The sequence below is a fragment of the Schistocerca cancellata genome, chromosome 5 (assembly GCF_023864275.1).
Source record: "Schistocerca cancellata isolate TAMUIC-IGC-003103 chromosome 5, iqSchCanc2.1, whole genome shotgun sequence".
NCBI classification, from domain to species: Eukaryota; Metazoa; Arthropoda; class Insecta; order Orthoptera; family Acrididae; genus Schistocerca; species Schistocerca cancellata.
Window position 1 is genome coordinate 422,198,848 of NC_064630.1, and position 288,358 is coordinate 422,487,205.

The following is a 288,358-nucleotide window of genomic DNA, read 5'->3' on the forward strand; positions in this document are numbered from 1 at the left end:
GTTTAGTTTCACTGTAATAGACATACTCGTCTCGCGAGAAATCAGCTGTTGCGTTTCTATACATGGACCATTTTTTCCTTTGACTACTTTCGATCACACTCTGTCATCTATAGGCCGGTGTAGTTTCGTATGCAACATGTCATGTTAATGCGGGAACTACGTAGCAGAATACCGGCATCCGAATATGGACAGTATTCTGACGTATAGTTCCCGAACAAACAACTACACAGATCTGAGGATGTTCGAGTGTGATCGAAACTAGTCATGTTAAAAAAAAAAGTGCAACTGAGGCGTGATAGTAAACGATATATAAATTTCTAGAGCTTATTTTATTTTTCTAATTACCATCGTATTAATGAGTATCAAATTCAGAATACGAATTGCCAAGTACTCTGTTAAGAAGATAAACGGCCATTGTTTGGTTTATTAAGATTCCAGATTTATTGTCCGGCAAATGGTATGGTTATTAGCTTAGACAGTATGAGATTGAGAGAAGAAATACTCTGTTGTCTTGTTCAAAGTATTGTGCTATCATTAGGCTGCAATAATTCAGTAAAACCATAGAGAACTTGACTCGGTATGAACCCCAATCCAAATAGAGTCCAATCCCTTGCCTCCTGCATCACTGACTTTGCGCGTAGTTATGGCATACATTGACTTTGAATACCAGTTAACATCTGAGGTTTAAGGTGGAATATTTTAATCAGAAAAAGCCGAAAAGCAAGAGGTAAATAGGGCCAGAATCAAACAATTTATGCTCTGTGTATTGTCTGATGGTGACATCAGCTGTAAGTAGCCGTGATTTCGTGTTCGTTCTTGCCACAAAATATTTTCGGCGTACAACGGATTTTTCCAGGAAGGGAGCTAATAACACATAAGTCACATGTTCAGTTTTTTTTTCTTTACTTGAGATTTCGAAGACATCAGATTTCATCCTTACGACTACTGATAAAATAGCAGTTTTGCGATTGATTCTTCAAAACGCACCAACTTCGTCTGTATAACGACTTTACATAAACAGTAAACCATCTCCGTTGACGAAAGTTAGTATACAGCCTCTTTATTTTGGGTGTTCACTGAACTCGAAGCTCTTTCACGCCTTCTGTCTGCTAATGGTTGCACAATCTTCCTCACAATTTGTGTTAGCGGGCAAGACAATTCCCACTCTGTCGTTAACTTCACGAGTCTATACTCAGACCGAAGGTCCTGTCAAAGAGAGTGCTATGAGCAGTGACGCTGAGAGAGATTTTCCAAAAGGCGAATTTAGAAAAATAGAAGTACCATATCTCTGTCAAGTATAAATCATTTCAACCATAGGAAGACAACTACTACTAACCAAAATCAGCTGTCCTTCATTGCCCGTAGTCTTAAGCGTAACACCGAAATTCGAAGAAGATGATCGAATAGCGAACAAAGTTTACAACTGCAATTTCACACTACTTTCTGTCTTTTATTGAGTCACTGCAGGATTTTCATTACATATTGATAGACTGAAGAAGATCGTAATATCTCTACGAAATTTTCCGACATCAGAAGTACGAGATGCATAGACTTCGAAAGACATATTTCATTTCGTTCATCATAATCAGTGTTCTTTTGGAAAGCCTGCAACTGTATCATTCATGACGTAAATAATAAAACTCGGCCAGCTACCCTTTTTTAAGCACAGCACAATGAGTTTTGAGAATTTATACTCATTATCAAGAGCAAATATTAACACGGTATTTTTTATTGGTTTGTAAGCTTGATGTTCTGTCACTTCTGCCCTGCAGTCGTCTTTTTGTATTTTTATGGTACTGTGCCTCCTCAGAGTCGAATCCAGGATTGGATTTTGGTCTGGGTGGAGGCTGAACTCATAGAAATTTTGTATCACCGTGCCTTCTCCAAACTGTCTAGAGCAAAAGTAGCTGTTTTCTTAATCTACTATAATAGCAACAACAAAGGCGTGTAAGTTTCTGTGACTGTTGAGTCTGAAAGTTATGTTGCAAAGTAAATTTAAAAGAAAAAAAAAATCAGGTGAAGTTCTGGGGTGAGTGAGAGACAGCTCCATAGCCCACCCCCGCCCCTTTTGACTCGCCTCTGTGCCCCCTTCATTATGCAGAAATTCACACACGCAAACGTCACTCTCATTGTTTGTTTACGTGAAATCAAAATATGGTACAAATATGCGACTGCAGCAATAAAAAAAAACAAAATAAAATAAAAATAAGAAAAACCATACATGCAAACATCACAAAAAATTCCAATGTGAATATTTGCACTTGATATAAGAATGAATTCTCGAAACTTGTTGTCCTTTGCGAAAAAAACCGTAACTCGTATGATGTTTTATTATTTAAATCACGGAAAAATATATATTTACTAGGCTCAAAGCGTGTACAGGTTGTTGGTTTACTAGAACCAGAAATTTTCAGGTCTCGCAAAACACAGTGACGGAAAGTCACTGAAGTTCTCCGGTGAGCAAAACGCATATGTTTGTGAAGTACACAGAAGACTTGTCATTTGTTCGACAAAAAGTAACGGATACGTAATTAATTATGCGTACATGCAACAAAATACACTCTCACAACGCGTGTGCTAAAATACGTTTCCGCAGCCTTAGGAGAATGTTGGCCCAGCCAGTATTTCGGCACTCACCTTCAGAAGAAGCTGATCATGACCAACCACACACTCGTCTGCAGCGGGTCCAGCGGCGACGGCCGATATCTAAGATGCAGGTAACGTGTTCGGCCAGATAAGGCGTCTGTCTCCCCGAGATAATACGCACGCCGGGCCCGTTGTGCTCACTCGCCCTGCTGCGACCGCCGCGACCGCACTGCGTACGAACGCTGCACCGGCTCGCGGGCTTCTGGCCACTGGCAGTTCACTGCGACTCCCAGTGGGAGAGGTCGACGCCAGCGCCCCTACCTCAACTAGGGCCTCCGTGAACGGGGCCTCGCAGACCAGTTTCGTGTCGCTCCTTGTGTTTTGCTACCTCGTGCCACAAAGGCCTCGTGCAGGCTTCTTCGGATGACGCTCTCCACGTCATTGTAATTAATGCTACGCCCACAGTCCAGAAATTAACTTCCGTTTCTACACTCCAATCCCAAAGATGTTAAAGTGAACGCCTTTTTCCAAACATATTTCACTGCGGAAGCTCGTAAGGCATACCAGTACTATTCTTCACGTGATACACGGAAGAATTTCTCCTCTTCTAGCAGAGGTGTACCTAAGTCGTTGGAGGAGGGAAGCGTTCCTAAGGATTGGAAAAGGGTGCAAGTCACTCCCGATTTCAAGAGGAGTGGTGGAGCAGACACATAAAACTATACAGGGTGATTTTTTCCACTGTGTACAAATTCTAGGGATTGATCGAGGAGAGGATACGTAACAATAAAGGTTAATGAACTTACGTCTGGAAATGCATGGTTTCCATGCTAAAGACCATTTATTCAATCACACTTCGTTACAGAGACTGCGGTGTAATACGCGTTGTATCACGCAGCCACACAGTGCGCATGATTATTCTATAGAGGCTGGTACTGTTTGTCATACGTCATGCCCTAGCGCCCTCTCATGCCATAGTCATTGGTAATGTTGTGCCCTATTCACTTCTCTTGCTGCCGGGCGGGATTAGCCGAGCGGTCTCAGGCGCTGCGGTCATGGTCTGTGCGGCTGATCCCGGCGGAGGTTCGAGTCCTCCCTCGGGCATGGGTGTGTGTGTGTGTGTGTTTGTCCTTAAGATAATTTAGGTTAAGTAGTGTGTAAGCTTAGGGACTGATGACCTTAACAGTTAAGTCCCATAAGATTTCACACACATTTTTGAACTTCTCTTGCTGATTCATCTTGTAGTGGATGCGGTATAGCGTTGAACAGAGTGGTTCCGTATTCGAATGGACAGCTTGCCGACGTGGCGTTTACTTACGGAAAGGCAAATGGCAACGGAAGGCGGGCAGCAAGGTTATGTCGGGAGATATATTCCTGCCGACAACAACCACAGCATTCAATGTTTGCAACAGTGTTTCGCCGTTCGTCTGAGGCAGGGTCGATACAGGAAGCAGGAAATCATGAAGGACGTACCCGTAATGTTCGGACACCAGACATGGAGGAAAATGTGATTAACACTGTGGAAGGCGACCGCCGTGTCAGTACCAGGCAGTTGGTCTGCCGGTACAGCGTAAGCCACACGACTGTGTGGAAAATTTTCCATGACAATTGTTACTACCCTTATCACAACGTACGCAGGACTTACTAGCGACAGACTTTCCACGTCGGGAGCAGTCTTGTCACTGATTTCTTCACCAGGCAACCACAATTCTGGGATTTGTCATCCATCCTATACACAGATGAGCCAATCTTTACGCGGAGTGGTATCTTCAGCTTTCATAAGAGTGGTCTGTGGGATAGTATGTAGAATCTCAATGGTATGGTGACAGCGAATCATCAGCATCGGTGCAGCCCGAGTGTTTGGGCTGGGATAATTGGCGACCGTATTTTGGAACCAGTCTTCCTTCGACGTCGCCTAACAGCCCGGAACTATTTGCGTTTCTTGCTTGTAACTTTGCCTCCGCTGCTGGAAGAAGTGCCACTGACGATTCGAAGGGTTATGTGACTACTACCTCACGGTGCTCCAGCCCACTTCACCATTAACGTCCGGACGCATCTCAGTCGCGTCTTCCCTGGTCGATGGATCAGACGAGAGGGTGCAGTTGCATGGCCGACTCGTTAACCAGATCTCAGTCCGTACGATTTCTGGTTAATAGGCCATTTCAGAAGTATGGTGTGTGCAGAGCCCATTCCAGGTGTGGAGACACTGGAGCAGCGTATTCATGCTGCCTTTGACACTATTCTGATGCAGCCCGGCCGATGTGAACGTGTAAGACAGAACATGCTGCGACGCGTACTCGCACGCACATGCAAGCAATTTTCAACATGTACTGTAACTGTGCATGCATGGTACAGAGTGTATTAAATCCACTGTCTCTGTAACAATTTATGACTTATTCAGTCTCTAGCATGGAAACCAAGCATTTCTGGACATAAGTTCATTAGACCTTTTTTTGTTCCGTATCCTCTCATCGATCAGTACCTAGAGTTTGTACACGGTCCAAAAAATCACCCTGTATAGGCTTATGTCACTGAAGCCGGTCTGTTGTACAATTTTGGCATGTGTTTTACGCTCGCGTATCATTACATTTCTGGAGACTGTAAATCTCCTCTGTGGGAATCAACATGGATTCCGAAAAGGACAATATTGTGAAACCCAGTTCCCTTTGCTCGTCCGCGAGATCCAGAAGCAGGGAGATACCAGCTCTTACGTTGATGGAATGGTCCTTGATTTCCGGAGCTCTTCAGTACATTTCAGTAGTGCCGATTAATGAGCAAAACACGAGTGTACTCAATGTCAGATCAATTGAGTGAGTGGACTGAAGTGTATCTAGAAAGCAGAACACAACATGTCATTCTGAACGGAAATAAATATTCAGACGTAAAAGCAACTCCGGCAGTAACCTAAGGGAAATTGGACCATTACTTTTCACAATATATAAAAATTACCTAACAGATAATGTCGGAAGTTCTATGAGGCTTTTCACGGATGATGCGCGGATGAACAACGCTTTGGAATTGTAAACAAACGTAGGAGGACCTTCAGAGCGTTGACGCTTGGAACAGGCAGAGCCAATTACCCTTGACGTAAACAGACGTAACGTATTGTGAACACATAGACAGAAAGACGCTTTATCGTACGATTACACGATTGCAGAACAATCATTGGAAGCAGTTATTTCCATAAAGTATCTAGCAGTATGCGCAAGGAGAGATTTCAAGCGGCACCACCACATAAAACTAATTGCAGGTAATGCAGGTGTCAGACAGATGCATTAGAAGAATCCTCAGGAAATTTAGTCCATCCAGAAAAGAGGTACCGTAGATTACAGAGGCCTCGTTCGACAAATACTTGAATATTGCTCGTCACTCCGTGGTAGTACATGATAGGATTGATAAAGGTAATAAAGAAGACTCGGAGAAGAGCAGCACGTTTCATTACAGGTTCATTTAGGTGCTCGGCCAATTCCAGTGGCAGACGCTGCGTGAGAGTCGTTCCGCATAACATTTACTGAGAGTTATGAGAGCATACGCTCCTAGAAGAATGAACCTATATATTAGTACCTCCCACCTATATCTCATGAAAAGACCTAGGAGGTAAAATTAGAGATAATCAAGAATGAAATTTTCACTCTACAGCGGAGTGTGCGCTGATATGAAACTTCCTGGCAGATTAAAACTGTGTGCCGGACCGAGACTCGAACTCGGGACCTTTGCCTTTCGCGGGCAAGTGCTCTACCAAAGGCAAAGGTCCCGAGTTCGAGTCTCGGTCCGGCACACAGTTTTAATCTGCCAGGAAGTTTCATAGAGATAATCAAGCTGACACAGAGGCTTGTCAGGAGTCGTTCTTACCGCGAATCATTTGCGGCTGGAACAGGAAAGGAAAGGCGGACGAAGGTACACAAAATACCCTCCGGCACACACCGTAAGGTGGCTTGCGAAGTGTAGAGATGTAGATATGTAGATGCCCGCCCGGCTAGCCGCGCGGTCTATCGCACTGCTTCCCGAGCGGGAAGGCGTGCCGATCCCCGGCACGGATCCACCGGGCAAATTAGTGTCGAGGTCCGGTGTGCCGGGCAGCCTGTGGATGGGTCTTAAGGCGGTTTTCCGTCTACCTCGGCGAATGCGGGCTGGTTCCCCTAATTCCGCGTTAGTTACACTATGTCGGCGATTGCTGCGCAAATACTGTCTCCACGTACGCGTCCACCATAATTACTCTACCATGCAAACATTTGGGGTTAGACTCGTCCGGTATGAGACGTTTCCGGGAGGGGGGGGGGGGGGGGGGGTTGGTGGACTGCTGTTACCTGTTCTGGGGTTGTGAACCACTGAGGGCTACGGCGGGACGAAGCGTCTCCGTCGTTTCTAGGTCCCCAGTTGTTTAATATACACACACAATACACTGATATGTAGAGACAAACCTAGCCCAAGACGGAACACCGCTGACGCATTACGCGTTGTGTGAAAAACATTTGGAATGGTTGCAGCAATGAAAAATAATGTCGACTGAGAAGTGCGTCCAGTTAATCGTTTTGTGGGCGATACATACACTGATAAGCCACAGCATTACAACTAATTGCTTAATGGTGCGGTGATCCACCTATGAAACGGAATACAGAAGCCATTCCGTGGGTCATGGGTTTGACAAATGCTTTATATGTATTTGCAGGTATGTGGCACCAGATACCTATGTAAATGTCACGCGTTTCCCGTAACCTACAGGCCGGTGGTTTGTGAGAGGAGTGCTGTCGGCCAATATCGTCTCAAATGTGTTCCATTGGGTTCAAATCAAACGAATTTGGTGGCCGAGACGACGCGAGTTCTGTATTAATCTCCTCAAACCACTGAAGTAGAATTCTGGCCTTGTGATACAGGCAGTTACGCTGGTGGAAAACGCCATCGTCATCGGAAAGACATGAAGCATGGCTTTTTTAATAAAATTTATTATCATATTACGCACTTACATAGTTAATTCAATACTGTAAATTGTAAATGGTTGGACACTTCAAATAGTCCCTAGTGGCTAGGCGTTTCTGGTAGGCCGACTCCATGTCCAGGGATGCCTCTTTCGTCCGGCTGTTGCTGTGTCTTGATGTTGACAGGAACCCGCCGGTTTGTTGTTGTTAAGCACAGGTTTTCAACGTTCACCACTATTCTTTTGAAGGCTTTTGTCTAAGGCTGTGATAAAAAATATGAAAATTCGTATCTTGGTGTTTTCCTTGTCTCCTCATGTTGGTGCCATTGATAAGTTAGAAATTGTAATTTCTCGGTGTTTCGCAGGTGATAGATGGAATGCGCTGAATGAGCGTCTGTCCATGTTGTGGCAGATCTCTTGCAGCCAGGGAATGGCCTAAAGACTGGTGCCGTGGTTATGGTTTCGCGCGGTTCTGTTTATCAGGCTGAGCATTAGTATATTAGTTTACTATCGATTTCATAGCCATAGTTCCGTGGCTTGGTGCATGTTTCGAGCAGCCGCTCACCTGGGTGACTGCGTATTCAAACTCGACCGTCGCCTGGTGTAACAACGCTAGGTGGCGCGTTTCCACCAATCCATGATCATATCTCGATGTTCCCGTGTCCTCTGCAAACGTAATTGACGATGTCGTTGGGTCAACGTTGGAAAACGTGGGAGAGGGGGGATGGGGCGTCGTCTGCTGTGGGGAGCCCCCGTGTTCATCATTGTGCAGTAAACGGTGTGCTCTGTCGATTTGAATTTCACGTTCACGGAAACTTTTCCCGCCTCTCCAATCAGAGTTTCGGTTGAAACGTGACAGGGACACTCGGAGCGAGAATGAGACAGATGAGCGCGGGGCTACAAACGAACCATGACTGGAATTTTTTTCAAATTTAGCGGACCTCTCACCCGCCTACCCGAGACAGAGCGTCGTTTTGGAGACAACAGAAATGGTCAGGGGTGAACGAGACAGAAACACGCAGAGTCTCAAGCGAGGGGGGTGTTGGACCTTTTAAAACCTAACTAGCCTCCATTCCTATCCTTTTGCACGTGAGAGAAGCGCTCGTGGAAGAGCGCATGTGGAGACGACAGTGTAAGGGATAGTTTCAGACAAAATGGTTCGAATGGCTCTAAGCACTATGGGACTTAACATCTGAGGTCATCAGTCCGCTAGTCTTAGAACGGCTTAAACCTAACTAACCTAAGGACATCACACACTTCCATGTCCGAGGCGGGATTCGAACCTGCGACCGTAGCAGCCGCGCGGTTCCAGACTGAAGCGCTTCGCGGTTCCGGACTGAAGCGCCTAGAACCGCTCGGTCACAGAGGCCGGCCAGTTTCAGACAAGAATGGAAAAGTTACTATGGTGGGGAGAGAGTTTGATTGGCCATTTTTAAATGTAACAAATATTGCTTTCACCCAGTCCTAAGGGCGGGGGAACGACTTCAATTATAGAAGCGCTTTTGGCCAATCAGCGGTGAGCGCTGGGTGGCTTCCGTTTGCTGGAGGTGAGTACGCAAACGTGAGCGCGGGAGCGGCTGTCTTGTTCGTGGGAGGTCCGTGTTAGGCAATATTAGATTGTGATTCTTTCACATTCAGTTACGCTTATTTGTCTCAGTTAAGCCAGGGAGAGGTTTGCTACCGTTCTTAAGCCTCAAAATGGTAAAGTATCACAGGCTTTCAGTTCCAACCTAGGCCCGTGTATTTTTCTCACTCTGTCACAAGTGTTCGCAGTAGCGAGCAGTAACTAGAAAAGAAGCATGTTTCTCGGGAGTGTCTGCAAGGAATATGAGAGAGTAACACTTTTTCCTCCTTATCCACAATTGCTTCCTTGGTTTCTCCTCAAACGAGTACATTTCCGATATCGTCATTGAATCATTGTATTAGGTAGGCCATTTCTTTACGTGTAAATATTCTTTCTGTAATTGGTAATTGCGTGTTGGTTCGTTGTTTTATTTGTAATGCTCTGTTTGTGATTGTTCGGTGCACCAGAAACTGTTAACTTGTCTTTAGGAATAAAGACTCGCATAATAAATTATGATATCATTTCATCAGGTGTGCAAAAGCAGCTCCCACTGTTTCTAAGATTTCTTCCCTTCCATTGTCTGCATTACTAGAAAGAGCAAAGGCTATATTTCCACGCCTGAATGAATAAAGAAGCCAGCATTGAGCTGCATGCCATGTATTAGGGCACTACATGTCTCGCCAAATCAGCAACCCCCCTCCCCCCCCCCCCCCCCCACCTGTCTAACAAGCCGTTTCCATTGAGCGGCAGCAAAGTATTTCTTTATGGGCCATGACTTAACCGTTCATCGTAATTGTCATAGCAGCAGGCAAGGAAGTTGACGTAGATGGTTAGGTATGGACAATGAAACAGTTCTTAGATTAATTTCAATGTTTTATTTTTGTTCTTCCTGCCTTAATTACGAGGTCAGTTTAAACAGATTGGAAGTTACATTTCACTTAAACCACCTCTATTCGGATATACATTAGTTTCCACAAACAACAGGCGTCTGTCAATAAGCGTACCCTGCCAGCGTGTATGCGGAGTAATTCTGCGATGGTGTTACCAACTTTCAGGCATAATAGAGAAGGATAAATGTACCACTTGTCCGGAAAAGACCGAGTCGAAAGTTATAAGTAAAAATCGTTCTGACACCTCTGACAATGCAATACTTTTGTTACTAACACAGTGAGGCAGGCAAAGTATTTCTTTATGGGCCATGACTTAACCGTTCATCGTAATTGTCATAGCAGCAGGCAAGGAAGTTGACGTAGATGGTTAGATATGGACAATGAAACAGTTCTTAGATTAATTTCAATGTTTTATTTTTGTTATTCTTGCCTTAATTACGAGGTCAGTTTAAACAGATTGGAAGTTACATTTCACTTAAACCACCTCTATTCGGATACACATTAGTTTCCACAAACAACAGGCGTCTATCAATAAGCGTACCCTGCCAGCGTGTATACGGGGTAATTCTGCGATGGTGTTACCAACTTTCAGGCATAATAGAGAAGGATAAATGTACCACTCGTCCGGAAAAGACCGAGTCGATAGTTATAAGTAAAAATCGTTCTGACACCTCTGACAATGCAATACTTTTGTTACTAACACAGTGAGGCAGGCAATTTTCAGAGATTGTAGCATGGATGAAAGGAAGAAGAAAATGCCTAGTAAACAAGGGCCCTAAAATGCATAACTTAAGTGCTGAGCTTGTACGATGCGCATTTTAGATCCCATGTTGCCTAGACATTTCTTCCGTCTTGTGACCCACACTGTCACGTCTGAAAGTTGCCTGACCTACAATCTTCGCAGAAGCAGTACCAGTATGTGCATCTATTCCCCTGTCAGATGTATCAGAACGATTTTTGCTAATACTAGGCGCGTTCAGTAAGCAATGCAACAGAAGCAGGTTGGGTTTATTCAGGATTCCAGTAAACCACATTATTCCCCAATCTTTTGGCTACAAATCCCTGTTCTTCAAAATAAACTCCGTTCAGTGCGACGGCCATACACCACCTTACTGTTAGGGCTTATATGCTCGCATGGCACCACGCTACTAGTCGAGTCGAAGCCAGGGTCTGGCTGCGTCAATAAACTCACCAACATCCACATACTTCTTCCCGCGGAGTGCATCCTTCATTGAATCAAACAGACGGAAGTAGTAAGGCGCGACATCCGGGGTGTAGCGTGGGTGAGGAAGAACAGTCCAACGAAATGTTGTCAGCTCCTCTCGGTGCGCACTCTAGTGTGAGGCCTTTGAGTATCCCAACTGTTGGAAGAGTGTGTCAGCACAACCAACAGAGACATCCAGTTATGCAGCGAATTGTTCTGATTGTGATCCGTCGATCGCCTCGAATGACAGCCTCCGCAAGTTCCATCACTGCAGGAGCACAGCGGTGTGCGAACGGCCGGCTCGCGGGAGATTGGAGAGACTGGCGCGACCTTGTTGCAATGATGACAGACGCCTCGCCCAGCGATTCGCCGTGATTTTGTTCACTGCCAGGTCTCCATAGACATATGCGAAACTGTCGTTTTCCGGAGAGGAACTCGATGACAGCACCCTACTTCGAACGCACCTCCGTTACGGACGCCATTTTGAAGGCTCCGTAAGGCGCCGCCACCTACCGGAACTTCATGAAACTATAGAGGTGAAGTGGGAATATTCCACGACGTCCACAACAAATTCCACGTTTTTCAACCGAAAATGGCCGAGAAAATATATGTTGCATTGCTTACTGAACGCCCCTAGTAACTTCCGACCTGGTCGTTTCCGGGCGACGGTCCGTTGCCACAGACTGATACATTTACCTTCCTCCATTATCTCTGAAAGTTTGTGACATCATCGCGGGATTGCCCTGAGTTATGTCAAACCGTAGCATTGCACTTAGCTTACCCTATAGATTGTATCATTCCACGTATTATAAAATTAACTGACAGTTATCTTTCAAACTTAAGGTTATAGCTGTAATGTGTATATAGCAATGGGGAATCTTTGTATATATCACTGTTTTCTGAAGAATGAGATGGAAGTTACTTTCCAAATCACCCTCATATAATTACTTGATAAAATCTGAAGCTCACTCTTTTTGCGGATGATCTACCATTTTGTTTAAATGACATCGTACAATCAACTCTTTTTACAAACTCCGTACTCACCACAGCATCGTTTTCTCCCTGATCTGCAAATCTGTTACTCTGGTGCACCAATAACATCACCTTTCACAAACTTTTATTTACTCGCTCCAATTCCTAACCCAACTTAACTGTTCGGGGAAGAAGAGGGACAATACCTCGATATTTCAGTATGTCACACGAAGGTCCGTAAAACTGGATCACATTTTTTAGTTTCGAATTAATATTAGCGTAAAACACATTCTTCGTGGCGATTTCTGGCCTAGAATTTGCCATCCTATGCCGTGCGGCCAGTACGCGTTGCTAACATCGATATGTGGTTGCAAGAAGAAAACATTTTACGTAAAAAGTGACTACAATGATTCTGAACACATCCATTTAAATATAATCGCCAATAACATGCCGCCATCTTACCCACCAATGTACTTTAAGTAGTAGGCAAGTGAACGTAGAGTCTATGGTGGGCGGACGTGACGTCACACAGTGGGTGCAACCAGTAAGAAACAATTCTATCCTGTTTCTGACAGCCATGACGGCAACATGTACTGTTTAGTGTTGTAAGCATGTACGGTGTCAGGCAAATCCAACACCTTCCATGAAAATCCTGACATGATAGCAAATCCGACAGTATGTCACATAGCTCCGAATAAATCCTGACATTAAATTAACCAAAGTAATACGATCAACGAGTGAGCAAATGGAATACCACAGACTAACACAAGAACGCCTAAATGCATGTCATACCTTCCCACCGTGAAACAGACGCAGTTCTGAGGGGAGAAACGAGAACAGAAGCCGAGAGCAGAATCGTGTAGGCTAGGAGGCCCTACGATAAGGGACGGACACCCACGTCGCCAGCCGAACGCCAAAACCACCCCCCAGCCCATGTTAAAAGATAGAGCCCTCCAGATGAACAGTATAGATCTTATGATAACACTAAAAGGGCCACACCAGCTGCAAGTTTTAGCGTGAGACTATACGCGTCTCTGTTACGTTGCAAACATTAAAAACATTGCCCCACCACGAAACGTATAACGTTTGGATAGACAGAATTTTTGTAGGCGGAACTTAAAATTAACATTGAGACGCTGATTGGTCAGTTGAAAACACAGCCAGATACCTTTTTTTAAAACCAACTTCAGTAAATTGTAGTAAGGAGAAGTTAGTACAGAGTTGCTTCCGAGACGGCGAGCTGTGTGGAGCTGAGCCGCCCGCCACCCCCTGACGCTGCCTAAAGACTGTCAAGGTAATGAACACAAGCGATGCTGCATAACAGCGCATAACGCTTCACTCAGAACTGCAGAAGTCTCATCTGTTACATCCCCTTTTTACGTAATACTAGTGTCGATTGTCAGTTAAATCTCATGGTATCCACATTTGCTACTTGAAGTTAAAATCTGAAACGCGATGATTTTTCTGTTATTTAATTATTGAGAAGCCACATCAGCCACTGTAACTTACGACAAGTAAAATAAGTAATTAAAGATAATTGAGGGTCACTGTATATCATTTGGATAGTTTTCTCTTTTATGAAACTTAACTTAAACCTAGATTATAGATGTGATATGGCAGAGGTCATCCTTCGATCCATTGTAGAACTTGGAAACCCATTCAGGGAATATTCGTTCACATTTTTGTTGAACGCAGTTGGTTTTTATCATCCTGTATTAAAATATTTCCTTTTATCAATAGTGCAATTTATAAACATTGTTTTGTGAGTAGAATAAAATTTCCAATGGTAAACGTAACTGCTTTTACGACGTTATTTTACCAGCTAACTAAAAGTAGGAAAGCCTTGAACCCCTTCCACTAAATTTAGTTAGTATTAAGATTCTTTTACAGGGAGTGCATTGGAGCTGACGCTGAAATCATTAAGTATTTGATTATAGCATTGCTAGTCTCACTGAACTCTTCTGAACTCTACATGTCATGTGTGTTCTGGCGTCTCCTTACCAGTAACAGGTCCCAGGTTCAAACTAGTCAATTCCCTAAAAAATACGCTCAGAGCGTCGTTGCGCGAAAGTGGTAGGGAGACACGACTTACAACAAACAGACACCACGCAGAGTGTTAGAGAATGGCGGCCCTGCCAGGATGGTAAAATACCATGATTGAAGGTCGACCACATGCCCAACTAGGTCAGAAAAATATCCTGTTAAAAAATTTTTCGTAATAAAAAATTTTGTTTGAAAGGCATAAATAGTTGAAAACAGTAGCTGCAGCAATAGATAGTAAGAAAGTATTCAATAGAAAGTGAGACATTCTAGCAGAGACAATAGCATAATTCAGTAATGAAGTTTAATATTGTTAGAATTAAGTTTTCTCTCCAATGCAAGCGCACAGGTGGCGGATACATCATTGACAAGTTGGTTCTGACCGAACAAGTAAGTGAATGGATTGTCAGTCTTGGGTATAATAAGTGTCAAGTAGTGTGAGCAAAAAGTTTATGAAACGCGTGAGATCGTATGAGCGCATGTTGACGGGAAGTAGGGCACGTGAATTGCTTTTAAAACAGAAAATAAGGGATTCGGAAAGATTATCAATGACAGATCGAGATATTGGCCGAATTTAGGTAGAGACCCAGCATGAAGATGGACAGAGAATAGAGGACAGTACAATAGACGATGCAGTATCGCGAGAAATAGGACAGATAACGCGTCATAACGAGGATAATGTAAGCCAAGGCATAGAAAACATAGGTCAGCATACGACAGAGGAGCAGGAAAGTAGAGAGACAGTCGATGAGGATTCTAACTTGCGTCTTGAATACGTAGAACCCATAGTACAAGTAATCAGAGCTCCCTCACCACAGAGTACAAGGAATTCGAGCAGGAACGTGTCACCGCACAGTTCAATGCAATCGGTTGCAAACCAACACTTGGGCGAAAGTACAGAGCGTAGGACGTCAGAAGAAAACGCAATAGGACCCACCAATCTGGCAGAATTATTACAACAAATGACGGAAACCATGACAAGACAAAATAAAGAAATTGCGAACCAAATTAAATTTCAGAATGCAGAAACGACGAAACAAATTGCAGAAACCACGAGACAAATGCGTGAGATTAAAGAACAAAACAAAAAAATTCAGTTACACCTAAGTCATATTGAAGACGAGGCAAAAGAATCTCGAGAAGTGATAGGAAACTTAATAACAGGTCACAATCAATTGAGAACAGACATTGACAAGGTACAAGCGGACGTACAAACATTGCGTAATGACATTCAGGACGAGATCAAAACATTACGTAACAACACCCAGGCAGAAGTCAAGAAACTAGAGAAACAGATAAACGTAATTACTATACAAGCAGCAGGTACAGCGCGTGAAATTGTTGAAAACAGTGTGTTACACATACGTATCACAAAAGCAGCGCTGAAAAGATATGATAATCGCATAGTCAGAATAGAAGCGCAAACGAAGCAACAATTTCAGAAATTGCGAACAGAGTTGTTGCAAACTATTGAAGAGCGTAGTGAACAGGATCGAAAAAGCACTGAGCCTGCAACCACATCCGTATCTGTAACAGCACCGGAAAAACAAGCAATTAACGAAGATATTACGCATTTGCGATTCCAATCACAGGCGGAAAGTAACATACGTGAAATCAGACAGCCTGCACAGCAACAAACTCTTGATGAACAAACGTCATCACAAATGTATGTTTCAAGACAGTTTGGATCGTGCAATGAAGCAGCAAGGTTAGCCAGACAAGATACCGAACCAATACCTGAAAATGGAAAGCCAGGTCGCGAAGAGTACAGTGCAATGCATTCAGCGAAACGTTCACAACCGATGAAAGAAAATTATTGTGTACCACTCCAACGATACTACGCAAGGGTAGGCGAAAGTTACAGTGGACAATATCCAATGGACCTACCACAACCGGAAAGAACGACGTGAGAAATGATCAGAAACGAAAGTGGCGAAGAATCGCGAACTTCATATGGAACTATGGCGAAGTACGACAACGATCATTTCCTCACAGTCAGAAAATTTGAACACTTTCGAGAAGGAAACTGATTACACCCACGAGCTTTTATTCATCAACTTCGAGTAGGATTACCAGATCACTGTACGCTAATACACAAATTAGACTTTATATGTGCACACATGTCAGGAACAGTCGCAGAAACCATGCAGAATGTTGCAGCAACATGCCGATCGTACGAAGATTTCAGAGAGAAGTTTCTCTCACGCTATTGGTCCAGCGAAGCACAGAACAGAGTGAAGTACGAATTATTACAGAACCCATATTTTGACAATTCAGGAGAGAAGAGTCCCGTGAAATTTTTCGAAGTAATGGCAAAGAAAAATCAATGCTTAGATGTACCATACAGTGACGGACAGTTGATTAAATTATGCGCAATGAAGTTGCCATTGAAATACCAGCAATCATTAGTAGGTCACGGAGGCAATGACGTCGAAGCATTTAAAGGAATTCTAAGGGAACTAGAGTTTATATTTTCGGAAGATGACGCAAGAAAAAGACGAAGCGCACGTGAAAACGAAAGAAAAAAGCAGTGGAATCCACAAGACACAGTACGAAGAAACAATAATTACGAACCACGTGATAACTTCGCACCAAGAAACGACAACAGATTTCAACAAAGAAACGGTTATGGATTTAGAAGAGAATATGGCAATAACTATAATTCACACAGGAACGGCAACAACTATTACAGAAGGAATAATGACAACCAGAACGGGTATTGGAGAACCAATAGACCGACAAATTATCAACAAAGAAACCAATATCAACAAGCGGAGCAAGAAAAGAGAATACAGATAAAGAGGTGGAGGTAAGACCACCAAACCCCGAAAAACGTTCGAATTGACAGCTAAGCTCCCATGCCAAAGAGAATGACGCACCGACCCAGGATAATTGCAGCACCTTGAACAGAGAAGTAAATACCTTATCACGAGAAGAGAAGAAGGAAGAAACAAAACCGCAGGGACCAGATGAAAACGAAGACAGGAAAATAACAATATCGTGTTGGGACGAAATTAATTGGGAGAATACTGACGAGGAAGATGAATTACCAGAGGCATGCACAACGAATGTATGAGGAAAGGACGAAGTAATGAGTATTGCAGAGCTATTTGAGATGGAAACCAGGGAAAGCGAATTCAATGAGGATAATGCGCAGTAGACAGAAGTTGAAAATAAGTTACTAGTGGGCACACAACCCAACGTATATAGTGAAGGAAGTTATGAAGCGATAATAGAGCATTTAAATGCGATTATGTGGAAGTAGCGACGAAGAAGGAGAAGATAGACGAGGATGAGGAAAAGTAGAGGATGTTGAAGAAAGCGTAAATGAAGGAAGAAATAGAGAAGAGGAAATAAAAGAGAGGGAAGTAGCAGTCGAAACTTATCCTACAGAAAGTTCGAATTCACAAGGGAAATTCCTGAAAAGACTCATGTATGATTCAGTGGAGGATTCGTTGATGCAAGAAGAAGAAGAACTGAACCAACCCTTTCAATTTCAACCAATTGTGAAGGCCGTAGTAAAGCATATCCCAGTCAATATTGTAATTGAAAGCGGAAGTGAACTGACCGCGATCTCAGAAAATTTATTCATGCAGTGTAATGCCAATGAGGAATTGCCAGTTCTGAAAACACGTAAGATTAAAGTAAGAGGTCCTATTAGAAACAATGCTGCGGAAGTTACGAGACAAACAAGGTTAACTCTTTCGTGCCAAGGTCAAAAGATCGAAGCCAACTTCGTGATTATACCTAAACTAACTGTAGATTCGATTATAGGTGCAGATTTTTAAATGAGAGACGAGCGATAATAGATATGGGGAAAGGTAGCATAACATTCGGGAATGTCACACTTCTCTTTGAGCAAAAGCTAAAATTAGAAGAAATACCAGTTGTAAACGAACAATTAAGAATGATGCGAGATAAAGAGGATGAAGAATTAGAATGGTATGCACAAAAGGGGGAATCGCCTCAGCTCATGTTAGAAGTCCATAAAGAAATAGACGAAAAATTGCAAAAAGTTCAAGGTATTTCGGAACACAGTAAAAGAGAATTAGAGGGTATTTTACGAGATAAAGGTGAGGTATTAAACACTTTCAGTACAAGTTTGAAGTAAAACAGCACAAACCATTTAGAGTGCCACCCTATACAATCCCATTAAGCTATAGGAATAAAGTATTCCAGGAGATATCTAAAATGTTAGATGATGATATTATTGAACCAGCTACCTCCACATATAACAGCCTGCTCCATATTCTACAAAAACTGGATGGGAGCATCAGGTTAGTGCTTGATTCCAGACAGATCAACACAATCATAATCACTGAGACAGATCGCCCAGAAAAATTAGAGGAATTGATACAAAACTTCCACGGTGCTAAGATATTTTCATCAATTGATTTACAGAGTAGTTTCTGGCAAATGGAATTGGCCCCAGAATGTAGAAAATTTACAGCATTTATCGTATTCGGTAGATGTTACCAATTTAAACGATTGCCATGAGGTTTAAACATATCATCAGCAGTGTTTATTGGGTGATTTAATACTATACTCAGTCCTGAAATTTTACAAAAAATTACTTGTTATGTTGATGATGTGATTATAGCAGAACCCTCTTGGGAACATGACAAAGACACATCAGTTTTTACAAATCATGAAAGAGCATGGGGTCACAGTAAATATAACAAAATCCAAATTTGGAAGGCGAGAGGTCAGATTTCTAGGACACATAATTTCAGAGAAAGGGGTAATGCCCGACCCAGAAAAACTAACGGCAATCAAAGAATTCTGTACTCCATATAATAAGAAAACTCTCAGAGGATTTCTAGGTCTCACTGGATTCTATAAAAAAATTATTTGGATCGACTCTCTCGCAACACCACGCCTATGTGCATTGACTGGAAAAAACACGCCATGGGTATGGGATCAACAAGCCAATGAAGAATTTTTAAAAGTGAAAAACGCACTAACAACAGCACCGATTTTAGCACATCCTGATCTAACACAAAATTTTTGTATGGCCACTGACAGCACGGAACAGGTTTAGGAGTTGTTTTATTCCAAGAATACGAACAGACAGGGCTAAGATCATATAGAACAACTGCATTTGCCAGTCGTGTACTCACAAAAAGCGAGAAAAACTATTCAGTCACGGAGCTGGAAGCATTGGCCATTGTATGGGGCTTCCAACGTTTTCAATACTTCCTATTCCGAAGAAAAACAAAAGTATACACTGACCACAAAGCATTAGAATTTCTGTTATCCGCCAAACTAACTCATGGGAGGTTAATCAGATGAATGTTAATACTACAAGAATTTGACTTCACTATTACACACATACCAGGACCAGCGAATGTATTAGCAGATGTTTTATCACGATGTCCACAGGGTGCATCCAATAACATAGGTTTGGAAGCAGCAGAAGACCAGTTTACAATGTACTATATGAAACAAGTACCTTTCGAAAACTACATTACGACAGCATTGAAAAACATAGGCAAAGAACAGGACAAGGATCCCGAAATACAAGGAATCAAACACAAGTGGAGAAGTTAGGATTTTCCAGACATTCGACAGCACTATCTCGTAAAAAACAATGTTTTATTTTTTAGACGAAATGTTGCAACGAATGAATGGTTAATTTATATCCCAGATGAACTAATTAATAAGTACATATGGTATACACATTTAAGTAATGGCCACTTTGGACCAAAGACATGCTTTTTAAAAATAAAACAAACAAGCCATTTTCCTAATATGGAAAGACAAATTAGAACAGTATTAGTCAAATGCAAAAAATGTATGAGGGCTAAACACGTCACTTTCCAAACCAAACCACCTGTGTTTCCAATAATCCCTAAAAAATTAAAACAAATAGCTGCAACAGATTTGATGGGGCCACTCCCATGCACAAAAAATGGATATATTTTCATATTTGTCGTTTTGGAACTTACTTCTAAATATGTTACCTTGACACCATTAAAACGGGCAACAGGTCTTACTATAAGTAAAGCATTTAGACAAAATTTTCTCAGACAAGTAGGTCGAGTGGAACGAATAATTTCAGATAATGGCCCACAATACAAATCAGTGCAATGGCAGAACACGTTAAAACAACACAAAATAAAACCCATCTACATATCTAAGTACAAACCTAGCGTAAATACAGCAGAACGATCTATGAAGGACATAGGCACTTTATGCCGATTATATGCAGGCAAGAGAGACAACTCTTGGGATATATACCTTAAAGATTTTCAAGAAGTAATAAATGAAATGCTACATAGCACTACACTACTACCTCCAGTTACTGTACTTAAAAATATTGAACCCCCAAACATAACCAAAGAAAATGTTAGATTTCCTATTGTACAACGTAGACAGCACAAACAAGTGATAGCAACAGCACTCTCCAACATCAGAAAGGCAGCCATTAAAAGAAAAGAAACATGAGATAGAACAGCAATTAAAAGAACATTCTCAGTAGGCCAGAAAGTGTTTGTAAAAACACACCATTTCTCCAGCAAACAGAAACACAAAATACATAAGTTTTACGCTGCATACAAAGGACCAGTCAAAATTAGCTGAATTGCTCATGATAATTCAGTGGAACTAATGAACCCAAAAACCAGCAAAACCTTAGGACTTCACCATGTGAGCCATATCAAAAAGTTTGAAGATTAATTTTATTACTGGTAAATAATTAGCACAATATTTCAAGTTTTTTGTTGCAGATAAGATCGTCAGGAGAAAGAAAAATGAAGAGAGAGGAAGGTGGGGAAAGAAAGTAGTTTCAACAAAAACAAAAACAAAAATCACACCAATAGTAGCATAGATTAAGGTGCAGGGATAAAGCGTAGATAGACTAACAGCATGAAATTCTGAAATGCTATACACCACGATACTACACAAAAACAAAAAACGAATTTGAGGGTTCTTGTAGTTAAGACTCAAAATATCTTAGAATTGTAACATGGAAATGGCGCCAAAATTTGTAAAGCTTTTTAAAAAGGCATAAAACAATGTAGGTACTAGACATATGTTAGATGATTATAAGCAAAGCTTTTTGTAAGAACCATTGTAAAAAAAATTCCAGCAAACAACCAGATGCAACGGCCCACAAGTTGCAACGACATAAGTATCAAGAAAGAAAAGGACGTAATTAGCAAGACATGATTCCTACAAGGCAGAAGCATCGAGAGAAGGGAAAGGACAGTGAGACCAACAAAGGGCACTTGTACCCAAAGTCGGCAGTAAATCTACTGCTAAAAGGGACCCGTGCAGCAAACACCAGACTTTCGCCACTCGTAAACCCCGGGACGCCCCGACTCAGCGGAGCGAGCAAAAAGCGGCCCGTCGAGAAGACTGCTTGAGCAAGCCACCACTGGCAAAAAAATATGTGTAAAAGTCACACTACTGCTATTAAACAGCACGCTGATGCACGAAACTGAAGAAAACTTCCACAAAGTAGAAATGACACGTCCAAACAATTTATCAAACTGTTACTAAGACGAGAACTTCAAAGCGGCTAGTTATCAATAAATATTCCCATATCCTGCGCAGAGAAGAACCAAGAATCAAGTAAGAAGGAGAGAAAAAGCAGGAAGAACAGAAGTTGAAGATTCACAAGATTGAGACCAAGAAAGAAGATGGGTGAAGAATACATGATATACCTTCCCAAATTCCTATCCTATTGTAAACTAGTCATCTGCGAAGTATTACAATGAAAAGCAATCGCTTTCAGTGACATATAACGATGACTTTCACGCATACAAAGCCAGTAAACCACGAGATTCTGCACTCACAGCGCCATCCCATTATGGGACCTTCACAACAGTAACACACCATTGCAAAGCCAACAAGAAATGACGAACGAAGCTGTACATCAAATACTTGCCCACATCCATCTCACTCAAGTCCATCACCTTCGTGCAAAAACATTCATTAACCTCAAGCATAAATATTCATAGGATAATTAAAATGTGTGAAATGATGTGATGTAGGAATTGTGCAAAAAACACATGTGAAAAACTAAATCAGTTAAGCACACCAGACAGGTAATAAACTGCAAAATAACAGTCATTGACTATGGCCTCGAGTAAAAATAGACTATCGATAAAAATAAGTCATTAGTTCTGAAATGGACAGTGTATAAAGAACAAAAGTAAGGCATAATAAACATTAAAACTATATGACACCTATTTTCTCCTCATTAAAATAAAAGAATAACTATATTTTACTTATTTTCTTCTTGCAAAAACAAAGAATAAAAATATTATCTTGTGGGATGTTTTCCCTTTTTTTTAACGTTTGTACCATTTGTTAGGATAATATCTCAATATTTGTGTATGTATATTTCTTTGTCAAAGCAACTCTTGGAAATAATTCTTATTTGTTAGTGTAACAATGTTGAAATGAGTGTCTAGAAACAAAAACATTCTACTTGTACATGATATTTAGAAAATGTGTGAGAAATAGATTTTTACTTAATTACTACATTTATAAAAAAAGTATTTCTATGAAAATCGATGTGAAAGACTCTTCACTTTCGATAACAGACTTCTTAAAAAACAAACTTTACACTTAAATAAAGAAAAAATAAATAATTAAAAATTAATAATGATAATATCATAAAAATATTCTTCTCTTGTCAATATAAACATATTTTTGAGAATAATGTGGATGAATATAAAAATATAAATTAGTAATACAAACTAGCGTACAACTAGAATAACGTGGCTGAACAGTACGCAACAAAATTTAGATAAAGGAATAATTTTTGACTGACTTAGACAACGATTCAATCATTGCCTAACTTCAGTGCAAAAATTAAGTTCGAAGGGTAGTGATATGTAAGGTGTCAGGTAAATCCTACACCTTCCATGAAAACCCTGACATGATAGCAAATCCGACAGTATGTCACATAGCTCCGAATAAATCCTGACATTAAACTAACCAAAGTAATACGATCAACGAGAGAGCAAATGGAATACCACAGACTAACACAAGAACGCCTAAATGCATGTCATACCTTCCCACCGTGAAACAGACGCAGTTCTGAGGGGAGAAACGAGAACAGAAGCCGAGAGCAGAATCGTGTAGGCTAGGAGGCCCTACGATAAGGGACGGACACCCACGTCGACAGCCGAACGCCAAAACCACCCCCCAACCCATGTTAAAAGATAGAGCCCTCCAGAAGAACAGTATAGATCTTATGATAACACTAAAAGGGCCACACCAGCTGCAAGTTTTAGCGTGAGACTATACGCGTCTCTGTTACGTTGCAAACATTAAAAACATTGCCCCACCACGAAAAGTATAACGTTTCCCATTGGATAGACAGAATTTTTGTAGGCGGAGCTCAAAATTAACATTGAGACGCTGATTGGTCAGTTGAAAACACAGCCAGATACCTTTTTTTAAAACCAACTTCGGTAAATTGTAGTAAGGAGAAGTTAGTACAGAGTTGCTTCCGAGACGGCGAGCTGTGTGGAGCTGAGCCGCCCGCCACCCCCTGACGCTGCCTAAAGACTGTCAAGGTAATGAACACAAGCGATGCTGCATAACAGCGCATAACGCTTCACTCAGAACTGCAGAAGTCTCATCTGTTACATCCCCTTTTTACGTAATACTAGTGTCGATCATCAGTTAAAGCTCATGGTATTCACATTTGCTACTTGAAGTTAAAATCTGAAATGCGATGATTTTTCTGTTATTTAATTATTGAGAAGCCACATCAGCCACTGTAACTTACGACAAGTAAAATAAGTAATTAAAGATAATTGAGGGTCACTGTATATCATTTGGATAGTTTTCTCTTTTATGAAACTTAACTTAAACCTAGATTATAGATGTGATATGGCAGAGGTCATCCTTCGATCCATTGTAGAACTTGGAAACCCATTCAGGGAATATTCGTTCACATTTTTGTTGAACGCAGTTGGTTTTTATCATCCTGTATTAAAATATTTCCTTTTATCAATAGTGCAATTTATAAACAATGTTTTGTGAGTAGAATAAAATTTCCAATGGTAAACGTAACTGCTTTTACGACGTTATTTTACCAGCTAACTAAAAGTAGGAAAGCCTTGAACCCCTTCCACTAAATTTAGTTAGTATTAAGATTCTTTTACAGGGAGTGCATTGGAGCTGACGCTGAAATCATTAAGTATTTGATTATAGCATTGCTAGTCTCACTGAACTCTTCTGAACTCTACATGTCATGTGTGTTCTGGCGTCTCCTTACCAGTAACAGGTCCCAGGTTCAAACTAGTCAATTCCCTAAAAAATACGCTCAGAGCGTCGTTGCGCGAAAGTGGTAGGGAGACACGACTTACAACAAACAGACACCACGCAGAATATTAGAAGCAATGTGCTTTAACAAAAGACTTCAGTACGAATGACATGACAGTTATTCATCATTCCCAAAGTATTTACCAGTTTATGTTTGTAAAACTATGGTGGGATCCACACCCTGTTACTTTTCTCTACTTTTGTCTTGCCACAAATCGCATACGCTACCCAAAGCTAGCGGAGAGTGTCTTGCCATGACACAGAAGTAGCGTTGATGCTGTATTCGTAAGCAGTAATTATGTTGAGAAATTAACAAACAGTATAGCACTAGCTTTTTACATTATCCAATAACTTTATTTACAAATATGTATTCACGAGATTAAAGACTCTAGAGCCCATCCGGACGTTCTTGCTACAGATGCTTCATGGTTTCCCTAATTACTAGACACAATGGCCTGGATGGGTCGTACTATAAGCCCACACCGACTACATGTTCCACCCCTGTCAAATTAGACATGTAGGTTTGTAAATTACGCATATTAATGATGTTTTTTGGTGTTAATCTGTAATACCATGACATCACCAACATCCTTTTATAAATGATCGACAGATGAATAACGCTACCACTACTACTACTTACGCTGCTGGCCATTATAACTCAAAATAGCAAATGTTGAAATTTTGCTTATTGTGCTTATACATTATAGCAAAGAGAGTTAGATCTTTCAGCAACCTGTAGGTTAATTTGAACGCCACGATATTTTACTAGGCACGGTCATGTTGGAGGTGATACACCGTTGCCTTCCTCCAACTTCTGAACTGACTCATCCAATTGATTATCGAGGTACCTGAAATTTAACGTATACTCTGAACCCTGATGCAACAGAGTATTTTTCACATTAGTAAACAGTGACAGAGATGAAAGAAGTGATAAGAGACAAACACAAATCCTGGAAATGGCCAGGGATCGACCCTGAGACCTTTGGACACATACAGGGTGTTAGGAGTGTGAGTGCAGAAATCTCTACTGATGAATGATGACTGTGTAGTAAAAACAATGCATCATTATTTGGTTCACTTGCACACTAATAATTTTAGCTAGTACATATAGTATAATTTTAGGTTGGTTAGTACCTCCAGCAACGTGTGGCACAAGCAAGCTATTAATGTCTAATTTCCCCTGGGTAGCAGGTAAGATATTGAAGTATGAGTGCGTGGCCGTAAAACAGATAGTCTACACTGATAGGCATAGTCCACTTCGTGGCACAGTTACAATCGTGCACAAAACATCTGGTGGTAAATTACGCGAAGAAAAAACAACAAAGACACTGAAGTGGGTACAAATGAAGGTATTAACTATCACAATATCTGCACTTATATCGCTAACTAGCTGTACGGTAAGCACAGTTCTTTATAGGTGGTTCCAGGATGTACAGGAGTGAGACATTTTGTACATAAAGCTGCAACTTCTGTCAGTAACAATTGCTCTAGGCCGGTGGTCATAGAACAAAACTGCGTTTAGATGACAGATACAGGTATGTCAGTCCATCCAGCTTTAAGTCTGTGCCAGAGTTCACAAATCATAGTCAGTGGCATCTGTGACAATATATTTTGAATGTGTGAGAGATCTGGAGAACGCAATGGCCAGTATAAGAACTGAACACCCTCTGAATCGAAGTAGGTCGAGACAGCAAGGCCAGTATGCGGTATGGTGTTATTTCTTTGAAATATTACGTCTTGAAGACCTCGAAGAGAGTGCACAACCACCGTCTTAATAGAAACAGAAATGTACTGGCTGCTGTCCAAATTACCGACTATGTTAACCAGAGGTAATCGTGTTGGGTACCCAATGGCACCCCATACCGTCACAACAGGTGCAGGGCCCGTCGGAGGAAGACGAATGCAATGTGGTAAGCCGGCCAATGTAGCCGAGCTGTTCTAGGCGCTTTAGTCTGGAACCGCGCGACGGCTACGGTTGCAGGTTCGAATCCTACTTCGGGCATGGATGTATGTGATGTCCTTAGGTTAGTTAGGTTTAAGTAGTTCTAAGTTCTAGGGGATTGATGACCTCAGATGTTAAGTCCCATAGCGCTCAGAGCCATTTGAACCATTTGAGCAATGTGGCAATGTTCGTTCTCCTCTGAGGCTTCACGCATGGATACGTTACCGTGATGTTGGAACCAGAACCGCGACTCGACTGACAACATGAAGTGGTGCCACTTCTGTGTCCAGTATTGTAGCTGGGGTCGTCGCTATATACGCACATCTCTGCCTCTTGCCTCAAGGGACGTCACGACTGTGGTCACCGTGCTTACACTCCGTGGTGCTTCAGCCGTTGTCGCACCGTCCTTCTGTATACTTGTCTTTTTCCCATTTCCTGACTAAAGGTACGTGACATGCATCTACATCTATATGATTACTCTGCTATTCACAATAAAGTGCCTGGCAGGGGGTTCAACGAACCACCTTCATGCTGTCTCTCTACCGTTCCACTCTCGAACGGCACGCGGGAAAAACGAACACTTAAATTTTTCCATGCGAGCCCTGATTTCTCTTATTTTATCGTGATGATCATTTCTCCCTATGTAGCTGGATGCCAACAGAATGTTTTCGCAATCGGAAGAGAAAAGTTGTGATTGGAATTTCATGACAAGATCCCGTCGCAACGAAAAACGCCTTTGTTTTAATGATTCCACTCCAATGCACGTATCATGTCTGTGACACTATCTCCCCTATTTCGCGATAATACAAAACTAACTGCCCTTCTTTGAACTTTTTCGATGTCATCCGTCAGTCCCACCTGATGCGGATCCCACAACGCACAGCAATACTCCAGAATAGGGCGGACAAGCGTAGTGTAAGCAGTCTCTTTGGTAGACCTGTTGAACCTTCTAAGTGTTCTGCCAGTGAATCGCAGTCTTTGGTTTGCTCTACCCACGATATTATCTATGTGATCGTTCGGATTTAGGTTATTCGTAATTGTAATTCCTAAATATTTAGTTGAATTTACAGCCCTCAGATTTGTGTGACTTATCGTGTAATCGAAATTAAGCTGATTTCTTTTAGTACTCATGTGAATAACTTCCCACTTTTCTTTATTCACATCAACTGCCACTTTTCGCACCATACAGATTTCTTATCTAAATCATTTTGCAAGTCGTTTTGATCATCTGATGACTTTACAAGACAGTAAATGACAGCATACATAGCCTTTCTTCTCTGGCCTTAGGTGCGCGGATTCGCTAAGATCCTGCATGGCGTTAAGTATGACGCTCCTGAATCCAGTGATCCCATATTCGTATAACAGCCGTGGGATCCAGACCATCGCGAGCAGCAATAGAATGGGATGATAAATCGTAATCTCGGTTGAACACAATTCGCCACTGTCGTATTCTGACATGTGCTGGTAGACGTTTCTCCTTCGTACCCTAGGCATAACACTATCTTGTCGGAAAAAAAAGCCATTCAAAGAAGATTTCTGAATGAGAGACCCGCCGCCTAATATATATATATATATACCAATTATTTCAATATGGTACAAGTCCATTACCTCCACTTTTCTGCCTATAATGCTTCTGTAATTAATGATCCAAACAAACAGAAAGAAAGGTTCATCTCTAGCAAGAAGCCATATGCTTGAATATTTCTGGTATCTCAACTGCAGTTTTTTTAGCGCTCATTTAACTTTAGGACTCTGTATCTCACAATGAACAAAAATGGACTTGTACCACTATTGAAATAAGCTCTTCATATGTTTCCTGGACAAATGTATTCCCGAAATTTCATTACTGTACATAAATAAATTTTTGGTATTGCAGTTTTTCCTTCAGTATATGCATCGAATGTTGTTGCTAAATATTACGTTCGAGTCACTGATATTGCTCCGAGTCACATACGGCACAGCAGTCTCTTTGCTGCATTTGCGATGACGTTAAGCGGTGCGCTACACTGCATGAAGCCCGTAACGAATACCTCAGGCAAATACACAGAACAACCACAACAAAAAGTTCTCCGTAATAAACCTTCTTACATAATAAAGATAGTTCTAGTCTCGAAATGACCTTTCTCCTCAACTTTCAAAAATTAAGCGGTGGCGGGGTTCGTACCCGGGACCGAGAACGTTTTGATTACCATTTTTTTCAGTTACATATTTTTAAAATAAACCATTTCCCGATATATTCAAAAAGAAGGAAAAGATTTCAACATTTATTGCTGTCAAACTACAAAAGATGGATACACAATTCCAACGTTCCTGGAAAGAGAAAAGTTAAAAGTGTGATGCATTTAATGTGAGCGCCATGTGTTACACGACAAATACGAAACGGTGGCTCATTTCTTGCCACACACGAGGTAGCTGGTCTCTCGTTATCGAATTCACAGCCGCGTTTTTACCCCCCCCCCCTCCCCCTCCCCATATGCCTGTCGCTCTTGAAAGTCTGCGACATCGTATTGTTGAAGCTGTGAATTCGATAGCGAGAGACCAACTGCTCCTTGTGTGCCAGGAAATGAGCCACCGCTCTGATACTTGTCGTGTAAACAAGATGCTCACGTTGACTGTATAAAGATTTGAACTTTTCTCTTTCCAGGAACGTTGGAATTGTGTCTCTATCTGTGGTCGCTTGGAAACAATAAATGCCTGAAATCTGTTCCTTCTTCTTGAATAGCCCTGTATGTTTAAACTCTGCCTACTTGAAACAAACTAATAAGCTTCAGGTGGAAGACTTCAATTGTGAGAGGAAAAGAAAGCCGGCCGAGGTGGCCGAGCGGTTCTAGGCGCTATTGTCTGGAACCGTGCGACCGCTACGGTCGCAGGTTCGAATCCTGCCTCGGGCATGGGTGTGTGTGATGTCCTTAGGTTAGTTAGGTTTAAGTAGTTCTAAGTTCTAGGGGACTGATGACCTCAGAAGTTAAGTCCCATAGTGCTCAGAGCCATTTTTAGAAAAAGAAACGTAACGCTTGTAAGACAAAGTCTTCCATGTTATTCAAGTAGACAACAATAATTACAACAAAACTAAATGCATTATTATCAAAAGGAACTTCTTTTAAGATAATTCTGTCCTGATGAAAATATGTTTGAATGTGTCATTGAGAGAGCAGATTCGCTTTACACGATTTTCATCGGGTATCTAATGTCTTCGTGTCATTATTCTTTCTTTTTGCCCCTTCTCTTTGTATTCTCGCTTGTTACGCAAATCTGTTTATGAAGCGTGTCACCTGGAAAAGGTTATATACATACTATAGACAGCTAACAGTCTGGTAATCAATCACCTTAACACCTCATGCATCCAAGTTGCTGACAAGAATAATATTCAGAAGAATGGAAAAGAAAATCGAGGATGTGTTAAATGACGATCAGTTTGGCTTTAGAAAAAGTAAAAGCACGGGAGAGGCAATTCTACGGGGAAAGATGTTCATAGGATTTGTCGAACTGGAAAAAGCGTTCGACAGTGTAAAATGGTGCAAGATGTTCGAAATTCTGATAAAAATAGGGGCAAGCTGTAGGGAGAGACGGGTAACATACAATACGCACAAAAGCCGAGAGGGAATAATAAGAGCGGACGACCAAGAACGAAGCGCTTGGATTAAAAAGGGTGTATCACAGGCATGTGGTCTCTCGCCCCTATTGTTCAATCTGTACACCGAAGAAGCAATGACGGAAATTAAAGACAGGTTCAAGAGTAGTATTAATATTCATGGTGAAAGGATATCAATGATAAGATTCGTTAATGACATTGCTATCCTCAGTGCACGTTAAGAATAATTACAGGACCTGCCGAATGGAATGTACAGTCTAATGAGAACAGAATATAAACTGAGAGTAAATAGAAGAAAGACGAAAGTAATGAGAAGTAGCAGAGATGAGAACAGCGAGAAACGTAATATCAGGATTGGTGAACACGAAGTAGATGAAGTGAAGGAATTCTGCTACCTAGGTAGCAAAATAAGCTATGACGGACGGAGCAAGGAGGGCATCAAAAGCAGACTGTCACTGGCAAAAAGTGCATTCCTGGCCATGGGTAGTCTACCATTATCACACATAGGCCTTAATTTGAGGAAGATATTTCTTGGAATGTGCGTCTAGATCACAGTATTGTATGATAGTGAAACGTGGACTGTGGGAAAACCGAAACAGAAGAGAATCGACGCATCTGAGATGTGGTGCTACAGGCGAATTTTGAAAATTAGGTGGACTGATTAGGCAAGGAATGAGAGGGTTCTGCACAGAATCGGAGAGGAAAGGAATATGTGGAAAACACTGAAAAGGAGAAGGGACAGGATAGTATGACATCTGTTAAGACATTGGGGAATTACTTACACGGTCCTAGAGGGAGCTGTAGAGGCCAAAAACTGTAGAAGAAGACAGAGATTGGAATACATCCAGCAAATAACTGAGGACATAGGTTGCAAGTGCTACTCTTAGATGAAGAGCTTGGTACAGGAGAGGAATTGGTGATGGGCCGCACCAAACCAGTCAGAAGACTGACGACCCAAATAAATAAATAAAATGTAATTAGTAGGAATTTGTTATCAATTAAGGTTAAGAATTGTTTGCGTAGTACATAGTAGAGAAGTGAGTATTGGATCTGAAGTCTGCTGAACTTGTAAGTAAGAGCTTAGTGATTTCCTGTTCACGGAGGTACAGCTCTAAACTAATGGATGGAGAGAGGCAGAGAAGACATGGAATGTGGATTTACAGAGGACAGCAGAAAGAGGGAAAGCGAAGTTATGAGAGCCAAGTGACGAGGTGCAACTTCAGGGGGCGAAGTGAAGGGGCCTTCTACCTATCTCTCCACTCCCTTCCCTAAATCTCTGCCCCTACTTCGCCAGTGATCCCTCTTCCTCTCGCTGTTACCCACCTTCCTCTCATTGGTACTTCTCACCCCCTTTGGCCAGCACAGCCCCTCCACCCCTTGGCTTCATCTGGCCAGCACAACCCCTACCCCCCTTCCTCTTGTCAGTGAAACTGCCTCCCCATCTTCCTCTCACCAGCGCAATGCTCTCCCACTTTCTTCCAAGTGTCAAAACTCCGCTCCCATCTACTTCCATCCCCCCCTTCCCCTCCCCCCTCTCTCTCTCTCTCACTCTACATCCCTCACTTGGCCCCCTAACTTTGCACCCTAATTTATCCCCCCCCCCCCCCCAAATAGGTGGATGGGCAAGGAGGTAGGTGGGCAGGCAAAAAAATAGATGGGTGCACAGACAGACAGATGGCAGGAAAGCGAAATAGGTGGCGATGGAGGCAGGAAGATAGGGAGAGGTAAGGGAAGAAAGATAGGTAGGGGTGGACCCAGGAGGTAGGTGGGAGATAGAATGATAGGGGTACAGAGATAGGGGCAGAGAGACAGGAGGCAGACAGAGATATAGTGGGCATAGAAAGACGAGTTGAGAAAGAGAGATTGAGAAAGAGGGGTAGAGAAAGATGGGGAGAAGAGACTGAAACAACGTATGATGAGATAGAGGAAATTATTGAGATAGTTAAGGATGTGAGACTGATGTGAGACTGGCATTCAACAATAGGAAAAGGAACAAACGGAAAAAATAATAAGAGAACATAGACAGTGGGGGGGGGGGGGGGGGGGGGATAAAAGAGGAAGCAACTTGGTAGAACTTTGCACAGTACACAATATAAATGTCACTAATAACTGGTTCGAAAATAACAAATAAAGGTTTTGTATATGGAACTTACCTGGAGACACAGAAGGTTTCAGTTAGGTTATTTGATGGTAAGACAGAGTTCGAAACTGTATTTTAAACTGCAATATCATTCCAGGTGCTGATGTGGACTTTGACCATTATATATTTGTATGAGCTGCAGATTGAAACTGAAGAAATTACAGTAAGTTTCATTAGAGAGATGGGACCTAGGTAACTTGATAGAACCAGAGTTATGAAAGTTTCAAAGAGCACTAGGCGAAAGGGGACTGAAACAAGGGAAAGAAATACATTATAGATGAATGGGTAGCCTTAGGAGATGAAAACTGAAGGCAGCAGAGAATCAAATAGGCGAAAACACAAGATCCGGTAGGAATCCTTGCATGGGTTAATAGAGATTGAGAGCGGAGTTGACGAAAGCAGAAAATATAAAAAATGCAGCAAATGTAGCAGCCAAAAGAGAACACAGACGTCCAAAAAATTATATCGACAGTAAGTTCGAAATGATAAAGCAGGAATTATTGGAGGAGAAATTCAATATTACAGAAAAAGAAATGAGATGGTAAATATGGTGCTGTGATAAGAATTTGACAAAGCACTGAAAGAATTATGCCGAAGAAGGAACGATTGGGTTTAACGTCCGTCAACATCAATGTCATTTGAGGCGGAGTACAAGCTCGGATTGCGTCAAGGATGGGGAAGGAAATCGGTCGAGCCCTTTCAAAGGAACCATCCGGCATTTGCATGGAGCGATTAAGGGAAATCACGGATAACCTAAGTCTGGATGGTCGGACGCGGGTTTGAACCGTCATCCTCCCGAATTGGAGTGTAGTGTACTAATCACAGCGCCACCTCGCTGAGTGATTATTTCGAAACAATGTCCTGGAGTAGACGACATTCCCTTAGAACTGCACTTGACAAAACTATTGCACCTGCTACGCGACATACACAAGGCAGGCTAACACCCTGCGCTTCAAGAAGAGTATGATGATTCCAGTTCTAAAAAAGGCAGGTGTGAATATTACCGAACTGTCAGTTTAATAAGTCATGTCTGCAGAATAATGAGACGAATTATTTACAGAGCAATGGAAAAACTAGTAGAAGCCGGCGTGGGGGGGGGGGGGGGGGATGGAGATCAGTTTGGGTTCCAGAGAGAAATGTAGAAATACGCGAGGCAATACTGATCCTCCAGCTTATCTTAGAACAGAGACCTAAGAAACGCAAATATATGCTAAGAGTACTTGTAGATTTAGAGAAAAGTTTTGACGATATTGACTGGTCTAGTTTTGTAAAAATTCTGGAAGTAGCAAGGATGAAATACTGTGAGAGAAAAGTTATCAACAACTCGTACAGAAACCATATAGCAGTTGCAAGGGTCAAAGTATATGAACATACAGCAGCAGTCGAGAAGTGAGTGAGGACAGGGTTCTAGACTATCCCCGATGTTAACCAGTCTGTACATCGAGCAAGGTGTGAAGGAGACAAGGAGAAATTTGGAGAGGGAAGTAAACTTCAGGGAGAAGAAATAATAACGTTGGGGTCTGCTGACGAGATAGTAATTCTGTCAGCCAGTAAGTTTCCTTTTTGGTTTTGGTTCATCAGTCATTTTATGATAAATGAGGAAAACTTTGTCCAGATTGGTCCTCTGTTTTTTCATCCGTCATCTCAATGGCTACCATTTCACAAAAAACACGCATAGCTTTGTGCGGTAAAAGCACAGTCACAGCGTTATATAAGAAAGTAAGCCGTTCATCAGCGTTTCTCATTGTGGCCGGGGTCGATGCTTCTACATTTTTTGAGTTTCAAATAGACGACATCAGCACGGTATCAGCATTCGTATTATTTGATGAAACAGAATCACTACGCGCGAAATTGTTAGATCTGTTTTCACAAGGATTAGGGTATACAAATAATTATACAGCTCACATTCAGTTAAAGTTTCCTCAGTACCTCTCTACTTTAGAGCAGGACCAGTGCCAGTATCTTTGCGGGTTGGTCTCAGGACGCAATTAGAACATGTGGTGCATCAAGACAGCCTCCCACTCACCACATCATGACAGTTGGCAACACCGTTGACAGCTTTACGCAAACCAAATGGCTCCGCTCCCTCCGTGTTTGCGGTGTCATTAAAGCAACCCATAAATGCACAATCAGATATTGACGTCAATCTCATTCCGCTGCTACAGAGGCTCAAGTCAAAACTATGTGGTAGCCGATAATTCTCCAAAATTGTCCAATCCAAAGCATTTTTGCAGTTGACACTAGACAGTCAGTTGTATCAGTTCACAAGTAATAACATCTCATTTGGTTTACTGCACATAAAACAGGTTGCCGTTCGGAAATGGTAGTGCAGCAATGGTCTTGAAGCCTTTTTTCGAGTCGCTGATACAAAAGACTCCAAATACGGTCAACTACCTGAATGATGTACAAGGGGCGTTCCATAAGTAACACTACACATTTTTTTTCTCAAAGCAGATTGGTTTTATTCAGGAATCCAGTACACCATATTGCTCCCCACTATTTTGGTTACAAAAATCTATTTTTCAACATAATCTCCATTCAATGTCACGGCCTTACGCCACTTTACTGGAAGGATCTATATGCCCAGAAGTACCACTCAACTGGTCGATGTTGGAGCCAACGTCTTGCTGCATCAATAACCTCCCCACTACCCACGTACTGCTCCCTGCAGAGTGCATCCTTCATTGGGCCAGAGACGGACGGTGCGAGATCTGGGCTGCAGGGCAGATGGGAAAGAACAGTCCAACGAAGTTTTGTGAGTTCCTCTCGGGCACATACACTTGTGTGAGACCTTGCGTTGTCATGGAAAAGAAGAAGCTCGTTTGCATCTTCGCAGTGACGAAAACGCTGAAGTCGTTTCTTCGATACACTTAAGATTTGATTGTTGCTGCATGGGGGGGGGGGGGGGGGGGGGGGGGGGGACACGTCAAACAGAATAACCCCTTCAGAGTTCCAGAAGACCGTCACCATGACTTTACCAGCTGACGTTCTGGCTTTGAACTCTTTCTTCAGAGAGAGGTGGTGTGGCACCACTCCGCAGATTGCCATTTTGCTTCCAGTTCGAAGTGATGAACCCATGTTTCATTGCCTGGGACAATGTTCAATTGAAATTGTCACGATCAGCCTAATACACAAGTAATTCCACACAGATGGTCCGTGGTCTAGCGGTTCTAGGCGCGCAGTCCGGAACCGCGTGACTGCTACGGTCGCAGGTTCGAATCCTGCCTCGGGCATGGATGGGTGTGATGTCCTTAGGTTCGTTAGGTTTAAGTAGTTCTAAATTCTAGGGGACTGATGACCACAGATGTTAAGTCCCATAGTGCTCAGAGCCACAGATGGTCCTTTGTTGCTCTTTATGGTGTTCTGCTAGGCAGTAAGGCACCCAGCAGCAAACACCTTTGAGTACCCCAACTGATGAACAAGTGTGTCAGCATCATCAGTAGAGATGTCCAGTTGAGCAGCGAGGTGTTTGATTATGATCCGTCGATCACTTCAAATGAGTGTCTGCATGTTCCAGCACTGCTGAAACCACAGCTGTGTGTGCCAGCTAGCACAGAGGAGGTCGGACAGGTTTCAGCGACCTTGTTGTGATGATGACAGACGCCTTGCCCAATGACTCTCTGCATTTTTGTTCACTGCCAGGCCCCCACGGACATTCTGCAAGCGCATATGAATGTCTGCAGCGCTCTAATGTTCCGTCATAAGAAATTCACTGACAGCTCTCTGCTTGGAATGCACCTCCATTACAGACGCAGTTTTGAAGGTTAGTATAGCTCAGTCACCTATCGGAACTTCATGAAACTATATGGGCGGAAATGGGAATGTTCCACTATGTCCTATAATAAATTCAGTATTTTTTTCATCCGAAATCGGCCGAGAAAAAAATGTGTTGCATTAATTATTGAATGCTCCTCGTATTACTAAAAGGAGATACAATGTAATAAACTTATGCTTACTTTTCTAGATGCTACAGTAAACTGGACTTACGTGAAATCTAAAAATTTGAATCTTTCACAAGACACCTGTTGAATCAAAGGACTGCAATTAATCCAGTAACATGAACTTCAGTCATTTTTAACTAAAATCAATTATTATGCTAAATTCAAATCAAAAGCCACATAGATTCCCAGAACACTTTGTAATTTACGCAAGAAGCGAGCAAACACGGTATCAAGATGCTTTGTAAAGCTGAAGCAACATGTTTAAGTTCACCCCTTCGCTGACAGCTTATGACCAGTCAAAACACCTTATCCTGGCCTCCAACGCCTCTCAACATGGCCTCAGGGAAGACCTTTCTCACAAAACAGTTATGAGCATGATTGGGTTGCTGCCTGGTGGCTCGGCAGAGTGTAGCCATACCTTGTATGTTGTCTGACAAGCTGTCTCCTGTGAGGTCCATGCCTGTGTAAATCATCTTTGTTGTTGGTTGGTGGCTGAGTAGGTACAAAGCCCCAACACAGGACTTGACACAGCATATCTCCATGTTCCTGGAAGGTCCAGGGTCTCCACTGGCAGTCAGAGTTGGCTGGGAACTCAGGTCCACCTCCATTGCATCGCAGCTACTGTGATGTATATAGTAGCTGAGAGCCTCTCCAGGCAGCCGCCTGCAGGCTGTAGCTGAGATGAGTTGTCATTGTCTGGGATGGGCATTGTGCAAGACTCCACCTTTAGAACAAAAGATGATAGTAGACTAGTGGCTCCATAAAGAAGACAATGGTGAGGCCACAATTGGTCAGCTCACTTACTACAGCACACTGTGTCATCTTGGAGCATCACCTAGGCCATGGCCCAGCCCAGAATACAAGCGCCCACACAAGATCTTCGAGAGAGAAATGGCGGCAACTGGACTGACAGTGGGAGGAGTGGGCACTGGTGGGATGGATGATAGATAATTGCAACCAATGTGATCTACCATGGAGTATTTCTGCTGCAGTTGACCTGTCCTTAGGAGGGGGTACGATAAGAAGCAAGGAAGAATGTATAGGCACCGTCCAAAGGAAGATGACAGACGAGCTTGGATAGTTGACATGTAAAGAAATGGATGGAGCATTCAGCTGGACTATTAGAACCATGGTGGAAAGGCACAGTATGTAGCAGCACTATGCCATTTGCTTTGCAGAAAGCAGAGAATTCTGCAGAAGCAAATTAAGGACTGTTATAAATGACAATAATTTCTGGGAGCCCTTCAGATTGTAAAAAAAAAATGGCATTGAAGAAGACGCTGCCAGTAACTATAGCGAGTAGCCAGAAGTACCCCAGGAAGGATTTGCAGAATCCAGATGTAGCTGGTACCAGGGGATAGACATGTCTGGCCAAGGGAAAAAAATGATGCAGAAGGGTAGCCTGCTTGCTGTGATGTGTAGGGCAGCAGTAACCATGTGGGTGATCGTCACGTCCATGCCCCTCCAGCAGACTTTTTGGCAGGGCAGGCACTTTATGGGCACAATATCCCAGCGCCCAATGTGCAAGAGAGACAAGGTGTTCTGTTTGAGGGTCAATGCAGTTGTTGTCCCTCCGGAGCAGGAGCACATTGCTAAGGGTGGAGAGCTCAAAAAAAATGTTCAAATGTGTGTGAAATCTTAAGGGACTTAACTGCTAAGGTCATCAGTCCCTTAGCTTACACACTACTTAACCTAAATTATCCGAAGGACAAACACACACAGGGGACTTATGACCTAAGATGTTGAGTCCCATAGTGCTCAGAGCCATTTTGACAAACACACACACCCATGCCCGAGGGAGGACTCGAACCTCCGCCAGGACCAGCCGCACAGTCCATGACTGCAGCGCCTTAGACCGCTCGGCTAATCCTGCGCGGCATGGAGAGCTCATTCTAGCAAGACCAGTAGGCAAGTTTCAGATGTGCCATCTATTTCTAGTCTGGTGGCGAATGGCATTGCACCAAGCAGAGTACCCCATGGAGCGCTTGGTCTTTGGTGGTGAGATGTGCGATGGGGTTGGCCATGTCTACTTTGTTGAAGACATCCAGGTGGAAGCAGACTTTGGGATGCATGTCAAAGATTGGATGTTGGGTTGTTGAACGGTACTGAATGCCAGAATTATAACTTGAAAACACAGTGCCCACTTCTGAAGGCAGCATACCATGTTGATGAGAATATTTGTCGACACTTCGAAAAGGGGGAGTAAGAGCTTGTGGTCCATGAACAGCATCAAATGGTAGCTGTAGATATAGTCATGAAACTTTTTTAGGCTAAATATGAATGCTAGGGCTTCTTTTTCTATCTGACTGAAGTTAAACTGTGAGCAGAGAGTGTCCTAAACACAAATGCAATTAGTTGTTTCAAACGCAATCACATGTGAAAAGGCAACACCCAATTCATAATTCTATGTATCAGCTGCCAAGATTTGGGGCTTGGCAAGGGTCTATGCCATGACACATTCAGGGTAGAGGAGGGCCTGTTTCAAGTTTCAGAAGGCTTTATCACATATCTGAGTCCATTGCCAGCTAACAGTTTTGTGTAAGGGTTCTGCATCAGGCACTGCATGTGAAATAAATTTACAGTAATAGTTGAGCTGTCCCAATACTGATTTCAGCTGGCTGGTGTTGTGGTTGCTGGAAATTTTTCCACCACCTCAGTATACTGTGGGGTAGGGTGCATGCCTGAAGCACTAAAAATGTGACCCAAGTATTCCACTTGGTGAACAAAAAAATAGCCCTTGTCGTTATTGCATCTGAAGTTGGCCTGTTGAAGGACCAGGAACAATGCAAGCAGGTTGCTAACTAAGTTGTGTGTGTCCTCGCCTGTGGCAAGAATGTCATCTAAGTAGTTTGCTGTGCCTAGCACACTGTAGGTGAGGTACTCGAGGTAGTGCCAAAAAATGGCCAGCTCATTGGCAATGCCAAAAGATTGTCAGTTATATTGAAACAGTAAAAAACGAGTATTGATCATTAAGAACAATCAGGAATCCTCAGTCAAAGGAAGCTGGAGATACATATCATGGAAGTCAGTCTTGGCAAACACTTTGCTGTCCACTAGGCAGGTCATTATATCTTCTACCTCAGGAACATGATAAGCATCTATGACAGATTGGACATTAGTGGTTGTCTTGAAGACCTCGCAAATGTGGAATGCGCTGTTTGGTTTCTCTTCAGTGAAGATGAGAGCAACCCATTGGCTGCTGGTAAGAGGACTGACAATACCCTCATTCTGCAGCAGCTGCTACTCCAGCCAAATTTTGTCTCTGAGTGCAAAGGGAACATTTCTGTCTTAGAAGAACTTCATTGTAGCTGATGAGAAAAGAGTCAATGTGTCTCATAATCTTTGTCACCAGAGGAGGGTAACATGAATCTGAACTAAACTTGGAAAAGAGGTATTTCAGGTGGGGGCTGGCACTTGACAACTTGACGGCAGTGGTGGAGTCATGGAATTCGCCAAGAACGTTGGACATATCCAGGCCCAAGAGATTAATGTCTGCAGGACCGTTGACAATCAAAATCCTGGCTGTAACAGTGGGAAACGCTATTGAACTTGGACTGTAAATTGCCATTGATTTTAATGATGTCACTACTGTAACTATGCAGTAGTGTATCAAAAGGTTGAATGGGAGGTGACCCCAGATGATAAAAAGACTGCCAAACTACGGTTGGTCATGGAGGTCTCAGTGTCTATCTATAGCTCGATGGGCACATTGTTGATGATATACCATGAGCAACAGAGATTCCTCTGATTGGGGCAGTACAGACTGGATGTAGGATATCTGCAGGAACAGTTTTGCCCTGTCGTCCAGCCCCGTATCCAAGGGGTCCATACGTACACAGTTGACATTCATTTCTAGAGTCGATTGGTACACTTCAGCCCTATGTTGAGATTTCCCACATGAGGTTCACTTAGTTAGCTGGCAGCAGTACTAGCGTCTCTTTTGATTACTAAAACAATGGCTGCAAGAAAGGAGGTGTTGAGGGATGGCATCTGGCCACTGAGTCTTTGCGTGGATTATGTGAATCCCCTGGATTGGGTGTATCACTCAGGACAGTGCATTAGCTGGTTGGCGTGCACTTGTGATGGACCCTGTAGGGTGGCTGACGATCTGAGAGTTTTCATAATGGGAAAGAACGTTTCTAAAGATGGGTCCTTCAATTTAATGGAATACATTCATAGTACTTTGTCGCAGACATGCATAAGAATCATGTCCCAGTATGAGGAAGCCAGATATGATTGCTTGCACTGAGGATTACTGTACTGGTAATGACAGTCACGAGCTAAACCCTGGAGTCTACATCTACATCTACATCCATAATCCGGAAGCCACCTGACGGTGTGTGGTGGCCATTTACGTTAAGACTGTTGATTAAGTTTATGGCAGCTGAAAAACTTGCAGCAGGTTGCCACCACGTACACCTGGGAGTCAAAATATTCTACTGAACTGGACTTCTTGTCATAGGACACAGCATGGGGTTCCACTTCAAGAGTTAAGTTGATGCAGAAGGTGGGTAAATGCATTGGCTAGCATATAACAGAAAGAAAGCGCACTACTGGGTACCATCTGTGATCCTGTGGGATAAGAAATGTTGTTCCATGCATGGGAGTAGTTTGTCCATGCCTCAACCTTCTTTTCTAACTGTTGAAATGGGAGAAGTGCCGTCTGGAAACACTTGACCATGCAGTTGATCTGTCAGAGGCGATTGGAGATCTCTGGAGGTGACATGCAAATGATCACCAGCCACTAAGTCAGGAGCTTATAGGTGTGCTGCATCTGGTGGAGTAGTAACAAGACCTGGGCAGAGACATCCACTGGTTCTGCCATGCTCGACACAATGTGACAGTAAGTGTACTTGAAAGGGGAAGAACATATGCAAAAACACTGCCTGTCTGGGTCGAGCACACACTCAGACCGAGCTGCCAGAGCATAGTCTGGATGTCCACCTAAATACTGCCCAGGTGCCAGTATACTGCAGGTACCATTTTCAGTCACAGGATCTGAGGAGAAGAAGAGGTCCACAAGGCCAGTGACTTCTGGCAGTGCTTGGTGGCCAGGCAGAGCACAACCATCCTTGTCTGTTGTCTGAAGAGCTATCACCTGGCAGGCCTGCACTCATGTAACCTAGTTCAGTTATTGATTGCTGTCCGAGTTCTTGCAAGGCCTCAACACAGCATTCCTCCCTCTCCCCCCCCCTCAAGGGCAGTAGAAGTGGTATACCTCACGATGTCCCTGGGACGTCTGGATGCTTCCTGGTAGCTGTGGTGGCTGGGGTAGTGGGTGCTGAGGTCCCCAGACATGGCTTTGGCACTGGAAGACCGTGTGGAGCAGTTGAAGCCCCTCCAGGGAGCCAGCTGCTGGCTGGAGCTGAGACGAATCAGTGGTGTCCAGGATGGGCGTTTTGGATGACTCCAGCTCTGGAACAAAAGATGATGCAGACTGCTGGCCCAGGAAGAGGGCCACAATGAGGCTGAAAATTTTTAATGCACTTACAGCGCACTGTCATCTTGAAGCATCACCTAGCCCAGAGGTTCCCAAACTTTTTTTTCTTGTAGATCACTTTCAAAGTTTTACTATTTTCAGTAGACCACCTGCTGCTACATTTCTACTGTATTTCCAAAACTCTTAAAAATGTAACAATCGATATCCAACCCTAAATATGGAGTGGTAAAAATAAAAATAGCACCTTTTCTTGTGTCCTATTTATTAAAATAATACTTATGATTATATACTTAATACGACAAAACATCAACAATCAACTCTAAAATTCAAATAAACAATTTAAAAAAATAGTCATAATTTGAATGAGACAGGTGTACTTGATGAATTGATAGCAAATTATCAGCATTTGGCTTCAGTTTTACAAGGAACAGCCTCAAATCTCCCCGTTCTGTGATGTTCAATCTGCTCCTCCTTTTTTTTAATAGGTTGTTAACGACACTAAAACTTTTTTCGACAAGATATGACGAGGGGAACGCTATCAAAAATTTTCTCCCAATTTCCCACAGCCCAGGATATTTTTCGGGTATTTATGCATGAAGCCAAAATGTTTGATAGCCTTTGTTAAATTTCACCTTCAGCTTCTCATTGGTGCTAGGCTCAAGTAGCTCCTCTTGTAATAATTTCGTTTCATCAAATGGATTTTTGATCCGTGATGGTATTTCCATCATCGGAATATCGTCAAATCTATTTTTGAAGTTATCATCCAGGGTAATTAAATGTTCAGCATATGTCTGAATATCCTCATCAAGACATTCTGCCTGTGACACATTTGGAAACTGGGAGAATTCGCACCGACTAATATTTTGCTTCATAAATTTCAATTTACAAAGAAAAGCCGAAATTACACCCTTTGTATTTATTAAATTTAGGCATCCCCTTGTAACTGCAAGTTAACGTCATTAAATTTGTTGAACATCTGTCAAGTACGCAATGTCTGCTTTAAATTTGATCAGGTTTTCTTTTAAATCTGGATCTTCAGTTTCCAGAAATTCTATAACAGACTTGAAAAGTGAGTAAAATCTTGATAAACATGCACCTTTCGACAACCAGTGTACTTCAGTACGTAAGAGCAATCGTTGAAAATCTTCATCATTTTCATTGCACAATAGTGCAAATATATGGGTATTCAACGCATTGTTTCTTATTTTGTTAACTGCGTTAATCACAAATTGAAGTGACTGGTGCAATTTATCATTCAAATTTTTCGTTACAAGGTGTTATCAGTGGATGACACAGTGAATTGCAGTTAGTCCTGGTATCATTCTCTTAATTGCCCGAACATGGCAGGAACTCCACCTGCTGCCACCGAAATAATGTTTGTAAATGGTATCAATTTTTCCTTAAAAGAATCACTCAGGATGTTAAATATTGATTCGCCTTTTGTGTCCGTTTTCAAAGTTTTCGCGGATAGCAGCTCTTCATGGATTTCTTCGTCCATAACAAATCGAACGTATGCCATATGCTTCATTATCAGGTAAAGTCGACTCGTCCATTTGAATAGAAAAACGAGTGGTTTGCAGATAATTACACAAGAAGCTTTCAATATCAGAGCTCATTTAATCAATACGTCTTTGTACAGTGTTCTTACTTAAAAGAATTCTTTTGAGTACGTCAAATGGAGGTTTGTGCAGAACAGTTTTTAAAACCTCTTCAGTAGTGGGTAAAATTAACTGTTCTCTAATGGTGTGCAGTTTTCCATATTTTGCTATTGTTGTTGTTGTTGTGGTCTTCAGTCCTGAGACTGGTTTGATGCAGCTCTCCATGCTACTCTATCCTGTGCAAGCTTCTTCATCTCCCAGTACCTACTGCAACCTACATCCTTCTGAATCTGCTTAGTGTATTCATCTCTTTTTCTCACTCTACGATTTTTATCCTCCACACTGCCCTCCAATACTAAATTGGTGATCCCTTGATGTCTCAGAACATGTCCTACCAACCAATCCCTTCTTCTAGTCAAGTTGTGCCACAAACTCCTCCCCAATTCTATTCAATACCTCCTCATTAGTTATGTGATCTACCCATCTAATCTTCAGCATTCTTCTGTACCACCACATTTCGAAAGCTTCTATTCTCTTCTTGTCTAAACTATTTATCGTCCATGTTTCACTTCCATACATGGCTACACTCCATACAAACACTTTCAAAAACGACTTCCTGACATTTAAGTCTATACTCGATGTTAACAAATTTTTCTTCTTCAGAAACGCTTTCCTTGTCATTGCCGGTCTACATTTTATATCCTCTCTACTTTGACCATCATCAGTTATTTTGCTCCTCAAATAGCAAATCTCCTTTACTACTTTAAGTGTCTCATTACCTAATCTAATTCCCTCAACATCACCCAATTTAATTCGACTACATTCAATTATCCTCATTTTGCTTTTGTTGATGTTCATCTTATATCCTCCTTTCAAGACACTGTCAATTCTGTTCAACTGCTCTTCTAAGTCCTTTGCTGTCTCTGATAGAATTACAATGTCATCGGCGAACCTCAAAGTTTTTATTTCTTCTCCATGGATTTTAATACCTACTCCTAACTTTTCTTTTGTTTCCTTTACTGCTTGCTCAATATACAGATTGAATAACATTGGGGAGAGGCTACAACCCTGTCTCACTCCCTTCCCAACCACTGCTTCCCTTTCATGACCCTTGACTCTTATAACTGCCATCTGGTTTCTGTAAAAATTGTAAATAGCCTTTTGCTCCCTGTATTTTACCCCTCCCACCTTTAGAATCTGAAAGAGAGTATTCCAGTCAACAATGTCAAAAGCTTTCTCTAAGTCTACAAATGTTAGAAACATAGGTTTGCCTTTCCTTAATCTTTCTTCTAAGATAAGTCGTAAGGTCAGTATTGCCTCATGTGTTCCAACATTTCTACTGAATCCAAACTGATCTTCCCTGAGGTTGGCTTCTACCAGTTTTTCCATTTGCCTGTAAAGAATTCGTGTTTGTATTTTGCAGCTGTGACTTATTAAACTGATAGTTCAGTAATTTTCACATCTGTCAACACCTGCTTTCTTTGGGATTGGAATTATTATATTCTTCTTGAAGTCTGTTGCCTGTTGCATACATCTTGCTCACCAGATGGTAGAGTTTTGTCAGGACTGGCTCTCCCAAGGCAGTCAGTAGTTCTAATGGAATGTTGTCTACTCCCGGGACCTTGTTTCGACTCAGGTCTTTCAGTGCTCTGTCAAACTCTTCACGCAGTATCGTATCTTCCATTTCATCTTTATCTACATCCTCTTCCATTTCCATAATATTGTCCTCAAGTACATTGCTCTTGTATAGACCCTCTATATACTCCTTCCACCTTTCTGCTTTCCCTTCTTTGCTTAGAACTGGGTTTCCATCTGAGCTCTTGATATTCATACAAGTGGCTCTCTTTTCTACAAAGGTCTCTTTAATTTTCCTGTAAGCAGTATCTATCTTACCCCTAGTGAGATAAGCCTCTACATCCTTACATTTGTCCTCTAGCCATACCTGCTACGCAGTTTTGCACTTCCTGTCGATCTCATTTTCGAGACGTTTGTATTCCTTTTTGCCTGCTTCATTTACTGCATTTTTATATTTTCTCCTTTCATCAATTAAATTCAATATTTCTTCCGTTACCCAAGGATTTCTACTAGCCCTTGTCTTTTTACCTACTATATCCTCTGCTGCCTTCACTACTTCATCCCTCAGAGCTACCCATTCTTCTTCTACTGTATTTCTTTCCCCCATTCCTGTCAATTGTTCCCTTACGCTCTCCGTGAAACTCTGTACAACCTCTGGTTCTTTCAGTTTATCCAGGTCCCACTTCCTTAAATTCCCACCTTTTTGCAGTTTCTTCAGTTTTAATCTACAGTTTGTAACCAATAGATTGTGGTCAGAGTCCACTTCTGCCCCTGGAAATGTCTTATAATTTAAAACTTGGATCCTAAATCTCTGTCTTACCATTATATAATCTATCTGATACCTTCTAGTATCACCAGGATTCTTCCACGTATACAACCTTCTTTTATGATTCTTGAACCAAGTGTTAGCTATGATTAAGTTAAGCTCTGTGCAAAATTATAGCAGACGGCTTCCTCTTTCCTTTCTTACCCCCAATCCATATTCACGTACTATGTTTCCTTCTCTCCTTTTTCCTACTCTCGAACTCCATGACTATTAAATTTTCATCTCCCTTCACTACCTGAATAATTTCTTTTATCTCATCATACATTTCATCAATTTCTTCATCTGCAGAGCTAGTTGGCATATAAACTTGTACTACTGTAGTAGGTGTGGGCTTTGTGTCTATCTTGGCCACAATAATGTGTTCACTATGCTGTTTGTAGTAGCTTACCCTCACTCCTATTTTTTTATTCATTATTAAACCTAATCCTGCATTATCCCTATTTGATTTTGTATTTATAACCCTGTATTCACCTGACCAAAAGTCTTGTTCCTCCTGCCACCGAACTTCACTAATTCCCACTATATCTAACTTTAACTATCCATTTCACTTTTTTAATTTTCTAACGTACCTGCCCGATTAAGGGATCTGACATTCCACGCTCCGATTCGTAGAACGCCAGTTTTCTTTCTCCTGATAACAATATCCTCTTGAGTAGTCCCCACCCGGAGATCCGAATGGGGGACTATTTTACCTCCGGAATATTTTACCCAAGAGGTCGCCATCATCATTTAACCATACAGTAAAGTTGCATGCCCTCGGGAAAAATTATGGCCATAGTTTCCCCTTGCTTTGGGCCGTTTGCAGTACCAGCACAGTAAGGCCATTTTGGTTAGTGTTACAAGGCCAGATCAGTCAATCATCCAGACTATTGCCCCTGCAACTACTGAAAAGGCTGCTGCCCCTCTTCAGGAACCACATGTTTGTCTGGCTTCTCAACAGATACCCCTTCGTTGTGGTTGCACCTACAGTACAGCCATCTGTATTGCTGAGGCATGCAAGCCTCCCCATCAACGGCAAAGTCCATGGTTAATGGGGTGGGGGTTTCACTATAAGCAATGAGATATTGTAAGATACCCACAAGCCATCATCATTACTTTGAGATGATGAAGAGAAATTGCTGTCCACGGTGGGTCTATTTTCATATTTTCCTTCAATGTTTGAAAGCATTTCAAATCTTTACCTATTTCATCAGCATGACACCTTCTTACATGGTCTTTTTGCTTCCATGGTTTCATAGAGTCATTTCACAAAACTTGGTTGCATAAAAGACATATGGGCAATCGTTTGTCTGCCTTTTATGGAAGAAAACCAAATTTCAAATAATCAACACTGTATTGTCGACATTTCTTCTTAGATTCAGCCATTTATCATACCTGTTGTAACCTGTAAAGAAAAAAATGTTTGTTTTAGTAATCATGAGGTGATTTTAACAGGATATGGTTATTTTAACTGATTAGAATAGAGTTAATTATTGCAATGCCAATGGAAAACTAGTTTTAATTATTAAAAGCAATAAACTGCTAAGACCAATTGTTTAATCGTCGAAGCTTCAGTAGCCACGTGATTAAATAGCCAGTTTTTTATTAATGGTTGAAGAAAATACACAGTATACCTAATTCACGAGACAAATGCCTCGTTTCATAAGCATAGATTCTCTTTATTAATGAACCGTATTATTATTTAGCTTTACTGCACTCAATAAGAGCAACTCCTTCAGCTTGAAAAGCTATTTATTATAAATTTAGTATATCTCTAACAAATGGGCAGGTACATACTTTTTTCGGCTCTGGCAAACACTGACATCGATGCACTCACACTTTTATTCTCAAAATTTTCGAAAAAATGAGTAACGTTTCGTCCTTGGCATTTGTATTCATATTAGTGAAGCTTGCAAGCACAGCGCAAGTCGTATTTCGTCCCTTCGCACATCTAAGCAAGCATTCCGGGCACACGGGCGGCACTTTGCAAGTGTCTACATGCGTTGTACTGAATATCGAATATGCTTGTTTTTACAAGTAGCAGTCACTGACCTTCATAAAATACACTAGGTACTCAAAAAAATTAAGGTGGTTAAAAATTTCCGTGTACCCTAACTTACAACTTGTGAACCACCATTTTTTATTTTTATTTATTTATTTTTTATTTTTTAAATTTTGTTTTTCGCCAGCATGCAACCCCGTCTGGTCTCCTCTGGACCCCTGGGCATCCACCTGGACCACTTTAAGAACCAAGGATATAGCCCATAGCTTGGTCCAGAAGATTGGAAACGGCCACAGAAAACCAATGCTGGTTGCTTTTGGTGAAGACAAGCACCCATACAGGGTCTTGGAGAGAAAAATGATGGCAACTGGAACACCAACAGGAGGGGTGGTCGTTGGTGAGATGGATGATTGGCAGTTGTAACCAATTTGGTTGGCCATGGAGTTTTTCTGTTGGGGCCGACCTATCCTGGGGAATGTAATGATAAGAACTAAGAAAGAGTATAAGTTTGGATAGCTGGGATTTAAAGCAACAGACAAAGCATTCAGCTTGACCATTAGAAGCAGAGTGGAAAGTCACAGTGTGTATCAGCACTATGCCATTTGCTTCACAGAAAGCAGAGGGTTCTGCAGAAGCAAATTGAGGGCTGTTGTCCATAACGACAGTTTCTGGCAGCCCTTCAAATGAAGAAATGAGGTACATAGTTTGAATGCCTGCCCTGCAGGCATGGTAGACATACTTGAGACTTAGGGGAAGCCAATGCCACCGTCTACAGCAATACTGCACATACTACTTTCGGTCATGTGGCCTGCAGGGCAGAAAATTTCTGTAGGGCCAGTGACTTCGGGCGGTGCTTGAGATGCTGCCTGGTGGCCAGGCAGAGTGGAGCCATCCCTTGTCAGTCATCCAAAAAGCTGTCTCCTGTGAGGTCCATGCACGCATAACTCATCTGTGTTGTTGATTGCTGGCTGAGTAGCTCCATGGCCTTCACACAGGATATTTCACATTCAGAAATTACGTAAATTTCTTTATGGCACAAAATTTCATGTCATTACTGGCCTTAAACTGCTGATTTAAATGTTTTTTTGTAAGAGCTGACTACATGGAAAAACAGTCCATCATCTCCAGTGCTGGGTCCTCTTCCTAAGAAATTACTATTATAGCCAACAGTGCAATATGCTAATGCTGATGCCTTGTCCAGACTGGCTATGGAGCTGGACCCCACATTCAACACTCAGGAGACACTGCTTCTACATTGACAACACTCAAAAAAATCACCTACAAGATTTTGCCTCACAGCAGCTATAATAACAAATGCTACAGCCAACGATAGTCTCTTTTGGAAAATTACTGGATATATTGGCCAAGGCTGGGTAGAAAGCTTTTCACCTAACACCGTTCCAAAATATCACATTTTTAAGAACAGGGGTCATGTGGTACAGGGAGTGCTGATGCTGACAATAGATGGTGATAACGACTTCCAGATGATAATGCTGTTGCTAATATGCCAGAGTGTCATAAACATCCTGTGTTCTGATCACTGGTTGATGACACGCAAGAAGGTAATCACAAGGAGGCACGCCTAGTGCTGCAGCATTACATAGGACACAGAGCGAACAGCCCTCTCTTGCCTCTAAACACAGTCGACACCTCTGTAATGATTCCACATCTGACCAATGTCACAGTGCCCTTTTGTTAAAGTATTTATAATTCTCATTGTTATCTTATGATCTTTACATAGTTTTTCAACATTTTAAATTTGTGCAGTACACATGTCTTGACATTTTGATGAATAATGCAAGAGACATCAAAAAAGAAATATACTAATTAGTAATTCATAGAGAACAAATATTTTGATTTCACTTACAAGATATCTTTCATTTTCCATATTTATTGTCCTCATCTATTTGTAGTACCCACAACTGGAGGCTGTTTGTGGCTGGATGTTCCTGTTGGGTTGCTGACTCCATGTAGTGGCATGACTCATCCACCTGGTTGCTTCAACGTTCTTCCAAGTCTTGATGTGCTTTGTTGCTGTTGATAGGAACCTGTTGGTATAGTGTCCAGAGCAAGTACATGCAGACTTCACCAGTTCATTCCAGTGAGATACATGGCTTATCATCAACATCTACTAAAAATTCCCTTATGCTATAGGAAGGGAAACTAGCAATGCCTCACAGAAAATATTTGCCATTGAAGAGGCCCTCAGAAATAATCATTTTAGATAATGACACTCAATTTTCTTCTAGCTTGATTCAGGGTTTCTGCTCTCAGAATAACATGTTGTCCCCACCATCCCATCCTCCCTCCGACTATGTTTGGTCTGTAGCAATGTCTCCACAGTGACATCACAGCAAAGTACCCTGGCTGGCTGAGTTTTATGCAGGAAGCCACTATATACCCCGTGGTCATCTAACAGTGTCGTTCCACACTGTTTCCAGTGGTGAAGTTGAGCAGTTCATCCACAACTTGAAGGTGCACATGTGAAAAATGTTAGCTGAACCTGAAGCTGAAGTCCTGACACAGTTCCTGGCATCCTACAGTCCTACAGGACCACACCAATACAGTGGCATACTCTAGTAGAACTGTGGCATGGCTGCTCACAATGGACACTCTTGGACCTATTGTTACAGCAACACACCCATAATATCATATTTGTCACCTCCAGTACTCTCCAGGCATCAATATCCAGGCTTGTACCTTTGTTAGAGTACACAGATGGCTACCTGCTGACATCAAGGCTGACAAGGGATGCCAGATGGTTACCAAGAAAACCAGTGGCATTGAGTTGGCATGGCATGCAAACCAACTTCACCTAGTCTAGTTTCTACCCCAAGCCAACCACAACTGCCCTAAAAGCTCATTCAGTATAAATTTAGTCATCACAATCATAGACCCAGCGATATCGAAACTGGTCCAGCATGGAATGGGACCCCTTCCCACCCTCAGCACTGGTGGGGGTGGTGGAGACCATAACACCAGCACCCAACTCTAACATAGAAATTATGATCATGCCACAAGCAGAGGACAATGCGATCACGGATTCACAGCCCCCAATTCTGTCTGATCTCAAGATGGACATCTAAGCCGCCACTGGTCTGTCCTCACACAGCTCCCCCCACCCCACCCCTCCCACCAGTATGCTGATCCTGGTATTTATGGGGTACTTAAATAGGGAGGAATGGAATGTTTTTCTATTTATTTATTTTTTTCCTTAGACAGCAAAGTTGATAATCTGTGATCATCGCTGCTACAAACACTGCAAGCAGTTGACAGGAACTGCCTGAAGTCTGTCACATGGGTGTGGCCACTAACTACATGCAGAAGAAGAACAAAAGACTAAATGAGTGAATTTTTGGAGGGTTTCAAAAGAACTACATCTACATCTACATTTATACTTCGCAAGCCACCCAACGGTGTGTGGTGGAGGGCACTTTATGTGCCACTGTCATTACCTCCCTTTCCTGTTCCAGTCACGTATGGTTCGTGGGAAGAATGACTGCCGGAAAGCCTCCGCATGCTCGAATCCCTCTAATTTTACATTTGTGATCTCCTCGGGAGGTATAAGTAGGGGGAAGCAATAAATTCAATACCTCATCCAGAAACGCACCCTCTCGAAATCTGGACAGCAAGCTACACTGCGATGCAGAGCGCCTCTCTTGCAGAGTCTGGCACTTGAGTTTGCTAAACATCTCCGTAACCCTATCACATTTACCAAATAACCCTGCGACGAAATGCACTGCTCTTCTTTGGATCTTCTCTATGTCGTCTGTCAACCCAACCCAGTACCGATCCCACACTGATGAGCAATACTCAAATATAGGTCGAATGAGTGTTTTGTAAGCCACACATTGAGATCACCAGTTCTTGTTATCTTTTAACAACAGAAGACTGGGAGATTTTCATGAGGAGAAAAGAATGGACTGCCAATCTCATCTTTGTGGTGTCATAGAAGAAGAAACACATAAAAAGCAGCGGGAGGGGAAAAATCGTCAAAAAGTATGCAACTGCAATGAGGTAGGAGCTGGATGGATACATTCCCCACCTGCAGGTCTAGTCTGTGGCTGGAGATCAACCTCCATAACCGACCAACAGTGCTCCAGTCACTATAGAATACATGCTTCAGGCTTAATGCTCAAGTCACAGAACGTTGAAAAGGTAAAATAATTTTAGCATAAGAAAAGAAGGTGAAACATAATAAATTGCAGTGCTGATGGTGGGGGAGGGACAAGGGGGGAGGGGGGGCAGAAGTATTTGAGGGCAGTACTGCGATGAGAGGTCACGAAGAGAGGTCAACGACCACAACTGCAAGGCAGCCACAATTTACTGTAAAATACTGGCTGAATGTTCACATTACTGAATGAGAAAAAAGAAGATAAGACCATTGTGACAAGCTTTAAATTAATACATTTAAACAACTTTTTCATGCAAAATATAATATCTGATCACCACTTGGATGTTGTTACCTAACAGTGGAGAAAATAGTTGTCAAGCTTTGCTCTCCACCACATAACAGCGAAGTTGGGACACTGTACCAAGATATGGGCCACTGACAGAGGGGTACCAATGACAATGGGGCATATCCTTTCACCTGGCCAGTAAGATGGAAAAGGAATGCAGACTTTTTTTTCGAGGAGGGCGAAGGGATATCATCATACAATTGTGGACTCTTTTACAGTACTTGTTCCAAGTCTCCAGAAGATGCAAAGTTGTTGACTGCAAGGTAAATCCTAGTATCCACATCTCTAGCATTTCCTTTAATAACCAATCTGCAAAATCATATCCTGGAATCCCTACATGAGTTGTGGGTCCAGAGGAACACAGTCGAGCTCCCAGTACCATGGAGGTAAGAAGGAAGGTAGCATATAGTCAAAACTGACGTGGATAGCATTGGATTATAGTGTGCAGGCTGCTTAGAGATTCACTTAAGATTAGGAAATTTTTGCAAGTGAGAGGTACAAATATAATGGAGGACTTGAATAAAGCCCTCTAATTCAGATGTAAAAACACTACACCTGGAAGGTAGCGGGTGTTTTTCATGACCCCTTGAATTTGAAAATGTGGTCATCAACCTCTGAGCCATCACTGTAGATGACTGTGGAACCAAGAAACTCGACAATAACTGAGAGAAACAAGTTCTGAAATGGAGTCAATAATTTCCTTTAGTCCAACAGAAAGGTCCAGGCAGATCTTTGGATGAAGTACATGTGTATCATGAAGGAGTGGGGTGTGAAGCTAATTGACAAGAGGGTTCATTAGAGGGAGGCTGAGGTCAGAGTGAAGGTACTCCAGACAAACTGCTGCTGGAATATCAGACATGGCGAGGCAGGGAACAGGACATGTTGATTTAGGTGTTCGAGGTAGCTGTGGATGCTGTTGCATAATTTAGTACTAATTGGAGATGCCTGATCCATAGCGGGGCCTCATCTGAAATGCGCCAGTCATGAATTGAGTACACCAGCTAGAATATCATAGTGCTGCTGATCTGTAAATATGATACCTATAATCCAGTCGAGATAGAACTAGTGCTTTGTACAGATGCAAGAAGGTGGAGTAGCCCACCCCTCAGGAAGAGTGACTAAGGCACTGGAGTGTGCTGAGTATCAACTGGCACTTCTTTTTAAGCTACCAAATATGCGGTACCACATGAACTAACACCCGAGCCATTCACACAGAAACATTTAACACTTATTTTTCACACTGAAAAACTTGAAGATGTGGGTGAGATCCCAAGATTGTGCTTTCCTGATGACACCTTGCAGATGGCATTCATGGCTGCAGAACTGTAGGCAAGTTGTCCACATGTAGGGATGGTGAGATTGTAGGCATCACAGCTTCTGAAAGCCCATTATTCGCTATCAGAAAAAGGGTCACAGTCAGCACATCAGCACAGAACCCTGTGGGACTCTGTTCTCCTGTGTATGGAGTGTACTATAGGATGCATCAGTGGCCATGCCACTGTACATACACTTGTTCCTGACAGATCACTGAAGTTGAGTGACTTTGGCTGTGGCCATTAATTGGGAGATTGAGAAGGGTGACTGTCCAGGTATGCTGCATGCTGTTGTCAATTACACACTTTGCTTTCACAGCAGAGAGGACAGGAGGGGTGGTGGCATCAAGTTCCTGTTCACCAATCTTGGCACCATTGTCCTAGATTAAATTCCAAAGCCTTCCGCAGTGTCTCATGAAATGAAGGCATGTGAAACAGTTAATGATGATCTGTCCATTGGACAGGGATGTTAAAGAGACAAAAAATTCCAGATAAAAATCAGGAAGAGACCTCAAAAACCCCGTTCGTACAATGTGGTAAGGATGTGTTACATCCATGAGGTGTCATATGCATTGCATAAGTCAAAGAAAACAGCAGTGATGTGTTGGAGACATGCAAAACATACTCTTATAGTCAAATTAAGTGGTCAGTTCCACCGGCCTTCCCTAAAGCCACACTTGCTGTGGATAAAAGTGCTGTCATTTCCAGAGAGTCAAATATAGGCATTGGTTTACCATTCACTCAAGCAACTTAAACAGAAGATTCATTATGCCTATGGGTCTATAGATGTCAATTTCACATGAGATTTTAACCAGTTTCAAAAGTGGGGTGGTCTTGCTTTCTCTACAGTGGGTTGGAAATACAACCATACCAAATACAACTGAAGACCAAAAGTGTTGGTATCCATGGTTATATGCTGAAGCAGTAGGTCCAGGCACTTCTTGTGGCCAAGAGTCAGAACACTGGTTCCACACAATGAGTACTGTAGGGTATGTTTTATACTCTACCTGCCTTTTGTGTAGATGGAAGGATGAGGAGTGGTTGTCAGATGCAGGAACTTGAATGGAATATGTCACAAGTGTTCTGCAATAACACTAGGAACAGAATGAGTATTGCCATCTAGGAAGATACCTGACAGCCTGGTAGTAGCCATCGATCATAGATACAATGCAACTTAGCCCTCACCTGTGTGGAAGAGGTATGAGTTCCTATGGTAGCAACATACCTTTCACAATATTCTTTCCTCAGGTGATTTATAAGGTAGAATGTCCAGGCACACAAACTTTTAAAGCAAATGTTTTCCACTAACAGGCAATGCTTATATCACTGGAACACCTGCCCACACTCTTTAATAAGTGGTTTCCTATGTTCACCATGGGACTGGCTTCCAATGTGTTCCTGACACTCTTTGGGACACACCCGAAGTTACTTCCAATTTGTTGATGACACTCCATCCAAGATAACATGTTGTATCGTCCCTATCAGAAAACCTTTGATCAAGTCACAAATTTCACCCCATATGGCTGTACTTTAGATGATGAATGTAGATGAGGTACTGATACAAATGCTTTTTGGAAATCAAGAAATACTGCCTCTATTAGGTTGGTGCCTAAGTTCTCCTTCACTGTTTACAACAGTCTGCCAACACGGGTAATTTTTATATTTCACGACTGGGTAATCACATGTTTTTGTGGTGAAGAACTCGTCAAGCCATGTTCAGAGCACTTTCTCATCTGGAAAGGAAGATCCCTGAAGGTTGTTCAATAGAAAGCGAAAAGATGAAAATCTGAGGCACAAGATCAAATGAATAAGGTGTGTGCAGAATGACTTCTCAAATTAACTCCTGTATAACTATTTTTTGTCAGTATAACAGAATGCGGATAGGTATTATCGTGATGTAGCATCACTTGATGCTGTCTTCCTGGTCATTGTTTTTGGACTGTCTCTGCAAGACATCTCAGTTGTTGACAATGAACATCAGAAGTAATGGTTACAGCTCACGGAAGCAATTTGTAGTACACAATATGGTCACTATTCCACCAGATGCATAACATTATTTTTTGTGGATGCATCAAAATCTTTGTATGGGTAGTTGCTGCTTTCTTTTGCCTCAGCTATTTATTTTCTTCCCTTATGTTAGCCTAAAGACGCCATTTGCCATCACCAGTAACAATACAGGATAGGAATGTGTTGAATCCTGCCTAGTCATTGAATATGGTGTCAAGGAAACTTGCTTCCTCAGATCGCTAGACAAACAATTCAGACACATCATATTAATGAATTTTATTATGAAAATTAAATGACAATACTTAACTCTGAGAATTACATAGCTGTGTCACAAGCAAAGGGTGACATATGAAATAAACGAGCTTCTTCGGTGTAACAGTTCTAACACAAGTGAAGTAATATTGTTGAACCTTCTATCGAGGTTGTTAGTCTTGAAGCTTCTGTAGAACCAGGCCACGGCCAGTCAGTCGTGGTGCTTATGTTCTCTTCACATAGAGACCGCTGATGTTGCGTTATTGTCCTGGTGAGGGGTCGGTCAGTGTGCAATTGGCTGACATCGTCACAGCTCTCTCTGCTCTCTAATTCCTGACTGGCATGCTGGCTTGACTTTATGCCATAATGGAATGGTCGGTGTTGATTAGATTAGATTAGATTAGATTTACTTTCATTCCAATTGATCCGTAGTGAGGAGGTCCTCCAGGATGTGGAACATGTCAGAAAAACAACAATACATGACAAATATTTACAACTAAAACAAATAAGCTAATGTACCATTCCACAGGTCCCAAGTGGAATGATCGTCATTTTTAATGAACACTAAGAGTCATTTTACAAATACTAATGCACTGAATTTAAAATAAAAAAGTTTTTTATTTATTTATAAGGTAATAAACATGTAATACAACTACTGTAATACTTATTTACAATGAACACATTACTGCAATGAAATTGTGCAGAAGTTATGTTGTACTTATATACAAATCAGTTGGTTTTACTAAGAAATTCATCAATGGAGTAGAAGGAGTTGGCCACCAATAAATCCTTTAGGCTTCTCTTAAACTGAATTTCATTGGTTGTTAAGCTTTTTATGGCTGCTGGCAAGTTATTAAAAATGTGTGTTCCTGAATAATGCACAACTTTTTGTACAAGACTAAGTGACTTTAAATCCTTGTGAAGATTATTCTTATTTCTAGTATTGATTCCATGAATTGAGCTGTTGGTTTGAAAAAGTGATATATTTTTAATGACAAATTTCATTAAGGAATAAATATATTGGGAAGCTGTAGTTAGTATCCCTAGTTCCCTAAACAGGCTTCTGCAGGATGTTCTTGAGTTCACACCACATATAATTCTTACTGCACGTTTTTGTGCCCGGAAAACTTTAGCTTGGCTTGATGAATTACCCCAAAAAATAATCCCATATGACATTATGGAATGAAAGTAAGCATAGTATGCCAGCTTTTTCATTTTTATATCCCCTATGTCTGACAAAATTCGCATTGCAAACAGAGATTTGTTAAGACGCTTCAGCAGTTCTGTGGTGTGCTCCTCCCAGTTGAATTTATTATCAAGCTGTAATCCCAAGAATTTAACACTGTCCACTTCTTCTATCTTCTTGTCATGTTATGTTAGACATATACTCTTGGGACACCCCTTACAAGTTCTGAACTGCATGTAGTGTGTTTTTTCAAAGTTTAGTGACAAAGAATTGGCTAGGAACCAGTGATTAATGTCCACAAATATTTTATTGGCTGATCTTTCTAAGACTACATTTGATTTGCTATTTATTGCAATGTTTGTATCATCAGCAAACAAAACAAACTTGGCATCTGGTAATGTTACTGATGAAAGGTCATTGATATACACAAGAAAAAGTAAGGGCCCCAAAATGGAACCTTGTGGGACCCCACATGTAATTAGTTCCCAGTTGGATGATGCCTGATAGCTTGATACATGTCTCTTTCCTAATAACACCCTTTGTTTCCTGCCAGAGATATAAGATTTGAACCATTTTGCAGCATTTCCTGTTACACTACAATATTCTAGTTTACTTAAAAGGATATTGTGATTTACACAGTCAAATGCCTTTGACAGATCACAAAATATACCAGTTGCCTGCAATTTTTTGTCTAATGAATTAAGCACATTTTCACTGTAAGTGTAGATAGCCTTCTCAATATCAGAACCTTTTAGAAATCCAAACTGTGACTTTGACAGTATGTTATTTGAGATAAGATGGTTATAAAGACGACTGTACATTACTTTTTCGAAAATTTTTGAGAATGCTGGCAACAGTGAAATTGGACGGAAATTTGATGCTATTTCTTTATCTCCCTTCTTAAACAGTGGCTTAACTTAATCATATTTCAGCCATTCAGGAAATATTCCACTGATAAACGACTGGTTACACAGATAGCTTAATATGTTACTTAGCTCAGAATCACATTCTTTAATTAACTTTGTTGATATTTTATCATACCCACTAGATGTTTTTGATTTTAAAGATTTTATGATGGACATTATTTCTGTTGGGGTAGTGAGGGTCAAATTCATATTATGGAAGTTACTTGAAATGTCTGGCCTAAGGTAATCCATAGCAGCATCTACCGAACCTGACAACCCCATCTTTTCAGTAACAGTTATAAAATGTTTGTTAAAAAGTTCTGCAACACTATACACATCTGTCACCAATGTATCATTTACTCTTAATGCTATTTGTTCCTCTTCATGTCTGGTTCTACCGGTCTCCTCCTTCACTATATCCCATATTGTCTTTATTTTGTTATCTGATATGACTATCTTTTCCTTGTAATATATTTGCTTTGACATCCGTATTACAGTCTTTAATATTTTGCAGTATTTCTTATAATGTGCTATAGCATCAACATTGGAAATGTTTCGGATTGATAGGTACAGTTTTCTTTTTGTTTTACAAGATACCCCTATTCCTCGAGTAATCCATGGCTTCTTTGTAGACTTTGCTCTAACCTTGGTAAGTTTGGGGGAAAGCAGTGTTCGAATAAGGTAAGCACTTTATTAGCAAAAATGTTATATTTTTCATTCATGCCATGGAGCACTGTAAACATCAGTCCAGTGAATGTCTCTGAGGAGTGTCCTAAAATAATCAATTTTTGACTTACTGATTACCCTCTTGAGCTCAGATTTAACAGATTTTATATCCTGTTCAGTATTAACATTTAACAGAAGGAAATGCATGTCATGGTCTGAGAGGTCATTGACTATTGGTTTTGTAATATAATTTTGTTCATTTGACTTTTCTATAAAGATATTATCAATGGCTGTTTATGAGCAAGTGGCTATCCTAGTGGGGAACTTTACTGTGGGAATTAAGTTGAATGATAGTGTTACTAACTCATTGTTCACAGGCCAATTGGATGATGAGCAAGCACAGATGCGCATACATCCAATGATTGGGTTTTGTGATTTTCGCTTAAGAGCATATACCCATACACCCAATTTTGAACTTTCTCATCACATGCAAATGTTGCACGATGGTGCACTGGTCACAGTTCACCAAGTTTTCCAGTTCTCAAGCCCACTGTCTTGGATCATTGCAAATCAATATGTTTTAACAATCTTCATTAACCCTGAGGGTCTTCCTGAATGTCAAAAGTCACTAAAATGTCAAAACTTTTCTCCTTAAAACGAGAAAACCATTTTCTTGCTGTGATCTGTCTAATAGCATTATCCCCATACATGGCGCAGATGTGGCCTCTGTGGCTGTCACCCCTCTATTAAAATCAAACAGAAGAGTAAGTCAGGAATGGTCCAATTTCTCACTCGGCACTCCATTTTCTAGCGTACACAGCTCCACTCCCTATCTGCAAATGACAATCAAGTAGCAAAGAGGAACTAAAAATAAAAAATGACAATAAATAAATAAATAAATTGATAAATAAACCCACATCAACACAAAAATGCTATGGACTTATGCACCGACCTAACACCTGCCTGCCTTGATCCCTGATTTTCAGTAACGTCATGTGAAGAGAGAGAGAACTGAGTTTCACATGGTCAGTCTTTTCCAAATCCAAGCTAATTGACATGGTGTTTGAGATATCTAATTGTGTTTGAGCTCAGATGTGTTTCTAAGATTCTACAACAAATTGATGTCAAGGACTGCATGGCAGTTTTGTGGATCACTTTTGCTACACTTCTTGTAATTGGGTGAGACTTGTGCTGTCTTCGAATGGGTTTTTGTATGAGGTGTGTGTAGTAAATCTTAGTTAAAAGAAGGGATAACTCAGCTGCAAATTCAGTGTAGAATCTGATAGGGATTCCTGGAGCTTTGTTCAATTTAGTGGATTCAAGCGTTTCCAGTGCCAATGACTAATACCTATTTCACTCATCTTTTCAATAGTTTGAGAATTGAACTAGGGCAATACTCCTGAGTTTTCATCTGTAGAGGAAAACTGGACACATAGTTAAGAATTTCAATTTTGGTTCCTGCCTGGTCTGTGAGTGACTGGACACTAACTTTCACGCCTTTACAATTGACCAGAATTTTTTTTGTTTTTGGTTGCGGGGGGGGGGGGGGGGGGGGGGGGTGTGGTTGTATAAGCTCTTTTGATAATGTTCTGCTGGTAATTATGATTTTAAGCGGAGGGCACTAAACAGCTAGTTCATCAGCGCCCTAGCATTCTGCTATTGATAGCCAAACATTTTTCATTCAGCATCTCTCTATCTATAGCCTTAACTTTGTGTTATACCTATTATGCAGTAGACTGTTTCTTCAGATGTTTTTTACTGTGACTCTCATCATGAACTGTTCTACTGGATGCATGCCTATCCACTGCATGGTCAAGTATTCTTTCAAACTTGGGCCATAGTTCGTCTGCATCCTCCTGTCATTAGCTAAAAGTTTGAAGTTCCTTCCTGAAATACACTGATGAGCAAAAACAATATGACCACTTGGTTAATAGCTTGTTTGCCCTTCTTTGGAATGAAATACGTCACTGTTTCTGCTTATCAGGGATCTGATAGTTATTTGGTAGGCTTGTGGATGTATGTGGCATTAGATGTTTTGCATAGGCCATGCAATTTGGGTACATAATGGACCACTGATGTGCACATGCGGTGATGGTGCACGATAGTGACCCAGATGGGTTCCATAGAATTTATGTCAGGTGAATTTGATCACCAAGACAACAATGTGAGTTTACTATAACACTCTTCAAAGCACCATAACATGGTTCTCACTCTGAGGCAAGGACAATTATACTGCTGACAGATGACATCATATCGAGGAAGGCATCAAGCATGAAGGGATGCAGGCGGTTTGCAGTTGTCAGCATATCTTCAGTTACTACCACATGTCCCATGCAAGTGCAGGAGAATGTCTCCCATAGCATATTACTGCTCCCACCAGCCTGCATCCATGACGCACTGCACATTTGGAGCCGCCATTCTGCCTCGATAACAGCCGTTGCTACACTATGTGGATAGTGTAGCAAAAATATGATTCACCTGAAGAGCCAACATGTTTCCATTGATTAATTGTTGAATCCCAATGGTCCAGTTCCAACTGCAGTTGTGACTTGACGATGTAGTTGGGTCGACAAGTGAACACATAGAGGTGGTTTGCTATGGAGCTCATGTTCAACAATGTATGATGAAAGGTGTGCTGCGAAACACTTGTGCTCTTTCAGCAAAAATGTTACAGATAATGATGTCTCTTACTTTACAGAGCAGACAAGATCCCAAACCTCACGGTCATTGATGTCCAACCATTCAACATCTAAAGGTAGTTTCACTGTCCTTCTGTCTCTTTCTGTAGGTGCTCACGACACTAGCAAGTGAACTTTTGACCAGCTTCCCTGTTTTCAAAACACTCATTCACAGGGTCTGTGTAGTAATAATCTGTCCTTTGTCAAAGTCGCTTACCTCAATGGATTTCCCCATTTGCAGCTCATATCTTCACTAGGGTGATCCGCTGTTCATGTCCGCTCTACTACATACCTTTGTTAGCATGGTCATGTGCTCGCATCACCATTAGGTGGCATCCAATGTCATGGTGGGCACTGGCCATAATGTTTTGGCTTATCAGTGTATGTTAACACTGCCTCTTTGTCTAGTTTACTGAACATATAAATCTTTCTGCTTGTTTTAGTTGCCCTTGGACTTTGGCAACTATTGTCACTGTAACTGTTTGTTGTTCACTGATAGGAGTTTTGATATGGACATCCTCGAAGATAACAAGTCTCAAAGTTTTAAACATAACTGCTTGGTTCAGTGACCGTTTATAAATTAAAGTTGAAACAAATGAACCCTTATTCTATTATAAGACTGAAAATTGTGGCCGAAGGCTCATTTGTTTTCAACTCTTATTTGACAACAGGTCTGTTTTTCACCATTAGATCTAACAATTTCCATCATGAATGGAATTCTGAACCATCTGCTATTGGTGGTTTTCAGAGAAGGTATTTAGTAATGTTACATAGGAGTCTTGTCTTGCTCACTACTAACAAAACTGTAATTATCCCAATTGATTGTTGGATACTTAAATTCTCCTATGATGATTGCAGTACTTACATACTTGAGAACTGATTGTTTTCTCTAAATTTTTTGATAACGTCAGAAGGAGAGAGTTTGGTGGTTGATAGAAGGATAAAGTTATATTTTTATGCCCACCCCTGATACTTAGCCTTCCACAAACAATCTCACAGGCAGCTCCAGTTTCTATTTTGGTATATTTGAGTTTCTTGTCCACTTCGACATATACACCCCCCCCCCCCCCCCTCCATTTTTCATTAACCTATCCTTTTGATATACATTTAAATTTTCATAGAAGTCTTGCTGCTGTCAACTCAGATTTTAGCAAGCTTTCTGTACCTAATATTATGTAAGATTCACTACGTTTGAAGAGCACCTCAAACTTCGGCACTTTGTTGTGAATGCTTTGCCAGTGAACCACTAGGAATTTAATACTTTCCCCCAAGGGAGGGGGCATTTCTTGGGATATTATACTGATAGTTCTGAGGCTCATGCACCTACCATTGTCTGGACTGGATGGAGAGCCGCCTGATCTAAAACACACTAGTTTGCACCCCACACACAGTGCCTCAGATGAGTAGTGCGTGTCTGACTCATTTAGGAGGACCTTACAGATCTCAATCCTAGGCTTGAAGTATGGTATGTCCCAGCTTAACTTGTCACAGAACCTTCACAGTCTGTTTCAAGCCTTGCACACAACTCAGAACCAGGGGTCCATGATCAGTTCTTGGGACAATGCTGCAATCTGCGAATTTTGCTGAACTCTGTGAGCAAGGCTGGTATTCTCTTCCAATCAGAGAGAAGATGTAGTATGAATAGGACTGTGGCATGAGAAAGAAAAAGAATAAGACAATAATAAATGCAAACATTTGCCCAGCTTCTTCAAAGAAGAATGACTATTATATATTTTATTCAGCAGATTGGAAGATGCAAACCTTGAAAAAACTGCAATTTTTCAAATGCAGTCTGATAGCCTATCTTTAACATAAAGAAAACAAAGAGATTTTCAAAGCTACAGTTGATAATAAAGTGTGCAACTACCCGGTTCAAATACTTCAGTAATTGGTTGTCATACGAAAAAGTATTGTTCGGTTACCACAATGATGCTACCAATTGACCTAAAGCAATGAACTCTTTAAAGACAAGTGATCAATTTTTGACCAAGTCACAAAGTACATTATGTCAATTATCTACGGTCACATTAATTTCTTATGGCTGCAGGTCCTCAAAATGAACATTGTGTCGTTAAAATAGTAATTACAAAGTATTTTTCCAACTTCTCAGCAGATGGCAGGAAAGCATTGTTATTGCAGTTAAAATTAATAACCGACCACGAATCAGTCCAGGTGACATCTGGTGCATTGAGCGCCTTTTGTAGATTGTAGACAAGTGTACTGTTGACGTTACAGCAATTTTGAACACTGTCATCATTCCCTGAAGAAGTTTATCTACAGTGCACTAAGATGTAACTATTTTGGGAAGTGAAATGTTCAAAGAATATCATGATGCATTTATACATTGGCCAGCACAAAAAACGCATCATGCAATAAATAGTGTGAAATTAGCTATTTAATCAAAATGTAACACTGTATGTGGGTTAATGATGTTGTTTTGCTCTATTAGCACTTATTTTTGTACCTTGTATTGATTAATCACATGTATTTGTAGGCTCTTTTATAATTATTGTTGTCTGTGTTTTGCATTAAACATGCTGCTGACCTCTGAAGATGACGCAAAAGCCATTGGTTTGCTGGAAGATGGTCACAGCATGCATTACATTACAGAAGTGTTGAGGGTTACATCTTCCACAACTTCCAGAACCGTAAGGAAGTACAGGGAAACTGGAGGCTATGTAAGGAAGTAAGGATCAGGCTTGACAGGTGTAATATCAGCACAAGATGATCATGTACTTCTTACAACTTCAGGTTCTCCAAACCATCACTCCACCACCAGGGTAGCACAAAATTACTCCACCAAGGTTAAGGAGTGAGAGACCCAACCAGGAGAAGACTGGAAAGAGCCAATCTTCAATCTGAAAGGCTTACTACAGGCCCAGAACTCATCAGAGAGCATCTCACAGCTCAACTATGTTTTACAGAGGGATATCGTGGCTGGAGCAACTGTTGTTCACCAATAAGACACAATCAACTGATAGTAGGAGAGGGTCTGGGTCTATTTCCCTTGCACATTTTTATCCAGAATGTTGGTTCTCTGATAGTGTGGGCAGGAATCAATATGACTGCAAGGACGGATTTGATCATTGCAGAGCATGGGAGCCTGACAACACTGCAGTATGTGGAGGGAATCCCTTTAGAGCATGTTGTTCATTTTGCTCTATTTAATGGTGATAGTTTTACACTAAATCATGACAATGCATGCCAACATATTGCAAAAACTTTGTAAGAGTTCTTGGACGAAGCGGAGATTCATGCTATGGCTTGGCCTGCTTGAAGCCCTGATTTGAAGCCTGTTGATTATGTATGAGGCCAGCTAAGGAGAATGGCCCATCAGCACTCTTTGAGATCGTACAGAACCGACAAGAGGCTCTTCTGACAGAATGGGACATGATCCCTCTAGAGGACATCACAGCATTAATCAGGCTGAAAGGTTGGATGCCATGAGTGGTGCAAGTGGAGGTAATACACACCTTTGAAGATGTGAAGAGAGGTCTATGAAGTGAAGCATATAAAACCAAAACCAAGGTGCATTAACATTAAGAACCTCTTCAAAATTTGCTTGAAGTGTGAATCCATTCATGTTAATTCCACATCCTGGCTTAATTAATATATAATAGTCTTTTCCTCACCAAAGACACCTAGTTGTAACTGTGCCACAATATTTTATCATAAAATAGTAGTTAAGAGTCATAAAAGTGTCTGAAATTTAAAATAAAAAATTTAAGAAATTGGAGTGTCTCATTCTCCATTCCAGTCAGTGTTTGTAGACAGTTATACTTTCACTGTGTTATGAAGTCAAACATCCAACCTCACCTGTTTACAGTTTATGTAGCAGTTCTAATAATTTGGTTTTGAGGTGTGCCTGCTTATAAACTATCTGTCATAGTAGCAAGCAATAAATAAATGTTTATGTTTTAGCTTTACCTTTCTGCAATAGATTACATTAGTGTAAATTCTTTTTTATAGTAAAATTGTTAGATAGGAACATAACACTGCAGAAATCCTGCAACTTTTGGAAAAACCCCATTCAGATTTTGATCCACACACTTCTGAGTGTGGGAGGTGATACAAATGCAGAAGACCTAAGCCTCATAATGCGCAGCATGTTAATTCAGCAGAGGAATTTGATTACATGAATCTGACTTTCTTTACTTGGTAACACCTTACTTTTTACTCCTTCTTTCACAAACAAATTTCTGGAGCATACAACATAATATACATTTGGTATATCAGCTTCTTACTTTCCTAGGGGACTTCTTTGTGCCATATTATTCCATCTCTGTTATTTCTTCCTTTTTTTTAATTATACTGCTTATGTACTTGAAACTTTCCACCACTTTCAGTTATGAAGTAAAAGAGGTCTTGTCTGTCTCACATCAGACCACCACAGAATGCCATTAATGGAACTAAAAATTTTCTTTTTCAGTACTGTGACTTCCGCTCAAAGTGCATTTCAGTATTCCTCCATTGACTTAATTTTGCAGACAATATCAGTGGTAGAAAAGAGGAGAACTAAGTTAACGGAATTATCAAAGACAGTGCAAAGAAAATTTTGTGCAACATGCACAGCAGATGAAACTGTTGCCATAGATGTAACCTTGTTACCTTTCATTATTACTCATTTTTACTATGTATCTCAAGTAAAAACCTTAAACCCAGTGTTAACATTCTCAAATTATGCAATAAGACTGGAAATACTTTATTGATATTAACTTATATAAGTTACATGAATTTTGTGCCTAAAAACTGGCAGACTCATATGTATTAGACCTTGTGAGTGAATATGTTGTTAGTACTGTACAGTTGTGCAGATATCTATTACATGCTAGTTCCTTTCACAAAACAGCTCTTTGAGAGGAAAAAATTGTGAAAGGGGCACTGAAAAATAAAAGAGAGCCTCTTCCAACTAATATAAAAATAGGGGGGAGGGGGGGGGGGGGGAATTGTAGACAACAAGTCTTCTGATTTTATTATTCATGTAAAATGGAAGAACAAAGGTGAAGCTTTTTGCTGTCAACAAATCATGTTAGATATAACTGAATTGGACAAAAAGACCAGAATGGGAAAAAACAGCCAGCAGTAATTGTTTAAAATAAAAAAAGGAAACCAGAGAGAATTTACAGACCAAAGATACTGTAAGACATAAAACTACCTTTGAGTTTACCACAATGTAGTGTTACAGGGCCATTGCTGTTCAGAGTGTATACAGAATGGACCAGAACTCAGATGAACTTTCATAGATAGTATGGACCAAAACACTGAACAAATGTACAGGATACATTGTGTCTAAAATGCATACCTACAGAGCTATGAGCACTTGTTTAGTAAAAGAAACATGTTTCACATTACTGCAGGTGAACAAGTGCCCATAGCTCCTGAGGTATACATTTTACAGCCCGTGTTCACTGGACACTTTTTCTTGTTTTGTCCATACTACCATATCTCAAAATATGGAGAGCAAAGAGCTTCCAATAGAAGAGATTAACTCACAGCAGAAAAGATGAATAACATCTCTGAAAGTTTGTCAGTGGAGTTCTGATTCACCCTACATGTCTGATAGATAATGTAAGTTCCACAAGGCTGTTTACAGATAATGATTTTGCATATACGAAAGTCTCAGTGTCATGAAGTTTCAGCAAAATGAACAAAAACCTGCAAATGATCAAAGGCTGGCACAGGAGTGACAGCTTACCTCAACATAAACAAGTTTTATGTATTGTGCACAAATTGGTGGAAAGAGACAAAAATATTCAGTTAGACAATTGGTGATCATTAAACAGCCAATTAACAAAATATCTAGGGCCATGTATCCAGAGCAACAATGTGGAACAACCACATAAAATTAGTTGTAACAACATCAAAAGCCAGGAAGATTCATTGGAAGAATTCCAAGGTTACTGAATTCACCCATGAAAGTTACCTTACAAAAAAAAGTGCTCGACTTATCCACAAGTGTAGCTCATCATTGCGAGACCCTTGCAGGGTAGGATTAAAAAAAGCATAACACATTCCTTTTTGCTCACCCTTGGGCCTTCTGTGACAAGTCTAACTCAAGGCCATGGCCAGAATCTTCACACTCTTAGTGCTATGAGACACGCTAGATAGGTTATGCGATGTATTGCTCTGCAGATTTATTTGGAAACATTTCATTTCAGATTGATTGTTTTTCTGCACTGCTACAGTTCACATAAGGATCAAAAGCCTTGCTATGAGCCACAAGACAGGGTTTAACTTCTAACTACTACCTCCTGTAGCTATCCAACTGGTTTCAGAGAGATTCTAAGATCCAACCAATGGACTGGAAAATGTACATCACTGCTAGTTCATACACTGCCTCCAGCTAGCTTTTAACAATGGCTACTGGTAACCTCCACCAAAACAAAAACTTGATAACAATCCAAAGTCAATAAGAAAGTCCCAGAAGCACCACAGTCTCATTTTCACATTAACAAATGTAATTGGCATCTCATTAACTACACACTGTCTACTTAGCTACTTGGCTCCACAATCTAGTTTGAGGCTTTTGGCCACTAATCATGTGTGCACACATGCACACAAACACTGAACTGCTCCACTTGCCTAGAAAACCAGAAATGACAATTACAGAATTCCACACCCAAGCATTTTTTAAAATTTTTTGTAGGCTTCCCATATTTGAAAAATAACTTGATCGATCACTGACTACCAACATTAGAAATACAGTTCAAAAAATCACTTCTACATCTCTACCCTAGAGAGCACACAGCTCTTCCTCCTACGTCCCCCCCCCCCCCCCCCACTCCCCGGTTTCCCCCTGACCACAACATCTACATTGCTTCCACATCAAAAACTTTTGGCCATACAGTCTGGCCACCCAGGTATGGTGTATCTACCCAGTATTCTGAAAGTCTCACAAAGGCCTTCACACACACTAACCCCCAGACCTAGTCCACAGACAGATTTCCCAGTCCATATCCCCATACAACACCTGTCCTCCCACCACCTCCAAGAACCAGCTAAAAAGGAGTGCCCCCTTCATCATCCAGTACCACTCCATACTGGAACAACTGGGCAACATAATTCATTGGGGCTCTGATTATTTATCATCATACCCTGAAATTAGGGACAAGCTACCCAAGGTCTTCCCCATGCATCTTAAAGTGGCATTCCGTCACCCACCCACCCTCCATAACAATCTAGTCCATTCCTACATGTTCCAAGTCCCAATCCCTTGCCACAGGGATCATATCCCTGTGGAAGGCCTAGCTGCAAGACTTGCTCAGCAATTCCTGTTCCACTCATGTCACATGCTTATCCTACACCATCGGAGACTGGGTCAGCTGTGAAAACATCCAACCAGATGTTCACCAGGATGAATGGCCACCACCAAACCGAGTGAGGTGGTGCTGTGGTTAGCACACTGGACTTGCATTAGGGAGGATGACAGTTCAATCCTGCGTCTGGGCATCCTGATCTAGGATTTCCATGATTATAAGTACAGAACTCTGTTTGTGTGGCAATTGGTCACACTGTTATGAAGAGTGCTTCATGCACTGTGTGTAAACACGTGCACGCTGTGCTGAGGTGTTGTCTCAGCTTGGCAGCTGTTGAGAATGGAGCTCCCATTGGATGTTACCACCAAGTGCAAATTGTGCAGTTACTCGGATTTGGAATGCAAAGGGCACTGCGCCGATTGAAATCCATCACCAATTTACGGAAGTGTACGATGAGTCGTGCATGGATGTCAAAAATGTTCGTAAGTGGAGTAGAGAATTTTCAGCTGGTCGGATCGAAATTCACGACGAACAAAGGAGTGGGAGACAGTCAGTTTCTGAGGAGACAGTGTTGAAGGTTGGGCAAAGCATGCATGAAGATCGGTGGATCACCCTGGATGATCTCTGCACGTTGGTTCCTGAGGTTTACTGAAGCACCACTCACAGAATTTTAACGGAAGGATTGAACTACCAGAAGGTTTGCGCAAGATGGGTGCCACACATACTGACTGAGGACCACATGTGACAATGAGTTGATGTTTCCCACGCATTTATTCACCACCTTGCAGCCGAACAGGACAACTTTCTGGACTCAATTGGCATGGGTGACGAAACCTGGGCATCCCGCTTTACACCTGAGACCAAGCAACAATCACACCAGTTCATAACTTTCTGAACAGCATGGCGGCGAGCTGGTATGACATGGGCATACAAAAACTGCCACAGCATCTACATAAATGCATCGACAGAAATGGTGATTATGTCGCAAAGTAAAAGGTTCAAGCTGTAAACTGATTTAAACCATTGTAGAAATAAACAGGTCTATGTACATACAAAAAAAATAGAAGACCTTACTTTTGGAATTACCCTCGTATTCCCTACTCCTGAAATCATCTTGGCCTCAACCTATGGTAAACTATGGTCACACACCCTCCATCCAACACTTTCTGCCCACCTGTCCCACCACCTATTCCCAATTCAAGTCCTTTACCCTAATTGTGCGTCACTCTCTGCCAATACACCCATCGGTCTTTCCCTCTCCTCTCCTTTTCCACTCCCCATTCCCCCACCCTCAATCTTCCAAAGCCTCCTGACACTCCACCTGGCAGCCTTGTCTAGTCACCATCTAGTCCCTGCACACTCTGCCAGGCAGCACTCACTTCATTCCCCCCACCTACCCTGCTATCCCTCCCCCTCTCGCGCCCCAGTCTGGGTTGCTGTTTCCATTTGACACAGTTGCATTCTGGTGAAAGATATTGGTTATGTGTGCTTGCTTGTGTGAATCTATGTGTGTTTCCTTTCTGGAGAGGCTTTGGTTGAAAGCTCAGTATGTAACAATCTTTTTGTTGTGCCTGTTTGCAACTCAATGGGTCGTTGTTATGGTGAGTAGCAATCTATCCTTTCCAAGAGATTGTTGATATTGCAGCCAGGGCTTTGCATTATGATTTCATATGGATATCTATTCATTGTCACCTAGTTATATTATATTCACCAAGGAACCTGTAACAACTATTAGGATTGTATTAACACCTTCAGCTGCTGACGCACCTGGACTCGAACCTGGGATCTCCTGCTTACATGGCAGATGCTCTATCCATCTGAGCCACCGAGGGCACAGAGGATAGAGCAACTGCAGGAACTATCTCACGCACGCCTCCCGTGAGACCCACATTCTCACCTTGCATGTCCACACACTACACTTGTAGTGCCCCACCCCAACACACTCATTTCTCATGGAAGACATTCTTTCCAAGTCCTGTAAGAGTTTGGGGAATATGTGTGCATCCACACAGGAGGAGGAGGTCATGGCCAGTATTGCCCTACCCCAACACACTTGTCCGAAAGAACAGACACCATATCCATATAAATATGTAACAACTATGGCTCATTTCATTTAAAATCACCCAAAATAAAGAAATCTCATTGCCATCATGTCACAGATATTTGTGAAAATTTGGTGCAAGAAAGTACATAAATAGAAAGTGATAAAATAATTTTTTCAGATTTTTTAGATCAAAACTGAAGTCAGGAGGCCATTTTGAAATGTCTAGCAGTTTCTCTGTCTGGCGTCAGTACGAAAGTTAGGTTGAAAGTTTTTAACTACTATAACTCCCTTGTTTATAAATCATTTTTATTCAATTTGGTGTCATTAGAAAGATAAAAGGACCCACTATATCAATAAACTATAAAAATGCTGCAACTGTGCATATATATATGTTCAAATCTGTAATTAAAGTCATTTTTGAAATTTTTTTTTTACAAACTTCATGAATTTTTTCGTCAAAATCACAAGTTTCACCATTTTAAATTTTGTCTCAAATAATTTCTATTGTCATACATTTCAACATTTAAAAACATCTAAGGGTATCTGTTCTGTTTAATCATTTAAAACAGAAAGAACATAAATAATAATATACACGTTTCATTTTGTCACTCTTACCTAGTGGACAAAAATGATGATCAGTTCTCATAAAACACATTCATAAAATTCTAAAAAGCATTCATTCTCTCAAACAAGTTTTCAATGCACAATATTATATCTGATTCAAAATTATATAAACAACCAGTACTTGTGCTTGCACTAGGAGCAGGCAAAGTCATTTAAATGTTTTCATTAAGTATCCAGCAAATATCAGTGTGAAGTGGTCATGAATAACTTGAGGAAGGGCCACTTGGACTCATGAACTTGACTTTTGCATCTCTGTGTTCTTCACTTATATCTAGAATTTTTCCAAGTCACTATTGGTTATCGTAGATATGCGACAAATGTTTCTTCTTTAATTGTGTTAGAGGCAGTGTTTTAAATTCTGTGATATGTGCATACACATATGCTATGCATTCCATGACTGTTTACAGTAACATATTTTTTTTTGGCCTAAGTTTACAAAATTTAGTGAAACCAATTTTATCTTCAGGGTATTTTTCTTTGAAAGCTAAGTATACATCTTTCAGATTATGTAAAATTAGTCTTTTTGTCTCATACACTCTTTTGCCATTTTCTGAAGGGACAGACAGACAGTCTTTTTTTATTAGCAGAAATGTGACTTACATCATCTTCACAGTAAAAATTCTGGACATGTTTTTCCACATCCTTACCTATTCTGTTTCCCACCTTGGACAAAATACCATCTTCATTTAGCAATACCCTCGATTTCTTTACCATGTATTTAGTAGTGTTAAAAAACATTTGGATTTTTTCTTTATTCCATGAAGCTGGTGCCAACATAAGTATTTGTAGTTTTTCTTTAACAGAATTTCTGCTGAATTTCTCTTTAAGTTTTTGCATTAAAATATTACAGTCTGTACATTCAGCACTGCCAGTTTCTTCAGACACATTTTTCACTGGAACATATAGCACTTCTGATGCTGTTTGCCGGAATTTTAAAGCTAAGCGACGAGACTTGGATTGAATGTATTCTGGACACCTGTCTTGTGCTCTCTTGGTAACCTTAAATGGTGAAATTTCAAGTAATTCACAACTTTCATCAAGTTTTTGAAGAGCTGTAGATGGATCTGGTGTATATACTTGATCTTCAGCTTCACATTCATCCATCCCTGGAAGGTTATCTCCCATAGGAGATAAAACGTCCTTACAGCATGTTATGCACAGCTTTGTGCCTGGGATAAGTCCAAGGGTTTTATATTTACTTGCCATGGTTAAAGAAATAGGTTTCAAAGATTTCTTAGCAGTCTTTTTACCATGCTTCTTAAAAGGGTCGCAGCAAATTCTTTGTCTTCAAATGTTCCCAAATAGAGCCTTTTGTGAAAAGAAGAAACACTCTCAATATTTTCACAGGTGCTTCTTAGCTTCAATAATTCAATATCAGCTTGATTCAGGCTTCACATATCTATCAAATCTAGCTCTTCACTGCTACTGCTTTTCTTCTGACACACAACTGCTGACACAAAACCTAAAGAACATTTGTTTTCCATTGTGATTTTGAATCAACTGTGTATGTTGCAGAAAAGAACTGAATGGTTTGAAACTTTTTCTTGTTGTCTAATTAGTCAAGAACGTACTATGAAGAATCTGTAAGAGGGAAATGAGAAAGGGTTAATGACCACTTTATTAAGTGATCTCTAATATACACATTATCGAACAACTTTGTATTGAACCCCTCGATATGTAAAACCCCGCAATATGATATTCTAAAACCCCTCAACTTGATAGTGTGACGTATTTTATGACAGTCAATAAGAAGCTACTATAGGAGCATAGTAAGATTCATAATACATAAAACCTCTGATTGTGGAATTGAATTACGTTTATTATAATTTGTTTTATTTATTTTATTTAAATTATCATATATAAGAAATAACTTTTACATAAATAAAGAAAATATTTTTTTGTTTAAATTCTGTGAAAATATGTAAAACACTTATAACCTTAAAAATTAGTATGCGCTTTAAAATGAAATACCTAAAAATTAACTTCAACTGTCAATAACAAAAGCAATGACAAAAATAATCAATAATTATTTATTTATTACTTGGTTATATATTGTTAAAATTGAGTGGATTAATGATTGGTTTGAAGGCAATATATATTTCAAGTATATAAATTACATATAACAAATAAATTAATATACAAATCTTGATTTTTTAATTTATAATTAAACTGATGATATCATATAGTGAATAAATAATAATTTAAAGAGTAATAATTAATTATGAAAAACCTTCAGAATACAGATATAAGTATGACTAAATTTTAATTTAATGTATTTTTAAATGAATTATCATTGATTATAATATAATTTTGTATGAAACCAAATCATTTATTATTAATAAATAATAATAATCTTTATATGAATATATCATTATTTCTAATAATAATTGATATAAAAATCACATGAAAAAACAATGTTAAATAAAATACGTGATCTTTTTTCACTCTTTATAATATTTGATAAATAAAATCCACTAAAACATCTGATAACAAGCCACAATTAAACAAAGCATATACTGCAACAACCATTTGTAGGTTATAATATGATTGAATGGTCTAGCGTTGCTTCATAAAAATTATACATCAGAGGGCACTGTAACACATTGAAAAAATGCAGCCCATTGAGCTTATGGTAGTTAAATTAAGTCTCCCTGGTTATACGTTATTGCGCAACTATGTGTGGATTGGATGAATTCTTTCTTTTTTTAATTTCAATCGTTCCTTTTTACTATCTCATATTGAGGGGCTCTATTTCCCAAACATTATCATATTGAGGGGTTCGACTGTACTTTTAAATAACTTACCAGACAGAATGGCTGCTTATGTAAGACGCACAAAATCAAGACAAAAAAAGTCGTTCAGATATATAAAGTGCACAGACACACAAAAACATAACACACACAGCCTTTGTTGCATGTGAATGTTGCTGCTAGACTGAATTTTTCATTGTTGTTTCATGTATTGTTGATAAGCCATTTGAAGCAATTAATTATTACAGCATTATTGAAAAAGTATAAGATCTAACAATAGAGGACAAACACCCTTCTGATTTTTTTAATGTGGAAAAATATGGCAGTAGGAATTATTTGAAACAAAAATTCAGATGGTGTAACTTGTGATTCTGCTGGAAAAAAATTCCTGAAATTTGCAAAAAAAAAAAAAAAAGGTGAGAAATTACATTAATTACAAATTTTCAAACATTTGTTGCTTAGACACAGCATTTTAATAATTTTTTTTTATTATAGCTCTATTCTTTTACTTTCCAATGACACCAAATTGAATAAAATTGATTCATAAATAAAAAAGTTACAGTGGTTACAAACTTACAAGGCACTTCATTTCTCAATGCCAGTTGTTAGAAGGGGCCCACATTTCAAAATGGTCTCCTAATTACAATTTTGGTCAAAAAATTCCAGAAAAAAAATATTTTAACCCTAACTCATTATGTACATTCCTACACCAAATTTTCAGAAAAATATGACATAAGGCCAACAGCCACTGGGTGATTTCACATGAAATTACCCCTATATATTAGCATTAATGTACGGATTTCAGAATTGTCTAACAATTACTAATGCGGTCTATATAGGGCACCATATTTACAGATACAAAAAGCAAGATCTACCAGTTGTGCAACATAATAGCACCAAATCAACACCTTACCACTCTAAACATTGTGAAATAAATTACAATGGTGAAATAAGCACTGAAGCACCAAAGAAACTGGTACAAGCATGTGTATTCAAATACAGAGATATGTAAACACGCAGAATACGGCACTGTGGTTTGCAACGCCAATATAAGACAACAAGTGTCAGGCTCTAGCACAGTTGTTAGATTGATTACTGCTGCTACAATGGTAGGTTATCAAGATTTAAATGCGTTTGAACATACTGTTATAGTTGGCATCCGAGCGATGGGACACAGCATCTCCGAGGTAGCAATGAAATGGGGATATTCCCGTATGACCATTTCACATGTGCACCGTGAATATTAGAAAACCGGTAAAACATCAAATCCCCCGACATCACTGCAACCGGAAAAAGATCCTGCAAGAACGGGACAGATGACAACTGGAGAGTTATTCAACATCACAGAAGCCCTTCCGCAAATTGCTGCAGATTTCAATGATGGGCCATTAACAAATGTTAGCATGCAAATCATTCAATCGATATGGGCTTTTGGAGCTGAAGACCCACTCATGTAACCTTGATGACCGCACGACATGAAGCTTTCTGTCTCGCCTGGGCCTGTCAACACCAACATTGGACTGTTGGTGATGATTGGAAACACGTTGCCTGACCACACGAGTCTCGTTTCAAATTGTATCGAGCGGATGGACGTGTACGGGAATGGGGACAACCTCATGAATCCATGGACCCTGAATGTTAGCAGGTGCCTGTTCGAGCTGGTGGAGGCTCTGTAATGGTACGAGATGTGCACAGCTAGAGTGGTATGGGGCCCCTGATATGTCTAGATATGACTCTGACAGATGACATGTACGTAAGCATCCTGTCTGATCACCTGCATCCATTCATGTCCATTGTGCATTCGGACAGACTTGGCCATTTCCAGCAGGATAATGCGACACCCTACACATCTGGAATTGCTATAGAATGGCTCCAGGAACACTATTTTGAGTTTAAGCACTTCCAATGACCACCAAACTCCCCAGATATGAAGATAATAGAGCATATCTGGGATGCCTTGCAACATGCTGTTCAGAAGAGATCTCCACTCCGTTGTACTCTTACAGATTTATGGACAGCCCTGCAGGATGCATGGTGTCAATCTCCTCCCCTTAATTTTAAACATTGAGTTTAATATTAGCTGTGGAAGTTAATTTCTGACATCTTCTTTAAATAGTCCTGATTGAAATTAATTTAACTCCACAATAGACCCTTACCGATTGTTAAACAGTTAGTTAATAATACTATAAAATTTTTAATCATGTGCAATGAAAATTTTTACTTGCTTATTAATTGATTTGCATTCTGCCATCCAGCATCAGATTCCCATCACCAGACCGACAAGAATGTTGACTGATAGTATTATTCAGAGGCCAATGACCAATCCTAACATTGCACAGTCTGCGTAATTACATTGTCTGTGTACTGACAGAAATGGTCAGTAAAAGAGATCTCAGGGACACTGAAATAAAACTTAGATAAAGTAAATGCTGACTGAACACTAGCAGCATTCGGCTGTGGTCACCAAACAATTCGTCGGCAACTCTCCTTCGCTGCAGCCTGTAAAAGTTCTAAAATGCAACATAATAAATTGAGATGTGGCATTAATCAAAGAGGGAAGTAGGTTTCTTGATTCAAACACAGCTGTTGCCATTAAATTAATGTAATTATGCTCCTGCTTTTATACAGCCAAAATAAATTATGGCAACTGCTTCAACTTGCTTTACAGAGTGTCTTTTATAAAGTTTTGATATTTAAACATTTCTCTGGAATATTCTTTACATGAACAGTAAAAAATACATTTTTATATTAAATTATTACGTTTTCTCCTTAATTTACAGAGAAAATTTATTCTTAATGTCTTTTAGTGTTAATTAAACATTTGAGGCATATTTCATCAGTTATTCAAAAAGCAACATTTTAGCACTCCAAAAGGTTACATTGTCTGCTCGACGTCCAACAATCTTTCTTTCAAAGTTATGACCACTCAGTGCTTTCAAACTATACGAAGAAACAATATCAGAATTTTCTCTGAACTTTTCTTGGAAGTCCAGAAGTGGCACCTGTACTCCTGTCTTGAGATAAAAATATCAAACTGAAAGAGGAAAATGTTTTGTCGAGTTGTGATTGGAAGAGTCTGTGGACACAGCAATATAATTCACCATCTTGAAGTCCTTTTACAGTTTGGGCATTGCAAATGAGCTAGTTACATTTCTCACATCAGCCTCGCATTTAGCTTCCTTATACAAAGGTAAAAGTTACATACTGGATAAGCCCCCCCCCCCTTTTTGCACTTTGCAATATGGCACAGACATTAACACTGGGCTTTGCTACTGGTTAATTTGTTACCACAACTAGGTTCTCTGCTTTCACAGTCATTGGTTTTGCCAACTTAAAACCAAATGGTCATGTTCCAGCCTAACCTGAACTGTTACTCTGTTACCACAGCCAAAATTGCAGGGGGGGGGGGGGGGGGGGGGGGGGGGAGCATACCACACTTCAACCAACCCAAATATTTTATGTCAAAACAGTTTTGAACCAACTTTGATGTGCAGTCCATTGGTTATATTGAATGGTGTATGGCAAAATAACCTTCAGCACAGCCAATGTTTCTTCAGTTACATCCAGATTTGCCTCTCAGAAGAAAGTTTTAAGAGTCAGTGGATGCAGCAGAATTATCACCCAAACTATGCTATTTTTTTTGCACAGGTTTCAATATTTCACTCCATTCAGCATTCACTATTGAGAATACAGCAGAATATTTTGCACAGCGACATCACTATTGGATTTATCTTTAATGCCTACAATAAATGGATACAAGGATTGCAATTCTGCATTCAGTACACGTTTTCCTTTCACTTTTGGCATGATGTTAAACACCACTCCACAACTGACACAGTAATCACTTGGATGCCACAGGTCATACATGTTGCATGTACTGTGATTATCAGTTTTGCGATTCTCTACATAGACATGTAACTACTACATGAAAGTTATTTTCCTTCTTAAAAAGAGCCCTGCATGTACAATTTTCAGTCTCCATTAGCTGTAGAATTAGCGATTTCCCTTGAATAAGATAAGTTAATTCCACATGATAAAATTGAAATGCAGATCACCCTAGGTCCATATAATCACAAACTTGTGCCCATTGTTGGAATTAGTTACTGAAATCAGTGTCATCAAATAGTAAGATGATCATCTTCCAATTTCATGATAAAAATGCAATGAAGCATTTATTCCCACCTACTATTTTTTAAAAAAGTTTAAAATAAAGTAAGTGTGTGTGTGTGTGTGTGTGTGTGTGTGTGTGTGTGTGTGTGTCAGAAATACGGCAGAGAAAACTATCCAGTTTTAAACCAGTGATGGGGGCGAACTAAATGAAGGCTAGTTTAGAAGTTTCTTAAAAGACATCATAGTCGCTGTTGACTGTATAAAATATTTATTATTACTATTGCAATTTCGGCCTTATGGCCATTTTCAAGAAACACTGCAAAAGTTACCTAAACAAAAAATACAAAAGTGAAGCATAGGGTGTATACAGGGTGTTACAAAAAGGTACAAGCCAAACTTTCAGGAAACATTCCTCATACACAAAGAAAGAAAATATGTTATGTGGACATGTGTCCGGAAACACTTACTTTCCTTGTTAGAGCTTGTTTTATTACTTCTCTTCAAATCAAATTAATCATGGAATGGAAACACACAGCAACAGAACGTACCAGCGTGACTTCAAACACTTTGTTACAGGAAATGTTCAAAATGTCCTCCGTTAGTGAGGATACATGCATCTGTCGCATGGAATCCCTGATGCGCTGATGCAGCCCTGGAGAATGGTGTATTGTATCACAGCCGTTCACAATACGAGCACGAAGAGTCTCTACATTTGGTACCGGGGTTGCGTAGACGAGAGCTTTCAAATGCCCCCATAAATGAAAGTCAAGAGGGTTGAGGTCAGGAGAACATGGAAGCCACAGAATTGGTCCGCCTCTACCAATCCATCAGTCACCGAATCTGTTGTTGAGAAGCGTACAATCACTTCGACTGAAATGTGCAGGAGCTACATCGTGCATGAACCACATGTTGTGTCGTACTTGTAAAGGGCACATGTTCTAGCAGCACAGGTAGAGTATCCCGTATGAAATCATGGTAACATGCTCCATTGAGCTTAGGTGGAAGAACATGGGGCCCAATCAAGATATCACCAACAATGCCTGCCCAAACGTTCACAGAAAATCTGTGTTGATGACGTGATTGCACAGTTGCGTGCGGATTCTCATCATCCCACACATGTTAATTGTGAAAATTTACAATTTGATCACGGTGGAATGAAGCCTCATCCGTAAAGAGAACATTTGCACTGAAATGAGGATTTACACATTGTTGGATGAACCATGCACAGAAGTGTACCCGTGGAGGCCAATCAGCTGCTGATAGTGCCTGCACACGCTGTACATGGTACGGAAACAACTGGTTCTCCCGTAGCACTCTCCATACAGTGACGTGGTCAATGTTGCCTTGTACAGCAGCAACTTCTCTGACGCTGACATTAGGGTTATCATCAACTGCATGAAGAACTGCATCGTCCATTGCAGGTGTCATTGTCATTCTAGGTCTTCCCCAGTCGCGAGTCATAGGCTGGAATGTTCCGTGCTCCCTAAGACGCCGATCAATTACTTCGAACGTCTTCCTGTCGGGACACCTTCGTTCTGGAAATCTGTCTCGATACAAACGTACCGTGCCACGGCTATTGCCCAGTGCTAATCCATACATCAAATGGGCATCTGCCAACTCCGCATTTGTAAACATTGCACTGACTGCAAAACCACATTCGTTATGAACACTAACCTGTTGATGCTACGTACTGATGTGCTTGATGCTGGTACTGTAGAGCAATGAGTCGCATGTCAACACAAGCACCGAAGTCAACATTACCTTCCTTCAATTGGGCCAACTGGCGGTGAATCGAGGAAGTACTGTACATACTAACGAAACTAAAATGAGCTCTAACATGGAAATTAAGCGTTTCCGGACACATGTCCACATAACATCTTTTCTTTATTTGTGTGTGAGGAATGTTTCCTGGAAGTTTGGCCGTACCTTTTTGTAACACCCTGTATACATAATTGAGCAAACATTTCATTAAGAAAGTAGCTCAGTTATAAAAATTAGAGAGAAATGTACATTATTTACATTCTATTGGAATACAAAACTATCTGACATGAGTACATGTTGTCGTCAAAATGCAGCCTTTTGACTGTGAGAGTCCCATAAGATCCAGTTTGATCATTAAGAAGGTCATTGGGACGACTTTTAATAAAGTTGTAAATCTCTATTTCTTCTAGAATATTCATGATTCTACTTTTGGGCACAGTATGCAGTATTTTAAGGGATGAATCTATGTTGTTACCCATATGTTTATTCTCAATTAAGTGTTTGCTAAAGGTAGAGGAATTGCTCTCTGTCTGCCTGATGTGTTCTTTAAACCTGTCGTTAAATGTCCGCCCAGTTTGTCCAATATAACATTTTGTGCATGAGCCACATTCTATTCTGTAAACCCCTGATCTTGCAAACTGGTTTGTTCTACCTGTTCCATGCCTGAAATTGCAATAGTAATAATAAATATTTTATACAGTCAACGGCGACTATGATGTCTTTTAAGAAATGTTATATGACTGTGAATCCCAAACATGAGAAGTTAGTTTAGAATTGTTAGGAATAAATTATTAAGATTTTTGGGGGACAAAAGATGATAAGGCGTAGTAGGTGTCACCCAGGATCACTTGAAGGGCCACCGAGGCTTGTTACACGGCAGAACCCACATTCTGCACCCAACTAGACTCCAATACCTAATGCACTACTTACTTCAGTAGAGCTGACAAGTCAGCTAGCTAATACAATGACCACCACTTAAAAAAAAAAAAAAAAACAACATATTAAAGCTCACAGTAGTATGAAAACTGAGTAGGTATGTCACGGGTTGAGAAAGTTTCCATCTCGTGGCAGCTGGGGACCACTTAAGGCTAAGAATGCAGAGGGAGGCGACCCTCTACCACCGTCCAGCACTCAGCACGAACATACAAATGTTGGCTTCTGATGAAAGTACACAATCTACTCTGACAAAGTTTTAAATTTGATTCGCTGTCTGGACATAATCAACTGACAGTCCATGGAGTTACTCTGCAAACCTGAGAAGTTTTCTATGCAGCAGTGAGGGTGAGATGCTCCAACAAGGTACATGGATGACTGTCAGGGGAGTGCCACAATTACAACAGGATTTGTTAGCTGTCATAGGATGTATCCATGGGTCAGACTGGTGTGGCAAACATGGAACCGATTCACATCAGAACAACCTAAGGGAAATCTGCCACAAACACTTTTCTTTTATAGTCCACAACCGATTGGTTGTGGCTGACACATTCCATTCTTTGTTTCATACTACTAAGAATGTGTATGTAATGTCATCTGCATGTTGGTCACAGACTCTTTAATTGCACATAATTCTTGATCCTTGGCAAGCTAATTCACCAGTTCATTCCCCTTGAGCCTAAATCAACTCACTGTTATTGTAAAGGACTTGAATGTGTGGTACCAATGGATGCCGAGAACAACAATGGGTTAGATTGTAGGCTGCTCATGGAGTTACTGCAAGTTATGAATGACTCATGTGATTGGTTACAGATGTAGTGGACACCTTTGATAGCTATTAAATCCGCCATAAAGATGCTGCATCCACCAGGCACAGAGTATTGTTTGCTGCTCCTGGTGCATATAAAGGCATAACCTGTCCAGTCTCAAATACTGAGCCGTTGATTTATACCAATGTCTGATTTAGGGTAGTCACTTGAGTACTGAGAGGAAAACCAACCACCTATCATGTTCATTGAGGGAAGAGGAAGAGCCAAGTAAAGTTTTGGCAAAGACATGTGCCTTTGGGATGTGACAGTCTGAAAGGATTTACTGGGCTGATATTTCTCTAGTGGGAAGAGAAGGGGCTGATTTAGATGTTTTGCATGGCTACAAAAGTGTATAGCATAACTGAGGTGGTAACTAGTGGCACCCGAGTTATCAGGGAGAGGGGAGGCACCTGCTTCATGTATCATCCCATAATAGTGTATTAGGTACAGGAGTCACAATGTCGAGGATACCACTGATCTGTAGGCCATCCTTCCATTGTCCGAATGTGATAAAATGACAGCTCGGTAGAGTCAGAAAGTGGTGTAACAGTCTGCAACAAGAGGAGTGTTACTGAGACAGGATATTAAATGAGTTCTGTGAAACAATATTTCTGTACTACATCAAGCTGCTCCTCATGAAATTGGAGTTCTGGCTGCAACGAGTGCCCTATGCCAGTAAAAGTGTGTAATGCACACTTTGGTAAACTGTAAACTGGAAGCCATGTTCAAATGCCCAGTATTATTCTTTCCTTTTATTACTCTTATTCCTCTTCCTCCAAGTGGCTACGAGGGTCTGGTTTCTTAACAATTTCATTACATTCTGCCCTCTCATTTACTTTCTTTCTCCATCTTTTGTCTTTGAGAGAACAGTCCGGCTTTCTCTGTTACGTTATTTGCAACAATAATTTTTTTCCAAGGCAAGTGTTTTGGCCCCACACTCAGCTCCTTAGTTTTTGGAGGACCATTTCTTCTGCTCTCATCTGCCCTGGCCCTGATTTCCACTGGGACTGGGTAACCACTCTCCCACAGAGTTGTTCAGGTTCCAAGGGTTCGCCAACTTTGAGGTGAGAGACAGGATTGAGTAGGAAAGGCTATGTGACTCAGGGCAGTCAGGGCTGCCAGATTTGCCTTCACCTCTGGTTTCTTAGTTTCTTTTTTTCCTTTCCTTTCTTATGGGATTTGGTGGTACTAGTATTTAGATATGAGCCTGTTACAGATGAAGATTGGACTGTTCTGCATCCCAAAGTTGGCACCTCTTGCAACCGTTGCCTGGCGTTAGTCTGGGATTGTGGTGGTTTTAGTTGTAGGATCAGGAGGGAGCACCTCTTCCACTGACTGTGTCGGCTAGAGGTCTTTATTATATGGGTATGGGGCTCAATGTCAGATGTAGAGATATGAGTAAGAGGACAGGATGAATTATAGTGACCAGTAGGCAGACTGGTCATTAGGAGGAGTGATCCTCTCCACAACTGGTGCAGTAAGGCGGACATCTTCATGCGAGGGTCACCCCAATCTCCACAGATAGGTTCACTCATACAACTACATGATCTGAGGCCAAATTTCATCCATCTGCTCACCTCAAAGAGGTTAGTACATAGTGCTTCAAATGACACAGGCAATCCATAATTATAACTTTACCCAGTAATAATTCACCCTCAAAATCCAAGATATGAGACTGGAATAGGACATGTGAGTCGGTACACTGGTTGGGTCTGGCATCTGCGTCTTGCACAGGGTTGTGGCATGTGTTGCACGGGAAAGGAAGTACGTGTATTGTAAGGGGATAAAGTGTGGATTGGTGAATGGCAGAATACGAGTTTGGAGGGCTCTGAAGCATTGCAGGATGCGGATTGCCCAAAAATTAGGAAGATCCTCTCTACATCACTCCCACCATCCCAAAGAGGTATTTCGCTGCCCACTAAATCTATGAGATATGTATGCTAGTCTATTCTTACTCCAAAGTTACTCTCAGCTCCTTGCCAAACGGGTCATACCCCAGTAGAGAACCCAGTTGCAAGACCTGCGCAATACAGCCACTGGAAACATCCCAAACCAGTCCCTTCACATGCTTATCCTATATCAGAGGCAGGGCAACCTGTGGAAACTGCATCGTGTAACAGACCACATGTACTTTCTGCACTGCAGTTTATGTGGCCGAGACCACCAACCTTAGTCCCCCCCCCACAAAATACCACCCAGTCTTAGAACATGCTATTAAGCAGAAGATGCTCTCTATGGCTGCTATGCAACTCTTGTCATCTGGATGCTTCTTCCCAAACCAGCTTCTCAATTACATAGTGTTGACCTTGCAACATATCTGTTGATCCTGTATTCATTCCAGCCCCAGTCTCTGCTAGCCCCTTGCCTACCATCACCTGTACTCCTGCACTATGACCCTAACTTCAATCATCTTTAACTCATACCATCTTCTGCAGTCTTCCTAATCATCTGTACCCCCACCCCCCCTCCTCCTCCCCTCTCAATCCACAACCACATGTTATTTTGTGCAGTATCCAACTCCCTGTGTGTGGCCAGAACAAACACTCTGCTGCCACATTCCTACCCTAGGCAGCATCTGCCTCTCCCCCATCTATTAATTACCCTTCCTCTCCACCTCCCTCCCCCCTTTCTCCCGTCATCACAGTTGAACTGCAGTGCCAGAAAAATGTCATCAGCTATAATAATGTAGCCATAGAGGTGTATGTGACTAACTCTGGAGAAGGATTTTTCCCAAAAGTTAGCAACATTCTTAGTCTGCTTTATGTGCTTGTTGACGACTCAGTGCCTCAACTATTGAGCAAGTTGTTACTTTTACTCCATAGACCACTGAAATTGTTACTAGCTAGTTGAAATTGCTCTTTGAAAATGTATTGAGGATCTGGACGCATATTTCCAGTTCTTTAGGGTGGTCTATTCCTTGCATTTGCTTCTCATGTGTACGATCTGTAAATTATATTTAATGCTTTAAACACAGTGGCCATGTTGCTCCATATCAGTGGTAGAAGCACATTTATAAAAGTTTTAAAATCCAAAAGCATCAATGTTCTCAATATGTGTTGCTAACAGTCTGGCATGGAAAAACTGGTGCAAATGTCATGCTCAATCTTGTGAACATCTTAATTCATGACCTAGGCTGGTAGTTTTGGTGCTGCATAGTTTAATGCCTGTCCCTTGTAGAAAACTTGCAACTTGGCGTGAGACTGTGCCGAGCAAAGGATTGTACATAAATACCTTCTGTTCTTAGACGATGTAAATTTATTAGTGGGTGCCACAAACATTTTTTAAAATTTAGTTTTATTTCCTTACCTTATGCAAATGTCAATTTGCATGCAGTTTAAACTATAAAAAGGTAATGAATTGCATTTGGCCTAGTGAACAATGACCTGTTTTTTTTTATCTTTGCACTTTTTTGTGAGGAAGCACAATGTTCTAATGTAAACCATATAGATACACTCACTGAACAGTCAGCTGCTGCACACACACATTTCCTAGTATGTGATGCTGACAATCATTTTGAAAATAATTTTTTCAGTGTCATTACCCATTACAAGATAGTCAAAACCCTTATCAATGCAACAGATTTCAAGGAAATGCTACTTTTAACAGATATTTCCTTATGTCCCACAAAACTCCCTTATTAGCAACACTGTTCTGTCCCATGTTTCCTTAAAGTCCATTTTTAAGGAATAAACGTGTAACATTCTGCAAATTAATCCAACTTTCATGCAAGGGTCAAAATTAATTTCAAATTTATTTCAGTTTCACACAGGTTGTACATAAACGTTGGAAAATCCAGGGTGAAATAATGACAATATTATGAAAAAGATTACTGGCTCCGAGTCGCACAAGCCGTCTGCAGCCTTTGGATCTGTGCATAATAAACCCTGTTGAAACCAAAAACAGAATAACAGCTGTCTAGAAGTAAATTTCATTTCTTGAGAGAGAAAGTGATGACTCAAAATTTTACAGCTTCTGCATATGTTCATTGTGTGATGTAACGTATGTGTGGGAAAAAAGAGGATAAATCTTAAATAGTAGAGTGACTTTGTGAAAAATTTTTTATTGACAATTTGCAATTACACTGTACAAAAATGTACAGGGAAGTTAAGATATAATGTTGTTGAACAGATCAAAGGAATCTCAATTAGAACGAACATTTTCGATCTTTTATCTTCTGTTAGCTGTTCTGGGTTCTTGCATGTAGTGCCTGTCTGCGTAATTGATGGCATCTTATATTTTAATGGAATATACTTCAAGAAAGTGTGTATACATGCAGGCGATCAAAGGAGCATGTGCACGCCATGCACACATGCGGATTATCTGCATCTGCACCTACACCTATACTCTGCAAACCACTGTGAGAAGCATGGCAGATGGTACATCCCATTGTATCAGTTATTTGGGTTTCTTCCCATTCCATTCACTTACGTAGTGCTCGAAAAATGATTGAATGCCTCTGTGCTTGCAGTAATTATTCTAATCTTATCCTCACGATCTCTATCTGAGCAATACATACAGGGTTGTACTATATTCTTAGAGTGATCAGTTAAAGCCGGTCCTTGAAACTTTGTTAATAGATTTTCTTGGAATAGTTTACATCTATCTTCAAGAGTTCAGTTCCTTCAGTATCTCTGTGATATGCAACAACAGATCAAATAAACCTGTGAGCATTCATGCTGCCGTTCTTTGTGTACATTCATCAACCCCTGTTAGTCATATTTGGTATGTGTCTCTTACAAGTCAGCATTATTCTAGAACCATGGACTGACTGCACTTCACCAGCATTTTACCAATAAACCAAAGTCTACCACCTGCTTTACTCACGATTGAGCCTATAAAATCACTCCATTTCATATCCCTACAAAATGTTACACCCAGGCATTGGTATGAGTTAGCCCATTCGAACAGTCATAGGATATCAAGCTTTTTTCATTCTGTGAGGTGCACAATTTTACATTTCTGAACATTTAAAGCAAGTTGCCAGTCTGTGTGCAATTTTGAAATCTTATCAAGATCTGACAATGTTTATGCACCTCCTTTCAGATACTAATACATCATAGATAACTACATCATCTTCAAAAAGTCTGAGGTTACTATTAATATTGTCTGCAAGATCATTAATATACAACACAAAAAGCTAGGGTCCCAACACACTTCCCTGGGACACACCCGAAGTTAGCTCTACAACTGACAATGACTCTCCATCCAAAATAATACGCTGTGTCCTCCCTACCAGAAAATTCTCAGTCCAGTCACAAATTTCACTTGATAACCCATATGATTTACGTTTGACAATAAAAGTAGGTGTGGTACTGAGTCAAATGCTTTTTCGAAATCAAGAAATACTGCATCTACCTGACTGCCTCGATCCAAACCTTCGAGTATGTCATGTGAAAAAGTTGGGTTTCATAATTAGACGAGGGACTAACTCGGCTGCAAATTCAGTATAGAATTCGACAGATTCCATTGGGTCCTGGAACTTGGTTCAATTTTAACGATTTCCGCTGTTTCTCAACACTACTGACAATACTTATTTCATACATTTTTTCCAATGGTACAAGGATAAAAGTGGAGCAGTTCTCCTGAGTTTTCCTTTGTAAAGGAACATCTGAAAGCTGAGTTAAGCATTCCAGCTTTTGATTTGCTACCCTTAATTTCAGTTCTTGCATCATTCACTGGGTAGTGGACACTACCTTTGATGCCATGACAGCCTTTACGTACGACCAGAATTTCTTTGGGTTTCGTTAGAGATCATTTGGCAATATTCAGCGAAAGTAATCACTGAAGGCTACATGCACTGCACTCTTGATAGCCAAACACATTGCAGTCAGCATCTCACTGTCTATAGCCCTCTGCTCTGTTTTACAGCTGTCATGCAGTAATCTGTTTCTTTAGTGACTATGTACCATGTACAGTCCCTCCCATTACGAACTGCTCTCCTGGGTACATATCTATCCAGTGCATGGTCAACTCTTCTTTTAAACTTGAGCCATAGTGCTAATTGTCTGTGCTGAAAGTTTGAATTTCCTCATTGAGATATAGCACTACCGATTTTCTATCCCGTTTTTTGAATATGTAATTCTTTTGGCTTGTTTTAATTGTCCTTTGTACTTTGGTAATCTGTACTGCCACAACCGTGTCATGGTCACTGATGGAAGTTTCTATGTGGACATCCTTAAAGAGGTTAGGTCTATTTGTTGCCATTAGATCCAATATATTTCAATGATGAGTGGGGTTCCTAACTGTGTTCTAGGTACTTTTCACAGAATGTATTTAGTAGAGAGTCACAGGATGTCTTATCATCCACACCACTAACGAAACTATAATTTTCCCAATTGACCGTTGGATGATTTGTCTCCATCAGTGATTACAGTATGATTGGGGAACTTCATTCCAGGTGAGCTGAGGTTCTCTCTAAAGTTTTCGGTTACATCAAGAGATGAATCTAGAGGGCGATAGAATGATCCAACTTTCTATGTCCATTCCTGATACTGAGTCTTGCCCAAACAATCTCATATGCAGCTTCAATTTCTATGTCAGTGGATTTGAGTGTCTTGTCTACTACGAAAAATACAGCACACCCATTTCCATTTGCTTATCCTTTTAATATAAACTTAAATTTTCCATTGAAGTCTCACTGCTACCAATTTCAGGTTTCAACTGGCTTTCTGTGCCTAGTATTATGTGAACTTCACTGCTTTTCAAGAGCACTTCAAATACTGGTACTTTTTTGGGAATGCTTCAGCCGTTAATCATTAGGGCTTTAATACTCTCACCTGTGGGAGACGTTTCTTTTGATCTTACACTGATACTCATGGGTTTTCTACAGCTATCATCTTGATTGGAGTCATGTATCTAACCCCCCCACCCTACATGCACAGTCAGGTATCTGAGTAGCAGCAGTGCACACCTGACATTTAAGGAGGCCCTACAGTTCTCAATCTTATGACAAGTCCAGGAAGCTGCAGCCTAGCTCGTCACAGAACCTTCAAAGTATCTGGTTCAGTCCTTCCACTTGGCTCAGAACTGTACGGCCACAATCAGTTTGGGGGACAATGCCGCAAACTGTGAGCTTCGTAGAAACTCCATGTGCGAGAGGCTGGTCTCCCTAACTTTCTCTGCCAGTCACTGGAATGAGTTGTTCCAACATGTGCCACAATCTGCAGTTATTTGCATCCTGTTCCCTTAACGGCTGCTGGAATATCGTCTTTAACATGTTGAACAATGCCCCCAGGCACATACACTGAGTGCACCGAGTGTGCTTTCCTGTCCCTTGTTGCCATTTCCCTAAGGGGTACTATCATTCACTGTACGCCTGAATTGCTGACAATTAATAGACCCCTACACTTTTGTATTTGCCTCTTCTTGACACCAGACAAAACAATTTTCCCCAAAACAGGTGAAGTGAGTCGCGCTGGCTCTGTTTCAGGGAAAGACAACATCTGAAACTTGCTGGTTGGGGGGATTGAAACACCACCCTGAGTTCTCCATGGTACCTGTCAAACCTGTACACAATGGTTAACTCCACCATCAACACACCACTTACATCAAGTAGATGAGAAAGCTGACTTGTCTGTCAGTCTCCCTATTGTGCCTATTTGCAACTCAACATCTCTGCTACATGAGTAGCAATCTATCCTACTCGTAATGTTATTGTTATTTCATCCTGAAGTAGTAGGTCAAATATTATTCTGCTCAACAGAAGTGATTTCAGATGTATCATAACAACAGGTACCAATTAATCACTTGGACTAGTTCTCTCACAAAGGGGGGGGGGGGGGGGGGGGGGGGGAGGGAGGTGGTGACTAAATTGAACCATCCTGAAAGTGTTTTCAGATTAATGCACATACCAGACAAAAAAACTGATGAAGTGAAAAGAGCTTTCAGAAAGTGTGACAACATTTTAACACCTGTTAGCTGTGCCAAAGGGCATTTAAAAGAATTATATATATTCATAAGGCTTTGAGATAATCAACACTAGACTCTTTGTTGTTTGCTCCGAACACGGGTTTGAGGCTTCTCCCACACTACTCCATCCTATACCCACCTCTTCATTTCTGGGTGACTATTATGAACTACACTGATTTTAATTGGTCTACTACATTAAACCCTTAGTCTCTTACTACAATTTTACCCCCATACTTCTTGATGTATCAGAATGTACCCTATCGATTGACTACTCCTTTCTTTCAAGTTCTGCCTATATTTCTTTTCTCCTAAATTCATTTTAGTACCTATTCACTTACTGGTTATAGTGCAGACAAATACCTTCAGAAGAGACTTCCAACATTTAAATTTGCATTCAACATTAACAAATTGTTTATGAACCTCATCTTATGTTAGGGCTGGACTTTGGCAGCCAATTTCTGAGGCAATTTTATTTTGGTTACAACAATTTTAGAGGTAGGAATTGTATTGAAGCAAAGGATAATGAATATGAAGCACAAATGGAATGATATTAGAAGTGTGTGGTACACAGAAGGCCCACCAGGAAACCTCTTCATAAATAGATGACAAGATTTTTTAAAGAAATACTTTTATTTTCAACATTTTCTATATTTTGGGTGTAAATCCCAAGCACTAATCTTAAATCATAACATAGAAAATCGTTAAAAATATATAAACATTTAAGTCTAATAATGAATAAGAAATAAATAATTAAAATATCAAAGCTATGGAATATAACTTTCTCTTATGGTCACAACATGCACCTCTTGTGGTAAATGAAGATATATATATTTATCAGATGGAAAGTACTTCAGAAAATTTATTTTTGCTGCCTGTTCTGTAAAATAATCAAGTAGCACACACAGTAAGTTTTCACTGTCACAAAAACATTTATAGTTTACACTGAAAACAGTGTGAAGATTTGGCATGCAGACTAGCTGTTATACCAGTCATCATCACTCATAACAATAATTTACATGCTCTTGGACATAACATTTTCTTTCGAACCTTAGCACATAACAAATCCACAAAATGGTGAGAAATCCCATTTTCATTGCTTTCAATGATAGTGAACATATATTCAAGAAATCTCAGTCTTCATAATGAAACAATGAGTATTAACAGTTGCCATACAAATGTATTATTTTTCCATCACCTGAGATTGATATGAAATTTAAAGGGTCCAATTTTATTTAGTGAACACTTTCTGCTACTCTCCAACAATAAACTCTTAGGATTTGGGTCTCAATTTGCAGACAAAAGGAAGTTTTATGGAGAATATAACTTCAATAAACCACAAAATATGGGTAGTACAAACTGCAAACTTTTCTTATAACGCTGAAACATAGAACACCAACAAAACTATGAACAAAATAACACGAAAATCATGGAGCAGTCTTTCTATTTAACATCACGCCAATGCAAAGCTAACAAAAATGTTCATGGTTATTTCGATCAGTCCAATTAATTTATGGTATTTGCAAAGAGGATACTACCTCTGCAGATATACCAGCTAATGTTGTATTGAACTCTTGTGGGAAATCTCTGTGCACTTGGTGCACAAAGTTTTTGACTAGATCCAAAGTATCTGTTGGAAAGAACAAAATATTAGTCAAGAAATAATCATATCTAGCATTACAATTACATGCAACAGTAAATTCAAGTACCTGTGGTGCCCTGTTTTTTGTGTAGGACTTGAAAACTTGATGCTAAAAGGGCTCCGAGATGTGCCACCAGCTGTGGGTGGCCTAGCTGATACAAGTACAGGAGGCATTCGTACACTGTCTTGTTCTCATCAAAATCCTCCCTTAAGGGTAAATACTCCACAAATACAGGAAATACCTGGCAACAGCACAAACGACAATTTTAGTTCAAATTTCTATGTTGAGCATTCATTACTGTGTAACTGATGCAGTTTTTAAATATGCCACTGTCATTGATATTTTAAAGTTGGCAGTAAAGAACAGTCCAGAAGTGTTGTGTGTAACATGAACTGCAAGAAATTTAGCTGCCAATAAAAAGATATTTTCCAGTTTATCTTTAGTTTACACCAACTGAGACACTGTGCTGTGTTAGCTGAAATCTGGAAAAGTATTTTCCAGTTTTGTACTTGAGAAGATATACTGTGCCAGATACATCTACAGCAGTCAGAAACTGTTGATTTTTTTTTAAAGCCAGTATTTTACAAACTGCTTGAAACAAATCTGGCCCCAAGTTACAAAATGATCTATCATTGCACATGATTCAGTCTTTTCTGTCATATAACACAACTTTTAAACATTAAAATCATTGCAGACAATCTAATAATGAAGAATAGGATACTCCAAGAACAAATGACCAAAATTTAATCTTATGTTAGCTTACAGTTACCTGATGAACTGGTACTCCTTCAATGTTAGTCATGATAAGTCTAGCCAAGGCGCCACAAATATTGTCTAATGTGCATGGGTATTTCTCTTTTCCAACAGCATTTGACAGAGCCATCAGTATTTGTTGATAGTGACTTACTGTTAAGGAAGCCATTAGGACACAAGACAGACATGCAATAACTTTTTAAAAAAGAATAAAACTATGAAGAAAATTCAGATTGTATATCACTCATATTTCAAGAGGCAGAGCATATATGTAGAAAGATCTCTTATGATTAATGTATCAACAAACACTGCTGCATTAACCATATTTCAGTATTTCATGGCAGTCGTGTGTGTGTGTGTGTGTGTGTGTGTGTGTGTGTGTGTGTGTGTGTGTGTGCGCGTGCAGGGGGGGGGCGCACCTTGCATGCACACGCTTTCTGACAAAAGTTTTGGCTGGAAGCTTATGATTACGCGTCTTCGTTGTGTCTGCCTGCAACTTAACTACTGTCATATTTACGGTAAGTAGCAACCTGTATTTTCCTTCTGTTGGTGCGTAACTTCCATTCCAAATTATCCACCATTAGTATTTAAATGCTAGCAACTAAATTTTAAAGTCATGGGAAATTAAATGTTTTAGTAGTACGGAAGTTCTATTTTTCCTCTTTTGTGGCACCTACTTAGTATGGCTTCTCTCTTCCACTGTCCTCTAAAAAAACAGTTTCACTTTGTTATTAGATATATTTCATCACAGAGTCGCTTTCATTATACAAGCCGTTCTTGTCACATTATTAACATTATTGAATATTTACAATAGGTTAAATCATTGTGAGGCTGGCGACTGATCTACAATACCCATCTCCTGCCAACAGTGAACTTATATTGAACCAATTCAAAGTATTTAAGGAGTATTTCTTCCAGAAAACACAGAAGTTTCAAACTAAATGGGTAAATAAAGACAGCTGAAGGCTTTGTACACACTGACAAATCTCTTTCAAATTTGACCAATCTTGCTGGAAAAAAATTGGTTTTAAGTTTTACACACTCTTTGGGACAGTCAATTTGTGTACACCTCATGTTTGACCCACTGTACAGAACAACGGAAAAATCTGATTTGTGTATTAAGTAACTTAAGCGAGAAGTCACTCCACATACCACATGAAAATTTTTTGCGCAATTCCCAAGCCATCCCTTTGACAGGTTTGTGCTGTTACCCTATAGTGCAGTTAATGTCCTGATAAGGAAAGTTAAATTTAATGCTATGACTGGATTTATATTTGGTGTTAATTTCCATTGCATTGCAAAACATTATCAGCAACATACATACTGACAAGTCTTCATTATTATTTATTTTATTAACAAAGAGATAGAGGGGCTGGCCAGTACTTACCTCAGCTCAGTACAGCCGATAGATACACATAAAACAGAACCGAAAATTTACGTTCCTAGCTTTCGGAACAAATGATCTCTTTGTCACTAACATGTAAGCATCTCAGCTGCTGTACAAAATTTTAAGCATCATTCAAAGGTTCATCAATTTTTGGTTCTGTTTTATGTGTATCTATCGGCTGTACTGAGCTGAGGTAAGTACTGGCCAGCCCCTCTATCTCTTTGTTAGTATTTGTTTCACATCTTTATGTGAGATTTTCCATTAATTATTTATTTTATTGGCAGATATTCCAGAATACCTATTTTTCATAGAGCATATCTCTATACATGATGAATGTTATGAAGAAAATGTTTAATTATCTTAGCTTATAATGTGCTCATATGTGGAATATTTCAAGTGATTTTGGAGACAGGAAAGAAAGAGGAAATTGTCAAAATTTTTGTGAAATAATTCATCTGAAAGTAAGAGAAAATAGATTAGAGAAGCTTTTGATGAACCTTTGAATGATGCTTAAAATTGTGTACAGCAGCTGAGATGCTTACATGTTAGTGACAAAGAGATCATTGAGTGAGATTTCACCAAATAAATATCCTCCAACACTGTAAACTGTAAGTTAGAAGTTGGAGTTGGAAGAGTCAATTGGCACCTCATTTGGTGCACATGATTTGGAGCATCATTCAAAGGTGCTTCAATTTTTCTTATCATCAATAGAGTATATAAATCAACAGAAAGCAGAGAAGTTTCAATGAAATTTCATTAGCACTGCTAGCAGCAGCTGTTCCTAAAATATTTCGATTTCTCTCAAACAACAAATTAAGTTCTTATTAATTATCCTGATTATTTCCAAGCAATTAAGCCTTTTTCCATCTAAACCTTTCACACTCGTCAATTTGAAACTCCACTGCATGATTTCTAGGGAATTTTTTTCTGCTCCATTCAAACATTTGACAAAAAATATTCAAATGAATGGCTGCTGAATCAACAGAAGATTACATCAGTGTGCCTGTGCCAATTTTTTTTGTTTCAGACTTTCAGAAACAAACTGATCTTTACAGCTGATAAGCTCTGTGATGGGCCTTTATCTATAGGAGAATACAATGCTTTAGAGTGCAATATTTTCTGAACTGTTCAGTGGAATACCTAATGAATGGCTCAAGTCTCATACAAAAGCCTTGAATTGTTATCACAGGACAAAGCACAGCAATCTAATTGTCAAAGAGAATTATTTCTCATGAAAAGGCACAACACCCTATTCACCCTAGAATTTTGTAAACATGCAAAGAAATAAAATCACAACAATTATGAAAATGTTAGACTGCTACTCACTCTAAGGAGGACACACTGAGTTACAGACAAGCACAACGTAAAGAATGTTACAAAGCTTTGGCCAAAGCATTCTTCATCCAGAGGTAGCGGTCTGAAGGCAGCTTTGGCCAGAAGCTTAGTGTGTAACAATCTTTTTGTTGTGTTTTATGAGCAACTCAATGTGTCATCTTTACGGTGACTAGCAATCTACCCTATTTGTAATTGTTGATATTCCAACCTAGACTTTCCATTGTCTGAAATAAAAACCACAGAGGTAGATGGGTGTTAGGAGTCATTTAGTTTTCTGTCATACGGTTTTAGAGCACATAAAGAATAACGAAGTGCAGATTTCTTTTGAGGAGGAGCATCTGTACATTGTAATAAATATCCTGTGATTCTCAGATACTTACCCTTCTGCATTCAGTTTCACACAACAGTTAAAAATGAAAAATAACCAAAGAAATAAATTCAAAGGATACGAAAAGAGAGCTTCCTTTCCAAATTGGCACAGCACACCTACTCCAAAGATTGCATTGTTGCGCACTTCCTCACTTTCATCTTCTGTGAGCTGTAAGAACACTGGTAATAGCTGTGGTGCGAACTCTTTGGTGTATGGTCCTAATTCGGGCAAGCATTCTGCCAAAGTACCAACTGAGAATGAACGTTGTGAAGCTGAACATCTTTTCCTCTGTGAAATAAATATTACATTCATGTCAGAGTAGCACTGAGTATTCTCTCTCTAAAATAAAAAAATCCACACTAACAAGAGGATTAACAATTTTCAAATTATGGATGCGTAAGAATCTATGAAGGTAATAAGCTGCACAATGAAATTACAAATATAAATATTCAGGAAAAACAAACAATATTTTGAATAGTATTTATGGACATGTAAATGTGGGACATATCTGAAATTGTCAGCATTCACTTTGTAAAATTGCAGCACTTCAGGAAGCAACATTTTCCTTATGGAGCACATGCAATGGTACAAAATTGAACAAATATTGTGTTTTTTGTCACTTTGGAATGTCCTGTATTTTAAAGCACATAAAAGGCATGGGTCTTTTTGACACTAAATACCGTATTTACCAGAGTTAATATGACCCCGATTACAAAGGGGGGACCCCCCCTTTTTTTTCAAAAGGCTTACAGAAAAATTCATTTTTAACATATTCCAAAAACATATTCCAAAACTTTTACTGAAGAAGTATCTGCCAATAAACTGAACTTTGTACCATTCTAAATGCCATTTATTGATTGTCTACATTTTGATACTACAAGGAGAAACAAAACAAATGAAGAGAAATGATTTACATTAATTTTTGGGCCATTTTCTTTTCTACATTTTTTCTTACTAACACTGCTGTCTGTGGTATCACTACATATAGTATCACCACCACCACCACCACCACCACCACCACCACCACCCTCCAAATAGCACAACTGGAAAATTTATATCTTTGATGTCACAAATATTTGTTTACTTCTTCCAAATATGTTGTGATTTCCGACATTGTGGTTACTGTGAGTCCTGAGAACACAGCTGTTTTTATCTGAATAAATATCTGAGTTTGCTTTGATAACATTGCCAGAATGTTTCAATTTCTCTTGCTTCTGAACACATTGTCTGCCCACCACCCTCTCATTGGAAGCATAGAGCCAGCAGCTGATGCAACCCCTTTCACTTTTGTCAAGTCACAGCGAGTGTCTGAAAAATTGCAGCACAAAACACAAAAGTACACCACTAGCCCCAATCTAGACTTTAACCATTTCCTGCAGAAATGAGAGGTCACCTTAGTACCAGATAGTAAGTGTGTGCATGAATCACAGTGAATTGAAACTTAAGTTTACATGCACATGATTGTAGTTACTGTGATGTATAGTTTTCTTTCTTTCAGACATCTGAAATCACCAAAATTTTTTAGTCGTTAACCACAGTATTTTAAAATTGGGCAGCAGAATGTTGAAATTAAATAGGTGGCAGCACTGGGAAAGATAGGCTGGAGTTTGACTTCCCATCGACATCTACACTGAAGAGCCAAAGAAACTGATAATTTGTCTAATATCATGTAGGGCCCCCTGAGCACACAGAAGTGCCGCAACAGGATTTGGCATGGACTCTACTAATGTTTGAAGTAGTGATGGAAGGCACTCACACCACAAATCCTGCAGGGCTGTCATAAATCTGTAAGAGTAGAAGAGGATGGAGATCTCTTCTGAACAGAATATTGCAAGGCTTCCCAGACATGCACAATAATGGGCATGTCTGCAGTGTTTGATGGCCAGTGGAAGTGTTTAAACTCAGAAGAGTATTCCTGGAGCCACTGTAGTAATTCACTCCAATTGCACACACCCCACACCATTACAGAGCTTCCATCAGCTCAAATAGTCCCTAGTCCCCTGCTGACATGCAGAGTCCTTGGATTCATGAGGTTGTCTTATAACCACACATGTCCACCCACTCAATAGAATTTGAAACGAGACTCATCCAACCAGGCAACATGTTTCCAGTCGTCAACAGTCCAATGCTGGTTTTGAAGGCCCAGGCAAGGCGTAAAGCTTTGTGTACACGAGTGAGATTTCGCCTCCGAAGCCCATATTCAATGTTTCGTTGGATGGTTCCCATGCTAACACTTGTTGATGGCCCAGCATTGAAATCTGCATCAATTTGTGAAAGGGTTGCACTTCTGTCATGTCGAACGATTCTCTTCAGTCATTGTCCATCGAGTTCTTGCAGGATCTTTTTTCTGGCTGCAGCAATGTCCGAGATGTTATGTTTTACCGGATCCCTGATGTTCACGGTACACTCTTGAAATGGTCGTATGGGAAAATCCCCACTTCTTCACTACCTTGGAAAGGCTGTGTCCCGTTGCTCATGCACAGACAAATTCCACATTCAAATTCACTCAAATCTTGATATCCTGCCATTGTAGCAGCAATAACCAACTGATCTTACAACTGTGCCAGACACTTCTTGTCTTATATAGCCGTTGCCAACAGCAGCTCCATATTTTGCCTGTTTACATATACATATATTTGAATATGCATTACTATACCAGTTTCTTTGGAGCTTCAGTGTACACCATTCAAAATGTGACATTAGCTTAACTGGAAAGAGAGGGGGGAGGGGACAGAGACTGCTTACAGCTCTACTTTAGAGTACATTGTCCTACCTCTAACAATTTTGAGAAACAATGGAAAATTTAAATCAGGATTTTCAGAAGGGATTTTCATACATTTTCAAGAGGGAGAGAGTAAGTGTTAACTGGAACTTGAATGGAACCATCCTGGCATTTGCCTACAGCAATCTAAGGAAGCAACAGAAAACTTAAATCTGGATGACTAGATGGGGTTTGAACTGCCATCATCCCAAATGGTAGTCCTGTGTGCTAATGAACAGGAGAGTACTTAAATATAAACTTAAGCTATGAGCTACAGATTACATTGGAAGACCTAAGAAACAAAACTTTCAAAATCAGGAAACTCATAGACAAACCAGACAGCAAACAAGAATCAACAAACAGGGAATAGAAAGGGTGATTTCTGTTGAAGAAAGAAGGATGATATCTGAGAGAAGTAGTATTGGGCTGCAGAAAACTGAAAAATTCTTTGTATAAAGTTGGCTAGAGTGGTCCAATGAAGGCCATAAAATGTAAATAAATAAATAAATAAAATTAAGCTTCTGCGGCCATCGTCACATTCAACAAAATTCCGACTAGGACAGCACATCAAGTCAGTGGTGGTAGAACAAGAAGAGTGCGGCAAACAGACTGATTTTAGTGAAGCATGCGTACTGGCGAAACGGCCTCTTACTTTCAGGAGGAAGATTAGAGAGGCAATAGAAATAGTTAAGCAACTGGCCAAAATGAACAGAAAAGACGGCTACTGACTTCAGTCATCTTGGCTGCCAGCAATAACAGCGTTACGTGGTGATAACTCGTGTGAACCAACACACACAGGCGCACAGGAGACCGCAGTGGCCCCAGGTACATAGAGTACTGGCGCGCCCAGATGGCACTAGAAAGCAGGAAAACCACGCCACGTCACAGCTCCCGCCTGGTTTTCCATTTTCCGGTTTCCACCAATCACAAGCAGTAATGCAAACACCAATCAAGATGTGTTTCCACTAGAGATGGGGGATCCGCTCTTGAACTAATTCATAGAGTTCAATCTTTCAAAGGAGTGAACAATCAGTGATTCAGAAAAAAAGAACGGTAGCTCCAAACGTTTCCCACGGCAGAGAGAGAGAGAGAGAGAGAGAGAGAGAGAGAGAGAGAGAGAGAGAGAGAGAGAGAGAGAGACGGAGCATATCAGCAGCGCCTCTGCTGGTCACAGCACAGTGCACGCCACACAACACAGCCAGCGCCGGCCTCTGCCCTGCTTCTACCTTGGCTGCCTGCATTGTGCAGTGCCCCATTGGATTTTGTGTTTCGCATATGCTGTGCCGTCTCTGTGCGTCGTCTGCCGCGTGCAGCAGCTTAACTTCGCATCGCACTCTGTCGGCGATCGTTTCAGTCGCACGTCCTGCCCTCTGGGCAGTTGATGCGAGCAACGGGACAGAGAGCCACCTAGCGGATAACATAGGAACTACTTGCAAAAACCCGCTCGCAAGGGAGCGAACTATTTGTCTCGGAGCGGGTGAGTTCACCGCTACCCCCTCCCTCGGAACTCGCCCGCTCAACGCTCGCCCCACCGTCTCGACTCTAGCCAGAGCGTCGAGCAAAGCGACTCAGGTGTCACTGTGGTCTCTGCGGTCTCAGCTCACGCAGTAATACAGCTCGCGGCTCGACCTGCTCGACTCAGCGCCTCTGCATCGGAGTTCGTCCCCACTGGATATTGTTCTTCGTAGTAATGCCGCTATGTATATTACATTATTATGTTATGTATACATCAATTGTTTTTATTTTATTTTTATTTGTTTAAACTGATTAGATTAGGTTCCTGATGACTCCTCTTACTATAGGATTTTTATTATAGACACTCGAATTTACGCTTTAATTACGAGCGAACCGATAAACGTATCGCAAAATGTGAAACACCAATATTTTCCTTGTTTTATTCTGCGTAAGGCTATATGCAGCACTTTCGTTTTACAGTCAAATTTATATTTTTTTTCTTATTCTGGTACGGATTTTGCGATTTTAGGCGTCTTCGAAAGGAAACGTTCACTTTAAAAATATATGGCTTGCGATGTATTTGTATGAGGTTAATGAAATTTTAATATGTTATAGCCAAATATATTGTTAATGTAAATCTCAAGTTACAACATTTTCCGATCACCCAAAAAACCACGATAGTGCAAAATAAATCAATAATCAAAAACTTTTTCATATTGTGGAAATTTCAATAAACAATACAAAATTCTTACTCATTATCTGTGTTACTTCAAAATAGGATCAAATAAGATCAAAATACAGGTATAGTACTGGAAAAACCAAGTTTAAAGGGCAATGTGCCTTCCATTTATTTTATATTGTAAATGAGTGGTGAGTCATGAAAAAGAGCTAATTCATTTCAGGGAGTGAACAGTTCTGATCCAATCTCTGAAAAGAACAGTTTTGCCCATCTCTAGTTTCCACCAATGAAGAGAAGCAATAAAAACACAAACAAAGACTTCTAATATCCTTCCCCTTCATCCTAAACAGCCTATCAGAATTGGATAACACCCATGTCTGCAGGTATATAAGAAACAAAGTTTTCTCATTCAGGAGTAAACACAAACATCCTAACGGATGTCACTTGCGCTAAGGACCGAAATGTCAGTAGCTTATATTATTGACAATGTGGTCGCAAACCCAGAAAATTTTTATTGAAGGAGAATACTTGACTAAACTGTGCCAAGAAACTGAAATTACTACAACTGATACATCTAAATCTCACATGAATGCTTATTTCCAATTAGAGAAATAAAACAAGTACAAAGCCTTGTCTCACTGACTAGCAATTTCAAGGCGGATTTCTACATGCGCTCTTCACCCCAGAAGGTGCATTAATGTACATGGCCTCGATTGATCGACACTCAATCATTTAAGTAATACGTATCTGAAGGAAGGTGTTTATTAAGTGATATATGCATGATATCCCCAGTGAATTAGAGCACTGAAGGAGGAGGAGCCATTTTGTATTTTTTAAATAGAGAACTTGCACATTTTGTTGCGATTTAAGGTGTCACAAATGTCGGAATGGCCATCATCTATATCTACATCACCACTCTGCAACTCGCATCTAAGAGCTTGGTGGAGGATTCACAGAATCACTGAATATTTCTCAATTTTTCCACTATAATACCATGTGGGTAATCTGATCACCTAAATCTTTCCATGTGAGCTCCGATTGCTCTCATTTTATTAGAGTGGTCATTTTTCCCCACATAGCTGGCAGTCAACAAAATATTTTTGCATTCAGAGGAGAAAGTTGATGGACATTTTGTGAAAGAAAACTTTGCTTTAATAACTGCCAATTGCAGCAGACACATCGCATTCACATCCACGACTCTCGAGTCAAAAAGAAAATGATAATTACTGGACAAAAAAAAAAAAAATAAAATAAAATAAAAATTGACCAGTCAAAGTACTCGAGTATGCTTACCTCACACTAAGGAGTTTACATACCAACCTAGTACACTATTACAATTCTTTAGCACATACAATCCTAGCCTATATTAACATTCACTGACAAGCCAAAACATTATGTCCAGTGCAGGCACATGACGCAGTAACAAAAATACGTAAGAAGAACAGGCATGGATGGCAGATCATCCTAACTAAGATATGGGCTGCAATTGAGGTGGTACACAGACAAGTGACTGACGAAGGATAGATTATTATTAAGCAGAGACTGTGAGTGAGTATCTTGGAAACAGTGAAGCTGGTCGAATGTTCACGTGCTACTGTTGTGAGCATCTATGGAAAGAGGTACGACAGTGAAACTACCAGTAGGCACTAAATGGTTGGATGTCCACGACCGTGGGGTTTGGAGGCTTGTCTGCTCTGCAAAGTAGGATAGATAGTGATCTGTGCTGTCTCTGCCAAAAGAGCACAAGTGTTTCATAGTATACTGTTCATCGTACATCACTGAACATGGAGCTCCACAACAGACCACCCCCTACATTTTCACATGTTGACCCAATGACTTCGGTAATTACTGTTGTATGGGTGCATGACCATGGGGATTTGACCATCTATCATTGGAAATGTGTTGGCTCTTTGGGTGAATCATGTTTTTGTGACACTAGGTCACTGGTCGTCTCCACAAATGCTGTATCAAGTTGAACAGCAGCTTGAAACATGCAGCGCCCTACAGATGCAGGCTGGTGGGAGGAGTACTATGCTATGAGAGAGATTCTCCTGCACTTGTATGGGGCTTGTTGTAGTAATCGAAGACATGTTGACAGCTGTGAACCACCTGCATGCCTTCATGTTTGATGTCTTCCTTGACAGCAATGTCCTCTTTCAGTAATATAACTGTCTATATCCCGGAGCCAGAACCATGCTACAGTGGTTTGAGGAGAAATACAGTGAACTCAGGTTGTCTCAGCACCCAAATTCAGCTGATATACATTCTATGGAACCCATCTGGGTCGCCACTGCCGCACATGCAAATCAGTGGCCTGTTATTTATGTGAATTACATGACCTGTACATAGGCATTTAATGCCACTTACCTCCAGAAACCTGCCAACAAACTGTAAGATTCCCTAAATGCAGGATCAGTGATATATTTCATCCCAAAGACAGACAAACATACTTAAGCTGGTAGTCAATGTTTTGACTCATCAGTTTGTAAGTTACATACTAAATGAAGCACTCAATATAAAACACTATCCCTTCAAAATTAAGCACTTTTCAGAATTAGGGTACAGGAGTAATTATTGGTCGCTTAAAATATGGTTGCCATAACTAAATAATGCAAGTCTTTTATCTGAGTCTCATATAAACTGAACTTACTGTGTTTTTCAGGAAAAGTGGCATCAGCATACCATAATATTGAGCAAATGTTTCCTGATCCATAGCTTTTGCTAATGCTGGCAAAACATCACCAGCACACTCCAGCAGAAGTTCATCTTGTTCTGCATCTGGCTCATCATCTGCTATATTTGTATCGTCGTCATCTTTATCCTGACATTCCGTCTGCATAAAACAAAAGTGTTTCAAAAGACATTCAAAACGCAACAACAGCAACACAGAATGTATGTTTAATACATATTAAGCATGTGCATTTGCACAACTGTTGTGTGAGACGTATATACAACAGCCACTAAAAGCGTACAACCACTACAGATAGTGCATTATTTTCATCTCCATGTGTAGTTTCTTAACAGTTGTTCCTTAACAGGCAAGCAGTTGCCCATCCTCTTTGTTGTTCCCATCCTGGATACCAACACACTTCAGACAAAAATATCCTACATAGTGCAGTCACTATGAAATCACGATTTTACACTGATATTCATGAAATAATCCAGAATTGAACCCAACAGAACCAGTAGGGTTCAAACAAGTCTTTTCACCAATTGGTAATAGGTTAAAATACATTACACAATAAGTCAAAATGAGATGTGAAAATTACATTATTACACTATACATAATTGAGTCTTCAATCACCAAGTGAATTATGGTACAGAGGAACTCTCAAAAGCACTGCAAGTTACATAAAACCTAAAACAAAACATGTGAACTACAGTCCAAATTGTAATGGAAAAATTAAAAAAGTTAACATGGAGAGGCACAAAGAATTCAAACTTGTTTGCACCAACTGTAAAACATGCATTAAGGAGACTGCTCAGTGATGATTGGGATAACTGCTGTGATTGAAGTATATGTATTCTTAAAAGTACCAAATACTGTGTTTTGCATAATCTGCCTTCTGCACATCTTCAGTGGAGTACTGTGATTAATGTAAATCTATGTTTTAAACATATTTTCTGTCTGGTGTGTGGCTATATTAGCCTAAGAAGAATCACTTTCATCTCTTAAGTGAAAAGGTTTTCCAGATTTATTTTTTACTCAGGCCACAAATATGATGATCAAGCAATGGACTCTTCAGGTTGTAGTATCAACATTGTGGTAAAGACAGATTGTTACTTATGGTAAAGAACACACGTAAAGTTGCAGACTGGCACAATTAAAACAAGCTTACAGCCACAGCCTCCATCAGCGCGCGCGCGCGCCCACACACACACACACACACACACACACACACACACACACACACACACACTCTTCATGCACGTAAGTCTTGCGCACCATGAGGTGTGTGTGTGTGTGTGTGTGTGTGTGTGTGTGTGTGTGTGTGTGTGTGTGTGTGTGTGTGTGTGAGAGAGAGAGAGAGAGAGAGAGAGAGACTGATGAAGACTGTGGCCGAAAGCTTTTTTTAAGTGTCTTAACTGTGCCTGTCAGACTTGACATGCCTTCTTTACAGTAATTAAGAACTATGAGGATCATTTACCTCACAATATCTTTAAGGAATAATAGCTGATCTCTTTTATAAGTATGTATGACACATTATTATTATACGGTATGTTTTACAACCTATATGGTCTCTTCGCTATGGGTCTACAGAACAAATATATCTAATTTAATATAGATCAAATAGGATTTCTAATAATACTGTGATTTTTACAGATCATCTGTGTGACCTATAAAAGGTTTTATAACTATTCAGAAAAGGGATGAAGTATGCTGATCTATGCAACTTCAAGAATGAGAATTGATAACCTGGAACAGTAACGGATCAAAGTTAAACTTCTATGAACAGAATTAAGAAGCAGTAAAGACAAAGAATTCTAAATACTATACAGTGAAATCCAAAACATTTTAAGTGGTAAGAGATACACATATGATCCCCTTTGCATTTTCGCACTTTATGTATGATATATGACTTAACAGGCATCAAAATATTTGTAGAGACCTGTTTATTATCTAATAAAAACAGTTGGTGTAACCAGAACTGGTAACTGTATGGGAAGTAGAAACATTTGACTCAATTTCATACATCATAATCGACATTTTCGGAAAGACTACAGCTGTCATTCATTATTTAAATAATGAAATACTGCATCAATTACGTATTTTGTTTCATGCTTACCACAGCATATTTCGAGACACTTCTTGTTAACTGCAAATATTTAAGTAAGTGTTTTGTGTAGTGTTTGCATCTGTATTGTTTTTGTCTCTTGTACTGCAGTATTCTTTTTAAAGTTATCAGGTACTAAGGCTCCTCAATTATTTAGAAAACTGCACATAGCAACTACCACTCACACTGTCTGTGAAACATCACAAAAACTACGTATGTAAATACTGCCACTGGTAATGAAAAATTCTCAAAATGAGTCTGGCTAAGCATGAAAAAAAAAAAAAAAAAAAAATGCAATGCCAGTGAAGATTCAACTAGCGCTACAAGTGGTCAAATGACGATCAAAACAATTACGAATCTGTGCATGCACATTACAGACAGTTTGGAAAGGGTTGCGATTCGTCGTTATCTCTCTATTCAAAAGTTCCTAGTTACTACCATCAGCCACCATGCCGAGGTGATCTTCACATAAGCAGAAGACGCGGCAAGAATTGTTCAGACTTTTACACATTTACCACTTCAGATCTGCTGAGTGGAGCACCCTAATTTGAGAAATTTGACCATGTAATGTTTGTAAACACTACTTGATGGCCAACACCATGCCAGTACCACTTTACGTCAATTACATCAGTTTTTTCTCCATGAACATTTTTTAATAAAGCATAAATTTCGGGAAAATTATAAACAAGTCAACACAAAATCAGGTATGAATTAACATTTGGGATATAGGAAATTTGACGGTAGTGATAAAAAATGTTGTAAACAGTGGCAAAACATTAATTCCAAAACCATAGAAGAGGGGTTATACCGCGCACGCGCGCTTGTGCGTGTGTTTTACTTAAAGGGTCACAAATGTATAATGATAAAAAATGAATATACGGCTTTTAAGGCTTTGTAGCACATATTACATTCACCTTACAATCATAAATAATACACCAAATAAAAGAGAAATAGAATCCACTGGTTGAATACAACATTGTTTAACCAGTCATGTACTTAGTTATGCCAGTGAGGCAGCACACTATCTTGCTCCCAAATAAATGTGTGTTTTTCAACTTCTTCCCATTGAGGCATGGACCATAGTTATAGCACATCAAGATACTAATCATCAGTTACAGTTGATTCACTGAAAAAGAAAGGCCCATAAACTTTCCACAGGGATAATTCTTGGGGGCTAAGCGTGAAAGACTTGCACTCATTCAATACATTTTTCAGTCACTGTTTCTCATTCCTTACTCTTCCCACTGTGCACAGGTACACAAACAAAACTGAGTTGCTCTTTCATTTGGTGTATTATTTACAATTTTAAGTTGAACGCAATAAATGCTAGAACACCTTAAAACTGGTATGTTCATTTTGAAGCACCCTGTACATTTAGTCATTTTTATATATTTTGTAGTGTTGTGTGTTTGCTCCTTAGGCATTTAAGCATACAGATAACTTGTATTCTGGCTTGTGAATAATGACACTATACTTTTCTGATATGAAATTTTTAAGGATTTGAAACATTTTATCTTTATTCTTTATTTTATTTTTATTCTTTATAAAAAATCCAGAAAACAGTTCCTTTTCTTCTCTATGCACAAATTAATATTACAAGTCTGGTGAAAAATTGATGGACTTCCTCTGCCGTTTGACACCTTGCATCTAACCCTCTCTTCACAAACACAACTGGCCAGTGTCCAACATTGTTCTCATGAACCTTTTGGGGAACTGGCTTTGATGCACGCTATATTTTCTACTTCTTTGCATACTCAGTATCTACCCTTTAAGGTCTTCCCTCTTTCTCCCATTTACATCCTTGTTCATCTTGCAAAGGACATCAGCTACTTCAGCTTTGAACTGACAAAGCAGGTTCTGATTATTTTTGGATAACCTGAGAGTTTGTGCAATTGCCTTGGATTTACCACCACCATATAAATGAAGTGGATAAATAGCCGATAGAAGTTATAGCACTATCTGATGTTGATTCTCTATAATGCAAATGGTGACTAAAAGATCCACTACTCCCATGAACTCTGTAGAAAAGAATAATTAATGAATGATCAGCTTCAAGCCTTTTTTGGCCTTCTTATCTAATTGGTTCCCCTTCCTTAGTGATAACTAGAAGAGGCACTCATGCGACAGTTGTCACTCTCCAACAGCCCCATGGGCGGTAACACCACTCCTTCCCATAAAAGATTGCTGGACTCATTATGCACAAAATGAGTTATTTGCTTGCAAGTGCAAAAGATGACAGATTTGTAAGATTTAAAAAAATTGCTCAGGAATTCTAGGAATAATGCCAACTATAATCATTTTTAATCCAGATATATCTTGATATTACCTCCAGTCCATAATATTTATTTATAGTTTATAGCTTAAGTTTGTACAGTAACAGTACTAATAAATCTCAACAGCTGAAATACAAATGTCCACACTACACAGAATTCCCAAGATGCAACTGTTGAAGTAGTTTAAGGAATTCTCTCAGTGCAGCTTAACATTCCATACTTTTAGTCTGAAATGTTACGAGTTTGCTACACACAGCCACTGTGAGTAAATGCTCCTCACTATGCACATACAGCCATGTATCACAGGCTTTACATATTTGTCAAGCTCGCCCAAGGAGGTTTAAAATATTCCACACAAAACTTAGCAATTTACATACAATTGACAGATGTTCACCAAAAAGAAATTGGTGCTCAGATAAACGCTTAAATAAGAGTATCAGCTCTCAATACTTAGCAAGAGCAGTGATTTACTGAGTAAGTAAGAAAACATTTTATTCCTACTTTGACCTTGTTCTTAACTATAAGAACCACTATTTTCATGTAACAGCAAGGAAACAAAATTAGCAACTGACAGCATTGGAAAGAGGCACACAAAATGTATGCTGTAAAAAATTATAACTTAAGACATGCATACACATGCACAATTAATTTAAATTTGACACTGCCACTTCATTCAAATCTTTCAAACCAACTTTAAAACAATAGAGTGGGAAGCTCTTTATAACACCTTTTCTATTGCTCTGCACCAGTCAGATGCACTTTTATAACCATTTTATTTAAGATGTGGTCACACACTCCTCGTCCCACTCAAATGCAGATAAGTCTCCACTGTTTGAGACCATCACTGGATTTTGAATTGGGTGAACGTTCTGGGAGGGATGTTCATTTCACTCCTTGGTGAAGTCAAAAATTTCTGTGACCTGAAAATCAGCCCAAACTGTCTTGCATACCTTCAGCGTAAACCTGGTGGATTCTGGAAAGTGCTACTTAAAAATGAGTTTTTCTGGAACTGTCTACTTAAGAACTTGCACCTTGGCAGGTCTTCTGAGATGTGGAGGAATAATACCGTATGCAGCAGGCAACTGGTGTGTGTGTGTGTGTGTGTGTGTGTGTGTGTGAGTAACGTATCCATGGTCTTATTCAGAAATATGTCCGTCTTTGTTGTACATGTGCTTTTTTCCCCACGCAGGGGCACAATATTCAGCAGTCAAGCACACATTAAATTGCAGCAGTGAATAGCATGTGCGTATTTGCTTACAATTTTTTCCAGTTATTTTGTCGAGAAGACTTACTATTGACAGTTTCATACAGTGCTATTTAAATGAGAATGTGAGTGAAGGTAACACCTAGAAATTTAGGTAAGCATTTTTCAGAAATGATGATGTTGATCAAAAAACATGTGTTGTGTGGGCCTCTTTACTATGCAAATGGAATGCTGCGACATAGGTTTTATTTACGCCATCAAGTGATTGATGGTCTTGAATGGGTTAGTGAAGGCTTCGTACTTTTCACGAACAAAAATTTCAGCTAGAATGTCTATTTCACAAACAGGCAGTAAGCTACATGTGGAAGTGCTTTGTGACAGTAAGAACTACTAGGACTGAAATCTGGAAAATTTGTACACATACAAACTTGTTAACGGATCCAAAATTTTTCAGATATACAATGTAAGTAACCAACCTTGAAAGTCATAACATCCTGTATGCAATTAATTATGGCATCTTTATGCCCTTCTCCTTCCAGAACAGGGTGCTTTACTTCCTTCAATAACTCAGTATACGCTTCGAGGGCAGTTGTTACTACTTCCCTTTCTTCATCCATGCGAATCAGTTCAGCACACTTAGGAACGAACATGGATAATGCTTTCATCAAAGCTGAAACAATTCCATTTCAAATGCTTGCTTCACAATGTTTTCCAAAACAAATTATGTTAAGACCTTTAAGACACTAAAAGTTAAATTTAAATCAATAATAATTTTCTTCTTGTTCCCACTTAATGGATATGAAATGATTTTATTTCATGCAATTGTACAAAATTTGAAGGTACTGTATATGTAATATTACTCCAATTTGAATTTGATAATGCTGTAAGTGAATCAAATACAAGTGACATTCGAAACACAGATTGGTTTACCAATGGTAACAGTACCTGCTTTTCCTGCTGGTGTATCTATCTTTGAGAAGTTGATGCAGAACTGTGAAAGCGTTTCAATCGCTGCTTTGCGGATATCATCCTGAGGGTAATTTAGCAGCTTGTAAACTTCTTCAAAACAGCCTTCAAGGTGCGGCAGGAAAGCAGGACTAAACAAAAATTTAAGTTGTATCATGTTATGATAGCTGAACCATACTTTTATCCAACATTTATTGCATTAAAGCAATGCTTACACATGTAAAAAACAAAACAAGTTAGTAAAAATGCAAAAACATTAAGACTGTCGATGGAAAGTCCTTGTGGGATGTAATTTAGCAGAAAAAAAAGAAAAAAAAAATCACCCACCAAGTAGCAGGGTCATCTAAAGGCACATGAACATGACACAGAATTTTGCTATCTTTTGAACTAGTCCTTTCTAGAGCTAGAATACACACAGACTGTTTGGCTAAATTGTGCCAGTTTCAACACAGTCCATTCAGCTTGAGAAACAGAAATGCTCACTGAAGACTGATCTAGCATTTGCAGCTAAGTCTTACAGCTCTCTGTTTAAAGGAGGGGAGATACCTTCAATACTGAAGCATGTCTCCGTAACCTAAAGCAGAACAGGCACTTAAGATAACCAAATCCGAGCACAGAGCACGTGCAGATATTTTAATGTACATTCAGGGTGTATACGCGGACAAGAAAAAAATCCCAGATTTTTCCCGGTTAAAAAGACATTTTTTCCCAGGAGAAAATACAGCTTTTCCGTGTTCAGTGATAGCATACTTTTCCTCATAACTGTAAAACTTATCAATCCTTTGAATGGTTATGGTTTATACACTAAGCTATCTGTGTAACCAGTCATTTATCACTGGAATATTTCCTGAATGGTTGAGATATGCTGAAGTTAAGCCACTGTTTAAGACGGGAAATAAAGAAATAGCATCAAATTTCCATCCAATTTCACTTTTGCCAGCATTCTCAAAAATTTTAGAAAAGTAATGTACAATTGACTTTATAAACATCTAACCTCAAGTATCATACTGTCAAAGCCACAGTTCTGAAGGCTACCTATACTTAGTGAAAATGTGCATAATTCATTAGACAAAAAATTGCAGGCAACTGGTATATTTTATGATCTGTCAAAGGCATTTGACTGTGTGAATCACAATAGCCTTTTAAGTAAATTAGAATATTATAGTGTAACAGGAAATGCTGCAAAAATGGTTCAAATCATATCTCTGGCAGGAAACAAAGGGTGTTATTAGGAAAGAGACATGTATTAAGCTATCAGGCATCATCCAGCTGGGAACTAATTACATGAGGGGTCCCACAAAGTTCCATTTTAGGGCCCTTACATTTTCTTGTGTATATCAATGACCTTTCATCAGTAACGTTACCAGAAGCCAAGTTTGTTTTGTTTGCCGATGATACAAACATTGCAATAAATAGCAAATCAAGTGTAGTCTTAGAAAAGTCAGCTAATACAATATCTTTGGACATTAATCACTGGTTCCTAGTGAATTCTGTGTCACTAAACTCTGAGAAAACACTACGTGCAGCTCAGAACTTTTAAGGGGTGTCCAACGAGTATATGCCTAACATACGATGACACGCATATAGAAGAAGTGGACAGTGTTAAATTCTTGGGATTACAGCTTGATAATAAATTCAACTGGAAGGAGCACACCACAGACTGCTGAAGCGTTTCAACAAATCTCTATCTGCAACGTGAATTGTGTCAGACATAGGGGGTATAAAAATGAAAAAGCTGGCATACTATGCTTACTTTCATTCCATAGTGTCATATGGGATTCTTTTCTGGGGTAATTTATCAAGCCAAGCTAAAGTTTTCCAGGCACAAAAACATGCAGTAAGAGTTATATGTGATGTGAACTCAAGAACATCCTGCAGAAGCCTGTTTAGGGAACTAGCGACACTAACTACTGCTTCCCAATATATTTATTCCTTAATGAAATTTGTCATTAAAAAAATCACTTTTTCAAACCAACAGCTCAATTCATGGGATCAATACTAGAAATAAGAACAATCTTCACAAGGATTTAAAGTCAGTTAGTCTCGTACAAAAAAGTGTGCATTATTCAGGAACACATTTTCAATAACTTGCCAGCAGCCATAAAAAGCTTAACAACCAATGAAATTCAGTTTAAGAGAGGCCTAAAGGATTTATTGGTGGACAACTCCTACTCCTGCACAATTTCAGTGCAGTAATGCGTTCATTGTAAATAAGTATTATAGTACGAGGTGCATTCAAGTTCTAAGGCCTCCGATTTTTTTTTCTCCGGACCGGAAAGAGATAGAAACATGTGCATTGTTTTAAAATGAGGCCGCGTTCATTGTCAATACGTCCCAGAGATGGCAGCACCGTACGGCAGATGGAATTTTACTGCCAGCGGCGAGAATGAGAACTGTTTTAAATACTGAAAATGGCGGCGTTTTCCTTACTTGAACAGCGTGCAATCATTCGTTTTCTGAATTTGCGTGGTGTAAAACCAATTAAAATTCATCGACAGTTGAAGGAGACATGTGGTGATGGAGTTATGGATGTGTCGAAAGTGCGTTCGTGGGTGCGACAGTTTAATGAAGGCAGAACATCGTGTGACAACAAACCGAAACAACCTCGGGCTCGCACAAGCCGGTCTGACGACATGATCGAGAAAGTGGAGAGAATTGTTTTGGGGGATCGCCGAATGACTGTTGAACAGATCGCCTCCAGAGTTGGCATTTCTGTGGGTTCTGTGCACACAATCCTGCATGACGACCTGAAAATGCGAAAAGTGTCATCCAGGTGGGTGCCACGAATGCTGACGGACGACCACATGGCTGCCCATGTGGCATGTTGCCAAGCAATGTTGACGTGCAACGACAGCACGAATGGGACTTTCTTTTCGTCGGTTGTGACAGTGGATGAGACGTGGATGCCATTTTTCAATCCAGAAGCAAAGCGCCAGTCAGCTCAATGGAAGCACACAGATTCACCGCCACCAAAAAAATTTCGAGTAACCGCCAGTGCTGAAAAAATGATGGTGTCCATGTTCTGGGACAGCGAGGGCGTAATCCTTACCCATTGCGCTCCAAAGGGCACTACGGTAACAGGAGCATCCTACGAAAATGTTTTGAAGAACAAATTCCTTCCTGCACTGCAACAAAAATGTCCGGGAAGGGCTGCGCATGTGCTGTTTCACCAAGACAACGCACCCGCACATCGAGCTAACGTTACGCAACAGTTTCTTCATGATAACAACTTTGAAGTGATTCCTCATGCTCCCTACTCACCTGACCTGGCTCCTAGTGACTTTTGGCTTTTTCCAACAATGAAAAACACTCTCCGTGGCCGCACATTCACCAGCCGTGCTGCTATTGCCTCAGCGATTTTCCAGTGGTCAAAACAGACTCTTAAAGAAGCCTTCGCCGCTGCCATGGAATCATGGCGTCAGCGTTGTGAAAAATGTGTACGTCTGCAGGGTGATTACGTCGAGAAGTAACGCCAGTTTCATCGATTTCGGGTGAGTAGTTAATTAGAAAAAAAAATCGGGGGCCTTAGAACTTGAATGCACCTCGTAGTTTTATTACACATTTATTATCTTATAAATAAATAAAAATACTTTTTTATTTTAAATTCAGTGTATTAGTATTTGTACAAGGATTCTTTCATATAGCGTTCATTAAAAAATGACAATCATTCCACTTGGGACATGTGGAATGGTACATTAGCTTATTTATTTCAGTTGTAAATATTTGTCATGTATTATTGTTTTTGTGACGTGTCCTACATCCTGGAGGACCACCTCACTACGGATCAACTGGAATGAAAGTTAATCTAATCTAACTAGCACAGAACTTCCCAGCACTTGAAAGGGAGGGAGAGGGGGGGGGGGGGGAGAGGGGGAGAGAGAGAGAGAGAGAGAGAGAGAGAGAGAGAGAGAGAGAGAGAGAGAGAGAGAGAGAGAGAGAGAGAGGGGGGGGGGGGGGGGAGGGGGACATTTTGGAATCTCATGTTACTTTCTGAAGCATTAAAATCAAGATTGTGATGCGCTTTTGTAAGCCAGTCATAGCTCACGTCATGTGCTCTCACCAGCCGATGACAGCAGATACCCTGAGCATAGGACACATGATGTAGTCAACCAATAGCAACGTCATTGTTAAGTAGCGCGAACACACAAATAGGAAAAAGTTAATGGTTTAAATTAATATACATCGTGTTGCTACAAGAAAAAAGCTTTCACATATAATGTTGGTCTTCAAGATTAATAAGATGCAAGAGAAGCTAAGCTTTCCTATGTAATTTTGATTTTTTTTTGCGCATGTAATACATTAAGATAAATCACACAAATGTGCCAGTAAAATTTTTAACAATGGTTGGTTGGTTGGTTTGTTTAAAGGTGGGAGAAGGGACCAAACTACAAGCTCATCGGTCCTTTGCTCCTAATAAAACAATGGCTGAAGTGTTAGAACAGAACAGACAAAACATATAACACAAGACGGAAAGAACGGAAAAGCCACAAGAACGAAGGGAAGGCAACGAACACTAAAACAAACAAATGAGGACAAGTAAACAACAGAGAGATGCTAGAAACAGAGGAGAGTAAAACATGAAAGTAAATTACAGAGGCTGGCCAACCACGATAACAAAAAGGGAAAGCCAGCCACTCTGCAACACATTAAAACCTCCACCCAAAAGCACTAGGGTGGAGGACACAGAGGGATACAGGACATGCGCTAAAACCTACATAGAAATACAAAACCCACTCTCACGGATAAAACGTAAAACTAAAACTGCTGTGGAGGCATTTTCGCCCAACACCGAAGGCAGGATGCTGCAGAGTGGCTAAAAGTGGGCAGTCCAGCAAGAAGTGGACAACTGTCATTTGGGAGCCACAGCAACACTGGAGTGGGTTCTCACAACAGAGTAGGTAACCATGCGTTAGCCACGGATGACCAATGCAGAGGTAGCAGAGGACAACTGATTCTCTGCGAGAGGCCTGCATGGAAGATTTCCACACATTCATAGTCTCCTTAATGAACTGCAGTTTGTTGTGCGTGGTGTTATGCCATTCCGTCTCGCAAAGCCGGAAAACCCTGCGGTGTAAGAAAGAATGCAGGTCAGCTTCGGAGATGCCTATCTCCAGAAGCGGTTTCCGCATCACCTGTTTGGCCAGCCTGTTGGTAAGTTCGTTGCCAGGGATTCCGATGTGTCCTGGGGTCCACACAAACACCACGGAATGGCGGGACTGTTCCAGGGCATAGATGGACTCCTGAATGGAAGCTACCAGAGGGTGGCGAGGGTAGCACTGGTCGATAGCTTGTAGGCTACTCTGAGTCAGTACACAGGAGAAATGACTGACAGGGCACGAGCGGATGTACTCAAGAGAACGAGATACGGCCGCCAGCTCTGCAGTGGAAACATTGCAGCTAACTGGCATGGAGTGCTGCTCAATATGTCCTCCATGAACATATGCGAAGCCTACATGACCATCAGCCATTGAGCCATTGGTGTAAATCACTTAAGTGGAACAAGTCAAGAATCGAGAGGAAGTGACAGCGGAGAGCAGTGGGGTTAATGGAGTCATTAGGGCCATGCAAAAGGTCCAGACGAAGCTGCAGCCGAGGTGTACACCATGGAGGCGTACGCAAACGGACCGCAAGTAGAGATGGTAAAAGGAAGAACTCCAGTTCGGAGAGAAGGGACCGCATGCAAACCGCAATCGTTAGCCCCGATCTGGGCTCAGGCAACAGAGAGCAATAAGGTGTTGCCAGCACTAATGCTTAAGCTGACGAAGATGAGGGAGCTAAGTCAATTGAGTGTCAACAACTAGTCCTAGGAATTGATATGTCTTCACTACAGTGAGTGGATCGTCTTTAAGGTAAAGTGTGGGTTCCGGATGAACGGTACAACGCCGACAGAACTGCACGACACACGACTTTGTGGAAGAAAACTGGAAGCCGTGGGCTAGAGCCCATGACTGCGGCTTGTGAATAGCTCCCAGGAAGGGCCTCTCAGCAACAACAGTACTGGAGCTGCAGTACGAAATGCAGAAGTCGTCTGCATACAGAGAAGGTGAGAGAGCCCAACAGCTGCTGCTAGACCATTAATGGCCATTAAAAATAGAGAGAGACACGTAATACAGAGCCCTGCGGGACTACATTCTCCTGGATATGGATGGAACTATGGGAGTCACCAACTTGGACATGGAAAGTACAGAGGGACAGGGAGTTTTGGATAAAAATCTGGAGCGGTACGCGGAGACCCTACTCATACAATGTGGCAAGGACACGTCGGCAACTTGTGTCGTATGCTTTACACAAGTCAAAAACGATAGCGATCAGGTGTTGCTGCCTGGAAAAGGCTGTTTGGATGGCAGACTCTATGGACACAAGATTATCAGTGGTAGAGTGATCCTGATGGAAGACACCCTAACATGGAGCCAGCAAGCCACATGACTCCAGGACAAACCCCAACCCTTAACATACCGTACGTTCCAGCAGTTTACAGAGAATGTTGATGAGGCTGACGAGCCAATAGCTACCCACATCAAGCGGGTTTTTATCGGGTTTGAACACCAGAATGATGGTGCTCTCCCATCAGTGCGATGGAAAGACGCCATCGCACAAGAGAGATGTCAAGGAGATGTCAAGGAGATGTCAAGGAGATGTCAAGGAGATGTCAAGGAGATGTCAAGGAGATGTCAAGGAGATGTCAAGGAGATGTCAAGGAGATGTCAAGGAGATGTCAAGGAGATGTCAAGGAGATGTCAAGGAGATGTCAAGGAGATGTCAAGGAGATGTCAAGGAGATGTCAAGGAGATGTCAAGGAGATGTCAAGGAGATGTCAAGGAGATGTCAAGGAGATGTCAAGGAGATGTCAAGGAGATGTCAAGGAGATGTCAAGGAGATGTCAAGGAGATGTCAAGGAGATGTCAAGGAGATGTCAAGGAGATGTCAAGGAGATGTCAAGGAGATGTCAAGGAGATGTCAAGGAGATGTCAAGGAGATGTCAAGGAGATGTCAAGGAGATGTCAAGGAGATGTCAAGGAGATGTCAAGGAGATGTCAAGGAGATGTCAAGGAGATGTCAAGGAGATGTCAAGGAGATGTCAAGGAGATGTCAAGGAGATGTCAAGGAGATGTCAAGGAGATGTCAAGGAGATGTCAAGGAGATGTCAAGGAGATGTCAAGGAGATGTCAAGGAGATGTCAAGGAGATGTCAAGGAGATGTCAAGGAGATGTCAAGGAGATGTCAAGGAGATGTCAAGGAGATGTCAAGGAGATGTCAAGGAGATGTCAAGGAGATGTCAAGGAGATGTCAAGGAGATGTCAAGGAGATGTCAAGGAGATGTCAAGGAGATGTCAAGGAGATGTCAAGGAGATGTCAAGGAGATGTCAAGGAGATGTCAAGGAGATGTCAAGGAGATGTCAAGGAGATGTCAAGGAGATGTCAAGGAGATGTCAAGGAGATGTCAAGGAGATGTCAAGGAGATGTCAAGGAGATGTCAAGGAGATGTCAAGGAGATGTCAAGGAGATGTCAAGGAGATGTCAAGGAGATGTCAAGGAGATGTCAAGGAGATGTCAAGGAGATGTCAAGGAGATGTCAAGGAGATGTCAAGGAGATGTCAAGGAGATGTCAAGGAGATGTCAAGGAGATGTCAAGGAGATGTCAAGGAGATGTCAAGGAGATGTCAAGGAGATGTCAAGGAGATGTCAAGGAGATGTCAAGGAGATGTCAAGGAGATGTCAAGGAGATGTCAAGGAGATGTCAAGGAGATGTCAAGGAGATGTCAAGGAGATGTCAAGGAGATGTCAAGGAGATGTCAAGGAGATGTCAAGGAGATGTCAAGGAGATGTCAAGGAGATGTCAAGGAGATGTCAAGGAGATGTCAAGGAGATGTCAAGGAGATGTCAAGGAGATGTCAAGGAGATGTCAAGGAGATGTCAAGGAGATGTCAAGGAGATGTCAAGGAGATGTCAAGGAGATGTCAAGGAGATGTCAAGGAGATGTCAAGGAGATGTCAAGGAGATGTCAAGGAGATGTCAAGGAGATGTCAAGGAGATGTCAAGGAGATGTCAAGGAGATGTCAAGGAGATGTCAAGGAGATGTCAAGGAGATGTCAAGGAGATGTCAAGGAGATGTCAAGGAGATGTCAAGGAGATGTCAAGGAGATGTCAAGGAGATGTCAAGGAGATGTCAAGGAGATGTCAAGGAGATGTCAAGGAGATGTCAAGGAGATGTCAAGGAGATGTCAAGGAGATGTCAAGGAGATGTCAAGGAGATGTCAAGGAGATGTCAAGGAGATGTCAAGGAGATGTCAAGGAGATGTCAAGGAGATGTCAAGGAGATGTCAAGGAGATGTCAAGGAGATGTCAAGGAGATGTCAAGGAGATGTCAAGGAGATGTCAAGGAGATGTCAAGGAGATGTCAAGGAGATGTCAAGGAGATGTCAAGGAGATGTCAAGGAGATGTCAAGGAGATGTCAAGGAGATGTCAAGGAGATGTCAAGGAGATGTCAAGGAGATGTCAAGGAGATGTCAAGGAGATGTCAAGGAGATGTCAAGGAGATGTCAAGGAGATGTCAAGGAGATGTCAAGGAGATGTCAAGGAGATGTCGCTTGTAGTCAGATGAGAGATGTTTAATCATATCGCTGTGGATGTGATCAGGCTCACGAGTTGTGTCGGGGCAATGTGCAAGGGGGCTGAGGGCGTTATAGGATTCGCTGCAGCATGTACTGAAGAAGAGGACGTTCCCTTCCAGCTGTCGTTTGAGTGTGCAAAAGGCTGGAGGGCCATTCTCCGACACAGAGGTTGCAGCAAAGTGCTCAGCAACCGTGTTTGCATCAGTACATAACTCGCCATTTATGGTAACACCGGGGACAGCTGTTGGGGCCTGGTACCCATAAAAACGTTTGATCTTTGCCCACACTTGGGAAGGTGACGTGTAGCACCCAATGGTGGAGACTTATCTCTCCCAACACTCCTCCTTCCGTTGTTTGGTAAGTTGGTGAACGCGGGCAGGGAGCCACTTAAAAGCTATAAGGTGCTCCAGGGAAGGGTGTTGCTTATGCCGCTGTAAAACTCACTAACACTCCTTAATTGCTTCAGCAACTTCCGGCGACCACCAAGGGACTGCCTTACGCCTCAGGCACCCTAAAGAGCGAGGGATTGCATTTTCTGCTGCGGAAACAATTATGGTAGTCACCTGCTCAACCTTCACATTGATGTTACCGTATGGGGAAGATTCAGCAGTGACAGCAGAGGTGAAAGCTCCCCAGTCTGCTTTGTTCGAAACCCATCTGGGCAGGCATACATGTGCCTGACGCTGGGGCAGTGACAGGAAGATGAGGAAGTGGTCACTACCACATAAGTCGTCGAGTGCTCTCCAGTGGATAGATGGGAGTAGTCGTGGCCAGCAAATTGATAAATCAATGGCCGAGTAACTACCAAGAGCCACACTGAAATGTATGGCCACCCCAGTATTTAAGATGCAGAGGTCGAATTGCGACAAAGTTTCGAAATCTCTGCCTCGGCCAGTAAGCATGGTACCACCACACAAGGAGTTGTGGGAATTAAAATCTCCCAGAAGTAGGAAAGGTTTAGGGAGCTGATCAATCAGTGCAGCTAATACATTCAGGGGTACTGCACCATCTGGAGGAAGATATACATTGCAGACAGTTATTTCCTAAGTCGTCCTTATCCTGACAGCCACAGCTTTCAAGAGGGGTTTGAAGGGGCATAGGTTCACTACAGACCAAGTTTAGGACATAAACGCAAACTCCATCCATTACGGTTCCTGTAATATCCCTTATAGCTGCGGAGGGCAGGGGTTCGCATTGCTGGGAACCAGGTTTCCTAGTGGGCAATGCAGATAGCAGGTGTAAAGCTTAACAGTTGCTGTAGCTCAGCCAGGCGGTGGAAAAAACTGCCACAATTCCACTGGTGGATGACATCGTGAGACTGGGAAGGCATACACAATGAGGCAGTTTACATCTCGGGGTCACCTGTGCCACTGATTTATTGCCTGAGCAGTTTATGTCCATTGTGTCTGAGGGTCTGGCGAGATCTAGGTCCTCAGCAGATGCCAAAATCTTCACTCCATCCTCAGCTGCAGGGACTGTAGGTAGCAGTGGGGTGGGTGCCACTGCAATTTCCTTGGTCTTAGGGGTTTTCTCTTTGGATTTCTCTAGATGCTCCTTTGGTTTCCTGGCTGGGCGGACTTCACTGGCTCAGTCTCAGTGACTGAGGATGAGCGTGAAGCCCTACGACCAGCTGCTTTTGGGCTCATTAGCCACTGGCGGGTGTCGTCTTTCCCAGTAGAAGAAACCTGGGAAGGAAGTGACGCAAGGAGCCCCTTCCTAGCGAGAGAAGCCAAAGACGACTTACGCTTCTCCAGCTTATAAGTGGGGACGGACGTCCCCGATGGTTTGGGGTGTGTTGCTCCCGAAGTAGGTGGTGCAGGAGCAACAGGGAGGGAAATGCCCCCACCATAAAGAGGGCAGGTGTCGTCTTCCAGCTCGGAGAGGTGACCTGGGTTGGCGGAGCTGATGGTGCCAGAACTGTTGTAGCGGTGGCGTAAGACGGTGTCATACGCACAGGATGCAGGCATTCAAATTTTCTCTTAGCCTCAGTATAGGTCAGTCTGTCCAGGGACTTTTACTCCATGATTTTCCTTTCTTTCTGGAGAATCCTGCAGTCAGGCAAGCAAGGCAATGCTGCTCTCCACAGTTGACACAGATGGGAGGCAGGGCACATGGAGTTTCGGGATGTGATGGGCAACCGCAATCTCGGCACGTGATGCTGGAAGTACAGCAGGAAGACATATGGCCGAACTTTCAGCACTTAAAGCACCTCATCGGGGGAGGGATATAGGGCTTTACATCACACCCGTAGACCATCACCTTGACCACCTTGGGCAGTGTATCACCCTCAAAGGTCAAGATGAAAGCACTGGTGGCAACCTGATTATTCTTCGGACCCCGGTGGACACATGTGGACAAAATGTACACCTCGGCGCTCTAAATTGGCGTGCAGCTCATCGTCAGACTGCAAAAGAAGGTCTCTGTGAAATATGATACCCTGAACCATATTTAAGCTCTTATGGGTTGTGATGGTTACAGAAACATCCCCCAGCTTTTCATGAGCAAGAAATGCCCGTGACTGGGCAGAGGATGCTGTTTTGATGAAGACTGACCCAGATCTCATTTTGGACAAACCCTCTACCTCCCCGAACTTGTCCTCTAAATGCTCAACAAAAAACTCAGCTTTCATCGTCACGATAGATTCCCCATCAGCTCTCTAACATACAAGGTACCAGGGCAAATAAGATCCACTGCCATCGTAAGCCTGATGTTCCTCCCATGGTGTGGCCAGGGAGGGGAACAATTTGGGGTCATACTTGTGTGCGGTGAATTGCACTTGTGATCGCTTAGAGAGACTGGTGATGTTTCACCACCGGCAACAGATGATGGACTGGCATCCACTCTGATGCCACCCACTCTGACCAGGGGCCCTCCCCATGGTGCTACCCAGCTGCAGCAAAGGCCACCTGGCAGGATGGCCATTGCCGGGATTCCCAATGCCCCAGAGGGATGGGCATCTACCCCTTGGCATACATGGGGAGTTAACTGCGTAGGCATCAGCAGAGCGATCCCTGTGTGGTCAGGGGTTTACAAGCAACATTGTGCATGGCAGCCCAACCACGACAGACTGGCTACTGTGCTGGATATCAGGTGCAAAAGAAGTCCACGGTCATCGGCACAGAAATCGACATGGCATAGTGCATGGTGGAAAACGCATGCACCCAGGAAGATGTCCTCGCCCAAGAGATGGAGAATGGGCAGGACTGCAATGCGACAACGAATAAGTGGGCTAAGGATCTCAATGCACGATGGACATGATGCACCTTGTAAGGCGCCCTTCCCCAATTGGCTCGCCTATTCCAACCCCCGGACATCACTTACACTATGCGCGCATTCAAAAATCAACTTACGATTCATTCGGAAATCAACTTAGAATGTGTTAAAAAATGTTCAAAAACTAACAGTGATGTATTTTAAAACCATATGAATAATCGATAGACCAATGTGCTCTGGATGCTAGGCACTTTGTGAAACGAGGTTTTTTCCTCAAGAATATGAATCTGAGGACAGCAGGACCTAAGTGGTGCTATCTATCAACTCAGGATGCTGCACTCAATCGGCAACTCTAAAGACCCTCATCTTTTCTCTGTGAAAGATCGAATTACTGCCTAACCGAGTCTGGCCCACCCTGTAACTGCATTCTAAAGCTCCAAAATTTTTTATTGTAGGTTGTTTATGCATGTTACTAACACAAGAGTAGTACGTCAAGTGCAAATTGTTATGGTTTTTTCAATTTAAATTTCTCAAAAACAGTCAGGAAATATATAGGCATAGCGAGAACTGCTATTTTTGTTTTTGATAATGTGCAGTTAATTTCTTACACTGCTGGAAGGTGCATACCACTGATTTTGTTCACAATATGGAAAACAAATCAATACTCACCCTGTGTGTAGAGCCAGCTCTCTCAATGCCAAACAAGCCTCTTCCTTCTCTTCCATATAGGAGTTTTCTACTGTATAGTCTGAAGACAAAAAATGAATAACTTACTGTAGCATAATTACGAACAATCTGCTACAGATGAACTATTATTTTCACCACCACCAACAAAAAAAGGATGAAAGAAAATTAAACAGTGAGAAGGAGATGGAGTACTCGAAAAAATAGCAAACAACAAATGAGTAATTTTAGATATCTGATCCCAGTTGGTCAGTACAAAGGTAAAAAAAAAGAAAAAAAAAATACATAAAAATAATAATGCATAGTTAAAATTATAACAAAATGCCATCTTCCTTTGTTAAACATTCCAGAGACAAATACAGCTGCCTCATTAGATCTCCAGGGATTGAGGGGTCGGGGGGGGAAGCAGCATGAGAAGGATAAATCCAGAAGAAATGAAGCTCTGTATCTCGGGGCTTGGAGTGTTCAGATTTTGCAGCGTGCAGTTGCAGCTGTAGCGGTTACGACGCTAAGTACTAACAAAGTTATTTGTGCACTTTTATACAGTTATTAAATTTAATTGTTTTCAGCGGTGTTTCATGCTGTTTGTGGCAAAATAATGCTTTAATAAACTTTTGGAAACATTCGCTTGCTGTGTTTTTTAGAGTTTTCTGCACATTGAAGTTGTTTAGTAAATTTCGTGCTTTAGTTTTCAGCTGGCATTTCTTATTATATTTCAGTGTTTTAACTTCACTGAGTGTTCCAGTGGCCAGTTGAATTTTGGGTTTTGGCTAATAATTTTGTGAAGTTTTGTTGGTATTGTCATTAGTGTATGAACCACACACCCTTCCTCTCCAGGTTTGGACAAAGCTTCAATGCCACTATTGAATCTGACATGTTATGTTCCACAATTGCTTAGTACTCTCTGTGGAAGATATCAAAAGTCCTGATGACTAGCAAAACAGCTCAAATCAGAAAAACTCGAAGTAACAGGAGTTTTTTTAGACATTGCTACAAAATTCTTTTCGTAAAAAATGAAATGGAATAAGGAATCCAATGAAAAGAATAGTTTACTCTTTTTGTGTCTCTATTAATTTGAGGTAATCACATTTGAAAAGTTTAAGTTTTTGGTTTCTATCTTACCAAAATTTCTTCACAAACAATTCCATATCTGACATATTACAGCTTCATGAAATTATACTAAAAATAAACGAAACGTGTAAAAAATTCAAGTAGCTTTAAGTAAACAGCTTAGTATCCAAAAATCCTTAGTATACTTTGGCCTCTGACACTTACTGAAACCCTTATTGGGTTTGGGAACATTTGGGGAAGAAATTCACCCATGGCTCCTGTTGCACAGCTATCGGGCATGACCCCTATGATGATGGGGGTGCTGTTTTCCACACTTTAAAAGGAATTGGCTGTTGTTAAACCACCATGGCCCATACAAACACATTTATGTAACTTTTCATGTGTTCACTAATGTATCATATTAACCGCAGATTAGGCTAACAAATAGAATATTGCAGTTTAAAGCAGAATTAAACTTGCACATCAATGTCTTTACACAATAAAGACATCCTAATAATTTTCCAGCAGATGAATCCATTCCCAAAAATATTGGGATGACTGCTGTGAACTTTATCAAAATTTACACAGTATGACAGTGGTGTTAAACCTGCAGTCTATTTATACGATATGTGCCACAGCTGTCGTGCAACAATTTTACTACCATTATCTCCACTGCCTTGATAAAGCACAGTTAAATTGTGAAGCTTGTAACCAGTTTTGATTGTGTAGTTACATCAGAAAAACTGACAAATACATCACAATCAATTGTTACAAGTCGTCACTTTTTTAAAATGTTATTTGGACTTTTTCACTTCCTAGCCCATCACAACTTTTGATATTGCTGTCGTCAGAAAGTAATAACTAATTGTAGAACATAAAAGGTATCAGTTTTCGTATGAGTACCAACAGAACATGGGTCCATTTACAATGCACCTCCACCTTGTTATCTTTTTGGGCCATATATGCTCACACTGCAAAATCAAATATAGTGTCAGGTGGTGTGGAACATGATCTTTCCACAGAAAATGGTTTAAGAGAGTTTGCAGAGGACACTTACTAAAGAAGTGGGCCAAATATTGCCATTTTGGCATTTTTTAGAAAAAAATGCCAACTTTGGCATCAATTTGTAAGCCACTGAAAAGCAGTAAAGACCTTGTACTAGTAAGTTATTACATGGAAGGTTTTATGTATATCCCTTAATTACTTCTGGAGATAAAAAGCTAAACTTCACATATTTCATGTATATATTTTTTACTGATGTACTTCAAATTATCCATATGAAAACTACTCAGAAAATAATTTTTGAATTATTTTACTTCAGGAAGAACAAAAAGTTGTACAAGGTGACATAGTTTAATTTCTTTCAAGAAAATATTACTGGAGATGATATGTCTCAAAGTTACTGAAAACACACGGGTACTATGGGCTCAAAAAATGACTAGGTGTCCGGAAGTATTGAATTATCTCAAAATTTTACCAATGTTCATAATGAACATGAGAGATTGTTCATATAAAATTTCATCAAAATCTGTGGTGGTCATGTGGGAACCTGTAGACCACTTGGCATGATACGACCCTATTGCGTGTTCCTTTTGTAGTGACTGACTGGTCTAGCTGCAGCTGGGGGTCTACAGTATCATCCTCCCTGTAAACTGAATTTTTGCATTCACTATTGCTTTTCCAATGTGGATGTTGCTGAATGCCAACTGCAGGGTGCCATACAAAAGGCACAATTCTGGGCTCTCGTCTATGGCTTCCTGTTTTCAGCTGTTAAGACATCATCAAGCATTTGTTGCTATCATATTGTCCATTCACAATCAGAACTCAATGACCAGTAGCCCAGTATGTTTGTCGTACTGCTTTTTGGGACTGGTTTTTTTATAATCTGTTGACGTGGCTTCCTCATCTTTTCCAGCTTAAATCCACATGGTGCTCTTTGCTGCTTCAGTAGCACCAGCAGGGACACAGACTACACTACAAAGCTCTGCTCCTCTCATGTCTTGTTTATAGAAGTTTGTCATATGGCTTGGCATTGCCTTCAGCAGTGCAGATTCTGGATCCAATAGGCTATTGACTGGGGCATTGCAGACAACCCCTCTGAAAAGCTTACTAGTGAAGGCTGGTGTCCTACTACAGATCAGGCACCATCAACTGCTTTTCAACTATATGATGCACATTCACTGCTTCCCTCAACATTCAATCTACCGTGCCCTTTTCTCCTAGTAGGGATGTCCACCTCTCACAACAGAGGCCCAGGACTGGAGTGATGAACGCCGTTCGCACGCAATGTCTGCACTCAGAACTCTGACTTCCCCCATTGTCGCCTCTTGTCAGATAGCAATAATGTATGCTTCTATACTGTGTACCCTATACTCAGATCTCTCTCTACCTATCCTTTGGACCAATAGACTGTTGACCACCTAGATTTTTTGCCACCTTTTCCTTGCCATCCTAGATTCATTTTCAGGTTCGGAAATGGTACACACTATTGGCTCTATGGTCAACAGGCAAACCGATTTTACCAAACACATGCAAGGTGCAGTGAACAACACTCCCTGCTTAACGGGCATCGAGAATTAGTGACCACCATTAGAGCCCTCAGTTACATCTGTTCTTACACTGGTGAGACATTCTTAATCGGCAAGCTATTGACTAGTGCTGCCCTCGACATCCACTGATGGTGACTATTTATGATCTCCTTTCAGATCCCCATCGATGTGGATGGTCGTTCACCTTTGTCTAGACCCCAGGTCATGCTGACCAGTTGGCCAAGTCTGCTACCAGGATGGCAACTTTGGAGATGGGAGTACAATAACTGGACCTTTGGTCAACTCTATGCTGTCAGTTGTTGAAGGCTTGGAACATGGGTTGGTGTCCCCTCATTTCTCCTAATAAACTGTAGCAATAAAGGGGACTCCGACCATGTGGCAGTCTTCCCTTCATGCTTTTTTGCAGAGAAACTACCATTCTGTCAACTTCATATAGGCTACACTTTGCTGAACCATCACCACGTTCTACGATGTAAGGATCCAACCCACTGTCGGCATGGTGCCACTCGGACAGTGGTCCACATCCTACTGGGCTGCCCTAAGTTGGCCACCTTCTTACGAAACCTCAAATCAGCCACCACACTGCCTTTGGGGTTACCGGACAAAGCCAAAGTGGTTGATATGGTTTTGTGTTTCATCTGTGAACATGGTTTCTACTCCTCTGTGTAAGTCACATTGGCTTTTTGGCCGCTTGAGGGGTGCCCCTATTGGCTGCTCCTTTATATGGAGTCCATGGCTGCCCTTGTTTCAGAGTTCAACTTGCCTCCAACCCTTTCCACTCTTCTTCTTCTTCTTCTTCTTCTTCTTCTTCTTCTTCTTCATCATCATCATCATCATCATCATCATCATCATCATCATCATCATCATCATTTCTTTCTTTCCTCAGACGTTATATCTGGTCAAAAATGGAAAGTGACGCGGACCTTGATCAAGCGTGACTTCCTTTTAACTGTACGGTATATGTTATATTGCATTTAGGAACTTTCGGGTGATTGAACATGTATCAATAATTACGGATTTCTGTAGTTGTATATACAAGTTTGGATGTAGCTGTACTGCATTGATGTACTGGTGGATATTGTGTGGTATGACTACTGTAGTTGATAGTATAATTCGTATAATGTCAACTTTATCCTGATGCCACATGTCCTTGACTTCCTCAGCCAGTTGGATGTATTTTTCAATTTTTTCTCCTGTTTTCTTTTGTATATTTGTTGTATTGGGTGTGGATATTTCGATTAGTTTTGTTAATTTCTTCTTTTTATTGGTGAGTATGATGTCAGGTTTGTTATGTGGTGTTGTTTTATCTGTTATAATGGTTCTGTTCCAGTATAATTTGTATTCATCATTCTCCAGTACATTTTGTGGTGCATACTTGTATGTGGGAAAGTGTTGTTTTATAAGTTTATGTCGTAAGGCAAGCTGTTGATGTATTATTTTTGCTAGTTTGTCATGTCTTCTGGGGTATTCTGTATTTGCTAGTATTGTACACCAGCTTGTGATGTGATCTACTGTTTCTATTTGTTGTTTGCAAAGTCTGCATTTATTATTATTATTATTATTATTATTCTTTTAAACGTGACTGATTTACTCACTTGTCATTCTTTTTCCAGAGATTTTATTCACTTGTCCGCATTGCTAGTTTTTCTTGTGCTGAGGGGGTGGGGGGTAAGGAGACACCAACTGGATGCAAAGGATGGGTCTCCCAACATGTAACATGTCCCGGGGCTGTTGCTGAAGTAAGAGGTCCCAGTCAGCATTGTCAAGAGCCCATCTGGATAGATGGCCGGGTGAGTGATGCTGAGTGAATGACAAATGATCATTTCCTGTTTGGTCACACATGTCATCATGGACTCTCCAATGACCAAATAAGATTAATATGTCACATGAAATATGTGCAGGCACCAGAATTCATCAGGAAAATCGAACTCAGTGAGGAAAGTTTCAATAGCTTTACAGCAACCAATGGCCATAGTTCCACTTAACATATGATTGTGTGCACTGAAGTCGCCCAAAATGAGGAAATGGGGGAGAGGGGAGCTGATGAGACATCAGTGCAGACAATACAGTCAGACACTTTGCTACTGGGAGAGAGATACAAATTACAGATGGTAAAATCCATGGATGTCCTCACACAAACAGTCACAGCCTCCAATGCTGCATTGAGTGGCACGCGTTCACTGTAAACAGAGTCCAGAACAACTGTGAAAACTCCACCCGACACACTGCCATAATCAGCTCAATTTCTAAAATAGCCCCAATAGCTGTGGGGGTGGTCCACAATGCTGGGAACTAAGTGTCCTGGAGGACGAGGCAGAAAGCAGGGCAAATACATAAGAGACATAGTAGTACAGTGAGGCAATAGAAAGAACTGCTACAGTGCCACTGGAGTATCATGGTATCAGTTTCCTGTGGGGACATGAAGAGACCAAGACGGCAGGTCATACCCCCAGGATCGTCTTCTCCCACTGGTTGTGAGGATACAGCAAGCACCAATACACCCTGATCCTGAATTAGATCATATGGAGGGGGGGCGGGGGGATGCAGTGCCACAAGGAACTCCGTACCGGGTGCAGATGTGGAACATGCAGTTCTGGACAGCATGGGGACCATCACAACCTCCCCCATCTTGGCAGGCCTTTGTCTCCCTCTGCCCTGAAGGATTTCAATGTCTGAGGGGACTTGCCCGCTCTAGTTTCAGAATCAAAGAAGGAATGCAAAGCTCTACAACCAGTAACCTGTGCTCCTTCAGTTACTATCTGGTACACAGTTACAAATCAGCAGAATCCTGGGAAGAAAGAGTGATGAGGGACCCTTTCCTAGTGATAGACACCATAGGAGGGTGTTGCTTCTCCGGTTGAGGATCAATATCTCCAGAGGGTGGAGGCTGACACTCCCAAAGTGGGCATGGGAGAAACAGTACGAGTGCCTCCAAACAAGAGGGGAGCAGATGCGGTCAAGTGGCTCCGATAGCCTGATACGAAAGGCACAAAGGGCAAGGGTACCATCACTAGAGAGGTTGATGTCTTAGACACAGCAAACAGAGGTATGTGAAGGATGCAAACCATCCCATTTCTTGTTGGCTTCCTGATATGCAAGTCAGTCAAGAGTCTTTCATTCTTAAATTTTCTTTTCTTTTTGGAATACAGTGCAGTCCTGTGAACAGGGTGACTGGTGCTTTTGCAGTTTATGCAGATGGGAGGGTAGAGGCAGAGGGGATAGATGCATGAAAGGCGTGTTAATGTGCAACTGATGTCCACAACACGTACTGACACGGCTGGGGCTACAATGTAAAGGCACGTGCCCAAATCTCAGGCATATGAAACACCACATGGGAGGAGGAACATATGGTTTCACATTGCAGTGGTACATCATCATCATCTTTATCTTCTCAGGCAGAGAGTTGCATTCAAGAGCAAAGATGAAGGCACCAGTGTCAACCCTATTGTCTGGATCCCACTGGACATGCCAGATGAAATGCACACCCCATCATCCCAGATTGTGATGTAACTGGTCACTAGTCTGGAGGAGGTGGTCATGGTGGATACCTTGTACTGTATGTACATAGTCCTGTGAGGGAGGGGGGGGGGGGTGCACAATTGTTACAGGAATGTTACCTGGCTTGTCACAGGAAGCAGCACACACAACTGAGTGGGGAAGCCGTTTTAATCAGAATTTAACCATTTTCATTTTCCAAATCGCTGCTACTTCCCCATGCCTGTCCTTAAGGACTTCAACAAAGAATAATTGCTTTGTGGTCAAAAAGCAATCTCTTTAAGTCCTAGAGCAAAGTAAGTATTGTGGGGAATATTTCTCCATTTGTCTCTCAGTCGTAAGCTACTCTCACGGCATAGTCCGGGAAGTAAACATTGTGGTGTCTTCTCTCTTCACATTATAGTGCTCCTTTCTTTCAGAATGGACTGCTGGTGCATGCAGTCACCTGCAGAAGAAAGTTTGATCCACTTCATTTGAGAATCTTCCACCTTGGTGTCACCCACTTCAATGAGGCCTCTGGCCTCTCCCCAAGGGTGCCACCCAGCCACAAAAACTGCAACCTGGCCGGTAAAGCACTGCCTGGATTACCAGTGCCCCAGCCACAATCGTTACATACTACTTGCCATACATGAGAAGTTTCCAGCTGAAGCACCAATAATATGATCCCTGCATGGTTAGAGGTGTACCACCATGCAGATACTTAAGGAAACATACTATATTCACTTCCATAAAATAAACAGTCGTACCAACAATTCGTGTAGCACAACAAGTCTGTAATGAGAGTACAATGCTCCCAATTTTTCGGAGTACATGCTAATGAAACCTTGAACTGGAAGAAGAATATTACTGAGCTTCTCAAAAAATTAAGTTCAGCTGCTTTTGCTCTACATGTAATTGCAAATCTTGGAAACAAATGAATAAAACTCATGACATTTTGCATGTTTACACTCGGTAATGTATTGTGGAGTAATTTTCTGGGGTAACTGACGCTGTGGAAACTGCAGTAACAATGAGGGTTCACCCAAGGATGTCATGTAGATACCTCTTCAAAGAGTTGTGCGTTTTCACTGCACCATCACTATACATAATTACTAATGAAAGTCATCATAAATAACACATCAAAATTTGCGAACAGTGAGACTCATACCTACAATGCTAGAGTGAAAAATTACATTTATCATCCATTATTAAAGCTGACAGTGGCTCAAAAAGGAGTTCAACATGCAGTGACTAAAATCTTATTTGCCCAGTAAAATAAAATTGTCCGACAGGTAATAAGGCAAATTTTAAATCCAAATATCATTTCTTCTGGAAAAATATTAGTATTACATGGGTGAGTTTCTACTTCAAAGCTGTAAAAAAAGAGGAGGAGGAGAAGAAGAAGAAGATTTTAAGTATTGTTGCAAGGGTACGGCTAGAAAGTGTTCAGTAATGTTAACATTAAACATTTTCACGTATCCTGTAAACTGATACATTCCACATCATTATGATAAAAGAATCATTCAAATGATCCATGGCAAATGCACCAAACACATAACTATCACTATTAGAAACTGCAATCTACAAGAACACCACAAAATTGGTACTATTCCAAAACAATGGAAACTGCTGCAAACCAAATTCCTTTACAAAGCCAAAAGAACCTACCTTCATGGAGTAAAGACTGAATTGGAAGTAAAATTCAAACAAGAGACATTCAAATCATGAAATAAATGCACCTACCACTTCAGATAACTAGAAAATAAATATCAAAATAATTACATAAATAAAAGGACAGTCAACTCTGTGGGGAAAAAAATACCAATAACTTACATAAGACAGTTAAAATTAAACTAAATGTGCACCAGCCTCAAAACTTCTGCTTAGTACAACCAAATTATTGTACACCACCACCACCACCACCACCACCACCACCACCACCACCACCAAAATAAGATGGTCCAAAATCCATAAAGGAAATTCCTGTGGAAATGGAAAACATTTGGCAAACAAAGAAAATACTCAATCTCTGGGAAAACTACATTGATACAGCCACTACATAAGAAAGGAGAGAGAACTGGTAATTAAAGATGGATTAACCTCTACAAGTCACACAAAATTCTGTTTCAATGTCTTTGGGACAAGAACAAAAACATAAATGAAAAAGTGTCAAATATCTGATGTTAGGGACCTAACAGATCTTGTTCAGAACAAATTTTATTTCTGAAGCATTCTCAGACACCAAAACATTTATAAAAAGAAAGTATTGTGCCTTTGCTATGTTTTTAAAAATTCTATTACTCAGACTGTAAATGTATTTCAGATTCTGAACATACACGGTCTGGATTTAAGAAACCACTTCAACCACTAAAGAAACAGACTTATGAACGAGGACCTTTCAAACAAACAAATTTCTTTATTTGCAAGGTTTTTCCCCAATATTTTGTTGAAAACATTTAAGAGACTGGCCTAAAAAAGACTGTTGTGATATTTGTTACCACAAAATGGAAACAGCTTTTAGATTTTCACAATGTGTTTACAACAAAAGCCTCAAAAATACACTGCTGTTGAATCAGTGTCCTTGTGGCATTAAAAAAATCATTTTTAATATATATATATATATATATATATATATATATATATATATATATATATATATATATATAGAGAGAGAGAGAGAGAGAGAGAGAGAGAGAGAGAGAGAGAGAGAGAGGGAGGGGGGGGGATGAAAAGAAAATAAGGTATCAGCAAAAATTTGATGTTCAAAATGACCAAATAGTGAAATTCAGAAGCACCATATACTAACTTTTATTCACACGTTATGTTAAATTTTATGCGCATATCAAAAACTAGAGTCTAACAGTAACTAGAAAGTCTACCTAATTCCACAAAACTCTTTCTAATCAGGAACAGAGATTGAGATAGACCATTGCAATAAAGAATGACTGAAAAGCAGCAGGAATAACCACATGAAAGAAAAGTAATTTTTAGCAGAAAGTCACAACTGAACATTTGTCCAGCTACAAAAATCTAAGCCTGAATAGGAAAAAACCTTTTTTGAGAGAACAAAAATTATATACACACACACGAAGATGGGTAAAAAGATTCTGAAATGCTCTTTCTGTGTTCACTGTGTGGTCCAATACAGCCAAAACTAGGAGGAGAAAGAGAAGAAGAAGAAGAAGAAGAAGAAGAAGACGAAGACGTAATAATAGCAAAAATAATAACAACCACCTTGGAAATCATCATCTTCATCATCATCTCCCGACTCATTTTCAATGTCCTCCTCATCTGCTGTGTCACTTAAATCATATATTTGAAAATCATTTTCATCATCTTTGTATGTTGGCTGCAACAAAAAACATTTTTTTTATTAGCACTAGTCATGACTTAACAACACAATTATAAAAAGTAATTTTTTAACAAGCCATTACCCGCAAGGACAGTTTTTGACATCAGCTGACAGCACAAATGCTTACAGCTCTCTCATAAGTAGAGACCGTATTATATGCATCATAAAAACCTTGAAATATGCACGCAAGTATGAATGAAAAATTCTTTAAAAATGCATAAAAAGTGTTGAAATAAGCAAGATCAAATAATAAAAAAGCATGGTAGTTAGTGAGTGCATTATATGTTAAAGTTGAACCTATGCAATTCAACTATGAGGATGAGTTCCACCCACGTGAAAAATCTGTACATTTAGAATGCTGATGATATTTTCTGAATACATTCTGGTACAGGTTAGCAAGGGGACCTTTCTTGGATTGTTTTCTGAAAATTTGCAAAATCGGGATGCATACTGTATTTCAACAATTGCTCCTTCTTTGATATTATTGTTGGTAACAAACGAATGTGATGCAAGTGAGCTACAGTGAAACAACTGATATGTACAGGACCAACTTGAAGACATATCGCACGCAGAGGGGCAAGCTCAAAAACTCCGTAACATATTATTTAAGAAACAACATACACTCATGAATTTTTTGAACAGCATTGACTTTTAATTATTACTATTGGACCAAAGAATCATTTACAATTTATTTTACATTTTTCTGCAATTGTAAACAAATGACCAAGTACTGTTCCAAAGGTTTGGTAGTAAGATTGTGCCTTCAATCACCTAAAACATATTTATAAGCAGAAAAGGACCGTTCTACATCAACTGAGGTAACTGGGCAGTATTTGAATTTGCGTGTCATGTCGGCACTTATTGTTTCTGGTAAAAGTTCACCCCTCGTATTAAGAAAAATATTGATTTGGCACGAGAGTTCAAAGCCTGGGTTATTGCATAAAATGTTTTCAAACTTTTCTTTATGTTTTCTTGGGAATACCTCCAGCAATGAGGAGTACACTAGAATAATTTTATTCATTAACTGAACAGACTCATTCAACACCAAACCTTGAATCTCAAGCTTTTTAATACTTGCTGTGATTAGCACTGATTTCTTCCATATACCTGCAATGTCTTTTTTTAATACCAGAATCAAAAGCTTCCTTGCACTGGCAAACTGCCAAAGCTACTGCACTATCAAAGTCATTTACTACCCCTCTAATGGCCTCAAGATGTTCATTGTAAAAAACACAGCTTCGACCTATGTATCCTGAGTTACCACTGATTTGGGAGGTAAAGGCACATTTGGTAGTTTTTCTTTGTAGGTCTTACCACGAGCAGGAGCCTTTGGAAACACTTTCTTTATGGATGAAATCAGTTTATTTACATTCACAAACGTGGAATGTACTTTTCCAGCAAAGCAATGTACCCCATGAGCAAAGCATGTCACATGACTCAAATTTTGATAACATACTCTAAGGGCTTTTCCTGCTTTGATCACATAGGGAGCAGCATCTGAAATAAACACAAACACCCTTTCATGTGGAGAAGATTTAGGAAATATTTTTCTAATAGCCTCATTCACAAATCTGTCAATCTTAGAATGATTTACTTGTTCAAGTTCTTCACAGGCCACTAAATAGGAAGAAGGCTCTTCTTTTAAAGCACCAACAAATTTGCAATGTAACAGCCACAAGTGTGTGTAGTTTCATCAACTAAACTCTAGATAATGCTGTCCTCTAGTTCATTGCGTATTTCTTCCTGAACATTTAAGTAAAATGTCAGCATGTAATTTTTACGTAATATTTTGATTTAAGCAATATTTGCGCAGGAAGCCTTCAAGGATAAGGTTTGTAAGTTTGTGAAGGAATATTGCTTGCAATGGATGCTTCCATGTTCAACCGACTTTTTTGGTTACCTTGTTGTCAGAAGTTGTCGTCATGGTCCTTTCTTCTGCATTCATCGGGCTCGTCTATTTGAAACTTTTGTTTGCATGAAACTTTTTCTCGCGAACTTGACAATATAAAACAATTCCCTCGTATGTAAATGTTCCAGGATGGTCAGCAATCCACGAAATGACGTTTCTTTTTTCTTACAGCATCGTGCAGAAGACTTTATACACATTACACGTCATAAACGCAATAAACTGTATACAACTAAATAGAAAGCTAAACAAACAATGGACATGCAACTAAAAGATTGCATAGTTTAATTTGATTGTTGCCAATGTGTACAGTATGACAGTGGAGAGGATTAACTGAGGGGCACAGGCATGGAGCAGACTGACTGACTGCTGTTCCTGTTCCTCTTCTATAATGATTTTGCTAGACAGTGGCTTCTCAATTATCGATTGCACACAATTCTAGGTCGCAATCAATCTGCGAGACATTGAAACTATATCGAGCTCTAGACGGTCCGTCTCAATTTTTAAAATATTTTAAACATAGAGCAAAAATATACATCACTAGTTTTCTGCTAAAATATGCAATAACAGGTAAAAAGGAGCAAAATATGCAAATGAATATGCAAATGCATAAAATCTGGTCTCTGCTCATGACTATGCACTTTTACTGAACATCATGTGCCAAATTTAGTTCCATCTACCATAGTATTAAACACTAAGATGATTACAAATTAAAGCTACATGCATTTGATTTTGTGATTTTTCTTTACAACTTTTGATACTGAAGTTAAGAACTATAAACACACACACACACACACACACACACACACACACACACACACAACAAAGTTCTTAATAAGTGAATACAGAGGTTAACAACTGAGCAAGGCATTTCATTAACTGCAAAGTTGAGAAGTCTGTACTAGCATATGTCCCCTGCAGAAAGTGCCTCATCAGCTAATATCTCTAAGTTAACATCAAAACTAAAGGTAAGGTAATACAAAGAATATTTTCTTACCACAAGTCCATCAGTGCTCTTTATGGATTCCATCATAATCTCTACAATAGTAGGCAACACAGAATGCATTTCTTCTTTCATAATTGATGCAAGAGAGGCAAACAGACCAAATGCTGCTTTTCTTAAATCAGGTTCATCTTTATGTTGAACAAATTTCAAACCTAGTTGTATGCTTTCTTCTGCTAGTGGCAAAAAGTTTTCTGCTCCCACAGCTCGTGCCATTGTACCTAACGTATCTACAGGAAAACACACTATACAATAAAATCTGAAAAAACACAAATCCCTGTACCTGTACTTGTGCACATAAAAATCTAATATCACAAATTTACACATTATGCTACAGGAAAATTATGTTGGGACTGGTCCCAACCTGTTGACAGAATTTAGCACGGAATGAAGGAGTCTGCAAGGGTAGCCTGGGAAGTTTCGCACCTATGATATTTTTCTTCAACTATTTTTCAACATAATCTCCTTGTAAGTCTATACAACTCTCCCAGCAATGCTCCATTTCTACAATCAGTCCAAATAATAATAGTGTCTTTCTCTGCAAAATAGTTTTTTTTTTTACAACAGTGATGGCCTCTTCATTTGACAAAAATTTCTGCCCTTCGAACTCAACTCAACTTTTAGCCGAGTGAAAAAAAAACTTCATAATGTCAAGTGCCGAGGCTTAACATGCTGCGGAGTGAGCAATCTTGGCACCGGGCATGCCGTCAGCTTTAATGTTCGTCACCCAAGCTGGCATGGCCACATTAAAACACAACTGCCCAAAATAATGGCACTGAGTTGCAGTAAAGTGTGTCAAATATTTCTTAATTTGCATAGGTGTATTGTTTTTCAGAAACAAAAATCTAATGACAGCTCGATACTCTATTTCGAGCATTTTCACAAGAACGATCACTGACTCACTAAAACCACTATATAACAACTATGCATCCAAAATGGTTGAAATTTTTGACAAGTGCCTTATTAGGTACATTCAAATTCCCCAAGTTTTGTTGAGAAGGCCTACTAATCTTCATGCTGAGGTCTGAAACTTCTCAAACTACCCTCGGACATGAAACAAAACCTCATATGGTAGTTTTTTAATGTTCCGTGGCAGCATGAGGGAGAGGATTCAAAATAACAGTGAAAGAATTTGCCTAAAGTAACAACAATATACACTAATTTGATTATGTAATGCTAAAAAATCTAAATACATAATGCTGAAATGTTCCTCTCTTTACCTTGTGAAATGAAGAAGTGAGGAAACCGAATAATTTGAAAGCTCTCTTATTTCCATAACTATTTAGCAATACAATACAGTAAATAATAATTTAATGTTAAACATAGTGTAACTAATAATCATTATAATATCGAAAAGAGGTTAGTGCAACATCTAACATTAGGCCTGCCATAACTGTAGTCAGTAGCATTACTACCTTCAGCTAATAAGTTGTGGTGTTCAAAAATATGTCTCTATATTTGAGCTGTATGTTATTGAACTGACAATATTTGACATGTGTTACATGTCTTGAGGATCATCAAACTAACTGCAACGACAGTGGCCAAGTAGAATTCACTATTGTTCAGATTGATATCTGCCTGTTCGTTCAATTTATCATTGATTTTAGTTTTCCTCGGACATACATTACTTTTCCTTCTAATAAACTCATCTGCAGAAATGTATGTTGACAAAGTATTGAAAGACCAAAGTTGAAACAATGGCTCTGGACTAGATGATATTCCCTTATAATTACCGAGATCCTTGGGAAAGTGAACCACGACAATTACTCCATCGGTGTACAAGAAATCGGAGACAGGTGACATACCCTCGACGTTGACCTCCATCTGTCCAATGGCCAGCTTCACACATCTGCCGACATCAAACTCACCAACAAGCAACAGTACCTTCATTATGACAGCTGCCACCCATTCCATGTCAAACGGTCCCTTCCCTACAGCCTAGGTCTTCGTGGCAAATGAATCTGCTTTAGTCCTGAATCCCTGAACCATTACACCAACAACCTGAAAACAGCTTTTGCATCCCGCAACTACCCTCCCGACCTGGTACAGAAGCAAATAACCACAGCCACTTCCTCATCCCCCCCAAACCCAGAACCTCCCACAGAAGAATCCCAAAAGTGCCCCACTTGTGACAGGATACTTTCCGGGACTGCATCAGACTGAATGTGGCTCTCCAGCAGGGATACAACTTCCTCAAATCCTGCCCTGAAATGAGATCTATCCTTCACGAAATCCTCCCCACTCCACCAAGAGTGTCTTTCTGCCGTCCACCTAACCTTTGTAACCTCTTGGTTCATCCCTATGAAATCCCCAAACCACCTTCCCTACCCTCTGGCTCCAACCCTTGTAACCACACCTGGTGTAAAACCTGTCCCATGCACCCTCCCACCACCACCTACTCCAGTCCTGTAACCCAGAAGGTGTACACGATCAAAGACAGAGCCATGTGTGACAGCACCCACGTGATTTACCAACTGACCTGCCTATACTGTGAACCTTTATGTGGCACTGACCAGCAACAAACTGTCCATTCGCATGAACGGACACAGGCAGACAGTGTTTGTTGGTAATGAGGATCACCCTGTGGCTAAACACGCCTTGGTGCGCGGGCAGCACATCTTGGCACAGTTACACCGTCCGGGTTATCTGGATACTTCCCACTAACACCAACCTATCAGAACTCCAGAGATGGGAACTTGCCCTTCAATATATCCTCTCTTCCCGTTACCCACCAGGCCTCAACCTCCGCTAATTTCAAGTTGTCGCCGCTCATACCTCACCTGTCATTCAAGAACATCTTTGCCTCTGTACTTCCGCCTCGACTGACATCTCTGCCCAAACTCTTTGCCTTTACATATGTCTGCTTGTGTCTGTTATGTGTGGATGGATATGTGTGTGTGTGTTCATGCGTGTACGCGCGCGCATGCCTGTCCCTTTTCTCCCCCGAGGTAAGTGTTTCCACTCCCGGGATTGGAATGACTCCTTACCCTCTCCCTTAAAACCCATATCCTTACGTCTTTTCCTCTTTCCTGATGAAGCAACCATGGACTGCAAAAGCTTCAATTTTGTGTGTGTGTGTGTGTGTGTGTGTGTGTGTGTGTGTGTGTGTGTGTGTGTGTGTGTGTGTGTGTGTCTCTCTCTATCAACCCTCTCGTGCTTTGTCTTACCAGTCTCCCACCACCTCCCAAAGTCGCAATGTTCCAATTTCCAGCCACAGGGGAGCATCCCCCTCGTAACCTACCACCCAACACTGGAGCAACTGAATTACATTCTCCGCCAGGGTTTCAACTACCTCATCATGCCCTGAAATGAGAAGTGTATTGCCCACTCCTCCCACAATGGTACTAATTCAAATGGCTCTGAGCACTATGGGACTTAACATCTGAGGTCATCAGTCCCCTAGACTTAGAACTACTTAAATCTAACTAATCTAAGGACAGCACACACATCCACGGCCGAGGCAGGATTCGAACCTGCGACCATAGCAGCAGCGCGGTTCCAGACTGAAGCGTCTAGAACCGCTCTGCCACAATGGCCGGCAATTTGAAGTATTATTGCACACGCACAAACGCAACTGCAGTCTCAGGCAACTGAGGCCACACTGCAAGCAGCGCACTGGTGCATGTTGGGAGTGGCGACTGGTTGGGGTAAGGAGAAGGCTGAGGCAGGGAGGGACAGGGATAGCAGTGTTGGACAGAGATGTACTATTGGGAGCACACACAGATTAGGTGGAAAGAGTGTGGGCACCGATGTGCACTCGGGATGTTAGATTGAAGGTGCAAAGTTGTGGGGGGAGAGATTGCTGAAAAGGAGAGAAGTAAAAAGACTGGGTGCAATGGAATACTGAATTAAATAGGCAAAATCAGAATTTATATTGTATGCTACCAACACTTGTTAACTATACACATTTGTACTCCCACTCAAAGTGCATCTGAAAAGAGTTCTACACACTTCCAGCAAGAACTGTCCTAGTTACTCTTATTACACTCACCTCACAACTAGTGTGGAAATTTCGTAACTGCAATGTTGAACAAAACTTGCACAGAAAATGTGCAATAACAGTCCACAGACAAGTGTAATACATCGTCACCATCACTGATGAAGGTTCAATTTTATATGTTCCCTTTAACACATTCACGCACCACTGTGCCAGAGTGCTTGTATTATTGTCCTAATGTAGGCATAGAGGCCAAAATTGCCATCCACAAAGAAACTATAAAAAAACGGGTGCCTAGATTTGGTTTGTACATTATTGGCATTATGATCTTTGTGGAAAGAGTGGTTGTGATTAGATGCCTATAAATTTTCAATGCAGTCAATCAACTGTACCACTGCAAACTTTCAGTTACTTTGAGCAAACTGGGCAACATCTCACTTGTGCCAAAAACACAACAGAAAACAATGCAACGATCATTATTTCTGAAGGAGTGTTACCTCTCCTCCTCAGATTTGTAACCCCTCCCCCTTTTCTCTATTCTAACACACTCATTTCCACTGTTGCTAGAATATCAAGGTTGTTTACCCGTGTAACAGTAGGGATGACCAATGAAAATGATTAAGACAATTTCACAGCAGTTGAGGATGCAAAGCAAACATACTCTGTCAGTAAGAACTTTCTTAAAAGAAAACCGCACTACTTCAGTCAGTAGCCCTTACAATGTCTATAAAAATGTTTTCTTAATAGCTTTCTCTGATTATGTATTTCAGCTTTATTGTGGGCTTCACAAAGTAAAATGATCAGAAAGTCATCCCAAACATTCACAATGTATCAGCTATTGAATGTGTGAACTACACAACACACTGTAGCTATTCAACTGTTTGATGTCATTTACCACACATAATGCAAACTTTGACTAAAATGATATGTCTGTTACAGCACACAACTAAATCTTTAGATAATTTTTTTATGTTTCAAATCTTATTGTGTAAATTTTATTGCTTTATTTATCACATGTATAAAACACTGCAGGAAGAAAGGCATTTTTTGACAATCACTGTAAGATTCTTGCATATACTAACACACAAATTAAAACACAGCTCATCATGTAAAATGTCACCAAAACACAATACCACATTGCTCAACTTTTCATTTTGCCCCACAACTGCACAAATACATGCAGACATTTCAGACAGTTGTTGATTTGTTAAGTACAAGATTATTATGAATTACTGAAGCAATTTTATAAATTCACTGTAGCTACATTGATAAGATTTGATATGTAAGACACCAGCAACTAAGAGGCTTGTTAATTTAGTGAGATCCACTGCAGGTGTACCAATTATTTATTCAAACCATGACTAGTTTTGCAACTTATATGTTCATCTTCATGTGTATGAAATTACAGTATTTGATAACAAACAACATGCGTTCGGGCCAGTCAGTGTAATAGTTACAAATCACTGCATGCTGACAGGCACTTTATGCTGCCACGCATTCATGGTTGGCGTTCATATTGTGCAGCTGCCTGATGGCTGATGGTTTCCACCAATATGTAGCGATTTGGAGCTGTTACACTGAGTGGCCCGACCACACATTGTGTGTTACCAAATACAATAATGTGATACACCTGAAGAGGGAAATCTCTAAACTGGTCATGTTTTGAACATATAATTAGTACAATTGAAATGGATCTCTCTAAATTAATTTACATTGACACATAACAAAACTCTAAACTCATCCAGAGAAACAAGATGTTTTGTATTGTTGTAGCCACACATCAAATTTCTGCCACCAACAGGAGTGAGCAGTTATGCAGCACAGCGACAGGTGCCAAGAAAGTATATGTTGTGGTTGAAATGCACCCTTATCAGACTGCTGTAACAGGGCACCAACACTGCAGAACGAAATTCAACAAAGATTCACTAACTGCCAACTCCATTTGGCAATGGTACCTGCAGTTTAATGCTTCAGGATGCTTCTGTATGGGGAAATCAACAGGCTAGTTTGCAGTGAGTGAGGAAATGATTATATGATTATATGCGGGCGAGTTTTGCACGTTGCCCACAGAAGTCAACGAACAGAGGAAGTAGAGATATTAACATACCACAATCAACCATTTGGAAGCTCTTAAGGAAACAACTGAAGCTGAAGCCTTACCACTTGCACTTGCTACAACTCAACCCCAAATTACCAAGTCAGATATTTGAATTTTAGCCATAGTTTAAACAGCTTATGGATGAGGAGGGTTTTGTGAGCAACTTATCTTTAGTGACAAAGCAACAATTTCTATGAATGGCAAATGAACGGGCACAATTTGCCAATGTTGGGGTAGAATCCCCACACAATCATGGAACAAATTGGGGACTCATCAAAAGTTACTGTGCAATATCTCGTTTTAAAGTTTATAGACCCCTTTTCATTTGCAAGAAGACAGTTACAAGACATGTGCGTCTGGACATGCTGGAACATTGGCTCATGCTACAGCTGGATACTAACAGTGTGGACTTCATAAACTAACAGTATGTTGCTCCATCCAATTTTCATCACTATGATAATGAATTCTTAAACAGGTAATCAAGGAAAGTTTGGTTCGGTGGTGTTGAGGTTTATGATCATCAATTCATGTCATGGCCTCCACATTCTCCAAATCTAACCCCCACGTGATTTTTTAAAGTGGGGTTCCGTGAAAAATATGGTGTTTACCACTTCCTCTAGTGACAAATCTACCAGAACTGTAAATTTGTGTCAGGAGTGCTTTTGAACATACTATAGGGACATGCTGTGTCAAACGTGGGAAGAACTTTATCATCAACTTGATATCGGCACAATCAGTAGGCAGGCAAATACTGATCATTTTTTTGTCAAAAAACTGAGTTTTACTATGTATGTGCAAGGCCCTGCAACAATGTTAAATAATATAGCTACAGCAAATCAGATTCCTTCAGTCATTTTTAATAACCTTGTACATATACCCGTTTGACAGCTGTTAACAGAAATGGACCATGTGTCTCAAGACATCCTTTCATTGAGAAAGATATCTTTGCTCACTTTAAAGTAGCGTATGGAAGTAGATATCTGTTTGAGAATGACAGCTGCCAGCCATCACCAGTATCATTTCTCTACAGGTCTTACTGCATTTTGATGCAGTCCTCTGAGGCTGCCACCTTCTTATAGGTAACAGCACTGTCCACAAACAGCCTCATGGAGCTTCTAACAAGTTATGAGATTTCATTCTTTTGTAGTCACCCAGAATTTTTAACCTTGTTTGACTGGCACAGCACTTTCAGTATTTTCATTTAAATACTTGAAAGTTAATCATACCCATGGTAACAGCTGGTGCAGTACATCACATACACCAACCGGCCAAAATCCAAGAAAGTTAGTTATGTGGTATTGTTTCTTCTATGATGAAAATTGTTTCTACTATGAAGATTACATACCCAGTGCTTGAACCTGGCATGAAATTTCTTCCTTTATTTCATCAGTCAAATAAAGTCTTAAGCATTCTGTTATTTTGGGAAAATATGGGATCATTCCCTCCTTGGCAGCATTTGCTAGTAAACAAATAAAACAAAAAATATATAGATATATGTTGCAAAAATGAATTATGAAAACAGCAAAAACAGTCACTAATTCTACAGTGAGCAATTTGTGTGTGGATTACTTTTTTCACAGAAATTTGGGAACCAAGAGAAATGCAGACCTAGAGAAAGTATCAATGTATCCATACACAATTTTTTTCCTGTAATCCTTCTCTGAACATCAATGCTTAAGCCGTTGGCACACAGGACAACGTAGCTAACACTGATATGGTTCTCTGAGTTTTGTGAAGTCACTTCCAGCTATTTCATATTAAAGAGCTATTCCATCAAGTGGAAAAAATAAGTTCTGCAATATTTCAGAGACATGTCAGTAGAACAATCAGAAAGCAAGAATGCCATCTACATCACAAGCAGAAAGCTTGAGGTCTGCAGACGGCAAGACACCATATTGCAGCACTCTTCTTTTTCAGTGGAAGACCATATTAGGTGGGTTTTATACTATACCTTACAGCCCATGAATGTATGTTATTTCTGCACCAGCACATTTAATGTCTCTAGAATGACCTGGTATTGGTATGATTTGCTGTAAGAAAACTATAGGAAACATAATACCGATGGTTAAAGAATTTTTGTGTTAGAACTCGTGTTATCAGAGTAAGCCATTTTAAGGCAAGGGCTTATCAAATAATCACTAAAAACATGTTGCTCTTGTTAGGATTTGTTACAATTAAATGTAAATTAATACCACGTCACTGAGTGAAGCCTACAGAAGACTAAGCTAAAATCTGAAGTGTCTAATTATGCAGCTATACCATAGTGTAATGGTAGAGGTACCATGTTTTAGTGCAGAGATTTGGTGGGAATAAGGTTGAAGTCCTGTTTTATCTCGTTTTTTCCCCTTCACCTTTTCCTAAAGGCTGTGTGACTTTCTAACAAAATAGACAATTTCTGTTTAGCTTAATGTTATGTAAATGAAAGTTGCACGAATTTCTTATTTCCACAATGTTCATTTGCACCCGATTTTGCGCCAACATATTTATAATTTTCCCACGATTTATGCATTGCAAAAAAAATGACATTGGCATAGTATTGGCCATCCAACAGTGTTAAATATTATGTGGTTAAGTTTCTTGACACCAGGGCACTTAACTCAGCAAATCTGAACAGGTAAACATGTATAAGTTGGAACAATTTGTGTTTTATTTCCTGCTGCTGCCAAGCTCTACTTGGCATTGTGGCTGATGGGAATGAAGATATGACCAATCACAACCATTTCCAAACTGTCTCTACTGCGCAAATGAATTTTATTGATTATTGTGATCATCTTGACACCTTTGTCGAACCATATTTAGTGTGTTTCAGTGTCTAGCCACTAGACTAGTTGATATCATCATTCACTTTGTGTTTTTAGTTTAAACACAGTGCCAGTTACGTACTCTTTCATGCTGAGAAAACCATGTTTCAAGAATTTAATCTTGTTGTCAAGTGCAATATTTATGTGTGAGTTTTTGTGATGTCACAAACAAAATGAGTGAGAGTTCACGTGTATGGTTTTCTACAGAACTGAGGAGGCAAAGTACACGATAACTTGCAAAAAAGATTACTACAGTGCAAGAGAGCCAGACTAACACATTAAAATGCCACACAAAATACTTGTGTACATATTTGCACTTGACAATGACAAAAAAAAATCCTCTAAATGCATCGTGCTAAGATGGAAAAATACATAACTAGTAAGTTTTTCATTATTTAATGAATGCAGGTTTTTAAAAACATTGACTACGATGTATGAAATCAAGTCAAACATTCCTACTTCCCAAACAGTTATCAGTTTCATTTACATAAGCAATTTTTATTAGATAATAAACCTCTACTAAGTAATAAACAAGTCCCTGACAAGGTTTTTGGTGCCTGTTCACACAGCATGCATGAAGTGTGAAAATGCAATGGGGTATCCTATACGTAACTTTTACATCTTAAAACGTTATTTCACACATTTTACACCATATTTTTTAAGTCCCTTACAAAGTAAAAGGGGGTTTCACTATATAAAAAATTAATATAGCAACCAGTTGCATACGAAAAATTTAATTTCTTTACTGGTTCAAGGCACTTAAAGCCCTCAGCATGTTTATGGCTAATAAGAACTTTTAGTCCTTCAAAGTCAGGACTATGGAATTTTGCTGTATGCATCTTACTGCTGACATTCGCGATAATGCAATAGGTATAATTTTCTGAAGAAGTTACCTAAGTGTCCAAAACCAGTAAGGAAATTACATTTCTTTTATGTAACTGGTCACTTATTTTGTTATATGCAACAGCAGATGTTGAGGATGGACAAAATACTAAACAAATTTAAGTATTTGACAAGGGTAGACTCAGCATCATTACAAATTCCCATAGCTTTGGGAGATATCTCTCTAAACAAAATGCATCACATCAGAAAGATGACTAAGTAGAAAAGCTTAAACTATTTACGCACATTCACTCTTATGGGTAGAGGTAAAGTGTATATGTCCAAGACAGTACCATCTCATTATGCTATTGCATCTGTCCAATACTTTTAACAGCTATTCAGCAAATTAAGCGACGACAGCTCTGAAGGTGGCTGCCCTAGCACACATAGTACAAATACAGATTAATGGTACCCACTGACGTGACATTTAATCGCAAAAGGTAAGGAAAAGATAACTTCATAGTAATTCACATCACACAATAAACCAATTTATTACATCACTTTAACAATATTTTTCTTCATTTGATTAAATCTGTTTTTAAAACATGTTAAACACATTTACAGCTTAAGGTGTCATTAGTATACTGTGTAATTATTGAGCATGTAAAAAAAATTAAGTATTTAATTGATGAAGTGTGACATCTTGATGTTGTCATCAGATGAGTATGACATGTCAAAGTCTTGGACTCATTTTCTATCACGTTACAATTCTACCACTACTGCTGAAAAAAAATTAATATACATCAAAGACACAATGTACAAATAGTTCACGGTAGGAAAATTAAATCACAAAATATGCGAGTGCAGAATCTGTAGCTAATTCTAGATACTATCAGACTGCAAGATTACTTAATGTAAATGAAGTCATTTGCTGTCTAACAAAATTGGAAGACCTCCTTAATGATATAAATATCTTACACCACACAAAGCCTACAGATTATATTAGTATATGAACAGGAAATTAAGCACATGCTGTTGTAAGTGTGAGATACTAGCACTCTAGAAAGGAACTGCAATCTTATCATTAAGGTCATGCACTATGAGAGGGCCTTGTCTTACAAATGTAACATGCACTAATATTTGTACAAGTGGTAAGTGTCATGCTGACAAAGTCTACCAGCAGCTGTGCATCAGCTTATTTCAAATGTGGTTTTATGTTTAAGTATTACAAAATGTAGGATTGGAGAAAGCAATGTTCAGATGTTATCAAGGATGAAGTTCCTATCCATATACTACGAAGTAAATTACTAGCTCTTGGCTTTGTGTAAACATTGTAACATCAACACTCATTTCTATATTTCATAAATTGCTAATGAGTAAAACTATCTGTTGACAATACCTGCTGCACTGAAAGCACTTAGCACTAGCTCATGTGCATGAGGTAGGTTCGTATTTGCCATTGTTGCAAACAATCTTTCCATTAGTGTGGGAAGGTAAGGTAGTATTTCTTGCTCCAAATTTTCACAAAACATTTCTAATGCATAGAAAGTCCTATCTAGACCTGGTGGTTCTTTCCCACTTTGCTGCAACTGCACACACAATTGGCCTAAGTGCTCAAACAAAACAGGCAGCAAATCTGATGCATATTGGCTTATATCAGGCTGAAATAAAAACACATACATATTAGTAATTCCTGAATATTTAATACAATTGGATAGCTAAATTATCTACTTATCAGTGGTAGGAGGAGAGAAAAACAGTTATTATAATGTGCAAGCTTTTGCAGCCAGTGGCTCCTTATTCTGGCAGAGAAGTTATAGGGATAGAGAGAGTGATGAAGGAAAAGTACTGAAATGGTACAGTAAATGGGAAGTATTACAGAAAAGTCACCCACAATCCTGTGTCCATGAAGACCTACCAGATGGGATGAGAAGAAAACACTTCTCTCAGACATGGATGTCAGATCAAACCCCTTTCAGCAGTCTAATTTCCAAACTATTTCTTCTTCCCACCCCATCTGGTAAGGCTCTCTCGACCTGGGGCCCTGAGCAAGATTCCATAAGGCTGTGGTGTGCTCATGTTACGATAACCCCTGAGGCTAAAAGAATAGCTGTATTAAGTAATGGAATTTGTATAGGATTAAAAGGTTGAATTCTTGTTGGGGGTCATAGTATTCCTAATTCACACCATTTTCTTAACCTTACTAGTGTTTTTCTCCGCTCCTCTTCCTTTCTCTTTAACCCTTCTGCCACGAGAAAGGGTCACTGGCTCTGAGAGCTTGGCGTTATAACTTTTACCAGTGTTTTCTGTTGCTGCCACTTTGTGAGTAGAGTTTTTGTATATACAATTACATTACACACACATACTGGGATATTTAAGTATGTTTTTGATGACATTCATAGAATCCAGAATAGCAACTAAGGCAGGTGTAGCACACTTTCTGCACAGATGGGAGGGGGGGGGGGTGGTTGTGCTGCTAATTTGCATCCACCAGTTCACCCAATCTGATAGCTCGTGCACCAGCACACACTTCATTCAACAGTTAACTGCATTCAATTATCATGATGTATTTCCTTTAAATACTGTCTATGTTTAGTGTTTCGTCTTGTGAATGATATCAATCTCTTTTGTTATCAAATGAAGTTTTACATTGTTTACATTAAGCAACCACAGTGATCCAATACATCCGAAGCATTTCCAACCTTTAAAAATGTTGGATCTAAATGGTATCAGAAACAGATCATTTAATGGGTTACTAACAACTGATTTTCTTTCACTGTGCAATCTGATACAATATCATAATTTCTGTGTCTTATTGAAATACGACTTACAAAGAAAACTGCATTATTACAAGGACAAACATGACTACTTAAGCTATTACTATTTTTAATGCACTTGCAGATAGTCAAAGTCTTATGTACCAGTAATTAATGTTTCCATACTTCACTGTAAGAAATCCATTCACCATCTTTGCTGTCCGATGTAGAGGACTCGGATTCAGCAAGATTTGTAAAGCAAGGTTCTATAATTGTGTCCTTGCCAGTTTGTCAATCTTCAGCCCACAATTTTTCTACATGTCTTCTGCCCATGCAGACACTGAGATGCCATTTATTGCCTTGTGTGTAAGTCCCATAACATCTGCAATTTTAAATGTATTGTCCTTTTCCACAATATATGCTTTCACTTAAGTCCGTACCAGCTGGACTAGGTTGTAGCGAGAACGGTATGGGGGTAACTTAACATTAGTGTCCATCCTGCTTTGCAGTTTCATCTGTCTCACACACACTATGCAGGCTTTAGGCATTGACAAAAACCTACAATTCTGTTCTGATACATCTCAAATTATGAGAGATTCCATTACAGGACAAGCATGCAATAATGTCTGCCTTTTTTGGTATTTGTCACACACACACACACACACACACACACACACACACACACACACACAAACAAAGATGATGTGACTTACCAAATGAAAGTGCTGGCAGGTCGACAGACACACAAACGAACACAAACATACACACAAAATTCAAGCTTTCGCAACAAACTGTTGCCTCATCAGGAAAGAGGGAAGGAGAGGGGAAGACGAAAGGATGTGGGTTTTAAGGGAGAGGGTAAGGAGTCATTCCAGTCCCGGGAGCGGAAAGACTTACCTTAGGGGGAAAAAAGGACGGGTACGCACACGCGCACACACACACACACACACACACACACACACACACACACACACACATATCCATCCACACACATATACAGACATAGAGAGAGAGAGAGAGAGAGAGAGAGAGAGAGAGAGAGAGAGAGAGAGAGCTTGTGAAGCTAAATTCGCGCACTCACACTTAGCAGTGCGACTCCTCATGTGCCAACAATAAAAAATGTGTCAGAAAATTTCTTAAGGCAAGTACATCTGGCAGAAAAAGGATGTTAAAGAGTGGCAGTCTGGCAATACTGTAACCAAATCTATGACTGTTACCTCTGTCAGCACATATTAGTCATGCTGTACAGTTGATACAGTGGAACGAGTTTTGGGTTAGCATACAGGAGATCAATAGTTCAATCATGGGTTGAGGCATATGTTTTTCATTTGGTAAATTTAGTCCTCTGGAATGGTATCTGGCATCTTAATCATCAACAGCAATTACAACAGGACCTCTAGAAAACATTTGCACTTACCATCGTGAAAAATGGAAGATTGGTCAGCTTTGAAAGAAGCCCTTTCCACGTCGTGGGTGTGAATAAATTCACACTTTATCTACTAGACGTGAAACCTAGTTTCTTTGTACCCTCCTCCAATGGTCCCATAGATTAGTATCAACTATTATTCTTGCCTCGTTCAGGTCCATTACATTTCATTAGGGTCTTATGCTACCAGTAGAACTAGCAATGTGCTTTGCGAATAATGTCCAAACTCTGTTACTATTTGTATGTGTTAACATCATGGCCCCACTAACAATGCCTTTCCACACTGAGTCTGGTAACCATGTGTTTAGTAAATATCTCAATTATTAGGGAAACAGTGTAATTCGAAACCGAACATTTCACAATTAGCAGTGTTGGGATGAATCATGCAGAACAATATTTGTCAGAGGGGTAATGCGCATTAGGTGGAACAGTGCGCAGGACTGACAGTACGTTTACACTGTATGCTCTGTCCACCAGACAGGGACTAGTTGCAAGCAGAGTAACACACCCATGACTTCCAATGTACATGCATACACGTATTGAATTTTCTCATTGTAAACCTCTAAACCAGTGTAGCAGACGTATGGCATACCCAAATGATGAATATGTGGATACTCTTCTGGTCCTAGGTGCATCTGAAAACCGGGCTGGTGTTACTCCACATGAATATGCTGCTAGATATCCTCACTGATGCCATCCAGATAAAAATGTGTTTCGTCATCCGGAGCTGCGCCTTGGAGTTGGGTTCTCTCCTTCCATCATCGCGTGACGGAGGTCGTCCACGGACTCGCCGTACTCCAGCGACTGAAGAAACTATTCTGGAGGCCATACTCCAAGAACCTCTGCAAAGTATACGTAGTATAGCAAGGCAGCTGCGTGTCTTGCAATGCACAGTCTTTAATGTGCTGCATGAGCATGGGCTGCACCCCTATCATTATGCTCTCACGGAACACCTGTATCCTGCAGATCACTATCAGTGGATGCAATTCTGTGAATGGTTCCAACAAGAAGATGCCAACGATGGCTTAGTGAACACCGTAATTTGGTCAGATGAAGCAGCATTCACTCATGACAGTGTCTTCAATATGCACAATGACCACCATTAGTGCGAGGTTAACCTGCACATCACCCACGACCGTGGATATCGTGTTCGATTTGGTATCAACGTCTGGGTCGAAATATTGGGTGACAGGTGTTTGGGCCCTTACATGATACTTGACTGCATGAAGGTATCATGCATTCCTCTCAAAATATCTGGCTCATGCATTGGTAGATGTTCCACTACATGTTCAGGAGAGGATATAGTTCCAACAAAATTGTGCACCTCCACACTCTAGAATTAATGTGCGACAGTATTTGGGCAGAACATTTCCAGGGAAGTGGTTCGGACATAGAGGTCCAGTTGTTGGCCACCGCTTTCACTTGACCTAAATCCCCTCGATTTCTTCCTGTGTGGACATTTGAAGGAGCACGTGTACTCTACTCCACCGATGACTGTGGAAGAATTGGTAGTGCGTGTTCATGCTGCTCTTGTTACTGTGGACACAGCTTTGCTGCGAAGGGTCCAGAGCTATATGATCAGGCAGGTTGTGCAATGTTTGGACTGGTAACATTCTGTTGTTAAGGTCATGCAGTCATTAATATGGACATAATTATTGTCACTGGTTACTAATGTGCAACATCTGAGCCCTCATATTACATGTACTATAAATGAAAAGTAGATAATGAATATTGTACTGTGCTATCATCTGTAGCATCTTTAAACTGATATTGTTTTTGTAGTTGTACTGTCCTATGACAGGTCAATTGTTTCAACTGTATTTCTTATTTGTCTAAACATGTATCTGTTATGTTCAGCATTACACAATGTTTTAAATTTAGGATACATGTGACCTAAGAAGCACTGTATATTACAGTATGAAATGTCAGAATGAAATTAGCAAATAAAAAATGCACCCCAACCCAAGATTGAACCCTTGACGACCTGCATGCTAATCCAAAAAACTATCCACTGCACCAACCACACAGCACAACTAATACATGCTGACAGAGGCAGTTACCATACATGTTATGGTGTGATTGCCACTCTAATGTCCTTTATCTGCTGCATTTTGGGAGGATAAAGCTGTGGAGCAGACCTTGCTCATCTGCTGTATGAGGGATATGAAACATCTGATCTACCCATCATGAGACTCCTGCTGTGTATGTACAAATGGAAGTCAGTAGGGGTGGAGACTTTTCTTCCAGCTAATTTTTCTTTTCATTCTGGTTGTATGTTCTTGGTGTATGGTAGGTGTAAGAGGTAGCTTTGAGAAATTTAAGACAGTTGGAGCAATAGCTGTGGCTTTGGCTTTATTTTGTCATTAATTCAACTGGATGAATACAATCATATTCTTCAGTAAATTACATATTCTTTTCATTTTTAAATATTAGTCAAACTAGGAAATTTGGAAGATGGTGTTCTGGACAATTCACCCAAGTGCTATTGTTTGCAAAGACTGCCTTTGTGAAGCAAATGTCTGCAGTGCAACAGGATGATGTGTGTCCATAACTTAAGCAACATTAACAGTAACATCTCACAGGCGCTGGGACATAATACTTCATGCCACACCTATACCCCAAAACTAACTTCCCCTGGAAGGATATTTCATTCACAAGAGTAAGACTACAGGTTTATAGGGCAACTAGTTCTGTAGATGAAGAGACTGATGAAATGTATGATGTGAGAAAAGAAATTATTCAGATAGTGAAGAGAGATGACAATTTAATAGTCATGGGTGACTAAAATTCGATGGTCAGAAAAGGAAGAGAAAGAAAAGTAGCAGGTGAATATGGAATGGGGGTAAGGAATGTAAAAAGCCGCCTGGTAGAATTTTGCACAGAGTGTAACTTAATCATAGCAGACACTTGGTTCAAGACTCATGAAAGAAGGTTGTATACATGGAAGAGCCTGGAGATACTGGAATGTTTCAGATAGATTACATAATGGTAAGACAGATTTAGGAACCAACTTTTAATTTTTAAGACATTTCCAGGTGCAGATGTGGACTCTGACCACAATCTGTCGGTCATGAACTGTAGAGTAAAACTGAAGAAACTGCAAAGAGGTGGGAATTTTAAAGTGAGACCTGGATAAACTGAAAGAACCAGAGGCTGTAGAGTTACAGAGAGGGTATTATGGAACAATTGGCAAGACCAAGGGAAAGAAATACAGTAGAAGAAGAATGAGTAGCTTTGAGAGATGGAATCATGAACGCAGCAGAGGATCAAGTAGGTAAAAAAATGAGAGCTACTAGAAATTCTTTGGTAACAGAAGAGAGATTGAATTTAATTGATGAAAGGAGACAATATAAAAATACAGCGAATGAAGCAGGCAAAAAGGAATTCAAATGTCTCAAAAATAAGATCGACATGAAGTGCAAAATGGCTAAGCAGGGCTGGCTAGAGCACAAATTTAAGGATGTAGAGGCATATATCACCAGGGGGTGATACAGGAAAATTAAAGAGACCTTTGGAGAAAAGAGAACCACCTCTATGAATATCAAGAGCTCAGATGGAAACCCAGTTCTAAGCAAAGAGGGAAAGCAGAAAGGTGGTAGGAATATACAGAGGGTCTATACAAGGGTGATGTACTTGAGGACAACGTTGTGGAAATGGAAGAGGACGTAGATGAAGGTGAAGTGGGAGATATGATACTGCGTGAAGAGTTTGACAGAGCACTGAAAGACGTAAGTCGAAACAAGGCCCTGGGAGTAGAGAACATTCCATTAGGACTACTGATAGCCTTGGGAGAGCCAGGGCTAACAAAACTACCATCTGGTGAGCAAGATTTATGAGACAGGTGAAATACTCTCAGACTTCAAGAAGAATATAATAATTCCAATACCAAAGAAAGCTGGTGTTGACAGATGTGAAAATTATCAAGCTATCAGTTTAATAAGCCACAGCTGCAAAATATTAACACAAATTCTTTACAGACGAATGGAAAAACTGGTAGAAGCCAACCTCGGGGAAGATCAGTTTGGATTCTGTAGAAATTTTTGAACATGTGAGGCAATACTGATCCTATGACTTGACTTAGAAGATAGATTGTGGAAAGGAAAACCTACATTACTAGCATTGTAGGCTTAGAGGAAAGTTTGACAATGCTGACTGGAATACTCTTTCATATTATGAAGGTGGCAGCTGCAAGATACAGGGAGCGAAAGGTTATTTACAATTTGTATAGAAACCAGGAATCAGTTATAAGAGTTGAGGGCCATGAAAGGGAAGCAGTGGTTGCGACGGGAGAGACAGGGTTGTAGCCTATCCGCGATGTTATTCAATCTGTGCATTGAGCAAGCAGTAAAGGAAACAAAATAAAAATTCAGAGTAGGAATTAAAATCCATGGAGAAGAAATAAGAACTTTGAAGTATGCCGACAACATTGTAATTCAGTGAGAGACAGCGAAAGACCTGGAAGAACAGTTGAACGGAATGGACAGTGTCTTGAAAGGAGGATATAAGATGAACATCAACAAAATCAAAATGAGGATAATGCAATGTAGTCAAATTAAATCGAGTGATGCTGAGGGAATTAGATTAGCAAATGAGACACTAAGTAGTAAAAGATTTTTGCTATTTGGGGAGCAAAATAACTGATGATGGTCGAAGTAGAGAGCATATAAAATATAGACTAGTAATAGCAAGGAAAGCGTTTCTGAAGAAAAATTTGTTAACATCAAGTATAGATTTAAGTGTCAGGAAGTCGTTTCTGAAAGTATTTGTATGGAGTGTGGCCATGTATGGAAGTGGAACGTGGACGATAAATAGTTTGGACAAGAAGAGAATAGAAGCTTTTGAAATGTGGTGCTACAGAAGAATGCTGAAGATTAGATGGGTAGATCACGTAACTAATGAAGAGGTACTGAATAGAATTGGGGAGAAGAGAAATTTGTGGCACAACTTGACCAGAAGAAGGGAATAGTTGGTAGGACATGTTCTGAGGCATCAAGGGATCACCGATTTAGTATTGGAGGGCAGCATGGAGGGTAAAAATTGTAGAGGGAGACCACGAGACGAATACACTAAGCATATTCAGAAGGATGTAAGTTGCAGTAAGTACTGAGAGATGAAGCTTGCACAGGACAGAGTAGCATGGAGAGTTGCAGCAAACCAGTCTCTGGACAGAAGACCACAACAACAAAACTAAGATGAATGCACCTTTATGTTTGGTTATGTTTACGATATTTTGGTAAGTGACAGACAAAACTTACAACTCATTATCCTAGTTTGGTTCATAGCTATTCTTGTATCTGGAGTGTAAAGTTTCTCTGAAAGATAACTCCCTGTACCATATTCATATTCACAGTTTTATGTCAATAATTACTGATCTGTCACCCACTCTTTCTCAAGTCTGAAGTGCTTACAATTGTGCAGCAGAGGCAAGTATAATCAATAGTTACCCCTATTTCACATTTTTTACAATGCATCTGCTCCAAATTTATCTCCCATTTGTTCCACAAAAATTAATCACTTCATCACCTTAAAAGTATCTTTTCTGCTACACACCAAACAGATAACAAATTATTTCCTTGCCATCTTCTTGTTTGTCCCTCTTCCTATGGGGGTAGTCAAGCCAGCAAATGCAGCTGGATTGTAACTGCCTGCATTAAAATACCTACACCTATCTTTTGAGACAGCCAAATTAGTACAGCCACTATGTTGGTTTATCTTAATTATTAATGTATGCGAAACATCCATCACTATACCACCAATTCCAATCTAGGACTTTTCCCATGGGTGCCATCAAACCGCAGCCAAGGTCATTTTGCACAACAGTTGCTGGGAATCCTGCTGCTCCAGGATTATGGGCATCTACTCCTTGGCATGTGTGGGTAGTTAGCAGCTCAGGGATCAGAAGTGTGATCCACCTGTTATGCATGGGATTGACCAAGAGGACCTGTGACAACTTCACCACATCAAGTTTGCTACCATTTTTACTTTTGAACATACATTTGAGTTTATATAGTAACTGTCGACAGATGATTTTTCACACAGTAGGCAAGTGAACACTAACATTTCCTTCAACAACTTACTCACATTACAGGAAAATATTGAAAATGGGAATCAAATTCAAAAAGCAGCCCAAAACTGACTTCAGCAGAGAAGTTTTCATGAAACTTAATCTGAACAAATGAAAGCAGAACCAAGAAAAATAGCTGTGTCAACATCAAACTATGATACTAAGTGGTGGACAGTGCAGAGATGGGAGACTGCAGCACAAGAAAGGAACTAACTGCTGCAACGGTCTGAAGACCCATGCTTGCTGATGCCCTTCCCACAAAACACACACACACACACACACACACACACACACACACACACACACAAAAAGAGTAACTGGCCAGTGTGGGAAACTGTGCAATGAGAGCTGAAGCTCCAGTTGGATCCAAATATGTACACAATGTTATGGTGGATATTTTCCATGAGCATCTACATCTCTCACAAAGTACAGTGCATACTGATGGAGTTATGCAAGAAGGATACCTAAGTTTTTTCATATTGGTCACCACAACCACACACTTTTTTAAAAGACAATTTTACTTCCTACTTTTGTCATATTACCATCACAGTCATTTATTTTCACACTATCGGCTGGTTTCAGTGATGTGTTATTTTCATGCAGATACTAACTAGCCCCCAAAATTTTTATGCACGACATTTAATGTGTGTAATGTTTACAGAGCAAGCACTTTAAAATGGCTCATAGCCAAAATACATAAATTATTGACTAATTGTTGACAATGCCCACCCAAGTAGTCACTGAAAATTTGTGTTCTTAATATTACATCCACCTTCAGAAACTATAAGCAGATTTGTTGAAAAACAGGCAACCAGTTGCACAAAACCAAGGGTTGTACAACTGGTTGTTGATTTTTCAACAAATTTGTTTTTACTGGCTATCACAAAAGTACTGTGCGGCTTCATGCCGACTGCTGCAACTATTGAACATTATATCTCTGGTGAAACATGCTTCATCCTAAGAAAGCGCATATGAAGGAAAATAATCAACCACGTTGCATTCATTAGCTTAATGTTACACAAGCATTGAAGACATTAATTAAAGCTTGCACTTTCTGTGAATGGTGTGGATGTATCTGCTGTTCCCATATTACTTCCCACAGTGCACAGGGTGTGAATTTCAAAGGCAAAGGCTTAGATGCTGGCTGAAGAATAAATGACACACAATGTCATTCCGTTGGGGGTGATAAAACAGTACAGTTCAAATTAGTACAAAGACGTCATGTAGAAGACTGACCATGTTGGTGTATACAGGAGGAGTTCTGGAGTTTCCAGTTTCGCCTATTCTGACTTATACTTACATGATGGTCAATGTTCACTGACCTTACCAAGTTAGCTACTATATATGTAATAAAACCTTTGAATAACTGCACTATGATCATAGGTTCCCATATTCCACTGATAGACACAACAAACCATTATAATCTTTCTTCATAGTTCTCAACTTCTTTACAAACCAGAGCTCACTTCAAATTTTTGCATGTGCCCTTCTCCATTCTTATATGAAACAAACCCATACCTGAAGATGTTCGGAGAATTGTCCCAATGCATATAGTGCAGCATTTCTGACGACAGGTGTTTCATCCGTTATACCCTTGCAAATGAACTGCAGGAACACTTTCAAGTATTTATTTCTTATATATTCAGCACAGCCTTCAGCGACAACAGCCAGAGCAAGATAGGATGCTTTTTTTGCAAATATGTTTTCTCCTTCAAGACCCGGCTGAACAAATTCCATCTAAAAAAGAATAAAACAATAACTAACTGTTAATGTTATTTGCAAGTCTGGCTTGCTGCCAATAAGAAAATATAAAATTATGCAGATTACATTGGAGTTCATCTACTAAGACGTACAATTAAAGTATTCTATTATAAGCTGGGATCTGATGACATACATACCAAAGGAGTGAACAGTTTTTCTGGTGGTAAATGAAGAGCCAACACATCTAAAGTTTGTGTAGCACAAGTAACTGGCGTATTTGATTCGCCATCAATAATGAAGCAATCATCCACTTCATCTACATCAGGTGGAAGACACATCAACCGGAAAAGTGTATTCACTATAGATGGTATCAGTTTATATTTTATTATAGCCTGTAATACAAGAGTTATGCTGTTTCAAAAGCTTACAGTTAATCAATGTACATTTTCAGCTGCACAATCCATATGCTCACAAAACATGACACTGACGTATCACCATGATATGATGATTGTTTCCATCTAAATTTCAATGTTATGTTAAAATTACTTAGTAAATAATAAACAGCAATGAACGAACACACACACACACACACACACACACACACACACACACTTTTGTAGTTTCAGGTATGCAAACCTGCGGCAAAATGACACTAACAATCCACGACGTCAATCATGGGGAAAACACCAGCATATGAGTTAATTGAGCAAGGGACAGATGGCATTAACTCATAAATTAATAAATATCACAGAGTATGAAGTTTAAATATTTAAAGTGTTTGCTGCACTGTGTTTTGTAGATACATGTATAACCTTGCAAACTGTAGCTGGTTGCAAGCCAGCAACACATTCCTTCTCCCTCTCTCCAACTTCTACACACTATCAACCACAAAGTTCTTTTATTCAAGCTATAACAAAAACAAAAAATTCTACACCTTAAAAGAGGCAGCCGCAATTATTCTGTGCCAATACTCTTCTGCCCAAGAGTACAACCGGAATGGCCAGTTTTCCTCATGAGTGATCAACAAGTGGAAGAGATATGTCACTGTTGCAATAATGCAGAATTTATTTAACATATAGCATATTATTACACAACATTAATTTCTAAATGACACTTAAGTCTACAGAGCAACAAGCAACTACGGCACTGGAGCAGAGTGACCTTTCAGGGACAAAACCGAAGATGCACGAGGTAGCAGATGACACGCAACTGCGGCTGACAAGCGAGCCACTTTGTGAAAAGGGGACCTTTTACTTATTGTATTACAAATTTTTACAGTCCTAATCACGAATGTAGTAGAAAATAAAACTATTAAACAAGAAAGCCAAACATGCAGCACTGATTTAAATTAATTTCTTCATATTTAATAACGGATGATAGTCATTCTTATGCCATTGACTGAAGTTTAATAGCAACAGCATAATTATGATGTGAACTGCAAAATACTAAGAAATGTCACAAACAAAGGAATTAGGTAACGTAAATTTTCATTGTATAAACGTTAATATCTATTGACTGTCTTATAATAGAGAAACAGTAATGTCTTGTGCCTCAGCTATACTTCGTTTCTCGAAATGGTGCACCATTTTCCTCCTCTTATTTGTAGAGAACAACCGTCTCTGAGGCTGTATATTTTGTTCCCTTCTTGATGAAGCAGTGCAGGGGCCAATTCCTTTATTGGAGTCAACAGCAGCTAATGTAGCTTTCAAGCTTGACAGGTGGCATTTTAAAACTTCCAGTTGACCTGGAAGATTCAATATTTCCTACGCTGAGTTCAACCAATATACTTTCTTTTTCACTTGCTACTGATTCCCCTTCTTCATAAATATGTAATATATCCTCGTCATCATTAACATCACGAAAATTACTGACGTTCACTGAACTGGATGACTGTCTAGTTTTGTATAGGCAGACAGAGTGAATATGTTTACACATGTTCCATCTGATACTCGAACCTACGCACAAGCATGTATACTGATGTATGCAGGCCTGACAGTCAATAGAAATCAATTTACAGCTGCAGTCTTGCACATTTTGCTGTACAAAATGGCACCCACCTCAGAAGAGTAGATGGTACAAGCCAGCCTTTTCCTTCTTTCCTGAACCACCTCAGAACTTAAGTCATGCTTTGAGCAAATATCCTGGAGTTTGCTTGTCAGTTTTCCCTTGGTCAGAATAATGAGCCTATCACGTAATTTGTCCCTGACAAAGCTCATTAATGCATGAATGGATTTGTCAAGTCGTTTTACATGTTTACCACGCAAATATATGTATTTTATTGTTCTATGCATCCTTTCAATATGCATGTTTGCATTGATACCACTGTCGACTCAACAATATGCCCAGCACCTGGTGCTTTTAGCATAGGGCCTAATGTTCTTGGAGGTAGAACCCAAACTCAGCTGTTACAGGATCTGAAACCAGGCACTCCAGAGCTAAAGGAAATACGTGCTTAAATGTTATGACGTCTCCTTCCTGCATTAAACTCCTCACTAGCTTAAAAGTTTCTGCCTGTCTTTACTTTGATTTGATTTTAATACATATATTTTTCCTCCCTGCCCTGTCAGTATGCCACGAGCAATAAAGTCTTCTCACAGGTTCTTCCATTTTTGAGAGCCAAGCATTATAAAAAGACTCAGCTAAATCTGACATGAACACTTGAGGACGTACTTTTCCTACTTTAGTCTTTATTTCATTAATAAATAATGACAGCACATCTTGATCAGACCTGTTTGAGATAAGAAAAGCACAAGGAAAACCTTGTCTCATGTCGTCAAGCACAAGAAGTGTAATTAACTCTAAACCATAACCGTTAATTCCATGAGTTCCACTGATGCAAATACGATCACTGCCGTACTAAAGAATTTCACTTCTCAGGAGAGGATGACTTTGGCTGCTTGTATCTTGTGGTTTGAGATTATCACTAGCATTGATTTCGTTTACCCACACTTCTACGCTGATGCCATGGTCTTTACGTCTCATGACCTCGGAACGTAAATTATTACACTGCTCAATGTTGTATAAATCTTTTTTTTGTCAGCAGATGGACACATTCTAGCATGGAATCAGATAAAGTGTGTCTCACTTTGTCAAGTATCGCTTGCAATGGTACCTTATTTGCGATGTCAACAGCTAACGTGTTTCTTTCTGTCTAACACCATTTTGATGACCCGCATGAGTAACCACAAATTTTACTTTGCAGCTACCATCTCCAGCTTCGGTTACTTCAATGCTGGAAGGATATAAACCCCATTTTGTTAGTGCCTTGGCAGGGTGTATACGTGGACAAGGAAAAAAAATTCCCGGGTTTTTCCCGGATCTCCCGGTTAAAAATACATTTTCTCCCGGGTGAAAATACACTTTTTCCGTGTTAAGTACCAGCGTACTTTCCGTCTGAACTGTTATATTTATCAACCCTTTGAATGGATATGGTTTTATACAGCAGTGTAGAATTTCTCGGCACTTTAGAAAAAGAAACTCAGGGGAAAAAACACGTCTTGGAAAGATCTTTGACGCGCACCAACATGTACGCTGCATATTTTCATATTACGAAAGTATATATTCGAATTCCACCAACAGGAAAAGAGAATGGTTTAAGTTAATATACGTAGTGTTGCTACAAGAAAAGGAAAGCTTTCGCACATAGTATTTGTCGCTAAGATTAAAAGCTACAAGAGAAACTAAGTTTTCACATATAATGTTAATCTGTTTAGCGCATGTTACACTTTAAAATACATCACACAAATACACCAGTAAAATTTTTAATACCGACATAAATCTCTTATCTTCTGGACTCAAAATTCTTCTAAATTGCTCGTCATCAAAAAGTTGATTTTTAAAAAAGAGCAAACACACTGATTCAAGAAATTCATCATACATTCTCGCACATAGTTCATCTTGCGTAAAAGACAAATTTACTTTGATAATAACACTTTTCGAACAACAGTTCGCAATATTTTCCCGCAACCTGTTAGAAATAGATTCATCTCACCAGTTGCCAGAAAGCGCTAGATAGGAGGCGTAACCGCGCTTGATCAGCTACAGTGACGTAGGAAGCCCGTATGTTCGTACGTGTAAAACTTTTAAAAGATCTTACATTATGTCATAAAAGAAACAAGACATCAGAGGATACTCCAAGAGCGTCGGAATTTCGTGAACCATACTAAAATGCATAGTTCGCCTTAAAGCGCACATTCTTATCTCCAGATTTCCAACGATGTAGGTCTCGATCTGATATTAAGCTTTTCGGTGTGGTTTTCGGGACGTAAATTTTCTTGGAGTGCCAGTACTGTATTATCTCAGGTTTGGTTCTTTATTATGGAATAATGCCATACGTGCTAGAAGATGAAAAGTGCACTTTAAATGCAGCGAACAGTTTAAACTAGCCAATAGTGTGGAATTAAACACTGTTTCAAATAAATTTACTGCCTCGGTTAATAAAAAGCCAAATTTCTTTAGCAAACCGACAAAAATGACTTCATTGTTCAAGGCGATTAATGCTTGGCTGTCAGAAAGGTAGAAATAAAATAAAATCTGAAACTAGCAACATATTTTAGCCTTCCGTAATTATGTGAATGTATTTTAATTCACTTTATAGCGCACAGCCACAGAAATCCGCCTTGTTTTCATTGGACGTGAGAGCAATAAACGAAGAGGAAACAGAAAAATCACTAAATGTAAACACGGGTCACGTGGAGACTAATCCCCCCTCCCCCAACTATAACTCAGACTGTTCTGCACATCAGAATGTCAAAAATTAAAAAAAAAAGACTTTTCAAAAATAAGTTCATTTTTTAGTGCACATCTTTCTGAATAGTCTGATACATAAAACAATAATTATCGAGGAAATGTAAGACATGTTATTTGGTCTTACGTGTGCCGAAGTGCAGTGCCACGCTCTTCACACAGCATTCTTCTATCGCACGTCACTGTATTTCGCTCTGTGGAATTGAAACGTGTATATTTTGTAATGGACGCCATAAAACTATTTAAGGACAGTGGAAATTAAAATGTCCTGCTCCCAGTCGGCCAGTATGACATCCTGCCCCTCTTTCTTTTCTTAAAAGAAGAAAAAAAAAAAAAAGAAGAAGAAGAAGAAGAAGAAGAAGAAGAAGAAGAAGAAGAAACGCAATTAATACTGGATGGGATTATTTGTAACCGGCAGAACAAGAACTCTTCAGAAAATCTGGATTCTCTATTGCCTATTAGCTAATAACTTGTTTTTCTGTGTGACGTAAAATTAAATATAGGATACCTAAAACCAGTAAAGACAAGAGACAGGCAAGAGAGTACACATTTCTTCAATCCTTAGGTCCTAGCGATTTTTCTCTCTAAACTTGCTACAGCTTTCCTTTCTGTGAAAGAACTATTACCTTATCAAAGTTCGTCAAACGTTTTGCTACACGAAAAATCGAAATGTCGTCGTCTAATACTGAAAAAGCTGTTAATACAAATAGTACCCACTGGTGTGGTTTCTCGATCTGATTAAGTCTATTTTGTCACTGTATGCTGGATAAAACAAAATAGGCCTTTCTAATATTACAGCAATTTTAACACACACCAAATAAGCTAGACTGTTTTGGCAATAATGATAATTTTTATAGTATGACAATATAATTCACGAAGTACCAATACGAAATACTATTTGGTCTACTACAGTCAAAAAGCTTCATGTTAGGAAATAGTTTGTTATGTACTAGACCAAAAAGTAGTATAAATTTGGAATCATCATATTCTTCCATAATTTGTGTGATGTCCCCGTTTCTTCTCCTTCCTCGTTCTAATAAACAATCTTATCACTAATTCTGTAACTATTCCTATCACTGTCAAAATTCATTCTCCGGTTAACTTTACTAACCCTGCCACAATCACCGGTTTAATTATCCAGCGATTATTCTCCGGTCAGGCGTGGTCGTACAACGCGTTTTCCGCGCAACTCCCACAATGGAACTTAAGCAGCTGCAAGCTGGAGACTACAACTGGCCCCGTCTAATGTAGCGATCTGGCCAAATATTTTCTGTCAGAATTTCACTTTCTTGGATACCCCAAGAAGGTAATACATAATCTTTCTTACCTGTTAGTCGTTTATTTCCACTCTGGTAGTCTGAATGTATGGATTTCGATAGTAATTATAACAACGCTAAACATTTGCAAACCGAATCAACCACATAAACAGGCAGCAGTTGGCATTCACCGGTTCGGCTTTATTCCGCTCAGCTCGTATCGCCCCGTCCCATTTTGTCTGTAGGAAAGTTCATCTCTAGATTCGACGAGGATTCCCCTGGCAGAGACATCACATACACTATTCACGCATTCCAAAATCAACTTTTAATTCATTCAGAAATCAACTTAGAAGGTGTTCAAAAATGTCCAAAAACCAGCAGGGGTGCGTTTCAAAATTAGATGAATAATCGATAGACCAATGTGCACTGGATGCTAGGTGCTTTATGAAACAAGGTTTTTTTTTCCTCAAGAATATGAATTTTTCACTTGCATCCGAAATTTCCGACCGGTTCAGATACCCCGGTTTGCCCCTCCCAGATCCAGGCCTGCAGCACATGTGTGAATCTAGCAGCTTGGACGCGCCAGTAATATTTTTCCGGGTACCCCATGTGGCTGGTTGCTGCTACTGCCGCTTACACAGCCAACAGCCACATTTCTGTAGCCAGCAGCGGTAGAAGAATCTAATGTAAACAGTTGTGACTTGACGCTCATCGGAGGCAATTGTTATGAAGCATTGCATAGTCTTCCTAAAGCCTATGACATTTTGCTGTTTGCAGACGCTTGTACGTGCACTGTCTTCTTTTATATGGCTCCTTTCCTTTGCAATTTAAGTTTTATTTTCGTTTTTTCTCTCATTCATATTTTAATGCTGTAATATTATTCTGCAGTAGCGGGATACAGTAATATCCTTTGTTAGAGTATTGGTTCTTGCCAGTCAAAATTACAAAAATTTAACTGAAAACTAAAACAAAAAATTCCCGGGATTCTAAAAAATTCCTGGATCTCCCGGGCTGTATACACCCTGCTTGGATTTTCATGCAGCGAATACCTTTACTCTCAGATACATATTGTCCTGAACAATGGCATACAAAGGAATGCCGAGTGACACTGTCCGAAGTACGATATGACCCACACTTTTTTATGTAAAGTGACAACGTTTTTCTCTCAGTCTGCTTCTTCCACTTGCTGAATTCTTGGAAAGATGCAAATTCGGTCTCTTCAGATGCTATTGACACAGCATGTTTCATTGACAAGTGATCATAATAGTTTTTCTTCGAAAGAATTGAAATATCGCACAATTGGCATTTCACTTTCATAAAACTATTTTCCAATCCATGTTCCTTTCTTTCGTGGCACATTACACTGTGCTCATGGTTGAAGTGTTAGCCACAAAGTACACAAATATTTATAAAACTTTTGCACTTTTAATTGTGGAGCAATATCATTTAACTTTCCTGGATGTACCTGTTTCCTCAGTCTTGTTACAGCTATAGCTTTTTCCACACTCTGAACATGTGTATCTTTTCTGGATTCATCATATTTCTGATGGAGCTGTCGTAGTTCAAGAAGGAGAAAAGCTTTACACTTTCACAACACCTCTAAGATTTCATACGACAACGAAAACTACACATGCGACACATACACAATAGACCACATAGACTACTTGCTACTAGCATCAGGCCGCTATTCGCTGAACATGCCATTTTCCGTATCATCTGCTGCATCGCTTCTTTTCGCTAACGCTCGGCTCCGGTGCCGCAGTTACCCGTCACCCTGTAGACAAGTCTAAAAGACAAAGGCTCATCACACAAAGTTTTGAAACTTCCAGCAGATTGAAACAGTGTGCCCAAGCAGGACTGGCACCCAGAACTTTGCCTCTTGTGAGCAATGCTGTTACTGATAGCTATCCAGGTGTAACTCCATCTTGTCTCCCAGCTTCAGTTCTGACATTTCACTATTACTGTCCTGGTCCATTACATCATTTTAATCAGCTCCACGTTTTGAAACACTGCACATACCGCTGCTGAGTGACTCAGCGAAGGTCAAGCATCAAGTACATTCTGCAACAATTAGTATGCGATTGAATAAATGGTCATCAGGGGTCCACTTACACAGTTCTTCTCACTGGAGAATTGAGTTATTGATATCTTGCCACTGTTTAACGGCATTATTTACATACGAGTCTTGGGAAGTATAACTGCTGTGACTAGTTTACATCACTATATACCTGCTTTATTTTAAGTATTTATAAGTTTTGCCATTCTGACTAATAGTTACATACATGTACATACATGTACATAATTAAAAGTAGAAACACAGATCAAATGTTATGTCTAAGCAATAAGCAACTTACTTACCTTCTTCTTTAATCTTGTTATCCATCCTATTAAGTTGATTGCTTTGACCCGCAGTGTGACATCCAACTCCTGATTGCAGGAGAAGTTAAGACACATTTCAACAAGTGGTTTAATAAATGGAATAATTGCTGTTATTGCAGTCTCTGTTAATAAATCAAATAGCTCCATAACCTCACAAGCCTTGTTCTCATCAGTACGCGCAAAGACTTCAACAGATTGCAGAATTCTTGGCATGAGTTTTTGGTAAGTACCCATCATCTGAAATAATAAAAAAAAAGAAATCATAGCATCTATGTACATGTGACAAAGAGGACAACTTCCTGAGAGAGAAAAAGGAACAGTTCCTGCCTTTCAATCCCCCAACAAAGAGAGCGCGCGCGCGCGTGTATGTGTGTGTGTGTGTGTGTGTGTGTGTGTGTGTGTGTGTGTGTATGCGCGCGCGCCTATATATAATATAGGCTGTAAACATGAATAGAGCCATTATATATATATATGAGGGAAACATTCCACGTGGGAAAAATATGTCTAAAAAGAAAGATGATGAGACTTACCAAACAAAAGCGCTGGCAGGTCGATAGACACACAACCAAACACAAACATACACACAAAATTCAAGCTTTCGCAACCAACGGTTGCCTCATCAGGAAAGAGGGAAGGAGGGAAGGAGAGGGAAAGACGAAAGGATTTGGGTTTTAAGGGAGAGGTTAAGGAGTCATTCCAATCCCGGGAGCGGAAAGGGGGAAAAAAGGACAGGTATACACTCGCGCACACACACACACACACACACACACACACACACACACACACACACACACAATCCATCCGCATATACACAGACACAAGCAGACATTTGTAAAGGCAAAGAGTTTGGGCAGAGATGTCAGTCGAGGCGGAAGTACAGAGGCAAAGATGATGTTGAAAGACAGGTGAGGTATGAGCGGCGGCAAATTGAAATTAGAAATTAGCGGAGATTGAGGCCTGGCGGATAGCGAGAAGAGAGGATATGCTGAAGGGCAAGTTCCCATCTCCGGAGTTCTGACAGGTTGGTGTTAGTGGGAAGTATTCAGATAACCTGGACGGTGTAACACTGTGCCAAGATGTGCTGGCCGTGCACCCAAATCCTTTCGTCTTTCCCTCTCCTTCCCTCTTTCCTGATGAGGCAACCGTTGGTTGCGAAAGCTTGAATTTTGTGTGTATGTTTGTGTTTGTTTGTGTGTCTGTCGACTTGCCAGCACTTTTGTTTGGTAAGTCTCATCATCTTTCTTTTTAGATATATTTATCCCACGTGGAATGTTTCCCTCTATTATATTCATATCATTAATTTGAACCCAACAATTACGTTTGTTATTGTTATTGTCACTGTTACATTTCGTAATCTTTTCTGTCGTCTTATTTCCTCCTCCTGTTTTTGCCATCACTTTGTATTCACCTTCTCCTTTTTTACCGTAATCCAGTATACAATTTTATCCCGCCGATATATACTCAATAATACGTAATAATACGTAATCCACTTCCAAACCAAAACCAAACAATTTTTTTCCGCTTTCAACACTACCGCTGCTATAAAAGCCACCGTTTCTAGTTCACAAACAGTTCCTTTCAGCTATCAAACAACCTTTTCGGCTAGTTTTAATAACTTTTGCTTTATTTCCATTTCCGTTTTTCTCACATCACCGACCATTTTTAGCCGCTTCCCACAGGTTTTAACGTCATTATTTCTTCATCAGACAATTGTTAGCCTCATTTCCATAATCTGCCACCACCAAACCACTCCTTTTAATACATCCTCACGTAGTTTTTTCGAAATTTTCCCGAATTTCTCCGCCCTTTAACGTGTTTTGGCGGCAACACAACCACCTAACCTTTATGCACATCATTATCTACCTACACAAGTTCACCACAGGATCAACATAGCCCAGCTCTAACCAACCCTTTTTCGCCTTTTTTGCACACCAGATCTCCATTTGCTTTCTAGTTCACCTTTATCTCTCCCCATATATTTTTATATTTATTTTCATTTCAGCCTCATGTTACACTTTCCACCTTCTAGTACCATGTCACCCTCACAACACCTCCACAACGACCCCATTAAGTTTTATTTACATTCCCTCCGCAAACATGCCTTTGCCCTAGCCAGATTACACTCCCATATTTTATTTTCTCAGGCTTGTCTGACATTTGGCATCACCCCCAAAGGCCTCACACAAAGTTCCCATCTCTGGCTGCAACCCTTCTTTCCATCAGTCCCTATACCAGTTCCAAACTGAACAATCCATTGCCCTCACCCACCTAATCCTTCACCTACACATCCACTCAGCCAATCAACACACCCATCAACTCCTATCCTTAATAAAAGTCCTCAATCTTTCCTCTCCCATATCCACACCGGCTGTTCAGAGCATCCTCCTACAGGCCGACCGCAAATTAGAACAGCATGCCGCCCTCCACCTTAAAAAACTATCCAATCTCCTGGTTTCCCACCTCCGGAAAGGCAACTCACTCACCCTTCACAACCTTTCCAGCAAACCACAACCTCCTCTCATTGCACACAAATCCAGTCTCTCCCATCTACTCAATCTCCCACTTCCAGCTCTACTCCCTCCAAACCCTCAAAATTCCAATCAACACAATCTGGAACCACAACACCCCAATTCAGTAGTTAACCTTTCCTCCAAACCTCTCTCCCAATCCGAAACCTCTGTCCTATCCAAAGGCCTCACCTTCAGCCCCACTCCCAGATTTAAGCAAACAGCCCTCGTCAAAGATTTATTGTCCTACACCCGTACTCTCTGTTGGAAATATCACTTTGCCACGAAGAAAAATGATCCTAATCCTACTCCAATGATCCAACTCCTCATGACACTATCCAAATTGAACCATGCCTGGAACAGTTCCGTCCTCCGTCACAGCGGGACCCACCTCCTCTTCCTCAAAATCACCCTCTCCTAACCTTCCAGGAATTTCTGGCTTCCAGCCTTGCCTCAATCCTTCTTAAAAAAACCTTAATCCTACTCCCAACATCACCACTGCTGAAGCCCAGGCTATCCGTGATCTGAAGGCTGACCAATCCATCATCATTCTTCCGGCGGACAAGGGTTCCACGACTGTGGTACTTGATCGTCGGGAGTATGTGGCTGAGGGACTGCGTCAGCTTTCAGACAACACTACTTACAAAGTTTGCCAAGGTAATCCCATTCCTGATGTCCAGGCGGAGCTTCAAGGAATCCTCAGAACCTTAGGCCCCCTACAAAACCTTTCACCTGGCTCCATCAACCTCCTGATCCCACCAACACCCCGCACCCCTACCTTCTACCTAAAATTCACAAACCCAATCATCCCGGCCATCCCATTGTAGCTGGTTACCAAGCCCCCACAGAACGCATCTCTGCCTACGTAGATCAACACCTTCAATCCATTACATGCAGTCTCCCATCCTTCATCAAAGACACCAACCACTTTCTCGAACGCGTGGAATCCCTACCCAGTCTGTTACCCCCGGAAACCATCCTTGTAACCATTGATGCCACTTCCTTGTACACAAATATTCCGCATGCCCAGGGCCTCGCTGCGATGGAGCACTTCCTTTCACGCCGATCACCTGCCACCCTACCTAAAACCTCTTTCCTCATTACCTTAGCCAGCTTCATCCTGACCCACAACTTCTTCACTTTCGAAGGCCAGACATACCAACAATTAAAGGGAACAGCCATGGGTACCAGGATGGCCCCCTCGTATGCCAACCTATTCATGGGTCACTTAGAGGAAGCCTTCTTGGTTACCCAGGCCTGCCAACCCAAAGTTTGGTACAGATTTATTGATGACATCTTCATGATCTGGACTCACAGTGAAGAAGAACTCCAGAATTTCCTCTCCAACCTCAACTCCTTTGGTTCCGTCAGATTCACCTGGTCCTACTCTAAATCCCATGCCACTTTCCTTGACGTTGACTTCCACCTGTCCAATGGCCAGCTTCACACGTCCGTCCACATCAAACCCACCAACAAGCAACAGTACCTCTATTATGACAGCTGCCACCCATTCCACATCAAACGGTCCCTTCTCTACAGCCTAGGTCTTCGTGGCAAACGAATCTGCTCCAGTCCGGAATCGTTGAACCATTACACCAACAACCTGAAAACAGCTTTTGCATCCCGTAACTACCCTCCCGACTTGGTACAGAAGCAAATAACCAGAGCCACTTCCTCATCTCCTCAAACCCGGAACCTTCCACAGAAGAACCCCAAAAGTGCCCCACTTGTGACAGGATACTTTCCGGGACTGGATCAGATTCTGAATGTGGCTCTCCAGCAGGGATACGACTTCCTCAAATCCTGCCCTGAAATGAGATCCATCCTTCATGAAATCCTCCCCACTCGGCCTAGTGTCTTTCCGCCGTCCACCTAACCTTCGTAACCTCTTAGTTCATCCCTATGAAATCCCCAAACCACCTTCCCTACCATCTGGCTCCTACCTTGTAACCGCCCCCGGTGTAAAACCTGTCCCATGCACCCTCCCACCACCACCTATTCCAGTCCTGTAACCCGGAAGGTGTACACAATCAAAGGCAGAGCCACGTGTGAAAGCACCCACGCAATTTACCAACTGACCTGCCTACACTGTGAAGCGTTCTATGTGGGAATGACCAGCAACAAACTGTCCATTCGCATGAATGGACACAGGCAGACAGTGTTTGTTGGTAATGAGGATCACCCTGTGGCTAAACATGCCTTGGTGCACGGCCAGCACATCTTGGCACAGTGTTACACCGTCCGGGTTATCTGGATACTTCCCACTAACACCAACCTGTCAGAACTCCGGAGATGGGAACTTGCCCTTCAGCATATCCTCTCTTCTCGCTATCCGCCAGGCCTCAATCTCCGCTAATTTCTAATTTCAATTTGCCGCCGCTCATACCTCACCTGTCTTTCAACATCATCTTTGCCTCTGTACTTCCGCCTCGACTGACATCTCTGCCCAAACTCTTTGCCTTTACAAATGTCTGCTTGTGTCTGTGTATATGCGGATAGATGTGTGTGTGTGTGTGTGTGTGTGTGTGTGTGTGTGTGTGTGTGTGTGTGTGTGTGTGTGTGTGTGCGCGCGCGCGCGCGCGCGCGCGAGAGAGAGTGTATACCTGTCCTTTTTCCCCCCTAAGGTAAGTCTTTCCGCTCCCGGGATTGGAATGACTCCTTACCCTCTCCCTTAAAACCCAAATCCTTTCGTCTTTCCCTCTCCTTCCCTCTTTCCTGATGAGGCAACCATTGGTTGCGAAAGCTTGAATTTTGTGTGTATGTTTGTGTGTCTGTCGACCTGCCAGCGCTTTTGTTTGGTAAGTCTCATTATCTTTCTTTTATTTTTATTTTTTTTTTCCACGTGGGAAAAATATATCTAAAAACAAAGAGGATGTAACTTACCAAACGAAAGCGCTGGAATGTTGATAGATACACAAACATACACACAAAATTCAAGCTTTCGCAACCATCGGTTGCTTCATCAGGAAAGAGGGAAGGAGAGGGAAATACGAAAGGATGTGGGTTTTAAGGGAGAGGGTAAGGAGTATACACACACACACACACACACACACACACACACACACACACACACACACACACACTTCTATTTGACAAATTACTTTTCCTACATTCTCTTCCTTCTAATCAATACAAACCGAAATTATTGCTTTGGCTCAGTCATAGGTAGAGCAGGTGGGTGGCAGAAGTATACCACAGCCCTCTTTGTATCATTTCTGTAAGGACCACGAAGACAAGATTACATTAATTACTGCACACACAGATACATGGAAGAAGTCACTTTCTGTGCTACATATGCACATCTAAAGGAAAAACTTAGTATCTGGTACAATGGGAAGTATCTCTTGCCACACATTTTGCAGTGGTTTGCAGAGTACGGATGTAGACGTGATCTCTACTTTAGTACGTGTATACCTTGGTATTTCATCAAACTTCTCTATACAACAGGTGTCTTTGAAGTTTTGAAAGGTGTTTATTAAATGTTTTACAAGCAGTGGAATCTGTAGCTTTTAGAAAATTGCAAGAAGAAAAAAGGAGAGTACTCTGCAAGGAAAAATTTGCTGAAATAAGGCACATTTGCTGAAGACAAAAAGTAGTAACTTAACATTTGATAGGGAGGAAAGGCTCTATTCATGTTTAAAGACAGAATCTTAAATGGTAACCTAATTTAACCAAGACCTAAATTATATAAAGAAAATAAATAAATAAATTCACTTACTTCAACATCACCTTCAAAAATTGGCAAAACATGAATCATTGTCAAAAGTGTGTAATAAACAACTTGAGACCCCAAATCTTCATTGTTCATCATATTCATAATTAAGAAGGCCAGGTGTCTACCATGGTTAAGAAATTGGTCCGCAGAGATTTCCGTGATAACACTGAGGGTGTACATCCCAAGCTGAAAAAGGTAAGATACATTAGCAGTAATCTTGTCTCTTCTTAAACTACAATAAAGTAGAAGTCAGTAACATTCTTGAGACACTTGTTAAGGTTCGCTGAAGATTTTTATGTACAGTAAAACCCCCTCTTTTTACACTTTTCAGTGAACTGTCGTAAAAAAGCATAAAATGCGGGAAGGTGGGAAACAAGAAAGTATAGGAAACAACGAATAAATTACTCCTATCATTCTCTTTATATTGTTCAATGAAAATGCAGACTTTATGGCAAACTTATTTGTTTGAATGCATTATCTTTTCAGCGATACACCACCATTCTCACCTCAGCCTTCACTTATGTAATTACCCCACTAGCCTAGTTCAAAAGCAGATTTCTCAGGCCATCACATCCAATCCTTGTACTCCTCAGCCCCCAAAAAACAATTTCAGAGCACACCACTTGGCACTCAGTATGATTCTGGTCTTGTATAGAGTGTTTAAAAAATGACTTTTACAACTTTAAAAATTCATATAAATATATTGAAAGAAAATACAGAGCTGGGTTTAGTGTTATTTTGTAGGGAAACATCAAGGTTTCTTTCCCTTAAACTAAAGATTTATGCGGTTAGCAGCAAAGGGGTTAGGTCGGGAATAATGGATGGCTGGTTAATTTGGGGGGAAGGGACCAAACAGCGAGGTCATCACTCCCATGATCTAGGATGACAAATCAAGAGAGAAACATGAGCAGCACAGTCCAGTCAACATGCAAACAAAGAAGGAAAAGGTAAGTTAGAGCAGCAGAAAGAGGAAAGAACAGAAGGGGGGGTCAGGGGAAGTATGAAGAGCAGGGGTGCCCCACAAACGCTGCACATGATGGGGCATTAGCACTGCCACTGAACTGTCCCAACACCGATACCACATGACACCACACCACGCCACAATACAATACAATGGGACAACACCAGGGGAAGCAGACATAAGAAAAGGGCTAACAAAACAGCACAACAGACCAGAAAAATGTAGGGAAAAGACGGGCAGAACCTGGTGTGCATGCACGGTCAAGGCCTCCATAACCAATGCCTATGCTAACTGTAGACAAAAGAAGAGATAGATAGGTTGGTTGGTTGCTTGGTTGGTCGGTTTGTTTGTTTAAAAGAGGGGGAAGGGACCAAACTGCAAGGTCATTGGTCCCTTGTTCGCTGTAAAATAATTGCACAAGGGAAAGAAGGAAAGAAAGGAGACATACAGCACAACAACAGGAGAAAGGAAGAACCAGATGAAAGACAGAAGGACAACCAACACTACTATGGACTAAGCAGGAAAAGAAAACCACAAGAAAGAATCAAGAAACAGGTAGAAGGGGTAAAAACAAGACAGCAGATGACCGTGGATGGCCAACCACGAGAATAAAAAGGAAAAGCCCGACACTCTGCGACGCATTAAAAAACATCCACACTAAAAGCATTAGAGCGCAGAACACAAAAGGGACAAAGGACATACGTGAAAACTTATATAGAATGATGAAACCCACAGCCACATGTAAAACTAATCGATGAGGCGTTGTCAGCTAAAATTAATGGCAATGAGTCCAGTAACTGAAGAGTCCATTACAGAGTAAACAAAGAAGGACAGCTCACCGAGATATGGGCCACTGTCAGCCAGGCACCGCACCGACACTGAGGTGGGTCATTACGGCACAGGAAGTAGCCGTGTGTCACCCAAGTGAGGTCAATGCAGAGCCGGCAGAGAATTACAGAATCCCTGCGAAAGGCCCACATGGAGGACTGCCACACATTCTTAGTCTCCTTAAAGGAACACAGTTTGTTGTGCATGCTGAGGTTATGCCATTTTGTCTCCCAAAGCTGCAAAACCTTGTGGCATAGTACTGAATGCAGGTCAGTTGCAGAGAAGCCGATCTCCATTAGTGGTTTCCGCGTAGTCTGTTTGGCCAGCCTGCGAAGTTCGTTGCTTGGGATTCCGATGTGACTTGGGGTCCAGACAAACACCACTGAACAACTGGACCGTTTCAGGGCATAGATGGACTCCTGGATGGTCGCAACCAAAGGATGACGAGGTAACACCAGTTGAAAGCTTGTAGGCTACTCAAGGTGTCAATACACAGAAGAAATGACTACCCGGGGCATGAACAGATGTGCTTAAGAGCACGAGATATAGCCACCACCTCTGCAGTGAAAACACTGCAGCCATCGGGCAAGGAATGCTGTTCAGGATGTCCTCCATAGACATAAGCGAAGCCGACGTGACCGTCAGCCATTGATGTAATTCACTTCATGACCTCTGTACATGTCAAGAATCTAGAGGAAGTGAAACTGGAGAGATGCAGGCTTAACCGAGTCCTTAGGGCCATGCAAAAGGCCCAGCCAACGCTGTAGCCTAGATGTACACCGTGGAGGTGACCGTGAATGGACCTTAAGTACAGGTGGTAAAGACAAGGACTCCAGTTCGGAAAGAAGGGATCAGACACGAACTGCAATCTGAAGCTCTGACCTGGGTCGCCAATGCAGGAGATGAACCACCATGGGTGGGAAATGGAGACTGATTCAGATGTGCAGGAGAACTACGAATGTGTTCAACGTAACTGGCCAGCAGTTGTGTGCACCTAACCTGCAATGGAGGGACTGGCCTCCAGAAGGACACTGGTCACTGGACTCATCCTAACAGCTCCTATTGCTTGACAAGCGCCACAGTGATTTATTTGGTCAAATAAAGGCAATGCTGAGGGCACCACCGAACCATAAACCAGACTCCCATAGTCAAGGCAGGATTGAACAAGGGCTCTGTGGAGCTGCAGCAGTGTAGAGCAATCTGCACCCCAGTTGGTGTTGCTCAGGCAGCAGAGGGCATTGAGGTGCTGCCAGCACTTCCACTTACACTGACGAAGGTGAGGAAGCCAATTCGATCGGGAGTCTAAAACTAATCCTAAGAATCGATATGTCTTCACTACAGTGCTCAACACCACCAGGGTGAGATGGACAGCCCTACAGCTGCTGCTTGACTTAACGGCCACTAAAGAGAGACACTCAATACAGAGCCCTGCGCGGGACCCCATTCTCCTGGATATGGAGGGGGGGGGGGGGGGGGGACTATGGGAGGCACCAACTTGGACACTGAAAGTAAGAAGTAACAGTAAATTGTGAATAAAAATTGCGAGTGCGCCTTTGATACCCCACTTGTATAATGTGCCAATGATATGATGTCGCTAGGTCGTGTCATATGCTTTTCATAAATAAAAAAAGACGACAACCAGGTATTGGCGTCTGGAAAAGGCTGTTCAGATGGCAGACTTGAGGCACGTGAGATCATCAGTGGTAGAGCAACCCTGACGAAAATCGCCCTGACGTGGAGCCAGTAGGCCACGCGACTCCAGGACCCAACCTAACTGCTGACACACCGTAAGTTAAAGCAGTTTACAAAGAATGTTGATGAGGCTGACGGGCTGATAGCTATCCACATCAAGCGGATTTTTACTGGGTTTGAGCACCGGAATGATGGTGTTCTCCCGCCATTGCGATGGGACGACATCATCGCACCAGATCCGGTTGAAGAGGACAAGGAGATGTCACTTGTAGTCAGATGAGAGATGTTTAATCATCTGACGGTGGATCCGATCTGGCCTAGGAGCTGTGTCGGGACAATGTACAAAATCACTGAGGAGCTCCCACTCTGTAAATGGGGTGTTATAGGATTCACTGTAGCACGTAGTAAACGGGAGGACTTTCCCTTCCAGCCGCGGTTTGACAGTACAAAAGGATGGGGGTAATTCTCCGAGGCAGAGGCTCGAACATAAATGCTCAACAATCGCATTTGCGTCAGTAGATAACACACCATTTATGTCAACATCAGGAACACCTGTTAGGGTCTGGTACCCGAAAACACATTTGATCTTTGCCCAGACTTGGGAAGGTGACGTATGGCACCCAATACTCGAGGCATGTGTCTCCCAACACTCCTGCTTCTATCGTTTGGTAAGTTGGTGAACGCGGGCAGGGAGCCATTTAAAGGCTCCGAGATGCTCCATGGAAGGGGGTTGCTTATGCCACTGTAGAACTCGCTGACACTCCTTAACTGCTTCAGCAACTACCAGCGACCACTAAGTGGCTGCCTTCCCCAGGGCACCCTGAAGAGCGAGGGATCTCTTTTTCTGCCACAGAAACAATTGTTGTCATCCGCTCAACCATCACATCGATGTTACCATGTGGGGGAGATTCAACAGTGACAGCAGAGGTGAAAGTTTCCCAGTCCGCCTTGTTTAAAGTCCATCTGGGCCTGACGCTGGGGCAGTGACAGAATTATGGGGAAGTGCTCACTACCACCCAAGTCGCCATGTGCTCTCCAGTGGATAGATGGGAGAAGTCCTGGACTGCAAATTGATAAACCAATGGCCAAGTAGCTACCATGTGCGGCGGCCCCAGTATCTAAGAGGCAGAGGTCGAACTTAGGCAGTAAAATTTCGACATCTCTGCCCCTGCCAGGAAGCACGGTGCCATCCCACAAGGCATCCCAAAAGTAGGAAAGGTTTAGGGAGTTTATCAATCAGTGCAGTTAATACATTTAGGGATAATGCATCATCTGGAGGAAGATAAACGTTTCAGACAGTTATTTCCTGTGTCATCCTTATGAGAGCCACAGCTTCAATAGGCATTTGAAGGGGGCACAGTTTCACTATAGACTGAGTGTAGGACATAAATGCAAACTAAACCTGACACTCCATTATAGTCTCTACTGTTCCTCTAGTATCCCTTATAGCTGCAGAGGGTAGGGGTCCGCATTGCCGGGAACCAGGTTTCCTGGAGTGCAATGCAGAAAGCGGGTGTAAAGCTTAACAGTTGCCTTAGCTCAGCCAGGTGGTGGATAAAACCACCACAATTCCACTGGAGGATGACATCATGAGACTGGGAAGGCATGGAAAACTCATTCAGTGAGGCAGTTTACGCCTCAGAGTCACCTGCTGCCACTGACTTCTTGCCTGAGCAGTCTATATCCATTATGTCTGAGGGTCTGGTGAGATCCAGGTCCTCAGCAGACAACAGAATCTCCACCTCATCCGCAGACGCAGAGCTTGTCGGTAGTGGTGGTGTGGGTGTCTGCAAATCCCTTCATCTTGGGGACCTCCTTTCTGGATTTCTCTCGCTGCTCCTTGGGTTTCCTGGCTGGGAGGAGTTCACTGATTCAGTCTCCAGGGCTGAGGACATGTGTGAAGCCCTAAGGCCAGCTGCTGGTGGGTGTCCTCTTTCCCACTCGCAGAAACCTGGGAAGGGAGTGACCCAAGGGACCCCTTCATAGCGAGAGGAGCTGAAGGAAAATTATTGTTTTCCAGTTCAGAAGTGCAGACTGATATCTCCAATGGTTGGGGGGGGGGGGGGGGTATCACTCCCGAAGTAGGTGGTGTTCGAGCAACACTGAGGGAAGTGCCCCTCACCATCAAAGGGGCAGGTGCAATCTTCTGGTTCTGAGAGGTGACAGGAATGTGTGGAACTGACGGGGCAACAACAGTTCTAATAGCAGCTGCATAAGAGGTGGTCATAGCCACAGGACTCAGGTGCTCAAATTTCCTCTTAGCCTCAGTGTAGGTCAGTCCAGTATCGTATATTCCATGATCTTCCTCTCTCTTTCTGTAAAAGCCTGCAGCCTGCCAAGCAAAGTGAATGATGCTCTCCACAGTTGATACAGATGGGAGGTGGGGTACATGGAGTACTGGGATGTGATGGGGATCCACAATCTCAACATGTGACACTGGAAGTACAACATGTGACACTGGAAGTACAGTGGGAAGACATATGGCCGACCTTCCAGCATTTAAAGCACCGCAGTAGGGGAGGGATGTATGGCTTGATGTCACAGCGGTAGACCATCACCTTAACCTTCTCGTACAATGTGTCACCCTCGACAGCCAGGATTAATGCACAGGTGGCAACCTGACTATCCCTCGGACCCCGATGGACGCGCCAGACAAAATAAACACCTTGCCATTCTCAATTGGCACACAGCTCGTAGTCAGACTCCAAAAGAAGGTCCCTATGGAATATAATATCCTGGACCATATTTAAGTTCTGATGGGGGGTGATGGTTACAAAAACATCCCCAACTTGTCGCAAGCGAGTAATGCCCGTGACTGGGCAGAGGATGCTGTTTTTATCAAGACTGACCCAGAACACATTTTGGACAAGCCTTCCACCTCCCCAAACATGTCCTCCAAATGCTCCACAAAAAACTGAGGCTTCGTGGACATGAAAGATTTCCAATAAACTCTCGTACATACGAGTTACCGGGGCAAATAAGCTTCACTGCCATCCTTGGTCTGGCGTTCCTCCCATGGCGTGGCCGGGGAGGGGAACATTTTGGGGTCATTTCTTAGCATTGAAATTATACGTTGCCTGCTTAGAGACTGCTGGTGATGGACCACCAGCAAGAGATGACATACTACGCTTTATGGCATGTCATCTGCCCTGATGCCACCTGCTCTGACCAGGGGCCCTCCCCACAGGTGCCACCTAGCCTCAGCAAGGCCCAACTGGCAGGACAGCCATTGCCAGGAGCCCCGATGCCCCAGGGAGATAGGAATCTACCCCTTGGCATATGTGGAGAGTTAACAGTGCAGGCCATCAGCAGAGGGATTCCTGTGTTGTCAGGGGGCTGGGGGCTACAACCAACAGGGTACATGGCGGCTTCACCACAATGGACTAGCTACCGTGCTGGATGTGAGGTGCAAGGAATTCCACGTTCCTCATCGGCACAGAAAATGACACTTCATAGTGGGTGGAGGAAAATGCAGCCTAGAAGGTGTCCTCGCTCAAGAGATGGAGTATGAGCAGGACTGCAATGCCACAACGAAAAAGTGGGCTAAGTATCTCAATGCACTATGGACACGATGCACCATGTAAGGTACCCTTCCCAAATTCGCTTGCTCTTCGGGAAAATTTTGAAAAATGGAGGTCAAACCCTACAGGGGATTATCACTTAAAGGCTGAAAGGTGCGAGACTCCTTTTAGTCACCTCTTACAACAGGCAGGAGGAATACCTTGGGTCTATTCTAATCCCCGGGCCCACCGGGGGGAAAAAGAAAAGAGGAAACAAACCAGAAAAATTTAGGAAAAAGGCGGACAGAACCTGGTGTGCAGGCACAGTCACAGCCTCCATAACCAATGCCTATGCTAACTGAGGGGCTAATTCCAGAGGAAATTTCAAGAACTTATCAGAGTACAAACTGCCCTCATGAAGGAAATGTAGGACAGACTTCACCATAAAGGGTATTCTGCTAACACCTGAGACAAGGAACGTGGGAGAACATATTTAGTGCTAAGGCCAAAATGCAGGGAAAATTACACAAATTAAAGACCACAGATGGTTGGTGTTTAAGGAACCAAACAGCAAGGTCATCAGCCCCTTGTGTCAAAGGTGGTCCATTCAGACGGATTCGCGTCTCAGAAGAGTCATAACAATAAAAGGTATAAGGCTAAAAAATGTAAAAGTGCAGTCGTGTTGTCAATGGTGAAAACAAAAGGAGGGAAGTCAGCAAGTTGGCAACCCCAAGGTTATGCCAGAGGCAGGAAAGATCCCACCTCTGATGCAGTACAGGCAAGACCACCTGTTATTCAAAAGCGTTCAACTGCTAGAATATGAAACTGTGTCTTGTAAAAGGAGACGAATGAAATCTGAAAAGCGATAAAAACATTAAAAAGGGAAAGAAAAGAGGATCTTGGCCAGGGAGGGGAGTCGGGAATCTCCAAACACAGCTTACAGTGGGAGACACCCCAACCCTCACCTCCCTGCCCCTATTCCAGAGGGAGATTAAAAACTTTAGAACTGAAAATAAAAACTACTTTCACAGAGGAAACCGAGAACCAGTTCCACCATCCGGGAATTGTCTGCCAATATTAAAGATAAAGTGCAGGGAAGTCCATACTTAGTATGCAGAGCCAAAAGAAGGGGGCATTCCACCAAAATGTGGGCTACTGACTGGAAAGCTCCACAACCACAAAATGGGGGTGGCTCATTACAAAAAAGAAAACACTGGGTCAGCCTGGTATGGTCGATGTGAAGACGACATGGGTTGGTCGAGTCCTTTCGGGAGAGGTGGAAGGAAGAACGCCACGGGACAGGTGTCACCTTAATTGCATGAAGTTTATTAGACAGGGAGGGAGCCTCCCAAGAGTTGGTACATTACTGTGTGAAGTGGGATTTGATATGAAGCCATAAATCCGCCACAGGAGTAGTTACAGAGAAGGGGGTAAATGACTGCTCCCCCAGCCAAACAATCAGCAAGCTCATTACCAGGGATACCCACATGGCCAGGGACCCAAAAGAAGTCAACCGAACAAGGAGCATGGTGAAGATCAGCGAGATGGCCACGGATGGCTGAGACCAAGGGATGGCAGGAAAAACACTGGACAATAGCCTGAAGGCCACTCACTGAGTCCGTACATAACAAAACGCACTTGAGTTGGGACCGTTTAATAAAGGGCCTGGAAAATTTCCATCAATTCCGCAGTAAACACCCCACATGTAGTTGGCAAGATGTAGAGCCATCGGTGTAAAAATAATCATCATCCCAAAACTCCCATACAATTCGGCGGAAAAAACAGAACACCATCGGTGAACAATATCTTTCAGACCTCGGCTGAGATCCATTCGAATCTGGGGCCGAGGAACTAACCAAGGGGTGGGGTGTTGGGGAGGGAACATGGGAGACAGGACAAAGAAGGAAGCTGAAAATCACGGTGAAGAGACGCAAGGCGGAGCCCAACCAGTAAACCCGCCCGAGGGCGGGAATCAGGTGGTCGACGTCCCTTGTCTGGGGACAGGATAGAATATGAAGGATGAGTGGGAGACGAATGGACAGCAATTGTGTAAGAAACCAGAAGCTGGGACTGCCAAATAGAGAGTGGGGGGGGGGGGGGGGCAGATCCCAACTTCAACCAGGAGACTATCAACAGAGCTAGTAGGTAAGGCACCGGTGGCCAAACAGATACCACGATGGTGGACTGGATCCAGCCAGTGCAGTGTGGAAGGAGCAGCTGAACCATACACTTGACAACCATAGTCCAAGCGAGACAGCACTAAAGCATGATAGAGGCGGAGAAGAGCGGAAGGATCCGCACCCTAAGAGGTGTGGGCAAGGAAGTAAAGGACATTGAGTTTACGGAAACATCCTATCTTCAGAAGTCTGATATGAGGCAGCCAAGTGAGCTTGTAGTTGAAAAGAAGACCCAGGAAACAAAACTGTGGGACCACAGGTAATTGTTGTGCGTCAAGGTGGAGCTCCGGATCGGGGTGGACCGTAGTACGGTGACAGAAGTCAACCACCTGTGATTTTAAAGGAGACACTTTAAACTCTTGTGAGAGGGTCCATGCAGAGGCACACAGTATAGCACCCTGAAGCTGCCACTCTGCAGAGGAACTAACCCAAATGCAGAAACTAACCACATACAGAGCATGGGTGACCAAAGGACTGACAGAGGCCACAAGTCCATCTATAGCAATGAGGAAAAGTAGTAGACTCAATATGAAACCTTGTGGGAAGCCATTCTCCTGGGTCCATGGAGAACAAAAAACAGTACCAACCCGAGCCCTGAACGACCGATGGAACAGGAACTGGCAGATAAAAATCTGGAGTGGGCCCCAAAGACCACACTCATGAATCATGAAGTGTAAGAAAGATGGCACCAAGCTGTCATAGGCCTTGTGAAGTTCAAAAAATACTGCAACCAAATGGTGGCGCTGGGAAAAAGCCTGCTAATCTGCGGATTCCAAGTGAAGTAAATGATCGATCAGAGACTGTCCCTCTCGGAAGCCACACTGGTAAGGGGACAAACCACGATGCTATCCCTCCATTGACAAGGAAAGTCACCCTGAAGCCCAATACAGTTAAACACCTGGAAAATATGCTGCCGTTTTGGAGCACTGAGATGCTGAAGCAGTTGGCTATGAATGGAGTGAGCCAGGGGCTGTATCAGGAGACGAAGAAAGTGCAGAAACAAGTTCCCATTTAGTAAGAGGTTCGTTGTAAGATTATGACTGACAAGGCGTAAAACATAAGGCGGAAGCTTTGGCCCGCTGTTTCTGGTGAAGGAAAGCAGCCAGATAGGGGGTTGATGCCGATGCTGTTGCAAAATGGGTCATAAGTTGTTCCACGAGAATCAATGGGCCTGTGCAAAGGCCATCCAGGAGGTGAAGCCCCGGGAGGGTAGACTGCCGACGGCAACTTTGGAGAGAGTGAAGTGTGGCCCATACCCATGACATAGGGACAGTAGAACCGAGGGAAGAAAAAGCGTTCCCAACATATCCATTTGCTCCATTTGATTAAGTAATGTGCTTTGGCACGAAGGCGTTTAAAGGTAATAAGATTGGCAACAGATGGGTGCCTCTTAAAGTGTTGCAAAGCTCGATGGCGATCATGAATGGCAATGGCCATACTACACCAAGGAACTTGCCGGCGGCGAAATGGTCCAGATGAGCGCAGGATAGCACAGCTAGCAGAACAAACAATCACATCAGACATGTCATGTAGAAAGTCATCAATACAACCCAACAAAGAGGGAGAAAAAATGACCTGTGCAGCATACAGAGGCCAATCGGCATGCTGGGAAGACCAATGAGGTAACCTGTCCATTGGGGAGCAGGAAGGGTGCGAGAGCATCAACGGGAAGTGGTCACTATCGCAAAAGTCATCATGTGGTGACCAGTGTAATGAAGGGAGGAGAGAGGGAAAAGAAAGAGAAAGATCAATGGCAGAAAAGGTACCATGACCGGTACTGAAATGAGTAGGGGAGCCGTCATTAAGAAGGCACAAGTAGTGATCTAGAAGAAACTGGTCTATGAGAAGACCCTGACTAGATGGAAATGCACTGCCCCACAAGGGATGACGAGCATTAAAATCCCCGAGAAGGAGGAAGGGAGGAGGAAGTTGCTGAAGAAGGGCAATTAAGGTAGCAGGTGTAAGAGTACTGTCAGGAGGAAGATAAAGATTGCAAACTGTGACCCCAGAGTCCAGGTGGACCCTAATAGCAACTGCTTCCAATGTAGTTTGAAGAGGAATCCATGTAATAGCAACACCCGTATGGGCCAACGTACAAACTTCACCAGAGGCCCGCAGGGGGCCGACCCGATTTCGACAAAGCACGGAACCCACGGAGGGTCGGTGAGTGATGATCAGTAAAATGAGATTCCTGCAGAACCACCCAAGCTCCAGAGTGAAACAAAATTAGGGATGTCAAGTCCGGAAGATGACAGTGATACCCATTAAAATTCCATTGGATAACCACAGGACCCCCCCCCCCATGAACCATGGACCTTGCCGTTGGTGGGGAGGCTTGCGTGCCTCAGCAATACAGATAGCCGTACCGTAGGTACAACCACAACGGAGGGGTATCTGTTGAGAGGCCAGACAAATGTGTGGTTCCTGAAGAGGGGCAGCAGCATTTTCAGTAGTTGCAAGGGCAACAGTCTGGATGATTGACTGATCTGGCCTTGTAACAATAACCAAAACGGCCTTGCTGTGCTGGTACTGCGAACGGCTGAAAGCAAGGGGAAACTACGGCCGTAATTTTTCCCAAGAGCATGCAGCTTTACTGTATGATTAAATGATGATGGCGTCCTCTTGGGTAAAATATTCCGGAGGTAAAATAGTCCCCCATTCGGATCTTCGGGGGGGTTACTACTCAAGAGGATGTCGTTATCAGGAGAAAGAAAACTGGCGTTCTACGGATCGGAGTGTGGAATATCAGATCCCTTAATCGGGCAGGTAGGTTAGAAAATTTAAAAAGGGAAATGAATAGGTTAAAGTTAGATATAGTGGGAATTAGTGAAGTTTGGTGGCAGGAGGAACAAGACTTCTGGTCAGGTGACTACAGGGTTATAAACACAAAGTCAAATAGGGGTAATGCAGGAGTAGGTTTAATAATGAATAGGAAAATAGGAACGCGGGTAAGCTACTACAAACAGCATAGGGAACGCATTATTGTGGCCAAGATAGATACGAAGCCCACACCTACTACAGTAGTACAAGTTTATATGCCAACTAGCTCTGCATATGACGAAGAAATTGAAGAAATGTATGATGAAATAAAAGAAATTATTCAGATAGTGAAGGGAGACGAAAATTTAATAGTCATGGGTGACTGGAATTCAAGTGTAGGAAAAGGGAGAGAAGGAAATGTAGTAGGTGAATATGGATTGGGGCTAAGAAACGTAAGAGGAAGCCGCCTGGTAGAATTTTGCACAGAGCACAACTTAACCATAGCTAACACTTGGTTTAAGAATCATGAAAGAAGGTTGTATACATGGAAGAACCCTGGAGATACTAAAAGGTATCAGATAGATTATATAATGGTAAGACAGAGATTTAGGAACCAGGTTTTAAATTGTAAGACATTTCCAGGGGCAGATGTGGACTCTGACCACAATCTATTGGTTATGAACTGTAGATTAAAACTGAAGAAACTGCAAAAAGGTGGGAATTTAAGGGAATGGGACCTGGATAAACTGAAAGAACCAGAGGTTGTACAGAGTTTCAGAGAGACCATAAGGGAACAACTGACAGGAATGGGGGAAAGAAATACAGTAGAAGAAGAATGGGTAACTTTGAGGGATGAAATAGTGAAGGCAGCAGAGGATCAAGTAGGTAAAAAGACGAGGGCTAGTAGAACCCCTTGGGTAACAGAAGAAATATTGAATTTAATTGATGAAAGGAGAAAATATAAAAACGCAGTAAATGAAGCAGGCAAAAAGGAATACAAACGCCTCAAAAATGAGTGACAGGAAGTGCAAAATGCCTAAGCAGGAATGGCTAGAGAACAAATGCAAGGATGTAGAGGCTTATCTCACTAGGAGTAAGATAGATACTGCCTACAGGAAAATTAAAGAGACCTTTGGAGATAAGAGAACCACTTGTATGAACATCAACAGCTCAGATGAAAAGCCAGTTCTAAGCAAAGAAGGGAAGGGAACGCAGAAAGGTGGAAGGGGTATATAGAGGGTCTATACAAGGGCGATGCACTTGAGGACAATATTATGGAAGTGGAAGAGGATGTAGATGAAGATGAAATGGGAGATACGATACTGCGTGAAGAGTTTGACAGAGCACTGAAAGACCTGAGTCAAAACAAGGCCCCTGGAGTAGACAACATTCCATTGGAACTACTGACGGCCTTGGGAGAGCCAGTCCTGACAAAACTCTACCATCTGGTGAGCAAGATGTACGAAACAGGCGAAATACCCTCAGACTTCAAGAAGAATATAATAATTCCAACCCCAAAGAAAGCAGGTGTTGACAGATGTGAAAATTACCGAACAATCAGTTTAATAAGCCACAGCTGCAAAATACTAACAAAAATTCTTTACAGACGAATGGAAAAACTAGTAGAAGCCGACCTCGGGGAAGATCAGTTTGGATTCCGTAGAAATACTGGAACACGTGAGGCAATACTGACCTTGCGACTTACCTTAGACGAAAGATAAAGGAAAGGCAAACCTACGTTTCTAGCATTTGTAGACTTAGAGAAAGCTTTTGACAATGTTGACTGGAATACTCTCTTTCAAATTCTAAAGGTGGCAGGGGTAAAATACAGAGAGCGAAAGGCTATTTACAATTTGTACAGAAACCAGATGGCAGTTATAATAGTCGAGAAAGGGAAGCAGTGGTTGGGAAGGGAGTAAGACAGGGTTGTAGCCTATCCGCGATGTTATTCAATCTGTGCATTGAGCAAGCAGTAAAGGAAACAAAAGAAAAGTTCGCAGTAGGTATTAAAATCCATGGAGAAGAAATAAAAACTTTGAGGTGCGCCGATGACATTGTAATTCTGTCAGTGACAGCAAAGGACTTGGAAGAGCAGTTGAACGGAATGGATGGTGTCTTGAAAGGAGGGTATAAGATGAACATCAACAAAAGCAAAACGAAGATATTGGAATGTAGTCGAATAAAATCGGGTGATGCTGAGGGGATTAGATTAGGAAATGAGACACTTAAAGTAGTAAAGGAGTTTTGCTATTTGGGGAGCAAAATAACTGATGATGGTCGAAGTAGAGAGGATACAAAATGTAGACTGGCAATGGCAAGGAAAGCGTTTCTGAAGAAGAGAAATTTGTTAACATCAAGTATAGATTCAAGTGTCAGGAAGTCATTTCTGAAAGTATTTATATGGAGTGTAGCCATGTATGGAAGCGAAACATGGACAGTAAATAGTTTGGACAAGAAGAGAATAGAAGCTTTCGAAATGTGGTGTTACAGAAGAATGCTGAAGATTAGATGGGTAGATCACGTAACTAATGAGGAAGTATTGAATAGGATTGGGGAGAAGAGAAGTTTGTGGCACAACTTGACCAGAAGAAGGGATCGGTTGGTAGGACATGTACTGAGGCAAAAAGGGATCACCAATTTATTATTAGAGTGCAGCGTGGAGGGTAAAAATTGTAGGGGGAGACCAAGAGATGAATACACTAAGCAGATTCAGAAGGATGTAGGCTGCAGTATGTACTGGGAGATGAAGCTTGCACAGGATAGAGTAGCATGGAGAGCTGCATCAAACCAGTCTCAGGACTGAAGACCACAACAACAACAACCACAGGACGACAATTTGAATTTGAGGTGAACAGGCTAAAGCCAGTCATGCTGCAGGGTCATATCCGTCACCAACAAGGAGGGGGCGACGTCCATGAACAGCAGGTCAGACTCAGGTTGCGAAGGTGGGGACAGGAACTCTGGCGACACCAGAGGCTCCTTGTCCAGGGACTTATGTTTCTTCTTCTTTTGTGTTTGAGATTGAGGAGGGCTGTCCTGCAAAAAAGAGCCAGCTACAGCAAGATCTGGAACAGAAAGAGAGCGGGCGACCTGGGGGCACACAGACTGTGGTTCTCATGGTCGCCGTGTGGCAGCAAACCTTTGGCCTGGAAGGTTTGAGACGGGGGGGGGGGGGGGGGGGGGGGGTGTCCCGGGAGGGTTGCCCTTGACCGACAGACGCCGAAGAAGTGGGCCACTTCTCCAGCTGGGGAGGGGGAGTGGCAACCAGAGGGGAGGGTGTGCGAACTGCAGGTGAGGGGAGGAGGAGGGGATGTGGGACTGGGGTAAGGAAGGGGGAAGAAGAGGTGAAGATGTAACTAAAACATAGCTAGATGTCATTGACACAGGATGAAGACTTGCACACTTCTTACGAGCCTCAGTGTAGGTTAGACGATCATGGGACTTATACTCCTGTATCTTCTTTTCCTTCTTATAAGCCGGGCAATGCGGTGAACATGGAGAATGATTGCCATTACAATTAACTCACACAGGAGGGGGAACACAGGAACTCCCCTCATTGATTGGACGTCTACAATCACCACAGAGAAGGGTCTGCAAACAGTGGGAAGACTTGTGTCCAAAATGCAAGAACTTAAAACACCTCATAGGTGTGGGGATGTACGGCTTCTCGTCACATCGATAAACCATGATCTTGACCTTCTCAGGGAGGATATCCCCTTCAAAGGCCAGGATAAAGGCACCAGCATCAATGCGATTGTCCTTCGGGCCCTTGTGAACATGCCGAACAAAGTGAACACCCCGCTGTCCTAGACTGTCCTCAAGTTCCTCATCAGTTTGAAGGATGAGGTTTCTGCAAAAAATTACACCTTGAACCATATTCAAAAACTAGTGGGGGGTAACAGACATAGAAATTGTGCCAAGATGGTCACAGGCATGAAGGGCCACAGACTGGGCACCTGAAGCAGTTTTTATCAACAACGAACCTGACTGCATCTTTCTTAGAGTGTCCACTTTGCCAAACTTGTCTTCAATATGTTCCACAAAAAATAAAGGTTTGGTATTGATGAAAGTATCCCCATCAGTTCTGGTGCAAATCAGATAGTGGGGGAAAGGTTTCGCCCTTAACCGATGAGCCTGACCCTCCTCCCAGGGGGTAGTCATGGAAGGGAAGGCCGAAGGGGCAGAAGAAGCAGCACTAAAAGAATCATTTCCATTCAAAGAGATGGCCGTAGAAGAACAGCCAGAGTTCTGGACCTGTATGGGTTTCATTTGCAAAGCATTCGCCCTGATACCACCCATTCCGATCAGGGGCTCTCCCCACAGGCGCCACCCAGCCACAGCAAGGGCCGTCTGGCACAGCGGCCATTGCTGGGAGTTTCGATGCTCCAGGATGACAACCAACCACTCCTGGGCTTACGTGAGGTGGTCAGAGCTCAGGTACCAGAAGTGTAATCCCTGTGTTTTCAGGGGCCTCAACCAAAAGGGTACATAACGACTCCACACAGGCTGGCTACCATGCTGGCTATGGACCCTAGCATCAGACTAGCACATAGTCAATGTGACATTGACCAGTTCCCACAGATTGTTTCACCTCCATAACTCATGGTTGTATGGCCAAAATGCTGGTATTTATAGCACTGCATAGAGTTTGGAATGTAGGGCCAAACATTAAGTCAAAGGAACCCCACTATAAGATATTCAGTCAGTGTCGGAGAATTGAATGTGACAATGAAAGTGGCAGTCTTTTCAGTTGCCCCATTATACCTGTGCGTTTGTTGCTCCACATTGACTATTCCCTGGGATGCCCATTCTTGGTTCAGTTCCAGTATGTCCACATCCAAGATATCTCGGCACGTGACAATGCCCTTACTGGAGTTGAGAGAGGTGTGCATCTCAACAATGATATCATAGTCATCCAGTTTCTGCAATTTCTTAAGAAGGTCTACCTGCTTTGACCTGTTAGTTTCGACCAACAATGAGCCATTATGCAGTCATTTTATAGATTTTAATGTTGCAGCGAGGCTTTGCAAACCTTTATGGATATAAAAGGGGACACTTTCAAATCTCTCCTCCTTCCTCTGTTATTCATGACTCCATGAGCCCTATTTCTGCAGCCCAAAATATTCTTATTATCAGGAGGACAAGCCCCTCTCATTCTTTTGAATGAATGGGTGTGAATACACCCAGGCAGTGCATACTTCCCACCGGGAGAAGAGGATGATGATTTTTAGGGTCCCATCTCAATCTCATGAGCAGCTAGGGAAATAAGGGTCCACTCAGACAGAGCCCCACATGCCTTTTACTACTGAGGTGCGGTAGGTTCCCCAGAGGTTTCCAGCTAATGACTGTTCCACCTCAACAGCCATGCATCCCATCAATGCGCAGCACACCTTGAGGTTGAGTTTTTTGAGGTTTATCCTGTTCTCATGATCTGGGCGGTCAAGCCAAGATACCTGTTCCCTGAGACACACAACATTCCACTGCCGCACCATGTGGTGGTCACTGAAGCATGCCCAGAGCTTATGGTGACGGGGAATTGGTGGTGCTTACCAACCCCCAGTTCAGGAGCCCCTGGGTCACCAAGCCCATACCCAGAAAATCAATTCTGAGCCCCTGAGGGCTGCTTAACAGAAATGCACTACCCTTGACTTATGGGTGGAGAACTGAAAACTGTTCGAGTGTGTTCACATGGAAGTGAACCAAATGGCACCCTGGAGCTCTTGTTCCACAGAGGTCACCGAGTGGGAGCTAGCTGAAATGCAGAAACCATTCTCAGAGAGCAATGGTGACCAACAAGCCTGTTGAAGCCACAAGTCCACTAACAGCGATGAGGAAAATGACATTATACCGAGCCCTGTGGAACACCAGCCTCCAGGGTCTGCATATAGTTGAAAACAGTGCCAACCCCACCTCTGAATGATCATTGGGATAGGAACTGGCTAATGAAAATCTGGAGCGGCTCCTGAATATACCCCAGTCATGAAGTTTAAGTAGCAACCGATGGTGCCAAACTTACAAAGATCGAAGATAACTGTGACAAGGTGGTGACGTTAAAGAAAGGCCTGCCGAAATGTGGTTTCTAATTGAAGCAGATTAACTCCAAAAGCCACACTCATACGGAGATCAAAGGTGCTGAGATTCAAGGACACAACTGAGCCAACAAGGCACCATCTGTTCTATTAACTTGCAGGGGACACTGGTCAGGCTGACAGGCCGGCAACTATCAAGGGATGATGGATCCTTGCCAGGTTTGAGGACAGAAACCACAATAATGTCCCTGCACAGAGGGGAAAATGCCTTTGAGCCAAATACAGTTAAACACCTGGAGGAGACACTGGCATGGTAGAGGACTGAGGTGTTGAAGCAATTTGTTAGAGATGGAATCAGAGCAAGGACCAGAATCGTGAGAAGGAGAGAGGGCCAGAAGCAGATCCTGTTCAGTAAATAGTTCACTGTAGGATTCTGCCTGACAAGGGGTAAAACCTAAGTGGGAAGCTTCAGTCTGCTGTTTCCAGAGTAGGAAGGCAGCTGGATAGGAGGCTGATGCCAACGCCATCGCAAAATGGTCATGAGGTGTTCCAAGAACTGATGGATCCATACAAAGGCCGCCTGGAAGGGCTAGACCCAGAAGGGAAGACTACCTTTGATAACCTTGGAGGGTGCAAAGTGTAGCCCACACTCTTGAAGGGATATAAGAGCATAGGGAGGAGACAATACACCCATTTGCTCTGTTTGGGTAAGTAACGGGCTATGATTCCAAGACTTTTAAAGGTAGTAAGACTGGTGGAGGACATGTGCCACTTAAGATGTTGCAAGGAGTGGTGATGATCACGGATAGAGGTGGAAATGGCCATGCCCCACCATGGAATTGGCCAATGACAAATGGCGTCCCTGAAGTTGGGAATAGCAATGCCAGCAACACAGATTATCTTATCGGAGAGATCACGGATGACTTCATCAACAGAAATTGATAAAGAGTATAAACATGAACTGGGAAGTACGTAGATGCTAATCAGCATGATCAAAAGCCCAGCAGGGTAACCTTAGCAGTGAGAGAGGCAATGAGAGAATCAACAGTAGAGGTTACTATCAGAGGTCATTGTTTGGTGACCAGTGGAAGGAAGGAAGGAAGGAAGGAAGGAAGGAGGGGAGGGGAAGAGAGTGTAAGATAAATGACACAGAAAATGCCACACACAGCACTAATATGAATAGTGGCAGCATTGTTACGAAGGTACAGGTCACAGTCTGCAAGAAATTGGCTAATGAGAAGCCACCAAAATACATTAGAAAGCACTAAAGGTGATGGGCATTAAAATCACCAAGGAGGGGGAAGGGAGGGGGAGTTGCTGAAGCAGTGCAGTCAGGGCAGCAGAATTAGGTGGCCTTTCAGGAGGGAGACAGACATTGCAAACCGTGACACCCGACTCCAAGCAGACCCGGATGGCAACTATTTCCAATGGGATACGAAGTGGGATCCATGTACTAACAAAATACATATGGACCTACAGGCAGACACCACCGGAAGCCCTCTATGGGCCAACTTGGTTCTGACAAAGCACGAAATGAATGAAGAGGCAGTGAGCGACTGTCAGTAAAATGAGAATCCTGGAGAAATATACAAGCTGTTGAGTAAAAGGTAATTAGAAATTGGAACTCAGAGGTTATGGTAGTATACATTACAGTGACACTGAATAATCCTGGAGCAGGTATCCAAATGGGAGGTGAACAGGCTGGAGTGAATCACACCACCACGTTACCATCTTCCACCAACAACGATGGGGTGACATCCACAAATACAATGTCAGACTGGTTTCAAAGGGGAGATGGTGCCTCCGAGAGCATCATCAGGAGGGAGTGCTTATCCTGAGACATAGGTTTCGTCTTCTCCTCCCCCTCCTCCTCTTCCTCAGGTTGAGGAGGGCACAGCACAGTTGGAGTTCAGGCTTCTGCAAGATCGGGAACCAATAGAGTGTGGGTGACCTTGGGGCATACGTATTGTGTATAATGTGGCCAAGTTGTGGTAGCACGCATTCGGTCCAGGAGAAGCAGGAGGAAGAAGTGCCAGGAGGGAGCCCGATAACCAGCAGGCACTCAAGGAGCCCCATCATCGGCAGACACTGAAGAAGGGGTCACTTCTTCGGCCGGAGAGTGGGAGTGACACCCAGAGGGAAGGGTATGAGAATGGCACAGGAGGGGGATGGAACTGGGCTGAGGAGGAGGAAAGGACAGAACGGAGGCAAAATTAGAAGACATCAACCAAGGATGGAATCTGTTAAATATCTGACAAGCCTCAGTGTTCTTTCTTACTAGCTGGGCAATCTGGTAGTGCTGAGAGTGATGATTGTGACAGTAAACACAGCTCCACTCATGGAGTGGGTGTCCACAGTCTCCACAAACAGAGTCCTCCATACACTGGGAAAACATATGCCTGAAAGGCAAGCACCACAAGCACGTCATGGGAGGAGGGACATACAGCTTCACATCACACTGGTAACACAAACCTCGCCCTTCTCCAAGAGGGTTATCTCCCTCTAAAGCCAGAATAAAGGTGTCGGTATTGGTGCAGTTGCCATTACAATCCTCACAAGTAAAACATAAAACTAATTAGCCCATGAGGCATTGTCAGATAAAATTAGCAGCGAGTCCGGTAACCGAAGATTTCATTGCACGTCAGTCAAAGTGGACAGTGCACCAGAATATGGGCCACTGTCAATTGGGCACCGTATCGACACTGAGGCGGGTCTTCGCGGCGCAGGAGGTAACCTTGGGTCACCCAAGCATGGCCAATGCGGAGCCGGCAGAGAAACACAGAGGCCCACATGGAGGACTGCCACACATTCGTTGTCTCCTTAATGGCACACAGTTTGCTGTGCGTACTGAGACTATGCCATTCCATCTCCCAAGGCTGAAAAACCTGGCAATGTAAAAATGAACGCAGGTCAGTTATTGGAATATCGATCTCCATAAGAGGTTTCCATGTAGTCTGTTTCACCAGCATGTCAGCAAATTCGTTGACTGGGATTCCAACGTGTCCTGGGGTCCACACAATCACCACTGAATGACTGGACCATTCCAGGGCATAGATGGACTCCTGGATGGTCGCTACCAAAGGATGACGAGGTTAGCACTGGTCGATAGCTTGTAGGCTGCCCAAGGAGTCAGTACACAGAAGAAATGACTCCCGAGGGCATGAACAGATGTGCTCAAGAGCACGAGATATAGCCACCAGCTCTGCAGTGAAAACACTACAGCCATCAGGTAAGGAATGCTGTTCAGTATGTCCTCCATAGACATAAGCGAAGCTGACGTGACCATCAGCCAATGATGTAAATGACTTCATGGCCTCTGTACATGTCAAGAATCTAGAGGAGGTGAAACTGGAGAGCTGCAGGCTTAACCGAGTCCTTAGGGCCATGCGGAAGGTCCAGGCAAAGCCACGGCCTAGGTGTACGCGATTGCACCTCGAGTATAGGTGGCAAAGGCACGGACTCCAATTCAGATAGAAGGGACTGGACGCGAACTGCAGTTGTAAGCCCTGAACTGGGCCGCTGATGCGGGAGATGAACCGCTGTGGGTGGGAAAAGGAGATTGTAATTTGGATGTGCATGATAACTACGAACATGTACAACATAACTGGTGAGCAGTTGTGCACCCCTTACCTGCAATGGACGAACTCCAGCCTCCACAGGGACACTTGTCACCAGATTCGTCCTCAAAGCTCCTGTTGCTAGTCTAATGCCACAGTGATGCACTGGGTCGAGTAAACAACGCTGAGGGCACCACCAAACTCTAAACCAGGCACCCACAGCCAAGGAGGGATTGAACAAGGGCTCTGTATAACTGCAGCTGCGTAGAGTGACCTGCACCCCAGTTGGTGTTGCTCATGCAGCAAAGGGTATTGATGTGTTGCCCGCACTTCTGCTTAAGCTGAGGAAGGTGAGAAAAAGTCAATTGGACATTGAAAGACAGTCCTAAAAATCAATACGTCTCCACTACAGTGAGGGGATCGCCAAGAAGGTAAAGTTCTGGTTCCAGATGAATGGTATGACACCGGAAGAAGTGCATAACACATGACTTTGCGGTCAAAAACTGAAAGCCATGGGCTAGCGGCCATGACTGCGCCTTGTGGATGGCTACCTGGAGGCACTGCTCAACACCACCAGTACTGGTGGAGCAGTACGAAATGCAGAAGTCGTCTGCATACGGAGAGAGTGAGACGGACAGCCCTACAGCTGCTGCTAGACCGTTAATGGTCACTAAAGAGAGACACTCAATACAGAGCCCTGCGGGACCACATTCAAGTGGTTTCTTGCCAGGTTTGAGCACTGGTACGATGTTGGTCTCCCGCTAGTGCGATGGAAAGTCCCCATCACACCAGATCTGGTTGAAGATCACGAGAAGATGTCACTTGTAATCAAATGAGACATGTTTAATCATCTGACTGTGGACCTGATCGGGCCCAGGAGCTGTGTTGGGGCAATGTGCAAGGGCACTGAGGAGCTCCGACTCTGTAAATGGGAAGTTATAGGGTTCATTGTGGCTTGTAGTGAATGAGAGGACTTTCCCTTCCATACGCCGCTTGAGAGGGCTAAAGGCTGGGGGGTAATTCTCCGCTGCAGAGGTGCGAGCATAGTGCTGGACAATTGCATTTGCATCGGTAGATAACACACCATTTATGGTAACACCAGGAACACCTGTTGGTGTCTGATACCTAAAAACTAGTTTGATCTTTGCCCAGACTTGGGAAGGTGACGTATGGCACCCAATGGTCAACACGTACCTCTCCCAACACTCCTGTTTCCACCTTTTGATAAGCTGGTGAACACGGGCACGGAGCCGTTTAAAGGCTATGAGGTGCTACAGGGAAAGGTGCCGCTTATGCCACTGTAAAACTCACCAACACTCCTTAATTGCCTCAGCAACTTCCGGCGACCACCAACTGACTGTCTTTCGCCAGGAGCACCCTAAACGATGAGGGATCGCTGCAGTAACGATTGTTGTAATTACCCACTCAACCACCACATCGATGTTACCGTGTGGGGGCGATTCAACGGCGACAGGAGTGGTGAAATTTTCCCAGTCTGCCTTGTTTAAAGCCCATCTGGGCAGGTGCGATCCTGATGACAGGGCAGTGACAGGAAGATGACAAAGTGGTCACTACTACACAAGTCGTCATGTGCTCTCCAGTGGATAGATGGGAGAAGCCCTGGACTGCATATTTATAAGTCAATGGCCGAGTAGCTACTATGAGCCACACTGAAATGTGTGGCGGCCCCAGGTTTAAGAGGTAGAGGTCAAGGTCAAGTTGTGACAGTAAATTTTTGATATCTCTGCCTCGGCCAGTAAGAACTGTGCCACCCCACAAGGGGGTTACGAGTGTTGGAAATCTCCCAAAAGTACAAAAGCTTTTCTGAGTTGATCAATAAGAGCAGCCAATGCATTCAGGGGTACTGCACCATCTGGGGGAAGACATACATTGCAGACAGTTATTTCCTGCGTCTTCCAAATCCTGTCAGTCACAGTTTCAAGAGGGGTTTGAATGGGCACAGGTTCACCAAATACAATCCTGTCAGTCACAGTTTCAAGAGGGGTTTGAATGGGCACAGGTTCACCAAATACTGAGTTCAGGGCATAGACGCAAACTCCACCTGACACTATTATAGTTGCTACGGTTCCTGTAATGTCCCTTACAGCCACTGAGGGCAGGGCTCAGCATTGCCGGAAACCAGGTTTCCTGGAGGGCAACGCAGAAAGCAGGTGTAAAACTTAACAGCTGCCGTAGCTCAGCCAGGTGGTGGAAGAAACTGCCACAATTCCACTGGAGAATGACATTATCGTGAGGCTGGGAAAGCATGAAGTGCGCAAGGAGACAGGTTATGCCTCAGGGTCACCTGCTGTCTCCGACAGAGTATTTGTAGACATTTCTATGGCGGATGAGGCACCAGTGAGATCCAGGTCCGCAGGGGACACTAAGATCTCCACTGCATCATCATATGCAGAATTGATAGGGAGTGGTGGTGTTAGGGCCACTAGAGGGTTCTTTTTCTTAGCAGACTACTACTTAGTTTGCTTGCTCTCTCTCCCTTCTCCTCAGGGGCTTGCAGGGAAGATTTCTCCAGAGCAGCTTCAGGGACGGAGGATAACTGAAGCTCTTCGTCCAGCAGCTTTTGGATCCTTTAGCCATTGGCTAGTGTCTGCCGTGGCATTAGTGGAGACTTTGAAAGAGAGAGCCCCAAGGGACTCCTCCTGCATGAGAGGAGCTGGAGGAGGCTGTGTTGTGTACATAGTTCCGCGTAGTCAGCGCGTACACAACTTTCCCACTTGAGCACGCCCCACTAAGCACAACAGCGCAGGCGCAGCGCTCATCCGTCTCTGCACTACGAGATGGCGCTGTCTTAGAGATGGACCAAATTCTGCTTCCGCCGATCTGCGTATTAATATGTAACGCAGCCAATGAGATTGCTGCTAACGTAGAACCTTTTCTCCTCGCGGATCACACTCTCGCAGTGATACCTGAACACGCGAGGTATTATGAGTGTAAAGACCTCCGATCAGTCAGTCTGCATTAGTCTGTACCAGTATATAGTCAAGTTTCAGTCTGCGCCTAATAAGATTATCATATTCCTGTACATAGCCATGAAGAGAAATGTATAGACACTTTGTCAAGTATCAGAGATATGTGAGAATAAGATTAACGTACCAAGACCAAACGAACTTCAGATTGTCAATTGTAAACAGCATCCAGAATCAAGTTACGTAATATCTATGCTTTATTATTATTTTAATAAGTGTGTGTGAAAATTAATCAAGTTCTGTTTAAAGTTGGTCACCGTCAATCTGCTACTCTAACCGTGCAAGTGGCATTTCTATCGTCTGACCTAACAGCAGAAGACAAACACGCCACGATAAGACCACGAGACATATTGCTGACACTCTACTACTTTGTTAGAGCGACAAGTCAAATAATCTGATGGTGTGTGTACCGAAGGTCTTACAGTACGCACCCCACAGGCTGCTACTTCTCCAGCAGATGGGGAGGGGCCGATGTTCCCTGCATTTGGGGGGGACGAGGGGCCTTGCTTCCGAAGTAGTTGCTTTGGGAGCAACGGAAGAAGATTTGCCCCCTAACACCAAGGAGGCATATGTATTCTGGTGGCCTAGAGGGCTCACTGTTCGTGGCACAGAGTGAGGAACCACAGGCACTTGGGACAGCAATGGTGATGTAACTTCAGTGTATGTTGACATTAACCAAACGGGGTGTAATCTTTCAAATTTACTGTTAGCCTCTGTGTTATGTCAACTGGTCCAGGTCTTTTACTCCATGATTTTCTGCTCCTTTTGGAGTACTGGGCAGTCTGGCGAGAAGGGGGAGTGGTGCTCTCCACAGTTGATGCAAGCTGGAGGTGGTGCACATTGAGTATCTGGATGCAGTGGATGTCCACAGTCTCAACATGTGGTGCTGGAAGTGAAGTGGGAAGACATGTGCCCAAACTTCCAGCACTTAAAGCACTGCATAGAGGGAGGGACATACAGTTTAACATAGCAGCGGGAAACCATCACCTTCACCTTTTCAGGCAATGAATCACACTCAAACGCCAAGATGAAGGAACCGGAAGCAACCCTGCTGTCTTTGGGTCCTCTAAAGAACCCAAATGAAATGAACACCCCACCATTCTAAATTGGTGTGGAGCTTGTCATCAGGCTGCAAGAGATGGTCACAATTGAAAATAATCCCCTGGACCATGTTGAGGCTTTTATGGGGAGTGATGGAAACAGGAATATCACCCAGCTTGTCACAGGCGAGTAACGCTCGGGATTTGGCTGGGAATGCTGTCTGAATTAAGGCTGTGCCTTTTCTCATCTTGGACAGTGCTGTCACTGCTCCAAACTTATCCTCAAGGTGCTCAGCGAAAAATTGGAGCTTCGTCTGAGGCGAGTATGGCTCTCTGTTCTGTAGCTCTACGTTCCTCCCATGGTGTAGCGAGAGAGGGGAGCGATTTGGGGTCACACCTGTCTGCATTGTATTCGATCTTGCCCTTCTTAGTGACTGCTGGCACTGCACGGTCACCAGCAAGAGATGATAGTCTGCTTCATTGCGGGTCATCCGCCCTGATGCCGCACATACTGATCAGGGGCTCTCTCCACGGGTGCCACCCACCCACAGCAAAGGCCTAATGGCATCATGATGTTTCCAGGAGTCCTGATGCCCAGGAAGACAGCCATCTACTCCTCGGCATATGTGGGGTGCTTGCAGCTCAGGCATCAGCAGTGTGATCCCTGTGTTGTCAGGGAGCTACCACCAAATGGGTACATGACAGCCCCACCACAACGGCCTGGCTGCTGTGCTGGTTTTGAGTGCAGAGAAATCCAATATCATGGGGGCAAAAGAGGACAGGAGACAATGGAAGAAGATGACATACCCTGGAAAGTGTCCTCGCCCAAATAGTTGAATCGCAGATGGAGATGCAAAGCCATGACAAGAGACTGAGGAGACCAAATGCAAGGGTACTCTGGCACCACATAAGGCATCCTTCCCCATATGGCCCGCACTTCTGTATAATTTTGAAAGTGGCAGGTCAAACCATAGAATGGGACATGAACTCATATGGCCAAAAAGTGAGACACTCCTTTTAGTCACCTCTCATGACAGGCAGTAATACCTCAGGCCGATTCTAATCCCCAGAACCGCAGGGGGAGAAGGAATAAAGGGTTGCAATAGCTCAGGGCCCCATGTGCACCACATACGAACTTGCGAAAGAAACATGCAACACCTGGTGGGTGGATGAGGGAGGAGGCGGGGGAGAAATAAAGATGTTGAAGTTCTCACCAGCACAACTCAGAATGGTTGGCGTTGGAGGGAAGAATCCAGAAAGCACAGGCAGTAAAGCCATCACTGAAATCTAGCACATTTTAGGTGGCATGCTTGGCAACTAGGTGCACCAGTTTTCTCTTGGTCTTAGTGTGGCAGTGGCCATTCACGGGGACAGACAACTTTATAGTGGTCACACCAAAGAAGAATGTTGCACAGTGGTTACAGCCTTGCCTTTGATGGAGCAGGCTAGGAGATGGCTGTGACAGGACTGCAATAGGAGGAGGAGGAGGTGGTGGTGGTGGTGGTGGTGGTGGTGGTGGTGGTGGATGTATGGGATAGGTTTTTTCATCTAGGTCTATTACAGGGAATCAACTGTTGGTGGTACAAGACATTGGGAGCAGTGGTGGAATAGGGACAGAAATAGAAAATACACAGGCAGGGATAATACACAGGCAGGGATAATACACAGGCAGGGATAATACACAGGCAGGGATAATACACAGGCAGGGATAATACACAGGCAGGGATAATACACAGGCAGGGATAATACACAGGCAGGGATAATACACAGGCAGGGATAATACACAGGCAGGGATAATACACAGGCAGGGATAATACACAGGCAGGGATAATACACAGGCAGGGATAATACACAGGCAGGGATAATACACAGGCAGGGATAATACACAGGCAGGGATAATACACAGGCAGGGATAATACACAGGCAGGGATAATACACAGGCAGGGATAATACACAGGCAGGGATAATACACAGTCAGGGATAATACACAGTCAGGGATAATACACAGTCAGGGATAATACACAGTCAGGGATAATACACAGTCAGGGATAATACACAGTCAGGGATAATACACAGTCAGGGATAATACACAGTCAGGGATAATACACAGTCAGGGATAATACACAGTCAGGGATAATACACAGTCAGGGATAATACACAGTCAGGGATAATACACAGTCAGGGATAATACACAGTCAGGGATAATACACAGTCAGGGATAATACACAGTCAGGGATAATACACAGTCAGGGATGGGAAACAGTGTACTATTGTGGGGGAGCAGGGGGTGGCTATTTTTCATTTCAGTGCACAATGAGAGGTAGCCAAAATCCCTGCAGAGAATGCAATTCAGGTGCTCCAGACCCAGGTGGTACTGAGTCACAAGAGGAACACTGCTTGATGGTCAAACTGTGGGTATGCGGGGGATGGGTGAGACAATGCACAGGAGATCCGTTTCTGGACATGGTCGGGACAGTAATTTCGATCTTTGAAGGCCTTAACGAGATACCCACCCAGCATGGCTAGGCTGTATGGGAGTGACTTCTCTGTGTGCAATGGGCGACAGCTGTCGAAGTGGAAATACTGTTGGTGGCTGGTATGTTTGATGTGGATGGAGGTACTGACTGAGCTATCCATGATGTGGAAGTTGACACCGAGGAAGTCAGCATGTTAGGGTGAGAAGGACAAGGTGAAGTGAATGGGGAGAAGGTACTGAGGTCATGGAGAAATGTGGATAGGGTGTGCTCAACCTCTATCCAGATCATAATGATACCATCAGTGACTTAACCAGGTGAGAAGGGATTCTGGATTGCTATTAAGGATGCCTCCAGATGGCCCATGGATAGATTAGCATAAAATGGTGCCAAGTGAGGCCCACAGTCATACAAAGGATTTGTTTGTATGTGATGCCGTCAAAGGAGAAGTAATCATGGGTGAGGATATAGCTAGACACAGTGACTGAGACGGAAGTTGTAGGTTTGGTGTCAAATATTGGGAAAGTCAATTCAATTGCAGCAAGGTCATTGGGATTGGGTGTGGGTGTGGTGTACAGGGAGGTGACAACCAGGTGGTAAAGGTAGAAAAACTGTGGATGGTTAGTGAACAGAATGGTTAATGTCTTACATGGAGAGTAGGTTAGAGGTAATATGCTGCACAATATAGTCAAAATATTCAAGAAAATTATGTAACTACTACAGTTAAGAAAATGTTTCAGAATTTTTATTTGGAAAAACCAATTTCTCACTCACTCGCTGTACACTTCCAGCGCACTCTCCTGAAAATTAGTACCCTAGGACATTATGTAACTACTAACAGATACCATTATTTACACCTGAGAAACATACATAATATTAAAAAACTTACATTTGTGATAAAAGTGAATATAGATGCAAATTCTGTCTCAAAACACAAACCCACTTTATTGCATCCAGATGAGCTATGTTGTCACATATTTTATAAAGCTTCCTTTTCTGCATAAACAATGACGGTATACAGTTGGTATGTTACGATATATGTATATCGAGCTTCTTCATAGAAGACAGCTACAGGGTAAATTAGTTATTGAAGGAGAGAGAGAGATACTAGAGTGATTTCTATATTGAAATCGATAAATATCGCAGACTTGAATTTTATAGTTGCATAGTTTGGGAACGATTGAGATGTCTCAGTAAACAGTATAGCCTCCTACTTGAAGTTGGTGAAGTTGTCAATATTTCTCAATTCTTTGAAACTGTAGCAAACATTCCTGCTTGTTCGAATGAAGATGATAGTGACGTAGATGCTTGGTTGCAGAACGACAGTGATGGTGGTTACGGAATGACGGTCAATGACGAAATTTATACTGTTGCCTGCTGTATTACAGATTACGACAGTGATAGTGGAAGGGATAACGAAAGTGACGTTTCAGGAAAAGAAATAATGCCTCATATGGAGAATACTAACAGTTTACCTAGAACTTCAGCCGGAAACAAATCCAGCTAAACCGATGTTGACGGCCATAGTGGCCAAGCGATTCTAGGCGCTTCAGCCTCGATCCGAGGGACCGATACGGTCGCAGGTTCGAATCCTGCCTCAGGCAAGGATGTGTGTGATGTCCTTAGGTTAGTTAGGTTTAAGTAGTTCTAGGGGACTGAAGACCTCAGATGTTAAGTCCCATAGTGCTCAGAACCATTTGAACAAATCTGAACCGACGTTAGTGCAATGTGCATGCAATTACAATGCATGTGTGGTGTAGCCCAATTCGGAAATGTAATGTGTGTAAGAGTGCATTCGTAAAACAAAGAGCACACTTTTACACAAATGCAACAATGTATCAGTGATCTCAAATTACACTCTGATGCAATGCAAATTGTAGGGAAGTTGAGTGGTTTCTGTACGATACAAACGACTAATGGCAACATAGGACTAAGCCACAAGAGACAGGATCTTGTTTATCTGCTAGTTTACACTGGAATTATATGGACTCTTCAATGTGTCAGTTTCAGGAAGCGTGTTTTGAACTTTGGTTGCGCGAGATTAAGGTAGATGTTGGTCCTGAAATACACTGTTTACTGTTCAAAAATCAACCGTCAATTTATGTAATGGTGCCTGCCCATGTACTGACTGGATCTGGTGATCAATTTACGGCACAGCTATTTACTGTATGAGGTGCATTCAAGTTCTAAGGCCTCCGATTTTTTTTTTTCTCCGGCGAGAATGAGGACTGTTTTAAATACTTAAATGGCGACGTTTTCCTTACTTGAACAGCGTGCAATCATTCGTTTTCTGAATTTGCGTGGTGTGAAACAAATTGAAATTCATCGACAGTTGAAGGAGGCATGTGGTGATGGAGTTAGGGATGTGTCGAAAGTGCGTTCGTGGGTGCGACAGTTTAATGAAGGCAGAACATCGTGTGACAACAAACCGAAACAACCTCGGGCTCGCACAAGCCAGTCTGACGACATGAACGAGAAAGTGGAGGGAATTGTTTTGGGGGGATCGCCGAGTGACTGTTGAACAGATCGCCTCCAGAGTTGGCATTTCTGTGGGTTCTGTGCACACAATCCTGCGTGACAACCTGAAAATGCAAAAAGTGTCATCCAGGTGGGTGCCACAAATGCTGACGGACGACCACATGGCTGCCCGTGTGGCATGTCGCCAAGCAATGTTGACGCGCAACGACAGCATGAATGGGACTGTTTTCGTCGGTTGTGACAATGGATGAGACATGGATGCCATTTTTCAATCCAGAAACAAAGCCCCAGTCAGCTCAATAGAAGCACACAGATTCACCGCCACCAAAAAAATTTCGGGTAACCGCCAGTGCTGAATAAATGATGGTGTCCATGTTCTGGGACAGCGAGGGCATAATCCTTACCCATTGCGTTCCAAAGGGCACTACGGTAACAGGAGCATCCTACGAAAATGTTTTGAAGAACAAATTCCTTCCTGCACTGCAACAAAAATGTCCGGGAAGGGCTGCGCGTGTGCTGTTTCACCAAGACAATGCACCCGCACATCGAGCTAACGTTACACAACAGTTTCTTCGTGATAACAACTTTGAAGTGATTCCTCATGCTCCCTACTCACTTGACCTGGCTCCTAGTGACTTTTGGCTTTTTCCAACAATGAAAGACACTCTCCGTGGCCGCACATTCACCAGCCGCGCTGCTATTGCCTCAGCGAATTTCCAGTGGTCAAAACAGACTCCTAAAGAAGCCTTCCCCACTGCCATGGAATCATGGCATTAGCGTTGTGAAAAATGTGTACATCTGCAGGGCGATTACGTCAAGAAGTAACGCCAGTTTCATTGATTTCGGGTGAGTAGTTAATTAGAAAAAAAAATCGGAGGCCTTAGAACTTGAATGCACCTCGTATGTCAGACATATTTGTTCTATTTCAGCCTGTCTTTATGAACACATTCTAATATACATACTGTGAAACCTGTACTATAGAGCCAAGTTTAATATATTTCGATGATGACTTGTGATACTTTAAAATGGCCACAGAATAAACCTGTAAATGGATCCTATCGCCCACCAGACTCATTTGGTATAACTGAAAACTTCAGAGAACAGCTCTGTCACCTGTACATAGGTTCCCCAATCATATTGTAATAATTGTGGAGACTTTAATCATCCAACAATTAACAGCTAACATTACAGTGTTGTTAATGGCGGCCTGATAAGACATCCTGTGAAACATTACTAAATGCCTTCTCTGAAAACTACCTAGAACAGATAATTTGGAACCACATCCATAATGGACATTATTCAATTTAATGGGAGCAAATAGACCTGACCTCTGAGGATGTCCGCATCAACATCAGTGACCATGTGTGGTTATGGCAACAATGGTTACTAAAGTACAAAGGACAACTGAAACAAGCAGGAAGATTTATATATGGTCAGTAAACTAGATAAAAAATCAATAGTGTCATATCTCAATACGGAACTTTAAACTTTCAGCACATTGCAGGAGCATGTAAAGGAACTACGGCTTGAGCTTAAAAGAATAGTTGATTATGCACTGGATAGATATGTACCCAGTAGAACAGTTAATAATGATATACAGTCACTGAAGAAACTTCTAAAGAAACAGCAATCATTGTATTACAGGTGTAGAACAGTGTAGGGCTTTGGACAGAAAGATGCTGAATGAAACTCTTGATTGTGAAGGGAGCAACACGTGAAGCCTTCAGTGACTACCGGAGCAGAATGTTGTCAACTGATCTTTCACAAAAACCAAAGACATTCTGGTCGTATGTAAAGGCTATTACAGGCACCAAAGTTAGTATCCAGTCCCTAGGCAACGAGACAAGAACAAACTGAGGGTAGTGAAGCAAAAGCTGAAACACTTTACTCCATTTTCAAATGTGCCTTTACAAAGAAAAACTCAGGCGAATTGCCCCAATTTAATACTCACTGAAAAGATGAATGAAATCAGCATTAGTATCAGTGGTGTTGAGAAACAACTGAAATCATCAAAACTGAACAACACTCCATGGCCCGATTGAGTCCCTATCAGATTCTGGTGCTGAATTTGCAGCCGAGTTAACCCCCTTTGAACTGTAATCTTAGATCACTAACAAAAAGCCATGCTCGATAGTTGGAAGAAAGTGCAGGTCACACCCTTCTCCACGAAGGATAGTAGAACTGATCCACAAAAATACTGTCCAATATACTTGACATCCATTAGTTGTAGAAGCTTAGACCATATTCTGTGCTTGAACGTAGTGTGATATCTTTAACAGATTGACCTCCTCTATGGATTTCAAAAACACTGATCTTGTGAAACCCAACACATACTTTTCCCATAGTGGGTGTAATACTGTACGGATATGAAATGGAATGATTACATAGGCTCAGTCCTGGGTAAAGCAGATGACAAACTTTGGTTTATTGGTAGAATACTGGGGAAGTGCAATCAGTCTACAAAGAAGATTGCTTACAAATCACTCTTTCAACCTGTTCTAGAATATATATTATAGTTATTCCTCCACCACCACCACCACCACCACCACCACCACCACCACATTGCTAGCATTAACAGCTAGCCACTGGGGTTTACCATAACAACATTTTTTGCACTTTTAGTAGAAGGTAACAATACACACTACTTTGTGTTGGAACATAGCTGTACTCAGTCACATGATTAGTTACTTTCCACTGAGATTGGTGTCTACAGTTCACTTTGTTGAGTAACATCTTTGATGTCTAGGGATAGATTTGAAATAATGTCCTCCCCGCACTGCTCAAAACTTAACTAAGGTGCAAACATTTCCATAAGCATATAATTTTTTGTTATTTCATGTCCGTCACACCACAAACATGTCTGTTTCAGTAACAAGTGAATAGGCGTCTTGCTGCATCAGTCTTCTTACAGTACTTACAATTAGACACTATTTAAGACTAAATGGAATCAATTCACATCATCTAACCTTTTTTAGGTTTTTGCTGGGAACAAAGTCAGAGCAATAACTCTGCACTAAGTAGGTACTATGAATGGTCAGAGTAACAGTGGTGGTAGTATGAAGTATACAAAAGCTTCAGTGAAAAACAATTTACTTTCCTACCAAGAATAATAAGTTTTTTCAGTGATGGAATCAACTTACTTCCTTATCTGCATAGTTTTCACTAGAACACAGCTGCTGAATAAACTGCAGGACTTCGGGCCAGCTCTGGCTTGGCAGCTCATGTTTCACCAGGATTCCAACAAATTGTGCAATGGAAGTCTTCACACTTTTCTGCTGTTCTTTGACCAAAGTCTCCAGTATACCTTGTTTGATCCTGCACAAACACCAATTTAATAAGTGCTCATTGTTAATACATCAGAGTCGATGCTACAGTCTGTACTGTACATCATATTCATGTCTACCATATGCTATTTTGACAAACATCTACAGACTGTGCTTGAGTGGAAATTCATTTGGGTTCTCACTGATAATTCCTCCATTTTATTAAAACATTAATTCCTAGTATCTCAGGAACTGACACACACACACACACACACACACACACACACACACACACACACACACACACACACACACACACACACACACAGAGAGAGAGAGAGAGAGAGAGAGAGAGAGAGAGAGACTTAAAAAATACCTGAAGATAACACTGTGTTCAAAATTGATAATTATTACATTTATTCATATAGAGCTACTAAAAGGTACTAGCTGCCAATTTTATTTTGCAGGAGAATTGGTTGGCTGGTTAGGTCATCAGTCCTCGGTCAATGGGTATTTCATGTGGAGTTAGTGACGTCTGCCAGGAATGTGATGAGATAATGAAAGTACACAGGAGTGGTAAAATCTATGCACTGAAGGCAACACTGAGGCCAAAGTGGAGAAAAAAATTATGAGGAAATGAAAGTAAATGGATTGGGCCAGTATGTAGGTCAGAAGAGATGAGGGGGTCTCCTAAGGCTCATCGGTGGCAAAAGAAACCCCACCCATACCTAATACCAACCAATCCAACTAAAGGTTAAGATAATTACAGAGTGAAGAATGCCTTCTTGTCATGAATTCAGAACAGTAAAAATGAGAAGACTGAAAACTTAATGGACATCAATGGGACTGACAATAATAAAGCAAGATGAGAGAAATAGTTACAGGAGAAGGTGGGTGTGTCCCGAGCTCTGCATACAATAGGAGCACCACCTTTTTCCATTCGGGTCAAAGCATTAATGAGGGAGCAACACCTGCTATTCAACAGTGACACCCCTAAAACTTAATACAGGGTGCAGAAGAAGGGGCAAACAACACCTAAAAGCAATTAATACCGAGTAAAAGAGGGATGACAGGGGGTCCAAGTATGCAGGGTCAAGGGTCCCCAGATGCAGCAAGCAACAAGAGATGCCCCAATCCCAACCATTCCGAAGGTAGTTTAAAACTCCATTTATCATAATAAACACCTCTAGCATGGAGGAAACTGAGAACTAGTTCAAATGTCTATGACTAGCCTTCCAATATTAGAGACAAACAATTCCAAAGATCATGCTCATCATGGAGAGCCAGAAGGTGGCGGCATTTCACTGGATATGAGCTGTCTACAACACTCCACAACCACAAGATGGGGGTAGCTCATTACACAAAATAAAACTATGGGTTAGTTTAGTATGACAAATGCAAAGGCACGAGGATGGTAGATTAGTGGGGGAGTAGCCCACCAGACAATGTTACATTTCTGAGACAGCAGACACCTTATCTGCAGCAACAAATCCACATTCAAGCCTGTCAAAATGAATATGGGACGAGTAATGGTTCGTCTAGCCAAACAGTCTGCCATTTCATTTCCTGCAATACCCACAACTTGGGAACCAGAAGTCAGTTAAGCAGGCAATACAACAAAGGTCCAAGATGTCATGAAAAGCAGATACCACAGATCAGTTGCCTGATACTGCTCATTGAGTCACTACAAAATAGAATATAGTCAAAGGAGGCCCCTTTAATAAAGCTTAGGGCTCAGTTAATGACCATCAGCTTTGCCATAAAAATGCATGTTCCCAGCAACCAATGTTGTTCCTGATTGGCAGGACACTTAAAAGCATATCCAATCTTATCCACAGTTTTAGAGCTGTCACTGTAAATAAAGATAGCATGCCTATACTAATGAGGAACTGAAAGGAACGGAAACTGAAAACCCAAGGGAGCAACAGACTTTAGGACCTCAAAATAGATCAGTCCTAATACATTGCCTGGATACCAAGGGGGAGTGTACAGGTAAAACATGGGGAGCACATTTTAAGGAGATGAGTCCAGGTCTCAGGACTGCGAAGTATGCTCCAACTGAGGGCGGGTGTCAGGGTCAGTGCCCTCATATGCAAAACTAATGCTATGAGTTGGATGAGTAGGAAATTGTAGGATCACAATTGCATAAGTGTGTAACAGCTGGTACTGATTGAACTGAAAAGGGATGATTCCCACGTCAGCAAGCAGACTATCTACAGGACTAGACCAGAATACACCGGAGTGGCCAGTCTGACTCCACAATGGATTATGTCTTATAGTTTCATAGTGAAGGTGCTTCCAAACCAGACCTGGTACTCCTAGGCAATTAGGATGAAAACAGGGACCAGTAAATGATGAGATAAATAATACAATTTGCACCCCAATATGTGCGGCGAGGAAGCACAGTGCATTAAGCTTCTGGAAGCAGCTAGTCTTTAGCTGACAAGTGTGAAGCAGCCAATTCAGCTTTATATCAGAGAGCAGTTCCAAAACTAGAGACTGTGCAACTAAGGCCAAGCACTGTGTACACAGGTAGATGGATGGCTGGCTGGTTGGATGGGGGAGGGGATCACATAGCGTGGTCATTGGTCCATGATTTAAGGTGGCAGGAAGCAAAGGAGGAACTGAAACAGCACAGCACAGCACAGCACAGCACAGCCAAGAGGGAAGGGGGAAAGGGCAAATAAAGAGGTAAATAGAATGTCAGGGCAGCACAAAAAGTAAAGAACAGCAGGACAGGAGGGTGGGGGAATGGCTTGAGTAGGGGCACGCCAGAGACTTGCACCAGCATCGCCACCATCCCTTCCCAATACCTGCAACATACCATGATCACATCAGGTGAAGAAGACACAAGAAAAAGGTAAACAAATGGCATAGAAGACCAGATAAAACACAGGGAGAAGAGGGGGAGAACCTGGCCCAAGTGGAGAGGGGGCATTCATTGTGGAGTATACAACCATAGGTCAACCCAGTATGGCCAATATGAAGACAGCAGAAGATGGTAGGTCCCCGCCTGTACGGTTGGAGGGAAGAACTCCGCCATGATGGCACCTTCCTTGATTGCACGAAGTTTATTAGTCAATGGGGTAGCCTGCCAGGGGAGTCATCTCACTAGTAAGGAAAAAGGAATTGGACGTAAAGCCACAAATCTGCCCCTAGAGGGGTCACAGAACGGGTGGTAGATGTCTGCTCTCCCTCGGACATTTGGCAATTCACTACTCGGGAGCCCAATGTAAGTGAACCGAACAATCAGCAGCACCAAGATTCACAAGAAGGTTGTGGATGGCAGAAGCCAAGAGGTGGCTTGAAAAACACCTAACCTAAAGGCCACTCATTGAGTCAGTACACAACAAAACTCAGGTGAAGGAGGACCTTTTAATAAGTTAGAGGGCCAAATAGAAGGCCATCAGTTCTACAGCAAACAACCCATACATGGCAGGCAAGAGATGATCTTCAGTGCCAACAAAAGATGTGACAGTACATCCCATGTGATCAGCAGATTTAGAGCCATCAGTGTAGAAAAACAATAGCACCCTGACACTCCTGTAAGAGTGGGCCACCATTGTAGTGATGGGGGTTTTGAGCCCTGGAATAGATCTGTCCAAATTCAGGGCTGATGAACTAACCAAGTGAAGGTGGTTGAGAGCGAATGTGGTGAAGAAGAAGAAGAAGAACAACAACAACAACAACAAGATAAGGGAAGATGGAAAATGCCATGAGGAGAAGCAAGACGGAGCCTAACTTATAAACCAATCTGAGTGCAGGCAATGTTCCAAAGCAACAAAAATACTAGCAGGGGTGTGCAGGGAAAGAGCAGATAGTGACAACATAGAAAATCAGCAGCTGTGACTGCCGAACAGAAAGGGGAAGGATTCCAGCATCAAACATAAGACTTTTCCCAGTGTTGGTGTGAAAGGCATCAGTGGCTAAACAGACACCATGATGAACTGGGTCCAAGAGGAGCAGCATGAAAGGGGCAGCTGATCCATGAACTTTACAACCACAGTCCAGACAAGACAAAACTGATATCCAATAAAGGTGGAGAAGAATCAACCAATCTGTGCCCCAAGTGGTGTTGGCAAGGAAGTGAAGTACAGTAAGTTTATGCAAACAGCCAATCTTCATATGACGGATCTGGGGCAACCAAGTAAACTCCTTGTCAAAACGAACACCCAAGAAACAGAATTTGGGGACCACAGTCAGGTGTTGGGCATTGAGGTAGAGCTCCGGATCAGGACGGACCGTAATATGGCGACATAAATGCACCAGCCTCGACTTAAGGGGGAGAACTGAAAACTATGCAAGTCTGTTCACATGGAAGCAAATCAGATGGCATCCTGGAGATGTTCCACAGAATCCACTGAGAGGCGGCTTGCCTAAATACAGAAATCATCCACATATAGAGCAGGGGTAACCAACAGTCCAGCAGAAGCCCCAAAGTCCATTAATGCTGTAATATACAGAGAAGTTGCAGCATTAGAGAATTGTAGCGAAATGCAGGAAGATCTGCAGCGGATAGGTACTTGGTGCAGGGAGTGGCAACTGACCCTTAACATAGACAAATGTAATGTATTGAGAATACATAGAAAGAAGGATCCTTTATTGTATGATTATATGATAGCGGAACAAACACTGGTAGCAGTTACTTCTGTAAAATATCTGGGAGTATGCGTGCGGAACGATTTGAAGTGGAATGATCATATAAAATTAATTGTTGGTAAGGCAGGTACCAGGTTGAGATTCATTGGGAGAGTCCTTAGAAAATGTAGTCCATCAACAAAGGAGGTGGCTTACAAAACACTCGTTCGACCTATACTTGAGTATTGCTCATCAGTGTGGGATCCGTACCAGATCGGGTTGACGGAGAAGATAGAGAAGATCCAAAGAAGAGCGGCGCGTTTCGTCACAGGGTTATTAGGTAACCGTGATAGCATTACGGAGATGTTTAACAAACTCAAGTGGCAGACTCTGCAAGAGAGGCGCTCTGCATCGCGGTGTAGCTTGCTCGCCAGGTTTCGAGAGGGTGCGTTTCTGGATGAGGTATCGAATATATTGCTTCCCCCTACTTATACCTCCCGAGGAGATCACGAATGTAAAATTAGAGAGATTAGAGCGCGCACAGAGGCTTTCAGACAGTCGTTCTTCCCGCAAACCATACGCGACTGGAACAGGAAAGGGAGGTAATGACAGTGGCACGTAAAGTGCCCTCCGCCACACACCGTTGGGTGGCTTGCGGAGTATAAATGTAGATGTAGATGTAGATGTAATAGCAATGAGAAAAATGACACTTAACATGGAGCCCTGTGGAATGCATTTCTCCTGGGTCTGCAGAGAGCTGAAAATGGTGATCAGTGGGATAGGAACTGGCTAATAAAAATTGGAGGGGGGGGGGGGGGGAGGGAACACTCATGGAGTGTAAGGAGGATGTGATGGTGCCAATCTGTGTTATAGGCTTTAGAAGATTGAAGGAAACTACGACAAGGTGGCATCACTAAGAAAAGGACTGCCAAACAATGGTTTCCAATCGAAGCAGACTATTGATCAGAGACTGTCTCTCTCAAAAGCCATATTGGGAAGGAGATAAAAGGTACCGAGATACAAGGACGCAAATGAGCCAACAAGCCACCATCTGTTGTTTTAACCTGAAGGGGACATTGGGCACACTGATCGGCCAGTAACTATCAAGGGACGATGGACCTTGCCAGGCTTAAAGACAAGAACCATAATACCGCTTTCCAATGAGAGGGGAAAATGCCTTCGAGTCAAATATGAACACCTGGAGGAGATATTGCCACTGTGGATGATTCAGGTGTTGAAGTAGTTGGTTATGGATGGAATCAAGGCCAGGAGCTGAATTGTGGGAAGAAGAAGAGAAGACCAGAAGAAGCTCCCGTTCTGTAAATGGTTCACTGTAGGATTTCACCTGACAAGGGGTAAAACCTAAGTGGGAAGCTTCACCTCACTGTTTCTGGGGGAGGAAGGCAGCAGAATAGGAGGCTGATGCCAATGCTGTCCCAAAATGGGTCAAGTTTTTCTGTGAGAACTGATGGATCATACAAAGGCCACCTGGAAGGACAAGGCCCAGAATGAAAGACTGTTACTGACAACCTTTGAGGGTGCAGAGTGTAGCCCATGGCCATGACAAAGGGACTGCAGAACTTAGGGAGGAGACAAAGTGTTCCCAACACACCTGATTATCTGATTAATTAACGGCTTTGGCATGAAGACTTTTAAAGATAAATAGACCGGTGGAGGACAGGTGCCACCTAAGACGTTTCATGGGGCAATGGCGATCATAGATGCCAGTGGCAATGGCTGTGCTTCAACTTAGAACATGCTAGCAGTGAAAGGAGCCTGCCAAGCAGGGAATGGATAAGCTGGTGGCATGAATTATCTTATCAGATAGATCACGGATAACTCCATAAATACAACATCATAAGGAACATGTAAACATGACATGGCAGGCACACAGAGGCCAATCAGCACAATGGAAAGCTTAGCAGGATAACCTAGCCATAAGGAGATGGGAAGGGAATATGAGAAATAACAGGAAGTGGTCACTGTCAGAGGTCATAGTGTGTTGACGAGTGTGGGGAAGGAAGAAGGGGAGGGGAAGTGAGCAGAAGGTCATGGCAGATGAAGTTCCATAGGTGGCACTAAGATGAATAGGGGAACCATCATTAAGTAGGTATAAGTCATGGTCTGCAAGAAATGTGTCAATAAGGAGGAAGCTCCTTCGCCAGTGGGTACAGGAAGCTGACACTTCTCCGGCCAGGGAGGTAGAGTGGCACATGGAGTGGAGGGCATGGGAAATGCAGGGGAGAGGAGCAAGGAGTAGTACAGGGGTAAGGATGAGGGAGAAGGGGGAAAAAGATCTAACACATGCTGAGATGTGTGTCATCAACACAGGATGAAAACAGTCATATTTCTGAAGAACCTCAATGTCGAATAAACAATCGTGGCCCTTTTACTCCTGTTATCTTCTTTTCCTCCTTATAAATCGGGCAATCTGGTGAGTGTGGAGAGTGATGGGCATGACAATTAACAGACATGGGCAATGGAACTGAAGGACTCCCCTCACGGAGTGGATGTCCATATTCATCACACTGAGGGTCATCCGTACAGTGGGAAGACATGCCCGAAATGCAAACACTGAAAACTTCTCTTGGGTGGTGGGACATACGGCTTCATGTCACACCGATAACACACAACCTTGACCTTCTCTGGTAGAGTATGTCCCTTAAATGCCAGAGTAAAAGTGCCTGTATTAATGTGATTCTGAACCCAACAAAATGAAAGCCCCATTGTTCCAGATTGGCCTGGTGTTCCTCATCAGTTTGAAGGATGAGGCCCTTACGAAAAATTGCTCCCTGAGCCATACTCAAAAGACTAGTAAGGAGTAATGGACACTGGGATGTCACCAACATGGTCACAAATATGAATGTATGGATGCAGTTTGGGTGGCAGCAGAAGTTCTGATCAACAGTGAACCCGACCGCATCTTACTGAGGGATTCCACTTCACCAAACCTGCCTTCATTATTTTCCACACAAAGTTATGGTTTTGTGATGGTGAATGTGTCCTTGTCCATATTAGTATACATCAGGTAGTGGGGAAAAGTGTTTCACCCAAGCCAGTGAGCTCTTCCTCTCTCAGTGTAGCCAGGGAAGGGAAGGCCACAGGGTCATAAGAAGCAGCAGTAAATGATCCACTGCCAACAAAAGAGATGACCAGTATTTTGGAGCATAACACGTTTCATATGCAAAGTGTCTGTCCTGATACCACCCACTCCAGTCCGGGGATGTTTCACCCCGTGAGCATCACCCAAATACAGCAGGGGACATCTAACATGGTGGCCATTGCCAGAAGTTCCGATGCTCCAGAATGACAAGCAGTAACTCCTAAGCACGCACTGGGAGGCAACAGCTCATGTGTTGAAATGGATACCTTTGTTGTCAGGGATCTCAACTAAATGGATATGTAACAGCCCCACTACACAGACTGGCTACATGTGCTAGTGACATAGTGGAGCTGGGGGAGGGCACTATGACAGGGAAGGAAGAGGGAGGAGGAATCCCACCAAAGATGCTAGAGAGGGAGTTGTTCACCAAATAACTCACACCACAGAGAAAAGATATAGAAATGGAGGTCACACCCCAAAGGGGGGGGAGGGGGGAGGAAGTAAAAGAGGGTGAAAAGGAAAAAGCAAGAGGAACAAAAAGTGGAAAGAGTAGAAGAAACCAAGTGTATAGTCAGGCAACTTAAGTAAGAACACCAAGAGAAGGGAAGGTGGCAGCAGAGGGAAAGGAGCAGGGACAGGGAAGGGAAAGTAGCAAGAACAGGAAAGAATGGGCACAGAGAAGGAAATGCAGCCCAGGAAGGAAGAATGGGCCACAATAGCACTTGTGCAGAGTTCTGTGTCACGATGAACCATGATATAAGAGAAATGCATGAACCGCATACCTGCCTGAAAGAATTGGAAAACATAAGAAAGGGTATATATGAAGGGCCTTTGGATGGGACCTTGGAGCTTGTGTTCAGCAAAGGCTAGACTGGGAGCTGTACCAAATGCTCAAGTTATTGACATAAAACTCAAGGTGAGCAGTAGCCCAGACAGGCCACTAGCCCACTGATGGCAATGGAGAGTATAACATTCCACACGGAGGCCTGTGGCGTGCCATTCTCTTGCAGCCATGGAGAGCTGAGCTAAGTACCATCTACGGTACGAAGGCTCAAAGGGGTGGTGGATATAAGTAAAATGTGATGGGGCCAAGCACTATCCTATGCTTTCTGTACATAAAAAAAGACTGATGAGATGTTGGTGTTTATAAAAAGCCTAGCCGGTTGTCAATTCCAAACTAACCAGATGGTCAGTTGTAGATCATCATCTAGGAAACCACACTAATAGGGTAACTAAAGGCACCAAGGTTCAAGAACCTAGCATAATCAATGGGCAACCACCATTTCAAGGGATCTGTAGGGCTTGTTGGTGAGGCTAATGTGTCATTAGCTGTTTAAGGACATTGGGATTTTACCCAGCTTAATGACTGGTACAACAATACTTTCTAAGCATTGTGAAGGAAAGACTTTTGAGCCAAATATGGTTGAGGATCTTTAATAGACAGCCTTTGAGTAACCATCAGACATAAGATTACCTAATCTTTAACTGGATACAGGCCTGGGCCAAGACACCAGTCTGAATCAATTCCCAGTCACTGAAAGGTTCACTATATAATTTGGTGTCTTAAGGAGTGCAGCACAGGGAAACACCTTCAACTTCTCATTAATTTGTTTGGAAGGCTTCCAGGTAAGAAGAGAATACTGATGCTACCAAAAAGTGGGTCATAAGGTGTTTAGCAAGAACCAATGTGTTGTTTGGAAGACCACCCTGGAGGAAGAAAGAGGGTACAGTCTTTTCTTTCTTTGGTGACCAGGAAGACAATGGAGCTTAGCCTTAATTTTGGATGAAGAAGCATATTACACTTTCACAGAGGAGACAGTGCTCCCAGCATTCCTTCTTACTGTGTTTACATTGAGAGTCTTAGCATGAAGGTGTAAAAGTGAGGAGGGTGATTGTGAATGATGTCATTCAAGACGTTTCAGGACTCTTCGGCAATCCTGAACAGCAGTTGCAATCCTTTGCTCCAACATGCCAGCAGCCAGCAGTGGAGGTGGCCTGTAGAAAGGAGACTAAGCAGTTCCAGTGGCAAACTGGAGCCTTCCCCCCAACCTAATCAATGCAGTGTGAGAGGGTAAAGGTGGCAACAGAGGCAGAGAATGGCAAGTTGGCTCTTCAAAGCACTCATTGTGGCAATTTCTCAGACAAGGGAGTGACAGGACACTAGAAAGTGGCCAATGTCATTAAGACCGCTGTGTAGCGACGATCGTAATGAAGCCACAAGACTAAGAGATCATGAGGTTGATAGCAAAGAAGGGTGGGCAATGAAGTGGGTAGGAGTGTCATCCTTTAGACACAGATGAACATTGGAAAGGAGCTGGTCAATCAGCAGGCTCCTACTAGATTCCACTAGTTTATGATGTTTTCTTCAGCAAATGTTAATCTGCAGAGCTGATCATGGAGCTTCTCCGTGACAGCTGTTTGCTTTGCAGTACAAGAACTCTTTGCCAGCACCGTGTGCATCAAACACAGAATTAAGTTTCCAATCCACCACACTTTAAGGGTTTTACCATAATGTGTTTGTAAGCTCATTATCCTATACAGGGTTTACATATACCAACATTTTTAACTAAGGCCTAGTGACCTGAACCAATCTACAGAAGTTACTTTTATTAGCCCCTTACTAGTATGTTTATGTGCACCAAAATCTTGAGTCAATACGCATAGCCTCCTCTTGACATTTTAGTAATAAGTCACCATAAAAACTAGTGATTGGGTGGCTGCTGATTGGTTTTATAAAATTTGATTACAGACTGACGGAATCAGTTTGTCACTATTTTGATATCAATTATAATTTTTGGCAGAAATCAGAGTCAGCTCATATTGGTGGACTAACAATCTCTGAACTATAATACCTACTGTAGAAAATGATGTAACAATACGTCATACTGGTCAGATGTCTTTCATGTAGTAAATTTCTCTTGTGGCAACATAGAAAATAATGTTATGTGGAAACTAACCTTTGCTCTTTATACAGAATGCCAAAGGATTGACTATTCAGCTACAAAGACTACCAGCAAAAATTTACCTAACTAGGATACTGACAACACTTGCTTTATAGTTCTGGTAATAATGCCTCTTCCACGCATTTTCTATGTAATCTGGAAATACTGGATGACAATGTCAGTGCTGTATTGGACTGGCTGCCATTTTCAGCAACCAATTTTTGCTGCTCAGTGTACACCCCACATTACTTTGCATTATTAAATTGTTCTCTGTCTCATGGGAATGAATTATCTTTATTGTTATGGTGAATGTATTTTACATTCTTACAACTGTTCTCACTTTTTTCTGAATACATTATGTTTTCTGCAGTTATATCTCTATCAGTATTTGACAGTGGCTACAACTCACTGTACGAAACATAGTATGGCTGTTATTTTGCAATTTGCTACTTTGAACAGCTGTGGACACATGCCCTTGCTTTCCCACCACAACTAATCATCCCTGCAAACAGTTCAGTAATTACACTGCATCACTGTCTTATCCAATGAAATGTCACTGTATATACATTAGGTAGACATCAGCACAATTCCACAGTTTCAACGTTATAACAAAATGAGATAAGAAAAGAGGATTTAACCTAGTTTCAGAACGACAATACTACTCAATTATGGTAGCAAAATCAAGGCAATGCCACTGCCATACTCTCATACTATGAGACAATACAGATCCATTTTACAATTATCCTGTGGCATCAGTGTACATGTGAATCTAAATTACTGCTAGCCAAATACTGGTTCTGAAATTTTCTGTATCAGGGTCCAAATTTGCTACCACCAAGTGAAGTACTACTGTACTAAAATTTATTGGCGAGCAGATTTTTATAACAGAATACAAAAGGAGCCATCACCTCACTGAAAATGTTGCAAAAGTGTTCTGCTTTATTTGCAAAATGCATTTCAGGAGCTGACTACCACAGTAGTACTGCTGTTGAAACACAATGAAAAATGTAACAAAGTAGGTAGCTGCCCCACAAGACTTTTTAGGTTCTGCAAATATCAGTTGAGCACTCACTACTATGATTACCACAGCTGTTAAGTTCCATGAAGTCAGATCCCCAACTTAATGAACTGCATCTGCCTCTTAATGTCCATAATTTACAATCTTCCTTCTATAGTAGACTCGATTGGTGGGATGGGGAGAGGGGAAGGGGGATTGCTATATGGGGCATTCGTCCTATAAAATTATATTTTCATTTTGAAATCTTCAGAACTAAAGAATGACAGTAGCCTGTGTGTCAGGCTAGCAAGATTAAAACCAATTACTAGTAAGCTACTGTTTGCAATAGATACGACCAACTGTCAGAGTCTAGTGGAGAGGAATCTCTAGTAGCTGTAGATGTAGGATGTATGCAGCAGACCTCAGCAGTTACAGTGGCTGGGACAGCTGAAAAGTCTAAGAGAAAGGAGGTGGTTCTGCTGTTAGGTAGTTCTCATGGCAGAAGTGTAGGCCAGCAGTTGCAGGAAGTGTTGGGGAGTGAGTACCAGGTCACCAGCATTGTGAAGCCTAATCCAAGATTGGATCAGGTGACTTAACATAGGGGGGTTATGTAGGGATTTTACTAAAGAGGATCAGGTAGTGATTGTGGGTGGGGCTGGTAATAGTATTGATGGGGATGGGGAGTATGACATAGATGATGACCTGGAAAAGATAGCCACTCAGACTGGCAACATGAATGTGCATTTCGTAGAACGTCACGATCGGCCTCATGTTAATATAGCTGTCAGGTGTAATAACATGAGACTTGGGGGTGCACTGATGACAAAAGGCATGAGTCCCATTTCAGTTGTGTCTGTGGAGTCTATCAGCAGGACAGGTTTCACTAGACATGGCCTGCACCTCAACAGGTACGGAAAGGGGAGGTTGGCAAAGCTTATAGGTGACAGCATAGGTGGGGGTGGTGGGATCACTCATGGGAAAATTCCTGTAGTAGTGGGTGTTAGAGCTGCACCTTTTTTTAGATGAAGTCCACTGATAGGTATTCCTGCTTAAGGAAAGTCTCTCTAACAAAGGAACCACTTTCGACAAAACTTAGGTATCCGATTAATGAGGGAATTAGTATATTTCATCAAAATATACAAGGTATTAGAGATAAAGTTAGTGAACTGCTTATAGATGTTGACTCTGAAATTATTGGTATATCTGAACATTTCTTAAAGAAGGAGATAATTCAGAGGCTTCCTTTACCAGGATACAGTTTGGCTGGCATCTTTTCTAGGAGCTCTTTGCGGTGTGGGGGAGTAGCCATGTATGCGAAAAACGGTATCCCATTTGAGTCAATTGCTGTTTTGAAGTATTGCACTGAAAAGGTGTTTGAATGTTGTGCAGGTGTGGTTAAATTTCGTGGAGTTAAGCTTCTAACTTGTTATTCATAGATCCCCAGAGTCCGATTTCACAACATTTTTGCTACAGCTTGAGGAGGTTCTTGGCTCACTTTATAGGTAGTACCAAAAGTTAGTTATATGTGGTGACTTCAATATTAATTGTGCAAGTGATTGTGCAAGGAAAAGGTTGCTGGTAGACCACCTTAATTCATATAATCTTATGCAAACCGTATTCTTTCCAACGAGTGTGCAAGGGAACAGTAGAACAACCATAGACAACATTTTTGTTCATTCCTCATTACTAGAAGGGCATTCTGTTAACAAAAAGATGAATGGCCTTTCAGATCATGATGCACAAATTTTAACTCAAAGATTTTTGTGTTGCAACACAGTTAAATAAAGTTATCAACTTCTTAGGAAAGCTGACCCACTTGCTGTAGAGACCTTTGTAAACCTTATCAAGGAACAAGAGTGGCAAGATGTTTATAGTGCTGATACAGTAGACAATAAATATAATGCTTTCCTCAAGACTTTTCTCGTGCTCTTTGAAAGTTGCTTTCCATTAGAACGTTCAAAACAGGGTACTAGCACAAACAGGCAACCTGGGTGGCTGACTAGAGGGATAAGAATATCCTGTAGAATTAAGTGGCAATTATATCAAAACGTTAGAAACAGTCAAAATCTAAATGCAGTAGCCCACTACAAACAGTATTGTAAGCTACTTAAAAAAGTTATTAGCTAAGTCTCAGGATAAAATTAAAATCATACGGTCAGTCGTAAAGGAAGTGGCTGGTCTGCAGAGACAGGTCGAGGATATAGAATCAGTGCGTAGTGGGAATGTCCGTGTTACTGATAAGTCGCATATATGTACAGTATTTAATAATCACTTTCTGAATATAGCAGGTGAACTAAATAGAAACCTAGTCCCAACAGGGAATCATATAGTGCTCGTAGAAAAAAGTGTTCCGAGACTGTTACCTGAAATGCTCCTCCATGATACTGACAAGAGGGAGATTGAGTTAATTATTAAATCACTAAAGACCAAGAACTCTCATGGATATGACGGGGTATCTAGCAGAATACTGAAGTATTGTTCTATGTATGTTAGCCCAGTACTTAGCCATATCTGTAACTTTTCCTTTACGAGTGGTCAGTTTCCTGACTGATTAAAGTACGCGGTAGTGAAGCCACTTTATAAAAAGGAAGACAGGGATAATGTCGACAATTTTAGACCTATTTCTATGCCATCGGTGTTTGCTAAAGTTATCGAGAGGGTTGTATATACAAGGTTACTGGAGCATTGAAATTCACATAATTTGCTGTCAAATGTACAGTTTGGTTTTAGAAATGGTTTAACAACTGAAAATGCTATATTCCCTTTTCTCTGTGAGGGTTTGGATGGATTAAATAAAAGGTTGCAAATGCTAGGTGTTTTGTTTGATTTAACAAAGGCTTTTGCCTGTGTTGACCACAAAATATTACTGCAGAATTTGGACCATTATGGAGTAAGGGGAGTAGCTTACAATTGGTTCCCTCTCACTTTAAGAACAGAAAGCAGAAGGTAATTCTCGGTAATTCTCTGCAATATTGATAGTGGTAGTGATGTTCAGTCCCAATGGGCCACTTAAGTGGGGCATTCCCCAAGGGTCGGTGCTGGGGCCACTGCTGTTTCTTATTTATATAAATGATATGCCTTCTAGTATTATTGACGACCCCTCTCTGAAGTTGTTATCTGTGGGATGCCAAAACACAAGAACCTATTAGAAACCAAAATGTGAGCCACTGAAATTGCCAAAATATCCTAAATAGGTACTGCTTCTGGCTATCTAGTAAAACAGAGGGAGACAGCCTACGGTATCCACATGTAAATGAGAAAATCTACCAGAAGGAGAGGGAAAAATCACCAACAGGAACCGATATGCCTATTAACCTTATATGTCTGACATTTTAGGCATTTCCTGGCCCAGCACTGGCACACCTACATTCCCAGCCAAACGACTTTTTCTGTTATTAATCACGCCGTTTCCCTAATTCTGATGTTGGCCAAGGTGAGAAAAAATCCAAAAATATTTCTGTTTGATGATGACACCAGCTTGGTAGTGAAGGATCCTGTGTGTAATATTGAAACAGTATCAAATAATGTAGTTCATGAAATAAGTTCGTGGCTTGTGGAAAATAATTTGATGCTAAATCACAGTAAGACTCAGTTTTTACAGTTTCTAACTCACAATTCAACAAGAACTGATATTTTGATCAGACAGAATGGGCATATTATAAGCGAAACGGAACAGTTCCTAGGCGTTCGGATAGGTAGTCAGCTGTTGTGGGAAGCCCATGTTCAGGATCTTGTTCAGAAACTAAACGGTGATTTATTTACCATTAGAACAGTATCTGAAATAAGTGACAGTTCAACACGAAAAGTAGTCTACTTCGCATATTTTCATACACTTATGTCATATGGTATTTTTTGGGGTAATTCTTTTGATTCAAAAAGGGTATTTTTGGCTCAAAAACAGGCTGTTCAATAGTCTGGGAATTCTGACATTGCCCTCACGGTATATATTTTCTTTAATGTCGTTTGTTGTTAGCAATATTAGCTTATTCCAAAGAGTTAGCAGCTTTCACTCAGTTAATATTAGGCAGAAATCAACTCTGCATGTGGAACGCACTTCCTTGACTCATGTGCAGAAAGGAGTGCAGTATTCTGCTGTATCCATTTTCAACAAGCTACCACAAGAACTCAAAAATCTTAGCAGTAGACCAAACACTTTAAGTCTAAACTGAAGAGTTTCCTCTTGGCTCACTCCTGTCGAGGAGCTCCTGGAAGAACTGAAAAATTAATCAAATTCTAGTGTTACATCGTTGATTTTCTTTATTTAAACTTACGCATTGTCGCCTGAATATCTTTCTTATATTTCATTTTATCTGATTCTACTATTGCGTTATAATTTCATGTACTGACTCGTTCCATGACCATGGAGACTTCTTAATTTGGGCCCACGGAACAATAAATAAATAAAAGTACTCTCTCAATTTAATCAGGTCAACTCCAAGAACAGTGACTTTCAAATCTCATTCTGTACCTGCTGCATTTTTAAAACTCCCATGTCATTTACTGACAAAAATGAACTATATGTCATGTCCAACAATATAAGCAACCTCAAAAGCACTACTTTTAAATGACAATGTTTTACATGCAATGATTCTAAAGACTAACACACAGCAAGCAGTACATTTGTTTGGCACCTTCAAACTTTTCACATTTTGACATTCATTTGTACTTCAATTGAAGAAATTGCTGCGGGCAGTATCTAATTTGTCCACTAGAGATTATTTAAGAAAAATTCCTGATATTTTGTGACCATGAACTTCATGAATGATGCAGCCTAAGCCATTTATCATTTTTGTACATTAAGCCCTACATTATTTCATGTTTAAAATCCTTCTGATACTGTCATCATTGGGCCAAAACGTGTTACCTTATTTTGTTTCGTGACAACAGTTTACATTATGATCATTTTCTCCAGTAATTCTTCCTCAGAAATTTTGAGCTTTTATTTCCTTCTCATCTTCATTGCCACTTCACATACTGATTTATTACCCTTCAATCATTTGCCTTATAAGCAATAGTAACATTACAAGTGAAGGCCTTTGTTTTGCAATTTTAAATTGTGTGTGGGTATATACATTTTGTTGCATATGTGTTACTTAAATTTAGGCATGCTTTAATAGGTCATGTGAACAGGGCACACAAATTTCACTGCCACTTCAACGTATTGGCTATTAATTTTATAAACACACACACACACACACACACACAAAAGATTTGTGAGTGGGGTGAGGGGTCCAACAAGTAACTCCAGCTCTGATTAGGGAAAGATGTCTGTTGTACCCTTTCCAATGACCCTTTATTTCTTAGCGGACTTTAAACAAACTACTAATAAGGTCAGATTTCACACTACATAAAAAATGACTTGTTTGCTTCAGCGGAAACACCAAGAATTGCAAAAAACTGCTATGGATTTGCACTGTCTGTAGCAAATAAAACCTGCTAGCATTAAAAAAAAAACGCATTCACTTGCAGTGACTACGCTAAATAGCAACTTTCTCTACGACAAGATGTTTATTTAGTCAACTCACTTATTTCTCAGATCCTCTGGTAATTTCATCCAATGTCTCCTTCGTCCAAGCCTCTTCCTAAGCAATACGGCAGCATATTGACGTATTTGAGGATTGTCTGATGACCCGACAACATTACATAAAAGTGGTATAACGTCCGGTTGCTTAAAAGCCTCTTTCAGTTCTTTGCTGCCCTGGAAGTTAATAACAAGTTGTGGGAGTACATTCTTTAAATACAAAGTTTTCGTATCATGGCAAAAATAGCACAACACTTTTTTATCTGAAGCAGAATAAACGACAGCAACAGATGAAAACACGTGTATGAAGAGTGTATTACAGAAGTTTTTATTAGAAGAAAATTGTAATTTCATACGAAGTGGATACGTGACAAAATAAAATTAACTGCGTGTTCGTCTTCGAATATACCTCCTTAATGACAGCACTGTCAGACACCAGCAGCTTTTTCAATATCTCCTCCATCCTCGTAATACTGCCGCACCGCTTCTTACCTACATCTACTGTTGCCGAAGGTTTGTCAAAGATATTTAACCTCAAAGACTGCCCAAAGAATAACACGCGTAAACAAATGTCCATTTCATGATTTTTGCAAGGATTTGCTCACATCTGAAAAGGAACTGGGAGGTATACCTGTTCCTATATGGAACATTTGCATAAATCATTAAGTAAAAAGTTGTTATTTCTTCAGCTACGAAAATGATACACGAGCACTCTGCGTTTCCTTTAATCAATGTTGATGGCATTGCGTAGTGCCACATACGATTGTTAGGGTGGATAAAATTATTTATATTATTTCTTTGCATCGCCTGACATAATGTGCCATTGACGCTTTTGTCAAGGGCTGGAGTGTATAAAAAGAAATAAGTTTTCGCACATTAATGTGATCTTGCAGAGCGATATGATTTACGGTTTGACGTAAATCCGTAGATCGATTTCTTTTACCACTTCACCACCACAGATTTTTCTTGAGCGACCTGTTGCCGAAGTCAACCAGCAAATGGAGCGACTTCAAAACTAAAATCACCAATCAGCGAATAGTTTGGAAATGGTACGGTGAACATGACCTTGTGGAACGTCGTAAAAACATTCTTCAGATCATAAGTACCACCTGTATTGTCTTACGTTTTTAAAACAGACCTAAGGTCTTGAAATAGGTCGGTTGTTACTCAAAAATTATGCTAATTTGTGTTACGTGCCATTGATTTAAAGAGGGTTGACTCATCGAACATTCCATATGGAAGTTTTTTTTTTCTAAATTTGCTTTGTAATTAATTTTGTGGCTTGTTAATAGCCGGTGGATTTATGTGCCAAGAATCACATTTCGGAACCTCTGTGTCGTACAGTGTGTTTTCGTAAGAGCGTGCAAAAATGTCACAAGTCAGAGAATGCTCCACTGAACAATTTGAGACAGGGAATCTGGGGTCGGAGAAACTGCTTTGTCTAGCATTACTGTTTTCCAGCTAATTTACAACTGACGTGGGTTTTAGTTTACATGTACTGTGGTGTTTATTTACATGTACACTCTTATTTTCCAGCAAGGAAACGAGGGGGACGAGCCTGATTACTAGGAAGTATTTCCTGGTCGCTGGATTGGAAGGGGAGGTCTTATTCCTTAGTCTGTGAGGTCACTTGACCTGAATCACCTTGACTTTTTCCTGCAAGGATATCTAAAGTCACTTATGTATGAAACCCTAGTGGACACTGAGATGGAATTAGATGCCAGAATAGTAGCTACCTGTGATGTGATTCGACACCAGAGATACTTGTCATGGTGCGTCAATCTTGTTTGCCGATGTCACGCTGTCAAGATAAAGTACAAATGGTATGTTTATTGTGTCAGTGATGGTATATCCAGTTAACTGTAACCAATGTTAATAAAAAAAGTACACTGTATTGTGATCTTATTCCTGTTATCTCCTCGAGCTGGCTTCTCTGACCCCAGATTCCCTACCTCAAATTGTTCATGCTGTTAAATTTTTGCACGTTCTTATGGAAACCCCCTGTATGTCTGCTATGATCGTGGAGGTGTGGGAGGTTGATAATGTCCTGGGGGAGTTTATCACATTCACCACAAAACATAAACTAGAAGATAATACTGTACTTCATTAGCAATGTAACACAATATTCTTCAGAGCACAAAACATGGAACATCTACATACTCAAAAAGTACCAAAGAGCCTCAGATACCATAGCAAAGATTTATCTGGACACTTGACTCAATTATTAGCTCGAGTCTATTACATAACCCCCTCTCCCCCTCCCCCCTCTCTTTACAGAGAGCTGTAGCTCGTCAGTTCAGTTAGACCATGTATGCAGATTCACCACAATTCACTTATTCACTTACACAGTTTTAGCAGATCTAGCAAATCCAGGTGCACCAGGCACTTTTGGATGGTGACAGTGCACTGCTCTACCTGAAAGCGTGTGAACAACTGGTGGTTGACATATAACAGAAGAAGAGTAGCGGCGACCCCTTGCGGTTTCCCTGAAAGATTATTAAGGACCATCCTCGCAGCATCGGAATGGTCTATGTAATAAACAGGTTTTAAGTGATATAACGACACATTTATCTCAATAATAAACACTTTGTATCCACGCTGAATACTCTAAAAAGGACCCGAACAATGGGGGAAAAGTGATGGTCTGATGCTATTGTCTATTGTCTGTGATCCAAACAAAGTGACGTGTATTCAAGTCTTTATGGAAAAAGATGGACATTACATCGTGCCTTATAGGATTTTATGGGGCCAGATAGTGCATATCTGTCTGTAGGTCGCGCAAAAATTCTCCGTAGTCCGATCTGCAAACTTGATGGTTGTGAGAGCGAGAAGAAATCGTTGGGTACCTTCAGTAGTTCACCACACACCAGCTGTGTGACAGAGCACTCAATGCCCTCTTTTATTTAGTAATCCCAATAAAACCAACGGTAGTGTAGAAGAAAAAAATTCCACATGGCAAGCTAATGGTGTCTTTAATGTTCAGCACATTCGATCCACCATCTTTTTATTGGTGCGATGGTAGCTCATAGTGTAGATGTGTTTACATCCACATATTTGAAACAACTCTGCGAGTAATTGGCACACTAATTGACGACCCCTCTCTGAAGTTATTATCTGTGGGATGCCAAAACACGAGAACCTACTAGAAACCAAAATGTGAGCCACTGAAACTGCCAAAATATCCTAAATAGGTACTGCTTCTGGCTATCTAGTAAAACAGAGGGAGACAGCCTACGGTATCCACATGTAAATGAGAAAATCTATCAGAAGGAGAGGGAAAATCACCAACAGGAACCGATATGCCTATTAACCTTATATGTCTGACATTTTAGGCATTTCCTCGCCCAGCACTGGCACACCTTCTACATTCCCAGCCAAACGACTTTTTCTGTTATTAATCACGCCGTTTCCCTAATTCTGATGTTGGCCAAGGTTAGAAAAGATTCAAAAATAGCATGTCATCACTTCGCAGGAACGAACAGACGCTCTTTTTTTCGCAGATGTATGGCACCACTTGAACCATGTCGCAGTAGGCGTTCAATGTGTAAACTCATTGAGGCCAGGTCCACAGGAAACAGATAAGGAATTGGTCCATATCCTGTTCTGCAGCCATGCCCAACCAATAACCACCACGCAGTTATGTGACAAGCAGTATTCCACCACATTTTCTTGCCCTGAGACATGTTGAATACCAGTGGAAAATTGTTCGATGTACTCCATGTGGCGCACCTCCCATGGGGAATTAAGCTCTGTGACTCGTTTGTAGGTAGATGTCAGTGGCTTACGATCAGTGAACATAGAAAAAAATCTGACTTTCCAGTCATAGGCGAAAATATTTCACTGCTAAATAAACAGCTAAAAGATCTCGATCGAAGACACTCCATGATTGTTGATGGACAGACAAAATCTTGGAGAAGAAAGCCAATCGCTGTTGCCCTCCACATATCGACTGCTGCAAAACCACTCCTATTGCTGTTTGGATAGCATCCACCTACAGGGTGATGGGAGCATTAGGAATCGGATATGCCAATAATGAAGCCAGAGCCAGTGCATTTTTCAAATCCTTGTAATCTCTCTTTGCCACTGGAGTTCAAGAAATATTCATGTTGCCTGACATGTTTCTGTTCCTCAGGAGCTTGTCGAGGGACTCTCAAATCTCAGCCAACACTGGAAGGTGCCTATGATAACAGTTCAGCATACCCTAAAAACAGTGAAGCCCTTTGAAATTATCAAGAAGGGACATTAGCACGACATTCGATACCTTTCCAGCTGTAAGTGATATGCTGTTACCTGAGACGATATAGACCAGAAAAGGTTGATATGCGGTTGCAAGAGACCTATCCTAAGAAAGGAACTTCCTCCTTCATAAAAACATGTTTATCGACTTTAACCATTATCCCACAGCTTCGAATCTCAGAAACACTGCAATTCATGCTCCGTATGTTCTTCTCGTGTTGAGGAAAAAAATAAAATGTTATCAACTTAACAGAAAACAAAAGAGAGATCGTGGGGTACCTCGTGCAGAAACGTTGCCGTATTTGGGCTGTGTTTCGTAGCTCAAAAGGCATCACATTGTGCTCAAATGGTCCGAATGGCGTAGTTATAGCAGTTTTCTTCTTGGGGCCACCGGATTTTGTACAAAAGCTTTTGCACAATCGATCACAGTAGAGGAGCGCAGATCTGCCAAGTTGTTGGTAAAATCTGTTACATTTGGTAATAGGTACTTATCAGGTATTGTGCGACAGTTCAGTTCACTGCAGTCACCACACATTATCCGTTTACCGCTACTCTTTTTAACCATCTTTGATAGAGAACGCTAAGCATTGCGAGAACGACATGTAGATCCTTCAGCGATCATCTTGTCAAATTATTTCTCGACTGCCCACAGCTTATCTGCAGTTAGATGTCTGGTCCAACTAACCATAAGCTGTTGGTGTGGAGTCGTTCTGGAATGCCTACTTTTGTCATCATAATGTCGGTCAGCGCTGGGAACTGCTGTAGCAACGGTTGGCTGGGGTTATAATCCGCTGCTTGCCCAGCCTTAGCAGAAGAAAGAAGGGAAGACGCCTGGCCCTCATCCTGCGAGCCTGCTCCACAATGCAAGCGTCGTATCTCCTGGTTCACCTGCTCCAAATTAACACAAACTTCTATCCATGCTCTCAGATCCTGATTTTTTATCTGCAAGTCTGTTGCTGCCTTTGTTTCTTCCTCTGACATCATTTTGCACTCATCAATCTGGGCCTTAAGTGTCTTATAATGATCCTTTAACTTTGAACTCTTGAAAGACACACACGCAGGAGAACTCTATGGTTTCACACACATGTGCACTCCGCATTCAGATGGACACGGACCCGAGAGGTGACTTACCGATTCGAAAGATGTGATTTGCTGGGATATCTTCACGTGACCCATTGCGTGGGCATCGCACATATCGCATTCAGATTTGGTAGTATGTTGAGATGTGATAGGCCCCTTAATGAGTCAGTTATTAAGTAGGTCAGGAATAACAGGAAAACTCCTAAGATATCACCCCTATTATTGGTCCACTCACATCAGCTGGAATAAAAATACTCTTTGGTATAAACAGTTCTCAAATTTCAAAGCCAAAGTTTGTTTGCCAAACGTTTTGATACGTGAATTATTTGAACCTGTGAGGATAGGCACGCTGGTTTTCCTTTTGTATTTGCCCTCTGATCATGGTATTACACTAATTTCACATCCTATGCCAATCAATCAGGTTTCTTTTTCTGACAAATAGACCTCGCAGAACCAGTAACAGCAGTCATCATTGGCTTCAGTTTGTACTGCAGGCACTGTGAACGACTTCGACGTGCCTGTGCGCCTGCTGGCACTTTCTGATCGTGCTTGCGTAAGTACATGGCCTTGTACACCGCCTTGCCATTGCGCCAAAACGTTTGTGATATCAGCACCAAGGCTTGTTTCACTGTTCTCTGTTTGCAGGCTCTTTGGCTCAGCTCTCCATAGATGGTCTGTTGGTGTGGGATGGTTGATCCTCTGTGTACCAGCAGCATTAATGCAGGGGTTGGAGCCTCCATCCACAATCTCCTTTACTGCTACACGTTGACACATATGGCACACACAACAGCTACCACACCAGCTTTCCTAGCCAGTTCCTCAATCGAAATACCTGTAAAAGCTGACAGAATCTACCTCACATTCTTTGGACATCTCTATATCTCAAATATTTTTAAATATACCTCTGCCAGAAGTTCAGTATCCACCAGTACATCTAGCGAACGAGGGATCTGAGGTGGGGATTCACCCAAGTATGTTTCATTGTCAATGATTTTCTGGAGACGCAATTCTGGTATTAACACAAACCACTGCAGGAGAGCCTCTTCAAACACAGTATAAAACTGATTGTGAAAACTGTCATCCAACTGTTCAACCACATTTGAGTCTAATTAAAAAATCATTAAAGTAAATTGCTCTTAGTTGGACACAAGGCCATGTAACCTAAATACAGCCTCAACCTGAGTAAGCCACAGCAGTGTTCTTGTAGGCCAAAAAGGAGGCAACTAAATATCGAAATTCCCGTTGGAGGTGCCAAAGCCAGGGGTGACATGAACAGCAGCTGGTGGAGAAATAACGTCCCTTGCTATAGGCAAAGGGGAAACTCACATCTTCACATTAGTGTTCATGAGAGGCTCCATTGTGTTGCTCTGAAGATGCGGAAAGTTAAGTGCTGCTCAGAATAAGGGTCACGATTTCGGGGGAGTGTATCACATCCACCTCAAAACAAAAAAATATTTGATAATACTGCACTCTTTATTAGCGATGTAATACAATATTATTTAGAGCACAAAACATGGAACATTACCACACTAACAAGGAAGCAAAGAACCCCAATTACCATTTCAAAGACATATCATACTAAACTTAATAATCTCTGATCGAGTTCCTGACATTTGATTCAATTATTAACTCAAGTCCACCACAAAGTGGTAGAGAACAGTCGCTTTTAAATCTTGTGGCAGGTGCTATTCTGTGCGTATTGCAGTCTGAGCCAAGCCTGGTTTCAACAGATTGTTGAGTTTAACAAATGGTACTTTTCAGTTACTTGCATGAGGGCCAGTCACATGCTTGGTCTGGTGCCTGACTACTTGCAGAGAACATTCCAACCAGAAAAAGCCACTCATTCACAGGGTGAGCACAGTACCTGTTGCCAACAAAAAAATCTGACATGATTTGTGAATTCACATGTAGAATCGGCAAACTGCAGGAAGCTGAATAAAGCAAGACAGGTTAGGGAAAGCTGTCCAATAGCGAAAAAACTAAAAAGACTAACTTTCTTGAACTGAAGTAGAAATGGCTTAAAGAAACAGTGTTCCCCCATTTAGAAGCTCACATAAACATAGTCCACAGACGTGTTCGCAGTTGCAGTGCAAAGTAATTATCGGACAGCAGTAAATGCATACTTAAATTTTGCATCTTATGCCTTTTGACATTGCTAAAGCCGTGAGAGTTTGTTGCTCTTATAGTCCTTAACCTTAGAGTGGGCATGCTGATTTATTTATTTTGTACAAGTAAGTGTGCGGAGTATTCAGTACCCCAACTTCTATGATAAGCTACAATTTGTGTAGGAATCAGTATCAGTGAAATATTTATATTTGCATCACAAATTAGAAACAGAAATCTTTTCTAGCTCATTGTGGCCCACGGGATATCGACACCTTAACTTTCAGTCTCCTATCATTCTTTTACATTTACATAGTGACCTTTCTTTATACCTATCAAAAATAAAACGCCAAATAGTGCCATATTTCACATCCATAAGTAACTTCATAATTTCTTGTACATTTGTAGTTTGTTCTAAGGTTGTCAATATATTTGTTAGTATGGGATAATATCACATCTACCATATCAGTTTCAAAAAGCTTGAAAAAAGCATCAGCTTCATTCGAAATATTGCTTGTGAGAACAGGTGAAACTTCTATAACATTTTTTTGCTTGCATTTTCTTTGTTTTAGAGACCAATTTTTTGCTCTGTTTTGAAAGTTTGTCTTTTTCTAAGAAAACTTCAGTTTTTGAACTTCTTTCTTCGTCGCTCTCACTTTCGTCTTCGTGTTTGGAGTTAGGAGACAAAGTGAAAATGGCACAGAAAGAAGCGAGTATAACACAAACGGCTGCACGGTGTTCGGAGTGCCCCACCACAATTTTTCTTGTAAAACAACGCAATACTGAGGGCTCTGAGTCAAGGAGGAAGGGTAGAGGAAATGCAGAGGAGAAGTGGGGGGGGGGGGGGAAGGTAAACAAATACAAAGAGCTGCCACGCCACAGGGCTCTGCATTAATCTATACAGTACTACTAAATTCCGCAATGGTGTACTCAATACCCCAGTGCGGCCACTCTACTGTTAATGCAATTTCGTGACACATGTTTTCAGGAAATGCTTTTAAAACGTTATATTTTTGTGGACTGTATATTTTTGTGGACTGCCATTTCTTGCAAGTTAAACCAAAGTAATATATTGAGCACTAATGTACACCAATATTTGAATACACTTTATTTATTTTGAAAATTCTAGGCATATGTCGTTCGATTCGTTAAAAATGGTGGTGTTAACAAATTACATGGAGATGGAACAGGGGAGGAGGAGAGGGAAGTAAGCAACTGTGGCCCCTACTCCCTCCAGAACCAAATGCTGGATCTGCGTCTGAATCTGGTGATGTTGATTGTGATGTTATTCCCTCATAGAACTGGTGACTCTTCAGGAAGTAGTTTAAACATTATTAAGAAAATAGATATCTGTATATTCTTCTTTAAAAACTTGTGTAGGGTAAGGCCCTCCCCTACCAGGAACTGTGATCAAAGGCTGAGTAGCAAGTAAAGGAACATATTTTACATACTATTTAAAAGTGATATACTATATGAAAAATGATAGCTGCCATGAGCTCCAGTTCATAACCTCCGTTGTATCCATTGGTTGCTCTGTTAGATGAAGAAACTAATGGGTGGACGCATTCCTCTCGCAAAAACACAAATAGCAAAATAAATGGCTTTAGTGTACTGGTGACTCTTCAGGAAGTAGTTTAAACATTATTAAGAAAATAGATATCTGTATATTCTTCTTTGGAAGTTCCTTTACTTTCGTGGCCTTGAGAGTGTTGTTCATCACGGTTTTGGATTGGCTGCTATAGCAGAAGGTTCTTTTGTATTCATATGGACTTTAATTTCCTTTAAAAAAAAGTAAGATGTTGTTGTTGTGATTTTTGGTCCAAAGATGCAGCTCTCCACACTAGTCAGTCTGCGTACTCCCACTTCTGGCGACTTGTAGAAGTCTAGGCTTCCCTCTATAATTTTCCCAATCACACTTCCCTCTATTACCAAACTGATGATTCCTTTATACCTCTGGGTACGTCCAATCAACTGATCCCTTCTTTAGCAATTCTCTTTTTTCCCCAGTTTGTTTCCGTGGCTCCTCATTAATTACTCAGTTTACACATCCAGTCGTCAACATTCTTCCACAGCACTACATTTCTTCATTTAGTGTACTTCTTTTTATGAAATAAGTAGAAAAATATTAAAATTGTGAATATGTGATTATTTTAACATCTCGTGAACCAGAAAAGGTTTTTAGTTGTCAGTTAGGAGGTCACAGTATAATAAGGAAAACAAACCATAGATATGAGACAGAAACCTAAATTTGTCAGTAACACTAGCCCAACTGGGGGTTAGAGAAGATGCCTGTTGATAGCAGATATGTGGAGAGAGTGGAAATGGTGCTGAACAAGCAAGCATATGTAGTAAAAATGGGTTTGGGAAATTCAGTTGGGTAATATGCAGCGTACAAATCCGAAGAAGTGCCCCATCACCAAGCAAGAAAATGCTGCCTATTTGAATTGAACTCCATTGGGAGAAATGTGCTTGATTTCCGTTACACAGTGTGATGAGAGGATATGGCGTACAGTGTACTGAACTAAGCCAACTAAAATTATGAATGGTCACTAGTTCATAAATCATCAATGGTGGTTTTGCATGAAAATGTGATTTAACAGCAAGTCTAGCTAAGCCCTTGTAATACATTTCTAGGTCCTGCTTACATTTTGCTGAGTATCCATCTCAAAGTAAATTAGCTAATAATTTATGAGGTTCATCTACATCTACATTTATACTCCGCAAGCCACCCAACGGTGTGTGGCGGAGGGCACTTTACGTGCCACTATCATTACCTCCCTTTCCTGTTCCAGTCGCGTATGGTTCGCGGGAAGAACGACTGTCTGAAAGCCTCCGTGCGCGCTCTAATCTCTCTAATTTTACATTCGTGATCTCCTCGGGAGGTATAAGTAGGAGGAAGCAATATATTCGATACCTCATCCAGAAATGCACCCTCTCGAAACCTGGCGAGCAAGCTACACCGCGATGCAGAGCGCCTCTCTTGCAGAGTCTGCCACTTGAGTTTGTTAAACATCTCCGTAACGCTATCACGGTTACCAAATAACCCTGTGACGAAACGCGCCGCTCTTCTTTGGATCTTCTCTATCTCCTCCGTCAACCCGATCTGGTACGGATCCCACACTGATGAGCAATACTCAAGTATAGGTCGAACGAGTGTTTTGTAAGCCACCTCCTTTGTTGATGGACTACATTTTCTAAGGACTCTCCCAATGAATCTCAACCTGGTACCCGCCTTATCAACAATTAATTTTATATGATCATTCCACTTCAAATCGTTCAGGCACGCATACTCCCAGATATTTTACAGAAGTAACTGCTACCAGTGTTTGTTCCGCTATCATATAATCATACAATAAAGGATCCTTCTTTCTATGTATTCGCAATACATTACATTTGTCTATGTTAAGGGTCAGTTGCCACTCCCTGCACCAAGTGCCTATCCGCTGCAGATCTTCCTGCATTTCGCTACAATTTTCTAATGCTGCAACTTCTCTGTATACTACAGCATCATCCGCGAAAAGCCGCATGGAACTTCCGACACTATCTACTAGGTCATTTATATAAATCGTGAAAAGCAATGGTCCCATAACACTCCCCTGTGGCACGCCAGAGGTTACTTTAACGTCTGTAGACGTGTCTCCGTTGATAACAACATGCTGTGTTCTGTTTGCTAAAAACTCTTCAATCCAGCCACACAGCTAGTCTGATATTCCGTAGGCTCTTACTTTGTTTATCAGGCGACAGTGCGGAACTGTATCGAACGCCTCCCGGAAGTCAAGAAAAATAGCATCTACCTGGGAGCCTGTATCTAATATTTTCTGGGTCTCATGAACAAATAAGATTAGATGCCACTTCTGTTACAATACCACAAGGAAATGACAAACCAAAAGGGTTTGTTTTTAACGTGCAGCACTCAGATATAGAAGGTAGGCTGAATGTCACGAATTGTCTCTATGAGGTGCACCAAGACCTCAACTTATGCAAGTGTGGTACCTGTGCTTTGAAAAATTCGTTTTGTTCAGTGTCGCCAAAGAGACTAGTTAAAAGTTGGCGCACTTAAAATATATGCTTACAAAGGATCAGGTATTTTGAAATTGTCTTTTGTTACCCAATGACTTCTTCTTGTTACCAATAATGACTTTCTGCATGAGCAGTAGATTAGTAAAGTATGACAATAAATGATTGCTATATTTGAGAGGTTTGTACATGTTCACATTCAGCTGCAAAATTTTGGCGAACATGGCTTAATACCTTCTATTTTACAACCCTAATGTGCAATGCGCACCTAATTGTATTGGGTAAATGACAAGAAATCTACTCCCACTTTCAATACAAATTCTTTATTGTGATCAGTGCTGAATGGGTTTCGTGTTTCCGGCATTATACATGAAACTGCGAGCATCGTAAAGGGTACTTGAAAACTAGATAAGGAAGGAAGGAAGGAGATCAGGAGATTAGTGTTAGTGACGAGTTTTTTTTTTAAGGCGAGATTACTGGAGATGGCACACAAGCTTGTATTGTGAAAGATAGAGAAGAATAAAGGCATTGTGATTTCCGATAGGAACATCCCACTATTTGCCTTATAGGCTTAAGGAAACCTCAAATTTGTTGGTCAGACATGTATCTGAAGGCCATTTGTCCCAAATGCGAGTCGATTTCTTAATCAGTGCGCCACTTCACTTAGTGTGTAAGGCTGGGATGATTGTAAACTCCAGAGGACAATGACAAGAATTACTAATTTTATTGGCCAATTGGATTAATATAGTTAGGATAAAATAAGGATTCTAATAGAGTATGCATTCATGTTATGAACATCGTTAATTATAACTATAATATCCATATTGACGATAGCACCCCTCAGGCTGGAATTCGAAGTATTATTTAGCACTATGCAAGAATGAGTAACTTATTCACTGTAGGGGTGCGAAAATTACAAGCCAAAGAAAGAACATCACCAAATTATCTGCCAAATCACCACAGCAGCAGTGTACAAGAGGTAAAGAAAGGGTGGAAGCAGCCTTGTTGGAGTGCCTCGGCCGTTTAAACACAGGTGACGAGACGAGCAGGCAAGAAAATGGCAGCAGTTACGTTAATTAACACCAGTAAATCCTATTTCATTAAAGAGACTCTCTAATAAATTCATCTGAAGACCACTGGATTAGTAGCTTTAAGATACATGCAGAACTTTCCCGGATTTTAGCTGCCCGAAGATAGCATGTTTCCACATCTTTGGATAGTTTTCCACGAACAAATTGTTGTAGGAAACATCTTCTAGGTAACCAGCTGACGGAAAGGTAGCTTTTTGGTAAATTCTTTGGAAAGAAATCGTGATCAAATGCTCTCTGTTTACTGAGATTGTGGAGTTGGCTTGCTATTTCTTCATCTGATTCAGAAGAGATTTTGTCGGCAGAATTTTGGTCCTGGGTGTCCTACACATATGAGGTGTTTCAGGATCTCACTGACACGCTTTGAGGAATGATGGCCCACATTAGGAGGTTACTTTTTTTTTTATTATTAAGGAACCTGTAGTCTCAAACACGCCCTTAAGGTCATAATAATGAAAAACTACAATTGCACAAAAAATATCGTTTATTATCATTAGACATGTTCTGATAGCAATTTATATGATAGGTTCAAACAGTCCGCCCTGTGCCTTAATACGAGTATATGCTGCACACCTTCGTATCAGTGATTGTCCAACTCTGGACAGTGCTAGAGTATTCTGTCGGATTTGGTGGAATGCCTGACTGACTCGCGCTATCAGTTCAGCTTTAGTGGCAATTGTAGTTGCGTAAACCATTGCCTTGAGAAGTCCCAAAGAAAGTAAACAAGGAGCGTCAAGTCAGGCGAGCGCACTTGTGCGATGCAATACGTCCCGTGTGCTGAAGCTCCACCATAGTGGAACCAGAGGCCTCTGCGTGCAGAAAACGGTAGCTTGTCCAGCATTTCCCGAAGTGCGGTCTTCAAGAACTTAAGTAAGCTGTTCCAGTTAACATAGGTGGCAGTATTACAGGCCCTAGAAGATAATTATTCACACGCCTCTCCCACAAGTTTATGGAGAACCTTCGTTGGTGTAATCTAACAGCAACTGCAGGTGGGTTCTCATAGTCCCAGGTTTGGCTGTTCCTGCTGTTAAAATACCCATCACGTATAAAGACAGAATCCTCCCCACCCCCTGGTTTCCTTCTTCTACTCCACCCCCCGCCGGTTGCTGCGCTTCTATCGCTGTATACCTCCATCTCTCTACCTCCACACCCTCCATCTCCTTCATCAGGACAATTTCCAGCACGTCCTCCTCCCAGATGTTCAATTTCGTCTAGACATTTACCTTTCCAATTTTCCAAATTTTATTCCTCATCAAGTGTGCTGTGTTAGTGTTGTGTCCAGTGCCATTCTACAGCGTCATCAGTGATGTGGTTTTAATTGCATGCTCGACCTGTATATAGTCCAGGATTGGTTCCATGCTACACCGTCCATCAAGTGGCTGTTTTAATCATGCTGCGACTTTTTACACTCTGGCCCTACTTTGCCTGGTGTCTTTTAATCCTTACAGGGTGTGTTTTTTTGTGTACAATACTTTTTAGATTTTTACCTCCGTTTTACAGTTGACGCTTTTTTCATGCTTTCTTCTCTGATGTTCCGCCTTTTTTGTTTTTATGTTCCACCATGTTTTCTTCTTTATATTGTTTTAAATGTCTTCCTGTCTACTTGTAATGTCTTTCGGCTGAAGAACAGCTCCTATGCTGCTGCCAGCCAGCCCGAGATGGGGAATTGGAAATACAATAAAGGAAAAAAAATGTAAAGACGGCCACATCTGCAAATAAAACGTGTGTATGGCAAGCAACATCATTCACTCTGTGGTGTGCAAACCACTGCACAAACTGCATAAGATGTTGGTAATGTAATAAATTAATTTTTGTAGTTTGATTAAGTACAATGCAAAGATATATGTATATCCTTGATGTCGATGCATTAGGGTCAGTGTATCAATTTCGTTCTTCCTTTACATGAAACAAACGAAGTTCCTTAGAGTATTACTTACTTCTCCCAACTTTTTTTTTTTTTAAATATGTAAAAATCAGCCAACCGGTTGCATAGGTTTTCTATATACCTTGACCATGTTTCGTAACCTCTAAGGGTGACTTCATCAGAAGGTAAGGTAATTACATGAAGAACATATCGTCAAAGATGTACAGTGATATGCGAGTTGAGTTGCTCAAGTTATATATTAAAATATAAAACATAATGTTCTTCAAAAGGTCAAACACTAAAACATAAGTAACACCGGTGTGGTGTGAGGAGGTCATACAAGTGGAAGAGACCTGAAAACACCGGAAGGTTTCAGAAGGGCTATATGATGCTAAGACAGAGATTTCGGAAACACGTTTTAATTTGTAGGACATTCCCAGGGGCAGATGTGGAGTCCGACCACAATTTACTCCTTATGAACTAAATAAACTAAATAAATTGAAAACAGGTAGGGATCTGGATAGGTTGAAAGAATCAGGGATTGTTGAGATTTTCAGAGCGGGCCTTAGGCAAATATTGACTAGACCAGTCGAAAGGAGTACAGCAGAAGACAAATGAGGAACTTTGGTAGATGAAATAGTGAAGGCGACAGACGTTCAAATAGGTAAAAAAACAAGGCCTAGTAGAAATCCTTGGCTAAAACAGGAGATACTGAATGTAACTGATGAAAAGAGAAAATATAAAAATGCAGCAAACGAAGCAAGAGAAAAAAATACAAATGTCTAAAAATGAGACTGACAAGGAAGAGCAAGACAGGCACCATCTACAGAAAAAATTAAAGAGGCATATGGAGGGAAAAAAAGTAACTGTATGAATATCAAGACTTCAGTTCGAAAACTAGTCCTAAGCAAAGAAGGGAAAGCTGAAAGGTAGAAGAAATAAACAGAGGTCTATACAAGGGAGATTAACTTGAAGGCAATTTCATAGAAATAGAAGAGGATGTAGACAGAGGTGACGTGGGAGATATGATACTGCGAGAGGAATTTGACTCTGGTCTGAAACATCTAAGTCGGAACAAGGCCCCCAGAGCAGACGACATTCCCTCAGAACAACGACAACCTTAGAAGAGTCAGCGATGATGATACTTTTCCATCTGGTTGCAAGATGTATGAGACAGGGGAAATACCATCAGACTTCAGAGTGTAATAAATCCATTAAAAAACAGGTGCTGACAGGTATGAATATTACCGAACTATCAGTTTAATAAGTCATGGTTGCAAAATATCAATACGATTTCTTTACAGAAGACTGGAAAAACTGGTGAAATCCGACCTCGGAGAAATGTAGAAACACTAGAGGGAATACTGACCCTACAGCTTAACTTAAAAGACAGGTTAAGTAAAAGCAAAGCAACGTTTATAGCATTTGCAGACTTAGAGAAAGCTTTTGACATTGTTGACTGGAATACTCTCTTTGAGACTCTGAAGTTAGCAGGGGTTAAATACAGGGACCGAAAGGCTATTTACAACTGGTACAGAAACCAGATGGCAGTTGTGAGAGTCGAGGGGCATGAAAAGGAAGCAGTGACTGAGAAGTGAGTGAGACAGGGTTTTACCCTGTCGCCGATGTTATTCAATCTGTACATTGAATAAACAGTAAAGGAAACCAAACAAAAATTGGAGTAGGAATTAAAGTTCGTGGAGAAGAAATATAAACTTAGAAGTTTGTCAATGACTTGTAATTCTGTCAGAGACAGCAAAGGACTTGGAAGAGTAGTTGAACAGAATGGACAGTGTCTTGAAAGAGTAAGAAGAACATCAACAAAGGCAAAAAGAGTGTACTGGAATGTAGTCGAATTAAATCAGTTGATGCTGAGGTGAGTAGATTAGGAAATGAGACGCTTAAACTGGCAGATGAGTTCTTCTATCTGGGCACCAAAATAACTGACGATGGCCTCAGTAAAAGCAAAAATCATTCCGTCTTCAGGCCACAAGTGGCCCATCGGGACCATCCGACCGCCGTATCATCCTCAGCTGAGGATGCGGAGAGGAGGGGCGTGTGGTCAGCACACCGCTCTCCCAGTCGTTATGATGGTTTGCTTTGACCGGAGCCGCTACTATTCGGTCGAGTAGCTCCTCAATTGGCATCACGAGGCTGAGTGCACCCCATGGCCTCAGTAGAAACGATATAAAAAGTAGACTGCAATGGCAAGAAAAGCATTTCTGAAGAAGAGAAATTTATTAACATCGATTATAGATTTAAATGTTAAGACGCCCTTTTCTGAAGGTATTTGTGAGGAGTGTAGCTACGTATGGAAGAGAAACATGAATGATGAACAATTTAGACAAAAAGATAATAGAGGCTTTCGAAATATAGAAGAATGTAGAGGACTATAAGAAATCAGCTCAATTGTTCTTATGTTGAATCCTTAGATTACTAAATCTGATTCCGAGTCAGGAAGAACCATCCTGATTTTGGTGAAAATTTATCATCGTACTGAACTAAAAGAAAATGAAACACAAAACACTTGTAAAACTACAGAATAGTAAGTAAACTGAACTGACTGATTTTAAACTATACAGATACTACGAGAATATTTTGGAGGAAGAAGGGGAGATCATAGTGCGAGGAGCTACTTAAGAAGAAACTGTTGGTGGAAAATCACAAGAAATTTAACATTGAAAGCTGCAGTACATTGCCATTGTAGACTACAAAAAAGCTGTTGACATTAAATTGCACTGAGCTGCCGGGAAATAGGAGTCACAAAAAGATAAGACCATCTTCTCACCTCTTTTACACATGCAAGAACGCTGTTGCGAAATGTTTCAAATTAACAAAATAAGGCTATATCCACATGAATTGAAGTCTGTTCCTAGGCATATTACAACGGATCTTCAATAAGTAACGAGACACATTTTTTTCTGAAAGTTCGTTTTATTCAGGATTCCAATACCCCATATTATTCCCCACTCTTTTGACTACAAAACTCTATTTTTCAACAAGATCTCCGTTCTATGCGACGGCCTTACGCCACTTTACTGGGAGGGCATGTATGCCCTCATGGTGCCAATCTACTGGTCGATGTCGGAGCCAACGTCTCGCTACATCAGTAACCTCTCCATGATCCACGTACGAAATTCCACTGGGTCAAACAGATGAAAGTCGGAAGACACGAGATCCGGGCTGTAGGGTGGATGAGGAGGAACAGTCGAATGAAGTTTTGTGAGTTTCTCTCGGATGTGAAGACTTGTGAAACAGAGATGTCCAGTTACGCAGTAGCAAGTTGTCTGATTGTGATTTGTCGATTACCTCCGTACATTCCAACACTGCAGGATTCATAGCTGTGTGCAAAGACTCGCCATGCTTGTTTTCAAAGCCAGGTCTCCGAAGACATTTGTACGCGTCTATGATTGTCTGCGATGCTCTGGTTTTCCGCCAAAAGAAACTCATTGACAGCGCTCTGCTTGTAACGCACTTGCGTTACAGGCGTCATGTTGAAGGCTGCGTATAGTGTCGTCACGTATCGGAACTTCATGAAACTACTAGGGGTTAAGCGGGAATGTTCCATGATATCCCAACAAAGTCTGCATTTTTTCATCCAAAATTTGTTGAGAAAATAAAATGTTTCGAATTACTTGATGAACAACGACCGTGATAGTTTTCACAAACTGTTTACAGATAACAGCAACTTCATAAGACGACTGTCAAAGGTCTGTGGATAACATTAAAAATATTTCAGGTAAATACAGTACTGTATGGGAATGTCGATAGACAAAAGCAGAATAATGCGTTTTTGTGGTTGAACCCCATATCCAGAAAAATCTGTATAAATATTAATACGTCTATTGGAGTAATAAAAAAGGTAGTATGAAGTTCATAAGTCTACACGAGTGCTAAGATTGTACGGAAACTAAATACTGTACGAAAATAGGCTCGCTTACGCCTATGCAAAACCTTAACGAAACATGTGCTTTGTTTTGGTAACGGGACTTGGGCTTTGTATAGAAGGACTGAGAGATGAAGTAAAGTTCATGCGGCGAACAACAGGATACACGTAATGGAATAGGAAAATAAATGACAAGCTCCTACCTGAACCTGGGCTGCAATCAGTATGGAAGAACGTGCATCAGTAGCAAGAAAAACAGCTCCAACATTTCAACCAGATGCCTAAAACAAGAATCCAGGAAGCAGTCTTAAACAACAGACGCAACATCAGCTCTGGAATCTTAGCTTAAGAGACGGAAGAAAAACTTCAATTTTAGACCGTAACTGTTTTCCTAGGATTAACAGGAGGAACCCGCCATAGGTTGGTCTCTGACACAGTCGAAACTTTTCAGAATGATAGAAGAATGAAAATAAAGAACGGCTATTTTGGCGTACGTGCCTACACGCAGTGGCTACCGAGAAAATGGTCCAAGTTCCGACGCGACTTCATCAGGCTACTCGCGCAGTGTTTAAAACCAAATGTGCTGGTAGCGCAGTGGCTAATAGTACAGTTTTGAAATTTTGCTTACTGTATCCAAATTCAATCTTATGTTTTCTTCTTTTGTTCAGAAATTCAAATGGCTCTGAGCACTATGGGACTTAACATCTGAGGTCATCAGCCCCTAGAACATAGAACTACTTAAACCTAATAAACCTATGGACACCACACACATCCACGCCCGAGGCAGGATTCGAACCTGCGACCGTAGCGGTCGCGCGGTTCCAGACTGAAGCACCTAGAACCTCTCGGCCACAACGGCCGGTTTTCTTTTGTTATCACGGAGGTATATGACAATATTTTTTACGACATCGTGAAATGCAGTGGAATTAATGGCAAAAGAAATAAAGATTTCAAATCTTACTAAAAACAGATTTTATCATCACAATTGACATGGATTAACACCAACAGTTTTCGTTTGTCTCCAAGAAGTTAGCGACAAATATGGTCCTTCAGTATATGAAGACATAAACTAATTTATGGAACAACGCCAGAACGTGAACACAGCAACCACGAAATCTGGAAATCTCACAAAAATTTCTGGGTGAAGATTTGTGACTTTACGTAAAAATGGAGCCGTTATTGTACATTTCTGACTCGTGGAGTGGGGAAAACGTACTCTCCTTATACTATGGGCTGTTTGTCGATGAAAAATGGCCATTAGCAGCAACTCTGCCGAAGTGTATGTCGTTATGTAAACCCTGCGACGGATACTTTTACTAAAAGGTGAAGAATTACATTCGCCAATTACAGAAGGGCCCTACTGTCATCGAATAACAAAGGGAAATCACAAGGAGAAGCGATGAAGTTAAAATACTCACCTTGATCAATAATCGACTTTTGAGGAAATGCTCCGACATGAGTGGTTTACCTCGAAATTGTCCTCACGTTGTGAGGTTGTTTCTCCAATGATATTCAAACAAGTAATATGAATGTTGAATATGTGACTTAGTTCATTGTTCGAGGTGCTCCGAATTTTCATGCTCTGAATGTTTGTACGAATGCCCTGATTCTCTTGAAGTGTAAAAGTAAGAATTAAAGCGAAAATTGAACTGTTAGAAATTTTATGTTTTTACTTTTCAGTTACTCTAGAATATATAAGATTTAGTATGAAACAGTCTATTTCTAATAAGGTTTGAAATGCTTATTTATTTTGTCAGTAATTAGATTATATTTTATGGTGTCACAAAAATATGGATGCGACGTACTGTAACGTCTCCGCTCGGGCGTACGTTAACTCTTTAAAGTCTGTACTATGGTAAGTTGAAGGGCTTCACCTTGTAAGAAAGGATTTTAGTAAATATGTTGACCGCGTGTACCTAAATGGAGGCAAAATCAGACTTACACCCACTCAGTAACAACAATGATACGCCAAGCAAGTCTAAAGTGCAACTACACGTTAGGACGGACAAGAAACATACACAGCAGATGCTACCAATTGTTAATAATACGGTCGCCAGCCTAATTAGGCATTAACTGAGGTTTTTCCCTGTACAAGTTGATGTACGTGCTAGCATAACAACACGTAGTAATACTGCATTATATGGTAAATTTTAGAACCAGAAAAATCTACTGAACTAATATTTTCACTTTCTGTACTAATATGGACAAGCTATAAATACACAACATTACACTACAATGTTTACTACAAACTGCGTTTTGTCTATTGATCCGACTGAAATCGGGCATAGGTTACCCTAGAAATAGCACTTTTGAAATACACATACAATGTCAATTTTAAGAAGGGTAAAACACTGATAAATTTAGGTTTTATATTGACTTTAACTTTGTTGGTCAAATCAGTTCAGTACACTTCAGAATTCAAATGAATAGAAAAGAAAAAAGGGGGGGGGGACCCTGAAACTATTATGATCACTGTAGTGAAAGTTTGATTATTGAGAGCCTTAAGCATTCAAGATTTCCAAAATATGATTTACCGCTCTTTTTGTCTTATTTCATGCTCATTCAACTACCGTTATTTTTGGTCTCAATTTAAATAAACTTCATTACTAAACCAATTTCAACATTATCTTCCAACTTTGTCATACCTATATTATTCGTCCAGTATTCATTAATAACAAAGTTCTTTAAACATCATTCTAACACTGATAGGTCTGCAGGTATTTATTATTAACATAGACTTTAAATCTTCATCTTGGGACACTCGGATTGCACAACATGTGGAAAGGACCCTGTCTAGGTTAGTTGTGAGGATAATTAATTGATAGGACAGTTCTGGTAAAATTTAAGTTGTTTTTGAACAATATGTAGCAAAAGTAACACTGGCCCACACGAATACAGTACTAAAAGTTTCAACCTGTTCGTATCGATGAGGCGGTCGGCAGGCGGCGAGATGGCGAGGCACAAAGCACACATGCAATTACAGCAATGGCTCTTGAAATATTGGCACTTCACTTCTTCATAGCGTCGCAATACTTTTCCATTTAGTGCCTGTGGAATATTGCCATGCTGTATAGGTGTCGGAAACAGCGCATCCGAGGCTCAACGAAACCACTTTTTCCAGGAGAGCCTCCTCGATCCAGCACGTGTTTCTCAGATCGATGCCCAACTCCGACTACTACTGCTGAGCCCGTTATGCCGTACCGCGCCCGTGTGCATTTTCCCGCGCTTGCCTGCCTCCACCTTTTACCGCTCCCCTACAGACAGGGTATTCACCATAGGTTTTACATTCTACTGATCCTAATACATTGCCTACGTATGGACCAGGCATACAATTACAACTTTCACATCTTACAATACTTCCAACATTAGTTACACTTCACTTTGATTACAACATTGCTTGAAATTTGACATAAATATTAAAATTTACATCGAAAATTGTTTATAGCTTCTTCAACATAATGGCATGAAACAAAAAAGAAATGAAATCAGAACATCGATTATACTAATTTATTGAAATTCAGAAGAAAAAAATTTATTACATATACAGTAGGATAACGTTAGTGTTGTTACAGTACTTCTGCTATAGCAAAAGAAAAACGAAAGTCGTGTTTGGGCTACCAACTCACTTGGCTTTACGACGTGCAAATGGATTGATGAAGTCGCGTCGAAAGTCTGACCATCACTTTCTTGGAAACTACTGAGTGTTGGCACCTCAGCAGAAATAAGCATCCATGTGTTTTCAGCCTTTCTTCACAATGCCAACTTTCGACAGTATCATAGAGCGAAGTATGGCTGGTTCACTTCGTAAGACAAATCGTGATGATAAAGTCATTGCATAACAATACTGTTATAGAAACTTTATATTACGTTTTTTGTTCAGTGCTGCAATCCCACAGTTCTACCATTATATTAATTCTCTAGATGTTATATGACTTAAAAATATCCATTACATTTCCTAGTTATTTACGAGGTAAAGAGACAAAAACAACATTGACTGTTACAGGCTACATCAGTAGCACCTGATCCTTAAAACGTTCTTTCCACACGGAAATTCATCTAATAAACATATTGCTGAGTACCAAGCTGGTTTAAGGCGGGTTTGTTCTTTTTCAGAAGAAATTTTTGAATCCGAAGAGCGAGATAGGCAAGAAATCGCCAAACTGTTGCTAGCAGTGTGGTTACCTTATGTTAAAAATGTCACTAACTGGAGTGGTGAACTCCTCTGTCAGGTTGCTGTCAGCCTGTCTACCACAAAATCCGCAAGATTCAGGATGTTCTAGGCTCCACAAAGGACAAGATAGGTGCTTTATGCACTGTATGAGTTTACAAGGTGGAATGTCAGTGTGGAGAAGTATACATCAGTGAGACTGATAGGCTGATAGCAACATGCATACGAGAAAATGGTTCAAATGGCTCTGAGCACTATAACTTCTGAGTTCATCAGTCCCCTAGAACTTAGAACTACTTAAACGTAACTAACGTAAGGACATTACACACATCCATGCCCGAGGCAGGATTCGAACCTGCGACCGTAGTGGTCGCGCGCTTCCAGACTGAAGCGCCTAGAACCGCTCGGCCACACCGGCCGGCGCATACGATAACATGAATGCTACTTTGTCTGGGGTAGCATAGCATATTTGCAGTGGCCAAACACCGACAAGACTGCGGCGAGGTAACCATGTTGAATGAAACCAGCGTAAGCAGTCGGCTTTGACGATACTCAAGATTAGAGAAGCCATAGAAATAATAGAGCACCCTAACAACATGAGCAAAGAGAATGTATACAAGCTTGTCCCATCCTGATTGCCAGCACTCGAGTGTCCAACAGCCGCACCAGCAACTGGTGATGCGAGCGCTATAGTACGCGCAAAATGCAGTGGCCCCTGGATGCGCTGTCGGCTGGGGAAAAATGGGGAGAGCTGGCACTTGTGGCGGGGGGGTAGAGGGGGGGGGGTCGCTCACAGCGCTATAGGGTAAACGCCGTTCTAAACTCAAGCGTACACTCACATTTTTGGTAAATATTAAGTGAGCCCCTCCACGCCCATGCTCGCATGGTGACCACTCAAAAAGATCCACTGTCACCTCTGCTTTCGTTAGTATCCAAAAGGAATTCGTCCGAAAACGCAGCCATTTATTTTTGCCTGGCTTGTTAACCAATTGGAACTTTTAGAGAAGCGCGTTGATTGGCGAATTTTTAGTAAAACCTACACATTTCTCTGGCTGTTTCTCTTTCCAAAACACAGTGTAGTTTACACTACCTCACCTCACTAACATTTTGTGCAGACACAACTGCGAGAGAATTCTGAAACAGTGGTTTATTAAGTTTATTAAGTAAGGAACTAAGGAAAAGTAAAGCCGGTAGCTTATAAAAAAGCAAAAACGTGTAATTTCTTCACATATGTTGTTCCAAAAAGCATTTCTCGTTCCACCAGCAATCGACGGCACTTAAAAATTACATTCTTTCACCGAAAAATTCTTAGTTATTGGAATAACTCAGTAGATAATGAAGTTTTACAAACTATGAATATGGTAAAGTCCTCTCCTCTTTGCATGCTAGCTTTTCCAAAATCGCATTTCGACATCTGAAACCGTTCATGAAATATGAGGAATGCTATGAGTATTTCACTCTGTCTTTATCGCTGGCACTGCGCGATTGCAAATGAGGGCGTTGCATCAGATAATTTTTCTCAAGACTGGTGACAGATAGATACCTCTACCCCAGTCTAAAGAAAAATTCAATATGTTAGCTAAATTTCATACGCAACAACTTGTTATGTAATAAACACCAAACGCAAAATTATAGCAACCTATGTTTTTCATTGCACACTTTTCCGAATTTCGCGCATTGTCTTACTTTTCATGTAAATATCATAATAACCATGACCATTAACGAAATGATTGGCACATCATCATGAACCTGATATATAAAGCGATAATTAAAGCAAAAATGAATTTCTTTTAGCAAATAGTTTTTGTAAAATAGTTTGTAAAAGGTTGCAGGATGCGCACCACAATTCTGTCATCGCTGACCGCCCGGAAGGTGGAAAACGCTTGTTGGACTCTCCTTCCAAACAAACGAATGAACTCGCCCAGCGCTTTGGACGAAAACTGGTCAAGGTAAATCGCCACCATATCCTGTGAGAGCTAAGCCTATGCCTCATTCGTCAATGAGCACGAACCATGATAAAGAAATGCAAAAAGCAATACGTAACAGCAGATCACCGCTCCCTCCATCGTAACCTATTATAATAAAGTTTCCGCTCCTTCTGCCTTAAGTGACCAATCATAACTACGACCTTGTAAAAGTTTGATATGAGGTCATTCTTAGTGAATGGCAATGAAAAAATATAAGCGACTCCTCACATTTAAAGTACATGAGTAGGCCTAGTACAAGACCACTGAATATAATATGCTGCATTTATATCCCCGTTGTGCAGGTCATCACATGATGTAATGACATGCTCATATAGAATGGAAATACGCCCGCATTCCTCTCCTGATACAACACTGTCATGCAATTCAACGTATGAGATGCGAAACGCAAGGTTAGCTAATCCTAAACATAAGAAATTGAGGCGAGCCAAGCATACTTCTGTAGGTATTAAGCACCGTCCAGTCAAACTCAGTGGGGCTGAAATTTTTTTACTGGTAACGAAGTTCAAACCTCATTTTCCCATTGTGGTGTAGAAACGTTGAGAAGAATCGGACGATCCATAGGTTGAATATGCTGTGTGTTTCCCAAGTGTTTGTTCGTGATGTTTGTGAAGGTCAAAGATTTTGAAGACACTATATTTCAAAAGAAAGACGTGTAAATTACAGCGAAGAATATGGCAATACTGAACTTCCTCCATATCATCAAGAAGCTATAACGATTGTTAACCTGAAAACAAGTTATTCGTCACCTGAACAACAAGTGACAACGAAGGTTTTTGACAGTGCTTGCTTGTGTATAATTTGTTTCTTAGAATAGATGGGAGTGTTATTTCTTCTGTGGAGACACATCGTTGCTTGCATTAAATGTGCACCTTCCCTTTTTTCATGTACTATATGTCAGAATACTGTGTTAGTTACCATAAGACCATATTTGACATAATAAATGTCATATCAATTAACAGTTTTTACATATAAAATGGATTGTTAATACACATTTTTGTAATTTGTTAACTGCCAGAAACAAACCAAGATTTAAAAAAGTCACTCCTTTTTTATATACTAACAGACTTAGGCATAACACACTTGTAATAAGTAATATGAACAATTTAGCTGCAGTGCAAAGTGTGAGAAATCTAACGTATAATACCATGAATGATAATAATTCTATATATTTTCGAAATACCGACCCTTTCATGGTCTTTAGAGACATTGCATCTCTCACTGTTACCGCTTTTAGTCGCCTCTCGTGAGTGTGTGCGTAAACAATGTGTGTCACTCTGCAGTTAATTGATGTAAGGTAATAAATCACCATATTTCTTCGTAGAATCGAACACCTTCTTTCTTCTTTCCTTCCCTAAAAATAGTGCTGTGTGTGTGTGGTGATACTATTGTTAGATGTTGGTGCGGCTGGTTTTTACCAAGCCATAGGTCCAAACGCACCAGCAGTTTATGTAATACTTGTCGTGTATATTTTTTCTCTTGTGATGCATTATCTTTGCTCCCCTCCTAAACTAGTGATGAAAAAGCGTTAGGTGATGACAGTTCATTTTATCAGATTAAATACGCTTTACGTATTTAGATACTGCTGCAACGTGAACATTATACTTTCTTGCATTACTGATGCATTTTAGAATACTTTGGCATTTGCCAAGCTTCGTAGATGAGGTAAAATAATTAATTTGAGCCTTACGAAGTTTTGTACTTAACTTCGACTAAGTCCCAATCGTTTGCAATAGTTGTTATCGATTATATTTTTCTAGTGCTACATTATCTTCACTCTCCCATTCCATGACACATATCTTAGATTATTTTTCCTTTATTGTCATTTCAACACCTTACAAAAAGTAGGCTGGCAGTGGCCTATCTACGCCGCTCTTCGGCCACAGAGTAACAGATAAGAAAACACGGAGAGAGAGAAACAGACATACATGAATGGTAAAAACAGGAGACATACAGAAGAAACAAAGAGAAGCCGTTCGCAGAAGTCACTGGTGGTACAAGTAAGTTCAGCACTGCACACAAACGTAGACAGACAGTTTCACACGCGAACGAAGAAGCACTGAAAAAGAAACACTGACGCACGTAGACGAAGAGAGCACTTTAGTACATGGGTGACGGTCTTCGGCGCACTAGACACACTATTACACAAAAGAGGGGAGTGGGGCTGCCACAGGGAATAGGGGAGCGTAGGAGGGAGGTGGGGAGGATGACAGTGGGAGAGAAGAAGGGAGGGGGAGGGGAGAGGGTATGTTAGTGCGTGGAAGCCTGGAGAGGGGCAGAGGAATTGGGAGAATTGGGAGAGAGGAGGGGGAAGGGAGAAAGGGAGGTGGGAAGGAGAGAGGGAGCCATGGAGGAAAAACGGAAGGAAAATAAGGGAAGGATTAAATCTGATAGGTGGGGTTGTAAGTAGGCTGTTTAGGTTCTTATATTGGTAACGCCGCCGCCACATAGCACTCTCTGTATGAAAATCACTGGCTGTGCTGTGTGCAGTCTGTGGCTAGTTTGCATTGTTGTCTGCCATTGTAGAGCGGCAGCTGGATGTTAACAGCGCGTAGCGTTGCGCAGTTAGAGGTGAGCCGCCAGCAGTGGTGGATGTGAGGAGAGAGATGGCGGAGTTTTGAAATTACATATATTATGACTTGTGATGATATTAAGGTAAATACATTGTTTGTTCTCTATTAAAATCTTTCATTTGCTAACTATCCCTATCAGTAGTTAGTGCCTTCAGTAGTTTGAATCTTTTATTTAGCTGGCAGTAGTGGCGCACGCTGTATTGCAGTAGTTCGAGCGACGAAGATTTTTGTGAGGTAAGTGATTTCTGAAAGGTACAGTTTAATGTTACTCAGGGCCATTCTTTTGCAGGGATCTTTAATAGTCAGATTGCGTTGCGCTAAAAATATTGTGTGTCAGGTTAAGAACAGTCTGTCAGTTTAAGCACAGTTGTGTATAAATTGTTCAAAGGGGACGTTTCATATGTCGACCCTTAGCCTAGGATACCTCACTGGAATCTTCTGATTTTTTCTTGTAGTTTGTGTATTTAGTGTAGCTTTTGTTTATTGCTAGTGCGTAATTGTAGAGAGAATCTCCTTTGTAGTTGCAGTCTTTCATTGTTGTACTGTAAAACAGTTGTGGCATGCATGTAGATTTGCACCAAGTATTTCGCAGCTGCAATTAACTAGATATTATTTTCAGTGTTATATTAATGTGTTCTCTTATTTTTGCTCTTCAAATTGTGTTTTTCTGTGTTATCGTGTGAAATATTGCCACAATAATGGCGTGTGAAAAACGTAACACTAGGCTCCAAAGTAAACTGAGAAATAATTGTGACGACGAGCGTAGCTTATCAGCACCACTGTGTAGTGAATTAACAGACGTTCCAAGTAGTAATTTGGTAACTGTGCATAGGGAAATGGAGCGGGCGTCAAACAATGGCGTAGACAGTCAAACAGGTAGTGAACAGGGAAGCATTATCGATCGATCGGTCGGCAACAGCTCGCCTCAGGAATCCGAAATGATAGGACACAATTTTGCAAATACTGTAGATTCAGGTTTTGCGTCCTCACCGTTTTCTCAAATAAGTCAAGACACATTTTCAGCTTGTCAAAATGTGAATGTTGCCGGTGCAAATGCACTGCCGAAAAGAGTAGAGGAACAGATTCCAGACACTAATGCATTGTTATTACAAATAATGCAACAAATGGAACAAAATCAGAGACAAACACAGCAACAGTTAGACACAATGGGACAAAATCTTCAAAAGTTAGACACAATGGAACAAAATCAGAGACAAACACAGCAAAAGCTGCAAAAGTTAGACACAATGGAACAAAATCAGAGACAAACACAGCAAAAGCTTCAAAAGTTAGACACAATGGAACAATACCAGAGACAAACACAGCAAAAGCTTCAGAAGTTAGACGCCACACTTGAACAAACACGTGAAGATTTAACTACTGAGTTACATAACATCGAATCGAAATGTCAAAAGGTCTGTAATGACGTTAAAAAACACAAATTTGTGAGCATTTCCAACCTATTTTTTCGCGTCATGAGAATGCGTTACAGAATCACGAAGCAGCCATAAAAGAACTGCAAACTATTGTTCATGAAAATCATGAGACCTTGCAAGCTAAAATGGACTCAGTTGCATCTACCGATTCGGTTACACAACTTGCAAAAACTCAGGAAAACTTAAAGGACACAGTAGAAAGACACATGGAGGAAATTAGTTCATTATCAGAGAAAGTAGTTGAACTTTCGGATCAGCTAAATAATTTATCTGCGAAGGTAGATGATAATCTGAATGACACAAAACCGGTCGTCTTTAATGACACAGAAGAGTGCGAACAAATTAGGAAACTGAAACAAAATCAAAATCAAATCAATACACAATACAAAAGAGAAATGCGGGAAGTACAAGATCAGTTGGCACAATTAATGCAAAAATTTCATATTTCAGAGGACACTCGCGCTCCAACACGGGAAGAGGAACTTAGAAATACGGAAAAGCCACAAAATAATAGCACAGGGCATTTCGGTAATTATGAAAGGAATTGGCAAGGTGCACTGAATTTTGAGATGGAACCGCCGAAACGACGTAACAATGACCGACAGGCGACTCGCCGACATGATGATTTTGATTATAAGCTGTTCAATACTACACGTAAATTCAAAACGTTTAAGAATTCTGGCAACGACATTCATCCACAAGCATGGCTCCATCAATTCTCTCATTGTTTCCCTCCCAACTGGTCATTGGAGCACAGGTTAGAATTTATGTGTGGCTACTTAGAGAATGAACCAGCTGTAAGAATGCGATCGGTCATTCACGATTGCCACAGTGAAGGAGAATTTTACCATGCCTTCCTCTCAGCATATTGGTCTCAAGCCACACAAGACCGCGTAAAACATAGCATCATGATGATGAAACACTTTGAACAATCTGAATTTTCCAGTCTTGTCAAATATTTTGAAGACATGTTGCACAAGAATCAATACCTGTCAAACCCATACAGCCCCTCAGAACTCATCCGCATTTGCTTAATCAAACTGCCTGAACATTTACGACATATTATTTTAGCAGGACGTTGCAAAGACGACATTGAAGCTTTTCAGGGACTGTTACAAGAATTAGAAATTGACACAGACAGTTGCGGGATGCGAAAACAGGGAAACAATCACTACAGGTCACATCCGTCACAATTCCATGACGACAGAAATGATAACTGGATGCGACAAGGCTATTCTCACCACACAAATCGTGACCAAAATAGACACCACCCGTATGACAACCGTTGGCAGAGTAGTCATAATTACAGGGAAAGATCACCTCTCCGTAGTAATGACTATCACAGAGACAATCAGAGAAACAGACAATATGGGAACCAAAATAATAATTATCAAGGGAGACAGAATAACTTTAGACGCAACGGTCCAGCAGGTAGTTACGATTCAGGGAGAAATTCTCCACAACGTGACCGACAAGAAAGAAACTATGGAATCTACCGACATGACGACAGACGATATGATCGTAACGACAGACCTGAATTGCATCAGAACTGGCGAGCTTTAAACAGAGCCGGGCCCTCTCGGCAAGGCGAATTTGTGGAAGTTAGGCCTCCTAATCCCAGTAACGGCGCGCGCCAACAAAGAAACAGACAATGACTCGCACCGCAGGCAGCCACCTGCGCCCGCTGGCTCAAGGAAAAATAACATTGACGCTAACCTTGAGCAAAATTCCAGTATTCTTTACGGACGAATACCGCATGATAATTGCATTCAAGTTGAAACTCTGTGTACTGAGAAGAGCAAAGGGTTACACCACATCTCACATGTAAAACCGTGTATTGAGAGATACACTGTTTTTTAATTTAGTATTTGCTATAAAATTTTTCACTTCACGTTACTAGTATGCTTTAGAAACTGTTACCATGCAACAATGTTTGAAGTTAAATATCCAGTCAAGAACCAAGAGAACTTATTTAAACAGAAATTACGAATGCATTGTTATTGTGAACAGGTGACACAGTGTTATTGTGTGCGTGCATTCTTGCTTGTTAGTTGCACGATTATGTAACGACTATAAGGCTCACATACTTGGAACATATACCGGCACTGGTAATGAAATTTTCATGCAACATTTTGGTTTGCTTGAGAGTGGATTCTGGATTTAAGGTACTTTCAGTGAGATACCAGATGAGACAGTGGTTAGTTTATCTGACAGCTACATGATTTTATCACGACGCTACTAATGAGCGACAATTTACAATGTTGCTTTTGCGGTGTTTCTGTTTTATATCTGCACAGTTTTTCTGTATTATTCTGGAAAGTAAAACATGTTTTAGTAGTAACTTCTGTGGTATAGCTACAATGAGACAGCTTTTTCTGTAGCACAACAATACGTTACAGCACAGTACTTTCTTCATCACGGCAATAAGCGTAATAAGTATGATATCTATACGCAAAGCATTTCACTTTGTTTATCATGAGGTCAGTACATTGACTTCTGCAGAACTTAGCTTTTGGAGGACGATAACTACGACACTTCCACAGAGATTATCTTACAGCAAGACGCATATTTAGCGCTACAGGACACGTATTTGAGTGATTAATTTTGTACTAAAAACATTTATTTTTAAAGATATTTGAAATACAATGATACAAAGGTTTTCCGTAATACATTTCATTCCATTCTTGCAATCTGTAACACCTGAGGGTATAATTACAATAATCCTCAGGGGGGTACACGCCTACTTTGTGTATCATGTGTTTGGCAAGCACAAGGAGCCCTAGCTAATATGGTATTTGCTTATACAATTTAACACATCGGTACCATATTTCTCTAACACATAAATTACACAGCTATCTGATCATTTAACTGAGAGATAAACATGTTTTTTACTACGTCAGTGACACATGTTTACGCAATTACAGAGTTGGATTACTTCACACTTACGAAATTGTATTTTGTCTGTACTTTGTGAACTGTTCATATTTTTTCGGAACCATTGTGATACTACGAGAGCTTTGAATGATGTATTTGGTATGGGATCATGATTTTTAAAGTACGTTTGAGGTAGATGACACTACTGAAATGAGCAGAGAATTTTTTTATGGTTTGAAATTATTGCAGAAAGCTACGACGATTTTGAGATTTGACTGAGGTGTTATGATGTTATTTTTATGACGACGATATGTATTATGCTGTTGAGGTATGTTTATGTCAATAAGATGATGCTACCATATATGAGGAATGTGATTACGTGTTTATATGTATATGAATGATGAAAGAAGTTAAGGACTCTTGACTTGTGAAAAAGGATGTTGGAAACCGAGAATCATACTTTAAGAGTTATGAAATGTGTGTGTAAATGCGTGAATGTATCACAATGCCGGCGAAAATTTTTTTGGACACTGTTATATTCATAGGATTTTGTTTCTACACACTTGTGACGTAAATTTTCGACCTGTGAAATTTTCATATGAGACTGTCACTGTAGCGGAAATATTTCCGTAAGAAAGTTAAGTGACCACCTGCACGTAATGCGTCGTGGGCACACAGCTGTGTCAAACACCTGGAGAACAAGCCATTAGGGTGTGCCTTTCTGGAAGCACAGGTAGAAAAAAAAAGAAAAAAGGCAGGCCTTTATCCTCGCCATTGACATTCCTTTAGAGAAAATATTGCAAATGCGACACCCTCATTACTTCCATTAACCTTGCTATTGACATTCCTTTGTAGAAAGCATCGCAAATATTACACGCTCATTACCTGAAAACATACGATTACTCGTACTTTGTGCTAATTACTGAAATGCTTATGAATTGATGGGAAATATTCATACATCTGCACACCCGATTATGACAAGTGTCTTTCTCCGAGAGTTGAGTGCTACTGACTTACGAAATGCCACATGACTATTGAATGATATTTTTATGCTTTGCTTTTCATAGTTGCTTATTTCATTTAATATCTGGTTTCCAGCTGTGTTGCAGCATTAGTTTTATAAAATAAACTTAGATGCATTTGCTAATGTGAACTCTTTCTGTCAACAGATCTATTAAATAATTATTTTATGATCCACATTCTTTAAAAAAGGAGCACTTGGAAAGGAAAGAACAATAAGAAGGAACTAGTAATAGTAACACATAATTTTCTTTTCAGGTACATGGTAATATTTTTTTTTACAATAAGTTGTTATGGTGCACCACTTTAATTACATAGACATTAAGATGTGAATAGACATTTCCCTTGTCTGCATTGTTGTTTTTACTGTAATATTTTTTCTGCTTGAGCTATGTCATGTCTAGGTATAAGTTGCTGCTGTTTGCCAGGCATAGTGTTATTGAATTTGACTTTTGCTAATTTCTTAATGCTGCTTGCTTCGCAAATCTGCATTTTTTTTCATTGCTGTTTATATTAACTGTGTTATGTGATGCTGCATTGCCTCGTCCCTTGGTATATATATCTGAGCTCAGTAGATTTAAGTTAGCTTAAGAGGGGGTAGGCTATATAAGAAACTGACTATGGAGAATAGGTAAAGAATGCAATGCGAAGTTATATGAAAAAGATTTGGGCCCCAATGAGTATTGTACAATCAGAAATAATTATTTTGAAAGAAATATGAATAGAATACAGGAAGGAGGTATAGATAGGACTTTTTGGGAATGATGATGAACGAAGGGAGATCTCCAAGAAGCAAAGAAAGTTTTGTTTGCAAAATACTGCAATGAAACGAACCCTGTCCTTTCCTTTTGTGTTTCCCACTATGTGTTTGGGTACCCTTGTGTATTTGTGTTTTTCCTGTCTTTATGTGTTTAGCTGATGAGAGCTATGTTGTAGAATTTTTCTAATACTCTGTTATTTTCTTTGTAAAGATCCTTAGACATTATTTATTCTGTGTTGTTTTAATGCTCATGTGTGAAGTTGACGTTTCAAAAGTGATTCTGATCTTTTATTTTTGTACTCATGTCATCATTCCTGTAACACTGATGTATATGTTTATTTCTATTCTTTTGTAAAGCCTGTACTACAAATGTTATCTGTATTGTTATGTTTTTAATTATGTATTTTGTACCTTTGTCATTGTATTCTTATGTTATAAAATTGTAATTGACAGCAGTTGATCAAATTAAGTAACTTGTAAGTTCCATCTCACTGCACACATTTCTGTTGGTCATAGTATATGGACAATATGTGAGAAGTAGGGACTGATAGTGTTTGCACGTGTGTTAATAATTCAGCAAGGGACTGGATAACAGCATTGCTGGTTCTAAGGACAATTCCAAAAACTTTGTGAGTGCACAAGTGGTGGTTATGGACTTGTTATATTAACTGCAAGACTCTTCACTGGTGATTGTGCACCCGCACAGTCGCAACAGATGGCTGCTGGCCGTCTCTACAAGGACTACAGTGGGTCTGCATCTCTGGTGGCCCACCAATACCACAATCTCTACCAGGACTACAGTAGGTCTACTCTGTGATGACCTATCTACCAATCTTCTTCAAAACGTCGAATGACTCTGCTGTGGGTTTGCTCTGTTGTGGCCCATTACCTGTCTGCATGTCAAGAGTCAGCACTGTCTTTCCGTTGGAAGGACCACACTACTTCTTCAAGACTGCATGGAAATCCACTACTTCTGTGTGCAATTTTTTTTTACTAATGAGACAATCTGAAAAAAAAACTGTAATTACTATTGTGATGAACGATCAGGACTGTCTTTATGGACTGTGAGAAAATTTTAGCTTTTGACCAACATTGTATCAATAAGTGTGTGCATTCGATATCTTTGTTAGTGTAATTATAAAAAATTTTCTCAAATCATTATTGGCCACTGGCCAAAAAAATTTGTAAAATTTTTTGTGGGGAGCATGGGGGCTATGTAAGTAGGCTGTTTAGGTTCTTATATTGGTAACGCCGCCGCCACATAGCACTCTCTGTATGAAAATCACTGGTTGTGCTGTGTGCAGTCTGTGGCTAGTTTGCATTGTTGTCTGCCATTGTAGAGGGGCAGCTGGATGTTAACAGCGCGTAGCGTTGCGCAGTTAGAGGTGAGCCGCCAGCAGTGGTGGATGTGAGGAGAGAGATGGCGGAGTTTTGAAATTACATATATTATGACTTGTGATGATATTAAGGTAAATACATTGTTTGTTCTCTATTAAAATCTTTCATTTGCTAACTATCCCTATCAGTAGTTAGTGCCTTCAGTAGTTTGAATCTTTTATTTAGCTGGCAGTAGTGGCGCACGCTGTATTGCAGTAGTTCAAGCAACGAAGATTTTTGTGAGGTAAGTGATTTCTGAAAGGTACAGTTTAATGTTACTCAGGGCCATTCTTTTGCAGGGATCTTTAATAGTCAGATTGCGTTGCGCTAAAAATATTGTGTGTCAGGTTAAGAACAGTCTGTCAGTTTAAGCACAGTCTTGTATAAATTTTCTAAGGGGACGTTTCAGGGTATATGGAAGGAAAGAGGACATCATCAGGAAGGGGGTGTTGGTGGAAGCCACTTTGGGCAAGGGTGTGGAGAGTGTGAAGATGGAGAGCGGGTTGGATGTGAGAGTACTGGCACAGCAGCGGGTCAGGGTGGGAGAGTGTGGGAGAGACAAGTGGGTGGGGAGGATGAAGCTTGTGGGAGGTATAAAGGATCTGCATCTGTTCGAGGAAAAGGAGGAGGTGTGGGAAAGGAATCAGGTTGTAAAGGATCCGCTTGGGGGACGGGAGATGGATGCAATAGGTGAGGTGAAGCACATGGCATTCAAGGATTTGAATGGACTTACAATATAGGCAGATATCCAGGTAGGGTGGGCATAACAAAGGATGGGGCAGATGAGGGACTTATAAGTGTGGAGAATTGTGGAGGAATCCAGACTCCATGTCCGGCTCGAGAGGAGTTTGAGAAGACGGAGACGAGTTCGTGCCTTGGTTTGGACTGTCCAAAGATGGGGGGTCCAGGAAAGGTGGCGGACGAGGGCGATGCCAAGGGACTTGAGGGTGGGGATGAGGTTAATGGGGCGACCATAGATGGTAAGATAGAATTACAGGAGACGGAAGGAAGGGGTGATTTTGCCTACGATGATTGTCTGGGTTTTGGAAGGATTGACCTTGAGCATATCTTAGATTTTTTTCCTTTATTGTGATTTCATTCCCCTGCCCAATATGGTCAGGGTAGGGCTGTCAGCGGCCCAATCCGCTGCTCTTCAGTCAAGTGACATGACAACTAATACGAGAATAAAGTGTTACATATAAGGTGATAAAAAAGGGGGACATAAAACAGGGTAAAGGGAGATAATGGAGGTAAAAATACACTGACATGGAGACGTGCATGGGGGGACAGTTAAAAAAGTCGACATAAAGTTATAAAACACAGTTGGCGATTCTTAAAACACAAAGAAGACACTGAAGGCACATGCACAGGTTCAAAGTCGGCCAAAGTATTAAAAACACTCAAGAACAACACACTTTAAACCCATCGGAGCACACACGATGAAGAATAAAACTGCCAGGTGGGACTTGCCAAGGGAGAGGCCAGAAAGGATGGAAAAGGAGGGGAGAGCAAGGTGCAGCAGGGGAGGGGGCGGGATGAAAAGAGTAGGGGTGTCAGCGGGTACACCAAGAGGCAGGAGACTGGTGGGGCAGCAGATGAAGAGGGAAGACAAGGCATGAGGGAGTGCAGAGACACAGAGACAGAGGGGAGGGGGAGGAGAGGGAGCACTGAGGAGGAGGCAGGAGGAAGATGGGGTTAGAGTTGGTAGGAAGGGAAGATGCCAGGGCAAAGCTCATCATTCAGGAGGGGTAGATGGTGGAAGCTGCACTGGGAAAGGAGGGAGAGGGTGTAGAGATGGAGAGAGGGTGGGACACAATGGTAAAGGCATGGCAACAGGCTGGGGGTGGAGAGGAAAGGAGACACCAGGGGGTGAGGGGGATCAATGCGGTGGACAATATATAGTGTGCGGATGTGTTCAAGAAAAAGGAGAAGGTGGGGGAAGTAGATGAGGTCATAGAGGATGTGTGTGGTGGACAGAAGGCAGATGTGGAAGGCGAGGCAGAGAGCATGGTGTTCAAGGAAGTGGAGGGATTTATAGAATCAGGGAGAGGTGGAAATCCAAGCCACCCTGGCATAACAGAGGATGGGGCAGATCAAGCATTTGTAGGTATGAAGGATGGTGGTAGGATGTGGACCCCATGTCCGGCCAAACAGGAGCTTCAGGAGGTGGAGTCTGTTGTGAGCTTTGTGTTGGATGGTAAGGAGATAGGGAGTCCAGATGAGGTGACGGTCGAGGGTGAGGACAAGGAATTTGAGGGTAGGAGTGAGGTGGATAGGACAGCCATAAATGGTGAGGTAGAAATCATGGAGACAGAAGGAGTGGGTGGGGTCACCTGGGTCTTGGAGGGGTTGATACAGAGGAACCACTGGTTGCACCAAGTGGTGAAATGGTCAAAGTGGGTTTGGAGGGTATGTTGGGACCGTTGAAGGGTAGGATGAAGGGCTAGGAAGGCGGTGTCATCAGCAAACTGTGGGAGATGAACAGGCGGGGGAGGTTTGGGCATATCAGCAGTGTACAGAGAGTAGAGGGGAAAGGACAAGGCGTTGGGGCATGCCAGCAGAGGGATAGAAAGTACAGGAGTTGGAACTGTGGATAGTCACATAGGAGGGACGATCAGAGAGGAAGGAAGCAATGAGACAGATGAAGTTGATGGGGAGAGCATAGGTCTGGAGTTTGAAGAGGAGCCTGGGATGCCAGACACAGTCATAGGCGTTCTGGAGGTCAAGGGAAACAAAGAGAGCGGAGCGATGGGAGTTGAGTTGGAGGGAAAGAAGGTTGGTAAGGTTAAGGAGGTGGTCGTCAGTGGAGAGGGAAGGCCGGAAGCCACATTGGGTAAGGGGAAGGAGGTGGTGCTGGTTAAGGTGGCGGTGAGTATGGTGAGAGAGGATTGTCTCAAAGACCTTACTGAACATGGAGGTGAGGCAGATGGGATGATAGGAAGAGGTATCAGAGGGGGGTTTGCTGGATTTAGGGAATAGCAGGACATGGGAAGTCTTCTACAGGTCGTGGTAAAAACCAGCGGAGAGGAGGACATTGTAGAGGGTAGCGAGGACAGCCAGGAAGGATGGAGCAGAGGAGCGGAGGATGAGTGTGATGTAGTGTGTTCTGATGGGAGTATTGCTGTCTGAGGGAGTGTAGTGTCGTGGAATAGTAAACAGTTGGCAACATGGAATATTGCAAACTTTCGTTGCCTATGCCGATAGCCAGAGACAGTAGGTTAGCCAAGAGGTAAGAGGATTGCACATGTGTCGGAATGTGTCGTCGCGCAGGGGCAGTGGCTGGGTTGCACACAACAACGAGAGGGAATTGCTTAGCATGAGGGTTTGTGTTAGAGACTTTTGTAGAGTGTAAGACAGAGGTATAGCGTCAGCTGAACTGCATTTCATAACTTAGCGTAAGTCTGCTGCAACAACACGTAACTCTGTCGCAAGAACACCTAAGGGGCGAGTACGACAGATAAATCAGTAGTATAAGTGGAACGAATGCATTCATTACAAACGAGCATGACGTCAGGACGTCGCTCGTGCTTTCTTTAAATACGCCAGCTTTCATAGGAACAAGGCACTCGCAGTAGACTTGCAGTTAGATGTGTACTGGGTCGCTGCGTAGCGCTCAGCTTGGTGATCAACATGTTAACCTTTATTAAGGAGATATTGCAGTAAGGGTGGCCCACCCAGCAGTAGACGTCAGGGGACAGTACCAGCTCTAGTCCTCTCTGCTGCCGCTGTCAATCATCAACCTCTCTGCTGCCGCTGTCAATCATCAACCCAGGATTAGAAGACATAGCGGCAGACTCGCTCGCCGCCAATGCTGACCACATCAGTGAGCCGTCGTCGAGATCGTGCAGGGCCTAGGCCCATGCATCCTCCATCACAACCAGGTGAGCCAATGACGTTGGGTAATTGCAGCCTGTTCCGCCCGTCCACTGTGGACGAGCCACCAGGAGGCGCAGGGAAGAAGACGGGGTGGGATAGAGTATACTCCGCACTACGAAAACACCTCTCGTGCCGACAGTGCCGGGACTCCAACCCGGAGCCTCCTACACGCAGTGGCTTGCTGTCCGCTGCCGAGCCGGCTGACCAGCCGGACGCCGCCAGCCATACGCGGCCGAAGTAAGGGCATTCCAATGCTACGTCACAGTACGCGGTGCTGCGCTAGCAAGACTGGTGCGGCCCGGAGCTGGTGTTGTCGCTACGAGTCAGCGAGGACTCGGGGAAGGTCGTTGATATCACCAAGCTCAGCCAGCCTGTGTTACGCAGGCCACATTGTACTCGGCAGGAATAAAGGTGTTAAGAATTTCTTTGGAGTTTCTGACGCTTCCACAGTCATTTCCTAGCATCCTGACAACTGGAGAGGTCACCGCTCGGCTTCCAGTCCACCGTAGGCGACCAGGACCATCGGGGCGCCTACAGATTTGGTGTCAGAAGCCCTCGCGCCCACCGCCTACGGATTTGGTATCAGAAGTGTTCGAACCGCCCACTACAGCACTGGTCTGCAGATCTGGTATCTGGAGTCGTCGACACCGCCACTGCAGGACTGACACACAGAGTTGCGGTCAGAACTGTCGACTCTACGCAGCCTTGTGGTAAGTGCACAAGGCGTTTTTTTTGTTAATGACTATGGATGCACGTTCTTTGTTGGGAGAGCACTTTGTGAGATCTGCGGAAACAGCAGATTTATCTGAGTTTAAGGGAAACAGTTGGGAATGTACTTGGTACCAGTCAGATGTACTGTGTGTAATTTAACGGGGCCTGGGGAGCCATGCACGAAGTTTGTACCAGTAGAATGTTCAATTTGTAGACGTTTGGTCACATAGCGCACAATTGTAGAGAGTATAGCTGGGCAATAACAAGGTGGAAGGATTAATTTTGTTTAGTTGTGCATTGTGAGTCTTGTTTGTCTTCTTGTGTGTAGTGCTCAACTGTGACAAAGGAGTTGAGTAGCAAGTGAAGTTATTGTTCTGAGGAGTAAATTCAGTATAGAGTAAGTTGTTGGTAATTTGCACAAATCATGCCGGAAACAAGATCCGTTAGTACAGAAGTGAGTATAGCTGCTCTGACGGAGCAAGTCTCAAAATTGTTAGAAGAGAATGTGCAGCATAAGTTACGTCATGTAGAATTAATGACGCAAATGGAGACCTTGCGTTCGGTGCAAGAGACGCAAACGGGTTCAAGTGAGTGCAAGTCAGTAGCAATGTCCAACCTTGCAATATATCCTTCAGTAGCTAACCTGATCACGCCTTTCTCGGGTAAAACAACAGAGGATGTCACAGCGTTCATTAACGATGTTTTGGCAACAGCTGCAATGAGCAATTGGTCGGACGTAGCTACGTTACGTATGGCAAATTTGCGACTTGCAGGGGAAGCCAAGACGTTCGTGATGTACCATGAGAAGCTCAGTAAGGCGAGCACGTTTGAAGAATTGGCAGATGGGTTACGACAAAGATATCGTAAGCAGAATAGTGCAAGATTTATTAGGGGGAAGTTAGAAGGTCAAAGAGACAGTGGAGTCTTTTTCAGATAGGATACAGGAAATTAATTCGCAGACCTATGAATAATATTGGGTAATCCTGATGCGGATCGTGTATTACTACGAGAGGCAGAAAACAGAGCCCTCGATGTATTCCTCAGGGGAATTCCTGCAGAATTTTCTCGTAGGGTTAGGATGGAGAATCCTGGGGATTTAGCTGCAGCACTGCGTATTGCAACGCATCTGCAGGAGACAGACATTGCAACAAGGGTTCGCAATGATAAACGCATCTTTGCGTCGGAGAGGAATTGTTACCGTTGTGGGAGGAAAGGTCACGTGAAGGCTCAATGCAAACAGCCGCAGTGCTATGCTTGTAAACGCTACGGTCACAAGGCGAATGAGTGTCGTAGTAAGCAGAATGGTAACGGGAATAAACAGGAAAAAGCGTTTAACGGGAAAGGGAGTGTTTCGTCCGTCGGAAGACTTTCCCGGTAAGCAGAAGTACAGTGAAAACTAGTACAGAGACGGATTGTTGCTTGATGTTGTTAGGAATAACAGATGTAAGTTTTTGATTGATACAGGGGCACATGTATCTGTTGCTAGTCCAGACCTCGTGGTTAGGAGAAGACTAGGTACTTCTAGGTGTAGATTACATGGAGTGGGGAATAATGAGTTGCAATCATTGGGTACAACACAGCTCGTTTTTATGATTGGAACTGTAGGGTTCAGAGAGCAAATGGAAGTGTTGCCAACTGTGGGACAAGTGTATTCTGTGATTCTCGGACTGGACTTCCTCGACAAACACCATGCCAAAATTACTCTTTCACAGCGTACAGTTGAACTTAGTGGAAACTTGTTTTCAATGGGTACAACAGCTGTAAATATTTCTACGTCGCGAGGTGCATCCGCTGCTAAGATGTCACCAATTGAACCGCGTACAAGGGCATTAAAGATGATTACGCATGTCAAAGTGCCTTCTGGTACAGGGAAGTTAGTTTGGTCGTCAGTAGGTACCGATGTACCACAGCAGAGACTATGTGTGGTGGAGCAATGAAGCATTAGATGAAATGCATTGTTTTATTAGGAGGAGAGTTGCGCGGGTAACGGATATAAATGGGGAACTGATGATTCCGGTCAGTGTAGATAATTTTGGGGCACATGAAGTGGATCTCCCAAAGGGTTTAGTGGTAGCAAGTTTGGAAATACTCGACGATGAGGATATACAGGGTGTTTCAAAAATGACCGGTATATTTGAAACGGCAATAAAAACTAAACGAGCAGCGATAGAAATATACAGTTTGTTGCAATATGCTTGGGACAACAGTGCATTGTCAGGCGGACAAAATTTCGAAATTACAGTAGTTACAATTTTCAACAACAGATGGCGCTGCAAGTGATGTGAAAGATATAGAAGACAATGCAGTCTGTGGGTGCGCCATTCTGTACGTCGTCTTTCTGCTGTAAGCATGTGCTGTTCACAACGTGCAAATGTGCTGTGGACAACATGGTTTATTCCTTAGAACAGAGGATTTTTCTGGTGTTGGAATTTCACCGCCTAGAATACAGTGTTGTTGCAACAAGACGAAGTTTTCAACGGAGGTTTAATGTAACCAAAGGACCGAAAAGCGATACAATAAAGGATCTGTTTGAAAAATTTCAATGGACTGGGAACGTGACGGATGAACGTGCTGGAAAGGTAGGGCGACCGCGTATGGCAACCACAGAGGGCAACGCGCAGCTAGTGCAGCAGGTGATCCAACAGCGGCCTTGGGTTTCCGCCGCCGTGTTGCAGCTGCAGTCCAAATGACGCCAACGTCCACGTATCGTCTCATGCGCCAGAGTTTACACCTCTATCCATACAAAATTCAAACGCGGCAACCCCTCAGCGCCGCTACCATTGCTGCACGAGAGACATTCGCTAACGATATAGTGCACAGGATTGATGACAGCGATATGCATGTGGGCAGCATTTGGTTTACTGACGAAGCTTATTTTTACCTGGACGGCTTCGTCAATAAACAGAACTGGCGCAAATGGGGAACTGAAAAGCCCCATGTTGCAGTCCCATCGTCCCTGCATCCTCAAAAAGTACTGGTCTGGGCTGCCATTTCTTCCAAAGGAATCATTGGCCCATTTTTCAGATCCAAAACGATTGCTGCATCACGCTAGCTGGACATTCTTCTTGAATTTGTGGCGGTACAAACTGCCTTAGACGACACTGTGAACACCTCGTGGTTTATGCAAGATGGTGCCCGGCCACATCGCACGGCCGACGTCTTTAATTTCCTGAATGAATATTTCGATGATCGTGTGATTGCTTTGGGCTATCCGAAACATACAGGAGGCGGCGTGGATTGGCCTTCCTATTCGCCAGACATGAACCCCTGTGACTTCTTTCTGTGGGGACACTTGAAAGACCAGGTGTACCGCCAGAATCCAGAAACAATTGAACAGCTGAAGCAGTACATCTCATCTGCATGTGAAGCCATTCCGCCAGACACGTTGTCAAAGGTTTCGGGTAATTTCATTCAGAGACTACGCCATATTATTGCTACGCATGGTGGATATGTGGAAAATATCGTACTATAGAGTTTCCAAGACCGCAGCGCCATCTGTTGGTGACAATTGTAACTACTGTAATTTCGAAAGTTTGTCTGCCTGAAAATGTACTGTTGTCCCAAGCATATTGCAACAAACGGTGTATTTCTATCGCTGCTCGTTTAGTTTGTACTGCCGTTTCAAATATACCGGTCATTTTTGAAACACCCTGTGGGTGAATCCCAAGGTGATTATAACGTCAAGCAAACCGTCAAGGCATCTGTACTACGTGATAAGATTCGTCATTTGGAGAATGGTGATCGGAAAGCTGTGGAAGCTTTGTTATTAGAGTATTTAGATTTGTTTAATTCAGAAGGTCCATTACACAACACCGTATACCGACTGGCGATAGTCCGCCGGTCTATAGAAAACCATACAGGATAGCGAAACACCTACAACCACTAGTGGAAGAATTTATTAATCAACAGCTAAGGGACGGTATTATAGAGAACAGTGAAAGCCCGTGGTCTGCCAACATAGCATTGGACGGTACTAAAAAGTATAGGTTTTGTTGTGACTATCGTTTTTTGAACGCACGAATTGTAACAGATGCGTATCCAATACCGAACATCACGGAAACATTGGACAACCTAGGTCGGTGTAAATATTTTTCGACACTAGATCTAAAGAGTGGGTACCATCAGATAGAAGTAAGTCCCGAGGATAGACCGAAGACGGCCTCTACAACAAGCCTTGGCCACTTTCAGTATCGCAGATTTCCATTTGGGTTGAAAAACGCTTCTGCTACTTCCCAGCGTCTGTTAGATGGTTTTCTTCGGGGACTGAAATTGAAAATTGCTATGGTATACCTCGATGATATTGTTACTTTTTCGCGTAATATAGAAGAGCATGTGGAACGACTGAACGAAGTATTTAGTAGGCTAAGAGAGGCAAATCTTACGCTTAATGTCGAGAAATGTCAGTTTGCTCAGACGCAAGTGACTTATCTTGGGCATATTGTCAGTCAGGATGGGGTAAGAATCGATCCTCGTCTAACGTCGGCTGTGCGTGGTTTTCCAGTACCACATACCACTAAACAAATTCAGCAATATGTCGGTTTATGTAATTACTACAGACGATATGTAAAGGGGTTCACGGAAATTGCACATCCATTAACGAGATTGGTAAAGAAAGGTGTTTGAATGGACAGCACAGTGTCAGGAGGCATTCGAGAAGCTCAAACAGATACTAACATCAGACCCAGTGTTGATAGTTCCTGATTTGAACAAGAGTTCATACTATCTTGTGATGCTAGTAATATTGCTGTAGGTTGTATTCTTTCTCAGAGGGTTAATGGACAGGAACATCCAGTGGCTTATGCTTCCAGGCAACTGAATAAAGCAGAGAAGAGTTATTCAACTACAGAGAAAGAAATGTTAGCAGTGATTTACGGTATCTCGTATTTTCGCTGTTATTTATATGGGCGTAAGTTCAAGGTGATTACAGATCACGCAGCATTGAAGTGGTTGTTGGGGTTGAAAGATCCTTCGAGTCGTTTAACGAGATGGGCACTGAAACTAAGTGAATTTGACTACGAGGTAACTCACAAACCAGGGGTAAAACATATGAATGCAGATGCATATGAATGCATATGAATAGCAGCTGTACAAGTTGTGGGCATAAGTGAGGAGTGGATAAAGGCGCAAGCCACTGACAGAGAGTGTCAATTGTTCCGAACGCAACCGCAGTTTGAAATGCAGGATGGGTTGCTTTGCAGGAAGATGAAGTGCGGACTACGCGTCATGGTACCGGAGTCGCTGAGGGAACAAGTGTTGAAACAAGCGTATTGTCGGGTCACGGTGGTAAAAGAACGACTGATAGACAGGTAGCTGAAAGGTTTTGGTGGAAGACACATCGCAATGATGTAGAGCATTATGTGCAAAATTGTATACTGTGTGCACAGAGAGCAGATTTAAGTCATCAGAAAATTCAGTTACACAGACTACCTGAAGCGGATCGTCTGTTCGCATTCATCGGATTAGACGTAATCGGAGCATTTAACAAGACCCAAGCAGGTAATCAATACGTATTAACAATATTAGATCATTTTTCCCGATACCTGGTAATGGTAGCTATTCCAGATCAGAAGGCAAGCACTGTTGCGCAAGCCTTAGTAAATAACTGGTTCAAATGGTTCAAATGGCTCTGAGCACTATGGGACTCAACTGCTGTGGTCATAAGTCCCCTAGAACTTAGAACTACTTAAACCTAACTAACCTAAGGACATCACACACATCCATGCCCGAGGCAGGATTCGAACCTGCGATCGTAGCGGTCGTGCGGTTCCAGACTGTAGCGCCTTTAACCGCTCGGCCACTCCGGCCGGCAAATAACTGGTTGCTGAAGTATGGTGTGCCTGATACTATAATTACAGATCAGGGTAGTAACTTTATGTCGGAGCTGATGAAGCAGTTATGCCGTTCATTGAAAGTTAAGAAATTGCGGACAAGCCCATTTCATCCTCAGTCGAATGGACGAACAGAACGGGTTCATAGGACGTTAGTTAAGATGATTAGTCATTACATAAATTCAGAACACACTGATTGGGACGTGTATTTAAATCTGTTGACAAGCGCATATAACGCGAAAGTTCATACAGGAACGGGGCTCTCTCCGTATGAGGTAATTTATGGCCAGAAAATGCCATCACCATTTGATGTGCTCAAACCTCAGGTGGGCTCACAGGATGAGTCAGTGAGCCTGATTCAAAAATTTTGACGAAATATTCTGGACCGTATCAGGTAAATGAAATAGTGTCTCCAGTGAACGTTAAGTTGCAGTTACCAACCAAGTCGTCAGTAGTTCATGTGAGTTGGATTAAGCCGTTTAAGGGCGCAGTGGATGCGTTATCGCAGATTCCTCCAGCAGTAACAAAGGGTGAGAGGGTACCGAAGCTAAAAGAACAGCAGAGGAACGTTCCTTACACACTTAGGTCTAGGGGTAAGTAGATTAAGTGTCCTCAGGGAGGAACATGTCGTATTTATTGTTATTAGGTAATAGGGTATGTGTAGTTTTTACTTGTCATTTGTGTGTTTTAGACGTGGTAAGGAAGGGAGCGATTGACATGGCTTCCTTTTCTTTCAGGTTCCGTGTCAGGATGTGGCCCGGGAAACTTTTCGTCAGTCTGGTACTGCTACACTGTTGCAGAGGAGAGGTGGTGCAGGTGCAACCACTAGATAAGGGAATTTTGTTTGAAGACAATTAGATGTGATATCGTCAAGCCGCAGGTGGACAATTGTGTTCACGTATAATATATGGGGAGTGAGGAATGATGTACGGACACTACGGGATAGGTTTACGGTGCTACAGGCGGCCACAGAGAAGGAGGGGTTGTTTCAAGACATACGGAACGAGTACCAGGAATTGAAGCTCTCATACGAAAAGCTGAGAAGGCAGCTGCAACAAGTGACGGAAGTGGTCCCGCAAACGCTCGTTCGCAGGAAACGAGGGTGGTTGAAATCAGGAGGAAAATTGCTGAAAACAGTGTTTGGAACTGCGGACGAGGAAGATATAAGGAGCTTAAATAGTACGGTGGGGGAGGTGCAGGAGTTGGCGGAGGAGACAAAGAGGAAAGTGGATTGGCACACGACACGTATGGGTAACATGGAGCAGGGGATATTGAATGTCACTGGAACAGTGCGGGAGTTGACGTCAGACCTGAAACGGTATGCAGCAAATACCAGGAAAGTGTTGAATGGGGATGTAGAGGCTATACAGGCGAGATTGAGCCGAATAGACGGGAAAAATACAAGTAGCAATTTTATTGAGGGCATTAGCAGACAAGGTGGATGAAGCGCGTGTCGAATTGGAAGCGTTATATGAAGCTATGCATCACGCATTGCATGAGCAATTGAGTGCCACATTGTTAGGTCCAGATCAGATGCTGAAGGCGTTGCTGAAAGCGCAGAAAGAATTCTCGGAAGGAGTGCGTCATGTCGTGCCTCCGGCGAAGCGGAATTTACCGTTATTCTATCGCATGTCTACAGTGATAGTAATTACGGATCAGGCGAGTATACACGTAGAAGTGCAAATACCAGTGATGAGTATCAATTCACGGTACCAGTGTTATACAGTACATCTGTATCCAATTAGATGGGGTGCACTTGGGAAGTGGGTGCAAGTGCAAACTCGGGAAGTGTTGTTAGTGTCAAGACGGAGGAGTGCTCACGTGGTAATGTCTACGGAAGATTTGACAGACTGTTTCAGGGGAAGTATTTTTATTTGTCCAGCAAAGGAGGTGGCAACCCACAATCATTCGTGTGAGATGCAGTTGTTCTTGGGGAATATCGGAACATTAGAATGCGAAAAGAAGGTGTTACTTCCGTGACCGAAATTTCAGAAAGTTGGGGAACATTGGATTTACTCTGTGTTCGAACTAGAGACCATAGTTGCCACTTGTTACAGAAATGGTAGATTGACAGATATATCAAAGCTTGAATTGCAGGGCAGTGGGTTATTGATTAATGGCACTGGATGTGAAATAGTGGGGAAGCATTTTCACCTACCAGCTACTTTCACGGGTACAATAATGATTAACGTGACACAGCCTATCTTGTATTATCCAGAGGAACCACCACACATATTGCCTCGCCAGAACCTAACGTTTATTAACGAGTCCTTGGATCCCACATTGCCACAATCTTTAGATAGCCTGATACCTCAGTTAATCAACTACTGCAGCGCATGCAGCAATATCGGGAGAAACATAAGCAAAACACAATTATATTTCGTGTGTCAACGACTAGCATAATCTTAGTTCCAGTGTTTATTTGTGCAACTTACTTTTGTGTACGGAAAAAGATGTCTCATTCTGAAATAACAACCATACATCAAATACCTATGGGGTGGATTGGGGATAGTGGAACATAATATAAATAGACGATAAGATTGGAATTAGTATTAAGTGTAAGTAGATTATTAGCAGATAAGAAAAGTTTGACAGTGTTGAAGGAGTAGTTGTAAGATACCTTAGAGTATAAGGAGGTATGGTGTGCACAACCAGTAAGTCCAGAACTGTAAAATTCGGGACGAATTTTCTTAAAGGAGGGGGATGTGTAGTGTTGTGGAATAGTAAAGAGTTGGAAACATGGAATATTGTCAAAGTTTCGTTGCCTATGCCGAGAGCCAGAGGCAGTAGGTTAGCCACGAGGTAAGAGGATTGCACATGTGTCGGAATGTGTCGTCGCGCAGGGGCAGTGGCTGGGTTACACACAACAGGCAAGAGGGAATTGCTTAGCATGCGGGTTTGTGTTAGACAGAGACTTTCGTAGAGTGTAAGACAGAGGTATAGCGTCAGCTGTACTGCATTTCATAACTTCGCGTAAGTCTGCCGCAACAACACGTAACTCTGTCGCAACAACACCTAAGGGGCGAGTACGACAGATAAATCAGCAGTATAAGTGGAATGAGCGCATTCATTACAAACGAGTATGACGTCAGGACGTCGCTCATGCTTCCTTTAAATATGCCAACTTTGATAGCAACAAGGCACTCACAGTTAGAATTGCAGTTAGATGTGTACTGGGTCGCTGCATAACGCTCAGCTTGGTGATCGACATGTTAATCTTTATTAAGGAGATGTTGCAGTAAGGGTGGCCCATCCAGCAGCAGACGTGAGGGGACAGCTCTGGTCCTCTCTACAGCCGCTGTAAATCATCAACCCAGGATTAGAAGACATAGCGGCAGACTCACTCGCTGCCAATGCTGACCACATCAGTGAGCCGTCGTCGAGATCGTGTGGGGCCTAGGCCCCATGCATCTGCTGTCACAACCGGGTGAGCCAACAGTGCTGGGAAATTGCAGCCTGTTCCGCCCGTCCACCGTGGACGAGACACCAGGAGGAGCAGGGAAGAAGACGGGGTGGGATAGAGTACACTCCACACTACAAGAACGCCTCTCATGCCAACAGTGCTGGGACTCCAACCCAGAGCCTCCTATGTGCAGCGGCTTGCTGTCTGCTGGCGAGCCGGCCGGCCAGCCGGACGCCGCCAGCCACACGTGGCCAAAGTAAGGGCATTCCAAAGTTACGTCACAGCATGCAGCGCTGTGTTAGCAAGACTGGTGCGGCCTGGAGCTGTTGAAAATCACGGCTCCCTGTGTGAGGAGGTGGTCGATGGAGGAGGCGGACTCTGTAAATGTACACATGAGGAAGGTAGGGCCAGAGGAGTTGTAAATATGGTGGGCCGCGTGGATTTCAAAGGCAGGGTGGGCGTCCAGTTCCGCCAACACCTCAGCCTCCGTGACCACAGGGCTGACTTTTCTGATCACAGTGGTGAGGGTTGGTGGACGATGAGGGGGTGGGGCTGATGAGGAGAGGAGGATGTAAGGAAAGGAGTGAGGGATGCATGGGGGCCAAAGGTGATGCGGGGAAGGCGCCAGAGGATATCAGTATGGTGAGAAGGAGAGGGGGCTTGATGAGAATAGAGTCTCTGAGGGGAATAAGTTGGGTGATTGGTGCACTGGGGATGTACTTCTGGATTTCAAGGGTGAGTGTGCAGGCATCGAGGAATTTTGGATCAGGGTTGGCTAGGACAAAGGTATACAGGGAGGGGGCTGGGGAGGAGGGAGGTGGGGTGGTATCCATGGTGGGGTCAGAGGGAAATGGGGCAGGCGGTTGTTTCTTGGAAGAGGGGGTGCAGGAGAGGTCGCCACTGGGGCATTTAGAAGTTTTTTGGCAGGTGTGGTCTGGGAGGAGGGATGAGGGACAGCATGGATAGGGAGGTGGTGGGAGGCAGGGCCCACCTGTGCGGCAGTGGCAACAGGTAAGAGGATAGGGCGCTCTGTGGTGACGACTGTGGCACGGCAGGCATTGACTCAGGCAGGGGAAGCAGGGATAGTTGCAGGGGCGAGGGTGGGGAGGGGGGGAAAGTCGTCTCGGCGGGTGACAGGAGTGGGAGGGGGGGCAGGCGCATGAGCAGGGGGGCAGGAGCAGAGGCAGGGCCAGGGGCAGGGGAAGAAGTGACATACAGGTGGGGATACATTTATGAGGAGGAGATAGAAGGGGGGAGACTGTGAGTAGGGGAGGTTGTTTAATCCCAGAGGAAGCACTCCACGATGTTACAGCGGAGGCAGGTGAAGGGGAGGTGTACATGATGGTGGTGGTGGGGGGTGGTGTCCATGATCTCAGGCACTGCCCACGGGCGACAGGAGTCGCCGAAGTACGAAAGGAACTAAAACAGGGGGCAGTGACAAGCACTAGGCAGTGGCAAGCACTGGGAGGTGGCGGCGCCGGTGGTGGCAGCAGCAGCAAGGGCAGCAGCAGCAGCAAGCATAGAGAGATGGCGACCAGGCGATGGAGGCAGAGAGCACAGGGAGGCGGCGACGAAGTGGCGGCAGCGATGGAAGCAGCAGTGGTGAGCACCGAGAGATGGCAACCAGGCTGTGGCGGTGGCGATGGTGGCAGCAGCAGCAAGCACCGGAAGGTGGAGACCAGTCAGCAGCGGTGGTAGCGAGCTCCGAGGGGCTCCAGGTGGCGGCGGCGGCGGCGGCGGCGGCGGCTGCGGCGGCGAGCTCCGAGAGGTTCCGGTCAGCGGCAGCAGTGGTGGCGGCGGTGAGTTCCGAGAGGCTCTGGGTGGCAGCAGCGTCGGCGAGTTCAGAGCGGCGGCGGTGGTGGCGGCGGCGAGTTCCAAGAGGCTCTGGGTGGCAGCGGCGTCGGCGAGCTCCGAGAGGCTCCGGCTGGCGGCGACGGTGGTGGCTGTGGTTAGCTCTGAGGGGCGGTGGGCAGTGGTGGTGGCGGCGAGCTTCGAGAGGCTCCGGGTGGCAGCTATGGTGACGAGTGGCGGAGGCGGCGAAGGTGGTGGCAGCATGTTCCGAGAGGCTCCGGGTGGCAGCGGCGGCGAGCTCCGAGAGGCTCCGGGTGGCAGCTATGGTGGCGAGCGGTGGAGGCGGCGAAGTCGGTGGCGGCTTGTTCCGAGAGGCTCCGGGTGGCGGCGGCGGAGGTGGTGATTTATTTTATTTATTTATTTATTTGTTGCCAAATTATAGACCTATTACCTGATGTTTAAAACAGGTCATACATCTTACAATTTTCGTTTTTCATCTTTTTACAGTTTTCTTTTCTTTTGTTTTTTCTACAACATTTATAAAGAATGATTCTTTTCAAAATAACAATAATTTAAGTTTGAAATATAAATAGTTTTTTTTGTGTAGTGCATGTTTTCTTTCTATATAAAAATAATTCAGCTAATTTTGATATTTAAAGCACTGCTGTAGAGGGGGCTGTTTTATAATTGGCTTTTTCGTTTATTACAAGGCTCTGTTTAGAGCAAAGGAGAAGAGAGGAGAGGGAGGAAGAACACTATGCAGTGCTTGCGTGCGTGTGTGCGTGTGCGTTTGTGCGTGTGCGCGCGCGCGCGTGTGTGTGTGTGTGGGCGCCATTTTATATGTGTATAATGCATGTCCTTGATCTTCAAATTGAGGTTACATAATATTTTACTGTGTATCTGGTGCCATTTTCTAATACTACACTTTGATTTGTTGGAAAGAGAAGAGGGTATAAAGTGCACAACTGGTCTGTTTCTATCATCTTGTATTTTTAACACTACACTACGATTGGCTGGAGATAATGAGGAGAAGGAAATGGTATTTTAAATTTTCCACTAATACAATTGCACTGTTTCCGCGATCTCGGATTTTTAATACTGCACTACAATTGGCTGAAGAAAAGGAATACTGCACTGTGATTGCTGTGAGGATATGGTTTTTAGTTCATCACCAACACTGACTGGCCGCCTGGCCTCACGCCTTCATCCTGAGAGCAGAGAGGTGGCTGCTCCTTCAGCAGGATCCACTGAGGCACACGGGGGGGAGTGGTTTAGTAGTCATTGGGGGCTCAAGCGTTACGCGCGCTATGGAGCCCCATAGCCAGATAGCGTTCAGGACTGGTAAGAAAGCCAATGTGCACTCGGTATGTCTGCCGGGAGGAACTTATCCGAGATGTGGAGGCGGCCTTACCTGCAGTTTTCGAGCGTGCGGATTACAGTAGTCTGCAAGTAATGGCTCACGTCGGCACCAATGGCTCCTGTCTCATGGGTTCTGAGGCCGTCCTCAGTTCATACAGGCGGCTGGCAGTGGTGGTTAAGACTGCTGGCCTCATGCACAGGGTGCAAGCAGAGCTCGTAATTTTCAGCATTGTTCCTAGAGTTGATCAGGGTCCTTTAGTTTGGAGCCGAGTGGAGGCTCTCAACTAAAGACTTCGTCAACTCTCTGACGGTCTTGGCTGCAGATTTCTAGACCTGCGTTATCGTGTGAGGATTTGTAGGATTCCTCTTGATAGGTCAAGGGTGCACTATATGAAGGAAGCAGCTGCTCAGGTAGCAGAGTACTTGTGGAGTTCACATGAGTGTTTTTTAGGCTAGACAGTAGTTTGAGATGCTCTGATCAACACTCATCAGTCAATTCTCACCTCGTCTGCCAAAATTTTACCAGTAAACTATCGAAGTATTTGCAGTAAAGTTCCCTAACTTACTGTCCTCCAGGAACGTTTCGAGCCCAAATTATTTGTGGGGTCGAGAGCTGGCTGAAAACTGAAGTGGAAGTCTTGGAAACTACGTCGGAAAGACAGATTAGAGACCGTAGGAGGGTGAGTGTTCATTACAGTTGACAAAAATATTATCTCTATTGAGGTAAAAGTTGAATGTGACAATGAAGTTATGTGGTCGCGTATAACAGGTGCAGGCGAAACCAAGTTAATTGTTGGATGTTTTTACCGGCCACCCGACTCCAGCGTGACAGTTACAGAGTCATTCAAAGTAAGTGTTACGTAGGTAGCGCGAAAATACACAGGTGGTGCAATACTAGTTGGAGGCGACTTTAATGTATCGAGTGTAGACTGGGATGTGTATGGATGGATTGCAGGGGGTACAGACAGACAGACATGCGAAATAATTTTGAACACTTTTTCTGAAGAATGTCTTGAGCAGCTAGCTCGGCAGCCCACACCCAATGGAAATATCTTAGACCTTGTAGCTACAAATAGACCGGAACTTATCGACTACGTCATTATAGAAACGGGAAATAGCAATCATGATGTCACTATAGGAACTATGTTCACGGACTTTAATGTATCAGTCAAGAAGGCTGGGAGACTGTTTCTCCTAGACAGAGCAGATAAGGTGTTGTTAGCATCTCACTCAGCTGTGAATTGGCATAAATTACTTCCAGTAAGATGGAAGTAGAGGAATTATTGGCAAAGTTCAAGCAGATTATAAATCGTGGTCTGGAGAGTTATGTGCCTAGCAAGTGGATGAAGGATGGAAAAGGCCCACCATAGTTTAATAACGAAATTCGGAAGATGCTGAGAAAGCTGAGGCTGTTGCACTTTCGGTTCAAAAGAGAACGCACAAATGACAACAAGCAAAATTTAGTACAGATTCGTACGTTTGTGAAAACATTTTTGCGCCAAGCATGCAACAACTACCACCGTCGTACCTTATCAAAATATTTTGCAAAGAACCCCAGAAAATTCTAATCGTATGTAAAATCGCTAAGCGGGCCTAGGGCTTCCATTCAGTCCCTTATAATCAATCTGGCGTGGCAGTTGTAAAGAGCAAAACGAAAGCCGAAGTTTTAAATATCACATTCAAGAAATCGTTCACACGGGAGAATCGTACAAACATACCATCGTCTGACCATCGGACAGACTCCCGTGTGGACAACATAGTAATAAGCACCCCTGATGTAGAGAAATAGCTACAAGATTTGAAAGCAAATAAATCACCAGGTCCGCGTGGAATCCAAATTCGGTTTTACGAAGAGAACTCTACGGCTTTTTCCCTTCACCTGTCTTGCATTTGTGGTGACTCTCTCGTCCAGCACAAAATCCCACTGGAAAGAAGCACAGGTGACTCCAGTGTATAAGTAGGGTAAAAGAACGGACCCGCAAAATTGCAGACCAGCATCCATAACTTTGGTTTTCTGCAGAATCCTTGTACATATTCTCAGTTCGAATATAATAAACTTTCTTGAGACCGAGAAGCTTATATACGCGAATCAGCATGGTTTTAGAAAACATTGCTCGTGCGAAACTCAGCTTACCCTTTCCTCATATGATATACTGCGAACAAATGATGAAGAGCAACAGGCAGGTTCCATATTTCTAGATTTCCGGAAAGCATTTGACACGGTGCTCCATTGCAGGCTCTTAACGAAGGTACGAGTATGTGGAATAAGTTCACAGATATGTGAGTGCATCGAAGACTTCTTAACTAATACGAGGGTCACTCCAAGAGAAATGCACACTATTTTTGTAAAAATACAGTTTTCATTCTGCGTGTGTGAAAGTTTTACAGTGTGTAGACACATCCTTCCCGTTGGTTTTCAAACTTAGTTCAACTGGTTCCCGTGAGTAGCGCCGTCACAGCATGTCTTCAAGATGGCTGCTACACTTGACGCACGTCAGAAGCAACGTGCTGTCATAGAATTCCTGTGCTGTGAAAACGAGACAGTGGTAAACATCCACAAGAGGTTGAAAAAGGTGTACGGAGATGCTGCTGTCGATCGCAGCACAGGGGCAAGCAGGTTACGTGATGAAAGCAGGCACGGCAATATTGAGGATTGTCCTTGCAGCGGCAGGCCTCGTACTGCACACACTCCAGACAATGTGCAGAGAGTTAACGAATTGGTGACTGCTGACAGAAGCATCACAGTGAACGGATTGTCACGCTACATTGGGATAGGGAAAGAAAGTGTTTGCAGAATACTGAAAGTGTTGGCGTTAAACAAGGTTTGTGCCAGGTGGGTTCCCAGGATGTTGACAGTGGCCCACAAAGAAACAAGAAAAACCGTATGCAGCGAACTTTTGGAACAGTACGAGAATGGTGGCGATGAATTTCTTGGAAGAATTGTGATAGATGATGAAACATGTCTACATCATTTTTTTACCAGAGACGAAGAGGCAATCAATGGAATGGCATCATGCGAATTCACCCAAGAAAAAATATTGAAAACCACAACTTCTGCTGGAAAAGTTATGGCTACGGTGTTTTCCGATTCCGAAGGACTCTTGCTTGTGGGCATCATGCCAAGTGGAACCACCATAAATTCTGATACATATGTGACGACACTGAAGAAACTTCAAGCTCTACTGAGACCACATCGGCAAAAGCAGGATGTTTTGCTGTTGCATGACAATGCACGCCCACATGTCAGTCAAAAAACCATGGAAGCGATCACAAAACTCGGATGGACAACACTGAAACACCCCCCTTACAGCCCTGACCTGGCTTCATGTGACTACCATCTCTTTGGGAAACTGAAAGACTCTCTTCGTGGAACATGGTTTGAAGGTGATGACTCCCTTGTGCACGCTGCCAAACAGTGGCTCCAACAGGTTGGTCCAGAATTTTACAGTGTGGGTATATAGGCGCTGGTTCCAAGATGGCGTAAGGCAGTTGAGAGAGATGGAAATTATGTGGAGAAATGAAAATATTGTTCCTAAAGGATGTATCTACACAGTGTAAGACTTTCAAACATGTGGAATAAAAGATGGATTTAAAAAAAAGTTGTGTGCGTATCTTTTGGAGTGACCCTCGTAGAACCCAGTATATTGCCCTCGACGGTGAGTGTTCATCAGGCACTAGGGTATCGGTAAGAGTGTTCCAGGGAAGTGTGATAGGACTGCTGCTGCTCTCTACATACATAAATCATTTCGTACACAGGTTGGGCGGCAATCTGCGGATGACTGCTGATGATGCTGTGGTGTACGGAAACGTGTCAAAGTTGAGTGACTTTAGGAAGATAAAAGACGACTTAGACAAAATTTCTTGTTGGAGTGATGATGGCAGCTAGCTCTAAATGTGGAAAAAAAAGTTAATGACGTTGTTAGGAAGAACAAACCTGAAATGTTTAGATATAGTATCACTGGTTGGGATGATTAAGTCACTAGGTCAATGACCTTAGTGTGACCTAGTCGCCAATGTAAACACAGCGGACCATAGTCTGCCCATCTACACCATTCGTCTTAAACAAACTGCAGTGAGAGTTCAAATCTAATGTGAGAAGACGTAAAACATGACGAACATCAGCCATGGGCCAGAATGGATCATAACTAAGCATGAGAAGACTGAGTCAACAAGTTTAAATATCTAGGGGAAGTAACCAAAACATTGAGCTAGAACAAAGATCTAGAAATTAGAACTGATGTACCGACTGACTAAAAAAAATTGTTCAAATGGCTCTGAGCACTATGGGACTTAACATCTCAGGTCATCAGTCCCCTAGAACTTAGAACTACTTAAACCTAACTAACCTAAGGACATCACACACATCCATGCCCGAGGTAGGATTCGAACCTGCGACCGTAGCGGTCGCGCGGTTTCAGACTGAAGCGCCTAGAACCGCTCGGCCACCATCGGTCGGCCCGACTTACTAAAAGCTTCTATAGTAAGAAGGAGTGAAACTGAGACCCTAAAACATTTCCTAAGGCCAGATTTTTATGTCTCTAAGACCCTGTACGTGAATCGAAAAGGATAAGACATTCAGTTATGAGAAAGACAATGCAGGATACTGCGAGAGCTCTTAGGAAACTATGTTCGACTGAGCTACAGTAGTGTAGCACACAGTAACACATCCACAAAAATACACTCCTGGAAATTGAAATAAGAACACCGTGAATTCATTGTCCCAGGAAGGGGAAACTTTATTGACACATTCCTGGGGTCAGATACATCACATGATCACACTGACAGAACCACAGGCACATAGACACAGGCAACAGAGCATGCACAATGTCGGCACTAGTACAGTGTATATCCACCTTTCGCAGCAATGCAGGCTGCTATTCTCCCATGGAGACGATCGTAGAGATGCTGGATGTAGTCCTGTGGAACGGCTTGCCATGCCATTTCCACCTGGCGCCTCAGTTGGACCAGCGTTCGTGCTGGACGTGCAGACCGCGTGAGACGACGCTTCATCCAGTCCCAAACATGCTCAATGGGGGACAGATCCGGAGATCTTGCTGGCCAGGGTAGTTGACTTACACCTTCTAGAGCACATTGGGTGGCACGGGATACATGCGGACGTGCATTGTCCTGTTGGAACAGCAAGTTCCCTTGCCGGTCTAGGAATGGTAGAACGATGGGTTCGATGACGGTTTGGATGTACCGTGCACTATTCAGTGTCCCCTCGACGATCACCAGTGGTGTACGGCCAGTGTAGGAGATCGCTCCCCACACCATGATGCCGGGTGTTGGCCCTGTGTGCCTCGGTCGTATGCAGTCCTGATTGTGGCGCTCACCTGCACGGCACCAAACACGCATACGACCATCATTGGCACCAAGGCAGAAGCGACTCTCATCGCTGAAGACGACACGTCTCCATTCGTCCCTCCATTCACGCCTGTCGCGACACCACTGGAGGCGGGCTGCACGATGTTGGGGCGTGAGCGGAAGACGGCCTAACGGTGTGCGGGACCGTAGCCCAGCTTCATGGAGACGATTGCGAATGGTCCTCGCCGATACCCCAGGAGCAACAGTGTCTCTAAGTTGCTGGGAAGTGGCGGTGCGGTCCCCTACGGCACTGCGTAGGATCCTACGGTCTTGGCGTGCATCCGTGCGTCGCTGCGGTCCGGTCCCAGGTCGACGGGCACGTGCACCTTCCGCCGACCACTGGCGACAACATCGATGTACTGTGGAGACCTCACGCCCCACGTGTTGAGCAATTCGGCGGTACGTCCAACCGGCCTCCCGCATGCCCACTATACGCCCTCGCTCAAGGTCCGTCAACTGCAGATACGGTTCACGTCCACGCTGTCGCGGCATGCTACCAGTGTTAAAGACTGCGATGGAGCTCCGTATGCCACGGCAAACTGGCTGACACTGACGGCGGCGGTGCACAAATGCTGCGCAGCTAGCGCCATTCGACGGCCAACACCGCGGTTCCTGGTGTGTCCGCTGTGCCGTGCGCGTGATCATTGCTTGTACAGCCCTCTCGCAGTGTCCGGAGCAAGTATGGTGGGTCTGACACACCGGTGTCAATGTGTTCTTTTTTCCATTTCCAGGAGTGTAGATAACAGGCACCTTTTACATATTATGTGTAATGATCATTTTACGATAAATTTATGGAATTTCCAAAAACTGAAATCATATAAGTTATGGTGGTTCCAAGAGTAAGGGAGAGGTGTTGAGGGATGGCCCTGCTGGAGATACAATGGTAGGGATAGTTTAAGAAGGGCAGTGAAAAGCTATCAGGATTTTGTGGAGGAACAGAAACTAGAATATGAAGAGAATCAGTACTTGAGGAGAGAAAGGAAGCGTTGATTGATAGGTGCATCATATACTGGCAGGGTGTCAAAGCCAGGTGATGAACAAGGAAGCGAACTGAACACGAGCTTGTTGCTTAGGACGCAGTCCATAAAACCTCAGTAGGGAATGAATGTAAAGAACTATCAATACCGCAGATGTCCCTCTTCGGCTTTGAAGACTTTTTAAACTTGTTATTCACTCTCGGCATATTTTAACTCTAGTATCATCTGTAAACAAAATTCTCTCCGCTGCAACTGAATGAGTTATTAAACATGTACCAAGGGAATAACGCAGACCAACAACGAAGAGCTCGGATTGAAAAGGGTGCAAGACAGAGAAGCAGTCTTTTCACCTCTTATGTTCAATGAATACATCGAAGAAGCAATGACGGAAATAAAAGAAAGATTCAAGAGTGGAATTCAGATCTAGGGTGGAAAGATATCAATGATAAGAGTCACTGATGGCACTGCTGTCCTCAGTAAAAGTGAAAAATGAATAGTATAATGAGTACAGAATATAGATAGAGAGTAAACTGAAGAAAGGCGAAACGAGAATCGCGAAAAACTTAAAATCAAAATTGGTGATCATGAAGTAGACGAAGTTAAGGAATGCTGCTAATTTGGAGGCAAAATAAACCATGATGGATGAAGCAAGGAGAGCGTAAAAATCAGACTAGCACAAGCAAAAAGGGAATTCATGGTCGAGAGAAGTCTACTAGTATCAAACACAGTCATTAATTTGAGAACGAAATTTCTGACAATGTATGTACATTTGGAGCACAGAATTGTATGGCAGTGAATCATGGACTGTGGGAAAACCGGAACAGAAGAGAACCGAAGCGCTTGCTAGTTGGCGCTACAGAAGAACGCTGAACATTAAGTGGACTCTTAAGGTAAGGAATTAGGAGGCTCTCCTTAGAATCGGCGAAGAAAAGAACGTACGGAAAACACTGGCAAGAAAAAGGGATAGGGTGACAAGACACGTGCTAAGATATCAGGGAATAACTTGCACGGTACTAGAGGGAGTAGAAACAGCATAGGAAACCAGAGATTGGAATACATACAATAAATAAGTGAGGACGTAGATTGCAAGAGTAACTCTGAGACAAAGAGGTTGACACAGGGGAGGAATTCTTGGTGGGCTGTATAAAACCAGTCAGAAGACTGATGACTCAAAATCATAATATATACAAGGTGTAATAGATGTAAGTGCAGGTATTTCTATTGGTGAGTAAGGACGGTGTAGCGAACTACATCAGTATTTACGTAATTTTCAGACTAATAATTACAGCTATTACAAGTCGTATGCTTTTATGTTGGGTAGTGCCTGCAGCAGGTCAGATGTTAACGTGTGGACGCTTGGACAGAAAACGGTTAGTCTACACTGACAGGCGTAGTCCACTTAGAGGTGCATTTACGAGCATTCAGAAAACATAAGGTAGTAAAGTTTGTGACGTATTTATAGAAAGACTGTTCGACGCAGAGAAAAAACAATCAACACACTGATGTATGTATATATTAAGGTACCACATATAAAAATATCTGCAGTTATATCCCTAAAATCTTGTACATATCTTGAAAATGGCTTTCTGACATATTTCTTTCCTCTGATGTCTAATAAGAATTCAAGAAATCGTAAAAAGAAAAATAGCCTCACTCAACCAAATATTAGTCACCACCTGTGAAGACAACACTGATCGCTTTAAAGATCTGTAGATGGTAATAGAACTGGTACCAGGAGGTCAAGTGGCGCTACACCGATGGCGTAAGTCATGACAGTGGAGTGGTATGTATGGGCCAGTCGGTTGATTGTAATCAGCACAGTAAGATGGGTCTCGTGGTAATGTGATAGAATGTCAGACAGTAGCTACGGTGTTTGCACGTGCCCATGGTTACACCATGAATCAAGTTGCACGACTTGCATGTGTATCAACACAGGCTGTCTAACACGTCTACAAGGAATAGAGTACCACTCGCACCCACGTAATATGGGGCAAGAACAGTAGTCGCAAAGAAAGATCCTAACTCACAGGGTCCAGGGACGAGTTCAACAAATGGTTCAAATGGCTCTGAGCCCTATGGGACTTAACTGCTGAGGTCATCAGTCCCCTAGAACTTAGAACTACTTAAACCTAACTAATCTAAGGACATTACACACATCCATGCCCGAGGCAGGATTCGAACCTGCGACCGTAGCGGTCACGCGGTTCCAGACTGTAGCGCCTAGAACCGCTCGGCTCAGGCACGAGTGTCATACTTTGTTATTTGACAGTCGGTTTCAAATCCGACAGAACCTGCTGCTGTCAGTGAACACAGGTCCACCTCAAGCAGGTTCCGAGCGAACACTGCTAATTACAAACAGAGGACTGTGGTAGTCGGGTACCTCGTAAAAGGCCGTTGCTTGCTGCAACACAGAAACTGGACAACGCTGACTGGAGACGTGTAGCGTGGTCCAATGGGTCGCAGAGTGCACCAACGACCCATTGAGGCGTTTAATCAGCAGCGCAGTACAGGCCCGTGGTGTTTGTGGGACTTTTGGAGATTTTTTTCATATGGTGACATGTATCCACTCATTCACGTTGCTGTGAACATGAACTACGATGTGAAGCTTCAAGCTGTGGAGGGGCGATGAATGATCAGATTTCGGGTGTGCACCTGAAGTCTAATGGGTGACGAGCTACGATGTTTATTTCAACATTTTCGATGACGAAGTGTTGCTCTTTGTTCTACATCTTCACTATTATGCTTTAGACTCTCTTGTCTTCCAACATGATAACACACACTGAATGGTCAATCTTCGGGTCAGGAGATCAAAGGTCGTCGAGGTTGGACAGGTCAGGCAGTGACATTGGGATGTGTCGGAGGCCGAGCTCTAAGGGCTGGTGGGTGTTTCAGTCTTACACCCGAAGGCGCCAGAGAAACTGCTCTTTCTGAAATAGCATTTCACAAACTCCCTCCCCCCCCCCACACACACACACCACGCGTCGATGAGAAAATCTGGACACAGCGCCCAAACTGTTTGCGTAGAGTGCGGCAGGTCAGGCACCCTGCTGACAGTGAAGCAGCGTGGGTATGGCAGCGGTACCTCAGTCCAACATAACAGTCGCGACACTTCACCTCGACTTTGTTGCCTACTGCGACAGCAGCGCGCCAAGCGGCCAGTAAGTTAAACTGTTGAGATCGGCGCGATCGTGGAAGAGAAAGCGAATAGTAGTTGTTTATTTTTGTTTGTACAATGGCTTTTACAAATGGGAGCATAGCGTAGCGCAATAGATTGCAGCACAAACAAGGATATCACATCTGTCTTTTTTTAGGTCTCCTAAGGATCCTGAGAGGTATATACCATCATGTTACTAAACTGTATCGTCAGGATTCGCTTGCAAACTACATTTTGTATATTGATGATTAATGTTTCGTTTTAGGAGCAGAAAATGGCTAGTGAACAGCAGACTTTGTTGGCTACACGTCGAACAAAATCAGTTCATGAATGCAGACAATAATAAACTCGTGCGGAATGCAGTTAACCATACTGATTGACATTTCAAATAAGCCACCTCAACTAACGATGAAGAGGAAACTGCCACAAAAGTTCGACAATCCGTCTAAAACTGTAAAGCACTCCTATGGCACAGAAGCAGCTAGTTCAACTCTCCATACATCAGCTCCAGATTCATCTGAATGGTCAACACCGACCTTTTTTGATGATGAAGTGATAAAATTAAGTGAGCTATTCGTGTCTAGAAAAAGCGTGTGGAGTATCAGAAAGTGCAGATCGCTAGATGTCGTGCAAAACTGTTAAGGGACAAGGAAAGTGCCTATTATTTTAAGTACAGACAACAACAGGAACTGTATCAGAAGGATCAAGTGAAGAAGGACAAACTAATTTTGAAGCCATAGGATTTCGATGTTTAAAAAAAAGATCACCTTGACTTGTTGTTAAGCCTAGATTAGCATGCCATCTGCAAGATCGAAAGACGAAAATAAGCTGTTTACTCTAAATTTATTGTATTAGAGCACTCAGGCACACAGGTTTTATCAGACTGTTTTATATTTCAATTAGTGCGTACATTACAGAGGTATGTGGAAGGCATACAAATAAAATTTGGGATAAGTGAGAACATGTTCAACCTATTAAAGCAGAAGGTCCAGCATTTCTCCGATACTGATAAACTAGTGCATATGTCATTGGATGCTAAGTCTCTAATGGCAAATTTAACATATGACAACACTTCTGACAGCGTTATTGGCTTTGATGACTTGGGGTTTACACACACAGTATATTTCTCTCACTATTTGGCAGTTGCTTGTCTCGCTTAGAATAATATAAAGATGAAGGGCGTACTTGTGGCAACAGGCGATAATAACTAAAATACAGTAGGCGTACGGAACGACAAATGGGGCGTCGATCCCTTTTGCATGTCGAGGTACATGTCTGTGCTTCTTATGTGTCAATCTATGTGTTTATATTCCGCTTATATCAACGTGGTGAGCTGCAGTTCCATCCAACGTCACAAGTGTTTCTTCACGAATGTGTTGTAACTTGCCACTGGATTCATGATTTTTATCCATATTTGCGCGTATTTTAGCATCATTTTTAGAAACATCTATGTCTTCTGATATTATACAAACAGTGGACGCAAAAAAAATTAAATGTTTCGTAAATCACTTAGGAGAGGAATGCAAAACAAACATGTTTACGACGCATCTGAACTTTTCCTTTCTCGCCGCTTGGAGCCGTAGCGTCGCTCCAGCTGTCAAACGGTAACAACTTTACAGCAGTGAGTGTCGCGACTGTTATGTTAGACTATGGCGGTACTCCGTGTGCGGCCGCGGAGTCGAAGGCCTCAGCGTACTCGAAGAGGGACGGACGCTTAGACCTGTACCCACCACAACGTCTGGATGGCTGTCGTAGTGAAGGCAGAAGCACCGGGCTCCTTCAGCACACACAGCGTACTCTTCGGAAAGCGGTGCACATACAGCGTGGGAGGCGGCACTCAAGTGCCCACAGAGCAAGTAGATGCAGGTTGTAGCCAGTTGGCTATAGCTCTTCACCAGAGGAAGGCCCTGTAGATCTGCATTTTCTATCTGTCACTGCTGCGTGCAATCAGGGGCGGCGGTGTGGAGCGACGAAGTCCATCCACAGCCGGCAGGCTGCAGTTTCGTAGCTGAAGTCTTCAGACAGGCGGTAAAAAGCACGCCACGGTTCGCCAACAGCGCTGATCTGTAACAAGTGAAACTGTCTCTCCGTTGGATATCACATCACTGTAGACGGAATGAACAGATGCATCGCGGACGAGTTGTCCGAAACAAGTGTGTTCAAAGCCAGATAACACATCACTGTAGCAGCGTAGGCGGTCATTTGTTCCCGTTCAAACTGATATATCAGCGATCCTGCCCGCACTGTGGTACCTCAAGAATGGACGATTTCCCCTGTCTCTGTATTTCTCATCAGCACTAGCACGATTTGGACTAGCGGAGCTCGGGTGTTACATTTTATTGCTCCGTATTGCAGAGTTTGCAGAACGGCGTGGTGGGTGCCTCATACAATACCATTTGCACTCCTTGCTATAGCTCTGCTCACTATGAAGGGATGAGGCACGGGTCTTTCCCTACTTTTTCAATACTGGCAGTCTTCGCGTGCTCTAGATTGTGGTTGAGACACACGGTGTGAGACTGACTTAGTTCTTTTACTGTCTATTTTGAGTAAGAGCTTCGAAAAAATTTTAGTGCACCAGGTGACAGGGTTGCTGTGCAACAATACGGTGCACACAAAGCGAGTGGTTATAATTAAAGTTTCCCTATTTAAAACGTCATAACACGGAAACTAATTACCGTACGAGGACCAAACTTTGTAGCATTAATGTCAAGGACATGGGGAAGACAATTAATGCAAAAACAATCCAACTGAAACACTTCTAATGTGCTGCTACTGTACATCATACCATTGCATACCGGTACCATTACTGCTAGAAAAGGGGCTCAATACGGCGCCCATCAGTGTCGAGAAGAGTCTGAAAGCGCAGGATTGCATTCCGCACAGCAGACAGAATCATGTCCGTAGGTATGCTGGCTGCCTCTCCTGATATGCTGCGCTTCAGATCAGTACATGTCTGAATGTTCCTCTGGCAATTCCTGTCCTTCAGGTAGCCCCACAACCAGAAATCACAGGGAGTGAGATCAGTTGATCGTACCGGCCAAGCATTTGGAAACGATCGGCTGAATATTCCATCGCTTCCAAATGTGTTTCAGAGAAGCAGATGAACTTCACGAGCGACATGCGGTGGGGCCCCATCTTGTATGAAAACTGTTAAGTTCAATGTGTCTCTCTCCTGTAGGGCGGGTATGACATGCTGGCGAAGCATATCGCGGTAACGCTGGCCAGTCACACTGCACGTCTTTGCTCCTTGAGCGCCAACGTGTTCAAAAAAAGAATGGGCCAACGATGAACGTAGCCGTGAAGCCACACCATACGGTGACACGTTCACCATACAGAGGAACTTCATGCACAGTCACTGCAGGTGCCCACACTGGGCACTTCTGAGTGTTCACCTCACCTGTCAGAGAAAAATGAGCTTCGTTTGACCATAGGATGGTCCAGCGCCAGCCCATATGAACTTCAAACCTTGCGAGAAAGTGGAGAGCGAAGTCAACACGTCGTTGTGTGTCCCGTGGTGCAAGCTACTGTACGATACGTAACTTCTACGGATACCATTTGAGAATGGTTCGAAGCACCTTCCGTACAGTGGACCAAGGGATGTTCAACAGTCGTGATACAGCACGCGCACCGCCTGACGATCGGGAATTGCGAGCAGCGCTGTCTACCATAGCAACAGCGATTTCATCAACCACCTGTGGTGCAACCGGTATTCGGGCTCTTCCCGGAGCGACGCCCAGTTCTCCAGCTGATTCGAATTTCTTCGTCATGCTCCGCACAGCAGGTGGAGAAAGAGGACCCTTCAGTAATCCTTTCAGCGGGAGATATTCTCGAAATTCAGCTGCAGCACTACTGTTCGTTTGACAATAGAGCTTCATCAATGATGCCCTGCTCCTTTTGTCCAAGCTCATGTTGACACGTCAACAAGAACACTGCGACTGGTCAGGTGTGTGAGACTATGAATCACGATTACTGATCACTGCTCCAAGTGGCCATTGAACTGGACGGTGGCGCTGTGACGCATGGAAATCATGCACCCCACACTCTGGGCATTAATGCTACCAAGTTTGGTACTTGTACGGTAGTTAGTTTCCGTGTTATAACGTGTTAAATAGGGAAAGTTTAATTATAACCACCCGGTACTTTCTTAGTTTGACGAACACGCAAGCAACGTATTACATCTCGGCTGGGCCGCTAAATAACCCGATCGTACAATTAATCCCAAAGAAATGTCTATGATAATCTGGAACATCGGGTGAAACGCATCAGCCATACTCCCCGTAATTTCGTAGCTCTAGCCTCTACGGGATATAATCATCGAAGAGTGGCTTCAGCTGGAATGTCGTACGTGAAGAAATTTGTGACCTCTCATCTTGAACGCTTTAAGGTTAGAAGGAGCGATACATGGTATTACCATAATGTCTCGAGAGGGTGACTAATTTTTGACGAATGTCGTTACGTAGAAAGGCAGTAAAGAAATTCTCTGGGCGTTTGGTTCTAGGAAATTATGCTGTTCGTGCACTGTGCTTCATCGCGACTTGTTTCTCTCTACGGCGCAACTTGAGTGAGGCAGAGAGATGAGAGATGAGATGCCGTGGCGTTTTCTCTCAACTCCTGCCAACAGCAGACGTGGACGTACAAACGACCGGACCCGATGGCGCCGTTAGCGGAGGGGGTGTCGTAACGGCTTCTCAAACAAGAGCTGATAACTGCAACGTGCCGGGGATCTGGTTCTGCGTCGGAGGGACCAAAGGTGGGAGGCGCACGGGATGATGAACAAACAGATGCAAGGCAAATACAGTATTAGGTTCTTCAACATCTTTCACTTTGGACTATTTTTGTAGTTTGATTCGCTATATACAGGGTGGTCCGTTGATCGTGACGGGGGCAAATGTCTCTCGAAATAAGCGTCAAACGAAAAAACTACAAACAACGAAACTTGTCTAGCTTGAAGGGGGAAACAAGATGGCGCTATGGTTGGTCCGCTAGATGGTACTGCCATAGGTCATTCGGATATCAGCTGCGTTTTTTTTAAATAGTAACCCACATTTTGTATTACATATTCGTGTAGTACGTAAAGAAATATGAATGTTTTAGGACCACTTTTTTCGCTTTGTGATAGATGGCGCTGTAATAGTCACAAACATACGGCTCACAATTTTAGACGAACATTTGGTAACAGGTAGGTTTTTTAAATTAAAATACAGAACGTAGGTACGTTTGAACATTTTATTTTGGTTGTTCCAAGGTGATACATGTACCTTTGTGAACTTATCATTTCTGAGAACGCATGCTGTTACAGCGTGGTTACCTGTAAATACCACATTAATGCAATAAATGCTCAAACCTCAACATCAGTGCATTTGGCAATACGTGTAACGATATTTCTCTCAACAGCGAGTAGTTCGCCTTCCGTAATGTTCGCACATGCATTGACAATGAGCTGACGCATGTTGTTAGGCGTTGGTGGATCACGATACCAAATATCCTTCGACTTTCCCCTCAGAAAGAAATCCGGGGACGTCAGATCCGGTGAACGTGCGGGCCATGGTATGGTGCTTCGACGACCAATCCACCTGCCATGAAATATGCTATTCGATACCGCTTCAACCGCACGCGAGCTATGTGCCGAACTTCCATCATGTTGGAAGCACATCGCCGTTCTGTCATGCAGTGAAACATCTTGTAGTATCATCGGTAGAACATTACGTAGGAAATCAGCATACATTGCACCATTTAGAT

The 288,358-nt window shown here is 41.9% G+C and overlaps 2 protein-coding genes across 2 annotated transcripts; one reads left to right on the forward strand and one right to left on the reverse strand.

Moving 5' to 3' along the window:
• Window positions 1–89,796: 89,796 nt before the first annotated feature.
• Window positions 89,797–222,240, reverse strand: LOC126187471 (importin-4-like). Its single transcript, XM_049928569.1, has 19 exons — window positions 222,099–222,240; window positions 221,694–221,866; window positions 204,426–204,600; window positions 170,806–170,988; window positions 164,560–164,817; window positions 156,397–156,591; window positions 156,017–156,235; window positions 145,652–145,913; window positions 141,975–142,088; window positions 134,589–134,824; window positions 131,568–131,682; window positions 121,246–121,324; window positions 108,730–108,881; window positions 108,261–108,454; window positions 102,183–102,365; window positions 94,717–94,925; window positions 91,562–91,694; window positions 90,859–91,033; window positions 89,797–90,779 (listed from the first exon to the last, which is right to left on the reverse strand). The coding sequence occupies exons 1-19, from the start codon at window positions 222,150–222,152 to the stop codon at window positions 90,661–90,663; spliced, it is 3,228 nt and encodes a 1,075-aa protein (XP_049784526.1). The 5' UTR covers window positions 222,153–222,240; the 3' UTR covers window positions 89,797–90,660.
• Window positions 222,241–271,616: 49,376 nt separating this feature from the next.
• LOC126188577 (putative lysozyme-like protein) lies at window positions 271,617–272,168 on the forward strand. The gene has a single exon (XM_049930179.1). It carries the CDS (start codon window positions 271,617–271,619, stop codon window positions 272,166–272,168), a length of 552 nt encoding a protein of 183 aa, XP_049786136.1.
• The last annotated feature ends 16,190 nt before the right edge of the window (window positions 272,169–288,358 follow it).

Bases quoted from the DNA above. Each gene is read 5' to 3' on its own strand.
- LOC126188577 (XM_049930179.1), top strand. From the start codon at position 271,617: ATGGTGGCAGCAGCAGCAAGCACCGGAAGGTGGAGACCAGTCAGCAGC.
- LOC126187471 (XM_049928569.1), bottom strand. From the start codon at position 222,152: ATGGAGGAGATATTGAAAAAGCTGCTGGTGTCTGACAGTGCTGTCATT. The intron at 121,325-131,567 runs GTGGTTGTTATT...TTTTGTCTTCAG, and splicing joins TGAAGATGATGATTTCCAAG to ACTATACAGTAGAAAACTCC. The intron at 108,455-108,729 runs GTACTGTTACCA...GAATTGTTTCAG, and splicing joins TACACCAGCAGGAAAAGCAG to CTTTGATGAAAGCATTATCC.